The following is a 264273-nucleotide window of genomic DNA, read 5'->3' on the forward strand; positions in this document are numbered from 1 at the left end:
AAATTTGACCCCATTCCCCCCACCCCCACCCCCCACCACACTAAAAATTTTAAGATCCCCCCCCTCTTCCCCACCACTGTGGAACCTGCTTTCCCCAGACAGGAAAGTGAAGGCTCGTGACTGTCAGCCACCGCTCAGATGCTCTTGTCCCACCTGTAAGATTCCAGGTAAGTTTATTTAAATTTCTGCATTCTGGTCATTTAAATATTCAAAGCTGGGTCCCGTCACCCAGGGGGTGCAGGGGGTCCGCCATGGAGCCTTACCACCGCTGGGAAGATCGGAGCTGGCCCACCCAGCACCGGGCTCCGTGGTGGGCCACTGCTGGAACGATCTTCCGGCAGCCCCCTGCCACGGAAACCAACATCGGGAGACCTGTAAAACCCCGGCCTATGATTCTATCCATTTCACTTTTTCTATTTTTCTTACTTTGTCTTGTTCTTTTATCTCTTTTTATTCTGAAAGCCCTGGGTACTTTCCTTCCTGCCTCTCCCTTCTGGCTCCAGTTTGTTCTCTGATGCCATCTCATCACTTCCCAGTAATGTCCATGCAGTGGCAGTGTAACTCCATCTCAAGTACAGAGACTGCATGTGCATTCTATCATAGCTCCACTCCACACCGCCCCAACAATCATTTGCTGAACAGGAGTCGGAATATTCCAGGTGGATGGGAAATTCACAGCTGCACGGCTACCATTTCCTGATTGTCAGACCGTGGAGTGAGCCTGCGACATTCTGCTTGGCATGAAACTCTCACACTCACTCACAACATCTCACTCACGCACACTCACACATACACTCGGAGGTTTGTAGAGCTGGAGGAGGCTACAGAGATAGGCAGGGGCTAGGCTATGAAGGGATTTGAGAAGAAGGACGGCAAGGGTGGCACAGTGGCACAGTGGTTAGCACCGCAGCCTCACAGCTCCAGTAACCCAGGTTCAATTCTGGGTACTGCCTGTGTGGAGTTTGCAAGTTCTCCCTGTGTCGGCGTGGGTTTCCTCCAGGTGCTCCGGTTTCCTCCCACATGCCAAAGACTTGCAGGGTGATAGGTTAATTGGCCATTATAAATTGCCCCTCCCAGTCTCAGTGAAAATAATGTTAAATATCTTAAAGTATTAAACAGGAACAGAAGTGGCTCAATCATTAAAAAACACCAAACACCATGTAGAGGCAAGACTGTAATCCCATCTCGGCTGTACTCAGACACAAAACGACAAGGGGACTGATGGGGATGTGGTAGGAATATGGAATTAGGGTAGGATTAGTATAAATGGGTGGTTGATGGTCGGCACAGACTCAGTGGGCCGAAGGGCCTGTTTCAGTGCTGTATCACTAAACTAAAAAAAAAAAATTTAAATTGTAATATTCAGACTCAGAATATTGTACACTCCAAAAACACAATATACCTTAAGCAAGACTGTAAATATAATGTATAAGATGACTTCTAATAAACAAAAGTACACAAACAATATAAACGGTAAAAATAAATTAAAACGTTTTCTCGTTAACTTATATGTTCAACAAGGGCAGGTCAGAAAGTTTGATATTTCATTTCTGGTTTATTTTATCTTTCTATTCATATTTTCAGTGGTGTTAGATTAATACAGAGAGGGGTTATAGGCTGCTGCCTGGCATTAATTAATTTGGCTGTTCATTCATTCACCCTCCCTCCCAGTCTCAGTGAAAATAATGTTAAATATCTTAAAGTATTAAACAGGAACAGAAGTGGCTCAATCATTAAAAAACACCAAACACCATGTAGAGGCAAGACTGTAATCCCGTCTCGGCTGTACTCAGACACAAATCGACAAGGGGACTGATCCAGATGCTGGTCCTTTAGTTTTCAGCATTATTTAGTGAAAGCTTTTAATACCTTATGTTTTAGCACGTTGCCCTGAGTTATATTCCAATAAGGGAGCAAGTCAATCTCGGGATTCCAGAAAAAGTATCTATCAGAAAAGAAGGAGCTTTAACAAACACTTAATTACAATACAGGGATGGCCTAAAGTAATTTACAACCTGTGGACTACTTTTGAAATGTAGACAATATTGTAAATGTAGCTAAATTGTACAAGCAGAAAGTGAATGATTGACCAGATAATCTGTTTTACTGATGTTGCTTGAGGGATAAATTTTGCCCAGAACACCAGGAAAATAGTATCGTTGTGATGGGATCGTTTACATCTATCTGAGAGGGCAGAGGGGCCTTGGTTTAATGTCTCATTCGAAAGACAGCACCTCCAACAGTGTAGCAGTCCCTCAGTACTGCATTGGGAATGTCAGCTGGGATTAAGTACTCAAATCTCTGGAATACGACTTGAACCTTGGTGTCATATTTGACCCCGAGATGAGCTTTTGACGACATATTCGCACCATCACTAAAACTGCCTATTTCCACCTCCATAACATCACCCAACTTTACCCCTGCCTCAGCACATCTACTGCTGAAACACTCCTTCATTCCTTCGTTACCTCTAGACTTGACTATTCTCATGCACTCCTGGATGGTCTCCCACATTCTACCCTCCATAAACTCGGCAGTCATCCAAGACCCTGCTGCCTGTGTCTTAACTCGCACAAAGTCTTGTTCACACATCACCCCTGTTCTTGCTGATCTACATTGGCTCCTAGTCAAGCAACACCTTGATTTTAAAATTCTCATCCCTCCATGGCCTCGCTTTTTCCTTATCTCTGTAGTCTCCTCCAGCTCCACAACTTTTTAAGATACCTGTGCTCCTCTAATTCTGGCCTCCTGAGAATCCCCGATCTTAATCGCTCCACCGTTGGTGGCTGCACCTTCAGTTGCCTTGGTTCCAAGCTCTGGAATTCCCTCCCTACACCTCTCCATCTCTCCACCTCACTTTCCTCCTTCAAGACACTCCTTAAAACCGACCTCTTTGACCAAGCTTTTGGTCATCTGACCTAATATGTCCTTATGTGGCTCAGTGTCATTTTATTTTATAATGCTCCTGTGAGGCACCTTGGGACGTTTTATTATGTTAAAGGCACTATATAAATATAAGTTGTTGTTGTTGAACCCTTAACCATCTGATTCAAACATGTAAACATCTGAATATGATAGACAGGAAAATACCATTTGGCCCATCGAGTCTGTCCCCATAGAGACATGTTTATAATTAAGTTTCATGACTCCACAATTCTCCGACCATTCCACCAGCAAACTTACAATATCCTGGAATAAGCAAAAACAGATAAAGATAAACCTTGGGCCAATTCAGGGGGATAGGAATTCTGGGAAATTCCTCTTGGACCTGCAAAGGTGGTTAAAGCAAACTGCAGACCATTGGGCATGTTAGCCAGCATCGCATCCCACCTACCCTTTGTCCGCAGTGACACCAGTCTTCACCAACGACTTGCCTCACTCCCTTTCAGCAAATCCCCATTGACCGCATCAGCCAGAAATTTAATCCAAAGGTCAATGATCCTTTGGGAAGAGAGAAATCTCCCAACCAAAATTGCACACCAACTGATTAAAGAAGTTTATAGAGAGAGACAAACTCTTTCCATTTGTGGGGCCAGTCCAGAATAAGAGAGCATAATCTTAAAATTAGAGCTTGACCATTTAGAAATGAACTCAGGACACACATCTTCACACAAAGGGTAGTGAAAATCTGGAATTCTCTCCCTCATAAAGGCTGTGGATGTTCAGGGTCAGTTGGAGCTTTCAAGACTGAATTTTGTTGGATAAGGGATTCAAGTGACATGGAGCCAAGATGGGTAAATGGAGTTGAGGTACAGACTCGTCATGTTCGAATTGAATGGTGGGACAGGCTCAATGGGCTGAATGACCTCCTCCTGTTCTTTATAGGCTTCCTGGCCTTCCCTAACTGATCTAACTCAAATAAACTATTGTCCTGCAGACCCTGCCCCCACCTGCCAAGAATGAGGCATATTAATTTTGTCATATGAACATTGATTTGAAATCTGTTGCTGAAGTGAAGAAAGGATTTGTTTTAAAAAAAATCACAGGCCCTTGGCTGGAAAGACATTTGCATATTAACAGACAGTGCTTGGGGAGACAATGGGGTTCCTTCCCTTATCCAATTTAACCCACAATGGACTTTGAGCACCAGACATTGAAGGTGAGGGAGCTGAAATTTCAGAATGACTGCTGGGATGGCTGAATCCACAAACAGATGTGGCCAGACCAGCCTGCTTGGCAACATGGTTTTTCTGAATTGTACAAACAGTTTGAACTCAGAGACTGCAGTTTGCTCCAGGAGTGAGAAGACTTTTCCTGTCTGCTCCCATCTCTTTTTCACCAGCCTCTGAACCCACTGAAGAGACGTGAACCTCAAAGAGAGAAAAATCTCCTACATCAAACAAGGTTTAAGAAGAGTACTGACCCCCAACAAAAAGCAAGTCCTACCTACAATCAAGGACAGTACAGCGAGCTCGAGCAGTAACCAAAACCATCTTCAGATATTGCCTCAAACTTTTCCACTTTATTTCTTTTGCTCTTTTCTGTCTCTATCTGCATATGTGTATCGCATATGCATGCCAGCATGGGTGCGTCACGTATCCGTAGACTTTAGCCAAATTAGAGTTTAATAAAGTTCAACCTTTATTATTTAAACTTAAGAAAATCTGTTTGGCTAGTTTCTTTGTCTTATAATTGGAAGTTAGTGAACAAGGATTCACTAAGGGGGAGCTAAAAAAAACGGTGTGTTTATAAATTAAGCCCTGTTACGGTAAGACCAGGTGAAGGCTGAGAAGGAACCCTAGACCCCTTTCTCGTCTATCCACACAGACACAGAAAGGGAAGTGCAACCAACTGAGTCAAGTTGGCACCTCACAGGGTATCAGATGGACGCTATTTGAGCAATGGTTATTTTATTTACGTTGCTGATCAGAATGATCAGTCACCACGCAATACCCCCGTGCAGGTGACGACAAACAATTACAAATTACCATCATAAGTCACTGCTCGAGGCAGAGGGAGAAGGAGGAGAATGTGAGCCAGCCGTCCTGAACATTGACATTCTCAGCTGACACTGAGGGTGGTTCCCCAGTTACTGAAGGACTGAGGACAGAGTTTGACAGGGACTGGACTTCACTGTAGCTTCAACTTGGTTTGTTTGAGCAGGACCCTTACATTCAAAAACAAACAGTAACCTCAAAACAGGATGGTCTTAGCTCAGCTAAACCAGCCTTGGTCAAGATCACTGTCACCTCCTTATTCAGAACATAAGAAATAGGATAGGTCATTCAGCCCCGCAAACCTGTTCTCCCAATCAATATGATCATCGCTGATCACCTACATCAACTCCACATTCCTGTCCTGTTGCCATACTCTGATTCTCATTGTGCTCAAAAATCTATTGATTTCAGTATTGAATATACTCAATGACTGAACACCCACAGCTCTCTGGAGTAGAGAATTCCAAAGATTCACAACCCTCTGAGTGAAGAAATTTCTCCTCATCTCTGTCGTAAATGGTCAACCCCTTATCCTGAGGCTACGACTCCTAATTCTAGATTTTCCAACCAGCCTTTCAGCATCTACCCTGTCAACCCCTCTAAAAATTGTATATATTTCAATGAGATCACTTCTTATTCTTCTAAACTAGAGAGAATATAAGTCCATTCTACTCAATCTCTCCTTGTAGGATAACCCTTATTCTGCCTCATTGGCTAGCCCTACACACCCACCCATTTTATGCGCCTTCAATCTGACTAAATTCCACTGCCAGCTGTTTGATTTGAGCCCATAATCCAGGCTGACACATAATGAGTGTGACACTGAGGGGCTGCTGCCTTTCAAAGGAGACGTTAAACCAAGGTCCCCGTCTGTCCTCTCAGGTGGATGTAAAAGATCCCACGGCCACTATTTCGAAGAAAAGTTGGGGAGTTCATCAAACTTTATCCCTTAGTCAACAGATCATCTAGTCATTTGACATTCCTGCTACAAATCCCGTATCACTAACTGAAGAAGATCACGACAGTCCTTCAAATCTCCTGGATAGTACGTCTAACTCAACCAAGACCATCAACCAAGACTAATCAGTCATTTACCTCAGTTTCTGTTTGGTGGGATCTTGCTTTACATTACAGAATGAAGACATTCAGCCCATTTTGTTTCTGAAAGAGCGGGCAGGGCAGATTTTCCTCTTTTGCTTTTGGGTGCAAACAATCACCTGGAAGAGAAGAGGGAGGAGGAAGAGAGGGGAGTGAGAAGAGACGAGAGAGGAGAGGGAGATGGAGAAGGGGAGAGGGGTTGTATAATCGTTTTGAGAGTGATGTCCTTTTAAGAACTCAGTATGCTAATGAGCTAAGTACCAGGATGTAGTCATGGAGCGGGAGAGGGAGATGAGGGAAAGTGGAAGATGGAGAAGGGAGTGGGAGAGGGGTGGGAGAAATGGGGATACAAAGACAGAGGAATTATCTCAAAGGAGGAATGGCTCAGATTTTTATCTGAGTTGACAGAAAGGGAGGGAGATAGTGACAGACAGGGGAGAGATAGGGAGAGGAGAGAGGCAGGGAGTCAAGGCGGGAGGGTGAGAAAGATGAAGGCAGAGAAGGGAGGAAGGGAAGGGTAAATCTCATTTTCCTTTTGACACGCCCCAGAATTGCTGTTAGTGAGCAGGTGAACTTTGCTCCACTTCATCATTAAAAAATCGTCATTGCATCAACTGTAGATATTGTAACGAAACAAGGGACTGGGACAAGGTGTGAATAGAAATATCGCTCAGCATGAACTGAGGAATTCTGTCCAATTCTGGTATTTTAGGTGCCAAATAGTGCAAGGACAGTAAGAGTGCATTCGTGCAACTAGTGCTGGAGGCACCCAGACAGTGATATTAGCGCTATATAAATGCAAGTTTTTTAACAACTCCACCTGAAATGGCCAAGAAACAACTAGCGACTGAAGCGACCGTACAGATGTTCACTGTCAGCCCCACAAGCCATTTCCCTCACACTGTCCAAGGGAATGGTCTTAACCACAAGTAAAGGGTCTTTAATTTTGGACAACAAGCTTGTACATTTTAAGAGAAAATCGACAATTCAGTACAGTTGGCAGGAAGGCAATATGTATGTAAAACTAAAAATCTGGAGTTAAATGTCAGCTAAAAAGGATTGAAACTGTACAAAGTCAAACAGCCATTAATTTCACTTTCCTAATCATTGCTCCCGCATCTGTGCTCTATCAGAATGATTTATATTTGGGAAAAGCCTTTTCTCTGTACTGGAGCTTCAGGAGTCTAAGAGATGTAACTTTCGCTTCTCTCGCTGAACTTTTGATTGACAAATCAGCAGCAGATTGTGATGTTATTCCCGTCTTCTGTGCACTTTGTGTTGTTTGTGGGTTGCGATGTGATAGGGGACTGAGCATTCTTTCAGTCATGCGTCCAATCAATCTTGTAACTCGACTCTCACTTCACAGGCGCCGGGGGTGGGGGGTGGGGTGGGGGGGGGGGGGGGGGGAGCTTTGAAAAATCATAGGGGAGCTTTTTTTGTTGCTCACAGACTGGCTTTTCTCAGTTTCACTCGAGGATCGGCTGTAACTGTTACAGAGAGATAGATAGAGACAAACAGAGGGAGAGTGAGAGACAGACAGAGAGACAGAGACAGAGTGAGAGTGAGAGGCAGAGAAAGAGAGAGAGATAGATAGAGTGAGAGATAGTGACAGAGAGAGATAAAGAGAGTGACAGAGAGAGAGGGAGACAGAGTGAGAGAGACAGAGAGACAACAGACAGAGGGAGAGGGAGAGACAGAGAGACAGAGAGTGACAGAGAGACAGACACAGAGTGAGAATGAGAGGCAGAGAAAGAGAGAGACAGATAGAGTGAGAGATAGTGAGAGAGAGATAAAGAGAGTGACAGAGAGTGAGAGAGACAGAAAGAGAGAGAGACAACAGAGGGAGAGTGAGAGGCAGAGAAAAAGAGAGTGACAGAGAGACAGACAGAGAGAGAAGGAAGCAAAGAGGGAGTTAGAAAGATTAAATGCAAGGGATTTAAACACAAACCAGATTAAAAGGAGCTCGACAATCAGCTAGCAGGACCAGCAAAGCTGCATTCCTGGGAGAGAGTCTCAGTGTCCAGGACTGGCTCTCAGAATTCCATGTGAGGAGAGTGTGGGCGGAAGGTAGATCAGAAATAGGCACAACTTTCTAAAGGAGCTTGACCACCGTGCCCAGGACAGGCTGTGCCCAGGGCCGAGAGGACGGATGGGTGGGGCAGTGGGTGAGCGAGCTGGCAGAATGTGGGTGCCAGTTCTCGCTCTGAATTTACTGTGTGCTTCAGTCAGCCTGACGGGCTCCAGCAGCCAGCGGCGAGGAGCTGACAATGCCCGCGGGCACTACCACCGTGTCCAGCATGGGCAGTGCAGCTACACATTTGTGCTGCCAGACCCAGGCCATTGCAGAGCCAGTGTGGAACAGCGTGACACCAACGCCCTACAGCGGGATGCCCCGCCCAGAGAGCCCGACACCTCCCTCCAGAAACTCCGCCATCTGGAGACAGCCACAGAGAACAACACCCAGTGGCTACTGAAGGTAAGATTTGAATCTACCATTTCTTGTTTCATTCATTCCCAGCAAGTGGGTGTCATTGGCAAAGCCAGCATTTACCACCCATCACCAATTGCCCCAAGAAGGTGTTGAAGGTTTCCTTCTTAAACCACTATAGTTGATTAGGTGACGGTCTTGTTACTCTTTGTAGCAGTTCGATATAACCGAGTGACTTGCTGGACAGTTAAGAGTTAACCATGTTGGAGTGAGACTGGAATCATATATGGGCCCTCACCGGTTAAGGACAGTGCACCCCAGTGACAGTACTGAGAGAGTGCTGTACTGTCAGAGGTGCTGTCTTTCAGATGAGATGTCAAACTGAGACTCCATCTGCCCTCACAGGTGGATGTAAAAGATCCCACAGCCATTATTTTGAAGAACAAGGAAGTTCTCTCCCCCCCTCCTCAATGTCCTGACAATATTTATCCCTCAAGCAACATCACAGAAACAGATTATCTGGTCATTATCACATTGCTATTTGTGGGATCTTGCTGTGCACTAGTTCTTACATTACAACAGTGACTACACTTCAGAAGTACTTCATTGGCTGTAAAGCATTTTGGGATATGTGGGGGCCATGAAAGGCACGAGATAAATGCAAATCTTTCTTTCTTTAGTGACCCAGTTGTGTTTTTAATGACAATCTGGCTTCTTCACTGTCACTTTTATTGAGACTGGATTTTTTTTTTAAACTAAATTTAAATTGTCAAACTTGCTGTGCTGGGATTGAACTCATAATCTATGGATTATTAACCCAGTAACGTAACCAACTGCACCAGCACACCCAGGATCCATGAGTGTCTGAACAGGATAGTTAATGTACCTGGTACTAGACTAAATGGTCAGTGTGTAAAAGGAGAGGGTCGGAGATGGTTCAGACAGAGAGGGTGAGTTTGAGCAGAGAAATTGACACTTCACTTTGACTGGGAACGATTCGGGGTGTGGGGGAGGGGAGGTGGGGAATATATGTCACTGTGCTACCCCCAGAGATGATGGGAAGTTTAACCCACACCATGAATCGCTCCTTGAGGTAACACTGTAAATTTCCTCGCATAGATTTCCCTGACTGGCCCTTTCATAGAACTTGACAGACACAACAGTTTCAGGAGAGATCAGAGGTTCCTCATCTCTCTGAGAAGCTGTTTATATTTTTTGGTTTGATTTTTTTCACTGTGGGGAGTTAAAAGTTTTTAAACAAATCAAATCTTTGGTTGGGAAATGGCAAATTCTGTGTTCAGCATGGAATAAAAGGCTGAGTTTTTCTGAGACTGAAGCTTCAGTCTTCAACGCCACGAGGGAGTGAGACAAAAACTGGCCTCACTGCCGAGACTGCAGAGCCTCTATCTCCATATTCCTGCACTAAGGGTACAGGAGAACTGTGCTGCTCTGCAGCACAAGCCTCGTTACACAGTTCAGAGCTTTGCCCTCTATGTTGCAGGAACCCCAATAGCATCTTGCCTCTGAGTGACAGAAGTCATGGGTTCATGTTCCACTCGAGACTTTCACACAAAAATTTAAGGCTGACACTCCCAGTGCATTTCTGAGGGAGTGCCGCACTGTTAGAGCTGCTATTTTTCAGACGAGCCATTAAACTGAGGCCTCATCTGCCCTCTCAGACGGACAGAAAAGATCCCATGGCCACTATTTCGAAGAAACGCAGGGGAGTTCTCCCCAATGTCATGGCCAATACTTATCCCTTAACCAACTTCATTGAAAAGCAGGATTGTAAAATGCTTTGCGACAACCCGAGATCATGGAAGGAGTTTTCTTTCTTTCTTTTGATTTTTTTCTTTCTTCCTCCTCTAATTGAATATCCCTCTGATTAAATGTCCCTCTGGTTAAATGCCCCTCTGCTTAAATGTCCCTCTGGTTAAATGCCTCTCTGGTTAAATGCCTCTCTGGTTAAATGTCCCTCTGCTTAAATGCCCCTCTGGTTAAATGCCCCTCTGCTTAAATGTCCCTCTGGTTAAATGCCTCTCTGGTTAAATGTCCCTCTGCTTAAATGCCCCTCTGGTTAAATGCCCCTCTGCTTAAATGCCCCTCTGCTTTAATGCCCCTCTGCTTAAATGCCCCGCTGCTTAAATGCCCCTCTGCTTAAATGCCCCTCTGGTTAAATGCCCCTCTGCTTAAATGCCCCTCTGCTTAAATGTCCCTCTGGTTAAATGCCCCTCTGCTTAAATGTCCCTCTGCTTAAATGTCCCTCTGATTAAATGTCCCTCTGGTTAAATGCCCCTCTGCTTAAATGTCCCTCTGCTTAAATGTCCCTCTGGTTAAATGTCCCTCTGGTTAAATGCCCCTCTGCTTAAATGCCCCTCTGTTTAAATGTCCCTCTGGTTAAATGCCCCTCTGCTTAAAAGCCCCGCTGCTTAAATGTCCCTCTGGTTAAATGTCCCTCTGCTTAAATGCCCCTCTGCTTAAATGTCCCTCTGGTTAAATGTCCCTCTGCTTAAATGTCCCTCTGGTTAAATGCCCCTCTGCTTAAATGCCCCTCTGCTTAAATGTCCCTCTGGTTAAATGTCCCTCTGGTTAAATGCCCCATTGCTTAAATGCCCCTATGCTTAAATGTCCCTCTGCTTAAATGTCCCTCTGGTTAAATGCCCCTCTGCTTAAATGCCCCTCTGCTTAAATGTCCCTCTGGTTAAATGTCCCTCTGGTTAAATGCCCCATTGCTTAAATGCCCCTATGCTTAAATGTCCCTCTGCTTAAATGTCCCTCTGGTTAAATGCCCCTCTGCATTTGTCTGGTGGGTTAGCCTGGGCAGGTGGCTCATTTAAGAAATAATCAGGTGCTATGACAGAGAGGCAGTGGGGGCGGGATTGTGGAAGAGGAAGATCACATGGCCAGGAATGCTGTTTTCATCCAGACCAATCACGTGAGATTATTGGAGCATTTCACCAATTCACCTAAAGTTACTGTAATATGAGGGTCTGAAAGGGTTAATGTTTGAGACAGTGAGAGTAACACCTCCCACTGTGGTGATGATGACGTAAAGTCGCATGAGTAATTGGCTTGGGTGAAGCAAGAAGCATCATGAGAGGTGCCAGCTAGACATGCTGAAGGAAAGTGTAAATAGTTGTGTAAATACAATAAACAAGTTATTAGTTAGACATACAAAGACTCCAAGATCTCTGTAAGCAAAGCTCGACCTAGCATCTTAAATGTTACCAACAATATCCAAGATGGTGACAATTGTGAACACACCCAGAGAATATTAAGAAACCTAACCTGGTACAGTAGTGCCAAGAAGACTGCAGATCACGTGGGGAGACTGAGAAGAGCTCCAGAGATACTCTATAGCCGAAGGAAGACATGGGCAGTCAGTGAGTCAGCTGCACAGGCATTCAGGCTGCACCACAGAAGCGTGGTGGTTGATAAGAAGAATCCAGGTCCAGCAATTGCAGGCTGTGAGTCACAAAACAGAGTGACAGTCGGGGAATTGGGTAAGAAACCCTTCAAAAAGGATAGAAACATTGTCTAACAGCACTGAGCAGGCTAAACGGGGAGAAAAGCTGATCTCTCGCGAAAGGTGGATCTGGAGTTGGTGACCATTATTTGAGCACACTGCGAAGCTGAAGCATGGAAAACCCTGAAAAATGCAGGAACTCCTGAAAAGAGCGGAAAACCTCCAAAAAGAGTAGGAACGCCTCCATTAAAGCAATCAAAATTTCTAAAAGGAAAGGGAACAACCTGAAGAGTTTAGGAAAGGATGAATTCAAAATAGACAATGCCGGAAAGCTTTCAGAATTTGGAAGGACCCTATCAGATAGAGAATTGGTCTATGTGGAGAAAAAGATTTTGAAGATATAGAATAGCTTCTGAGCTGCACACCAAATCCTAGGCTGAACAAGTAAATACTCTGCTATACTCCAATGGGTGCGATTGCTGATGACGTGATTGTAAGGGAAGGCATCAATGAAGCTTCAGACAAGTTTGATGATGTTTTACAAGCCTTTGATAAATACTTTAATTTAAGAAGCAATAAGATCTTAGAAGGAGTAAAGTTTAATAAAAGGTTCCAGAAGCTGGGCAGATCGACGGACACTTTCATTAATGATTTGTACAGATTGGCTGAGGGATGTGATTATGGAGAACTGAAATCTGAGTTAACCAGGGACCGAACAGTCGTGGAAATAGATGACGAGTCTTTATCAGATCTCTTACAGTCAAAAGATGACCTCACCCTCGAGAAAGCGATTCAGATGGTGCGACAGGCAGAGGGGTCCGAAGACAAAACAGAGCCACCCCGCAGGCTGAAGAGAACCGTTGTGTCAGGAGAACTCAGATGACGGTACAGTTCCTGAAACCCAGGATGGAAAAGCAATCTCCAAATAAGGTTCACTCGGGTGGGAAGGTGCAAGACGCTGTGAAACCCTGCCAGTGCTGTGGCGCCAAAAAGACCTACGGACACGACCAGTGTCCTACTAATAAAGCAGAATGCTTTAATTGCTAAGACAGGCCATTTCGGGCAGATGTGCCAGAGCAAGACCTCTTCTTCCAAATATGCCAAACAAAAAGTCTTCACACAAAGAGCTGTGAATGAAGTGGAACAACCTCCGTTGGAAGATAAACCAGGAGACTTCCTAGGAGAGATTAATGACCCCAATCAGCCATTCTGGGCAGCAGACATTTATGTCAATGGACATATTACTAATTTTAAATTAGACAAAGGCGCAGTGTCACAGTTTTGTCAGACCAAACGCCATGGTTGTCAATGCAGTAGACTCAGTAGACTCAATGTGGACATTGCGGCACGTCAGGAGACATGCTTCCCTGCGAGCGGATCTCTAAGAGAGCAAGACTCACTTTCTTCTGGCAGGGTAGGGATCCTGAAGAACCAAGACAGCATGGAGTGGGCTTCGCCATCAGAAACTCTTTGCTCAGCATGATAGAGCCACCCTCAAATGGCTCGGAACGCATACTGTCCATCCGACTGCTCACTGCCTCTGGTCCAGTGCACCTACTCAGCATCTATGCTCCAACACTCTGCTCCCCACCTGAAGCTAAAGACCAGTTCTATGAGGAACTCCATAATATCATCAGTAGCATCCCCAACACCGAACACCTATTCCTGCTGGGGGATTTTAATGCCAGGGTTGGGGCCGACCATGACTCATGGCATTCCTGCCTTGGGCGCTATGGCATTGGAAGGATGAATGAGAATGGACAGAGACTGCTTGAGTTGTGTACCTATCATAACCTCTGCATCACCAACTCATTCTTTCACACTAAACCCTGTCACCAGGTTTCTTGGAGGCACCCAAGATCACGTCGTTGGCACCAGCTGGACCTCATTGTCACAAGGCGAGACTCTTTAAACAGCGTCCAAATCACACGCAGCTTCCACAGTGCGGACTGAGACACCGACCACTCCCCGGTGTGCAGCAAAGTTAGACTCAAACCAAAGAAGCTGCATCACTCCAAGCAGAAGGGCCGCCCGCGCATCAACACTAGCAGAATTTCTCATCCACAGCTGTCACGCAGGTTTCTAAATTCACTTGAAAAAGCCCTTCAAAACACTCCTACAGGGGATGCAGGGACCAAGTGGGCCCACATCAGAGACGCCATCTTTGACTCAGCAATGACCACCTATGGAAATTGTGTGAAGCGGAATGCAAACTGGTTTCAATCTCACATTGAAGAGCTGGAACCTGTCATAGCCGCTAAGCGCATTGCACTGCTGAACTACAAGAAAGCCCCCAGCGAGTTAACATCTGTAGCACTTAAAGCAGCCAGAAGCGCTGCACAAAGAACAGCCAGGCGCTGCGCAAATGACTACTGGCAACACCTATGCAGTCATATTCAGCTGGCCTCTGACACAGGAAATATCAGAGGGATGTATGATGGCATTAAGAGAGCTTTTGGGCCAACCATCAAGAAGATCGCCCCCCTCAAATCTAAATCAGGGGACACAATCACTGACCAACGCAAACAAATGGACCGCTGGGTGGAACACTATCTAGAACTGTACTCCAGGGAAAATGTCGTCACTGAGACCGCCCTCAATGCAGCCCAGTCTCTGCCAGTCATGGACGAGCTGGACGTACAGCCAACAAAATTGGAACTCAGTGATGCCAGCGGAAAAGCCCCTGGGAAGGACAGCATTACCCCTGAAATCATCATGAGTGCCAAGCCTGCTATACTCTCAGCTCTGCATGAACTGCTATGCCTGTGCTGGGATGAGGGAGCAGTACCACAGGACATGCGCGATGCCAATATCATCACCCTCGATAAGAACAAGGGTGACCGCGGTGACTGCAACAACTACCATGGAATCTCCCTGCTCAGCATAGTGGGGAAAGTCTTCGCTCGTGTCGCTTTAAACAGGCTCCAGAAGCTGGCCGAGCGCGTCTACCCTGAGGCACAGTGTGACTTTCGAGCAGAGAGATCCACCATTGACATGCTGTTCTCCCTTCGCCAGCTACAGTGAAATGCCGTGAACAACAGATGCCCCTCAATGTTGCTTTCATTGATCTCACCAAAGCCTTTGACCTCGTCAGCAGACATGGTCTCTTCAGACTACTAGAAAAGATCGGATGTCCACCAAAGCTATTAAATATCATCACCTCATTCCATGACAATATGAAAGGCACAATTCAGCATAGACCTCATCAGACCCCTTTCCAATCCTGAGCGGCGTGAAACAGGGCTGTGTTCTCGCACCTACACTGTTTGGGATTTTCTTCTCCCTGCTGCTCTCACATGCGTTCAAGTCCTCAGAAGAAGGAATTTTCCTCCACACAAGATCAGGTGGCAGGTTGTTCAACCTTGCCTGTCTAAAAGCGAAGACCAGAGTACGGAAAGTCCTCATCAGGGAACTCCTCTTTGCTGACGATGCTGCATTAACATCTCACACTGAAGAGTGTCTGCAGAGACTCATCGACAGGTTTGTGGCTGCCTGCAATGAATTTGGCCTGACCATCAGCCTTAAGAAAACGAACATCATGGGACAGGACGTCAGAAATGCCCCATCGATCAATATCGGCGACCACACTCTCGAAGTGGTTCAAGAGTTCACCTACCTAGGCTCAACTATCACCAGTAACCTGTCTCTAGATGCAGAAATCAACAAGCGCATGGGAAAGGCTTCCACTGCTATGTCCAGACTGGCCAAGAGAGTGTGGGAAAATGGCGCACTGACACAGAACACAAAAGTCCGAGTGTATCAAGCCTTTGTCCTCAGTACCTTGCTCTACGACAGCGAGGCCTGGACAACGTACGTCAGCATCCCCAGCATATACACCCTACTAAGCTAGCGGCGCCTGAGATGGTTTGGCCATGTGAGCCGCATGGAAGATGGCAGGATCCCCAAGGACACATTGTACAGCGAGCGCGTCACTGGTATCAGACCCACCGGCCGTCCATGGCTCCGCTTTAAAGACGTCTGCAAACGCAACATGAAGTCCTGTGACATTGATCACAAGTCGTGGGAGTCAGTTGCCAGCGATCGCCAGAGCTGGCGGGCAACCATAAAGGCGGGGCTAAAGTGTGGCGAGTCGAAGAGACTTAACAGTTGGCAGGAAAAAAGACAGAAGCGCAAGGAGAGAGCCAACTGTGTAACAGCCCCGACAACCAATTTTATCTGCAGCACCTGTGGAAGAGGCTGTCACTCTAGAATTGGTCTTTATAGCCACTTCAGGCGCTGCTTCACAAACCACTGACCACCTGCAGGCGCTTACCCATTGTCTCTCGAGACAAGGAGGCCAAAGAATCTCTCAATGCATTGCTTGCAACCAACAGCCACTCAGTTACATGATCCAGGAAGGATTGACCTGAAAGTCAAAGGAAAACAACAGGCAACACTAATACTGTACGTTCTGAAAAACCAAGAATTTTCTCTGTTAAGCAGAAAAGCGTGCTTAGACCTATATCTAATTAAAAAAGTGGATGAAATTGTACATCTAACAAGTTCCCCTAGATATCCTCAATCTAATGATGAAGCCGAAAGAGGAGCCAGAACTAGTAAATTGTTTTTGAAGAAGAACGAATGCAATCTTAAACTATAGATCTACTCCGTTGTCAGATGAATTAGCACCTTTCGAGCTGTTGATGGGGAGGAAACTTCCTATTCCTATTCTACCCAAAAAAACTACTTCCAGGGCTGGAAGTCCAGGATTATCAGAGAGTCCAAGTCAGAGAGAAGTCCTACAGGAAACAACAAGCTCGCAATTATAATAAGAGATTTCATACGAGAAACCTACCCAAGTTGAAGGAAGGAGGAAAGGTATGGCCTTGGAAGAGAAGGCGTAGTCATCCAGAGAGACGAAAATCATCAAAGATCTTATTTAGTACATACTTCAGAAGGTACTGTAAGACAAAATAGGATATACCTTATCTCTATTCCTCAAACAAAACGATATATATGGATGAAACAGAAGGTGATCCTGAAACCCAGAGACAACTGAATACTGCAAACCTTAGGAACCCCATCCAAGTCATCGAACAAGACTAATGATCTTCTGAGTCTGACAAGAACATGATCAAGGAGAGACATGAAACCTGCTGACAGATTGAATTTGTGATGTTAGAGACTTGGAAGGAGATGGGGTTGTATGCAAAGTCAAAAAATATGGATAACGATTTGGGGGAGATGCAGGATACGGGTCTGAAAGGGTTAATGTTTGATACAGTGAGAGTAACACCTCCCACTGTGGTGATGATGATGACATCATCACAAGGCCAATGGGCTTGGGAGAACCAAGAAGCATCATGAGAGGTGCTAGCTAGATATGTTTAAGGAGAGTGTATATAGCTGTCGAAAGACAAGAAACGAGTAAATATTTAGACATGCAAAGACTCCGTGATCTCTGTAAGCAAACCTCGATGTAGCATCTTAAATGCGAGCGACTATACACAACAGTTACTTCCCCTCTCCGCTGTGATTGGCAGGAAGAAGCTCTCCTTGCATCATAAACGCAGGCAGATGTGCAAGCCCCGGGTACAGAGAGCTGCTTTTCATACATGGACATCCCGGGTACAGAGAGCTGCTTTTCATACATGGACATCCTGGGTACAGAGAGCTGCTTTTCCCACATGGACATCCCGGGTACAGAGAGCTGCTTTTCATACATGGACATCCCGGGTACAGAGAGCTGCTTTTCATACATGGACATCCTGGGTACAGAGAGCTGCTTTTCATACATGGACATCCCGGGTACAGAGAGCTGCTTTTCATACATGGACATCCCGGGTATAGAGAGCTGCTTTTCATACATGGACATCCTGGGTACAGAGAGCTGCTTTTCATACATGGACATCCTGGGTACAGAGAGCTGCTTTTCCCACATGGACATCCCGGGTACAGAGAGCTGCTTTTCATACATGGACATCCTGGGTACAGAGAGCTGCTTTTCCCACATGGACATCCCGGGTACAGAGAGCTGCTTTTCATACATGGACATCCTGGGTACAGAGAGCTGCTTTTCATACATGGACATCCTGGGTACAGAGAGCTGCTTTTCATACATGGACATCCTGGGTACAGAGAGCTGCTTTTCCTACATGGACATCCTGGGTACAGAGAGCTGCTTTTCATACATGGACATCCTGGGTACAGAGAGCTGCTTTTCATACATGGACATCCTGGGTACAGAGAGCTGCTTTTCATACATGGACATCCTGGGTACAGAGAGCTGCTTTTCATACATGGACATCCTGGGTACAGAGAGCTGCTTTTCCCACATGGACATCCCGGGTACAGAGAGCTGCTTTTCATGCATGGACATCCCGGGTATAGAGAGCTGCTTTTCATACATGGACATCCTGGGTACAGAGAGCTGCTTTTCATGCATGGACATCCCGGGTACAGAGAGCTGCTTTTCATGCATGGACATCCCGGGTATAGAGAGCTGCTTTTCATACATGGACATCCTGGGTACAGAGAGCTGCTTTTCATACATGGACATCCTGGGTACAGAGAGCTGCTTTTCCCACATGGACATCCTGGGTACAGAGAGCTGCTTTTCCCACATGGACATCCCGGGTACAGAGAGCTGCTTTTCATACATGGACATCCTGGGTACAGAGAGCTGCTTTTCCTACATGGACATCCTGGGTACAGAGAGCTGCTTTTCCCACATGGACATCCCGGGTATAGAGAGCTGCTTTTCATGCATGGACATCCTGGGTACAGAGAGCTGCTTTTCATACATGGACATCCTGGGTACAGAGAGCTGCTTTTCATACATGTACATCCTGGGTACAGAGAGCTGCTTTTCATCCATGGACATCCTGGGTACAGAGAGCTGCTTTTCATACATGGACATCCTGGGTACAGAGAGCTGCTTTTCATACATGTACATCCTGGGTACAGAGAGCAGCTTTTCAGACATCGACATCCTTGTTACAGAGAGCTGCTTTTCATACACGGACAGGCTGGGATCAGAGAGCTGCTTTTCATACATAGACATCCCGGGAACAGAGAGTTGCTTTTCAAACACGGACATCCTGGATACAGAGAACTGCTTTTCATACATGGACATCCCGGGTACAGAGAGCTGCTTTTCATACATGAACATCCCGGGGACAGAGAGCTGCTTTTCAAACATGGACATCCCGGGTACAGAGAGCTGCTTTTCCTACATGGACATCCCGGGTACAGAGAAATGCTTTTCATACATGGACATCCTGGGTACAGAGAGCTGCTTTTCATACATGGACATCCTGGGTACAGAGAGCTGCTTTTCATAAATGCACATCCTGGGTACAGAGAGCTGCTTTTCATACATGGACATCCTGGGTACAGAGAGCTGCTTTTCATACATGGACATCCTGGGTACAGAGAGCTGCTTTTCATACATGGACATCCTGGGTACAGAGAGCTGCTTTTCATACATAGACATCCCGGGGACAGAGAGTTGCTTTTCAAACACGGACATCCTGGGTACAGAGAGCTGCTTTTCATACATAGACATCCCGGGTACAGAGAGCTGCTTTTCATCCATGGACATCCTGGGTACAGAGAGCTGCTTTTCATCCATGGACATCCTGGGTACAGAGAGCTGCTTTTCATACAGAGACATCCCGGGGATAGAGAGTTGCTTTTCAAACACGGACATCCTGGGTACAGAGAGCTGCTTTTCATACATGGACGTCCCGGGTACAGAGAGCTGCTTTTCATACATGAACATCCCGTGGACAGAGAGCTGCTTTTCAAACACGGACATCCCGGGTACAGAGAGCTGCTTTTCCTATATGGACATCCCGGGTACAGAGAAATGCTTTTCATACACGGACATCCAGGGTACAGAGAGCTGCTTTTCCTACATGGACATCCCGGGTACAGAGAGCTGCTTTTCCTATATGGACATCCCGGGTACAGAGAGCTGCTTTTCCCACCTGGACATTTTGGGGACAGAGAGCTGCTTTTCCTACATCGACATTCTGGGCAGAGAGAGCTGCTTTTCCTACATGGACATCCTGGGTACAGGGAGCTGCTTTTCCCACATGGACATCCTGGGTACAGAGAGCTACTTTTCCGACATCGACATCCTGGGTACAGAGAGCTGCTTTTCCTATATCAACATCCTGGGTACAGAGAGCTGCTTTTCCTACATGGACATCTTGGGCACAGAGAGCTGCTTTTCATACATGGACATCCTGGGTACAGAGAGCTGCGTTTCATACATGGACATCTTGGGCACAGAGAGCTGCTTTTCCTACATGGACATCCTGGGTACAGAGAGCTGCGTTTCATACATGGACATCTTGGGCACAGAGAGCTGCTTTTCCTACATCGACATCCTGGGTACAGAGCGCTGCTTTTCCTACATGGACATCTTGGGTACAGAGAGCTGCTTTTCCTACATCGACATCCTGGGTACAGAGCGCTGCTTTTCCTACATGGACATCCTGGGTAAAGAGAGCTGCTTTTCCTGCATGGACATCCTGGGTACAGAGAGCTGCTTTTCCTACGTGGACATCTTGGGTACAGAGAGCTGCTTTTCATACATGGACATCCTGGGTACAGAGAGCTGCTTTTCATACATGGACATCCTGGGTACAGAGAGCTGCTTTTCATACATGGACATCCTGGGTACAGAGAGCTGCTTTTCCTACATGGACATCCTGGGTACAGAGAGCTGCTTTTCATACATGGACATCTTGCGTACAGGGAGCTGCTTTTCCTACATCGACATCCCGGGTACAGAGAGCTGCTTTTCCCACATGGACATCCTGGGTACAGAGAGCTGCTTTTCATACCTGGACATCTTGGGTACAGAGTTCTGCTTTTCCGACATCGACATCCTGGGTACAGAGAGCTGCTTTTCATACATGGACATCCGGGGTACAGAGAGCTGCTATTCCAACATGGACATCCCGGTACAGAGAGCTGCTTTTCATACATGGACATTCCGGGTCCAGAGAGCTGCTTTTCATACATGGACATCTTGGGTACAGAGATCTGCTTTTCCAACATCGACATCCTGGGAACGGAGAGCTGCTTTTCCTACATGGACATCCCCGGGTACAGAGAGCTGCTTTTCCTACATGGACATCCTGGGTACAGAGAGCTGCTTTTCATACATGGACATCCCGGGTACAGAGAGCTGCTTTTCATACATGGACATCCTGGGTACAGAGATCTGCTTTTCCGAGATGGACATTCTGGGTTAAGAGAGCTGCTTTACATACATGGGCATCCTGGGTACCGAGAGCTGCTTTTTCTACATGGACATCCCGGTACAGAGAGCTGCTTTTCCGACATGGACATCCTGGGTACAGAGAGCTGCTTTTCCTAGATGAACATTCCGGGTTCAGAGAGCTGCTTTTCATACATGGACATCCTGGGTACAGAGAGCTGACTTTCATACATGGACATCCTGGGTACAGAGAGCTGCTTTTCATACATGGATATCACGGGCACAGAGAGTTGCTTTTCAAACATAGACATCTTGGGTACAGAGAGCTGCTTTTCATACATGGACATCCTGGGTGCAGAGAGCTGCTTTTCATACATGGACATCCTGGGTACAGAGAGTTGCTTTTCATACATGGACATCCTGGGTACAGAGAGTTGCTTTTCATACATGGACATCCTGGGTACAGAGAGCTGCTTTTTCCACATGGACATCCTGGGTTCAGAGAGCTGCTTTTCATACATGGACATCCTGGCTACAGAGAGCTGCTTTTCATACATGGACATCCTGAAGACAGAGAGCTGCTTTTTCCACATGGACATCCTGGGTTCAGAGAGCTGCTTTTCATACAGGGACATCCTGGGTACAAAGAGCTGCTTTTCATACATGGACATCCCGGGGACATAGAGCTGCGTTTCATACATGGACATCCTGGGTACTAAAAGCTGCTTTTCCTACATGGACATCCCGGGTACAGAGAGCTGCTTTTCCTACATGGACATCCTGGGTACAGAGAGCTACTTTTCCCACCTGGACATTTTGGGTACAGAGAGCTGCTTTTCCGACATCGACATCCTGGGCAGAGAGAGCTGCTTTTCCTACATGGACATCCTGGGTACAGGGAGCTGCTTTTCCCACATGGACATCCTGGGTACAGAGAGCTACTTTTCCGACATCGACATCCTGGGCAGAGAGAGCTGCTTTTCCTACATGGACATCCCGGTACAGAGAGCTGCTTTTCCGACATGGACATCGTGGGTACAGAGAGCTGCTTTTCCTAGATGAACATTCCGGCTTCAGAGAGCTGCTTTTCATACATGGACATCTTGGGTACAGAGAGCTGCTTTTCCTACATGGACATCCTGGGTACAGAGAGCTGCTTTTCCTCCATGGACATCCTGGGTACAGAGAGCTGCTTTTCGTACATGGACATCCTGGGTACAGAGAGCTACGTTTCCGACATCGACATCCTGGGTACAGAGAGCTGCTTTTCATACATGGACATCCCGGGTACAGAGAGCTGCTTTTCCTCCATGGACATCCTGGGTACAGAGAGCTGCTTTTCGTACATGGATATCCTGGGTACAGAGAGCTGCTTTTCATACATGGAAGTCATGGGTACAGAGAGCTGCTTTTACTGCATGGACATTCCGGATCCAGAGAGCTGCTTTTCATACATGGACATCCTGGGCACAGAGAGCTGCTTTTCTGAGATGGACAACACGGGTTCAGAGAGCTGCTTTTCATACATGGACATCCTGGGTACAGAGAGCTGCTTTTCCTACATGGACATCCTGGGGACAGAGAGCTGCTTTTCATACATCGACATCCCGGGTACAGAGAGCTGCTGATCCAACATGGACATCCCGGTACAGAGAGCTGCTGATCCGACATGGACATCCCGGTACAGAGAGCTGCTTTTCCTACATGGACATCCTGGGTACAGAGAGCTGCTTTTCATACATAGACATCCCGGGGACAGAGAGTGGCTTTTCATACATGTACATCTTGGGTACAGAGAGCTGCTTTTCATACATGGACATCTTGGGTACAGAGAGCTGCTTTTCTTACATCGACTTCCTGTGTAGAGCGAGCTGCTTTTCCTACATCGACATCTTGTGTACAGAGAGCTGATTTTCGTACATCGACATCCTGAGTACAGAGAGCAGCTTTTCCTCCATGGACATCCTGGGTACAGAGAGCTGCTTTAAATACATGGGCATCCCGGGTACAGAGAGCTGCTTTTCATACATGGGCATCCCGGGTACAGAGATCTGCTTTTCAAACATGGACATCCTAATTACAGAGACCTGCTTTTCCCACATGGACATCCTGGGCACAGAGAGCTGCTTTTCATACATGGACATCCTGGGTACAGAGAGCTGCTTCTCCGACATGGACATCCTGGGTACAGAGAGCTGCTTTTCCTACATGGACATCCCGGGTACAGAGAGCTGCTTCTCCGACATGGACATCCTGGGTACAGAGAGTTGCTTTTCATACATGGCTATCCTGGGTACAGAGAGCTGCTTTTCATACATGGACAACCTGGGTACAGAGAGCTGCTTTTCATACATGGACATCCTGGGTACAGAGAGTTGCTTTTAATGCAGGGACATCTTGGGTACAGGCGGCTGCTTTCCATACATGGACATCCTGGGTGCAGAGAGCTGCTTTTCATACATAGACATCATGGGTACAGAGAGCTGCTTTTCCTACATGGACTTCTTGGATGCAGAGAGCTGCTTTTCATACATCGACATCATGGGGAGAGAGAGCTGCTTTTCATACATGGACATCTTGGGTACAGAGAGCTGCTTTTCATACATCGACATCCTGGGGAGAGAGAGCTGCTTTTCATACATGGACATCTTGGGTACAGAGAGCTGCTTTTCATCCATGGACATCCCGGGTACTGAGAGCTGCTTTTCATCCATGGACATCTTGGGTACAGAGAGCTGCTTTTCATACATGGACATCCTGGGTACAGAGAGCTTCATTTCTGACATCGACATCCTGGGTAGAGAGAGCTGCTTTTCCTATAAGGACATCCCGGGTACAGAGAGCTGCCTCTCATACATGAACACCTTGGGTACTGCGAGATGCTTTTCATACATGGACATCCCGGGTACAGAGAGCTGCTTTTCATACATGTACATCTTGGGTACAGAGAGCTGCTTTTCATACATGGACATCTTGGGTACAGAGAGCTGCTTTTCTTACATCGACTTCCTGTGTAGAGCGAGCTGCTTTTCCTACATCGACATCTTGTGTACAGAGATCTGCTTTTCCTACATCGACATCCTGGGTACAGAGAGCTGCTTTCCATACATGGACATCATGGGTACAGAGAGCTGCTTTTCATACATGGACATCTTGGGTACAGAGAGCTGCTTTTCATACATGGACATCTTGTGTACAGAGAGCTGCTTTTCATCCATGGACATCCTGGGTACAGAGAGCTTCATTTCCGACATCGACATCCTGGGTAGAGAGAGCTGCTTTTCCTATAAGGACATCCCGGGTACAGGGAGCTGCCTCTCATACATGGACACCTTGGGTACTGAGAGATGCTTTTCATACATGTACATCTTGGGTACAGTGAGCTGCTTTTCATACATGGAAATCCTGGGTACAGTGAGCTGCTTTTCATACATGGAAATCACGGGTGCAGAGAGCTGCTTTTCTTACATCGACTTCCTGGGTAGAGCGAGCTGCTTTTCCTACATCGACATCTTGTGTACAGAGATCTGCTGTTCCTACATCGACATCCTGGGTACAGAGAGCTGCTTTCCATACATGGACATCCTGGGTACAGAGAGCTGCTTTTCATACATCGACATCATGGGTACAGAGAGCTGCTTTTCATACATGGACATCTTGGGTACAGAGAGCTGCTTTTCATGCATGGACATCCTGGGTACAGAGAGCTGCTTTTCATACATCGACATCCTGGGGAGAGAGAGCTGCTTTTCCTACATGGACATCTTGGGTACAGAGTGCTGCTTTTCATACATGGACCTCCTGGGAACAGAGAGCTGCTTTTCATACATGGACATCCTGGGTACAGAGAGCTGCTTTTCATACATGGACATCCCGGGTACAGAGAGCTGCTTTTCATACATGAACATCCTGGGTACAGAGAGCTGCTTTTCCCACATGCAGATCCTGGGTACAGAGAGTTGCTTTTCCTAAATGGACATCTCGGGTACAGAGAGCTGCTTTTCATACATGGACATCCCGGGTACAGAGAACTACTTTTCATACATGGACATCTTGGGTACAGAGAGCTGCTTTTCATACATGGACATCCCGGGTACAGAGACCTGCTTTTCATACATGGACATCTTGGATACAGAGAGCTGCTTTTCATACATGGACATGCTGGGTCCCGAGCGCTGCTTTTCATACATGGACATCCTGGATGCAGTGAGTTGCTTTTCATACATGGACATTCCGGGTACAGAGACCTGCTTTTCATACATGGACATCCTGGATACAGTGAGCTGCTTTTCATACATTGACATCCCGGGTACAGACACCTGCTTTTCATACATGGACATCTTGGGTAGAGAGAGCTGCTTTTCCGACATCGAAATCCTGGATAGAGAGAGCTGCTTTTCATACATCGACATCATGTCAAAGAGATCTGCTTTTCCTCAATGGACATCCCGGGCGGAGAGAGCTGCCTTTCATACATGGACATCTTGGGTGCAGAGAGTTGCTTTTCATACATGGCAATTCTGGGTACAGAGAGCTGCTTTTCATTCATGGACATCCTGGGTACAGAGAGCTGCTTCTCCGACATGGAACTCCTGGGTACAGAGAGCTGCTTTTCCTACATGGACATCCCGGGTACAGAGAGCTGCTTTACCTACATCGACATCCTGGGTAGAGAGAGCTGCCTTTCCTACATGGACATCTTGTGTACAGAGAGCTGATTTTCCTGCATCGACATCCTGGGTAGAGAGAGCTGCTTTTCAAACATGGACATCCTGGGTACAGAGAGCTGCATTTCATACATGGACATCCCGGGTGCAGAGAGTTGCTTTTCATACATGGCCATCTTGGGTACAGAGAGCTGCTTTTCCCACATGGACATCCTGCGAACAGGGAGCTGCTTTTCATACATAGACATCCTGTTGTACAGAGACCTGCTTTACCTACATGGACACCACGGGTACAGAGAGCTGCATTTCCTACATGGACATCCTGGGAACAAGGAGCTGCTTTCCATACATGGACATCCTGGGGACAGAGAGCTGCTTTTCATACATAGACATCTCGGGTACAGAGAGCTGCTTTTCCTACATCGACATCATGGGTAGAGAGAGCTGCTTTTCCTACATGGACTTCTTGGGTGCAGAGAGCTGCTTTTCATACATGGACATCCTGGGTACAGAGAGCTGCATTTCAAACATGGACATCTTGTGTAGAGAGAGCTGCTTTTCATACATGGACATCTTGTGTACAGAGAGCTGCTTTTCATTCATGGACATCCTGGGTACAGAGAGCTGCTTTTCATACATGGACATCTTGTGTACAGTGAGCTGCTTTTCCCACATGGACATCCGGGGGACAGAGAGCTGCTTTTCAAACATGGACATCTCGGGTCTAGAGAGCTGCTTTTCATACATGGACATCTTGTGTACAGAGAGCTGCTTTTCATACATGGACATCCTGGGTACAGAGAGCTGCTTTTCTAACATGGACATCCCGGGTACAGAGAGCTGCTTTTCATACATGGACATCCCGGGGACAGAGAGCTGCTTTTCCAACATGGTCATCCTGGGTACAGGGAGCTGCTTTTCATATTTGGACATCCCGGCTACAGAGAGCTGCTATTCATACATGGACATCTTGGGTAGAGAGAGCCGCTTTTCATACATGGACATCCCGGGTACAGTGAGCTGCTTTTCATACATGGACATCTTGGGTACAGAGAGCTGCTTTTCATACATGGACATCCTCGGTACAGAGAGCTGCTTTTCATACATCGACATCCTGGGGAGAGAGAGAGCTGCTTTTCATACATGGACATCTTGGGTGCAGAGAGCTGCTTTTCCTACATCGACATCCTGGGTACAGAGAGCTGCTTTTCATACTTGGACATCCCGGCTACAGAGAACTGCTTATCATACATGGACATCTTGGGTTCAGAGAGCTGCTTTTCATAAATGGACATCCTGGATACAGACAGCTGCTTTTCATACATCGACATCCTGGGTACAGAGAGCTGCTTTTCATACATGGACATCCTGGGTGCAGAGAGCTGCTTTTCCTACATCGACATCATGGGTAGAGAGAGCTGCTTTTCCCACATGGAGATCCTGCGTACAGAGAGCTGCTTTTCATACAAGGACATCCTGGGAACAGAGAGCTGCTTTACATCCATGGACATCCTGGGTACAGAGAGCTGCTTTTCCGACATGGACATCCCGGGTATAGAGAGCTGCTTTTCATATATGGACATCTTGGGTACAGAGAGCTGCTTTTCATACATGGACATTCTGGGTACAGCGAGTTGCTTTTCATACATGGACATCCTGGGTAGAGATAGCTGCTTTTCCTAAATGGACATCCTGGGTACAGAGAGCAGCTTTTCCTACATGGACATCTTGGGTACTGAGAGCTGCTTTTCATACTTGGACATCCTGGGTACAGAGAGCTGCTTTTCATACATGGACATCTTGGTACAGAGAGCTGCTTTTCGTACATGGACATCCTGGGTCCAGAGAGCTGCATTTCATACATCGACATCCTGGGTAGAGAGAGCTGCTTTTCCTACATGGGCATCCTGGGTACAGAGAGCTGCTTTTCCTACATGGACATCCTGGGTAGAGAGAGCTGCTTTTCCTACATGGACATCCTGGGTACAGAGCGCTGCTTTTCATACATGGACATCCTGGGTACAGAGAGCTGCTTTTCATACATGGACATCTTGGTACAGAGAGCTGCTTTTCGTACATGGACATCCTGGGTCCAGAGAGCTGCATTTCATACATCGACATCCTGGGTAGAGAGAGCTGCTTTTCCTACATGGGCATCCTGGGTACAGAGAGCTGCTTTTCCTACATGGACATCCTGGGTAGAGAGAGCTGCTTTTCCTACATGGACATCCTGGGTACAGAGCGCTGCTTTTCATACATGGACATCTTAGGAACAGAGAGCTGCTTTTCATTCATGGACATCCTGGGTACAGAGAGCTGCTTTTCATACATGGACATCCTGGGTGCAGAGAGCTGCTTTTCATACATGGACATCCCGGGTACAGAGAGCTGCTTTTCATACATGGACACCCTGGGTACAGAGAGCTACTTTTCATTCATGGACATCCCGGGTACAGAGAGCTGCTTTTCCCACATGGAGATCCTGGGTACAGAGATCTACTTTTCATTCATGGACATCCCGGGTACAGAGAGCTGCTTTCCATACATGGACATTCTGGGTACAGAGAGTTGCTTTTCATACATGGACATCCTGTGTAGAGATAGCTGCTTTTCCTAAATGGACATCCTGGGTACAGAGAGCTGCTTTTCCTACATGGACATCCCGGTACAGAGAGCTGCTTTTCCTAAATGGACATCCTGGGTACAGAGAGCTGCTTTTCATACATGGACATCCTGGGTCCAGAGAGCTGCTTTTCATACATGGACATCCTGGGTAGAGAGAGCTGCTTTTCATACATGGACATCCCGGGTGCAGAGCGCTGCTTTTTATACATCGACATCCTGGGTAGAGAGAGCTGCTTTTCCAACATGGACATCTTGGGTGCAGAGAGCTGCTTTTCATACATGGACATCCTGGGTAGATAGAGCTGCTTTTCATACATGGATATCCAGGGTACAGAGAGCTGTTTTTCATACATGGACATCCCGGGTACAGAGTGCTGCTTTTCATACATGGACATCTTGGGTACAGAGAGCTGCTTTCCATACATGGACATCCTGGGTACAGACAGCTGCTTTTCATACATTGACATCCTGGGTAGAGAGAGCTGCTTTTCACACATGGACATCTCAGGAACAGAGAGCTGCTTTTCATACATGGACATCCTGGGTACAGAGAGCTGCTTTTCATACATGGACATCCTGGATGCTGAGAGCTGCTTTTCATACATGGACATCCCGGGTACAGAGAGCTGCTTTTCCCACATGGAGATCCTGGGTACAGAGAGCTGCTTTTCATACATGGACATCCTGGGTACAGAGAGCTGCTTTTCATACATGGACATCTTGGGTACAGAGGGCAGCTTTTCATACATGGACATCCTGGGTCCAGAGAGCTGCTTTTCATACATGGACATCCTGGGGAGAGAGAGCTGCTTTTCATACATGGACATCCCGGGTGCGGAGAGCTGCTTTTTATACATCGACATCCTGGGTAGAGAGATAGCTGCTTTTCATACATGGACATCCTGGGTACAGACAGCTGTTTTTCATACATGGACATCTTGGGTAAAGAGAGCTGCTTTCCATACATGGACATCCTGGGTACAGACAGCTGCTTTTCATACATCGACATCCTGGGTAGAGAGAGCTGCTTTTCATACATGGACATCTTAGGAACAGAGAGCGGCTTTTCATTCATGGACATCCTGGGTACAGAGAGCTTCTTTTTCTACATCGACATCCTGGGTAGAGAGAGAGCTGGTTTTCATTCATGGACAGCTTGGGTGCAGAGAGCTGCTTTTCCTACATCGACATCCTGGGTGCAGAGTTCTGCTTTTCATACTTGGACGTCCCGGCTACAGAGAACTGCTTTTCGTACATGGACATCTTGGGTACAGAGAGCTGCTTTTCATAAATGGACATCCTGGGTACAGAGAGCTTCTTTTCCTACTTCGACATCCTGGGTAGAGAGAGCTGCTTTTCATACATGGACATCCTGGGTACAGAGAGCTGCTTTTCATACATGGACATCCTGGGTGCAGAGAGCTGCTTTTCATACATGGACATCCCGGGTACAGAGAGCTGCTTTTCATACATGGACATCCTGGGTACAGAGAGCTGCTTTTCCCACATGGAGATCCTGCGTACAGAGCTGCTTTTTTAACATGGACATCCTGGGAACAGAGAGCTGCTTTTCATCCATGGACATCCTGGGTACAGAGAGCTGCTTTCCATACATGGACATTCTGGGTACAGAGAGCAGCTTTTCATACATGGACATCCTGGGTGCAGAGAGCTGCTTTTCATACATGGACATCCCGGGTACAGAGAGCTGCTTTTCCCACATGGACATCCCGGGTACAGAGAGCTGCTTTTCATACATGGACATCCTGTGTACAGAGAGCTGCTTTCCATACATGGACATTCTGGGTACAGAGAGTTGCTTTTCATACATGGACATCCTGTGTAGAGATAGCTGCTTTTCCTAAATGGACATCTTGGGTACTGAGAGCTGCTTTTCATACATGGACATCTTGGGTACAGAGAGCTGCTTTTCCTAATTGGACATCCTGGGTCGGAGAGCTGCTTTTCATACATCGACATCCTGGGTCCAGAGAGCTGCTTTTCATACATGGACATCCTGGGTAGAGAGAGCTGCTTTTCATACATGGACATCCCGGGTGCAGAGAGCTGCTTTTTATACATCGAGATCCTGGGTAGAGAGAGCTGCTTTTCCTACATGGACATCTTGGGTGCAGAGAGCTTCTTTTCATACGTGGACATCCTGGGTAGAGAGAGCTGCTTTTCCTACATGGACATCCAGGGTACTGAGAGCTATTTTTCATACATGGACATCCCGGGTACAGAGTGCTGCTTTTCATACATGGACATCTTGGGTATAGAGAGCTGCTTTCCATACATGGACATCCGGGGTACAGACAGCTGCTTTTCATACATCGACATCCTGGGTAGAGAGAGCTGCTTTTCACACATGGACATCTTCGGAACAGAGAGCTGCTTTTCATTCATGGACATCCTGGGTACAGTGAGCTTCTTTTCCTACATCGACATCCTGGGTAGAGAGAGCTGCTTTTCATACATGGACATCCTGGGTACAGAGAGCTGCTTTTCCCACATGGACATCCCGGGTACAGAGAGCTGCTTTTCCCACATGGAGATCCTGGGTACAGAGAGCTGCTTTTCATACATGGACATCCTGGTACAGAGAGCTGCTTTTCATACATGGACATACTGGGTACAGAGAGCTGCTTTCCAAACATGGACACTCTGGGTACAGAGAGTTGCTTTTCATACATGGACATCCTGGGTAGAGATAGCTGCTTTTCCTAAATGGACATCCTGGGTACAGAGAGCTGCTTTTCCTACATGGACATCTTGGGTACTGAGAGCTGCTTTTCATGCATGGACATCCTGGGTACAGAGAGCTGCTTTTCATACATGGACATCCTGGGTAGAGAGAGCTGCTTTTCATACATGGACATCCTGGGTCCAGAGAGCTGCTTTTCATACATGGACATCCTGGGTAGAGAGAGCTGCTTTTCCTACATGGACATCCAGGGTACAGAGAGCTGTTTTTCAGACATGGACATCCCGGGTACAGAGTGCTGCTTTTCATAAATGGACATCTTGGGTACAGAGAGCTGCTTTCCATACATGGACATCCTGGGTACAGACAGCTGCTTTTCGTACATCGACATCCTGGGTAGAGAGAGCTGCTTTTCATCCATGGACATCCTGGGTACAGAGAGCTGCTTTTCATACATGGACATATTGGATGCTGAGAGCTGCTTTTCATTCATGGACATTCCGGTTTCAGAGAGCTGCTTTTCATACATGGACATCTTAGGAACAGAGAGCTGCTTTTCATTCATGGACATCCTGGGTACAGAGAGCTTCTTTTTCTACATCGACATCCTGGGTGGAGAGAGCTGCTTTTCATATATGGACATCCTGGGTATAGAGAGCTGCTTTTCATACATGCACATCTTAGGAACAGAGAGCTGCTTTTGATTCATGGACATCCTGGGTACAGAGAGCTTCTTTTTCTACATCGACATCCTGGGTGGAGAGAGCTGCTTTTCATATATGGACATCCTGGGTACAGAGAGCTTCTTTTTCTACATCGACATCCAGGGTACAGAGAGCTGCTTTTCATACATGGACATCCTGGGTACAGAGAGCTGTTTTTCAAACATGGACATCTTGGGTACAGAGAGCTGCTTGTCATACATGGACATTCTGGGTACAGAGAGTTGCTGTTCATACATGGACATCCTGGGTAGAGATAGCTGTGTTGCCTAAATGGACATCCTGGGTACAGAGAGCTGCTTTTCCTACATGGACATCTTGGGTACTGAGAGCTGCTTTTCATACATGGACATCCTGGGTACAGAGAGCTGCTTTTCATACATGGACATCTTGGGAACAGAGAGCTGCTTTTCATACATGGACATCCCGGGTACAGAGAGCTGCTTTTCATCCATGGACATCCTGGGTACAGAGAGCTGCTTTTCATACTTGGACATCCTGGGTACAGAGAGCTGCTTTTCCGACATCGACATCCTGGGTACAGAGAGCTGTTTTTCATACATGGACATCCCGGCTTTATAGAGCTGCTTTTCATACATGGACATCCTGGGTACAGAGAGCTGCTTTTCCTACATGGACATCCTGGGTACAGAGCTGTTTTTCAAACATGGACATCTTGGGTACAGAGAGCTGCTTTTCATACATGGACATCCTGGGGACAGAGAGCTGCTTTTCATACATGGACATCCCGGGTGCAGAGAGCTGCTTTTCATACATGGACATCCCGGGTACAGAGAGCTGCTTTTCATACTTGGACATCCTGGGTACAGAGAGCTGCTTTTCCGACATCGACATCCTGGGTACAGAGAGCTGTTTTTCATACATGGACATCCCGGGTAGAGAGAGCTGCTTTTCCTACATGGACATCCTGGGTACAGAGAGCTGTTTTTCATACATGGACATCCCGGGTATAGAGAGCTGCTTTTCATGCATGGACATCCTGGGTACAGAGAGCTGCTTTTCCCACATGGACATCCAGGGTACAGAGAGCTGTTTTTCATACATGGACATCCCGGGTATAGAGAGCTGCTTATCATACATGGACATCCTGGGGACAGAGAGCTGCTTTTCATACATGGACATCCCGGGTGCAGAGAGCTGCTTTTCATACATGGACATCCCGGGTACAGAGAGCTGCTTTTCATACTTGGACATCCTGGGTACAGAGAGCTGCTTTTCCGACATCGACATCCTGGGTACAGAGAGCTGTTTTTCATACATGGACATCCCGGGTAGAGAGAGCTGCTTTTCCTACATGGACATCCTGGGTACAGAGAGCTTTTTTTCATACATGGACATCCCGGGTACAGAGAGCTGCTTTTCATACTTGGACATCCTGGGTACAGAGAGCTGCTTTTCCGACATCGACATCCTGGGTACAGAGAGCTGTTTTTCATACATGGACATCCCGGGTAGAGAGAGCTGCTTTTCCTACATGGACATCCTGGGTACAGAGAGCTTTTTTTCATACATGGACATCCTGGGTACAGAGAGCTGCTTTTCCCACATGGACATCCAGGGTACAGAGAGCTGTTTTTCATACATGGACATCCCGGGTATAGAGAGCTGCTTTTCACACATGGACATCCTGGGTACAGAGATCTGTTTTTCATACATGGACATCCCGGGTATAGAGAGCTGCTTTTCCTACATGGACATCCTGGGTACAGAGAGCTGCTTTTCATACATCGACATCCTGGGTAGAGAGATAGCTGCTTTTCATACATGGACATCTTGGGTGCAGAGAGCTGCTTTTCCTACATCGACATCCTGGGTAGAGAGAGCTGCTTTTCCTACATGGACATCCAGGGTACAGAGAGCTGTTTTTCATACATGGACATCCCGGGTATAGAGAGCTGCTTTTCATACATGGACATTTTGGGTACAGAGAGCTGCTTTTCCTACATCGACATCCTGGGTAGGGAGAGCTGCTTTTCCTACATGGACATCCAGGGTACAGAGAGCTGTTTTTCATACATGGACATCCCGGGTATAGAGAGCTGCTTTTCATACATGGACATCCAGGGTACAGAGATCTGCTTTTCATACATGGAAATCCCGGGTACAGAGAGCTGCTTTTCATACATGGACATCTTGGGTACAGAGAGCTGCTTTTCATACATGGACATCCTGGGTACAGAGAGCAGCTTTTCATACATGGACATCCCGGGTACAGAGAGCTGCTTTTCATTCATAGACATCCTGGGTACAGAGAGCTGCTTTTCCTACATGGACATATTGGGTACTGAGAGCTGCTTTTCATACATGGACATCCTGGGTGCAGAGAGTTGCTTTTCATACATGGACATCCTGGGGACAGACAGCTGCTTTTCATACATGGACATCTTGGGTACAGAGAGCTGCTTTTCATACATGGACATCCTGGGTACAGAGAGTTGCTTTTCATACATGGACATCCTGTGTACAGACAGCTGCTTTTCATACATGGACATCTTGGGTACAGAGAGCTTTTTTTCATGCATGGACATCCCGGGTATAGAGAGCTGCTTTTCATGCATGGACATCCTGGGTACAGAGAGCTGCTTTTCCCACATGGACATCCAGGGTACAGAGAGCTGTTTTTCATACATGGACATCCCGGGTATAGAGAGCTGCTTTTCACACATGGACATCCTGGGTACAGAGAGCTGTTTTTCATACATGGACATCCCGGGTATAGAGAGCTGCTTTTCCTACATGGACATCCTGGGTACAGAGAGCTGCTTTTCATACATCGACATCCTGGGTAGAGAGAGCTGCTTTTCCTACATGGACATCCAGGGTACAGAGAGCTGTTTTTCATACATGGACATCCCGGGTATAGAGAGCTGCTTTTCATACATGGACATCCTGGGTACAGAGATCTGCTTTTCATACATGGACATCCCGGGTACAGAGAGCTGTTTTTCATACATGGACATCCCGGGTATAGAGAGCTGCTTTTCATACATGGACATCCTGGGTACAGAGATCTGCTTTTCATACATGGACATCCCGGGTACAGAGAGCTGCTTTTCATACATGGACATCCTGGGTAGAGAGAGCTGCTTTTCCTACATGGACATCCAGGGTACAGAGAGCTGTTTTTCATACATGGACATCCCGGGTATAGAGAGCTGCTTTTCATACATGGACATCCTGGGTACAGAGATCTGCTTTTCATACATGGACATCCCGGGTACAGAGAGCAGCTTTTCATACATGGACATCCCGGGTACAGAGAGCTGCTTTTCATTCATGGACATCCCGGGTACAGAGAGCTGCTTGCCCTACATGGATATCCCGGGTACAGAGAGCTGCTTTTCCTACATGGACATATTGGGTACTGAGAGCTGCTTTTCATACATGGACATCCTGGGTGCAGAGAGTTGCTTTTCATACATGGACATCTTGGGTACAGAGAGCTGCTTTTCATACATGGACATCCTGGGTACAGAGAGCTGCTTTTCATACATGGACATCTTGGGTACAGAGAGCTGCTTTTCATACATGGACATCCTGGGTACAGACAGCTGCTTTTCATACATGGACATCTTGGGTACAGAGAGCTGCTTTTCATACATGGACATCCTGGGTACAGAGAGTTGCTTTTCATACATGGACATCCTGTGTACAGACAGCTGCTTTTCATACATGGACATCTTGGGTACAGAGAGCTGCTTTCCATACATGGACATCCTGGGTACAGACAGCTGCTTTTCATACATCGACATCCTGGGTAGAGAGAGCTGCTTTTCATACATGGACATCTTAGGAACAGAGAGCTGCTTTTCATTCATGGACATCCTGGTTACAGAGAGCTTCTTTTTCGTACATGGACATCCTGGGTGGAGAGAGCTGCTTTTCATATATGGACATCCTGGGTATAGAGAGCTGCTTTTCATACATGGACATCTTAGGAACAGAGAGCTGCTTTTGATTCATGGACATCCTGGGTGCAGAGAGCTTCTTTTTCTACATCGACATCCTGGGTGGAGAGAGCTGCTTTTCATATATGGACATCCTGGGTACAGAGAGCTTCTTTTTCTACATCGACATCCAGGGTACAGAGAGCTGCTTTTCATACATGGACATCCTGGGTACAGAGAGCTGTTTTTCAAACATGGACATCTTGGGTACAGTGAGCTGCTTGTCATACATGGACATTCTGGGTACAGAGAGTTGCTTTTCATACATGGACATCCTGGGTAGAGATAGATGTGTTGCCTAAATGGACATCCTGGGTACAGAGAGCTGCTTTTCCTACATGGACATCTTGGGTACTGAGAGCTGCTTTTCATACATGGACATCCTGGGTACAGAGAGCTGCTTTTCATACATGGACATCTTGGGAACAGAGAGCTGCTTTTCATACATGGACATCCCGGGTACAGAGAGCTGCTTTTCATACATGGACATCCTGGGTACAGAGAGCTGCTTTTCATACTTGGACATCCTGGGTACAGAGAGCTGCTTTTCCGACATCGACATCCTGGGTACAGAGAGCTGTTTTTCATACATGGACATCCCGGGCATAGAGAGCTGCTTTTCATACATGGACATCCTGGGTACAGAGAGCTGCTTTTCCTACATGGACATCCTGGGTACAGAGAGCTGTTTTTCAAACATGGACATCTTGGGTACAGAGAGCTGCTTTTCATACATGGACATCCTGGGGACAGAGAGCTGCTTTTCATACATGGACATCCCGGGTGCAGAGAGCTGCTTTTCATACATGGACATCCCGGGTACAGAGAGCTGCTTTTCATACTTGGACATCCTGGGTACAGAGAGCTGCTTTTCCGACATCGACATCCTGGGTACAGAGAGCTGTTTTTCATACATGGACATCCCTGGTAGAGAGAGCTGCTTTTCCTACATGGACATCCTGGGTACAGAGAGCTGTTTTTCATACATGGACATCCCGGGTATAGAGAGCTGCTTTTCATGCATGGACATCCTGGGTACAGAGAGCTGCTTTTCCCACATGGACATCCAGGGGACAGAGAGCTGTTTTTCATACATGGACATCCCGGGTATAGAGAGCTGCTTTTCATACATGGACATCCAGGGTACAGAGAGCTGTTTTTCATACATGGACATCCCGGGTATAGAGAGCTGCTTTTCCTACATGGACATCCTGGGTACAGAGAGCTGTTTTTCACACATGGACATCCCGGGTATAGAGAGCTGCTTTTCATGCATGGACATCCTGGGTACAGAGAGCTGCTTTTCCCACATGGACATCCAGGGTACAGAGAGCTGTTTTTCATACATGGACATCCCGGGTATAGAGAGCTGCTTTTCATACATGGACATCCTGGGTACAGAGAGCTGCTTTTCATACATGGACATCCCGGGTATAGAGAGCTGCTTTTCATACATGGACATCCTGGGGACAGAGAGCTGCTTTTCATACATGGACATCCCGGTTACAGAGAGCTTCTTTTCCTACATGGACATCATGGTTACAGAGAGCTGCGTTTCCAACATCGAAATCCTGTGGAGAGAGAGCTGCTTTTCATACATGGACATCCTGGGTACAGAGAGCTGCTTTTCCTACATGGACATCCTGGTACAGAGAGCTGCTTTCCATACATGGACATCCTGGGTACAGAGAGCTGCCTTTCTAAATGGGCATCCTGGGTACAGAGAGCTGCTTTTCCTACATCAACATCCTGTGTAGAGAGAGCTGCTTTTCCTACATGGACGTCTTGGGTACAGGGAGATGCTTTCCATACTTGGACATCCTGGGTACAGAGAGCTGCTTTTCCGACATCGACATCCTGGGTAGAGCGAGCTGCTTTTCCTACATGGACATCTTGGGTACAGAGAGCTGCTTTTCATACATGGACATCCTGGGTACAGAGAGCTGCTTTTCCTACATGGACATCCTGGATACAGAGAGCTGCTTTTTATACATGGACATCCTGGGTACAGGGAGCTGCTTCTCATACATGGACATCCTGGCTATAGAGCGTTGGTTTTCATACATGGCCATCCTGGGTACAGAGAGCTGCTTTTCCCACATGGACATCCTGGGTACAGAGAGCTGCTTATCATACATGGACATCTTGGTTCCGGAGAGCTGCTTTTCATGCATGGACATCTTGGGTACAGAGAGCTGCTTTTCATACATGGTCATCCCGGGTACAGAGAGCTGCTTTTCATACATGGACATCTTGGGTACAGAGAGCTGCTTTTCATACATGGACATCTTGGGTGCAGAGAGCTGCTTTTCACACATGGACATCCTGGGTACAGAGAGCTGCTTTTCATACTTCGACATCCTGGGTAGAGAGAGCTGCTTTTCATACATGGACATCCTGGGTACAGAGAGCAGCTTTTCCTACATGGACATCCTGGGTACAGAGAGCTGCTTTCCACACATGGACATCCTGGGTACAGAGAGCTGCTTTTCTAAATGGGCATCCTGGGTACAGAGAGCTGCTTTTCCTACATCAACATCCTGTGTAGAGAGAGCTGCTTTTCCTACATGGACTTCTTGGGTACAGTGAGATGCTTTCCATACTTGGACATCCTGGGTACAGAGAGCTGCTTTTCCGACATCGACATCCTGGGTAGAGCGAGCTGCTTTTCCTACATGGACATCGTGGGTACGGAGAGCTGCTTTTCATACATGGACATCCTGGGTACAGAGAGCTGCTTTTCATACATGGACATCTTGGTTCCAGAGAGCTGCTTTTCATACATGGACATCCTGGGTACAGAGAGCTGCTTTTCCTACATGGACATCCTGGATACAGAGAGCTGCTTTTCATACATGGACATCCTGGGTACAGAGAGCTGCTTTTCATACATGGACATCTTGGGTACAGAGAGCTGCTTTTCATAAATGGACATCTTGGGTACAGAGAGCTTCTTTTGATACATGGACATCTTGGGTACAGAGAGCTGCTTTTCACACATGGACATCCTGGGTACAGAGAGCTGCTTTTCATACTTCGACATCCTGGGTAGGGAGAGCTACTTTTCATACATGGACATCCTGGGTACACAGAGCTGCTTTTCATACATGGACATCCCAGGTGCAGAGAGCTGCTTTTCATACATGGACATCCTGGGTACAGAGAGCTGCTTTTCATGCATGGACATCCTGGGTACAGAGAGCTGCTTTTCATACATGGACATCCTGGGGAAAGAGGGCTGCTTTTCATACATGGACATCCCGGGTGCAGACATTTGCTTTTCATACATGTACATCCTGGGTACAGAGAGCTGCTTTTCCAACATCGACATCCTGGGTACAGAGAGCTGTTATTCATACATGGACATCCCGGGTATAGAGAGCTGCTTTTCATACATGGACATCCTGGGTACAGAGAGCTGCTTTTCCGACATGGACATCCTGGGTACAGAGAGCTGTTTTTCATACATGGACATCCCGGGTATAGAAAGCTGCTTTTCATACATGGACATCCTGGGTACAGAGAGCTGCTTTCCATACATGGACATCCTGGGTACAGAGAGCTGCTTTTCCTACATGGACATCCTGTGTACATAGAGCTACTTTTCATCATGGACATCCTGGGTACAGAGAGCTGCTTTTCTAAATGGGCATCCTGGGTACAGAGAACTGCTTTTCCTACATCGACATCCTGTGTAGAGAGAGCTGCTTTTCCAACATGGACTTCTTGGGTACAGAGAGCTGCTTTTCATACATGGACATCTTGGGGACAGAGAGCTGCTTTTCATAAATGGACATCTTGGGTACAGAGAGCTTCTTTTGATACATGGACATCTTGGGTACAGAGAGCTGCTTTTCACACATGGACATCCTGGGTACAGAGAGCTGCTTTTCATACTTCGACATCCTGGGTAGGGAGAGCTACTTTTCATACATGGACATCCTGGGTACACAGTGCTGCTTTTCATACATGGACATCCCAGGTGCAGAGAGCTGCTTTTCATACATGGACATCCTGGGTACAGAGAGCTGCTTTTCATGCATGGACATCCTGGGTACAGAGAGCTGCTTTTCATACATGGACATCCTGGGGAAAGAGGGCTGCTTTTCATACATGGACATCCCGGGTGCAGACATCTGCTTTTCATACATGTACATCCTGGGTACAGAGAGCTGCTTTTCCAACATCGACATCCTGGGTACAGAGAGCTGTTATTCATACATGGACATCCCGGGTATAGAGAGCTGCTTTTCATACATGGACATCCTGGGTACAGAGAGCTGCTTTTCCGACATGGACATCCTGGGTACAGAGAGCTGTTTTTCATACATGGACATCCCGGGTATAGAAAGCTGCTTTTCATACATGGACATCCTGGGTACAGAGAGCTGCTTTCCATACATGGACATCCTGGGTACAGAGAGCTGCTTTTCCTACATGGACATCCTGGGTACATAGAGCTACTTTTCATCATGGACATCCTGGGTACAGAGAGCTGCTTTTCTAAATGGGCATCCTGGGTACAGAGAACTGCTTTTCCTACATCGACATCCTGTGTAGAGAGAGCTGCTTTTCCAACATGGACTTCTTGGGTACAGGGAGATGCTTTCCATACTTGGACATCCTGGGGACAGAGAGCTGCTTTTGCGACATCGACATCCTGGGTAGAGTGAGCTGCTTTTCCTACATGGACATCTTGGGTACAGAGAGCTGCTTTTCATACATGGACATCCTGGGTACAGAGAGCTGCATTTCAAACATGGACATCTTGGTTCCAGAGAGCTGCTTTTCATACATGGACATCCTGGGTACAGAGAGCTGCTTTTCCTACATGGACATCCTTGATACAGAGAGCTGCTTTTCATACATGGACATCCTGGGTACAGAGAGCTGCTTTTCATACATGGACATCTTGGGTACAGAGAGCTGCTTTTCAAACATTGACATCTTGGGTACAGAGAGCTGCTTTTCACACATGGACATCCTGGGTACAGAGAGCTGCTTTTCATACTTCGACATCCTGGTTAGAGAGAGCTGCTTTTCATGCATGGAAATCCTGGGTACACAGAGCTTCTTTTCATACATGGACATCCTGGGTACAGAGAGCTGCTTTTCATACATGGACATCCCGGGTGAAGAGAGCTGCTTTTCATACATGGACATCCTGGGTACAGAGAGCTGCTTTCCATGCATGCACATCCTGGGTACAGAGAGCTGCTTTTCATACATGGACATCCTGAGGACAGAGAGCTGCTTTTCATACATGGACATCCCGGGTGCAGAGAGCTGCTTTTCATACATGGACATCCCGGGTACAGAGAGCTGCTTTTCATACTTGGACATCCTGGGTAGAGAGAGCTGCTTTTCCGACATCGAAATCCTGGGTACATGGAGCTGTTTTTCATACATGGACATCCCGGGTATAGAGAGCTGCTTTTCATACATGGACATCCTGGGTACAGAGAGCTGCTTTTCCTACATGGACATCCTGGGTACAGAGAGCTGTTTTTCATACATGGACATCCCGGTTATAGAGAGCTGCTTTTCATACATGGACATCCTGGGTACAGAGAGCTGCTTTCCATACATGGACATCCTGGGTACAGAGAGCTGCTTTTCCGACATCGACATCCTGGGTACAGCGAGCTGCTTTTCCTACATGGACATCTTGGGTACAGAGAGCTGCTTTTCATACATGGACATCCTGGGTACCGAGAGCTGCTTTTCATACATGGACATCTTGGTTCCAGAGAGCTGCTTTTCATACATGGACATCCTGGGTTCAGAGAGCTGCTTTTCCTACATGGACATCCTGGATACAGAGAGCTGCTTTTCATACATGGACATCCTGGATACAGAGAGCAGCTTTGAATTCATGGACATCCTGGGTACAGAGAGCTGCTTTTCATACTTGGACATCCTCGGTACAGAGAGCTGCTTTTCCGACATCGACATCCTGGGTACAGCGAGCTGCTTTTCCTACATGGACATCTTGGGTACAGAGAGCTGCTTTTCAGACATGGACCTCCTGGGTACCGAGAGTTGCTTTTCATACATGGACATCTTGGTTCCAGAGAGCTGCTTTTGATACATGGACATCCTGGGTTCAGAGAGCTGCTTTTCCTACATGGACATCCTGGATACAGAGAGCTGCTTTTCATACATGGACATCCTGGATACAGAGAGCGGCTTTTCATACATGGACATCTTGGGTACAGAGAGCTGCTTTTCATACATGGACATCTTGGGTACAGAGAGCTGCTTTTCACACATGGACATCCTGGGTACAGAGAGCTGCTTTTCCTAAATTCACATCCTGGGTACAGAGAGCTGCTTTTCTGACATCGCCATGCTGGGTAGAGGGAGCTGCTTTTCCAACATGGACATCTTGGGTACGGAGAGCTGCTTTTCATACATGGACATCCCGGGTACAGAGAGCTGATTTTCATACATGGACATCCTGGGGACAGAGAGCTGCTTTTCATACATGGACATCCTGGGTACAGAGAGCTGCTTTTCATACATGGACATCCCGGGTGCAGAGAGCTGATTTTCGTACATGGACATCCTGGGTACAGAGAGCTGCTTTTCATACATGGACATCCTGGGTACAGAGAGCTGCTTTTCATGCATGGACATCCTGTGTACAGAGAGCTGCTTTTCATACATGGACATCCTGGGTACAGAGAGCTGCTTTTCATACACGGACCTCCTGGGTACAGAGAGCTGCTTTTCATGCATGGACATCCTGGGTACAGAGAGCTGCCTTTCCCACATGGGCATCCCGGGTAAAGAGAGCTGCTTTTCATACAAGGACATCCCGGGCACAGAGAGCTGCTTTTCATTGATGGACATCCCGGGTACAGAGAGCTGCTTTTCATAAATGGACATCCCGGGTACAGAGAGCTGCTTTTCATGCATGGACATCCTGGGTACAGAGAACTGATTTTCCCACATGGACATCCCAGGTACAGAGAGCTGCTTTTCCTGCTTGGACATCGCAGGTACAGAGAGCTGCTTTTCCTACATGGACGTCCAGGGTACAGAGAGCTGCTTTTCATGCATGGACATCCGGGGTACAGAGAGCTGCTTTTCCTGCATGGACTTCCAGGGTACAGCGAGCTGCTTTTCATGCATGGACATCCCGGGTACAGAGAGCTGCTTTTCATACATGGACATCCCGGGTACAGAGAGCTGCTTTTCATACTTGGACATCCTGGGTAGAGAGAGCTGCTTTTCCGACATCGAAATCCTGGGTACATGGAGCTGTTTTTCATACATGGACATCCCGGGTATAGAGAGCTGCTTTTCATACATGGACATCCTGGGTACAGAGAGCTGCTTTTCATACTTGGACATCCTCGGTACAGAGAGCTGCTTTTCCGACATCGACATCCTGGGTACAGCGAGCTGCTTTTCCTACATGGACATCTTGGGTACAGAGAGCTGCTTTTCAGACATGGACCTCCTGGGTACCGAGAGCTGCTTTTCATACATGGACATCTTGGTTCCAGAGAGCTGCTTTTCATACATGGACATCCTGGGTTCAGAGAGCTGCTTTTCCTACATGGACATCCTGGATACAGAGAGCTGCTTTTCATACATGGACATCCTGGATACAGAGAGCGGCTTTTCATACATGGACATCTTGGGTACAGAGAGCTGCTTTTCATACATGGACATCTTGGGTACAGAGAGCTGCTTTTCACACATGGACATCCTGGGTACAGAGAGCTGCTTTTCCTAAATTCACATCCTGGGTACAGAGAGCTGCTTTTCTGACATCGCCATGCTGGGTAGAGGGAGCTGCTTTTCCAACATGGACATCTTGGGTACGGAGAGCTGCTTTTCATACATGGACATCCCGTGTACAGAGAGCTGATTTTCATACATGGACATCCTGGGGACAGAGAGCTGCTTTTCATACATGGACATCCTGGGTACAGAGAGCTGCTTTTCATACATGGACATCCCGGGTGCAGAGAGCTGATTTTCATACATGGACATCCTGGGTACAGAGAGCTGCTTTTCATACATGGACATCCTGGGTACAGAGAGCTGCTTTTCATACATGGACATCCTGTGTACAGAGAGCTGCTTTTCATACATGGACATCCTGGGTACAGAGAGCTGCTTTTCATACACGGACCTCCTGGGTACAGAGAGCTGCTTTTCATGCATGGACATCCTGGGTACAGAGAGCTGCCTTTCCCACATGGGCATCCCGGGTAAAGAGAGCTGCTTTTCATACAAGGACATCCCGGGCACAGAGAGCTGCTTTTCATTGATGGACATCCCGGGTACAGAGAGCTGCTTTTCATAAATGGACATCCCGGGTACAGAGAGCTGCTTTTCATGCATGGACATCCTGGGTACAGAGAACTGATTTTCCCACATGGACATCCCAGGTACAGAGAGCTGCTTTTCCTGCTTGGACATCGCAGGTACAGAGAGCTGCTTTTCCTACATGGACGTCCAGGGTACAGAGAGCTGCTTTTCATGCATGGACATCCGGGGTACAGAGAGCTGCTTTTCCTGCATGGACTTCCAGGGTACAGCGAGCTGCTTTTCATGCATGGACATCCCGGGTACAGAGAGCTGCTTTTCATACATGGACATCCCGGGTACAGAGAGCTGCTTTTCATACTTGGACATCCTGGGTAGAGAGAGCTGCTTTTCCGACATCGAAATCCTGGGTACATGGAGCTGTTTTTCATACATGGACATCCCGGGTATAGAGAGCTGCTTTTCATACATCGACATCCTGGGTACAGAGAGCTGCTTTTCCTGCATGGACATCCTGGGTACAGAGAGCTGTTTTTCATACATGGACATCCCGGTTATAGAGAGCTGCTTTTCATACATGGACATCGTGGGTACAGAGAGCTGCTTTCCATACATGGACATCCTGGGTACAGAGAGCTGCTCTTCCTAAATGGACATCCTGGGTACAGAGAGCTGCTTTTCATACTTGGACATCCTCGGTACAGAGAGCTGCTTTTCCGACATCGACATCCTGGGTACAGCGAGCTGCTTTTCCTACATGGACATCTTGGGTACAGAGAGCTGCTTTTCATACATGGACATCCTGGGTACCGAGAGCTGCTTTTCATACATGGACATCTTGGTTCCAGAGAGCTGCTTTTCATACATGGACATCCTGGGTTCAGAGAGCTGCTTTTCATACATGGACATCCTGGGTTCAGAGAGCTGCTTTTCCGACATGGACATCCTGGATACAGAGAGCTGCTTTTCATACATGGACATCCTGGATACAGAGAGCGGCTTTTCATACATGGACATCCCGGGTACAGAGAGCTGCTTTTCACACATGGACATCCTGGGTACAGAGAGCTGTTTTTCCTAAATTCACATCCTGGGAACAGAGAGCTGCTTTTCTGACATCGACATCCTGGGTAGAGGGAGCTGCTTTTCCAACATGGACATCTTGGGTACGGAGAGCTGCTTTTCATACATGGACATCCCGGGTACAGAGAGCTGATTTTCATACATGGACATCCTGGGGACAGAGAGCTGCTTTTCATACATGGACATCCTGGGTACAGAGAGCTGCTTTTCATACATGGACATCCCGGGTGCAGAGAGCTGATTTTCATACATGGACATCCTGGGTACAGAGAGCTGCTTTTCATGCATGGACATCCTGGGTACAGAGAGCTGCTTTTCATACATTGACATCCTGGGTACAGAGAGCTGCTTTTCATGCATGGACATGCTGGGTACAGAGAGCTGCTTTTCATACATGGACATCCTGGGTACAGAGAGCTGCTTTTCATGCATGGACATGCTGGGTACAGAGAGCTGCTTTTCATACATGGACATCCTGTGTACAGAGAGCTGCTTTTCATATATGGACATCCTGGGTACAGAGAGCTGCTTTTCATACACGGACCTCCTGGGTACAGAGAGCTGCTTTTCATGCATGGACATCCTGGTACAGAGAGTTGCCTTTCCCACATGGGCATCCCGGGTAAAGAGAGCTGCTTTTCATACAAGGACATCCCGGGTACAGAGAGCTGCTTTTCATTGATGGACATCCCGGGTACAGAGAGCTGCTTTTCATAAATGGACATCCCGGGTACAGAGAGCTGCTTTTCATGCATGGACATCCTGGGTACAGAGAACTGATTTTCCCACATGGACATCCCAGGTACAGAGAGCTGCTTTTCCTGCTTGGACATCGCAGGTACAGAGAGCTGCTTTTCCTACATGGACGTCCAGGGTACAGAGAGCTGCTTTTCATGCATGGACATCCGGGGTACAGAGAGCTGCTTTTCCTGCATGGACTTCCAGGTTACAGCGAGCTGCTTTTCATGCATGGACATCCCGGGTACAGAGAGCTGCTTTTCATGCATTGACATCCTGGGTACAGAGAACTGATTTTCCTACATGGACTTCCAGGGTACAGAGAGCTGCTTTTCCAACATGGACCTCCTGGGTACAGAGAGCTGCTTTTCATACATGGACCTCCTGGGTACAGAGAGCTGCTATTCATACATCGACATCCTGGGTACAGAGAGCTGCTTTTCATGCATGGACATCCTGGGTACAGAGAGCTGCTTTTCATACATGGACATCCTGGGTACAGAGAGCTGCTTTTCATACATGGAAATCCCGGGTACAGAGAGCTGCTTTTCATGCATGGACACTCCGGATATAGAGAGCTGCTTTTCATACATAGACATCCTGGGTACAGAGAGTTGCTTTTCATACATGGACATCCTGGTTACAGAGAGCTGCTTTCCATACATGGACATCCTGGGTATAGAGAGCTGCTTTCCCTACATGGACATCCTAGGTATAGAGAGCTGCTTTTCATACATGGACATCCTGGGTACAGAGAGCTGCTTTCCATACATGGACATCCTGGGTACAGAGAGTTGCTTTTCCTACATGGACATCCTGGGTACAGAGAGCTACTTTTCATCATGGACATCCTGGGTACAGAGAGCTGCTTTTCTAAATGGGCATCCTGGGTACAGAGAACTGCTTTTCCTACATCGACATCCTGTGTAGAGAGAGCTGCTTTTCCTACATGGACTTCTTGGGTACAGGGAGATGCTTTCCATACTTGGACATCCTGGGGACAGAGAGCTGCTTTTGCGACATCGACATCCTGGGTAGAGCGAGCTGCTTTTCAAACATGGACATCTTGGTTCCAGAGAGCTGCTTTTCATACATGGACATCCTGGGTCCAGAGAGCTGCTTTTCCTACATGGACATCCTTGATACAGAGAGCTGCTTTTCATACATGGACATCCTGGGTACAGAGAGCTGCTTTTCATACATGGACATCTTGGGTACAGAGAGCTGCTTTTCAAACATTGACATCTTGGGTACAGAGAGCTGCTTTTCACACATGGACATCCTGGGTACAGAGAGCTGCTTTTCATACTTCGACATCCTGGTTAGAGAGAGCTGCTTTTCATGCATGGAAATCCTGGGTACACAGAGCTTCTTTTCATACATGGACATCCTGGGTACAGAGAGCTGCTTTTCATACATGGACATCCCGGGTGCAGAGAGCTGCTTTTCATACATGGACAACCTGGGTACAGAGAGCTGCTTTTCATGCATGGACATCCTGGGTACAGAGAGCTGCTTTTCATACATGGACATCCTGAGGACAGAGAGCTGCTTTTCATACATGGACATCCCGGGTGCAGAGAGCTGCTTTTCATACATGGACATCCCGGCTACAGAGAGCTGCTTTTCATACTTGGACATCCTGGGTAGAGAGAGCTGCTTTTCCGACATCGAAATCCTGGGTACATGGAGCTGTTTTTCATACATGGACATCCCGGGTATAGAGAGCTGCTTTTCATACATGGACATCCTGGGTACAGAGAGCTGCTTTTCCTACATGGACATCCTGGGTACAGAGAGCTGTTCTTCATACATGGACATCCCGGTTATAGAGAGCTGCTTTTCATACATGGACATCCTGGGTACAGAGAGCTGCTTTCCATACATGGACATCCTGGGTACAGAGAGCTGCTCTTCCTAAATGGACATCCTGGGTACAGAGAGCTGCTTTTCATACTTGGACATCCTCGGTACAGAGAGCTGCTTTTCCGACATCGACATCCTGGGTACAGCGAGCTGCTTTTCCTACATTGACATCTTGGGTACAGAGAGCTGCTTTTCATACATGGACATCTTGGGTACCGAGAGCTGCTTTTCATACATGGACATCTTGGTTCCAGAGAGCTGCTTTTCATACATGGACATCCTGGGTTCAGAGAGCTGCTTTTCCTACATGGACATCCTGGATACAGAGAGCTGCTTTTCATACATGGACATCCTGGATACAGAGAGCGGCTTTTCATACATGGACATCCCGGGTACAGAGAGCTGCTTTTCATACATGGACATCTTGGGTACAGAGAGCTGCTTTTCACACATGGACATCCTGGGTACAGAGAGCTGCTTTTCCTAAATTCACATCCAGGGTACAGAGAGCTGCTTTTCTGACATCGACTTCCTGGGTAGAGGGAGCTGCTTTTCCAACATGGACATCTTGGGCTAGGAGAGCTGCTTTTCATACATGGACATCCCGGGTACAGAGAGCTGATTTTCATACATGGACATCCTGGGGACAGTGAGCTGCTTTTCATACATGGACATCCTGGGTACAGAGAGCTGCTTTTCATACATGGACATCCCGGGTGCAGAGAGCTGATTTTCATACATGGACATCCTGGGTACAGAGAGCTGCTTTTCATACATGGACATCCTGGGTACAGAGAGCTGCTTTTCATACATTGACATCCTGGGTCCAGAGAGCTGCTTTTCATGCATGGACATGCTGGGTACAGAGAGCTGCTTTTCATACATGGACATCCTGGGTACAGAGAGCTGCTTTTCATGCATGGACATGCTGGGTACAGAGAGCTGCTTTTCATACATGGACATCCTGTGTACAGAGAGCTGCTTTTCATACATGGACATCCTGGGTACAGAGAGCTGCTTTTCATACACGGACCTCCTGGGTACAGAGAGCTGCTTTTCATGCATGGACATCCTGGGTACAGAGAGCTGCCTTTCCCACATGGGCATCCCGGGTAAAGAGAGCTGCTTTTCATACAAGGACATCCCGGGTACAGAGAGCTGCTTTTCATTGATGGACATCCCGGGTACAGAGAGCTGCTTTTCATAAATGGACATCCCGGGTACAGAGAGCTGCTTTTCATGCATGGACATCCTGGGTACAGAGAACTGATTTTCCCACATGGACATCCCAGGTACAGAGAGCTGCTTTTCCTGCTTGGACATCGCAGGTACAGAGAGCTGCTTTTCCTACATGGACGTCCAGGGTACAGAGAGCTGCTTTTCATGCATGGACATCCGGGGTACAGAGAGCTGCTTTTCCTGCATGGACATCCCGGGTACAGAGAGCTGCTTTTCATGCATGGACATCCTGGGTACAGAGAACTGATTTTCCTACATGGACTTCCAGGGTACAGAGAGCTGCTTTTCCAACATGGACCTCCTGGGTACAGAGAGCTGCTTTTCCTACATGGACCTCCTGGGTACAGAGAGCTGCTATTCATACATCGACATCCTGGGTACAGAGCTGCTTTTCATGCATGGACATCCTGGGTACAGAGAGCTGCTTTTCATACATGGACATCCTGGGTACAGAGAGCTGCTTTTCATACATGGAAATCCCGGGTACAGAGAGCTGCTTTTCATGCATGGACACCCCGGATATAGAGAGCTGCTTTTCATACATAGACATCCTGGGTACAGAGAGTTGCTTTTCATACATGGACATCCTGGGTACAGACAGCTGCTTTTCATGCATGGACACCCCGGGTATCGAGAGCTGTTTTTCATACATAGACATCCTGGGTACAGAGAGCTGCTTTTCCTTCATGGAAATCCCGGGTACAGAGAGGTGCTTTTCATACATGGACACCCCGGGTACAGAGAGCTGCTTTTCATACATGGACATCCTGGGTACAGAGAGCTGCTTTTCATACATGGACATCCTGGGTACAGAGAGCTGCTTTTCATACATGGAAATCCCGGGTACAGAGAGCTGCTTTTCATACATGGACATCCTGGGTACAGAGAGTTGCTTTTCATACATGGACATCCTGGGGACAGAGAGCTGCTTTTCATGCATGGACATGCTGGGTACAGAGAGCTGCTTTTCATACATGGACATCCTGTGTACAGAGAGCTGCTTTTCATACATGGACATCCTGGGTACAGAGAGCTGCTTTTCATACACGGACCTCCTGGGTACAGAGAGCTGCTTTTCATGCATGGACATCCTGGGTACAGAGAGCTGCCTTTCCCACATGGGCATCCCGGGTAAAGAGAGCTGCTTTTCATACAAGGACATCCCGGGTACAGAGAGCTGCTTTTCATTGATGGACATCCCGGGTACAGAGAGCTGCTTTTCATAAATGGACATCCCGGGTACAGAGAGCTGCTTTTCATGCATGGACATCCTGGGTACAGAGAACTGATTTTCCCACATGGACATCCCAGTTACAGAGAGCTGCTTTTCCTGCTTGGACATCGCAGGTACAGAGAGCTGCTTTTCCTACATGGACGTCCAGGGTACAGAGAGCTGCTTTTCATGCATGGACATCCGGGGTACAGAGAGCTGCTTTTCCTGCATGGACTTCCAGGGTACAGCGAGCTGCTTTTCATGCATGGACATCCCGGGTACAGAGAGCTGCTTTTCATGCATGGACATCCTGGGTACAGAGAACTGATTTTCCTACATGGACTTCCAGGGTACAGAGAGCTGCTTTTCCAACATGGACCTCCTGGGTACAGAGAGCTGCTTTTCCTACATGGACCTCCTGGGTACAGAGAGCTGCTATTCATACATCGACATCCTGGGTACAGAGAGCTGCTTTTCATGCATGGACATCCTGGGTACAGAGAGCTGCTTTTCATACATGGACATCCTGGGTACAGAGAGCTGCTTTTCATACATGGAAATCCCGGGTACAGAGAGCTGCTTTTCATGCATGGACACCCCGGATATAGAGAGCTGCTTTTCATACATAGACATCCTGGGTACAGAGAGTTGCTTTTCATACATGGACATCCTGGGTACAGACAGCTGCTTTTCATGCATGGACACCCCGGGTATCGAGAGCTGTTTTTCATACATAGACATCCTGGGTACAGAGAGCTGCTTTTCCTTCATGGAAATCCCGGGTACAGAGAGGTGCTTTTCATACATGGACACCCCGGGTACAGAGAGCTGCTTTTCATACATGGACATCCTGGGTACAGAGAGCTGCTTTTCATACATGGACATCCTGGGTACAGAGAGCTGCTTTTCATACATGGAAATCCCGGGTACAGAGAGCTGCTTTTCATACATGGACATCCTGGGTACAGAGAGTTGCTTTTCATACATGGCCATCTTGGGTACAGAGAGCTGCTTTCCATACATGGACATCCTGGGTACAGACAGCTGCTTTTCATACATCGACATCCTGGGTAGAGAGAGCTGTTTTTCATACATGGACATCTTAGGAACAGAGAGCTGCTTTTCATTCATGGACATCCTGGGGACAGAGAGCTTCTTTTCCTACATCAACATCCTGTGTAGAGAGAGCTGCTTTTCCGACATGGACTTCTTGGGTACAGGGAGATGCTTTCCATACTTGACATCCTGGGTACAGAGAGCTGCTTTTCATACATGGACATCTTGGGTACAGAGAGCTGCTTTTCATACATGGACATCCTGGGTACAGAGAGTTGCTTTTCATACATTGACATCCTGGGTACAGACAGCTGCTTTTCATACATGGACATCTTGGGTACAGAGAGCTGCTTTCCATACATGGACATCCTGGGTACAGACAGCTGCTTTTCATACATGGACATCTTGGGTACAGAGAGCTGCTTTTCATACATGGACATCCTGGGTACAGAGAGCTGCTTTTCATACATGGACATCCCGGGTACAGAGAGCTGCTTTTCATACATGGACATCATGGGTACAGAGAGCTGCTTTCAATACATGGACATTCTGGGTACAGAGAGTTGCTTTTCATACATGGACATCCTGGATAGAGATAGCTGTGTTTCCTCAATGGACATCTTGGGTACGGGGAGTTGCTTTTCATACATGGACATCCTGGGTAGAGGTAGCTGTGTTTCCTAAATGGACATCCTGGGTACAGAGAGCTGCTTTTCATACATGGACATCCTGGGTACAGAGAGCTGCTTTTCATACATGGACATCTTGGGTACAGAGAGCTGCTTTTCATACATGGACATCCTGGGTAGAGATAGCTGTGTTTCCTAAATGGACATCCTGGGTACGGAGAGTTGCTTTTCATACATGGACATCCTGGGTAGAGATAGCTGTGTTTCCTAAATTGACATCCTGGGTACAGTCAGCTGCTTTTCATACATGGACATCCTGGGTACAGAGAGCTGCTTTTCATACATGGACATCTTGGGTACAGAGAGCTGCTTTTCATACATGGACATCCCGGGTGCAGAGAGCTGCTTTTCATACATGGACATCCCGGGTGCAGAGAGCTGCTTTTCATACATGGACATCCCGGGTACAGAGAGCTGCTTTTCATGCATGGACATCCTGGGTACAGAGAGCTGCTTTTCCGACATCGACATCCTGGGTACAGAGAGCTGTTTGTCATACATGGACATCCCGGGTATAGAGAGCTGCTTTTCATACATGGACATCCTGGGTCCAGAGTGCTGCTTTTCCTGCATGGACATCCTGGGTACAGAGAGCTGTTTTTCAAACGTGGACATCTTGGGTACAGAGAGCTGCTTTTCATACATGGACATCCTGGGGACAGAGAGCTGCTTTTCATACATGGACATCCCGGGTGCAGAGAGCTGCTTTTCATACATGGACATCCCGGGTATAGAGAGCTGCTTTTTCTACATGGACATCCTGGGTACAGAGAGCTGCTTTTCCTACATGGACATCCTGGGTACAGAGAGCTGTTTTTCAAACATGGACATCTTGGGTACAGAGAGCTGCTTTTCATACATGGACATCCTAGGTACAGAGAGCTGTTTTTCAAACATGGAAAGCCCGGGTATAGAGAGCTGCTTTTCATACATGGACATCCTGGGTACAGAGAGCTGCTTTTCCTGCATGGACATCCTGGGTACAGAGAGCTGTTTTTCATACATGGACATCCCGGGGATAGAGAGCTGCTTTTCATGCATGGACATCCTGGGTACAGAGAGCTGCTTTTCCCACATGGACATCCAGGGTACAGAGAGCTGTTTTTCATACATGGACATCCCGGGTATAGAGAGCTGCTTTTCATACATGGACATCCTGGGTACAGAGAGCTGCTTTTCATCCATGGAGATCCCGGGTACAGAGAGCTGCTTTTCATTCATGGACATCCCGGGTACAGAGAGCTGCTTTCCCTACATGGACATCCCGGGTACAGAAAGCTTCTTTTCCTACATGGACATCCTGGGTACAGAGAGCTGCGTTTCCAACATCGAAATCCTGGGGAGAGAGAGCTGCTTTTCCTACATGGACATCCCGGGTACAGAGAGCTGCTTTTCATACATAGACATATTGTGTACAGAGAGCTGATTTTCATGCATGGACATCCTGGGTACAGAGAGCTGCTTTTTCTACATGGACATGTTGGGTGCAGAGAGCTGCTTTTCAGACATGGACATCCTGGTTACAGAGTGCTGCTTTTCATCCATGGACATCCTGGCTACAGAGCGTTGGTTTTCATACATGGCCATCCTGGGTACAGAGAGCTGCTTTTCCCACATGGACATCCTGGGTACAGAGAGCTGCTTATCATACATGGACATCTTGGGTACAGAGAGCTGCTTTTCATACGTGGACATCTTGGGTACAGAGAGCTGCTTTTCATACATGGACATCCCGGGTACAGAGAGCTGCTTTTCATACATGGACATCTTGGGTACAGAGAGCTGCTTTTCATACATGGACATCTTGGGTACAGAGAGCTGCTTTTCACTCATGGACATCCTGGGTACAGAGAGCTGCTTTTCATACTTCGACATCCTGGGTACAGAGAGCTGCTTTCCATACATGGACATCCTGCGTACAGAGAGCTGCTTTTCTAAATGGGCATCCTGGGTACAGAGAGCTGCTTTTCCTACATCAACATCCTGTGCAGAGAGAGCTGCTTTTCCCACATGGACTTCTTGGGTACAGGGAGATGCTTTCCATACTTGGACATCCTGGGTACAGAGAGCTGCTTTTCCGACATCGACATCCTGGGTAGAGCGAGCTGCTTTTCCTACATGGACATCTTGGGTACAGAGAGCTGCTTTTCATACTTGGACATCCTGGGTACAGAGAGCTGCTTTTCATACATGGACATCTTGGCTCCAGAGAGCTGCTTTTCATACATGGACATCCTGGGTACAGAGAGCTGCTTTCCCTACATGGACATCCTGGATACAGAGATCTGCTTTTCATACATGGACATCCTGGGTACAGCGAGCTGCTTTTCATACATGGACATCTTGGGTACAGAGAGCTGCTTTTTATAAATGGACATCTTGGGTACAGAGAGCTGCTTTTCATACATGGACATCTTGGGTACACAGAGCTGCTTTTCATATATGGACATCCGGGGGACAGAGAGCTGCTTTTCATACATGGACATCCCGGGTGCAGAGAGCTGCTTTTCATACATGGACATCCTGGGTACAGAGAGCTGCTTTTCATGCATGGACATCCTGGGTACAGAGAGCTGCTTTTCATGCATGGACATCCTGGGGAAAGAGAGCTGCTTTTCATACATGGACATCCCGGGTGCAGAGAGCTGCTTTTCATACATGGACATCCTGGCTACAGAGAGCTGCTTTTCATACATGGACATCCCGGGTACAGAGAGCTGCTTTTCATACATGGACATCCTGGGTACAGAGAGCTGCTTTTCCCACATGGAGATCCTGGGTACAGAGAGCTGCTTTTCATACATGGACATCCTGGGGACAGAGACCTGCTTTTCATCCATGGACATCCTGGGTACAGAGAGCTGCTTTTCATAGATGGACATCCTGGGTACAGAGAGTTGCTTTTCATACATGGACATCCTGGATAGAGATAGCTGTGTTTCCTAAATGGACATCCTGGGTACAGAGAGCTGCTTTCCATACATGGACATTCTGGGTACAGAGAGTTGCTTTTCATACATGGACATCCTGGATAGAGATAGCTGTGTTTCCTGAATGGACATCCTGGGTACAGAGAGCTGCTTTCCATACATGGATATTCTGGGTACAGAGAGCTGCTTTTCATACATGGACATCCTGGGTAGAGATAGCTGTGTTTCCTAAATGGACATCTTGGGTACTGAGAGCTGCTTTTCACTCATGGACATCCTGGGTACAGAGAGCTGCTTTTCATACTTCGACATCCTGGGTAGAGAGAGCTGCTTTTCATACATGGACATCCTGGGTACAGAGAGCAGCTTTTCCGACATGGACATCCTGGGTACAGAGAGCTGCTTTCCATACATGGACATCCTGGGTACAGAGAGCTGCTTTTCTAAATGGGCATCCTGGGTACAGAGAGCTGCTTTTCCTACATCAACATCCTGTGTAGAGAGAGCTGCTTTTCCCACATGGACTTCTTGGGTACAGGGAGATGCTTTCCATACTTGGACATCCTGGGTACAGAGAGCTGCTTTTCCGACATCGACATCCTGGGTAGAGCGAGCTGCTTTTCCTACATGGACATCTTGGGTACAGAGAGCTGCTTTTCATACATGGACATCCTGGGTACAGAGAGCTGCTTTTCATACATGGACATCTTGGTTCCAGAGAGCTGCTTTTCATACATGGACATCCTGGGTACAGAGAGCTGCTTTCCCTACATGGACATCCTGGATACAGAGATCTGCTTTTCATACATGGACATCCTGGGTACAGAGAGCTGCTTTTCATACATGGACATCTTGGGTACAGAGAGCTGCTTTTTATAAATGGACATCTTGGGTACAGAGAGCTGCTTTTCATACATGGACATCTTGGGTACACAGAGCTGCTTTTCATATATGGACATCCGGGGTACAGAGAGCTGCTTTTCATACATGGACATCCCGGGTGCAGAGAGCTGCTTTTCATACATGGACATCCTGGGTACAGAGAGCTGCTTTTCATGCATGGACATCCTGGGTACAGAGAGCTGCTTTTCATGCATGGACATCCTGGGGAAAGAGAGCTGCTTTTCATACATGGACATCCCGGGTGCAGAGAGCTGCTTTTCATACATGGACATCCTGGCTACAGAGAGCTGCTTTTCATACATGGACATCCCGGGTACAGAGAGCTGCTTTTCATACATGGACATCCTGGGTACAGAGAGCTGCTTTTCCCACATGGAGATCCTGGGTACAGAGAGCTGCTTTTCATACATGGACATCCTGGGGACAGATACCTGCTTTTCATCCATGGACATCCTGGGTACAGAGAGCTGCTTTTCATAGATGGACATCCTGGGTACAGAGAGTTGCTTTTCATACATGGACATCCTGGGTAGAGATAGCTGTGTTTCCTAAATGGACATCCTGGGTACAGAGAGCTGCTTTCCATACATGGACATTCTGGGTACAGAGAGTTGCTTTTCATACATGGACATCCTGGATAGAGATAGCTGTGTTTCCTGAATGGACATCCTGGGTACAGAGAGCTGCTTTCCATACATGGACATTCTGGGTACAGAGAGCTGCTTTTCATACATGGACATCCTGGGTAGAGATAGCTGTGTTTCCTAAATGGACATCTTGGGTACTGAGAGCTGCTTTTCATACATGGACATCCTGGGTACAGAGAGCTGCTTTTCATACATGGACATCTTGGGTACAGAGAGCTGCTTTTCATACATGGACATCCCGGGTGCAGAGAGCTGCTTTTCATACATGGACATCCCGGGTACAGAGAGCTGTTTTTCATAATTGGACATCCTGGGTACAGAGAGCTGCTTTTCCGACATCGACATCCTGGGTACAGAGACATGTTTTTCATACATGGACATCCCAGGTATAGAGAGCTGCTTTTCATACATGGACATCCTGGGTACAGAGAGCTGCTTTTCCTGCATGGACATCCTGGGTACAGAGAGCTGTTTTTCAAACATGGACATCTTGGGTACAGAGAGCTGCTTTTCATACATGGACATCCTGGGGACAGAGAGCTGCTTTTCATACATGGACATCCCGGGTGCAGAGAGCTGCTTTTCATACATGGACATCCCGGGTATAGAGAGCTGCTTTTCATACTTGGACATCCTGGGTACAGAGAGCTGCTTTTCCTACATGGACATCCTGGGTACAGAGAGCTGTTTTTCAAACATGGACATCTTGGGTACAGATAGCTGCTTTTCATACATGGACATCCTGGGTACAGAGAGCTGCTTTTCATACATGGACATCCCGGGTATAGAGAGCTGCTTTTCATACATGGACATCCTGGGTACAGAGAGCTGCTTTTCCTTCATGGACATCCTGGGTACAGAGAGCTGCTTTTCATGCATGGACATCCTGGGTACAGAGAGCTGCTTTTCCCACATGGACATCCAGGGTACAGAGAGCTGTTTTTCATACATGGACATCCCGGGTATAGAGAGCTGCTTTTCATACATGGACATCCTGGGTACAGAGAGCTGCTTTTCATACATGGAGATCCCGGGTACAGAGAGCTGCTTTTCATTCATGGACATCCCGGGTACAGAGAGCTGCTTTCCCTACATGGACATCCCGGGTACAGAGAGCTTCTTTTCCTACATGGACATCCTGGGTGCAGAGAGCTGCGTTTCCAACATCGAAATCCTGGGGAGAGAGAGCTGCTTTTCCTACATGGACATCCCGGGTACAGAGAGCTGCTTTTCATACATGGACATATTGTGTAGAGAGAGCTGATTTTCATGCATGGACATCCTGGGGACAGAGAGCTGCTTTTTCTGCATGGACATGTTGGGTGCAGAGAGCTGCTTTTCAGACATGGACATCCTGGTTACAGAGTGCTGCTTTTCAGACATGGACATCCTGGCGACAGAGCGTTGGTTTTCATACATGGCCATCCTGGGTACAGAGAGCTGCTTTTCCCACATGGACATCCTGGGTACAGAGAGCTGCTTATCATACATGGACATCTTGGTTCCAGAGAGCTGCTTTTCTTGCATGGACATCTTGGGTACAGAGAGCTGCTTTTCATACGTGGACATCTTGGGTACAGAGAGCTGCTTTTCATACATGGACATCCCGGGTACAGAGAGCTGCTTTTCATACATGGACATCTTGGGTACAGAGAGCTGCTTTTCATATATGGACATCCTGGGTACAGAGAGCTGCTTTTCATACTTCGACATCCTGGGTAGAGAGAGCTGCTTTTCATACATGGACATCCTGGGTACAGAGAGTTGCTTTTCATACATGGACATCCTGGATAGAGAAAGCTGTGTTTCCTGAATGGAAATCCTGGGTACAGAGAGCTGCTTTCCATACATGGACATTCTGGGTACAGAGAGTTGCTTTTCATACATGGACATCCTGGGTAGAGATAGCTGTGTTTCCTAAATGGACATCTTGGGTACTGAGAGCTGCTTTTCATACATGGACATCCTGGGTACAGAGATCTGCTTTTCATACATGGACATCATGTGTACAGAGAGCTGCTTTTCATACATGGACATCCCGGGTGCAGAGAGCTGCTTTTCATACATGGACATCCCGGGTACAGAGAGCTGTTTTTCATACTTGGACATCCTGGGTACAGAGAGCTGCTTTTCCGACATCGACATCCTGGGTACAGAGACATGTTTTTCATACATGGACATCCCGGGTATAGAGAGCTGCTTTTCATACATGGACATCCTGGGTACAGAGAGCTGCTTTTCCTGCATGGACATCATGGTACAGAGAGCTGTTTTTCAAACGTGGACATCTTGGGTACAGAGAGCTGCTTTTCATACATGGACATCCTGGGGACAGAGAGCTGCTTTTCATACATGGACATCCCGGGTGCAGAGAGCTGCTTTTCATACATGGACATCCCGGGTATAGAGAGCTGCTTTTCATACTTGGACATCCTGGGTACAGAGAGCTGCTTTGCCTACATGGACATCCTGGGTACAGAGAGCTGTTTTTCAAACATGGACATCTTGGGTACAGAGAGCTGCTTTTCATACATGGACATCCTGGGTACAGAGAGCTGCTTTTCATACATGGACATCCCGGGTATTGAGAGCTGCTTTTCATACATGGACATCCTGGGTACAGAGAGCTGCTTTTCCTACATGGACATCCTGGGTACAGAGAGCTGTTTTTCATACATGGACATCCCGGGTATAGAGAGCTGCTTTTAATGCATGGACATCCTGGGTACAGAGAGCTGCTTTTCCCACATGGACATCCAGGGTACAGAGAGCTGTTTTTCATACATGGACATCCCGGGTATAGAGAGCTGCTTTTCATACATGGACATCCTGGGTACAGAGAGCTGCTTTTCATACATGGAGATCCCGGGTACAGAGAGCTGCTTTTCATTCATGGACATCCCGGGTACAGAGAGCTGCTTTCCCTACATGGACATCCCGGGTACAGAGAGCTTCTTTTCCTACATGGACATCCTGGGTACAGAGAGCTGCGATTCCAACATCGAAATCCTGGGGAGAGAGAGCTGCTTTTCCTACATGGACATCCCGGGTACAGAGAGCTGCTTTTCATACATGGACATATTGTGTACAGAGAGCTGATTTTCATACATGGACATCCTGGGTACAGAGAGCTGCTTTTTCTGCATGGACATGTTGGGTGCAGAGAGCTGCTTTTCAGACATGGACATCCTGGTTACAGAGTTCTGCTTTTCATACATGGACATCCTGGCTACAGAGCGTTGGTTTTCATACATGGCCATCTTGGTTCCAGAGAGCTGCTTTTCATGCATGGACATCTTGGGTACAGACCGCTGCTTTTCATACGTGGACATCTTGGGTACAGAGAGCTGCTTTTCATACATGGACATCCCGGGTACAGAGAGCTGCTTTTCATACATGGACATCTTGGGTACAGAGAGCTGCTTTTCATACATGGACATCCTGGGTACAGAGAGCAGCTTTTCCTACGTGGACATCCTGGGTACAGAGAGCTGCTTTCCATACATGGACATCCTGGGTACAGAGAGCTGCTTTTCTAAATGGGCATCCTGGGTACAGAGAGCTGCTTTTCCTACATCAACATCCTTTGTGGAGAGAGCTGCTTTTCCTACATGGACTTCTTGGGTACAGGGAGATGCTTTCCATACTTGGACATCCTGGGTACAGAGAGCTGCTTTTCCGACATCGACATCCTGGGTAGAGCGAGCTGCTTTTCCTACATGGACATCTTGGGTACAGAGAGCTGCTTTTCTTACATGGACATCCTGGGTACAGAGAGCTGCTTTTCATACATGGACATCTTGGTTCCAGAGAGCTGCTTTTCATACATGGACATCCTGGGTACAGAGAGCTGCTTTTCCTACATGGACATCCTGGATACAGAGATCTGCTTTTCATACATGGACATCCTGGGTACAGAGAGCTGCTTTTCATACATGGACATCTTGGGTACAGAGAGCTGCTTTTCATAAATGGACATCTTGGGTACAGAGAGCTGCTTTTCATACATGGACATCTTGGGTACAAAGAGCTGCTTTTCACACATGGACATCCTGGGTACAGAGAGCTGCTTTTCATACTTCGACATCCTGGGTAGGGAGAGCTGCTTTTCATACATGGACATCCTGGGTACACAGAGCTGCTTTTCATATATGGACATCCGGGGTCCAGAGAGCTGCTTTTCATACATGGACATCCCGGGTGCAGAGAGCTGCTTTTCATACATGGACATCCTGGGTACAGAGAGCTGCTTTTCATGCATGGACATCCTGGGTACAGAGAGCTGCTTTTCATGCATGGACATCCTGGGGAAAGAGAGCTGCTTTTCATACATGGACATCCTGGCTACAGAGAGCTGCTTTTCCAACATCGACATCCTGGGTACAGAGAGCTGTTTTACATACATGGACATCCCGGGTATAGAGAGCTGTTTTTCATACATGGACATCCCGGGTATAGAGAGCTGCTTTTCATGCATGGACATCCTGGGTACAGAGAGCTGCTTTTCCTACATGGACATCCTGGGTACAGAGAGCTGTTTTTCAGACATGGACATCCTGGTTACAGAGTGCTGCTTTTCATAGATGGACATCCTGTCTACAGAGCGTTGGTTTTCATACATGGCCATCCTGGGTACAGAGAGCTGCTTTTCCCACATGGACATCCTGGGTACAGAGAGCTGCTTATCATACATGGACATCTTGGTTCCAGAGAGCTGCTTTTCATGCATGGACATCTTGGGTACAGAGAGCTGCTTTTCATACGTGGACATCTTGGGTACAGAGAGCTGCTTTTCATACATGGACATCCCGGGTACAGAGAGCTGCTTTTCATACATGGACATCCTGGGTACAGAGAGCTGCTTTTCATACTTCGACATCCTGGGTGGAGAGAGCTGCTTTTCATACATGGACATCTTGGGTACAGAGAGCAGCTTTTCCTACATGGACATCCTGGGTACAGAGAGCTGCTTTCCATACATGGACATCCTGGGTACAGAGAGCTGCTTTTCTAAATGGGCATCCTGGGTACAGAGAGCTGCTTTTCCTACATCAACATCCTTTGTAGAGAGAGCTGCTTTTCCTACATGGACTTCTTGGGTACAGGGAGATGCTTTCCATACTTGGACATCCTGGGTACAGAGAGCTGCTTTTCCGACATCGACATCCTGGGTAGAGCGAGCTGCTTTTCCGACATGGACATCTTGGGTACAGAGAGCTGCTTTTCATACATGGACATCCTGGGTACAGAGAGCTGCTTTTCATACATGGACATCTTGGTTCCAGAGAGCTGCTTTTCATACATGGACATCCTGGGTACAGAGAGCTGCTTTTCATACATGGACATCCTGGGTACATAGAGCTGCCTTTCCTACATGGACATCCTGGATACAGAGATCTGCTTTTCATACATGGACATCCTGGGTACAGAGAGCTGCTTTTCATACATGGACATCTTGGGTACAGAGAGCTGCTTTTCATAAATGGACATCTTGGGTGCAGAGAGCTGCTTTTCATACATGGACATCTTGGGTACAGAGAGCTGCTTTTCACACATGGACATCCTGGGTACAGAGAGCTGCTTTTCATACTTCGACATCCTGGGTAGGGAGAGCTGCTTTTCATACATGGACATCCTGGGTACACAGAGCTGCTTTTCATATATGGATATCCGGGGTACAGAGAGCTGCTTTTCATACATGGACATCCCGGGTGCAGAGGGCTGCTTTTCATACATGGACATCCTGGGTACAGAGAGCTGCTTTTCATGCATGGACATCCTGGGTACAGAGAGCTGCTTTTCATGCATGGACATCCTGGGGAAAGAGAGCTGCTTTTCATACATGGACATCCCGGGTGCAGAGAGCTGCTTTTCATACATGGACATCCTGGCTACAGAGAGCTGCTTTTCCAACATCGACCTCCTGGGTACAGAGAGCTGTTTTTCATACATGGACATCCCGGGTATAGAGAGCTGCTTTTCATACATGGACATCCTGGGTACAGAGAGCTGCTTTTCCTACATGGACATCCTGGGTACAGAGAGCTGTTTTTCATACATGGACATCCCGGGTATAGAGAGCTGCTTTTCATACATGGACATCCTGTGTGCAGAGAGCTGCTTTCCATACATGGACATCCTGGGTACAGAGAGCTGCTTTTCCTACATGGACATCCTGGGTACAGAGAGCTGCTTTTCCTACATCGACATCCTGTGTAGAGAGAGCTGCTTTTCCTACATGGCCTTCTTGGGTACAGGGAGATGCTTTCCATACTTGGACATCCTGGGGACAGAGAGCTTCTTTTCCGACATCGACATCCTGGGTAGAGCGAGCTGCTTTTCCTACATGGACATCTTGGGTACAGAGAGCTGCTTTTCATACATGGACATCCTGGGTACAGAGAGCTGCTTTTCATACATGGACATCTTGGTTCCAGAGAGCTGCTTTTAATACATGGACATCCTGGGTACAGAGAGCTGCTTTTCATACATTGACATCTTGGGTACAGAGAGCTGCTTTTCACACATGCACATCCTGGGTACAGAGAGCTGCTTTACATACTTCGACATCCTGGGTAGAGAGAGCTGCTTTTCATGCATGGATATCCTGGGTACACAGAGCTGCTTTTCATACATGGACATCCTGAGTACAGAGAGCTGCTTTTCATACATGGACATCCCGGGTGCAGAGAGCTGCTTTTCATACATGGACATCCTGGGTACAGAGAGCTGCTTTTCATGCATGGACATCCTGGGTACAGGGAGATGCTTTTCATACATGGACATCCTGAGGACAGAGAGCTGCTTTTCATACATGGACATCCCGGGTGCAGAGAGCTGCTTTTCATACATGGACATCCCGGGTACAGAGAGCTGCTTTTCATGCATGGACATCCTGGGTACAGAGAGCTGCTTTTCATGCATGGACATCCTGGGGAAAGAGAGCTGCTTTTCATACATGGACATCCCGGGTGCAGAGAGCTGCTTTTCATACATGGACATCCTGGCTACAGAGAGCTGCTTTTCCAACATCGACCTCCTGGGTACAGAGAGCTGTTTTTCATACATGGACATCCCGGGTATAGAGAGCTGCTTTTCATACATGGACATCCTGGGTACAGAGAGCTGCTTTTCCTACATGGACATCCTGGGTACAGAGAGCTGTTTTTCATACATGGACATCCCGGGTATAGAGAGCTGCTTTTCATACATGGACATCCTGGGTGCAGAGAGCTGCTTTCCATACATGGACATCCTGGGTACAGAGAGCTGCTTTTCCTACATGGACATCCTGGGTACAGAGAGCTGCTTTTCCTACATCGACATCCTGTGTAGAGAGAGCTGCTTTTCCTACATGGACTTCTTGGGTACAGGGAGATGCTTTCCATACTTGGACATCCTGGGGACAGAGAGCTGCTTTTCCGACATCGACATCCTGGGTAGAGCGAGCTGCTTTTCCTACATGGACATCTTGGGTACAGAGAGCTGCTTTTCATACATGGACATCCTGGGTACAGAGAGCTGCTTTTCATACATGGACATCTTGGTTCCAGAGAGCTGCTTTTAATACATGGACATCCTGGGTACAGAGAGCTGCTTTTCATACATTGACATCTTGGGTACAGAGAGCTGCTTTTCACACATGCACATCCTGGGTACAGAGAGCTGCTTTACATACTTCGACATCCTGGGTAGAGAGAGCTGCTTTTCATGCATGGATATCCTGGGTACACAGAGCTGCTTTTCATACATGGACATCCTGGGTACAGAGAGCTGCTTTTCATACATGGACATCCCGGGTGCAGAGAGCTGCTTTTCATACATGGACATCCTGGGTACAGAGAGCTGCTTTTCATGCATGGACATCCTGGGTACAGGGAGATGCTTTTCATACATGGACATCCTGAGGACAGAGAGCTGCTTTTCATACATGGACATCCCGGGTGCAGAGAGCTGCTTTTCATACATGGACATCCCGGGTACAGAGAGCTGCTTTTCATACTTGGACATCCTGGGTAGAGAGAGCTGCTTTTCCTACATGGACATCCTGGGTACAGAGAGCTGTTTTTCATACATGGACATCCCGGTTATAGAGAGCTGCTTTCCATACATGGACATCCTGGGTACAGAGAGCTGCTCTTCCTAAATGGACATCCTGGGTACAGAGAGCTGCTTTTCATACATGGACATCCTGGGTACAGGGAGCTGCTTTTCTAAATGGGCATCCTGGGTACAGAGAGCTGCTTTTCCTACATCAGCATCCTGTGTAGAGAGAGCTGCTTTTCCTACATGGACTTGTTGGGTACAGGGAGATGCTTTCCATACTTGGACATGCTGGGTACAGAGAGCTGCTTTTCAGACATCGACATCCTGGGTACAGCGAGCTGCTTTCCCTACATGGACATCTTGGGTACAGAGAGCTGCTTTTCATACATGGACATCCTGGGTACAGAGAGCTGCTTTTCATACATTGACATCTTGGTTCCAGAGAACTGCTTTTCATACATGGACATCCTGGGTACAGAGAGCTGCTTTTCATACATGGACATCCTGGGTACAGAGAGCTGCTTTTCATACATGGACATCCTGGGTACAGAGAGCTGCTTTTCCATACATGGACATCCTGGGTACAGAGAGCTGCTTTTCATACATGGACATCCTGGGTACTGAGAGCTGCTTTTCATACATGGACATCCTGGGTACAGAGAGCTGCTTTTCATACATGGACATCCCGTGTACAGAGAGCTGCTTTTCATACATGGACACCCGGGTACAGAGAGCTGCTTTTCATACATAGACATCCTGGGTACAGAGATTTGCTTTTCATACATGGACATCCCGGGTACAGAGAGCTGCTTTTCATACATGGACATCCTGGGTACAGAGATTTTCTTTTCATACATGGACATCCCGGGTACAGAGAGCTGCTTTTCATACATGGACATCCTGGGTACAGAGAGCTGCTTTTCATACATGGACATCCTGGGTACAGAGAGCTGCTTTTCCATACATGGACATCCTGGGTACAGAGAGCTGCTTTTCATACATGGACTTCCTGGGTACTGAGAGCTGCTTTTCATACATGGACATCCTGGGTACAGAGAGCTGCTTTTCATACATGGACATCCCGTGTACAGAGAGCTGCTTTTCATACATGGACACCCGGGTACAGAGAGCTGCTTTTCATACATAGACATCCTGGGTACAGAGATTTGCTTTTCTTACATGGACATCCCGGGTACAGAGAGCTGCTTTTCATACATGGACATCCTGGGTACAGAGAGCTGCTTTTCATACATGGACATCCTGGGTACAGAGAGCTGCTTTTCATACATGGACATCCTGGGTACAGAGAGCTGCTTTTCATACATGGACATCCTGGGTACAGAGAGCTGCTTTTCATACAAGGACATCCCGGGTACAGAGAGCTGCTTTTCATACATGGACATCCTGGGTACAGAGAGCTGCTTTTCATACATGGACATCCTGGGTACAGAGAGCTGCTTTTCATACATGGACATCCTGGGTACAGAGAGCTGCTTTTCATACATGGACATCCTGGGTACAGAGAGCTGCTTTTCATACATTGACATCCCGTGTACAGAGAGCTGCTTTTCATACATGGACACCCGGGTACAGAGAGCTGCTTTTCATACATAGACATCCTGGGTACAGAGAGCTGCTTTTCATACATGGACATCCTGGGTACAGAGAGCTGCTTTTCATACATGGACATCCCGGGTACAGAGATTTGCTTTTTATACATGGACATCCCGGGTACAGAGAGCTGCTTTTCATACATGGACATCCTGGGTACAGAGAGCTGCTTTTCATACATGGACATCCTGGGTACAGAGAGCTGCTTTTCATGCATGGACATCCCGGGTACAGAGAGCTGCTTTTCATACATGGACATCCTGGGGACAGAGAACTGATTTTCCCACATGGACATCCTGGGTACAGAGAGCTGCTTTTCATACATGGACATCCTGGGTACAGAGAGCTGCTTTTCATACATGGACATCCCGGGTGCAGAGAGCTGCTTTTCATACATGGACATCCTGGGTACAGAGAGCTGCTTTTCCTGCTTGGACATCGCAGGTACAGAGAGCTGCTTTTCCTACATGGACTTCCAGGGTACAGAGAGGTGCTTTTCATACATGGACACCCCGGGTACAGAGAGCTGCTTTTCATACATGGACATCCTGGGTACAGAGAGCTGCTTTTCATACATGGACATCCTGGCGACAGAGAGCTGCTTTTCATACATGGACACCCGGGGTACAGAGAGCTGCTTTTCATACATGGAAATCCCGGGTACAGAGAGCTGCTTTTCATACATGGACACCCGGGGTACAGAGAGCTGCTTTTCATACATGGAAATCCCGGGTACAGAGAGCTGCTTTTCATACATGGACACCCGGGGTACAGAGAGCTGCTTTTCATACATAGACATCCTGGGTACAGAGAGCTGCTTTTCATACATGAAAATCCCGGGTACAGAGAGCTGCTTTTCATACATAGACATCCTGGGTACAGAGAGCTGCTTTTCATACATGGAAATCCCGTGTACAGAGAGCTGCTTTTCATACATGGACACCCCGGGTACAGAGAGCTGCTTTTCATACATGGACATCCTGGGTACAGAGAGCTGCTTTTCATACATGGACACCCCGGGTACAGAGAGCTGCTTTTCATACATGGACATTCTGGGTACAGAGAGCTGCTTTTCATACATGGACATCCTGGGTACAGAGAGCTGCTTTTCATACATGGACCTCCTCGGTACAGAGAGCTGCTTTTCATACATGGACATCGTGGGTACAGAGAGCTGCTTTTCATACATGGACATCCCGGGTGCAGAGAGCTGATTTTCATACATGGACAACCTGGGTACAGAGAGCTGCTTTTCATCCATGGACATCCTGGGTACAGAGAGCTGCTTTTCATACATGGACATCCTGGGTACAGAGAGCTGCTTTTCATACATGGACATCCTGGGTACAGAGAGCTGCTTTTCATGCATGGACATCCTGGGTACAGAGAGCTGCTTTTCATACATGGACATCCCGGGTACAGAGAGCTGTTTTTCCCACATGGACATCCCGGGTACAGAGAGCTGCTTTTCATGCATGGACATCCTGTGTACAGAGAGCTGCTTTTCATACATGGACATCCTGGGTACAGAGAGCTGCTTTTCCCACATGGACATCCCGGGTACAGAGAGCTGCTTTTCATACATGGACATCCTGGGTGCCGATAGCTGCTTTTCATACATGGACATCCTGGGTGCAGAGAGCTGCTTTTCCTACATGGACATCCTGGGTACAGAGAGCTGCTTTTCATACATGGACATCCCGGGTACAGAGAGCTGCTTTTCCTACATGGACATCGCGGGTACAGAGAGCTGCTTTTCCCACATGGACATCCTGGGTACAGAGAGCTGCTTTTCATAATTGGACATCCCGGGTACAGAGAGCTGCTTTTCCTACATGGACATCCTGGGTACAGAGAGCTGCTTTTCATACATGGACATCCTGGGTACAGAGAGCTGCTTTTCATACATGGACATCCCGGGTACAGAGAGCTGCTTTTCATACATGGACATCCTGGGTACAGAGAGCTGCTTTTCATAATTGGACATCCCGGGTACAGAGAGCTGCTTTTCCTACATGGACATCCCGGGTGCAGAGAGCTGCTTTTCGTACATGGACATCCTGGGTACAGAGTGCTGCTTTTCCTACATGGACATCCCGGGTACAGAGAGCTGCTTTTCACACATGGACATCCTGGGTACTGAGAGCTGCTTTTTCTACATGGACATCCCGGGCACTGCGAGCTGCTTTTCCCACACGGACATCCTGGGTACAGAGAGCTGCTTTTCATACATGGACACCCTGGGTACAGAGAGCTGCTTTTCATACATGGACATCCTGTGTACAGATAGTTGCTTTTCATACATGGACCTCCTCGGTACAGAGAGCTGCTTTTCATACATGGACATCCTGGGTACAGAGAGCTGCTTTTCCCACATGGACATCCCGGGTACAGAGAGCTGCTTTTCATACATGGACATCCTGGGTACAGAGAGCTGCTTTTCATACATGGACACCCTGGGTACAGAGAGCTGCTTTTCATACATGGACCTCCTGGGTACAGAGAGCTGCTTTTCCCACATGGACATCCCGGGTACAGAGAGCTGCTTTTCATACATGGACATCCCGGTCCAGAGAGCTGCTTTTCCTACATGGACATCCCGGGTACAGAGAGCTGATTTTCCCACATGGTCATCCCGGGTACAGAGAGCTGCTTTTCATACATGGACATCCCGGGTACAGAGAGCTGATTTTCCCACATGGTCATCCCGGGTACAGAGAGCTGCTTTTCATACATGGACATCCTGGGTACAGAGAGCTGCTTTTCATACATGGACATCCTGGGTGCAGTGAGCTGCTTTTCATACATGGACATCGCGGGTACAGAGAGCTGATTTTCCCACATGGACATCCTGGGTACAGAGAGCTGCTTTTCCTACATGGACATCCCGGTACAGAGAGCTGCTTTTCCTACATGGACATCGCGGGTACAGAGAGCTGCTTTTCCGACATGGACATCCCGGGTGCAGAGATCTGCTTTTCCCACATGGACATCCTGGGTACAGAGAGCTGCTTTTCATACATGGACATCCTGGGTACAGAGAGCTGCTTTTCTTACTTGGACATCCCGGGTACAGAGAGCTGCTTTTCATACATGGACATCCTGGAATCTTAGCAACCCCACACAATTTAGTGATAAGGTGATAATGGCATAAATTCTCCTCAAGTGCCAGCATGTTAAACAAGACTGAAATTTTCAAGGCTGATATTGATAGACTTTTGTGGGTAAGGGAATCAAGGGATCTGGAGCAAAGGAGCGTAAATGGTTCTGAGATAAGCCGTGAATGGCAGAATAGAGTTGAGGGGCTGAATGGCCTCCTCCTGTTCTTGTGGGGAGGCCGCAGAGAGGCTGAAAAGAGATGTAGACAGATTAAGTGAGTGGACAATATGGTGGCAGATGGTGTATAATGTAGGGATGTGTGAAATTATTCACTTTGTTCGTAAGAATAGAAAAGCAGAATTTTTTTTAGAAGTGTGAAACTTTTTCAGTGTCGATGTTCAAAAGAGACTCGGGTGTGATTGTGCAACGAACGCAGAAAGTTAACATGCAGGTACAACAAGCAATTAGGAAGGCAAATATCATGTTGGTCTTTATTGCAAGGGAATCGGAGTACAGGAATGAGGATGTATTGCCACAATTGTGCAGGGTTTTGGTGAGACCACATCTGGAATACTGTGTGCAGTTTTGATCTCCACATTTAAGAAAGGATATACATGCATTAGAGGCGGTACTGCAAAGGTTCACTATATTGGTCCCTGGGTTGATGGGTTTGAGCTCTGATGAGAAGCTAAGTAAATTGGGCCTATATTCTTTGGAGTTTAGAAGAATGAGAGGCAATCTCATTGAAACATATAAGATTAAGGGCATTTAAGTGGTCATTGGATAGACATATGGATGAAAATGGAATAGTGTAGGTCAGATGGTTTCACAGGTCGGCGCAACATCGAGGGCCGAAGGGCCTGTACTGCGCTGTAATGTTCTAATTCTAATTCTAAAGGGGACGGATAGAATAGACACTAAGAGATTGTTTCTGCTGGTCGGGGAATCTAAAACATGGGAACAGAGTCTCAGGATAAGGGACCGTTCATTCAGGACTGAGTTGAGGAGAAATTACTTCACTCAAAGGGTTGTGAATCTTTGGAATTCTCTACCCCAGAGGGTTGTGGATGGTCCATCGCTGAATATATTTAAGGCTGAGATAGACAGATTTGTGGTCTCTCAGGGAATCAAGGGGTATGGCGAGTGGGCAGGAAAGTAAAGTTGAATCCTAAGATCAGCCATGATCATATTGAATGGCGGAGCAGGCTCGATGGGCCATGTGGTCTACTTCTCATATTTCTTGTGTTCATGTGTCAATATTGCCAATGGAATAAAAGCTGTTAGTGTGAAATTGAGCAATGAAGTGTTATTTTGAGCTACTTTGTGATCAAAACAGGTTCTCTCCATCAAACAGGAAAGGATGGGGAAAGGGGAGGGGTGTGTGCTTGAGAACCTAAGAACATAAAAACATGAGAAATAGGAGCAGGAGTCATCCAAATGGCGCCTCGAGCCTGCTCCGCCATTCAATAAGATCATGACCGATCTCCCACCTCCACTCCACCTTCCCACACTATCCCCATACCCCTTAATTCCCTTCACGTCCAAAAATCCATCGATCTCAGTCTTAAATATACTCAATGACTGAGCATCCACAACCTCTGGGATCAGGAATTCCAAAGATGCACAACCCTTTGGGGGAAGAAATTTCTCCTCAGCTCAGACCTAAATGGCCGACCCCTAATTCTGAGGCTGTGACCCCGTGTTTTGGAGTCATCAGCCAGGCCAGCATCTAACCTGTCAAGCCCCTTAAGTAGGTTTCGATAAGATCAGCTCTCATTCTTCTAAACTGTAGGGAATATTAGCCTAGACTGCTCAATCTCTCCTCAAAATTCTATTTGGTTGCTGAAAAATATTCACTGAAAACCTTCATGGTTAAGGGCCAATTTTCCCTCCACTGTTTTGGACAGTCTTTCCGCCCAAACCTCCCCCCCCACCATCCCCCGCAACCCACCAGGGATCTTGCACCTGGAAGCCGGGGAGGAGAGGCTGAGAGACCTGCAGCAGAAGCAGGATGATCACTGGCTGCCACCCAGAATCGCTCACCAGGTCTATGTGATCCTTTGTTCCAGGTGTAGAGAGGAGACAATCTGTCTGCTTAAGGCCTCCACAGATGATGTGGGTGAGGGACATTGGGCAATACATTATTTATGAGCAGGCACGCTGTTGAGATAAACAAATGATGGAAATATGTCATTCCACACATTCCTCATTCTTTATGCCATAGCAATGCTGATTGCCATGCATGCCAGTTTGTCCCGAATGTCCAAACTTCCTAAAAAAAAGTCTTGCATTTGTATAGCGCCTTTCATGACCTCAGGATATCCCAAAGCACTTTACAGACAATGAAGTACTTTTTGAAGTGTAGTCGCTGTTGTAATGTAGGAAATGTTGCAGCCGGTTTGCACAAAGCAAGATCCCACAAACATCAATGTGATAATGACCAGCTAATCTTTTTTTTAGTGATGTTTGTTGAGGGATAAATATTGGTCAGGACAATGGGGGGAACTCTCCTGTTTTTCTCAAAACACAGCCATGGGATCTTTTACATCCCACCTGAGATGACAGACAGGGACTTGGCTGAACACCTCATCAGAAAGATGGCACCTCTGACAGTGCAGGGCTCCCTCAGTACTCACTCGGAGTGGCAGCCTGGATTTTTGTGAACTTGAACCACAACCTTCTGACTTAAAGGTGAAAGTGCTGCCCACTGACTGACAGCTGACACCACTGCCATGGGTGGGGGGCATTTTAATATTTAAGGGGCCAAAAAGCCAGTGGAATGGGTTAGAGAGGAACCTGATTCACAGCGACCATTCTGCAAATTAAAAGCGGGTTTATTTCTTCACTCTGATGTTCTGTTGCCTCTGGTGTTACATAACTGGTTCATGTTAAGTGGGTTCTTGTTAATTACAGAGCATCACATCACAAATCCATCAGCACCTAAACCAGCTGGAGTTCCCTGACTCCTCGACAGGCTGACATGGACGTTATTTGGAGTTACCCTTCTTTCTACTGGTTGCACTCTTCCTAATGGTGTGCTCGACCCAGCATCAACTTTAAACAAGTAGCTTCCTGAACCCTCCACACCCACAGGCGACAGAGCACTCCTGCGCTGAGTGCATCAGGGCAGTGAGGGGAAAGTAGGCACTGTCCCCCAGGCACTGAGGCAGGGAATGGAGTGGGTTGCAGATGGATGGAGACAGCTTAAGCAATGGAGAGGGGGAAATTAGACACACTGAAGGATTGGCGATAGAGGAGAGACGCACTGAAGTACTGGAGATAGAGGAGAGACACACTGAACAATTGGAGATAGAGGAGAGACACACTGAACAATTGGAGATAGAGGAGAGACACACTGATGGACTGGAGATAGAGGAGAGACACTCTGAAGGACTGGAGATAGAGGAGAGACACACTGAACAATTGGAGATAGAGGAGAGACTCACTGAAGGACTGGAGATAGAGGAGAGACACACTGAAGGACTGGAGATAGAGGAGAGACACACTGAACAATTGGAGATAGAGGAGTGACGCACTGAAGGATTGGAGATAGAGGAGAGACACACTGAAGGATTGGAGATAGAGGAGAGACACACTGATGGACTGGAGATAGAGGAGAGACACACTGAACAATTGGAGATAGAGGAGAGACACACTGAAGGACTGGAGATAGAGGAGAGACACACTGAAGGACTGGAGATAGAGGAGAGACACACTGAACAATTGGAGATAGAGGAGACACACACTGAAGGACTGGAGATAGAGGAGAGACACACTGAACAATTGGAGAGAGAGGAGAGACACACTGAAGGACTGGAGATAGAGGAGAGACACACTGAACAATTGGAGATAGAGGAGAGACACACTGAAGGACTGGAGATAGAGGAGAGACACACTGAAGGACTGGAGATAGAGGAGAGACACACTGAAGGACTGGAGATAGAGGAGAGACACACTGAAGGACTGGAGATAGAGGAGAGACACACTGAAGGACTGGAGATAGAGGAGAGACACACTGAAGGACTGGAGATAGAGGAGAGACACACTGAACAATTGGAGATAGAGGAGAGACACACTGAAGGACTGGAGATAGAGGAGAGACACAACTCAGAAATTCATTGTGGGAAATGATTAAGTACTGGCCATGATTGAGACTTGAACACCAACATAACAACAACTTATGTCTATATAGCACCTTTAATATAGTAAAATGTCCCAAGGCACTTCACAGGAGCGTTATCAGACAAAATTTGACACCGAGCCATATAAGGAGACATTAGGGCAGATGGCCAAAATTCTGGTCAAAGAGATAGGTTTTAAGGAGTGTCTTAAAGGAGAATGTGGGGCGGAGTGGTGGAGAGGTTTCGGGAGGGAATTCCAGAGCTTAAGGCCCAGACATCTGAAGACATGGTCACTCAATGGTGGAGTGATTAAAATCAGGGATGTGCAAAAGGCCAGAATTGGAGGAGTGCAGAGGTCTGGGAGGGTGGTGGGGCTGGAGGAGGTTACAGAGATAGGGAGGGGTGAGGCCATGGAGGGATTTGAAAACAAGAATGAGAATTTCAAAATTTTAAAATTGCTAGACAGAAATGGTAACCAGAGGCATGTTTGTATTTATATAAATGCCCAGCATTAGATACAGGAAACCCCTGCTGTTAAACTTTGATCTGGGTTCAGGCAGGTTTTTCGGAGTTGCAGAATTCCCACAATAAGTACTTCTGGAATGTGAAAGCATATCCGACAGTATGCGCATTAACGGTACTTTCAATTGTAGTTATCCTGCCTTGTGAAACCCAATCTCCTGCCCTTGAGGAGCTCAAAGCCAGGATGGTGACTTCTCTGAGTCAGGAATTACCTTTCACATCAAAGGAGGCTGGGCGGGAGTTTCTGTTATTCTTCTTGCACCAGCTCAGGATCCCTGGGAACATCACACAGGCCTCCTCAGATCAAGCAGCACGTGATGTTTTGAGAAATTACGCTGTTCTAAATTAAAGGGGAAAGAGTTGGCCTATTGAAGGGGTTGGACGTGCTGCTTAATAGGAACCAGAGCCAGCTCCACACTGGGATTTAGAGCAGTGTCAAAACACTGAGCTGGAATGTTCATAAAATGTCTCGCCAATTTTAAATGTAAATGAAGTAGCTATTAAGAACAGCAATATCCTTCATCTGTAAGCACACACACAGAGAAAGAGAGAAAATTAGAGTAACAGGGACCAAACTGGAGATTTACAGGGATTTCTGAATACAGGAAATCTTCCAGCAAATAGTCAAGCATCTGATCCTTGGCCTCTATCCACCATTCAAGAGGTGGAGCTGAGAATGCATTGAACTGAATGATGGGTGGCAGGGATGGCAGAGTGGGGGTCTACATTGAGAAGGACAGGGTCTCGCACACACATTGATAGTAGATTTTTAAAGAAAAAACACAGAATGGAAATCAGAAACGAACCATCGGCATGTGAGGTAAGGCGGGAAATAAATACGTCAAGAAAAGACTTGCATTTCTATCGTGCCTTTCACAGCCTCCTGATGTCCCAAACCACTGAAATGTAGTCATTGTGTAATGTAGGAACTGTGGCAGCCAATTCACACACATCACAGTCCCACAAATAGCACTGAGATATATGACCAGATAATGTGTCTTAGGGGATAAATATTGGTCAGGGCACTAGGGAGAATTCCCCTGCTCTTCTACTAGTCCATCGGATCTTTTATGTCCACCTGAGAGACAGACAGAATCTGGGTTTAACATCTCATCTGAAAGATGCAGTGAGAGTGACTGCCCTTGACATCAAGGCAACATTTGACTGAGTATGGCATCAAGGAGCCCTCGCAAAACTGAAGTCAATGGGAATCGGGGGGAAACACTCCGCTGGTTGGAGTCATACCTAGCACAAAGGAAGATGGTTGTGGTTGTTGCAGGTCAATCATCTCAGCTTCAGGACATCTCTGCAGGAGTTCCTCAGGGTAGTGTCCTAGGCCCAACCATCTTCAGCTGCGTCAGCCATGACCTTCCCTCCATCATAAGGTCAGAAGTGGGGATGTTTGCTGATGATTGCACAGTGTTCAGTACCATTCACAATTCCTCAGATACTGGAGCAGCCCATTCCCATATGCAGCAAGGCCTGGACTACGTTCAGGCTTGGGCTGATAAGTGGCAAGTGACCTTTGTGCCACACAAGTGCCAGGCAATGACCATCTCCAACAAGTGAGAATCTAACCATCTCCCCATGACATTCAAAGGCATTACCATCGCTGAATCCCCCACTATCAACATCCTGGGAGTTATCATTGACCTGAAACTGAATTGAACCAACCATATAAATACTGTAGCTACAAGAGCAGGTCAGAGGCTGGGAATTCTGCAACAAGTAACCATCCTCCTGACTCCCCAAAGTCTGTCCACCATCTATAAGGCACAAGTCAGGAGTTTGATGGAATACTCTCCACTTGCCTGGATGAGTGCAGCTCCAACAACACTCAAGAAGCTCGACACCATCCAGAATAAAGCTGCCCGCTTGATCAGCACCCCACCTTAAACATTCACTCCCTCCACCATCCTCCACATCCCTCCACAGTGGCAGCAGTGTGTACCATCTACAAGATGCAAGATGTATCAACTCACCAAGCCTACTTCGACAGCACCGTCCAAACCCGTGACCTCTACCACCTAAAAAACAAGGGCAGCATGGGAACACCACCATCTGCAAGTTCTTCTCCAAGCCACACACCATCCTGACTTGGAACTATATCACCATTCCTTCACTTTCACTGGGCTAAAATCCTGAAACTCTCACCCTAACCGCACTGTGGGTGTACCTACACCAGATGGACTGCAGCGGTTCAAGAAGGCAGATCACCACCACCTTCTGAAGGGCAATTAGGGATGGGTAAAAAATGCTGGCCTTGCCAGTAATGCCCACAGCCCAAGAATGAATAAAGAAAAGACAACACCTTTGACAGTGCAGCACTCCCTCATACTGCACTGGGAGTGCCAGCCTAGATTTTTATGCTGAAGTCCAGAGTGGGACTTCAAACTGTGAACATTCTGACTCTGAGTCAAGACTGCTGCCCACTGAGCCACAGCTGAGACAAGTGCAACACAATACTTGACAAAGGGAAGCTCACAGAGGTCTTAGACTTGGCTAGGAAGCCAGTAGCAGATTAACTGACCAGTCAGAGGTGTCCTCCTGTGATCAATCACAACCAGGGGGGTAAAGGTTAAGGAGGTGTTGTTTCTCTTCCGGTTGGTTCTGCCAGTTCAGGTCCTTTCTTGGCCCAAATTGCTCTCCTTTCCTGGAGGCACTTTCTTTAATTACTGTACGTTTCCCCAATCCTCCAGAGCCTTGTTTGAGGATAGAAAGAACTTGCGTTTCTATAGCACCTTTCACATCCTCAGGGTGCTCCAAAGTGCTTCACAGCCGATGAACATTAGAATATAGGAGCAGGAGGAGGCCATTCAGCCCCTCAAGCCTGTTCTGTATCTTAGCTCAATTTACTCTCCTTGATTCTGTAACCCTTAATACCCTTATTGAATTAAAAAGTTCATTAGTTTTGAAGTGTAGTTGCCTTTTTTTGTAGGCAATCGCAATAACTAATTTGTACACAGCAAGACCCCACAAACAGCAAGTGAAGGAAAGACCAGATTTCTGATTGTAAATGGTTGACCAGGACACCAGGATTACTCCCTATTGTTTGCACAATACTGGCTGAAATCTGAAATGTAACGTCTCATCCAGAAGACAGCAAGTCCGACAGTCCGGCATTGTGAGTGTCAGCTCGGGTTATGAGTCCAAATTTGCAGTGGAGCTTGAATCCACAACTCACGGTGAAAGTGCCACCATTGAGCCAAGCTGATGCTGTCAGCTCAGAGTGAGGTGAGACAGCAAGTGGCAGGATGTTTGAGCAAGGAGGCATGTCACAAGCCAACCCGTAGTCTAACCTCACTCTAAATGCAGCTGATCACTCGCCAGCAGTGATTACAGTGCGGAGTTCTGGTCTCCGTATTGTCAAAAGCATATAGAAGCACTCAAGAATGTGGGGGAAAAATCACAAAGTTGCCACCAGAGCTGAGAGGTTATAATTATCAGAAAAGACTGAGCTGGCTGATATTTTTCTCTAGAGAAGACTAAGGGATGACCTGATAGAGGTCTTTAAAATTATCAAAAGGTTTGATCGAATGGACCCAGAGAATGGTGAGAATGTGGAACTTACTACCACAGGGAGTGGTTGAAGTGAATAGAATAGATGCATTTAAGGAGAAGCTGGATAAATGCATGAGGGAGAAAGGAATTGAACGATATTCTGATGGGGTGAGATGAAGAGGGATGGGAGGAGACACAGGAGAATAAACACCAGCATAGACCTGTTGGGCTGAATGGCCTGTTTCTGTGCTATAAATTCGATGTAATTGTAAGTAACTGGAAAGTGATGGGGGGGGGGAGAAAATTTCCTCTAAGTGCCACATGGTCGCAGGAAGTGATCCTCTCAGTGCAATTTCTGGCCAAATTACAAACTGTGCCTGTTTTTTTGGTTACTTTCTAATAAAAGGAAAATCTTTGCCCAAAAGGGGTTTTCAGCCAGGAGTAGGACAGGTTTGTGGTGAGTGGGGTACATCATATTAGAGACTGGGGAGGGCAGTTACCTGAAGAGGCTCGGACTGTGAGATGTGAAGTGAAGCGTTTAGCTATCAGACCTGTGTTGTGTCACGCTCTACGAGTTTTGCTTTGTGATACTGATTGATTCAAAACAAGCTCGACACCCAATCAGAGGGTGGCAGCTGAAAGTTTAACAGCTGTGAGAGCCTGTAGCTCCATGCTTTGTATTCTGCTCATGGTCTGTGGAACAGCTGGGCTGACTTAGGCTCAGGTTTTAAAAAGGTGTTGCAAGATGCTCTTGAAAACTTTCAACGTCGATACTGCCAGCTGGGAAGATGAAATGAACAACAGGCCATGCAAGATCAGAGAAACACAGATTGACCATCAGAACAGGATGAGGCCATTCAGCCACTCGAGTCTGTTCCACCGTTCAATGAGTTAATGGTGATCGAAATATTAACTCCATCCACCTGCCTTGTCTCCATATCCTTTCTTGCCCTTGTCGAGCAAAAATCTGTTAATCTCAGATTTAACATTATTAATTGAACCCCAGCATCTGCTAATTCTTGTGTGAAAGAGTTTCACACTTTTACTAGCCTTTGCCTGAAGAAGTTTTTCCTAACTTCTCTCCTGAATGGCCTGGCTCTGATTTTAAGGTTATGGACCATTATCCTAGATTCTGCCACCAGTGGAAAAAGTTTCTCTCTCTCTATCCTATCAATTCCTTTCAAAATCCTAAAAACCTCATTCAAATCACCACTCTATCACGATATACCAAGGAGAGAAGAGAGGAAAGAGGAGGAAAGAAAAGAGAGGAAGAGGAAAGCGAAGAGAGGAATGGGAAGAAAGGAACAAGAAAGAGGAGGAAAGAGAAGAGAGGAAGAGGAAAGAAGAGGAAAGCAAAGAGAGGAAGAGGAAAGGGAAGAAAGGAAAGAGGAAGAGGAGGAAAGAGAAGAGAGGAAGAGGAAAGAGAAGAGGAATGGGAAGAAAGGAAAGAGGAAAGAGGAGCGAGGAAGAGGAAAGAGAAGAGGAATGGGAAGAAAAGAAAGAGGAGGAGGAGGAAAGAGAAGAGAGGAAGAGGAAAGAGAAGAGGAATGGGAAGAAAGGAAAGAGGAAGAGGAGAAAAGAGAAGAGAGGAAGAGGAAAGAGAAGAGGAATGGGAAGAGGAGAGAGGAAGAGGAAAGAGAAGAGGAATGGGAAGAAAAGAAAGAGGAAGAGGAGGAAAGAGAAGAGAGGAAGAGGAAAGAGAAAAGGAATGGGAAGAAAAGAAAGAGGAAAGAGGAGGAAAGGGAAGCGAGGAAGAGGAAAGGGAAATGAGCAAAAGAGCTGAGAGCAAAAGGGAGAAGAGCAAAAGAGAGAAGAGAGAAAAGAGAGAGGCAAGTGGATTAGACCCCGAGAGTGAATAGTGCAGCACTCGGCCCTGGGATTTGCCACTGCACCATCTGTGGTAAGAGCTGTCACTGATGAATTCCCATCGATTTTGCAACAAGTTACTGACCTGCTTTGGCACTCACACCATTGTGTTTCAGTACTTACACCATGTGTAACAGCATCAACAATGTCCAGTGTAGCAAACAAACATGCATTTAGATGCATTTAATGGAAGCCAGATAAACACACGGTATTTATCAGGTCTACCTTCAATAATGTGAGACAAGGGTCAGGTTTTCCTATTGCACAGATTCAAACAATTGACGAAAACTAGAGGATATGAATATAAGATAATCACTAATAAAGCTGAGATCTCTGCGCTCTTCCAGTACTGGTCTCTTGTGCATCCCTGATTTTTATCACTGCACTATTGGCGGCCATGCCTTCAGCTTCCTGGGCCCTAAGCTCTGGAATTCCTTCCCTAAACCTCTCCGCCTCACTTTCATCCTTTTAGATGCACCTTAAAACTTAACTCTTTGCCAAGCGTTTGGTCACCTGTCCTAATATCTCCCTGTGTCGCTCGGTGTTAAATTTGTTTGATAACGTTCCTGTGAAGCTCCTCGAAATGTTTTATTACTCGGTTAGTAGCGCTTATGCTTTCAAGTCAGAAGGTTGTACACTTAATGCCACCACTGGCTTGAGATCCTAAACTGGGCTGACACTTCAGTATAGAACTGAGGGAGTGTTGCACTGTCAGAGATTTTCAGATGAGACATTGAACCTCTCAGGAGGATGTAAAAGAGATCCCACGTCACTATCTCGAAGAAGAGCAGTGGAGTTCTCCCCAGTGTCCTGACTAATATTTATCCTCAAGCAATGCTACTAAAACAGGTTATCTTATCATCTTACCATTTGTTGGAGCTTGTTGTGTGCAACTTGTCTGCCACTTTTCCCACATTACAGCAATGACTACACTTCAAAAGTATTTCATTGGCTATAAAGCACTTTGGGAACTCCTGAGGCTGTGAAAGACACTATAGAAATGCAAGGCTTTCGTTCTTTTATGAATAGTAGCACATCTTTCCCCAGGGTGGAGGAACAGAATCACATCATCGATGGGCATGACATCAGATTAGAAGCCAGAGTTCATTTAGGATTTTTTTTGCACTATTTAATTTTCCAGTCTGTTACTAGAATGGTACTAGTGCTGAAGGACTTCAGTTACATGGAGAGAGTAACATGAGAGAAACGGGTTTTTTTCTCTTTACAATAAAGAAGGTGATGGGGAGATTTGATAGAGTGTTGAAAATCTTGAAGGTTTTTGATAGAGTAAATCAGGAGAAACTGTTTTCAGTCACAAAGTGTCGGTAACTGGAGGACACAGATTGAATGTGATTGGCAAAAGAACAGCAATGACGTGAGGGAACATTTTGTTTACTCAACGAGCTGTTGTGATCTGGAATGCACTGCCTGAAATGGTGGTGAAAGCAGATTCAATAGTAATTTACAAAAGAGAATGGGATAAATACTTGAAAAAAAAACTGCATGGCTATGGGGCAAGAGCAGGAGAGTGGGGACTAATTAGATCTTTCAAAGTGTTGGCACGAGTACAGTGGGCTAGATAGTCTCCTTCTGTGTTGTATGATTCAATGATTCTATATTACAGATCGGGTGCTGTGAAGGCAGTACAGTGCTTACCCTCTGTATAGTTCCTTGACTGTTTTATATACACAAAGAAAAATAATGGAGAAGATATATATATATATTTTCATTTGTACTTCAGTCATAAGCATCGCTGTCTGCCCAAAACATAAGGAGTTTTTAAGATGCTATAACTCACATTGTTAATGCAAATGTTTAATAGTTATTGACTTTTGGCCAATTTAAGCCGCTGCCTGTTTTAAACATGGGTCTTTTAAGTCTGATGACTGTAATTTAGATTGAATCCTTGAGTTTAATGGCATCCTTGAGTTTAACAGCAGAGAAAAGGCTCTCACACAGCTATCAGTACAATGTTAATTTTCTAAGCTTTTGTTTGAAGAGCATGCTAAAGAAGACATGTTTCAGGCTCTGATTCCTGCCCTCGTTTGCTTTTAATTTTCCTCATAGTTGGCTCTGCTTCCTGCACTGTGTCAGTTCAAGCTGCTTCAGAGGTGAAACCTAGAGACTTTCTTGAAAATCAGTTTTATCAGTGGGGAGACAGGCTCCAGCCCAGGCTACTCTAATTCTGCAGACTAAATAGAAACACGGTTACTTCCTGATGAATTATTTATCAGGAATCTGCCATTACTAGTGGGTTTGCTCAATGTATGCAATAGTGCAATGTGACAAGAGATTGCCTTCATCTATCCCAGTGTTTTCAGGATAATTCATGAGAACATAAAGACATAAGAAATAGGAGCTGGAGTAGGCCATTTGGCCCTTCGAGCCTGTGCCATCATTCAACAAGATCACGGCTAATTTTCTACCTCAAATCTACCTTCCTGCACTATCCCCATAATCCCTCGATTCCCTCAGTATCCAAAAATCTATCGATCTCGGTCTTGAATATACTCAAAGACTGAGCATCCACAGCTCTCTGAGGTAGAGAATTCCAAAGATTCACAACCCTTTGAGTGAAGAAACGTCTCCCCATCTCAATCCTAAATGGCCAATCCTTTAATCTGAGACAGTGACCCCGTGTTCTAGATTCCCCAGCGGGGGAAACATTTTCTCAACATCTACCCTGCCAAGCTCCTTAAGAATGTTATATGTTTCAATTAGATCACCTCTCATTCTTCTAAACTCCAGGAAATATAGGCCTAGTCTACTCCATCTCTCCTCATAGGACAATCCCCTCATCCCAGGAACCAGCACAGTGAATCCTTGTTGCACTCCCTCTAAAGCAAGTACCTTAGATAAGGAGACCAAAACTGCACACTATACTCCAGGTTTGGTCTCACCAATGCCCTGTATAATTGTAGTAAGACTTTTTTTATTCCTATACTCCAATTCCTTTGTAACAAAAGTTAACATACCATTTGCCTTCTTAATTCAGCTCTAGATCATCAGCAATCACAGCATTGTGATAATGACTGGATAATCTGTTTTTTTTTCAGTAATGTTGGTTGAGGGATAAATATTGACCCAGAACACTGGGGAGAGATCCTCTGCTCTTCTTCAAAATATCCATGGGATCTTTACATCCACCTGAGAAGACAGACTAGGTCTTGGTTTAGCATCTCACCTGCAAGACGGACCGTCCAACAGTGCAGCACTCCCTCTGTACTGCACTGGAAGCATCAGCCTAGATTTGGTACTATACCAAACAACAGATCTGTGAGCGAGGTTATAGCTCATGGAATAAAAGGGATGGTAGCAACATGGATACGAAATTGATTGAGAGACAGGAAACAGAGAGTAGTGGTTAATGGATGTTTTTTAGGCTGGAGGAAGGTTTGTAGTGGAGTTCCCCAGGGGTCAGTGTTGGGACCCTTGCTCTTCCTGATATATATCAATGACTTAGACCTTGTTGTACAGGGCACAATTTCAAAGTTTGCGGATGATACTTGGAAGCATTGTGAATTGTGAGGAGGATAGTGTAGAACTTCAAAAGGATATGGAAAAGTTGGTGGAATGGGTGGAAAAGTGGCAGATGAAGTTCAATGAGGAGAAATGTGAAGTGATTCATTTTGGTAGGAAGAACATGGAGAGACAATAGAAAATAAAGGGTACAATTCTAAAGGGGGTGCAGGAGCAGAGAGACCTGGGTGTATATGTGCAGAAGTGATTGAAGGTGCCAGGACAGGTTGAGCGAGCAGTTAATAAAGCATACAGTATCCTGGGCTTTATTAATCGGGGCATAGAGTACTAGAGCAGGGAAGTTATGTTGAACTTGTATAAGACACTAGTTCAGCCTCAGCTGGAGTATTGCATCCAGTTCTGGGCACCGCACTTTAGGAAAGATGTGAAGGCATCGGAGAGAGTACAGAAAAGATTCACGAGAGTGGTTCCAGGGATGAGGAACTACATTTACGAAGACAAATTGGAAAGGTTGGGACTGTTTCCCTTGGAGAAGAGAAGGCTGAGAGGAAATTTGATAGAGGTATTCAAAGCATAAGGGGTTTGGACGGAGTAGATAGAGAGAAACTGTTCCCGCTCGTGAAAGGATTGAGCACGAGAGGGCACAGATTTAAGGTAATTGGCAAAAGAAGCAATGGCGACATGAAAAACTTTCACGCAGTAAGTGGTTAAGGGTTGGAATGCACTGCCTGACAGTGTGGTGGAGGTAGGTTCAATCAAGGTATTCAAAAGGGAATTAGATAGTTACCTGAAAAGGAAGAATGTACAGGGTTATGGGGAGAAGGCAGCAGTCAAGGGAATGGCACTAAGTGAATTGCTCACTCGAAGAGCTGGTGCAGACATGATGGGCTGAATGGCCTCCTTCTGTGCTATAACAATTCTGTGATTTTGTGCTCAGGGTTCTGCAGTGGGGATCAAACCCACAGCCTTCTGACTCAGAGGCAAAAGTGCAACTCACTGAGCTATAGCTGAGTGTTTTGCTTTGGGGGGGGGAATATTCTGGGGGTTTTATGGGCCATGTACTTATTTTGATGTTATACCATCAACCCCCTCCCATCCCAGCCCAACTTAACTTTACAGAGTAATTATTTGTCAGTCCAAAGAAACCGATTTCATTCCATAGTGTTACACTGACCAGTGGTTGTTTCACTCATCCAATTAGTGAAGGAGTTAAAGAGAGAGTAAGGAGTCCCCACATCCCCAACCACATGGTGACCAGGCAGAGCCTGCAGGGATCACATCTACTGCTCTGTGATAAGCTTCACCTCCATGGAGGACTGTACCTGCCTCTTTGACTAAGCTTTTGGTTACCTGTTCTAATATCTCCTTATGCAGCTCCGTGTCAAATTTGGTTTGGACCAACTTGCCAGGCAGGAAAAGATAACGCATTGATCTTGCCCCAAACAGTCAGGATGCCTTTAGCATGGTGTTTTCCCAACACCCTGGACTCTCCAATTTCCCTGTAATCTCTCTGGAGAACCGAAAAAACAGATAATTGCAGTCAATGGAAATGGAAGTTGGGCGAGGTGTAAAAGGAAGGGTTGATTCACTATTGTCCAGTTTGCGTTACTGCCCAAGATTAATTTTACCCCCATTGTGTTAGAGCAAGATCAGAGTTCCAGTTGAGTGTTGCAGCATGGAAAGAAGCAATGGACGTAGCAGATAATTGTTGTGGGGTGCAGTGATTTATTGGCCAAGGCATAGACTATAAGTGCAGAGAGGTTATGTAAAACTGTATAAAACACCAGTTAGGTCACAGCTAGAGTACTGCATACTGTTCTGGTCACTGCATTATAGGAAGGATGTGATTGCACTAGAGAGGGTATAGAAGAGATTTACAAGGATGTTGCTAGAAAGTGAGAATTTTAACTATGGGGAAAGATTGGACAGGCTGGGGTTGTTTTCTCTGGAAAAGAGGAGGCTGAGGGGAGATTTAATTGAGGTGAATCAAATTACGACGGGCCTAGATAGAGTGGATACGATTGTCCTATTTCCCCAGCAGAGAGGTCAATAACTGTGGAACATAGATTTAAAGTAATTGGTAGAAGGATTAGAGGGGCACTGAGGTGAAACCTGTTCACCCAGAGGGTAGTGGGCGTCTGGAACTTACTACCTGAAAGGGTGGTAGAAGCAGAAATCCTCATCGTATTTTTAAAACACTCGGATATGCACTGGAAGTGCTGTAAGCTACAGGGCTACGGACCAAGAGCTGGAAAGTGGAATGAGGCTGGATAACTCTTTTTGGGCCAGCACAGACACAATGGACTGAATGGCCTCCTTTTTTGCTGTAAATTATCTATGTTTTATATGCTCACTGTATAAAATGAGGTCATTTGGCCCATTGTGTCTGTGCTGGCTTTCTGCTATCCATAATTAATCCCATTGCCCGAGACAAGTAGAGATAACTGAAACTCAAAGAAACCAAATGAAAGACGCTATATGCTGGAGAAAAATGTGGGTGTCGGAAGTACACTGTAGGTAGGACAGCCTTAGCTATGAGTGAAGTTGTTTGTAGGTTCATCACATATTAAATCACCATGGAGTAGCAGTGAGGAGGGTCAATGGAATGTCAAGCCACGTTACTGGGGTCAGTGGAGACTCAGTCACAGAATTCTTTAATTCATGTAACTTTTAATAGACATCCTGCCGGTTCCTCTTTGTGTAATGGAGCTGCTGTGCGTGCTGACTCTGTCAGTTTTGGGGGCCATCAGAGCAGAATGGAAATACAATCGTGTTTATCCATTACATTGTTGGCTGTTGGATCAAGGGCCTGACTGCTCGATCTGGCACTTCTTTATGTTTGTGCAGATACTTTGGAAATAATTTGCACGTCTCACAGCTGGATGAATCAGCTCTTTCCACACTAGCGATGGTTAAGTGGCTCATTAACTACTTGGAAGGCTCATTAGTGAACTTGAGTCATCACCTCATGGTTATGGGAGCGGCCTAATAAATCTAGAGCTTCTGAGTTCCAATCCCACCGTGAAGAGATTGAAGTCAGAATAGTTAGCTAATATGTGCGGTGACCGCAGAAATTGAACATGGAAGTTACTGAAAATAATATTAGATGTTTATAATGATACCACATGTCATGGTCAGAATGAAGATGATTGACAGGGGAAATTACCCAATCATGTACTGCTGTTAGTGACTAGGATTGATTTTATGTACATAATTTGTATTATGTAACTATACTCCACTCACTGCATTTTGCTGGTAAATAATCCTGCTGTACTCAGGAGACATTGCTGTAGTTTTGGTTATGAGTTCTGTTTGCTATAGTGCGTAGAGACTCTGTTTAAGTAGACTCTGTTTTCTGTTCGCTGAGTACATAGACGCTGTTTGCTGTAAGTCCCACCCTTCTCCACCTCATTGGCTGATAATGTGGTGTCAATACTCACTCCAATAACATTTTGGGAACAGTGTATGAGTAATTTAAGACAGGACGTGTGGGGAGTGGAGCGTGCTTGGGAGGAACAGGTGGTTTTGGACCACTGGGGGGGTTTTCCTCACCTCATGTCTAGGTCTCTTGTAGACTCATTGACAGAGATTGATCACTAGAGTCAATAACTCCATTATCGTTGTATCATGTGACTACCAGGATGGTAGAAGGAGAACAAAATAAAAATCTGATTGGTCCATTTGTGTCTTCGGGGAACCTGTTACCCACACTGGTTCAGTTCCATAATCACTTACAGTGCAGTTGAGTCTGATTGCTCACAGAGCATTTAGGGAAGGGCAATAAATATTGTGTTGCCCACCATCCAAGAATAAGCAAACGAAAGAAAATTTTCTGGTGTTGCAATCACATTTTATGACACATTTCAAAACCAATGGTCCCACCATTTGCTCCTGGGTCAGAAATATCAATAAAAGGCACTTAGCCTGACCTTAGGAACATAGCAGCATTGTGGGGAAAGTCTTCACTCAAGTCGCTTTAAACAGGCTCCAGAAGCTGGCTGAGCGTGTCTACCCTGAGGCACAGTGTGGCTTTCGAGCAGAGAGATCCACCATTGCTGTCCTCCCTTCGTCAGCTACAGGAGAAATGCCGTGAACAACAGATGCCCCTCTATGTTGCTTTCATTGATCTCATCAAAGCCTTTGACCTCTTCAGCAGACGTGGTCTCTTCAGACTACTAGAAAAGATCGGATGTCCATCAAAGCCACTAAGTATCATCACCTCATTCCATGACACAATTCAGGCACAATTCAGCATAGTGGCACCTCATCAGACCCCTTTCCTATCCTGAGTGGCGTGAAACAGGGCTGTGTTCTTGAACCTACACTGTTTGGGATCTTCTTCTCCCTGCTGCTCTCACGCGCGTTCAAGTCTTCAGACGAAGGAATTTTCCTTCACACAAGATCTGGTGGCAGGTTGTTCAACCTTGCCCGTCTAAGAGCGAAGACCAAAGTACGGAAAGTCCTCATCAGGGAACTCCTCTTTGCTGATGATGCTGCATTAACATCTCACACTGAAGAGTGTCTGCAGAGACTCATTGGCAGGATTGCCTGCAACGAATTTGGCCTAACCATCAGCCTCAAGAACAAAGAACAGTACAGCACAGGAACAGGCCATTCGGCCCTCCAAGCCTGCGCCGATCTTGATGCCTGCCTAAACTAAAACCTTCTGCACTTCCGGGGACCGTATCCCTCTATTCCCATCCTATTTATGCATTTGTCAAGATGCCTCTTAAACGTTGCTATCATACCTGCTTCCACCACCTCCCCCGGCAGCAGGTTCTAGGCACTCACCACCCTCTGTGTAAAGAAAACGAACATCATGGGACAGGACGTCAGAAATGCTCCATCCATCAATATTGGCGACCACGCTCTGGAAGTGGTTCAAGAGTTCACCTACCTAGGCTCAACTATCACCAGTAACCTGTCTCTCAATGCAGAAATCAACAAGCGCATGGGAAAGGCTTCCACTGCTATGTCCAGACTGGCCAAGAGAGTGTGGGAAAATGGCGCACTGACACAGAACACAAAAGTCCAAGTGTTTCAAGCCTGTGTCCTCAGGACCTTGCTCTACGGCAGCGAGGCCTGGACAACGTATGTCAGCCAAGAGCGACGTCTCAATACATTCCATCTTTGCTGCCTCCGGAGAATCCTTGGCATCAGGTGGCAGGACCGTATCTCCAATGCAGAAGTCCTTGAGGCAGCCAATATTCCCAGCATATACACCCTACTGAGCCAGCGGCGCTTAAGATGGCTTGGCCATGTGAGCCGCATGGAAGATGGCAGGATCCCCAAGGACACATTGTACAGCGAGCTCGTCACTGGTATCAGACCCACCGGTTGTCCATGCCTCTGCTTTAAAGACATCTGCTAACGCGACATGAAGTTGCGGGAGTCAGTTGCCAGTGATCGCCAGAGCTGGCGGGCAGCCATAAAGGCGGGGCTAAAGTGTGGCGAGTCGAAGAGACTTAGCAGTTGGCAGAAAAAAGACAGAAGCGCAAGGGGAGAGCCAACTGTGTAACAGCCCCGACAACTAATTTTATCTGCAGCGTCTGTTGAAGAGTCTGTCACTCTAGAATTGGCCTTTATAGCCACTCCAGGTGCTGCTTCACAAACCACTGACCACCTCCAGGCACTTACCCATTGTCTCTCAAGACAAGGGGGCCAAAGAAGAAGAAGGAGGAACATAGGAACAGGAGGAGGTCATTCAGCCCCATGAGTCTGTTCTGCCATTCAATTAGATCACAAGTGATCTGTAGCATAACTCCATCTACCTGCCTTGGTTCTGGAATCTTTAATATCCTTATCCAACAAAAATCTATCAATCTCGCTTTTGAAATTTTCAATTAATCCCCAGCCTCAACTGCTTTTGGGGGGAAGAGTTCCAGATTTCTACCACCCTTTGTGTGAAGAAGTGCTTCCTGACATCAGCCCTGAACAGCCCAGCTCTAATTTTAAGGTTCTGCCCCCCTTGTTCTCAACTCCCCCCACCAGAGGAAATAGTTTCTCGCTATCGACCCTATCAAATCCTCTCATCATCTTAAACACCTCGATACAAACCTAATCAATACGACCTCTCTTCACGATTTAACTCTTTTTAGCCCTGCTCTCATTCTGGTGAATCTGCACTGGGCTCCCTCCAAGACGAATATATCCTTCCCAAGACCTGCCCAGAACTGAAAACAGTTACTCCAGGTTAGGTCTGGCAGGGCTTTATATAAGGAAAGAAAAATATCAGCTTCTGACAGGAACACAGTAATCATGCTTTGGCCTGGAAACATTCTGCTGGCTTTTACTTGTGTGGTAGAAAATGTGTCAGAGTGTTAACCCGCAGATCATGTCATCTGTGGTGAGCAAGTGGTCACAAGCAGCGCTACGTTTTATTTATTCTTTCACGGGATGTGAGCGTCACTGGCAAGGTCAGCATTTGTTACCCATCCTAATAGTGAGAACAGAAGGTGAATCTGTATATCTGACTTTACGGCTGGTGAGTCCAGGATAGACAATGCCTGTTGCAAAAGCAAATCTGAACTTCCTCTGCTCTGTGCCCCATGGGGAAAACACTTCATTCCTGGGTGCCAAGCAGGGGAACAAAGGGGCAAAGATGGGTTAGACTGGACATCAACAACAACAACAACTTGCATTGATATAGTGTTTATTCAGATGTAAAATTTTCCCTAGGCACTTCACAGGAGCGATTATCAAACAAAAATTCCCAGTAACATTTGTGTCACACAAATGAGGTAAGCAATGACTGTCCCCAACAAAAGAGAATCCAACCATCTCCCCTTGACGTTCAAAGGCAATGCCATCGCTGAATCCCCCACCATCAACATCCTGGGGGTCACCATTGACCAGAAACTGAACTGGACTAGCCATATAAATACTGTGGTTACAAGAGCAGGTCAGAGGTTAGGAATTCTGCAGCGAGTAACTCACCTCCTGACTCCCCAGAGCCTTTTACAGCCTTTTACAGGTACAAGTCAGGAGTGTGATGGAATACTCTCCACTTGCCTGGGTGGGTGCAGCTCCATCGACACTCAAGACGGTCGACACCATCCAGGACAAAGCAGCCCGCTTGATCAGCACCCCATCCACCACCTTAAACATTCACTCCCTCCACCATTGGTGGACAGTGGCAGCAGTGTGTACTATATACAAGATGAACTGCAGCAACTCACCAAGGTTCCTTCGACAGCACCTTCCAAACCCGCGACCTCTACCACCTAGAAGGACAAGGGCAGCAGATGCATGGGAACACCACCACCTGCAAGTTTTCCTCCAAGCCACACACCATCCTGACTTGGAAATATATCGCCGTTCCTTCATTATCGCTGGGTCAAAATCCTGGAACTCCCTTCCTAACAGCACTGTGGGTGTACCTACACCCCAAGGACTACAGCAGTTCAACAAGGCAGCTCACACCACCTTCTCACGAGCAATTAGGGATGGACAATGAATGCTGGCCTTGCCAGTGAAGCCCACATCCTATGAACGAGCAAAAGTTAAGCCCCACATTAGGACAGGTGGACCAAAAGCTTACTCAAAGAGATAAATTTTAAGGAGCGTTTTAAAGAAGGAAAGAGAGGTATAGAGACAGAGAGAGGTTTAGTTTAGTTTAGTTTAGTTTAGTTTAGTTTAGAGATACAGCACTGAAACAGGCCCTTCGGCCCACCGAGTCTGTGCTGACCATCAACCACCCATTTATACTAATCCTACACTAATCCCATATTCCTACCACATCCCCATCTGTCCCTATATTTCCCTACCAACTACCTATACTAGGGGCAATTTATAATGGCCAATTTACCTACCAACCTGCAAGTCTTTGGTTTAGTGAGGGAAGTCCATAACTTAGTTCCTAGACAGCTGAATACACAGCCACCAATGGTAGGGCAATAAACATCAGGGATGCACAAGAGGCCAGAATTGGAGGAGGGCAGAGATCTCAAAAGGTTGTAGAGTTGTAGCCCCCTTTGTATTGATCTGTTATTCTCGCGTCCCCCGGGGCCAAGTTGAGTGATTGAGACTGCATTTCACTTGCAGAGGTGACGGGAAACTGATGTTGGTGGATTAGCTGCCCATTCTGTTTGCGTTCCTATAGGACGAGGTATAATACAGGCAGCCGATTCTCTACCACCAGCACCCACTTCCCTGAGCACCCATGTCCAGGACAAACACATCTTGAAGGAGCTAAGATGGGCAGACAGCAAGGCCTAAGTAGGCACCTGTCCTTTCTGACCTACGTGTACAGATAGACGGCCTGAAATGGTGGGCACGTTTCCTCCCCTACTCCAGTGCCATGGGTGGAGCCTGTGCCAGGGGAATGTTGGGCCTAGGATGCTTAAACTGCGCTTTGGGAACACTCCATCTGACCTGTGCCCATGCAAGAGGTGGAGAGGAAAATCTGTCCAATTATCTTACAGTAGTTGTGCTGAGCAAACGGAGAGAAGACAGCTCAGTGTCATCTCATACACACACACACTCAAATGAACGCAGCCATAACCCATTCACAAACACACACACGTACACCCATACTCACATACACTGTCTCACACTCTATCTCTGACTCTCACTCTCCCTTTCTCACACTCTCAGACACTTTCACTCTTTCATATTCTCACTCTCTCTCTCACAAACACTGGGCTGGATTCTATGAGCTTGCCACCAATCTCGGCGCGAGCTCACGCCAAAGAGCCGCCGCGATCTTAAGCGCGGCAGCACATTTAAATACCAGGGTGGCACCCCCCGCCAATCACGTGGAGGGGTCGGGCTGTTCGTCCCTGGCAATGGCGTCAGCTGCCTGTGCACAGGCGCTGATACCATTTTTAAAGGGCAGTCAACCCTGCTGGGATATTTAAATTTTTTAAGATATATCCCCCCTAGAATTACACAAATAAAGTTCCAACGCCCCTTTCCCCCCCCCCCCCCACCACAATAACAATTACATGAACTATTTGTCCTTCCCCCCCCTAAAAAAAACTTCCCTTTAACATCTGACCATCCCCCCCCCCACCCCACAAACTGCACAAAGTTTAAAGTGCAACCCTTCCCACCATCCCCTACACTCATGAGGTTTATTTGACCCAGTCTCCATCCCCCCCCACCAAACTGATAAACTTACCTCCTCCCCCCATCAGTGTGACACCTCGTTTCCCCGGACAAGGATCTGAAGGCATGGGAGTGCCAGCCACTAGGCCAAAGATCGCGAAGGGCCTTCAAATTAGATGTAAATCTATTAATTTTATTAATTCTCATATGCTGATTGTGGTCCCATCGCTGAGCAGCAGGGGGGGCCACCACAATGCCTCACCACCATCGGGAGGTTCAGGCCGGGCCCTGTCGGCATCGAGGTCCATGGGGGGCCTCATCTGGGGGCATCTTCAGGCAGCACCCCCATCACGGATCCCGACATCCAGGGCTCCTTAAATTCCAGCCCACTGTCTCCCTCCCTCTCACACACACTGTCTCTCTCCCTCCCTCCCTCCCTCACACACACACACACTGTCTCCCTCCCTCTCTCACACACACACTGTCTCTCTCTCCCTCACACACACACTGCCTCTCTCTCCCTCACACACACACACTGCCTCTCTCTCCCTCACACACACACTGCCTCTCTCTCCCTCACACACACACACTGCCTCTCTCTCCCTCACACACACACTGCCTCTCTCTCCCTCACACACACACACTGCCTCTCTCTCCCTCACACACACACTGCCTCTCTCTCCCTCACACACACACACTGTCTCTCTCCCTCTTACACACACACTGTCTCTCTCTCCCTCCCTCTCACACACACACTGTCTCTCTCTCCCTCACACACACACTGTCTCTCTCTCTCCCTCACTCTCTGACACACACACTGTCTCTCTCACACACACTCTCCCTCTCTGAACTGCCTCACTGTGTGCAATTTCCTCTCATCCACTGGAACTGGTCTCACCGATAACCAATCACAGCCTAGACTCCAACAGGTTAACAAACCCCTGGCAGCAAATCATACATCTCATAAATTAAAGGCAACTTAATTCCTCATTGTTTTTGCTCCAGGCAAGTCCTATCACACTATTTTGGAGCTATTACATCAATATAATGAGCTCATGAAAGTTGATAGTGCAGTTTGATATGAATCGGCTGTGGAGGTTTGAAGACTGGAGCAGCTGGTTTGAACTGGGGGAATTAATGTTCCAATTTTAACTTCTACTGCCTTCCCGTTTCTTTTTCTCCAATTTATACACACAGGCTAAGTTTTAATGTCAGCCATCGCTAAATGTGGCCGTTACAGTTAACTCAAAAATATGATCTTTTCATCCAAAACTTCAGTTATAATATTCAAAGTAATTTCAATCATCCAGTGATAAAGAACAATATTCTGGCCATGTTTGGCTGTTTTTGGGAAACGTGGAGATGGTATTAAACAGCACCCGCCTGAAATGAGATGAGTTCAAAGCATTAAGTCAAAGCATTAGGGACCAGCCCAAAGGGAGAGACCCAGAGGGTGGGGCCTAGAGGGACAGAGTCAGAGGGACAGAGTCAGCGGGAGGAGCCCAAAGGTTTTGTTAAAATATAACATTGAACAAAATAGGAATTACCTTTGTTACGACCAGGTGAGAAAGGGGTCTAGGGGTCCCTTTCAGCCTTCACCTAGTCTTACTGTAACAGGGTTTTAATTTCAAGCACAACGTGTTTTGAGCTCCCCCTTGGTGAATCTTTGTTCACTGCCTTCCAACTATACGGCAAAGAAATGAGCACAAACAGGCCCTCCCGAGGTTTAAAGAAGAAAAGTGAAATTTTATTAAACTTAAACTCTAATTCGGTTAATGCCAACGGATACACAACCCGTCCATGCTAGCATGCATACGCAATACACACACGCAGATAGGGACAGAAAAGAGCAGAAGAAAAGATAAAGTGGAAAAGTTTGAGGCAATCTCTGCGGAGGGTTTTTTGTTACTGTGCTTCGAGCTCACTGTAGTTCTTGCTTGTAGGTAGATCTTGCTTTTCGTTGGGGCCCAGTATTCTTCTTAAACCTTGTTCACTGTAGGAGACTTTTCTCTCTTGGGGTTCATGTGTCTTCAATGGGTCTTGGAGTTCAGTGAGAAAGAGATGGGAGGAGACAGGAGAGGCTGTGGTGAGATAACCATGTGAGGTCTTTTCAGTCCAGGAGCAAACAGCTTTCACCCCATTCAAAACTCTGTGGCAAGTTCAAATTCAAAAATTCAGGTGGTCCAGCAGGTTAGTCATGTGTGACCACATCCGTTTGTGTATTCAGCCACCTTAGCAGTCAACCTGGAATGCTAGCTCCCCCACCTTCAACGTCTGGTAATCAAAAGTCCATTGTGGATTGAATGTATCAGGGAATGGTCTTTTGTCCCTTTTAAGCACTGTCTGTAAATATGCAAATATCATTCCAGTCAAGGGTCTGGTGTTTTTTTAAAGCAAGTTCTTTCTTTACTGCAGTAACAGTTTAAAATCAATGTTCATGTGGCAAAATGAATATGTCTCATTCTTGGCAGGTGGGGCCCTGCATGACACTTTATTAAATTTTAAAATATTGTCTACAGCAGCATTCAGCAGTTTAAGCCCTACTTACATATGAACATATAAATCAGGAGCCAGCGTAGTCCATTCGGCCCCTCGAACCCGCTCCACCATTTAATAAGATCAAGGCTGATCTGATTGTGGCCTCAACTCTACTTTCCTGTCTACCTGCTATAACCTTTGACTCCCTTGTCAATCAAGAATCTAACTCACCCTTAAAAATATTCAATGGCCCAGCCTCCACTGCTCTCTGGGGAAGAGAATTCCACAGACTAACAACCCTCAGAGAGAACGATATGTCTCCTCATCTCTGTCTTAAATGGGAGGCTCATTATTTTTAAACTGTGGTCCCTAGTTCTAGTCTTGCCCATAAGGGGAAACATCCTTTCAGCATCCACCCTGTCAAGTCCCCTCAGGATCTTTTATGTTTTAATAAGATCACCTCTCATACTTCTAAACTCCATTGAGTAGAGGCCCAACCTGTTCAATCTTTCCTCATAAGATAACCCCTTCATCCCAGGAATCAGTTGAGTGAACCTGCTCTGAACTGCTTCTAATGCAATTTTATCCTTTCTTAAGTAAGGAGACCAAAACTGTACACAGGATTCAAGATGTGGTCTCACCAACACCCTGTACAACAGTAGCAAAACTTCCCTACTTTTATATTCCATTCCCCTTGTAATAAACAACAGCATTCCATATGCCTCCCTAATCACTTGTTGTACCTGCATACCAACTTTTTGTGATTCATGTACCAGGACACCCAAATCCTTCTGTTCTGTCGAATTCTACAGTCTCACTCCATTTAAATAATATTCTGCTTTTCTATTCTTTCTGCCAAAGTGGACAAGTTCACATTTTCCCACATTATATTCCATCTACCAAATTTTTGCCCACTCACTTAACCAATCTATATCCCTTTGTAGACCTTATGCCCTCTTGACAACTTAACCTTCCTACCTATCTTTGTGTCATCTGCAAATTTAGCTATCGTACATTCGGTCCCTTCATCCAAATCATTGATATAAGTTGTAAATAGTTGAGGCCCCAGCATTGATCCCTGTGGCACTCTACTAGTCTCATCCTGCCAATCTGAAAATGACCCATTTATCCCTAATCCAGTGTGATTTGGACAGGTTGAGTGAGTGGGCAAATACATGGCAGATGCAGTATAATGTGGATAAATGTGAGGTTATCCATTTTGGTGGCAAAAACAGAAAGGCAGATTATTATCTGAACGGCGATAGATTGGGAAAGGGGGAGGTGCAGCAAGACCTGGGTGCCCTTGTGCACCAGTCGCTGAAAGTAAGCATGCGGGTGCAGCAGGCAGTTAAGAAGGCAAAGAGAGGATTCGAGTACAGGAGTAAGGATGTCTTGCTGCAATTATACAAGGCCTTGATGAGACCACATCTGGTTCCGAAGAAGGGTCACTGACCCGAAACGTTAACTCTGCTTCTCTTTCCACAGATGCTGCCAGATCTGCTGAGTGGTTCCAGCATTTCTTGTTTATACTTCAGATTTCCAGCATCCGCAGTATTTTGCTTTTATTCTGGAGTATTGTGTGCAGTTTTGGTCTCCTTATCTGAGGAAGGATGTTCTTGCTATGGAGGGAGTGCAGCGAAGGTTCACCAGACTGATTCCTGGGATGGCAGGACTGATGTATGAGGAGAGATTGGGTCGATTAGGCTTGTATTCACTAGAGTTTAGAAGAATGAGAAGGGATCTCATAGAAACCTATAAAATTCTAACAGGACTTGACAGACGAGATGAGGAAGGATGTTCCCGATGGCAGGGGAGTCCAGGACCAGGGGTCACAATCCAAGGATAAGGGGTAAGCCATTTAGGACTGAGATGAGGAGAGATTTCTTCACCCAGAGAGTGGTGAACCTGTGGAATTCTCTACCACAGAAAGTAGTTGAGGCCAAATCATTAAATATATTCAAGAAAGAGTTAGATAGTTTTTAGATCTAAAGGAATCAAGGTATACGGGGAGAAAGCGGAAACAGGGTACTGAGTTCGGACAATCTGCCATGATCATATTGAATGGTGGTGTAGGCTCGAAGGGACGAATGGCCTACTCCTGCTTCTATGTTCTATGTTACTATGTTTCTACTCTCTGCTTCCTGTTAGCTAACCAATCCATGTTAATATGTTACCCCCTACACCATGAACTCTTATTTTGTGTAGTAACCTTTGATGTGGCATCGTATCAAATGCCTTTTGGAAATCCAGGGACACCACATCTACAGGTTCTCCTTTATCAACATTACAAACATACGAACATACGAATTAGGAGCAGGAGTAGACCACTTGGCCCTTCAAGCCTGCTCTGCCATTCAATATGTTCATGGCTGAACTGATTACTCCACATTTCCACCTACCCCCGATAACCTTCCACCCCCTTGCTTATCAAGAATCTATCTACCTCTGCCTTAAAAATATTCAAAGATTCTGCTTCCACCACCTTTTGAGGAAGAGAATTCCAAAGACTCACGATCCTCTGAGAGAAAAACATTTCTCCTCATCTCTGTCTTAAGTGGGCGACCTCTTATTTTTAAACAGTGACCCCTAGTTCTAGATTCTCCCACAAGAGGAAACATCCTTTCCACATCCACCCTGTCAGACCCCTCAGAATCTTATATGTTTCAATTAAATTGCCTCTTACTCTTCTAAATTCCAGCAGATGCAAGCCTAGCCTGTCCAATCTTTCCTCGGAAGACAGCCCGCCCATTCCAGGTATTAGTCTAGTAAACCTTCTCTGTACTGCCTCCAACGTATTTATATCCTTCCTTAAATAAGGAGACCGATACTGTACACAATACTCCAGATGTGGTCTCACCAATGCCCTGTATAACTGAAGCATAACCTCCTTACTCCCCTCGCAATAAATGATAACATTCTATTAGCTTTCCTAATTATGTGAAGTACCTGCATTCATGCACTAGAACACCCAGATCCCTCTGCATCTCAGAGCTCTGCAATCTCTCACCATTTAAATTATATGCTTCTTTTTTATTCTTCCTGCCAAAGTGGACGATTTCCCACATTATGCTCCATTTGCCAGGTCTTTGTCCACTCACTTAACCTATCGATATCCCTTTGTAGCTCCCTTATGTCCTCTTCACAAGTTACTTTCCTACCTGTCTTTGTGTCATCAGCAAATTTAGCAACTATACCTTCGGTCCCTTCATCTAAGTCATTTATATAAATTGTAAAAAATTGAGGCCCCTGCACCAATCCCTGTGGCACACCACTCGTTATATCTTGTCAACCAAAAATAACCCATTTATGCCTACTCTCTGTTTCCTGTTAGCTAGCCAATCTTCTATCCATGCCAATATGTTACCCCCTACACCATGAGCTTTTATTTTCTGCAATAATCTTTGATGTGGCACCTTATCAAATGCCTTCTGGAAATCTAAGTACAATACATCCACCGATTCCCCTTTATCCACAGCACATGTAACTCCCTTAAAGAACTCCAATAAATTGGTTAAACATGATTTCCCTTTCACAAAACCATGTTGACTCTGCCTGATTACCTTGAATTTTTCTAAATGCCCTGCTATACCGTCTTTAATAATAGCTTCTAACATTTTCCCTAAGACAGATGTTTAGCAAACTGGCCTGTAGTTTCCTGCTTTCTGTCTTCCTCCCTTTTTGAATAAAGGAGTTACGTTCGCTATTTTACAATCTAATGGAACCTTCCCCAAATTAGGGAATTTTGAAAAATTAAAACTAACGCATCAACTATCTCATTAGCCACTTCTTTTAGCACCCTAGGATGAAGTCCATCAGGACTCGGGGACTTGTCAGCCCGCAGCTCCAACAATTTGCTCAGTACCACCTCCCTGGTGATTGTAATTTTCTTGAGTTCCTCCCTCCCTTCCATTTCCTGACTTGCAGCTAATACTGGGATGTTACTTGTATCCTCAATAATGAAAACCGATGCAAAATATCTGTTCAATTCATCTGCCATCTCCTTATTCTCTATTATTAATTCCCCAGACTCACTTTCTAAAGGCCAACGCTCACTTTGTTAACTCTTTTCTTTTTTAAATATCTATAGAAATTCTTACTATCTGTCTTTATATTTCTAGTTAGCTTTCTCTCATACTCTAATTTTACCTTCTTTATCAATCTTTTAGTCATTCTTTGCTGTTTTTTATATTCTGTCCAATCTTCTGACCTGCTTCCCATCTTTGCATAATTATAGGCTTTTTCTTTAAGTTTGATACTATCTTTAACTGTTTTAGTTAACCACGGATGGCAGGTCCCACCCTTGGAACTTTTCGTTCTCGTTGAAATGTATCTTTTCTGTGTATTCTGAAAGATCCCCTTAAATGTCTGCCACTGCATCTCTATTGACCTATCCCTTAACCTGATTTGCCAGTTCACTTTAGCTAGCTCTGTTTTCATGCCCTCATAATTGCCCTTATTTAAATTTAAAATACTAGTCTTGGACCCACTCTTCTCTCTCTCAAACTGAATGTAAAATTCACTCATATTATGATCGCTGCTACCTAGGGGCGCCTTAACTATGAGGTCATTAATAAATCCTGTCTCGTTGCACAATACCATATCTAGTATAGCCTGCTCTCTGGTTGGCTCCAGAATGTATTGTTCCAAGAAGTTATCCCGAAAACATTCTATGTATTCCTCATCTAGGCTACTTCTGCCCATCTGATTTTTCCAGTCTATACGTAGGTTAAAATCCCCCATAATTATCGCTGTACCTTTCTGACAAACTGCCATTATTTCTTCCTTTATACCCCATCCTACAGTGTGATTAATGTTAGGTGGCCTGTACACCACTCCCACAAGTGACTTCTTGCCTTTGTGATTTCTCATCTCTACCCAAACTGCTTCTACATCCTGGTCTTCTGAACTTAGGTCATCCCTCTCTATTGCTCTAATACATCATTAATTAACAGAGCTACTCCTCCACCTTTTCCTAGCTTCCTGTCCTTCCTAAATGCCATACGGCACAGTGGCGCAGTGGATAGCACCGCAGCCTCACAGCTCCAGCAACCCAGGTTCAATTCTGGGTACTGCCTGTGTGGAGTTTGCAAGTTCTCCCTGTGTCTACGTGGGTTTTCTCCGGGTTCTCCAGTTTCCTCCCACAGCCAAAAGACTTGCAGGTTGATAGGTAAATTGGCCATTATAAATGGCTCCTAGTATAGGTAGGTGGTAGGGAAATATAGGGACAGGTGAGGATGTGGTAGGAATATGGGATTAGTGTAGGATTAGTATAAATGGGTGGTTGATGGTCGGCACAGACTCGGTGGGCCGAAGGGCCTGTTTCAGTGCTGTATCTCTGAAACACAAAAACAAATTCAGGTCCCAATCTATGCCATCCTGCAGCCATGTCTCTGTAATGGCTATCAGATCATACTTATTTATTTCTATTCGCAGTCTCAGTTCATCTGTTTTGTTTTGAATGCTACGTGCATTCAGATACAGAGCCTTCAGTTTTGTCCTTTTATTATTTTTGTAACCTCTAGCCTTATCTGTGATTTACTCTTAGATTTGTATGCTCTGTCCCTTCCTGTCACAGTCTGTTTATCATTTCCCATATTAATACCTTTCTCTCTTGCCTTGTCTCTACTCCTTGATTTACTATATCTTCCCAAATTTGATCCCTTGCCCCCACAGTTTAAAACCCTCTCTACTTCCCCTGTTATGTGGCTCGCTGGAACACCAGCTCCAACACAGTTCAGGTGTAGACCGTCTGAACAGTACAGCCACCACTTTACCCAGTACTGGTGCTAGTGCACCACGAACCGGAACCCACTTCTACCACACCAATCCTTGAGCCACGCATTAATTTCTCTAATCGTATTTGCCCGATGCCAATTTGCACGTGACTCAGGTAATAATCCAGAGATTATTACCATTGAGGTTCTGCCCCTTAATTTGGTACCTAGTTCCTCATTCTGACTATGCAGAACCTCTTTCCTTGTCCTGCCCATGTTGTTGGTACCTACATGGACCACAACGACTGGATCCTCCCCCACTCACTGTAAGTTCCTCTCCAGCCCTGAGCAGATGTCCCGAACCCTGGCACCAGGCAGGCAACACAGCCTTCTGGACTCTCGATCTTTGCTGCAGAGAACAGTGTCAATCCCCTCACTATACTGTCCCCTACTACCACTACATTCCTTTTTTCTCCCTCACTTGAATGACTTCCTGTACCATGGTGCCATGGTCAGGTTGCTCATCCACCCTACAGCCCCCACTCTCATCCAAACAAACTGAAAGAACCTCAAACCTGTTGGACAATCGCAAAGACTGAGGCTCCTGCACGCCTGCCCTCTGGGTCCCCTTACCTGCCTCAGCTGCAGCCACACTCTCCTGTCCCTGACCACTGACCAAATCAGAAGACGCTATCCTAAGGGGCGTGACCGCCTCCTGGTACAAAATGTCCAGGTAACTTTCCCCCTCCCTGATGTGTCTGCAGCTCGGACTCCAGTTCAATGACTCTGAGCCGAAGCTCTTCGAGCCGCAGACACTTACTGTAGACGTGTTTGCCCTGGATCACAGTGGCATCCAGGAGCTCCCACATGCTGCAGCCGTGACACATCACCTGTCCTGCCATCCTTAATGTGTTTTAATTAACTACTTCATTATTTTATTCAATTATTTATTTTATTTTCCTTTTTTTTATACATTTTGTTAAGCTTACCACTAGTTCCTTTATTATTTTAAACGTTAGGATTAGAATGGACCTTAATCACTTACCAGACACTCACCAAACAGGTAGCTTCTTCCCAAAGCAATCACCTACCTGCTTGACTGTGATGTTTGATGCTATGTTTGATTTAAATTAAATTAAAAGTTTACCTGTATACTCACCCCGGCGGCTCTCTGTTTCCCTGCTCTCACTGTTGATTGTGACATCACTCTGATGTCACTTTTCGATTTTTCCCTGCTCCACTCGTGCTGCTTCCGCCGTGCTCCTCCCTCTCTCTCTGCTCCCGTCGTGCTCCTCCCTCTCTCTCTGCTCCCGCCATGCTCCTCCCTCTCTCTCTGCTCCCACCGTGCTCCTCCCTCTCTCTCTGCTCCCGCCATGCTCCTCCCTCTCTCTCTGCTCCCACCGTGCTCCTCCCTCTCTCTCTGCTCCCGCCGTGCTCCTCCCTCTCTCTCTGCTCCCGCCGTGCTCCTCCCTCTCTCTGCTCCTGCCGTGCTCCTCCCTCTCTCTCTGCTCCCGCCATGCTCCTCCCTCTCTCTCTGCTCCCGCCATGCTCCTCCCTCTCTCTCTGCTCCCGCCATGCTCTTCCCTCTCTCTCTGCTCCTGCCGTGCTCCTCCCTCTCTCTCCACTCCCGCCGCACTCCTCCCTCTCTCTCCACTCCTGCCGTGCTCTTCCCTCTCTCTCTGCTCCCGCCGTGCTCCTCCCTCTCTCTCTGCTCCCGCCGTGCTCCACCCTCTCTCTCCACTCCCGCCATGCTCCTCCCTCTCTCTCCGCTCCCGTCGTGCTCCTCCCTCTCTCTCCACTCCAGATGTGCTCCTCCCTCTCTCTCCACTCCCGCCGTGCTCCTCCCTCTCTCTCTGCTCCCTCCATGCTCCTCCCTCTCTCTCCGCTCCCGCCGTGCTCCTCCCTCTCTCTCCACTCCTGCCGCGCTCCTCCCTCTCCCTCCGCTCCCGCCGTGCTCCTCCCTCTCGCTCTGCTCCCTCCATGCTCCTCCCTCACTCTCCGCTCCCGCTGCGCTCCTCCCTCTCTCTCTGCTCCCGCCGTGCTCCTCCCTCTCTCTCCACTTCCACCGTGCTCCTCCCTCTCTCTCTGCTCCCTCTGTGCTCCTCCCTCTCTCTCCACTCACGCCATGCTCCTCCCTCTCTCTCCGCTCCCGTTGTGCTCCTCCCTCTCTCTCCACTCCTGCCGCGCTCCTCCCTCTCCCTCCGCTCCTGCGGTGCGCCTCCCTCTCTCTCTGCTCCCTCCGTGCTCCTCCCTCTCTCTCCACTCCCGCCATGCTCCACCCTCTCTCTCTGCTCCCTCCGTGCTCCTCCCTCTCTCTCCGCTCTCGCCGCGCTCCTCCCTCTCTCTCCACTCCCACCACGCTCCTCCCTTTCCCTCCCATCCCGCCGCGCTCCTCCCACTCTCTCCACTCCCGCCGTGCTCCTCCCTCTCTCTCCACTCCCGTCGTGCTCCTCCCTCTCCCTCCGCTCCCGCCGCGCTCCTTCCTCTCTCTCCACTCCCGCCGCGCTCCTCCCTCTCCCTCCACTCCCGCCGTGCTCCTCCCTCTCTCTCCGCTCCCGCCGTGCTCCTCCCTCTCTCTCCCCACTCCCGCCCTTCTCCTCCCTCTCTCTCCACTCCCGCCGTGCTGCTGCCTCTCTCTCTGGTCTCCGACTCTGGGCTTTTGGCGCGCTTTTTAAACCTCTGCTCCCGCTGTGCTCCTCTCTCTCACTCTGTCTACATCTCCGGTCGCCTACTCTGGGCTTGTTACTTCCTCAAAGAACTCTAATAAATTAGTCAGACACGATTTCCCTTTCACAAAACCACGTTGACTCTGCCTGATCGCATTATGATTTTCTAAATGTCCTGCTATAAGCTCCTTAATAATGGATTCTAGCACTTTCCCAAGACAAATGTTAGGCTAACTGGCCTGTAGTTTCCTGCTTTCTGTCTCCCTCCTTTCTTGAATAGAGGTGTTACATAGCTATTTTTCAATCTGTTGGGACCTTTCTAGAATCTAAGGAATTTTGGAAGATCCCTACTATCACTGCAGCCACTACTTTTAAGACCCTAGAATGCAGGCCATCTGGTCCAGGGGACTTGTCAGCCTTTAGCTCCAAAAGTTTTCCTAGTACCTTTTCCCTGGTGATTGTGATTGTTTTAAGTTCTTCCTTCCCTTTTACCTCTTGCTTTTCAAGTATCTTTGGGGTGTTTGTTGTGTCTTCTACAGTGAAGACAGACACAAAATACCTGTTCAACACTTCCACCATTTCCTTGTTACCCATTATTAATTGCCCAGACTCACTCTCTAGCAGACCAATGCTCACTTGAGTTACTCTGATTAATTCCATCTCCCAAGTCCTGGCAGGAGTACTGTGCATATACTGAGAGTTAGACTGGAGGGTTAGTGGGGAGTGATGGCACAGAAATTGGTATTGTGAAATAACTTAGACCCAGGAATTGGTGATGTTAAAACTTTCCCACCGTTTGAATGGAGCTCTCATCTAGTTTGTGTTATTGCCTTCATTAGTATTTCGGCACTGTCCTGTAAGTTTTGAGCAGGTTTTCAGTGATGTTTGGCAGTATTATTTTGGGAGGAGCAGTTGGGTTTGAGGTTTGGGTGTGGTGTTAGTGGTTAGTTCCTTAAAAGATCTATAATGTTTTTTGATGCTTCATCAGATTTCCATTTTGGTCTTGTTGTTAAGTTCCTACAGCATTTACAACTTGTTCTGTTTGTTTAATTTTAGATAAAGGTCATCGGTCATTAGTTACCAGATCTAATCCCTGGCAGATGGCAACTCTGGGGACCTATGACCTGAGGTCAGTTAACTCATTGGCCTATCAAGACCCAGAGTAACAGAAACAGGATAGAAAGGGGTCATCACTTCCAACTCAGGCATTCCTGAAATAAACAAGGATTTATCAACAACAGTGGGATCTGGGATAAAGTTGGAACGGAAACTTTAGTCAGATGTGAGGCACTAGACTCCATTCATATTCAAGCCACAATTTACAACTGATCCTGAAATACTGCAGAAATGTTGCTTTTCCATGCTCAAAAGGCACCAGAAATATTAAAACCAAGCTTTGACACATGTTTCCACTTGTGGGGGAGTCAAAAACTAGAGCTCCAGAAATTATAGACAGTCACTAATAAATCCAATCAGGAATTCAGGAGAAACTTCTTTACCCAGAGAGTGGTGAGAATGTGGAACTTGCTACCGCATGCAATGGCTGAGGTGAACAGTCTAAATGCATTTAAGGGGAAGTTAGATAAACAAGAGGGAGAAAGGAATAGAAGGTTATGTTGATATGAAGAAGGGTGAGATGAAGAAAGGTGGGAGGAATCTTACATGGATCATGAACACTGGCATAGCCCAGGTGGGCCAAATGCCTGTTTCTGTGCTGTACACTTGATGTAACTTGATATTACATTATTTCTGAAACCACGTTGAAACTGTACAGCCAGGTTTCAAGCTGTGTTTGGAGGCATACTGGGTGAAACTAAATGTCAAGAATTAAAGTTGCACAATGATGGTTAGTGGGCTAGAGACCAGGGAAACAGCAGTGGCTGTTCACTCGTAAAAATCAAATGATTCACTGATATTCTTTAGGAAGGAAAGAAAGACTTGTATTTATATAGCACCTTTCACAATGTCAGCCAATGAAGTCCTTTTGAAGTGTATACAATATTGTAATGTAGGAAATGCAGCAGCCAATTTTGTGCACAGCAAGCTCCCACAAACAGCAATGTGATAAATGATTAGATAATCTGTTTTTGTGATGTTGGCTGAGAGATGAATATTGACCAGAACACTGAGGAGAACTCCCCTGCTCTCCTTCAAAACAGTGACATGGGATCTCTTACACCCACCTGAGGGGGCAGACAGGGCCTCGGTTTAACATCTTGAATGAAAGACACCAGCAGTGCAGCCTTCCCTCAGTACTACACTGGAGTATCAGCCTAGAGTTTGTCTTACATGAATGAGTTCAACATTTGTCCAGTAATTACAGTCACTTGATAAATCCAATACTCAGAGATTAGTACAAACTGTGCTTCACCAAACTTTAACACAGTCTCTGTGGATCTGTGCTCAACTTTATATACGTCTCATCTTTCTTTCCTAATTGCTTCTCCACATTGTCTAGACATAGTGATGAGTCTATTACAACTCCCAGACCCTTTCTGAATCTCCCTGTGCTGATTCGATTCCATTCATTATTTACTTACAAGGCCTTTTTTGCCTTTGGGGTTTTGTGTTGCCACAGTAACTGAGCATTAAGAACCTGCCATGTCCCCAGCATATCTTAATAAAGCTGCCCTACTGCTGCAGTTAGGTCATTCTATGCATGGTTAATACATGTGTCTATGATACAAATGGCTTTCATCACCGTTAGTCTGATTACGGAGACCCAGCGCTAAATATCCACCTGAGACCTCTCTGCACTTTGAACTCATCCTGGGCTGATGGCCTTTGTATTAAGATAGTTTGGTGGAGTTGCAGGAGAGATAATGTTAGAGGACATTATCTCCTCAGTTACTCAGGTCTGTTAGTATCTTGTTTCCATTATTTCTTTCAAAAAAAAAGCTTTCATGCAAAAGGAGATCAGACAATAAATGTCCCACCTCTGGAGTACTGTGTACAGTTTCAGTCTCCTTACTTAAGAAAGGATATAATTACATTGGAAACAGTTCGGAGACGGTTAACTCAACTGATACAAAAGCAAAATACTGCAGAGGCTGGAAATCTGAAATAAAACCAAAAAAGTGCTGGAAATACTCAGCAGGTTTGGCAGCATCTGTGGAGAGAGAAGTAAAGTTAATGTTTCAGGTCAGTTTTGATGAAAGGTCACTGACCTGAAACATCTTTACCCTCCTAAAATGTCCCAAGTAGGGTTACCAACCCTCCAGGATTACCCTGGAGTCTCCAGGAATTAAAGATTATTCTCCAGGACACTGCTGCGAGCAAACAGGGAGAAAAATCACAGAGGCAATTAAAAAATTGTGCTTTTAAAAAAAAAAATTCTTTCAACGCTATTGTCTGCTGTAAAAAAAACCACAATATGCGAGAAAGGCTGTTTGACCGTCAAAATTCATCCAATCGGGGAATGAACAGTCGACTCGCTTTTCAATTGGTGTGGAAGGCAGGACGAGGTGAGGATGGACATGTTGGGCAATCAATGGCCAAAGGTCACATGATGAAACCTCCAGGAATACGTCCAGAGTTGGCAGCCCTGTATCCCAGCGCATCGCCACCTTCAAGAAGAGAAGGGAATAAACCAGTTCTAAGTGTATAAATGGTTCCTTGAGTTTTGTTTTATTCTGGAGTTGTGCTATCTGGGAACTTTCGTCTGCTTTTGAACAATCCTTCTCCCCTTTGGAGACTGAGCAGAACATTTGGCAGCGTAGGGCAGCATTCCACAGGGCTGTATATTAATCACAAATAGTCAGCCAGGAAGAGTGAAGCTGCAATGTCATTGATGTCACCATAATCTGTCAGAGTAAGGCTTGAGCCAAGCCATCTGGGCCCTCCCGTAGCGCCCCGACCTTTCACCCCTCCTCCCAATCCTCAGTGAGGCTGTGCATGCAAGATTGCAAAAAATGAAATCTTGGAGCCAGCTGTCTCACCAGAAGGGGTGATTGGATCAGGAACTGTCATCGAGAGAGGTGTGCCATTCATGGTGGTGACTAAATAACATACTGAGAGACAGTCAGTTATGTAGGAGTGGTAGCAGCTCTCATCCATATTAACCCAACACCTGATCAATATCATTCCCTCTACCTGAGTGCGTCACAGTCTAACAAGCTGCACAGCTCAGCATTAACTATTTGCTGACAATCCTTCAAATGACACTTAAACCAAAGCCCTGGAGTGATTCTTCCATCGGTTCATGTTTATTGAAGATCCCATGGAGTTCCAGTATTCTGGTAAACATCTCTTCCCACCCCTCCTCAACTAACAGCACTAAGAAATGGGAATGAATCTGTCATTCATCTCTGTTTGTGAGATCTTGCTGTGCACAAAATGACCCCAGTGGAAATTGTCAAGTTTGGTGAGAACAGAGGTGGCAGAAAAATGAAACTGAGTCAAAAGCTGCCTCAGTGAAATGCTGGCTGCATTTATCCGGAGGAATTCTTGTCTTTAATAAAACTTAGTCCCTGCTTATGTCATGCAGCACAATAATGATTTGAATTTAATTCCTGCTCACACTTCCCTCACTGGAACTCCAATCACAAATAAAGTTCAATTTCTCCAACAAGTTTCTTTTTTATTAAAAGTTTCAAGAATTTCCCTCCCCGCCCCCTGGGAGTTTGTTTTGAGTTTTTCTATTAATAAGGGACAGTTAATCAGATCATTACTTTCCTGTTTTGCCTTTGAGCAATGCTCAGTCCATAAGGAACTAATTTATTTATCTAAAGCCTCCACCACCATAACATGTTTCTCAAACACTCCCCACTCCTTAGAAACTCCCTCCATCTCCAACGTAACCTCACCATAAGTGCGACAATAGAGGTGACCAACACAGCACAGACGATGCAAATTGGCTACAAGCTACAAGAGCCAGGGTACTGTGCACGTGCAAATGCACGTCCAAGGATCATTTCTCCCGAGTCACCAGCAACTGTGCCTAGGAGACCAACCACCCATTCCGGGAGACTCCCATCCAAAGAGAGAGGATTGGAAACCTAATCACACTTCCTGCATGTTACCAGTTACAATGCTGTATAGATACAGTATCCAGCACTTATACTAGGCTTGTTTGTGCAAACATGAGTGGCCCATTACACATGATGCTCCATATAACGCTTATCATATTCTCTGATATCACAAGACTGTGACTTCTGTGCAGTGACCTTTTTACCCAGTTGTCTCCTGCTACACTTATAGCTGCAGCTTTATTCAAACTGCAGTCAGTGCTTGGCACAAACCATTTACTGGGAATTATAAGGGCTTAACAACACAAAGTAATTGAGAATTAACGAGGGGTGATTTACTTCTGTTTGTCCCTGTGTTCTGTGCTCCTTAACCAGGTGAGAACCAATGGGTCAGCACAGCTGTTTCTGCCCAAAATTATCAGAGCACTAAAGACAATATATCTGGCAACTTAGAAATTAGCATTAATGCAAATAGCCAATTGGAAGCCACTGGTCATTTTAAACATGGCAGTGCAAGTGGTGGGGACTGTAATAACAAATTGTGTTACTAGGTATAACGCTTATCTTTATTGCACAGGGTGTGCATTTTCTGTCCACAGACCTTAGTCTCAGTTGTTACAATTTTCAGGCACACTTTACTGTCAAAGTTTTCCTTTCACTTTTGTGATGTCAAATTTCACAATGTAGTTGCCAGCTCTGGCCACTCAGTGGTCCTGTAGAGTGAGATTCTGAAGCTGATGTCCAAGATATAAAACGTTTCTATTCATCAATTGATTATAGTCTCAGATCTAGCATGATTATGGACCAAGAAACTTCAACATAGCATGACAAAACGTTTGACATGTCTACAGAATTCAAACAGTACCAATTGTCCCAGGTCCCTCACTTATTAAATAAACTGCCAGCTATTGTCTTATTGTCTTTAGTTTCCCATCCATTGCAAAGCAGCCAATGAACATCCAGCATCCACTGCAAAACACCCAATCAAATTGCTGAAAACATTCTCACCCAACTTCTTTGAGTAGCCATCTTTGTTCTCCATCCAATTCACGATATATCCCTGTCATGCTCGGCCCCCACCTGCCAAGAATGAGACACATCACTTTTGTCATGAATATTGATTTTTAACTGTTGTTGGAACGAGGAAATGACTTGTTAAACAGATCAGCCGTGGCTGGAAAAAAACATTTACATATGAAGGTGAGGAAGCGCATTCCAGGGCCTGCTAAGGAGGATACAATCCACAAGGGCCAGGACTGGTTAGACCAGCTGGTCACATGACTGACTGGCAGTTCCAGGGTTTTCTTTTGAAATGGCCACAGAGAGTTTGAACTCAGAAAGACTGTTTGCTCCTGGACTGAGAAGATCTCTCATTTGCTCCCATCTCTTTCTCACAAGCCTCTGAATCCACTGAAGCGACATGAACCCCAAGGGAGAAAAGTCTCCTACAGCAAACAAGGTTTAAGAAGAATACTGGGCCCCAGCGAAAAGCAAGATCTACCTACAATCAAGGACTCTACAGTGAGCTCGAAGAACCGTAACAAAAACTCTTCAGATATTGCCTCAAACTTTTCCACTTTATTTTTTTTCCGCTCCTTTCTATCTCTATTTGCATGTGTGTATCGTGTATGCATGCTAGCGTGGGAACATTGTGTATCTGTAAGCGTCGACCGAATTAGAGTTTAAGTTCATGTTTAATAAATTTCAACTTTTCTTCTTTGAAACCTAAGAAAACCTGTTTGTGCTGGTTTCTTTGCCTTATTGAAAAGCGGTGAACAAGGATTCACCAAGGGGGAGCTAAAAACACAGTGTGTTTAAAAATAAAATCCTGTTACCGTAAGACCAGGTAAAGGCTGAAAGGGAACCCTGGACCCCTTTCTCACCTGTTTATAACATCTCCAAAATTCAAATTTGTAAGAGGGGAGTGAAGTTAATTTAGCAGCTCTTTCAGACAGCTGACACATGTACGATGGTTTGAATAGCCTCTTTCTGCGCTAGATCATCCAAGCCTTTGTTAGCTTTCGACTTCACTATTCCAATGTTCTCCTGGCTGGCCCCTCATCATTCACCCTCCATAAACTTGAGCTCATCCTAAACTCTACTGCCTGTATTCTAACTCACACAAAGTCCTGTTCACCCATCACCCTGTGATCTCTGACCTACATTGGCTCCCAGTCCAGCCACGCCTCAATTTTAAAATTCTCATCATTGTTCTCAAATCCCTCCAGGGCACTGCCCCTCCCTATCTCTACAACCACCTTCAGCCTTATAGCCTCTTACACATCTCCAATTTCAATCATTCCACCATCGACGGCCATGCCTTCAGTTGCCTAGGCCAAAATCTGGAATTCTCTTCCTAAATCTCTCCTCTTTTAAGACGCTCCTTAAACTTATCTTGTTGGCCAAGCTCTTGGTCACCTGTCCTAATATCTCCTTATATGGCTCAGTGTCAAATTTTGTTTCATAATTGCTCCTGTGAAGCACCTTGGGACAAGTCATTACATGAAAGGCACTATATAAATGCAAGTTGCTGTTATTGATTATTGCATACATTTTTTAAGAAGCATTAAAATAAATCTTTAAATTTTCCGACAACCTCAGCTGTGCACCACCCAATTGCTAAATTAACTTTTGTCCTCAAAGAGCCATATCAGGTCTTTAACCCTGCTTTTTAACCTTAATAGTTTGGCAGTTACGTCAAGTGTAATTTTACAAAGGAGCAATTCCCTGCGACATAAGTGAAAGGATAAGTTGTGCCGAGCTCCGCTCCACTTCGATGGATCTGGAACAACAGCAGACATAATGTTGGCAATAACTTATATTGTTTTTTTGACTCTCTGCCAATGTCAGGATTCTCATGTTAATAGGGGAGGTTTTCATGGAGCAAATGGAACTGATTAGAAAGACTAGGATTTATTCGCAATACTTTACTACAAGAGCAACAGCAATGTATATTTATATAGCACCTTTAACATAATAAAACATCCCAAGGTGCTTCACAGGAGCATTATAAAACAGAGTATGACATCGAGCTACAAAAGGAGATATTATGTCCGATGATCAAAAGCATAGTCAAAGTGGTAGGTTTTAAAGAGTGTGTTAAAGGAGGAAAGCGAGGCGGAGAGATATAGAGGGTATTCCAGAGCTTGGGGCCTAGGTAACTGAAGGCACAGCCACCAGCGGTGGAGTGATTAAAATCAGGGATGCTCAAGAGGCCAGAATTAGAGGAGTGCAGATATCTTGGAAGGATGTGGGGCTGGAGGAGATTACAGAGATGCAGAGGGGAGAGGTCATGGAGAGATTTGAAAACAGGATGAGAATTTTAAAATCAAGACTTTACTTGACCAGAGGCCAACGTAGGTCAGTGAGCACAGGGGTGATAGGAGAACAGGACTTGGTGTGAGTTAAGACACAGGAAACAGAATTTTGGATGAACTCAAATTTAATATATTCGTCAATCACTAGTGCTTAATTGAATGCCATTTTGGTGTTGATATTTTAGGATGCAGGAAAGGTACGAATGCTTTGTTAAGATCATGGCTGATCTTTTACATCAACTTCACTTCCTGCACTATCCCCATATCCGTTGATTCCCTTAATGTTCAAAAACCTATTGATCTCAGTCTTGAATATACTCAATGGTTGAGCATCTACAGCTCTCTGAGTGAAGAAATTTCTCCTCATCGCAGTCCTAAATGACTGACCCCTTATCCTGAGACTCTGGCCCTGTGTCCCGTGTTCTAGACTCTGCAGCTAGAAAATAAAACCTCTCAGTGTCCAGTCTGCCTAGCCATCAAAGTGGCAGTTCTGTTGGAGATACGGTGAGGGGGAGGGGGAGGAGTACACAGACTGCGAGCTGTCACCATTCATCTCAATTTGCATTGGACAGTCTCTGCTTAACAGGGGGAATTTGTACCACACTGACAGGCTCAATACATAAAACTGTCTATTTTAGGATACAGTTTGTTTCCAGATCTCTGCAACACTGTCCTGACTCTCCACAGTTGAAAGAACGCAGGGAAAGAGATATCGCAATGCCAGTCAGTTCCTTTTAGACCTTTTTTACTTGTTCATGAGATGTGAGTGTCACTGGCAAGGACAAAATTTGTTGCCCATCCCTAATTGCCCTTGGGAAGGTATAATTACTGCCAATTACTATACCCAAGTTGTACCCTGTCCAGGTGCACATAATCTAGTCTGACGCTCCCAGCGTACAGCAAGCAAAGTGTTCAGTGTAAACGTGTTTGTTGCATTTTTCTTCCCAGTGATTCTGTACATTGTTAACATAGACTCCCAGAGCCAGTGTTGAGAGTGCTACACTGCCAGAGGTGCCGTCTTTCAGATAAGATATTAAAGTTGTCTGCCGTCTCATGTGGACGTAAAAGAACCCATGACACTATTTCGAAGAAGAGCAAGGGAGTTCTCCGTAATGTCCTGGCCAAGATTTATCCCTTTTTCAACATCGCAAAATCAGATTATCTGGTCATTATGACATTGCTATTTGTGCAATCTTGCTGTGATTACATTCGCTGCTGCATTTCCTACATTACAACAGTGAATACATTCACTTTGCTTTGAGATGTGGAACGCAGCCCCACGAAAGCCCGATTTGCTCACGGAAAGCTGGTGCAACTGGATCTAATTTCTAGGCACATGAGTCATTAAGAAGGGAGGCAAGATTACAGAATAAAATTAGTGGATTGCGAATTAAATTGTGTTTATTCTGCTGGAGTTTGTAAGGTGAGATATTATAAAATGAGATTATGCACAGCTGAGACTATCGGAAAAGCCAGCGTACAGCAAGCAAAGTGTTCAGTGTAAACGTGTTTGTTGCATTTTTCTTCCCAGTGATTCTGTACATTGTTAACATAGACTCTTACAGCACAGAAGGAAGCCATTGGGCCCATCATGCCTGTGCTGGTCTTTGGAAGAGCTGCCAATTAGTCCCTGTCCTCTTTCCCCATAGCCCTGCAATTTTTTCCCTTTCAAGTATTTATTCAATTCCCTTACAAAGGTTACTATTGAATCTGCTTCCATCACCTTTTTTAGACAAATGTGTCCCAGATCACAATAACTCTTTGCATAAAAATGTTCTTCCTCATCTCCCACCTGGCTTATTTTGCTTGGTTTATATTGTTAGATGCATGGTACCTGCAGGCACCGAGTCCGGTCTGAACCATAGGTAGATCAGCTCTGGCCTGGTCAGGCAGAACAGGATTAGACCCTGCTTTACTGCTGAAATATCTTTCGTGGCTAACCTCAATTTACCTGCAGCTTGTACCTGAGTCTCCGCAACCTGACTAATGAACTTTACAAAGGAATATTGCCCCAGAATTTGCTGGAGTCATAGAGTCACTAATGGCACAGAAGGAGGCCATTCAGCCCATCGAGTCCATGCCAGCTCTCCACAGAGCTATCCAGTCAGTCCTACTGCCCCACTCGATCCCCATAGTGGGGCATCTTGCGGTGAGTCCTGCTGGTTAGATTTCTTTCCCCTCATCCTTCAGCTTAGGAAGAATGCTTGTGCCACACATTGCTAGAAGAATGACCAACAAGTGTAACTGCTTAATCAATGAGATTTAAGGAACAGAGGGACAGGAGGAGACCATTCAGCCCCTCAAGCCTGTTCTGCCATTCAATGAGATCCTGATTGATCTGTGACCTAACTCCTTTACCCGCCTTTGCCCCATTTCCCTTGATAACTTTGGTGAACAAAAATCTATCAATCTCATATTTCAAATTAACCATTGATCTAACATCAATTGCCATTTGTGGAAGAGAGTTTAAACACCACGCTTTGTGTGTAGAAGTGTTTCCTCATTTCACCCCTGAAAGGTCTGGCTCCAATTTTAGACTAAGTCTCCTAGCCCTCGACTCCCCCAACCACCGGAAATAGTTTCTGTCAAATCTATTGTATCTGTTCCCCTTAATATTTTGAAAACTTGGATTAGATCACTCCTTAACCTTCTAAATTTCAGGGAATACAACAATAGTTTGCGCAATCTCTCCACGTAATTTAACCCCTGTCGTCCAGGTAACATTCTGGTAAATTATGTTGCACTCCCTCCAAGGCCAATATATCCTTCCTGAAGTGGTGTCCACAACTGCTCCCAGTAGCTCCTGGTGTGGCCTGGATTTTTAAAAAAAAACAGCAGGGAAGGAAATAAGGTGAATTAAAGTCAAATTGGATACAGAAAGGAAAAGTAAAAAACAAAATTAGCCATTTTAACATTTTAAAATCTCTACAAACAATTGACTACTTGCAGGGATGAGAGACCACAGTTTCAATTCTACCCTTTCTGGGTTGAAGAGGTTGAGTGGCTCTGCAGAAGTATAAATGATCTCATTAACAGGGTCCTCAGAATTCAGTCATATAGTCACAGAGCCATTACAGCATAGAAGGAGGCCATTTGGCCCATCAAATCCATGCCAGCTCTCTGTAGAGCAATCCAATCAGACCCATTTCCCTGCTCTATCCCTGTAGCCCTGCAAGTTTATTTCCCTCAACTGCCTATCCAGTTTCCTTTTAAGATCATTCATCATCTCTGCTTCTACCACCCTCGTAGGCCTGGGTTCCAGGTCATTATCACTCGCTGTGTAAAAAAGTTCTTCCTCACATCCCCGCTGCATCTCTTGCCCAAAACCTACAATCTGTGTCCCCTATTCCTTGTACCATTAGTTCATGGGAACAGTTGCTTTTTGTCTATCTTATGTAAATCTGTTATAATCTTGTACACTTTTATTAAATCTCCCCTCAATCTCCTTTACTCCAAGAAGAACAACCCCAGCTTCTCCAACCTAACCTTGTAACTAAAATCCCTCACCCCTGGATCCATTGTGGTAAATCTCCTCTGCACCCTCTCAAGGACCCTCACATCCTTCCTGTAGTGTGGTGACCAGAACTGGGTGCAGTACTCCAGTTGGGGCCTAACCAGAATGTTAGAAATATTCAGCATAACTCCACTGCTTTTGTACTCAATACCTCTATTTATGAAGCCCAAGATCTCATATGCTTTGTTAATTACTCTCTCAATATATCCTATCACTTTCAAAGATCTATGCACATGAACCCTAGGTCCCTCTATCCCTGCACACTCTTTAGAACTGTGCCATTAAGTCTATATTGCCTCACCCTATCCCTTCTACCAAAATGCATCACCTCACACTTCTCCATATTAAATTCCATCTGCCACTTGTCTGCCCATTCTGCCAGCCTATCTATGCCCTGTTGCAGTTGATTGGTATCATCCTCACTGTCTGCCGCACCTCCAAGTTTGATATCATCGGCAAATTTTGAAATTTTACTCTGTATTCCAATATCCCAGTCAATTATCTATATCAAAAAAAGCAGTGGGACCCATGGGGAACACCACTGTCTACCATCCTCCAGTCTGAAAAACAGCCATTTACCACGATTTTCTGTTTTCTGTCTTTAAGCCAACCTTTCATCCCATTGGACACTGGCCCTCCTATTACATCAGCCTCAGTTTTGTTAACCAGCCTTTTATGTGGTGCCTTGTCAAAAGCTTTCTTAAAATCCTTGTGGACAATATTGATTGCATTCTCTTCATAATTTTCAACATGAAATACCAGCCCTAACTTTCTGTGGCGAATTTAATTCATATTTACGCAGCAATTCCACCAATTCCTTGGCACTCGCAAGGAGGTTGAGGACAAGCTGCCTTTCTTGCAAGGCAAACAGCAAAGTGAGAAAAATTCAGGAGTGGTTAGAATGTGGAACTCACTACCACAGGGCATGCTTGAAGTTAATAGCATAGATACACTTAAGGCGAAGCTACATAAATGCATAAGGGTGAAAGGAATAGAAGGATATGTTGATGGGGTGAGATGAAGAGGGGTGGGAGGAGGCTCATGTGGAGCATAAACACTGGCACAGACTAGTTGGGCTGAATGGCCTATTTTTGTGCTGTGGATTCTATGTAATTCCACAATGCGTGTTGTTTCACACGGCCTCTCACAATCTCCAAATGTTCACAAGGAATTCTGAACATTTATCAATTTGGCAACTTGCGAGCTTCCTGTCAGGTCTCTGCATTTGTTGGTTTGCTAGATTGTTCCCTGATTGCCTTTCTCTCTGTTATTACACAAATCCTGCTTTTAATGAGTCATTAGAATTAATTTAGGAGAAGCAGAGATGGTAGATTTGGTTCAAGACTTACTGCCCATCTGGTTCCAGTTAGCATAAGACGAATCTGCAAGTGTTTCTTTAAATTTCACGCTGTTTAAAAGCAAAATGCAGGGTTATCAAAACGCAAGATGGAATTGCATCCGGTTACCAGCAATAGTCTATTCTTTAACTTGGTAATGAAGATTGCAGTGTGATATCAGTGACCTGTTTAAAATGTTACAGGTGTTCAGTAGGTGGAAACTATTTCCTCTGGTGGGGGGAATTCAGAGCAAGAGAGAGGGAGTGGGAGGATAATCTTAAAATTAGATCTAGGCTGTTAAGGAGTGAAATAAGGAAGCACTTTTTCACACAAAGGGCAGTGGAAATCTGGAACACTCTCCCCCAAAAGCAATGGATTTTGGGGACAATTAAAGTTTTCAAGACTGAGATCATTAGATTTTTGTTAGGTAAGGGATTTTTTTATTCATTCATGGGATGTGGGTGTCACTGGCCAGGCCAGCATTTATTGCCTATCCCTAATTGCCCTTGAGAAGGTGGTGCTGAGCCATCTTCTTGAACCGCTGCAGTCCATGTGAGGTAGGTATACCCACAGTGCTGTTAGGAAGAGAGTTCCAGGATCTTGACCCAGTGACAGTGAAGGAACGGCGATATAGTTCCAAGTCAGGATGGTGTGTGACTTGGAGGGGAACTTGCAGGTGGTGGTGTTCCCATGCATTTGCTGCCCTTGTCCATCTAGTTGGTAGAGGTCGGGGGTTTGGAAGGTGCTGTCGAAGGAGCCTTGGTGAGTTGCTGCAGTGCATCTTGTGCATCGGTGGTGAACGAGTGAATGTTTAAGGTGTTGAAGAGGTGCCAATCAAACCACAAGGTCACAAGGGATATGGAGCAAAGGCAGGTAAATGGAGTTGAGGTACAGATCAGCCCTGATCTAATTCAATGCTGAAGGGGCTGAATGGTCTCCTCCTGTTCCTAATGCTTCTTTCTGAATGCAATGCCACAATCCAAAACCACCCTAGTGGAGAGATTAGTGTGGCAGAGGAGAACAAATACTGTCTGTAAGCAGGATTAGTCATTCCTTTGGTGCATTTTTACATTATGTACAGCAAATCAGGAGATGCATTGTCCTTTAGGGGTAAGATATCTTACCAACTCACTGGTGGCTATTCCATTGTAACCAGGAGTGGAATTTCTCTTCGCACTTTTGCCGTAGGTGGTCAAAGCTGACTCATAGATGGCGTCTCTGATGTGGGCCCACTTGGTCTCAGCATCCCCTGTGGGAGTGTGGCGCAGTGGTTAGCACCGCAGCCTCACAGCTCCAGGGACCCAGGTTCGATTCCGGGTACTGCCTGTGTGGAGTTTGCAAGTTCTCCCTGTGTCTGCGTGGGTTTTCTCCGGGTGCTCCGGTTTCCTCCCACAAGCCAAAAGACTTGCAGGTTAATAGGTAAATTGGCCATTATAAATTGTCACTAGTATAGGTAGGTGGTAGGGAAATATAGGGACAGGTGGGGATATTTGGTAGGAATATGGGATTAGTGTAGGATTAGTATAAATGGGTGTTTGATGTTCGGCACAGACTCGGTGGGCCGAAGGGCCTGTTTCAGTGCTGTATCTCTAATCTTGAGTTAAACTGGAATAACTACATTGGGAGACCAAGACACAATTCCTGACCACCTTTATCTTGATGTGACATGTCAAAGTAATTGCAGTAGCAATGCAAGGTTTTCTATGTTTTTGTCAAAAGTCTTTGTGGCACCGACCATGCGGTTACATTTGGAGTGAATCACTGCCTTGCTTTACCCCACCGCCCCCACCTACTCCAATCTGAAAATGGAGCACGAGCACCAAAATGGATATAGGATTGTTTAGCTAACAGGAAACAGAAAGTAGGGATAAATGGGTCATTTTCAGGTTGGCAAGCTGTAACTAGTGGAGTGCCACAGGAACCAGTCCTGCAGCCTCAACTATTTACAATCTATATCAATGACTTGGATGAAGGGACAGGATGTATGGTTGCGAAATTTGCTGATGACACAAAGATAGTTCAGAGAGTAAGCTGTGACGAGGACATAAGGAGCCTGCGTAGGTCTGCACTGTACAGGATACAAATAACATCCCAGAAATAATTGTGAATCCAGAGTTGAAAGGGAGGGAGGAACTTAAAACAATTACCATCACCAGGGAATGGATACTGGAAAAATTATTAGAACTAAAAACTGACAAGTCCCCAGGTCCTGATGGACTTCATCCTAGGGTCTTAAAAGAAGTGGCTGCTGAGATACTGGATGCATTGGTTTTAATTTTCCAAAATTCCCAAGATTCTGGAAAGGTCCCATCAGATTGGAAAATAGCAAAGTTAACTGCGCTATGCAAGAAAGGAAGAAAGCAGGAAACTTCAGGCCAGTTAGCTTAACATCTGTCATAGGGAAAATGCTGGAATCTATTATTAAAGAGATTATAACAGGTCATTTAGAAAATCTCCATGCAATCAGGCAGAGTCAACATGGTTTTGTGAAAGGGAAATCGTGTTTCACTAATTTATTAGAGTTCTTTGAGGAAGTAACAAGCAATGTGGATAAAGGGGAACCTGTGGATGTGGCATACTTATATTTCCAGAGGTATTTGACAAGGTTCCACATCAAAGGTTACTAAACAAAATAACAGCCCATGGTATAGGGGGTAACATATTAGCATGGATAGAGGATTGGTTAGCTAACAGAAAACAGAGAGTAGGCATAAATGGGTCATTTTCAGGTTGGCAAGCAGTAACTAATGGAGTGCTACAGGGATCAGTGCTGGGGCCTCAACTATCAATGACTTGGATGAAGGGACAGAATGTATGGTTGCTAAATTTGCTGATGCCACAAAGATAAGTAGGAGAGTAAGTTGTGAAGAGGACATAAAGAGTCTGCAAAGGGATATAGATAGATTAAGTGAGTGGGCAAAGATTTGGCAGTTGGATTATGATGTGGGAAAGTGTGAGCTTGTCCACTTTTGGCCGTAAAAATAGAAAAGCAGCATATTATTTAAATGGAGAGAGATTGCAGAACTCTGAGATGCAGAGGGATCTGGGTATCCCAGTACACAAAACACAAAAAGTTAGTATGTAGGTACAGCAAGTGATTAAGAAGGCAAATACAATGTTGTTGTTTATTGCAAGGAGAATGGAATATAAAAGTAGAGATGTTTTGCTACAGTTGTACAGGTGAGACCACATCTAGAGTATTGTGTATAGTTTTGGTCTCCTTACTTAAGAAAGGATATAATTGCCTTGGAAGCAGTTCAGAGAAGGTTCACTTGACTGATAGTTGGGATTATTTTATGAAGAAAGGTTGGACAGGTTGGGTCTGTATTCATTGGAGTTTAGAAGGATGAGAGGTGATCTTATTGAAACATATAAGATCCTGAGGGAACTTGACAGGGTGGATGTGAAAGTATGTTTCTTCTTGTGTGAGAGATTAGAACTAGGGGACACAGTTTAAAAATAAGGGATCTCCCGTTTAAGACAGAGATGAGGAGAAATGTTTTCTCTCAGAGGTTTGCGAATCTGTGGAACTCTCTTCCTCAGAGAGTAGTGGAGGCAGGGTCATTGAATATTTTTAAGGCAGAGGTAAATAGATTCTTGACAAACAAGAGAGTCAAATGGTATTGGGTGTAGGCGGGAAAGTGGAGTTGTGTCCACAAACAGATCAGCTATGATCTTATAGCATGGCAGAGTAGACTCGAGGGGTCGAATGGCCTACCCCTGCTCCTAGTTTGTATGTTTGTGTATGTTCGTATGTGCTCTTCAGGAATTTGTTGTTGTTGGAGACAATTATTGAATTTCATTGGCAATTTCTGAAGCCATTCCATTGCTATAGTTTACTCATCATAAAATCTAAATGTATGAATTATCATGAAAACTACGGAAAAATGAAGGGATTTCTGTCCTGTAACTGAAGCCAGGGTATGTTAGCCTAGTGGTTATGTTACTTCACAGCAATCCAGAGATTCCAGGTGGGGTTTTGTGTTTGGGTTGGGACCACAATGTCAGGGTCAGATGCAGCTCCCAAACCTGCACTGTGTCGGGAACAATCACCTGACAGTGATTTTGATTGGCCAGTTAGTGGTCAGAGGGCGGGCTCACCATCCAATTAAGGACAGTGGGCGGGATCTCGAAGCTGGAGGGCCAATAGGAGGCCCTCGACCATGGAAGGAGCTACGGCCTGCAGTTACAGCTAAGGTAGAGAGAGGGCGCCTCCATCTTGAGTTGCCCTCTCAGCAACTTTAACAAAATCTGAAATAAAAAATAGCCACAGCTACCAGGACACCATTGCGGAGGGAAACCCTCTACACTGGGCGGCCTGCATTCACAGCTGTGGCCAGTGGTGGGCGGCCTGGAACTGGCTCCCGGTCTGCAGCTGGGAGGCTGCCTCCTGGCAGCTGCCATGTTCCTGATACCGTAGCGGGGGCCCACGGGCTAACTGGAAATTTCCAACCGACCTTTGATCCGCCTTAATTATCGTTAAATTACCTTAAATAGCTACCCACCTCTTGCGGGCGGGTAGCCATTCTGTCCCTGATCTGGCCTCCGGGAAACTGGCTCGGAGGTGGGGTGGTGCCAGCAAACCAGCACGCTGGCTGGTAGTGTGCAATTACTCACCGATTCATCTCTGTTTCCACCCTCATATCAGGGCGAAAATCCAGCCCTCTGAGTACTCTTCCCATCAGGTACAAGTTTGGAAATTGATTTTATAAATATAGCCAGCATCAAATGAAATAGGCATGAATTGTTGTACAAAATCCAACTGGTTCATTCATGTCCTTCAGAGAAGGGACCTGCCACTTCTACCTAGTGTGGACTACATATGACTTCAGTTCCAGGCTATGTGGTTTCCTCAGGGGTAGCACGCGATGGGTTAGATTACCAGATACTGCAATGGTTACTAGATACTCCGTGCCAGAGTAACTGAAACAACTGGACTCCTTGCTTCAAAACAGTGACCCTCCTGTCGGTAGAGATCAAAGCAGGTGTTTGAAAAGGGTTATTGTGAGTGGTTTTAATGAGTTAATGAAGGGGATTCTTTCTTTCATTGTCTCTTGTACAAATGAAATTCTTCTCATAGAACAAAACTGTGCTAGTTGGAAAATATTTTCTGCTCTGAAAAAATCTTCCATTTGAAAAGCATTTTTAATGCAGATTAGTCTGTAGAATACAGCCTAGAAATGTAAGATTATGATATGTACTTAACGTGTTTGCCTGATTTTTGCTTAGTCCACTATTTTAAAAGCGATGTTAACCAATTTTCTTTGTAACAATGCAGCTGCAATTTTGCGTTGTTGATTTTAAGCAGGTCTCTTGTTAAAATAATGAATTGAAGGAAGTCATGGACCTTAATTTATCAGCATTTATTTCTAAACTCATGATTTTAATTGTGCTACAGAGCTCTTTTAATACACACACTCCATACATTTAATAGTTAAATTATTTAACTCTACATTTCCCATTCTGTGGAATGCTAGCTGCTTTCCTCTTGGGCTCTAATCTTACAACTTTCTGTCTCTGCAGTGCTCTGTGTCACTTAACACTTGGCCAATCTCACCTAACACAAACACAAGTTACCTCAAGTTCTCTTGTGAGGTATCAAACGCTTAGACTCATTACATTTTTTTATGCATCCATGGGATGTGGGCATCGCTGGCCAGGCCAGCATTTATTGCCCATCCCTTGAGAAGGTGGCAGTGGGCTGCCAACTAAGTGGCTTGCTAGGCCATTTAAAAGGGCATGTCAGAGTCAACCACATTGCTGTGGGTCTGGAGTCACATGTAGGCCAGACCAGGTAAGGAGAGCTGATCTCCTTCCCTGAAGGACATTAGTGAACCAGATGGGTTTTTACAACAATCGACAATGGTTTCATGGCCATCATTAGACTAGCTTTTAATTCCAGATTTATTGATTAAATTCAAATTCCACCTTCTGCTGTGGTGGGATTTGAACCCATGTCCCAGAGCAAAACCCTGGGTCTCTAGGTTACTAGTCCAGTGACAATATCACTACGCCACTGCCTCCCCAAGGCAATAGCACTGAGAGGCTTTAAGAGGATACCCTCAGATCTATAATATGGCCTAAAAGATTGAACTCCTGGGTACGTAGTGTCTTTTATGTGCTCGGAAGCGCTATACAGCCAATTAAATACTTTCAAAATGTAGTCACTGTTGCACTGTAGGAAGCACAGAAGCCAATTTGCACACAGCAAGATCCCACAAACAGCAATGAGATAATGACCAGATAATTTGTTTTAGTGATGCTTGTTGAAGGATAAATATTGGTCAGGACACCAGGAAAAACTCCCCTGCTTTTCTTCGGAAAGCACCATGGGATCTTTCACATCCTGGAATTCCCTCCCTAAACCTCTCCATCTCTCCACCCCTCTCTCCTTTTTTAAGGAGTAAATTGGCCATTATAAATTGTCACTAGTGTAGGTAGGTGGTAGGGAAATATAGGGACAGATGGGGATGTTTGGTAGGAATGTAGGATTAGTATAAATGGGTGGTTGATGGTCGGCACAGACTCGGTGGGCCGAAGGGCCTGTTTCAGTGCTGTATCTCTAATCTAATCAAATCTAATCTAAAACCTCTTTGACCAAGCTTTGGGTCATCTGCCCTAATATCTTCTTAGGTGGCTTGGTGTCAAATTTTTCTTTACAACATATTTGTGAAGCATCTTGGGATGTTTTATTATATTAACAGTGCTGTGTAAATACAATTTGTTCTCCATCAAAGAGGGCAGATGGAGCCTCGGTTTAACATCTCATCCAAAAGGCTGCAGCTCTGGCAGTGTAGCACCACCTCAGTCCCATGCTAAAGTGTCAGCCTAGATTATGTGCTCAAGTCTCTGGACTGGGACTTAAACCAACAACCACCTAACTGAGAGGTGAGAGGTGAGAGTGCTACCGACTGGGCTACAAGTCACATTCACTGTGCTATTTTCTGCCTGATCTAACACTAGAATGAGTTGCAAGCCCCTTAAATGATTCCTCCAATTTTCCTTTTTTATTCTGTAACAGCTTGAAAGTTACATCCAGGATAACATCAAATCTGAGATGGCTCAGATGCAGCAGAATGCCGTGCAGAATCACACAGTCACCATGTTGGAGATTGGCACCAACCTGCTGAGCCAGACAGCTGAACAGACCCGCAAGCTCACAGATGTTGAAGCACAGGTAAGGTAGCTTCTCACACTCTCCACTGTCTTTGAAAGTTCTGCTGCCCAAATCCCAACTCACGCCAAGTCCTGTCCACCTGTCAGCCTTGTGCTTGCTGACCTATGTTAGCTTCTGGTCCAGATTTACCAGTTAACCACTTTTGCTCCATATCCCTTGATGTCCTCACCCAACAAAAGACTGTCAATCTCTGTCTTGAAAATTTCAATTGGCCAGCATCCATAGCCTTTCAGGGGGAGAGTCCCGATTTCTCCTTCCCTTTGTGACCTGCATTGGCCCCTGGTCCAGCATCAGCTTGATTTTAAAATTCTTATCCTTGCTCTCAAATCCGCTCATGGCCTCATCCCTCCAGCCCCACAACCCTCCAAAAACTCTTCTCCTCAAATTCTGGACTCTTGCATATCCCATATTAACATCGCTTATCTATTGGTGACCGTCCCTTCAGCTGCATTGGCCCTAGACTCTGGAATTCCCTCCTGAAACCTCTCCACCTCTCTGTCTCTCTCTCTCCTCCTTTAAAGTGCTCCTTAAAACCTAACTCTCCCACCTATCCTAATACTACCTTATGTCACTTAGTGCCAGATTTGTCAGATTAGGTGCGATATAAATGTAAGTTGTTGTTGACACTTCCTGGATTTCTCTCCGTATTTTCCATAGCTGAACCTGGTTCAGTTCAAGAGCTGTCCAGTTAGTCACACTCCTCTGCTCTTAGGGCTTCACAGCCCTGCAAATATTTCCTTTTCAGTATTTATCCAATTCCGTTTTGAAAGTTGCTATTGAATCTGCTTCCACCATGATTCCATGAATGTTTGTAAAGCGTGGAAGAAATATGCCGACTGCTTTGCAGAGAGTGGGTGTTGACCTGTGTCCCAGGAATGATCAGCACCTTCAGGAGAGGAAGAAAATTCAGAGAAAAGAGGCAATCTTTCCATTTTAAAATAAACACAGTGTCTGATGAGGAAGATCATCTATTCCTGATGTTACAACAAAGACTGCAATTGAAAAGAACTTCATTGGTTGCAAAGTGCTTTGGGATGTCTTAAGGATGTGAAAGGGGCAATAGAAATGTAAATTCTGTCAAGTCTTTCTTTTTAGTGGAATAATTGTGATAATTCATACCCTGCCATTAAACAGAGATAAAGATGTGAGCCCAAACGTTGAAGTCAGGATCATTATATTAACTACCCCAACAAATGCCTGCCCCTCTCCCTGGCTGAAATGCACTATGAGAGAACCTCAATATAGACACAGGAACATGTCAGCAAGTGTAGAGAACAGTCAGGACTGGATTGGAATAACTGACAGCAATCTCACAGGAGAGATCTGGGATCAATTAGAATAGGTGACAAAATCCAACAGTCATAATTATTAGATGGCATCGAATATCCTAGTATTGTGTGAATATAAATTGAATCTTGAAGGTTCATCATGCAGAGGGAATTGGATATCTGGGAGCCATCTCAAGGGCCAAATCCTATCCAGACAATTCCACTTGTGGGGGAGTCCAAAACTAGGAGTCAGAAGCATAAGATAGTCCCTAATAAATCCAATAGGGAATTCGGGAGAAATGTTGTTACTCAGATTAGTTTATCAATTATCTCCCCCTTCTGTCTTAAATATCTTTATATCATTGTTGATCCCCTCTTCTAATGTGATGCCCACTAAATTAGTCTCCCTGGTAAATACCGAGGCAAAATAATTGTTTCATATTTCTGCCATTTCGCTTTCATTATCATATGTATCCCTTAGTGACCTTATCCCTATCCTGATATTTCTGTTGTCATTTATGTGCCTATAGAATACCTTATTTTTTCTTTTTATAATTTAATTTTTTCTTTGACAATTTAATTTTGTAGTTTCTCTTTGCCTTCCTAATTGTTTTCTTTTGACTGCACTGACCATTCGGTATTCCCTTTTGTCATCTGTCCTTTGTTGTCTCTGTTTTGTTTCAACTTTGTCCTTACTTCTTTCTTCATCCATGGTGTTTCATTACTGGCTAGTTTGTTCCAGTTTTTTTAGTGGGATAGATTTCTCCTGGACTCTATTCATCAGCATTTGAAATGTTTCCCACTGATGTTCTATTTCTTTGTTCGTCTGTAAGTTTTTCCAGTTTATTTCCCCTAGTTCCATTTTCACCCCCTTAAAGTCAGTCTTTTTTTCCACTTTATTACTTTGATCCTTGTCTTACTCATATCCTTCTTAATCTTAAAACATATTCTGCTGTGAGAGACAGAGCTTAAAGTGTTTTATTAAGTGTATTCTATTGCCAGAGATCAGATCACAGCCCTGACTGTACTCCAGGCTCTGCATTATTTTTTATTGACTCTATTCCAAATCCCTTTGATCTGTTTTATTCCCCTGACAATGCTCATGGTGCAGGAGCGAGGTTCATGGAGATGGAACAGCACTGGCTGAACTGCAGTAGGTGCTGTGGTAGGGGCAGTGCATGCTGGTAAGTTCCTGTGTTGGAGGATTAACAGTCACAATATAATCACCACAAACTCTATGTGATCCTGGCAGTCAGTACAGGGTACAAATAACACAGAAATCCACAGAGTAAAACCTCCCAACTCAGCAAATGTACCATACAGCTCAAAGGAAAGAGCTTGCATTTAGATAGAATGATTGGCACCAGAGACTGTGAGGCCAAGACAATCTGTCGAGATTGCTCCTCTTGCAGGATGTGGGAGGTGAGGGTCACCACTGGTGTCCCTGCTGACTTCACCTGTGAGAAGTGCACCCAACTCCAGCTCCTCACAGATCGCGTTAGGGAACTGGAGCTGGAGCTGGATGAACTTCGGATCATTCAGGATGCTGAGGGGGTGATAGCGAGCAGTTATAGGGAAGTAGTGACACCTAAGTTACAGGATAAAGGTAGCTGGGTGACCGTCAGGGGAGGGAAAGGGAATAGGCGCACAGTGCAGGGATCCCCTGTGGCCGTTCCCCTCAATAATACGTATACCGTTTTGGATACGGTTGGGTGGGGGGACCTACCAGAGGAAAGCCACAGTGGCCAGGTCTCTGGCACTGAGCCTGGCCCAGTGGCTCAGAAGGGAAGGGGGGAGAATAGGAGAGCGATAGTGATAGGAGATTCAATGGTTAGAGGAACAGACAGGAGATTCTGTGGTCGCGAACGAGACTCCCAGATGGTATGTTGCCTCCCGGGTGCCAGGGTCAGGGATGTCTCGGATCGAGTCCACAGGATTCTTAAGGGGGAGGGGGAGCAGCCAGAGGTCGTGGTACATATCGGTACCAATGGCATAGCTAGGAAAAGGGAGGAGGACCTGAAAAGCGAATATAGGGAGTTAGGTTGGAAGCTGAAAGGCAGGACGAGCAGAGTAGTAATCTCAGGATTGATACCGGTGCCACGTGCTAGTGAGGCTAGAAACAGGGAGCGAGTGCAGCTGAACACATGGCTACAGAACTGGTGTAGGAGGGAGGGATTCAGATGTGTGGATCATTGGGATACCTTCTGGGGAAGGTGGGACCTGTACAAGAAGGACGGGTTGCATCTGAACTGGAGGGGCACCAATATCCTGGGCGGGAGGTTTGCTAGAGCTCTTCGGGAGGGTTTAAACTAGTTTGGCAGGGGGATGGGAACCGGAGCCACGGACCAGTGGATGGGGTAGCTGTTGAACAGGCAGATACTGAGTGCAGAGAGTCTGTGAGGAAGGTTAGACAATTGACACGACAAAGTTGCAGCCAGTATGATGGGTTGAAGTGTGTCTATTTTAACACAAGAAGTGTCAGAAATAAGGGTGATGAACTTAGAGCATGGATCAGTACTTGGAGCTACGATGTTGTGGCCATTACGGAGACTTGGATATCACAGGGGCAGGAATGGATGTTGGATGTTCCGGGGTTTAGATGTTTCAAAAGGAATAGGGAGGGAGGTAAAAGAGGTGGGGGAGTGGCATTGTTAATCAGGGATAGTATCACAGCTGCAGAAAGGGAGGTCGTCGAGGAGGGTTTGTCTACTGAGTCATTATGGGTGGAAGTCAGATACAGGAAAGGAGCAGTCACTTTGTTGGGAGTTTTCTATAGACCCCCCAATAGCAACAGAGACACGGAGGAACAGATTGGGAGGCAGATTTTGGAAAGGTGCAGAAGTAACAGGGTTGTTGTCATGGGTGACTTCAACTTCCCTAATATTGATTGGAACCTCCTTAGTGCAAATAGTTTGGATGGAGCAGTTTTTGTCAGGTGTGTCCAGGAAGGTTTCTTGACTCAATATGTAGATAGGCCGACTAGAGGGGAGACTATGTTGGACTTGGTGCTTGGCAACGAACCAGGCCAGGTGGCAGATCTCTCGGTGGGAGAGCATTTCGGTGATAGTGATCACAACTCCCTGACCTTTACTATAGTCATGGAGAGGGACAAGAGCAGACGGGATGGGAAAATATTTAATTGGGGGATTACAATGCTATTAGGCAGGAACTGGGGAGCATAAATTGGGAACAGATGTTCTCAGGGAAATGCACGACAGAAATGTGGAGGTTGTTTAGGGAGCACTTGCTGCGACTGCTGGATAGGTTTGTCCCGATGAGGCAAGGAAGGGATGGTAGGGTGAAGCTTGGATGACAAGAGATGTGGAACAGCTAGTCAAGAGGAAGAAGGAAGCTTACTTAAGGTTGAGGAAGCAAGGATCAGACAGGGCTCTAGAGGGTTACAAGGTAGCCAGGAAGGAACTGAAGAATGGACTTAGGAGAGCTAGAAGGGGACATGAAAAAGTCTTGGCGGGTAGGATTAAGGAAAATCCCAAGGCGTTCTACACTTATGTGAGGAACAAGAGGATGGCCAGAGTGAGGGTAGGGCCGATCAGGGATAGTGGAGGGAACTTGTGCCTGGAGTCGGAGGAGGTAGGGGAGGTCCTAAATGAATACTTTGCTTCAGTATTCACTAGTGAGAGGGACCTGGTCGTTTGTGAGGACAGTGTGGAACAGGCTGATATGCTCGAACAGGTTGCGGTTAAGAGGGAGGATGTGCTGGAAATTTTGAATGATATGAGGACAGATAAGTCCCCAGGGCCAGACGCGATATACCCAAGGATATTACGGGAAGCGAGGGAAGAGATTGCTGCACCTTTGGCGATGATCTTTGCGTCCTCACTGTCCACTGGAGTAGTACCGGATGATTGGAGGGTGGCAAATGTTGTTCCCTTGTTCAAGAAAGGGAATAGGAATAACCCTGGGAATTATAGACCAGTCAGTTTTACGTCGGTAGTGGGCAAATTATTGGAGAGGACTCTGAGAGACAGGATTTATGACTATTTGGAAAAGCATGGTTTGATTAGAGACAGTCAGCATGGCTTTGTGAGGGGCAGGTCATGCCTCACAAGCCTTATTGAATTCTTTGAAGATGTGACAAAACACATTGATGAAGGAAGAGCAGTGGATGTGGTGTATATGGATTTTAGCAAGGCGTTTGATAAGGTTCCCCATGGTAGGCTCATTCAGAAAGTAAGGAGGCATGGGATTCAGGGAAAGTTGGCTGTCTGGATACAAAATTGGCTGGCCCATAGAAGTCAGAGGGTGTTAGTAGATGGAAAGTATTCAGCATGGAGCTCGGTGACCAGTGGTGTTCCACAGGGATCTGTTCTGGGACCTCTGCTCTTTGTGATTTTTATAAATGACTTGGATGAGGAAGTGGAAGGCTGGGTTAGCAAGTTTGCCGATGACACGAAGGTTGCTGGAGTTGTGGATAGTGTGGAAGGCTGTTGTAGGTTGTAACGGGACATTGACAGGATGTAGAGTTGGGCTGAGAAGTGGCAGATGGAGTTCAACCTGGAAAAGTGTGAAGTGATTCATTTTGGAAGGTCGAATTTGAATGCGCAATACAGGCTTAAAGACAGGATTCTTGGTAGTGTGGAGGAACAGAGGGATCTTGGGGTCCATGTCCATAGATCGCTCAAAGTTGCCACCCAAGTTGATAGGGTTGTTAAGAAGCCGTATGGTGTGTTGGCTTTCATTAACAGGGGGGTTGAGTTTAAGAGCCGCGAGGTTATGCTGCAGCTCTATAAGGCCCTGGTTCGACCACACTTGGAATATTGTGTTCAGTTCTGGTCGCCTCATTATAGGAAGGATGTGGAGGCTTTAGAGAGGGTGCAGAGGAGATTTACCAGGATGCTGCTTGGACTGGAGGGCATGTCCTACGAAGAAAGATTGAGGGAGCTAGGGCTTTTCTCATTGGAGCGAAGAAGGATGAGAGGTGACTTGATAGAGGGGTACAAGATGATGAGAGGCATAAATAGAGTGGATAGTCAGAGATTTTTTCCCAGGGTGGAAAGGGCCATCACCAGGGGGTATAATTTTAAGGTGATTGGAGGAAGGTTTCGGGGAGATGTCAGAGGTAGGTTCTTTACACAGAGAGTGGTGGGTGCTTGGAATGCGCTGCCAGCGGTGGTAGTAGAAGCAGATACATTAGGGTCATTTAAGCGACTCTTGGATAGGTACATGGATGATAGTAGAATGAAGGGTAGGTAGTTACTTAGATCTTAGGTTAGGTTAAAGGTTCGGCACAACATCGTGGGCCGAAGGGCCTGTACTGTGCTATGTTCTATGTTCTATGTTCTATGTTGACTTGGAACTATATCACTCTTGCTTTACTGTCGCTGGGTCCTGGAACTCCCTCCCTAACAGCACTGTGGGTGTACCTACCTCACATGGACTGCAGTGGTTCAAAAAGACAGCTCACCACCACCTTCTCAAGGGATGGGCAACAAATACTGGCCCAGCCAGCGACACTCACATTCCAAGAAAGAATAAAAACAAAGCTGGGACTGTTCTGCTTAGAGAACAGAAGGTTGAGAGGAGATTTGATAGAGCATTTCAAAATCACGAGAGGTCTAGACAGAGTGGATATAGAGAAACTGTTCCCATTGGCAGAGGGGTCAAGAGCCAGAGGGCACAGCTTTAACATGATTGGCAAAAGAGTGAAAGGCGATATGAGAAAGCTTTTTTTGATGCAGTGGTTGGTTAGGATCTGGAATGCACCGCCTGAGAGTGTGGTGGAGGCACATTCGACTGTGGCTTTCAAAAGAAAATTGGATAAACCCTCCTCCCACCACACCCCTGCTCTGCTGTATTAGCTACCATTTGATTTAAAGAAAGACTTGCATTTATAGAACACTTTTCATGACATCCCAAAGTGCTTTACAGCCAATAAAATACTTTTGAAGTGTAGTCACTGTCATAATATAGGAAAGGCAGCAGCCAATTTGCACACAGCAAGCTCCCACAAACAGCAATGAGATAACAACCTGATAATCTGCTTGTTAGTGACATTGACTGGGGGATAAATACCAGCCCAGAACACCAGGATAACTCCCCTGCTCTTCTTCCTGATATTGATGTTTATACCCACCTGAGATTCCAGATGGGGCCTCCAACAGTGCAGCACTCCCTCAGTATGAGTGGCAGCCTAGATTTTAGTGCCCAAGTCTCTGGAGAGGAACTTGAACCTCTGGCTTCAAGGTGAGAATGCTACTAACGTGTATTCCAATGCTGGGTTCCAGGGATGGTTTGTTAGAATGCATCATTTCCCCATTCAGGTAGGGGTCAGACTCAAGCCCAAGTGAGAAGATGGACCCTGTGCCAACGCTTTGCAGAGGACCCATTAAAGAAAAGGAAACTTCTATTGTTCAAAAACTTGCATTTATATAGCACCTTTAATGTAGTAAAACTTCTCCCTCCATAACATTGCTCATCTCGGCCCCTCGGCACCTGCCTCAGCCCATCTGCTGCTGAAACCCTCATCCGTGCCTCTGTTACCATTAGATTCATTATTCCGATGTTCTCCCGTTGGCTCCTACTTTGCACCTTCCGGAAAGTTGAGCTCATCCAAAACTCTGCCCAATCGTGAATCTAACTGAATCATCCTTCCAATTGGACAGGATAGGGTGAGAGGGAGAAGGTTTAAAGGGGATCAAAGGGGTAAATTTTTCACACAAAGAATAGTGGGTATCTGGAATGAGCTGCCAGAGGAGGTGGTGGAGGCAGGAACAGTAGCGACATTTAAGAGGCATCTGGACAAGTACTTGAATGAGCAAGGCATAGAGGGATATGGAATTAATTGAGGCAGGTGGGATTAGTATAGATAGGCATTATTGTCGGCATGGACGCGGTGGGCTGAAGGGCCTGTTTCTATGCTGTACGACTCTATGACTCTAAAGTGAAGATCAGCATGATTGGGGGAGGGGGAAAGGATGAACAGATTGTTAGTTGAAGCACACTGGCTGGATTTAGTGCTGACAGCAGGTGGCCCACCGCCAGGCCTGAAAGCGAGGGGGGGGGTGGCAGTCGGGGGGGGGGGGGGGGGGTGGGCGGCTGTCGGGGGGAACCCAGGGCCGCATGTCAGGCTGCTGCGTGAGTGGCCGTCCCTATTCAGAACAGCCACCCACCCCCAAGAGCCGCCGGCACCAATCAGAAGGCGGCAGCTCAGCAGCCTCAGTAGCGCCACCAGGAGCAGTGGTCACTGCTGGGGCTGCACCTGGAGGAGGAGGGCACATTGATGGACATGCACCCTCACAACCAGGTAAGTGAGGTCTGGGCGTGCCAGGGCCACTCAGGCAGGCCTGGCGACTCTGGGGGAAGTGGTGGTTGGTGAGGGTAGGTGGCACTGTTGCCGTGGGGGCAGCCATTTCCACTGGGGGGAGGGACAAAGAGTGCCCAGAAAGGAGGACACCTCCCGGACCCTGGCAGGAGGTAGCCAGGGTTTACCTGGTGGTCTCTCCAAGCAGTGAAGGGCCCCCTGCCATTGGTTAATTGCCCGCGGGGGCAGGAAGAGGCTCTTAATTGGCCACTTAAGTGGCTCAATTGAATCCTGAGCAGGAGGGCCATCCATCACCTTTCCCATCACTGGGAAGCTGGCACGACAGCAGGAGGATGATGGGGACTCCACCTGACACCTTCCTGTGCATCTTGCCAGCCTTCCCACCTCCCAGCCCGTCCCCAAGGACGGGTAAAATCCAGCCCAATGTGTTCACAGGAAGTTAACTCACAAACTGTATCATTTGTTTCACAGGTTTTAAACCAGACATCAAGAATTGAAATTCAACTGTTGGAAAATTCACTCTCCACGAACAAGCTGGAGAAACAGCTGATGCTGCAAACCAACGAGATCAGCAAAATACAGGAGAGGAATTGGTAAGGCCCCCTGCTCCCGGCTCGTGACTGTTTTTCAGCCACGCCACATGCAAGTTGAGAACCCAGTTTTTTGTTGTAATGAGAGGTCCTGTACTGATGAGGTGTGCTGGAGAATGTGAAAACCCACAGCCGGGTTAAGTCCAAAGCCTTTGCAGAAAAGGACAGAATCTCCCGCACCCTGTACATCACCAAGAAAAGATACCAGCGAGGAAGTCCATAATTCTCAAACCCAACATTCAATCTAACTGTCCCTTGAACAATTCCAGAATATTGCCTCCTCCCTCCTACCTAAAAAGAAAGAGCTTGCATTTCTATAGAGCTTTTGCAATCTCAAGATGTTCCAAAGTGCTTTACAGCCTTTATGAAGACTCTATGAAGTCAGAGTCATTACAGCACAGGAGGCCATTCAGCCCATTGTGTCCATGCCAGCTCTCTGTAGAGCAATCCAGTCAGTCCCATTCCCCCGCTGTATACACGTAGCCCTGCAAGTTTATTTCTCTCAAGTGCCCATCCAATTTCCTTTTAAAATCATTCATCATCTCTGCTTCCACCACCCACGTAGGCAGTGAGTTCCAGGTCATTACCACTCGCTGCGTAAAAATGTTCTTCCTCACATTCCCCCCGCATCTCTTACCCAAAACCTTCAATCTGTATCCCCTAGACCTTGAACCATCAGTTAATGGAAATAGCTTTTCTTTGTCAACCTTATCTAAGCCTGTCAGAATCTTGTACACCTTGATCAAATCTCCCATCAATCTCCTTTGCTCCAAGGAGAACAACCCCAGCATCTCCAACCTAACCTTGTAGCTAAAATTCCTCATCCCTGGAACTATTCTGGTAAATCTCCTCTGCACCCTCTCAAAGACCTTCACATGATTCCTAACATGTGGTGAGCAGAACTGAATGCAATACTCTAGCTGTGGCCTAAGCAGAACTTTATAAAGGTTCAGTATAACTTCTCTGCTTTTGTATTCAATACTTTATTTATGAAGCCCAATATTCCATATGCTTTGCTAACCACTCTCTCAATATGTCCTGCCACCTTCAAAGATTGATGCACATGAACTCCCAGGTCCCTCTGCTCCTGCACACTCTTTAGAACTGTGCTATTAAGTCTATATTGAATCACCCTATCCCTTCTACCAAAATGCATCACCTTCTCTGTATTAAATTCCATCTGCCACTTGTCTGCCCATTCTGCTAGTCTATCTGTGTCCTGTTGCAGCCAATTGGTATCATCCTCACTATCTACCGCACCACCAAATTTTGTATCATCAGCAAATTTTGAAATGTTATTCTGTATTCCAATATCCAAGTCATTTATAGATATCAAAAAAGCTGTGGTCCTAGCACTGACCCTTGGGGAACACCACTGTCTATCATCCTCCAGTACTTTTTTATTATTTGTTCATGGGATGTGGGCATCACTGGCTAGGCCAGCATTTAGATTAGATTAGAGAGAGATACAGCACTGAAACAGGCCCTTCGGCCCACCGAGTCTGTGCCGAACATCAACCACCCATTTATACTAATCCTACACTAATCCCATATTCCTACCAAACATCCCCACCTGTCCCTATATTTCCCTACCACCTACCTACACTAGTGACAATTTATAATGGCCAATTTACCTATCAACCTGCAAGTCTTTTGGCTTGTGGGAGGAAACCGGAGCACCCGGAGAAAACCCACGCAGACACAGGGAGAATTTGCAAACTCCACACAGGCAGTACCTGGAATCGAACCCGGGTCCCTGGAGCTGTGAGGCTGCGGTGCTAACCACTGCGCCACTGTGCCGCCCTATTTATTGCCCATCAGATTACTCTTGAGAAGGTGGTGGTGAGCTGCCTTCTTGAACCGCTGCAGTCCATGCGGGGTAGGTACACCCACAGTGCTGTTAGGAAGGGAGTTCCAGGATTTTGACCCAGCGACAGTGGAGGAACGGTGATATAGTTCCAAGTCAGGATGTTGTGTGTGGAGGGGAACTTACAGGTGATGGTGTTTCTATACATCTGTTGCCCTTGTTCTTCTAGTATAGTCAGTGTTGTAATGTAGGAAAACACAGCAGCCATGGGACTGCTCACAGCAGCATCCTGGGGAATAAGCTTCAATTCCTGGAGACTCCAGGACAATCCTGGAGGGTTGGCAACCCTGCACACACACTGTGTGTTGTTAACATTACCTGGGAAACTAGTTGGCAATAGTCCATTCACAGGCACAGGACAGCTCAAGCTCTTGTTGCTGGTGAGATATCCTGTTTCAACTGTGGTGTGCAGAGCGTCTTTCAAATATTAGCACAGCTTTAAAATTAAACTCACTCCCGCCCCCAGCTGCCAGTGACTAGGTGATAGTTCACGTCTGTATTATTTCATTCTAGCAGTCCTGTAAATCATTAGCCAGGCAGGGAGTGAAAGTATCCTTCAGGACTCACTGAGTTAAAATAACCATTAGTTAAACAAACACCAACAAATTCAAACATATAGCGCAAGGGGCCAGACCATAATACCAAGCATCAGATCAAGACTCGGATCCAGTGATTGCTTTTACTTGTTGAGGCAATAAAGACTGCAGAGTGCTAAATGATATGAAGCTGCAAAGTTGCCATACTACAGCTAAATTGAGATTATTTTGACTTGTTCTAGTTAATCTCTCTCATAAGAACTTGCCCTGAATTTCTCATTCTCCTTTACTAGATATACTGGGCTGGATTTCTAACAGTTCATTTGCACACAGCAAGCTCCCATGAATAGCAATGTGATAATGAACAAATAATCTGGTTTTTAAGTGGCTTTGGTTGAGGCATGAATATTGTAACATTCTCTTGCTCTGAAACAGTGCCATGGGATTTTTATGCCCAACTGAGAGGACAGATGGGGCCTCAGTTTAAAAACAGCACCTCCTGAATGCTGTACTGGGAGTGTCAGCCAAGATTTTGTGCATAAGTCTCTGAGTGGACTTAAACCCACAACCTTCTATCTCAGAGGCTAGAGCGCAACCCATGGAGCCACAGTGAGAGCAGTACCCTATGTAAAGACCTCAGGAATCAAGTTACAGAACCAAAGCAGTTAAATGGAGGGAAGATACTAATCAGCCATGATCTAACTGAATGGCAGAACAGGCTCAAGGGGCTGAATGGCCTCCTTCTGTTCAAATTGCAAGAGTCACCAGCATAGAATTTCACAGAACGTAAAGGTGAGGGAGTGATGGGCAGGAGGATTCCCTCATCTATGGCTGTAACCTCAGTGGAAGCTCTAAGGAATTGGCCATTTCTCCTGAGTTCCCAACAGTGGGAGATGGAAAGAACTCTCAAGAAAGATTCCCTGGTGTCCGTGTTCAGGTGGAAGAGATGGGAAGATAGGGAGGGAAAGAGTGACTGAAGTAAGAGGCTGAGAGGCAGCACTTGGGTTGAACCATGTCCTTGTTTCCGAGACTTTTGCTGCTGACACCTTCAGGCTGGCAATCCTTGACCTGAAGCCAAACCGACTCCCACAGCCAGGTAGTCTGGACTTAGCTAAGCCTCTACCTGCACACAATGAGGCCGATTTTAACTCTGTCTATTTGAATGCGTTTTGAATGAGTTAAAATCGGGTCTACCTCTATGTCTCCACATTAATCGAACACCAAGCAAGTTGCCCACTGAAAGAATGGAGTTCTCATATTCACATTAAAAGCTGCTTCACTCTTAAAAAAATCTTGTGCTTTGGTGTGATTGAGATTTTTCTGAGGTCCCTTTCATGAAGATTGTCAGATCATCTCCCCGTTTGTCGAAGGTTTTATTGGGGAGTTGTATCACTGCCATTTCTCAGCTTGACCTTTCACTGAGTTCCTTGTGTAGGGAGAGTGAAGTGTAAAATGTGTTGATGCTGTATGTGGGAGTGAATGTGAGTGTTGCTGTTTACGAGTACATGTGTGTGCCCATGTATCTGTATGTGTGTATTTGAATGGGTGTGTGTGTGTTTTTGTGAGTGTTCTTGAATGTGACTGTATTTGGGTGTGTGTGTGGGGGTGTCTTGAGGAGGGTGTCCCTCAGTTGGTCAGGGCTGTATGTGTATATTCGTTCTAATCATGTTGGCCTCGGTCTTGACCAGCTGGCTTTTCCTGATTTTGACCTGAATTCTACATCTGTAAAGCAATGTGTCCCTGCCTTGCATATTCACAGAACCTTTTGTGCCTTGTTTGATGTGAAAACTCTGAGTACAATGAGGCTTGTAACAAACAAGGGTCAAAATGATTCAATTTGTACTTCATCTGATAAGATCTTATGAAGTCAGTTGAGTTCCAGGGGGAAAGTGAAAACCTATCCATCATCTCGGCATGCATGAACCCTCTTCACATTTTAATGTTCTTAAATGGCTGCCAGAGCAGTACAGATCAATCTGAGGAGTGGAAGAGAAAGGGGTTTGATTAATGAGGTAGCTGTGGGTGCGACTGTCCTGGGGCAAGTTGTCAGACCCCATTAACCAGAATCGCAGCCAAGTTAACACAGGGAGTTGTACATTCCCAAAGATTGTGGGCTCATGATTTGAATCACTGATCTGATAGGAGGCTGAAACATTTGTGTGTAGACTCAGACCCAATGTCTGTCATAAAGTGCAGGGGAGGGTTTAGTAGGTACAATGGGACAGACACGATCAAGCTGGTCATATCGTAGAATGATCCAACACAGAAGGAGGCCATTTGGCCCATCGTGCCTGTGCTGGCTCTTTCAAAGAGCTATCAAATTAGTCCCACTGCCCCTCCTATTTCCCCATAGCCCTGTAAACTTTGCACTTCAAGTATTTATCCAATTCCTTTGGAAAATTACTATTGAATCTACTTCCACTGCCCTGTCAGGCAGTGCATTCCAGGTCACAACAACTCGCTGCATTTTAAAAAAATCCTTCATCTCCCCTCTGGTTCTTTTGCCAATTCTCTTAAATCTGTGTCTTCTGATTAGGAGCTCTTCTGCCAGTGGAAACTGCTTCTCCCTTTTTACTCCGTCTAAACCCTCATTATTTTGAACATAAGAAGTAGGAGCTGGAGTAGGCCATTCAGCCCCTCAAACCTGCACTGTCATTCAATAAGATCATGGCTGATTTTTTTTACCTCAACTGCACTTTCCTGCTCTATCCCCACATCCCTTTAATTCCCTTCATACCCAAAAAAATCCATTGATCTCAGCCTTAAATAATTCTGAATGACTGAGTATCCACAGAATTCCAAACATTCACAACCCTCTCAATCCTAAATAGCTGACCCCTTATTCTGAGACTATGTCTAATTCTAAACTGTCCAGCCCAGGAAACAGTCTCTCAGCATTTACCCTGTCAAGCCATCTAAGAATCTAATATATCAATGAACACTTCCATTAAATCTCCCCTTAACCTTCGGAGAATGCCTTAAAAAAAACATAGATTCTAATTGAAAGATCTCACTGATTGCTGCACCTATACCATTACTCTGAAACCATGGGTTTATCTTGATGTTTCACTTGTCTCCACCCCCCGGCAGGAAATCAAACAATGACGGGAAATGATGTCACATGATCTGTGCTATTTCTTGCTTTTCTATCTCACTGAGACTACTCTGCATTCCACTCAAGACTTTGTAATGGAACTGTACACTTTAACATGTAACAAATCTGCTGAGTCTTCATTATTACAAAGGAACGGTTTCAAGCTTTTCTTAATGGGCTCAATGTAGCAAGAGCCTTACTCAGTATCTAACCCGTGCTATACCTGCCCTGTGAATAGGGCCGTGTAGAGGGAGCATTACTCAGGACCTATGGTGCTGCATGTTGTGAAGAGACTCAAACAGTTTCTACATTTACTAAGAACATTTCAATTTATTCTAAAATACATATTTAATGTCAAATTTATTAGATATTTCCCTGCTTCTTCCCATCATTAAAGTTGAATGTATATTAAATATACAAATGTGGTTGAATCTCCAAAGCCTCTGGGGTTCAGTTTAAACAGGTGATTGTAACTGCTTCAGTCTTTTAGAGAGGAAGGTCTCTGACATCGAGGCCAAGCACCGGACTGAGCTGGGGTCCATCAGGAAAGAGAAAGAGTTGCTCCAGCAGCTGGTCGCCCACCAGATAAACACCATCAGGGAGTTGGAGAAACGCCTGCACACGGCCAGCAGCAACAACAGCAGCCTACAGCTCCAGCAGGTTCAGCTGGTCGAGACAGTCCGCCGACTCATCAACCTGGTCTCCCAGGGCAAAGGTAAGGGGCGGGGAGGCAGGAGTCATGTGCGAAGCATGAGGTGGCGTTATTGTCTTGCAATTTATCCTTGAGTTCTCTTGCGATCTATCAGACATTTAAAAACCTAAGAAATCGGAGCTGGAGTCGGCCGTTCCACTCTTTGAGCCTGCTCCACCATTCAATAAGATCATGGCTGATCATCCACCTCAACTCCACTTTCCCACACTATCCCCATACCCCCTAATTCCCTTAGTGTCAAAAATCTATTGATCTCTGTCTTGAATATACTCAATGACTGAGCTTCCACAGCCCTCTAGGGTAGAGAATTTCAAAGATTCACAACCTTCTGAATGAAGGAAATTTCTCCTCATCTCAGTTCCAAATAGACAGATGCTCCATAACAATAGCACTGAGAGACTTTAAGAGGACACCCTCTAGAGCTTTAAAATTGCCTTAAAGAATTAACTCCCCTATATATAGTGGCGTGTATGTCCTCAGACGTCCCAAAGTGCTTCACATCCCATTAAATACTTTCAAGATGTAGCCATTGCTGCAACATAGGAAACGTGGCAGCCTATTTGTGCACAGCAAGACCCCACTAAGGCAATGAGATAAATGTGCACATAGTGAGCAGTGCAGTGGTTAGCACTGCAGCTTCACAGCTCTAGCGACCTGGGTTCAGTTCTGGGTACTGCCTGTGTGAAGTTTGCAAGTTCTCCCTGTGACTGTGTGGTTTTCCACTGGGTGCTCTGGTTTCCTCCCACAGCCAAAGACTTGCAGGTTGATAGGTAAATTGCCCCTAGTGTAGGTAGGTGGTAGGAGTATTGTGGGGATGTGGTAGGGACTATGGGATTCATGTAGGATTAGTATAAATGGGTGGTTGATGGTCAGCACAGACTTGGTGGGCTGAAGGGCCTGTTTCAGTGCTGTATCTCTCTATGACGATTAAAAAAAGAAACTGTATTTCTATAGCACCTTTCACCCCCTCAGGACATCCCAAAGCACTTCACAGCCAATGAAGCTTAGTCACTGTTGTAATGTAGGAAATGCAGCAGCCAATTTGTGCACAGCAGGATCCCACAAACAGCAATGAGACAAGATAATTTTTTTTGTGACATTTGTTGAGGGATAAATATTGGTTAGAATGACGGGGAGAACTCCCCTGCTCTTCTTCCAAATGAGATTTTTTGTATGTCCACCTGAGAGTAGGCGGAGCCTCAGTTTAATGTTAAAGATGGAATGCAGCTTTGCTTGTTCAAAAAAAACACAACAAGGGACTCGTTGGGGTATTGTGTATAGTCAGTTGCTGTAAAAAGAGTACAATAGAGAAAGACCTGGGCAAGACTCAGGTTCAATATCCCAAAATAGACCCAATATTCAATAAAATGTTCACTCTGTGATTTCACGCACTGAAAACCTGACCTAACTGCCTGCCCGAGCTTCTTCCCCTCAGGCTGACAGTCAGTAAACAATGGAGTCCTTTGTTTCTTTTATTGAATGTTTAGAGCCAGTTTTTTGGTCTCAAATCTTTCTAACTCTTAACTCCTTCCTTTCCCACTGCTCATAGTCTCCCAATGAGAGAACAGGCGAGGGGAAATCTCTGCACAATCCTATCGCTAATACTGCTTCACAAATGGATATTGAGGATGGGCGCTTAACCGACAAGCGAAGTCAGTGACCCTTTGTCTAGTACAATGGGGTCACGGCTGTGAACTGATTTAATATATTCTACCAGTATCTCCTTCACATGGTATCCTAAACATGGCCCTTGGTTTACCCTCAGCTGCTCTCAGCCATTGGGACACTTCAATTGGCCTCAGTACCCTTGGAAAAGAGAGAAGATCCCAGCCTGAAAGTGCAGATTTCTGGGTACCTGGACAGGACAGGATCTACATACTTTAGAATCATAGGATAGAAATCAGAGAAGGTTTAAGGCACAGAAAGAGGCCACTTGGTCCATCATGTCTGTGCCGGCTGAAAAACAATCCACCCATTCTAATCCCACCTTCCAGCATTTGGTCCATAGCCCTGCAGATTACAGCACTTGAGGTGCATATCCAGACTCCTTTTGAATGAGTTGAGGGTCTCTGCCTCAACTACTCTTTCAGGCAGTGAGTTCCAGACCTCCACCACCCTGTGGGTGAAAAATATTTCCTCAAATCCCCTCTAATTTTTCCACTAATCACTTTAAACTTCTGCCTCCTAGTCACTGACCTCTCTGCTAAGGTGAATAGGCCCTTCACCTCCACTCTATCTGAGCCCCTCAAAATTTTGTACATTTCAATCAGATCTCCCCTCAGTTCCAAGGAGAACACCCCCAGCCTATCCAATCTTTCCTCATAGCTGCATTTTTCCAGTCCTGGCAACATCCCATCTGGTTCACTAGTGTCCATTAGGGAAGGAAATCTGCCGTTCTTACCTGGTCTGGCTTACATGTGACTCCAGACCCACAGCAATGTGGTTGACTCTGAAGTGCCCTCTGAAATGGTCTAGCAAGCCACTCAGTCCAAAGGCAATTAGGGATGGGCAATAAATGCTGCCTAGGCAGCGATGCCCACATCCCATGAACGAATAAAAAAAACAGCCTCATAAATCTCCTCTGTACCCTCTCTAGTGCAATTCCATCCTTTCTGTAATGAGGTGACCAGAACTGCACACAGTACTCAAGTTGTGGCCTAACCAATGATTTCTATAGTTCCAGCATAACCTCCCTGCTCTTGTATTCTATACTATACCTCGGCTAATAAAGGAAAGGATTCCAAATGTCTTCTTAACCACCTTATCGACCTGTCCTGCTACCTTCAGGGATCTGTGGACATTCACTCCAAGGTCCCTCACTTCCTCCACACTTCTCAGTATTTTCCCATTAATCATGTATTCCTTTGCCTTGATTGACCTCCCCAAATGAATCACCTCACACTTCTGCAAGTTGAATTCCATTTGCCACTTTTCTGCCCATCTGACCAGACCATCAATATCTTCCTGCAGCCTACATCTATCCTTCTCGCTATCTACTACACGGCCAATCTTTGTGTTGTCTGCAAACTTCTTGATCATGCCCTCTACATTTACATCCAAATCATTAATATATACCACAAAAAGCAGGGACCCAGTACTGAGCCCTGCGGAATGCCGCTAGAAACAGCCCTCCAGTCGCAAAAACACTCGTCAACAATTACCCTTTGTTTCCTGCCACTGAGCCAATTTTGTATCCACCTTGCTGCATTTCCCTGGAAACCATGGGATTTTATTTTTTTAATCAGTCTGCCATGTGGGACCTTGTCAAAAGTCTTGCTAAAATCCATGTAGACCACATCAACTGCATTACCCTCATCTATCTTCCTTGTTACTTCTTCAAAAAATTCGATCAAGTTGGTCAAATAAGATCTTTCCTTAACAAATCCATGCTGACTATCCTTGATTAACCTGTCTCTCAGAATAGATTCCAATAATTTGCACATTACTGAGCTTAGATTGACTTGGCTTGTGATTATTCGGTCAATCCTTCGCTCCCCTTTTAAACTGAGGTACAATGTTAGCAATTCTCCCATCTTCCGACACCACACCTGTATCCAGTGAGGACTGGAAAATGACACTCCACATAGAAAAATCAATCAGCGTTTCTGCTTTTGGTCATCATCCAGCAACCTCTACTAGAAAGTGGCCTTATGTGAAAACAGAATAGAATCATAGAATGATATAGAACAGAAGGAGGCCATTCGATCCATCCTGCCTGTACCAGCTCTTTGAAAGAGCTATCCAATTAGTCTCACTCCCCCTGCTCTTTCCCCATAACCCTGCAAAATTTCCATTTTAAGTACTTAACCAATTCTTTTTTGAAAGTCACTATTAAATTTTCTTCCACCACCTTTTCAGGCAGCACATTCCAGATCATAACAACTCACTGTAAAAAATTGTCATGTCAGTTCTGATTCTTTTATCTATCACAATAAATCTGTATCCTCTGGTTCCCGCCACTGGAAGCAGTTTCTCCATATCTGCTCTATCAGAATGCTTCATCATTTTGGACACCTCTATTCAATTTCCCCTTAATCATCTCTGCTCTGAGAACAATCCCAGCTTCTCCAGCCTCCTACGTAACTGAAGTCCCACATCTCTGGTACCATTCTAGTAAATCTCCTCTATACACTCTCTAAGACTCTGATACCCTTCCTGTATAGTAGTGGTGTTACTGGACCAGTAATCCAGGGATCATGGGTTCAAATCCCGTCATGATGGTTTAAGAATTTGAATTCAATTTCGAAAAGTCTGGAATTAAAAAGCTGTCTCAGTAAAAGCTGGACTATAAAGCTGTTGGATTGTCATGTAAACCCAACTGGTTCACTAATGTCCATTACCTAGTCTGGGCCTACCAGACTATATGACTCCAGACCCACACCAACATGGTTGACTCTCAGTGCTTTCTGAAGTGACCTAGCAAGCCCCTCGATTGTCTCCTTCTTAGGCAGTTCCTCAGGACTGAGGCTGACTTGCTTCCACTCCTGTCCAGTGCATTCTAACATGGCTAATGAATCCAATGTGTGAGCTACAGACTCTAGCATCTGTGGGGAAGGTGGTGTTTGAAGAGTTGGATAGGTGAGTTACTTGGCGGGTTGTGCGCTCCTTCCACTGCCTGGACTTGGCTTCCACATGCTCCCATCGAAATCTCATGAGGTGCTTGGTACCTTCCCGAATACACCTTCTCCACTTTGAGCGGTTGAGGGGCAGGGACTCCCCTGAGTCGGTGGGTATGTTGGATTTCTCCTGGGATGCTTTGAGAATCTCCCTAAAGCATTTCCTCTGTCCTCCTGGGAGTTTTTTGCTGTGGTGAAGCTCAGAGTAGAGCAGTTGCTTCAGGAACCTGGTGTCAGGCATGTGGGTGACGTGGCCGCCCAGTGAAGCTGGTTTCAGGTAATTAGCACTTGATGCTGGGAATGTTGGCTTGGGGGAGGACGCTGACATTAGACTGCCTATCCTGCCAACGAAGAGACAGTGTTGGTGGTATTTCTCCAGTGCCTTGAGGTGCCTGCTGTAGTTTGTCCAAGTCTCCAAAGCATATCGGAGCACAGGGATCACTGCTGCCCAGTACACCATGACCTTAGTCCCAGGTTTGAGCTCCTGGTCCTTGAATACTCTCTTCATCAGTCAACCAAAGATTGGGCTGGCACATTGAAGCCAGTGGTGGATTTTGTCATCTATGTCTGCTTTGTTGGTCCCCATTTCCCAGGGTCTCACCATGGATTCTGATCGACGGAGGATGATGTTGTGCTGTGGGAGTGGGTTGGAAAAGGACTTTCGTTTTCCAGAAGTTTAAAATAAGGCTCATCCTCTCATAGGCTTCAGTGAAGGAGACAACGATGACTTGGAGCTCAGTCTCTGAGTGTATCAAACAGAAGGCCCACCACCAACGTCTCAGGGCAACTAGGGATGGGCAAAGAATACTGGCTTTACCAATGACACCCACAATTTGAATTAATTAAAGAGTGAGGATGAGGACAGGAGCTAACTCCAGGATAATGGCTTCTCTGATCAAACAACCAACAGCTGTTTAAGCTGATGAATGAAAAATGGCCAGTTGAAGATGAGATACTGAAGAGTATCCGGACTCTACAGAGCTGACTCAGCTTCAGCAGAGAAGAGAAATTTGGAATTTCAATATAGATCAATGTGCCATGTTAAAGTTTTGTAGGATGAATAAGGAGGCCACATATTGTTTGGATAATAAGAGCCAAAAAGAGGTTGCGGGGGCAAAGGGGCCTAGGGGTACAGATTCACAAGTCACTAAAATTGGCGATGCAGGTTAATAAGACCATTAAGAAAGGGAACCTTTCACTGGGGTTCATTTCTAAAGGATAGAATTGAAAAGCAGAGGCATTACGTTAAAGTTGTATTGAGCATTGGTTTGACCACACCTGAGGGACTGTGAACAGTTCGGGTCTCCGTATTACAAAAAGGATACAGAGACAGTGGAGAAGGTGGGGAAAGGTTTCACAAAGATGAAGATACACTTATCAGGAAAGGCTGGGATTCTTTAATCCAGACAAGAGACGGCTGAGGGATTTTTAAGATTATGAAGGGTTTTGAGAGGGTAGACATAGAGAAAATGTTTCCACTAAGAGGGAAGACCAAATCAAGAGACCATAATATAAGATAATTACTAATAAATCCAATGGGGAATTCAGGAGAAATGTCTTTATCCAGAGAGTGGTGAGAATGTGGAACTCGCTACCACAGGGAGTGGTTGAGGTGAATAACATACATGCATTTAATGGGAAGCTAGATAAACACATGAGGGAGAAAGGAAAAGAAAGATATGTTGATGGGCTGAGATGAAGAGGGGTGGGGGGAGGCTGATGTGGAGCATAAACACCAGCATCGACCAGTTGGGCCGAATGGTGTAGTCTCGATGTAGCTCTATGTAAATTTCTTCCTAGCTGCTCATTACAGCCTATAATCCTGTACACTCTACCTCCTTCACAGATCAATACACTGGTGTGCCACAGGATACTGCAAACATTCCAGGCTGGCATCACATCCCACCTTCTGTCAGGAGAGCATAGAGTGTAAATGTGTTGTATAAAACGCTGTAAGACTGTGTTCTACCAAAAATGGAGCTGAAACTCTTGCTATTTATTTCTGAGCAAGAATGTTTAATCTAGTCAGGGGTCAAGTCCCAAGATGCACTCAGTGTGTATCTTAGGGTTTGGCTCAAGAAAGAAATTTCATTAGAAATAATTCCTAAGCAACAATTGCAAGATAAATAGCAATGGGCCAGAGTATATAAACTTCAACAGCTTGTATTTATTACCAAGACGCTCAGCCCTAGATTCCTGACATGATGCATTATCTTATCTAAGTCATCGTTATAAACCAACCTTGACTTTCAGCAGCTGCGGTGCAGGCTCCTCATGCAAGTTGGCTCTGGGAGCCTGTCTGTTAGGCTGGCATGATAGGTGGCAGGAAGTATTTAGTCCTGTGGGCCAGGCTTGATGGACCAGCTATTTTTTTCCTGTGCATCTTTTTTGTATGATCATATAAAGGCTCAACATAGAAATGAGAAAATTGTCTGTTGTGTTTCCTAGTGTACAGAGCTTTGGGACATGCTGAGGCTATACAAAAGCAAGTTCTCCCTTTTCTTTACCCGGTCTGGCCTACACTTGACTTCAATCCCACCCTAGATGCTTGACTCTCGATATTCTCCATCAAAGGGGGCCATTCAGTTGTAGCAACAATAGGCCCACAACTGCCTTCCCAGGCCAAAAAATGCAGCCTGTCAGTGTTGTTCACATCTCAAGAATAAATGAAAAAGAAGATCCCATGTAACAAATCAAAATTTGCGGTTGACAAAAAACATGGAATTATTGTGAACTGCGAGGAGGATAGCGCTAAACTTCAAGAGGACATAGACAGGTTGCTGGAATGGGCGGACAAGTGGCAAATGAAATTTAATGCCGAAAAGTGTGAAGTGATTCATTTGGATAGAAAGAACAAGGAGAGACAATATAAAATAAAGGATACAATTCTAAAGGGGGTGAAGGAGTCGAGGCACCTGGAGGTATATGTGCACAAATCATTGAAGGTTGCAAGGCAGATTGAGAAAGTGATTAATAAAGCATATGGGATCCTGGGCTTTATAAAGAGGGGCATAGAGTACGAAACAAGGAAATTATGATAAACCTGTACAAAACACTGGTTTGTCCTCAACTGGAGTATTGTGTTCAGTTCTGGGCACCACACATTCAGAAGCATGTTAAGGCATTAGAGAGGGTGCAGAAAAGATTCCCGAGAATGGTTCCAGGGATGAGGAACTTCAGTTACGTGGATAGGTTGGAGAAATTGGGATTGTTCTCCTTGGAGAAGAAAAGATTAAGAGGAGATTTGATAGAGGTGTTCAAAATCATGAGGGGTCCGGACAGAGTAGATAGAGAGAAACTGTTCCCATTGGCCAAAGGATCAAGAACCAGAGGACATCGATTTAAGGTGACTGGCGAAAGAAGCAACAGCGACATGAGGAAAATCTTTTTCACGTAGCGAGTGTTTAGGATCTGGAATGCACTACCTGAGAGTGTGGTGGAGGCAAGTTCAGTGAGTGTTTAGGATCTGGAATGCACTGCCTGAGAGTGTGGTGGAGGCAAGTTCAGTGAGTGTTTAGGATCTGGAATGCACTGTCTGAGAGTGTGGTGGAAGCAGGTTCAGTGAGTGTTTAGGATCTGGAATGCACTGTCTGAGAGTGTGGTGGAGGCAAGTTCAGTGAGTGTTTAGGATCTGGAATGCACTGTCTGAGAGTGTGGTGGAAGCAGGTTCAGTGAGTGTTTAGGATCTGGAATGCACTGCCTGAGAGTGTGGTGGAGGCAAGTTCAGTGAGTGTTTAGGATCTGGAATGCACTGTCTGAGAGTGTGGTGGAAGCAGGTTCAGTGAGTGTTTAGGATCTGGAATGCACTGCCTGAGAGTGTGGTGGAGGCAAGTTCAGTGAGTGTTTAGGATCTGGAATGCACTGTCTGAGAGTGTGGTGGAGGCAGGTTCAGTGAGTGTTTAGGATCTGGAATGCACTGCCTGAGAGTGTGGTGGAGGCAGGTTCAGTGAGTGTTTAGGATCTGGAATGCACAGTCTGAGAGTGTGGTGGAGGCAGGTTCAGTGAGTGTTTAGGATCTGGAATGCACTGTCTGAGAGTGTGGTGGAGGCAGGTTCAATCGAGGCTTTCAAAAGAGAATTGGATAATTATCTGAAAATAAAGATTTTGCAGGGCTACAGAGAAAAGGCGGTGGGAGTGGGACTAGGTGAGTTGCCCTTGCAGAGAGCTGACACGAGAACGATGGGCTGAATGGCCTCCTTCTGTGCTGTAACCATTCTATGATCTACTGTACCTTGTAACATGTTGGCCAAAGGGAGCTAAAGGAAATTGAGAACACTGCTAATTCAAATGCTGCAGCTATTCCCAAGTACATAAATTAGAAAGTGCATGTTCCTGTTTCTAGTTATGTGAAGTTATTGGCCCAACGGCTGTCAGCACTGGTTAAATAATTCACTTGGAGGAAACTGTTTTGACAAATTACACTTATCAATATGCTCTTCTCCTCTAATGATGCATTGATCAATGAAGCTTTCACCCCAAGCATTTTATTAGATGATTCATGTGATTAGCATCCCAGGAAATATGAAACTATTTGCTCTTTACCAACTGCATCATCCAAAAGGTGCAAAACATTCAAGGTGCCAGTAACATGGGTGCCAACTGCAGTGAAAAATTTCTATAGCGCCTTCCACCACTTCAGGATGTCGCAAAGTGCTTTACAACCAATGAAGTACTTGTGAAGTGTAGTCACTGTTGTAATGTAGGAAACACAGCAGCCAATTTGCACACAGCAAGATCCCACAAACAGCAATGAGATTACTGACCCGATCATCTGTTTTAGTGATGTTGATTGAGAGATAGATACTGAATAAATACTAGCCTGGACACCGGGGAGAATTCCCCTGCTCTTCTTTGAAATAGTGCCAGGGATGTGGGAGTCAAAATCAGACAGGACACCGTAAGCTTTCCCCAGACTCCAATTATCTCTTAAGCTACTATTGGTGGCTCCAAATTTGGAAATGGACGAGTCACGATACCATTTCCGTCTCACCTTCATGTAACACTCCCTGCTGTCTCCAAGTGCTGTCTCAGAGCTATGTGAGTGATGGGTCTGTCAGTTGTTTGTCCGCAGCCAGCTGCTAGAAAGCTTTAGGGAATTTCAGTGCCGTGTATATCTGATAACTCTGACTCACTAAGGGTGCTGCTTGTTACGATCATTGACCTCTAACTAGTAGACTTTGCGTATAGACTGTTAGCGCGTGCGAATGAGTCAGGGATGGGGGAGGAGAAATGGCTCTTGCTCCAGAAACCAGTTGAAATACCTCAAACGCTTATTGAATACATAGGGGTAGAAATTAGTCAGGGGGGGTAACAATGACCAACTGGCGATGATGGCCTGTTCCCCAAGTAAGCCTTAAAAACATAGGAACTCGAGGAGGCCATTTAGCCCCAGCCTGTTCCGCCATTCAATGTGACCTAACTCCATATACCTGCCTTTGCCCCATGTCCCTTAATACCTTTGGATAACAAAAATTTATCAATCTCAGATTTTAAATTAACAATCGATCTAACATCAACTACAGATTGAAGAGTTCCAAAACTCTACCATCCTTTTTGTGTGGAAATATTTCCTAATTTCACTCCTGAAAGGACTAGCTCTAATTTGTAAACTCTACCCCCTAGTCCTAGACTCCCCAGCCAGGAGAAATAGTTTTTCCCAATCTACCCTACCGTTCCCATTAAAATCTTGAACACTTCATACTGGCCTCAGACAATTTTCAAGTATGTAAGTCAGCTGACTAAAGTAGGTGTTAGGCACCTTTTATATGCTAATGAGGGATCTAACTCCTGTTTTAGGGCCTGTCTGAAAAATTGGGATACCCTGAGTGGAGCAGGCAGTTCCGAAGAAGGGTCACTGACCCGAAACATTAACTCTGCTTCTCTCTCCACAGATGCTGCCAGACCTGCTGAGTATTTCCAGCATTTCTTGTTTTTATTTCAGATTTCCAGCATCCGCAGTATTTTGCTTTTATCTTCATTACCTGACTGGACAACACCTGTCAGTTAAGTTGCCTTCTTCCCCTGTTATGATTATAAATAATAAATGAGGGTTAAAAGAACATGAAAAATAAAACACAATTTTTTTAATGTTCCTGAAATATTTAAACGTTGCCTAGATCTAAACCTAATTTCAGGCCCTCTTGCTTGGGTCATGGGCTGTCATCCCCAGGTGAATTTCCTCACCAGCAGAGTTGGTTCTCTGGTGACAAGATCTCTGAGAAATCCATTATCGATACAATAAGAAGTGTTTTCTACTTCAGTCTGGATTGAATCTGGATTGAATTGATTTGAGGAAAGATTTGTTAGGCTGGGGTTGTTTTCTTTGGAACAGAGAAGGCTGAAGGGAGACTTAATTGAGGTGTATAAAATTATGAGTGGATGGGAAGGACCTATTTCCCTTAGCAGAGAGGTCAATAACCAGGGGGCATAGAATTAAAGTAATTGGTGGAAGGATTAGAGGGGGGTTTGAGGAGTAATTTTTTCACCAGACGGTGGTGGGGATCTGGAACTCACTGCCTGAAAGGGTGATAGAGGCAGAAACACTCGCTGCATTGAAAAAACACTTGGATATGAACTTGAAGTGCTGTAACTTACAGGGCCGTGGACCCAGAGATGGAAGGTGGAATTAGGTTGGATAACTCTTTCGTGGTCAGCACAGACACAATGTGCATAAATTTTCTATCTTTCTGTGAATCACTGGCTAGACAGTTTAGAATTATGTGTCATCATTATTATCTGTTGTTTGCTACTTCATCTAAACATAGAATTCCTTGATAAATTACTTCAGCATTTCAACTACTCAAATTGAACACCACAAAATGTTCTTAAGGTTTATCACTTGGCCTTCAAAGCATTGGGGGAACTCATTCTTGTCAGACAAGAGGTTGAGACAACAGAAGAGAAAAGAAAGAATCAAATGTAAAATGTGACCAAATGTTTGGCATTGTCACAGGGTGAATGGTAATGAAATTGGATTCACAGCTTAGGTTCACTATAAAAATACCTCCAATTTGAGCTCTCCCACAGGTCAACTTGGCATGTGTTACCCTGGGAAATTGGTTTAATGCATTTGTTAAGTAGAGGGTAGGAGATTGACGGACTCTTGGAGTTCTCTCTGTTTCCAGCCGCTTGTTTAGAGATTTTTGATACACGCTCAGGGATTTATTAACATCTCAAATTTCCAGGGCTGGCTGAAAAGTCCACACCATTTCCCTCTGCTCCAAATCTGTGCTTTGGAGAGATGGAAATCTGAAAGGACAAACCAGCAAAAAACAGAACCGTTTCTTGAGTGAACCGACCAGGACATGGTGGGTGCATGGTTTCTGTGTTCCCCTTCATTAATCCAGAATAAAATCTCTTTACACAATTAGAGTACCTATAATTATGGACACAGAGGATTATTTGAAGCATATTAGCACATCCATTGCTAAAGCTCACTACAGTTAAATGCAACTGCGTTTTTGCCTTCAGCTTCGAACGGAGTAGCATTAGTAGCTGGCAGAGGGCATTCACCCTGTGACTCAGAAAGTAGCACTCTCACTTGTGAGTTACAAGGTTCCTGGTTCAAGTCCCACTCTAGGGCTAGTGCATAAAAATCAAGGCTGACTCTCCAGTGCAGTACTGAGGGGATGCTGCACTGTTGGAGGTGCTGCTTTTCAGGTTATCATCTGCTTACTCAGCTGACTGTAAAAGATCCCATGGTGCCATTTTGAAGAAAGTAGTGGAGTTCTCCACAGGGTGCTGGGCAATATCTATTCCTTAATTAGCATCACAAAGAAAAAGATCATCTGGTCCTTATCACATTGCTACTTGTGGGATCTTGCTGTGTGCATACTGGCTGCCCTGTTTCCTACATTACAATAGTGACTGCACTTCCAAAAGTACTACATTGGCTGTAAAATGCTTTGAAACATCCAGTGATTGTGAAAGACACTATATAAATGCAAGTTTTTCTTTCTTTAAACCATTCAATCAGATCATAGCAGTTCTGAACTCCATGTGATATCAGGAAAGGGCTGAAGGAACTGGATACTGTGAAGGCTATGGGTCCTGACAACAACCTGGCAATAGTACTGAAGACTAGTGCTCCAGAACTAGCCACACCCCTAGCCAAACTGTTCCAGTACAACTACAACAGTAGCATCTACCAGCAATGTGGAAAATTGCCAAGGTATCTCCTGTACACAAAAAGCAGGATAAATCCAATCCAGCCAATTACAGCCCCATCATTCTACTCTCGATCATCAGCAAAGTGATGGAAGATGTCATAGACAGTGCTATCAATCAGCACTTGCTTAGCAATAACCTGCTCAGTTTGGGTTCCGTCAGGGTCACTCAGCACCTGACCTCATTATAGCCTTGGTCCAAACATGGACAAAACAGTGGAACTCAAGAGGTGAGGTGAGAGTGACTGCCCTTGACATCAAGGCAGCATTTGACTGAGTATGGCATCAAGGAGCCCTAGCAACACTGGAGTCAATGGGAATCAGGGGGGAAATGCTTCGCTGGTTGGAGTCATACCTAGCGCAAAGGAAGATGGTCGTGGTTGTTGGAGGTCAATCATCTGAGCACCAGGACATCACTGCAGAGTTCCTCAGGGTAGTGTCCTAGGCCCAACTATTTTCAGCTGCTTCATCAATGACCTTCCTTCAATCATAAGGTCAGAAGTGGGGATGTTCGCTGATGATTGTATGATGTTCAGCACCATTCACAAATCCTCAGATACTGAGGCAGTCTGTGTCCATATGCAGCAAGACCTAGACAACACTCAGGCTTGGGCTGATAATTGGCAAGTAACATTTACCCCACACAAGTGCCAGGCAATGACCATCTTCAATTAGAGAGAATCTAACCATCTCCCCTTGACATTCAATGGCATTACCATCGCTGAATCCCCCACTATCAACATCCCAGGGGTTACCATTGGCCAGAAACTGAATTGGAGCAGCCATATAAATACCGTGGCAACAAGAGGAGATCAGAGGCTAGGAATTCTGCAGTGAGTAACTCACCTCCTCTCTCTCCAATGCCTGTCCACCATCTACAAGGCACAAGTCAGGAGTGTGATGGAATACTCTCCACTTGCCTGAATGAGTGTGGCTCCAACAACACTCAGGAAAATCGACACCATCCAGGACAAAGCAGCCCACTTGATTGGCACCCCATCTACCACCTTCAACGCATAGTGGCAGCAGTGTGTACCATCTACAAGATGCACTGCAGCAACTCACCAAGACTCCTTCGACAGCACCTTCCAAACCTGCGACCTCTACCACCTAGAAGGTTAAGGGAAGTAGACGCATGGGAACACCACCACCTGCAAGTTCCCCTCCAAGTCACACACCATCCAGACTTGGAACTATATCGCCGTTCCTTCACTGTCACTGGATGAAAATCCTGGAACTCCCTTCCTAACAGCACTGTGGATGTACCCGCACCAGATGGACTGCAGCAGTTCTAGAAGGCAGCTCACCACTTCTAAGAGCAATTAGAGATGGGCAACAAATGCTGGTCTAGCCAGTGACGCCACAACCCTTGGAAGAATAAAAAAAATCTGCACCTCAGTTCTGTTTACTCAGTTTTACTGCATGTGCCTCAATACCCTTACCCAACAAAATTCTATCTCTCAGTATTGAAAGCTTCAATTGCCCTCCAGCATCCACAGCCATTTGTGGCCGAGAGGTCCAGATTTCCACTACCCTCTGTGTGAAAAAGTGCTTCCAGATTTTATTCCTGCACACCCTAGCTCTAAATTCCCCCACCAGAGGAAATATTGTCTCTGTACTTACCCTATCAAATATGTTTTATCATTTTAAAGTCAACGGACTACAAGCCAAATTTATGCAATTAACCTGTCCTCATAATTTTACCCTTTCAATCCCAATATCATGCTAGTGAATCTGCATTGCATCCCCTCCAGGGCCAATATATCCTGCCTGATGTTCTGGTGCCTACAATTGAACTCAATACTCTAGGGCCTTCCCCAAGAATTCTTAATCCAGTTCAGCACTTCTAAAGAGAAAAGCAATATTATAACACCCAGGAGTTTCCTAAGAGCTGGTCCCACTCTGCTGCCATCGCTTTGCCAGAATTATGGTGGAAATAGTACTGGAGCAGGAGCAGCTCGGAAGAAATTCCCAATTAATGTTCGGGGGTGTATCCGCTCATTGGAGTTAATCTGATAAGGGGGTCTGGTTGTACATCAGGAAAAATAGCCTGCCTTCCTTTTACTGACCTTCCGCATTTGCCTATATTCCCTGGAGTTGATAAGAATGAGAGCTGATTTATTTGAAACATATAATTCTTAAGGGGATTGCCAGGGTAGATACTGCGAAAATGTTTTCCCTGACTGGGGAATCTAGAACATGGGGTCACAGTATCAGAATAAGGGGTCGGCCATTTAGGACTGAGCTGAGGAGAAATTTCTTCACTCAAAGGGTTGAGAGACTTTGGAATTCTCTACCCCAGAGAGCAGTGGATGCTGTATTGTTGACTATATTCAAGACTGATATCAATAGATTTTTGAGGAATTTACTAAGGAAATTCAGGGATATGGGGACAGGTTACAATGGTCAGTCTGGATTACTGTGATCAAACTGGAATACTATGGTCAGTCTGGATTATTCTGGTCAATCTGGATTATTCTGGTCAGTCTGGATTACTGTGGTCAAACTGGAATACTGTGGTCAGTCTGGATTATTCTGGTCAGTCTGGATTATTCTGGTCAGTCTGGATTACTGTGGTCAAACTGGAATACTGTGGTCAGTCTGGATTATTCTGGTCAGTCTGGATTACTGTGGTCAAACTGGAATACTGTGGTCAGTCTGGATTATTCTGGTCAGTCTGGATTACTGTGGTCAAACTGGAATACTGTGGTCAGTCTGGATTATTCTGGTCAATCTGGATTATTCTGGTCAGTCTGGATTACTGTGGTCAAACTGGAATACTGTGGTCAGTCTGGATTATTCTGGTCAGTCTGGATTATTCTGGTCAGTCTGGATTACTGTGGTCAAACTGGAATACTGTGGTCAGTCTGGATTATTCTGGTCAGTCTGGATTACTGTGGTCAAACTGGAATACTGTGGTCAGTCTGGATTATTCTGGTCAGTCTGGATTACTGTGGTCAAACTGGAATACTGTGGTCAGTCTGGATTATTCTGGTCAGTCTGGATTACTGTGGTCAAACTGGAATACTGTGGTCAGTCTGGATTATTCTGGTCAGTCTGGATTACTGTGGTCAAACTGGAATACTGTGGTCAGTCTGGATTATTCTGGTCAGTCTGGATTACTGTGGTCAAACTGGAATACTGTGGTCAGTCTGGATTATTCTGGTCAGTCTGTATTATTCTGGTCAGTCTGGATTATTCTGGTCAGTCTGGATTATTCTGGTCAGTCTGGATTACTGTGATCAAACTGGAATACTGTGGTCAGTCTGGATTATTCTGGTCAGTCTGGATTATTCTGGTCAGTCTGGATTACTGTGGTCAGTCTGGATTATTCTGGTCAGTCTGGATTATTCTGGTCAGTCTGGATTACTGTGATCAAACTGGAATACTGTGGTCAGTCTGGATTATTCTGGTCAGTCTGGATTATTCTGGTCAGTCTGGATTACTGTGATCAAACTGGAATACTGTGGTCAGTCTGGATTATTCTGGTCAGTCTGGATTATTCTGGTCAGTCTGGATTACTGTGATCAAACTGGAATACTGTGGTCAATCTGGATTATTCTGGTCAGTCTGGATTATTCTGGTCAGTCTGGATTACTGTGATCAAACCGGAATACTGTGGTCAGTCTGGATTATTCTGGTCAGTCTGGATTACTGTGGTCAAACTGGAATACTGTGGTCAGTCTGGATTATTCTGGTCAGTCTGGATTACTGTGATCAAACTGGAATACTGTGGTCAGTCTGGATTAGAATTAGAATTAGAATTAGAATATTACAGCGCAGTACAGGCCCTTCGGCCCTCGATGTTGCGCCGATCATCTGACCGACACTATTCCATTTACATCCATATGTCTATCCAATGACCACTTAAATGCCCTTAAATTTGGCGAGTCTACTACTGTTGCAGGCAGGGCGTTCCACGCCCCTACTACTCTCTGCGTAAAGAAACTACCTCTGACATCTGTCCTATATCTTTCACCCCTCAACTTAAAGCTATGTCCCCTCGTGTTTGCCATCCTCATCCAAGGAAAAAGACTCTCACTATCCAACCTATCTAACCCTCTGATTATCTTGTATGTCTCTATTAAGTCACCTCTCCTCCTCCTTCTCTCTAACGAAAACAACCCCAAGTCCCTCAGCTTTTCCTCGTAAGACCTTCCTTCCATACCAGGCAACATCCTAGTAAATCTCCTCTGCACCCTTTCCAAAGCTTCCACATCCTTCCTATAATGCGGTGACCAGAACTGCACGCAATACTCAAGGTGCGGCCTCACCAGAGTTTTGGACAGCTGCATCATGACCTCGTGGCTCCGAAACTCGATCCCCCTACTAATAAAAGCTAACACACCATATGCCTTCTTAACAGCCCTATTAACCTGGGTAGCAACTTTCAGGGATTTATGTACCTGGATACCAAGATCTCTCTGCTCATCTACACTACCAAGAATCTTCCCATTAGCCCAGTACTCTGCATTGCTGTTACTCCTTCCAAAGTGAATCACCTCACACTTCTCCGCATTAAACTCCATTTGCCATCTCTCAGCCCAGCTCTGCAGCCTATCTATGTCCCTCTGTACCCTACAACACCCTTCGACACTATCCACAACTCCACCGACCTTCGTGTCATCCGCAAATTTACTAACCCACCCTTCTACACCCTCTTCCAGGTCATTTATAAAAATGACAAACAGCAGTGGCCCCAAAACAGAACCTTGCGGTACACCACTAGTAACTAAACTCCAGGATGAACATTTGCCATCAACCACCACCCTCTGTCTTCTTTCAGCTAGCCAATTTCTGATCCAAAGCTCTAAATCACCTTCAACCCCATACTTCCGTATTTTCTGCAATAGCCTACCGTGGGGAACCTTATCAAACGCCTTACTGAAATCCATATACACCACATCCATGGCTTTACCCTCATCCACCTGTTTGGTCACCTTCTCGAAAAACTCAATAAGGTTTGTGAGGCACGACCTACCTTTCACAAAACCGTGCTGACTATCGCAAATGAACTTATTCTTTTCAAGATGATTATAAATCCTGTCTCTTATAACCTTTTCCAACATTTTACCCACAACCGAAGTAAGGCTCACAGGTCTATAATTACCAGGGCTGTCTCTACTCCCCTTCTTGAACAAGGGGACAACATTTGCTATCCTCCAGTCCTCCGGCACTACTCCTGTCGACAATGACGACATAAAGATCAACAACAACGGCTCTGCAATCTCCTCCCTGGCTTCCCAGAGAATCCTAGGATAAATCCCATCTGGCCCAGGGGACTTATCTATTTTCACTCTTTCCAAAATTGCTAACACCTCCTCCTTGTGAATCTCAATCCCATCTAGCCTAGTAGGCTGTATCTCAGTAATCTCCTCGGCAACATTTTCTTTTTCTACTGTAAATACTGACGAAAAATATTCATTTAACGCTTCCCCTATCTCCTCTGATTCCGCACACAACTTCCCACTACTATCCTTGATTGGCCCTGTTTTTCTTTGATCCTATCCGCCAATGACTTCTCGTGTCCTCTCCTTGCTCTTCTTAGCCCTCCCTTTAGATCCTTCCTGGCTAGCTTGTAACTCTCAAGCGCCCTAACTGAGCCTTCACGTCTCATCCTAACATAAGCCGCCCTCTTCCTCTTGACAAGCGCTTCAACTTCTTGAGTAAACCACGGCTCCCTCGCTCGACAACTTCCTCCCTGCCTGACAGGTACATACTTATCAAGGACACGCATTAGCTGCTCCTTGAATAAGCTCCACATTTCGTTTGTGCCCATCCCCTGCAGTTTCCTTCCCCATCCTACACATCCTAAATCTTGCCTAATCGCGTCATAATTTCCTTTCCCCCAGCTATAATTCTTGCCCTGCGGTATATACCTGTCCCTGCCCATCGCTAAGGTAAACCTAACCGAATAGTGATCACTATCGCCAAAGTGCTCACCTACATCTAAATCGAACACCTGGCCGGGTTCATTACCCAGTACCAAATCCAATATGGCATCGCCCCTGGTTGGCCTGTCCACATACTGTGTCAGAAAACCCTCCTGCACACACTGGACAAAAACAGACCCATCTAAAGTACTCGAACTATAGTATTTCCAGTCAATATTTGGAAAGTTAAAGTCCCCCGTAACCACTACCCTGTTACTCTCGCTCCTGTCGAGAATCATCTTCGCTATCCTTTCCTCTACATCTCTGGAACTATTCGGAGGTCTATAGAAAACTCCCAACAGGGTGACCTCTCCTCTCCTGTTTCTAACCTCGGCCCATACTACCTCAGTAGACGAGTCCTCAAACGTCCTTTCTGCCGCTGTAATACTTTCCTTGATTAACAATGCCACACCCCCCCCTCTTTTACCCTCTTCTCTGTTCTTACTGAAACATCTAAATCCCGGAACCTGCAACATCCATTCCTGCCCCTGCTCTACCCATGTCTCTGAAATGGCCACCACATCAGGATCCCAGGTACCAACCCATGCTTCAAGCTCACCCACCTTATTCCGGATGCTCCTGGCGTTGAAGTAGACACACTTTAAACCAAGTTCTTGCTTGCCAGTGCCCTCTTGCGTCCCTGTAACCTTATCCCCTACCTCACTACTCTCAACAGCCTGTACACTGGAACTACAATTTAGGTTCCCATTCCCCTGCTGATTTAGTTTAAACCCCCCCGAAGAGCACTAACAAATCTCCCCCCCAGGATATTGGTACCCCTCTGGTTCAGGTGAAGACCATCCTGTTTGTAGAGGTCCCACCTACCCCAGAAAGAGCCCCAATTATCCAGGAAACCAAAACCCTCCCTCCTACACCATCCCTGCAGCCACATGTTCAACTCCTCTCTCTCCCTATTCCTCTCTTCACTAGCACGTGGCACAGGCAACAACCCAGAGATAACAACTCTGGTTGTTCTCGCTCTAAGCTTCCACCCTAGCTCCCTGAATTTCTGCCTTAAATCCCCATCTCTCTTCCTACCTATGTCGTTGGTGCCTATGTGGACCACGACTTGGGGGTGCTCCCCCTTAAGGATCCCAAAAACACGATCGGAGACATCACGTACCCTGGCACCTGGGAGGCAACACACCAACCGTGAGTCTCTCTCGTTCCCACAGAACCTCCTATCTGTTCCCCTAACTATGGAGTCCCCAATGACTAATGCTCTGCTCCTCTTCCCCTTTCCCTTCTGAGCAGCAGGGACAGACTCTGTGCCAGAGACCTGTACCCCATTGCTTACCCCTGGTAAGTCGTCCCCCCCAACAGTATCCAAAACGGTATACCTGTTGTTGAGGGAAACGGCCACAGGGGATCCATGCACTGCCTGCTGGTTCCCTTTCCTTCCCCTGACAGTAACCCTTCTACCTACTTCTTTTACCTGAGGTGTGACTGCCTCCCTATAACTCCTGTCAATAATCCCCTCCGCCTCCCGAATGATCCGAAGTTCATCCAGCTCCAGCTCCAGTTCCCTAACGCGGTCTGCGAGGAGCTGGAGTTGGGTGCACTTCCCGCAGATGCAGTCAGCAGGGACACTCTTGGCGACCCCTACCTCCCACATTCTGCAGGAGGAACATACAACTGCCTTTACCTCCATTCCCACTATTCTAGATTCCCAATAAATCTACTGAAAAACCAAACGAAAAAAAAAGTCAAAACTTGTTCGCTTAGCAATCCGACGGACTGAACTTTTTAAATAAAAAGCTTACCTTATCAACACACCAGAGTCCTTTTTTTTTGGTTAGAGGAGGAGGGTGGGTGGGAGACACCACACGTGTAGTGTCTCGGGTACTGCCACTGCCCAAATAAATAGTTTTCCCTTACCCAGCAGTCCCCTGGTCCTCCGAAACAAAAGGGGGTTAACTTGTAACTTACTGAAATTGACCGCTCAGCTGAAAGTCCGCTCCGCACCTCGTTCTGTCAAAGCTGCTCCTGATCAAACTGGAATACTGTGGTCAGTCTGGATTATTCTGGTCAGTCTGGATTATTCTGGTCAGTCTGGATTACTGTGATCAAACTGGAATATTGTGGTCAGTCTGGATTATTCTGGTCAGTCTGGATTATTCTGGTCAGTCTGGATTACTGTGATCAAACTGGAATACTGTGGTCAGTCTGGATTATTCTGGTCAGTCTGGATTATTCTGGTCAGTCTGGATTACTGTGATCAAACTGGAATACTGTGGTCAGTCTGGATTATTCTGGTCAGTCTGGATTATTCTGGTCAGTCTGGATTACTGTGATCAAACTGGAATACTGTGGTCAGTCTGGATTATTCTGGTCAGTCTGGATTACTGTGATCAAACTGGAATACTGTGGTCAGTCTGGATTATTCTGGTCAGTCTGGATTACTGTGATCAAACTGGAATACTGTGGTCAGTCTGGATTATTCTGGTCAGTCTGGATTACTGTGATCAAACTGGAATACTGTGGTCAGTCTGGATTATTCTGGTCAGTCTGGATTATTCTGGTCAGTCTGGATTATTCTGGTCAATCTGGATTATTCTGGTCAGTCTGGATTATTCTGGTCAGTCTGGATTATTCTGGTCAGTCTGGATTACTGTGATCAAACTGGAATACTGTGGTCAGTCTGGATTATTCTGGTCAGTCTGGATTACTGTGATCAAACTGGAATACTGTGGTCAGTCTGGATTATTCTGGTCAGTCTGGATTATTCTGGTCAGTCTGGATTATTCTGGTCAGTCTGGATTACTGTGGTCAGTCTGGATTATTCTGGTCAGTCTGTATTATTCTGGTCATTCTGGATTATTCTGGTCATTCTGGATTATTCTGGTCAGTCTGGATTACTGTGATCAAACTGGAATACTGTGGTCAGTCTGGATTATTCTGGTCAGTCTGGATTATTCTGGTCAGTCTGGATTATTCTGGTCAGTCTGGATTACTGTGGTCAGTCTGGATTATTCTGGTCAGTCTGGATTATTCTGGTCAGTCTGGATTACTGTGATCAAACTGGAATACTGTGGTCAGTCTGGATTATTCTGGTCAGTCTGGATTATTCTGGTCAGTCTGGATTACTGTGATCAAACTGGAATACTGTGGTCAGTCTGGATTATTCTGGTCAGTCTGGATTATTCTGGTCAGTCTGGATTACTGTGATCAAACTGGAATACTGTGGTCAATCTGGATTATTCTGGTCAGTCTGGATTATTCTGGTCAGTCTGGATTATTCTGGTCAGTCTGGATTACTGTGATCAAACCGGAATACTGTGGTCAGTCTGGATTATTCTGGTCAGTCTGGATTACTGTGATCAAACTGGAATACTGTGGTCAGTCTGGATTATTCTGGTCAGTCTGGATTATTCTGGTCAGTCTGGATTACTATGGTCGATCTGGATTATTCTGGTCAGTCTGGATTATTCTGGTCAGTCTGGATTATCCTGGTCAATCCAGATTATTCTGGTCAATCTGGATTATTCTGGTCAGTCTGGATTATTCTGGTCAGTCTGGATTACTATGGTCGATCTGGATTATTCTGGTCATTCTGGATTATTCTGGTCAGTCTGGATTACTATGGTCGATCTGGATTATTCTGGTCAGTCTGGATTATTCTGGTCAGTCTGGATTATCCTGGTCAATCCGGATTATTCTGGTCAATCTGGATTATTCTGGTCAGTCTGGATTATTCTGGTCAGTCTGGATTACTATGGTCAGTCTGGATTATCCTGGTCAATCCGGATTATTCTGGTCAATCTGGATTATTCTGGTCAGTCTGGATTATCCTGGTCAGTCCGGATTATTCTGGTCAATCTGGATTACTATGGTCAGTCTGGATTATCCTGGTCAATCCGGATTATTCTGGTCAATCTGGATTATTCTGGTCAGTCTGGATTATTCTGGTCAGTCTGGATTATTCTGGTCAATCTGGATTACTATGGTCAGTCTGGATTATCCTGGTCAATCTGGATTATTCTGGTCAATCTGGATTATTCTGGTCAGTCTGGATTATTCTGGTCAGTCTGGATTACTGTGATCAAACTGGAATACTGTGGTCAATCTGGATTATTCTGGTCAATCTGGATTATTCTGGTCAGTCTGGATTATCCTGGTCAATCCGGATTATTCTGGTCAATCTGGATTATTCTGGTCAGTCTGGATTATTCTGGTCAATCTGGATTACTGTGATCAAACTGGAATACTGTGGTCAATCTGGATTATTCTGGTCAGTCTGGATTATTCTGGTCTGTCTGGATTACTGTGGTCAATCTGGATTATTCTGGTCAGTCTGGATTATTCTGGTCAGTCTGGATTATTCTGGTCAATCTGGATTACTATGGTCAGTCTGGATTATCCTGGTCAATCCGGATTATTCTGGTCAATCTGGATTATTCTGGTCAGTCTGGATTATTCTGGTCAGTCTGGATTACTGTGATCAAACTGGAATACTGTGGTCAGTCTGGATTATTCTGGTCAGTCTGGATTATTCTGGTCAATCTGGATTATTCTGGTCAGTCTGGATTACTGTGGTCAGTCTGGATTATCCTGGTCAGTCTGGTTATTCTGGTCAGTCTGGATAATTCTGGTCAATCTGGATTATTCTGGTCAGTCTGGATTACTCTGGTCAGTCTGGATTATCCTGGTCAGTCTGGTTATTCTGGTCAGTCTGGATAATTCTGGTCAATCTGGATTACTATGGTCAGTCTGTATTATTCTGGTCAGTCTGGATTATTCTGGTCAGTCTGGATTACTGTGATCAAACTGGAATACTGTGGTCAATCTGGATTATTCTGGTCAGTCTGGATTATTCTGGTCAGTCTGGATTACTGTGATCAAACTGGAATACTGTGGTCAATCTGGATTATTCTGGTCAGTCTGGATTATTCTGGTCAGTCTGGATTACTATGGTCAGTCTGGATTACTGTGATCAAACTGGAATACTGTGGTCAGTCTGGATTATTCTGGTCAGTCTGGATTACTGTGATCAAACTGGAATACTGTGGTCAGTCTGGATTATTCTGGTCAGTCTGGATTATTCTGGTCAATCTGGATTATTCTGGTCAGTCTGGATTACTGTGATCAAACTGGAATACTGTGGTCAATCTGGATTATTCTGGTCAGTCTGGATTATTCTGGTCAATCTGGATTACTGTGATCAAACTGGATTACTGTGGTCAATCTGGATTATTCTGGTCAATCTGGATTATTCTGGTCAGTCTGGATTACTGTGATCAAACTGGAATACTGTGGTCAATCTGGATTATTCTGGTCAGTCTGGATTACTGTGATCAAACTAGAATACTGTGGTCAATCTGGATTATTCTGGTCAGTCTGGATTATTCTGGTCAGTCTGGATTACTGTGATCAAACTGGAATACTGTGGTCAGTCTGGATTATTCTGGTCAGTCTGGATTATTCTGGTCAATCTGGATTATTCTGGTCAGTCTGGATTATTCTGGTCAATCTGGATTATTCTGGTCAGTCTGGATTACTATGGTCAGTCTGGATTATTCTGGTCAATCTGGATTATTCTGGTCAGTCTGGATTACTGTGGTCAGTCTGGATTACTCTGGTCAGTCTGGATTATCCTGGTCAGTCTGGTTATTCTGGTCAGTCTGGATAATTCTGGTCAATCTGGATTACTATGGTCAGTCTGGATTATTCTGGATAATCTGGATTATTCTGGTCAGTCTGGATTACTATGGTCAGTCTGGATTATTCTGGTCAGTCTGGATTATTCTGGTCAGTCTGGATTATTCTGGTCAATCTGGATTATTCTGGTCAGTCTGGATTACTGTGATCAAACTGGAATACTGTGGTCAGTCTGGATTATTCTGGTCAGTCTGGATTATTCTGGTCAATCTGGATTATTCTGGTCAGTCTGGATTACTGTGATCAAACTGGAATACTGTGGTCAGTCTGGATTATTCTGGTCAGTCTGGATTATTCTGGTCAATCTGGATTACTATGGTCAGTCTGGATTATTCTGGTCAGTCTGGATTATCCTGGTCAATCCGGATTATTCTGGTCAATCTGGATTATTCTGGTCAGTCTGGATTACTGTGGTCAGTCTGGTTTATTCTGGTCAGTCTGGATTATTCTGGTCAGTCTGTATTACTGTGGTCAGTCTGGATTATTCTGGTCAGTCTGGATTATTCTGGTCAGTCTGGATTACTGTGGTCAATCTGAATAGTGCTGGAAGGTGAAGTTGATGTAGATGATCAGCCATGATCTTGCTGAATGGTGGAGTAAGCTCGAAGGGCCAAATGGCCTACTCCAGCTCCTATTTCTTCTGTTCTTATTTCCAGCTGTTTTCTGATCTTAAATCCGGATTTCTCACACTTGTAATTTTCCTTGTTGTTTTGTTCTGCCTGTTCATTGACCTGTTCCTTTCTCTGTCAAACAGCGGTGGTTAAGAAGGAAGATAAGATCTTCAGAGATTGTGCGGATGCCTTGGAGTCTGGAGCCAACGTAAGTGGGATCTACACGATCCATGTTGAGAACATGACAGACCCTCGCAAGGTAAACAAGCAGTTCTGTAATCCTTAAACATTCCCAGCTTTCACTCCTATATAAATCTTACCCCTACATTGTTTTAATGGTCATAAATGCATGGGCCACAGGGTTGCCAACTCTCCAGGATTGCCCAGAAATCTCCAGAAATTAAAGACACTTCTCTAGGACACAGTTGTGAGTAAATCAGGGGAAACATCATCGGAGCAATAAAATAATTGTATTTTTTCAAACTTTCATTTAGCACTTCTGTCTATTCGTTATAAAAATATCAGATAGGGGAAAAAAATGGCTGTTTGATCGTCAACAATCATTCAATGGATATTGAAGAGACTGTTTGCTTTCCAATTGGGCACAAGATGGCAGGGCATCACCAGGATGGACATCTCAGGCGACCAATAGCCAGAGTGCAGGGGAGGGGCAGTTGGAGGCAGGAGGTCATGTGATGACACCTCTAGGATTACATCCAACCAGAGCTGGCAACCCTAGTGGGCCAGTGTAGAGACTGAAACCTGGAAGTGGGGGTGGGTTGGAATAGGCGAGGGATCCATTCCCACCGGATTACCTCCCAGCTAATGAAGATGGAGTTTGCCCCCTGACACTTGCAGAAGGAAGGAAAGGTCCCATAACCTGCCCTTGGCCTTCGAGCTCTGGCTTACTGGCTGGGCCTCTCCACTAGTCTGTTTTTCAGTTCTGGTTTTCCTTGTTTTTGTTGAAGAACTCGGTTACTGGAACACTCAACATTTGGTCAGATGTTGCAACAACTCCTGATAATATTACAATGATATGGGTCAGCCTCTCCTCACTGTGCCTGGTGGATTTGCTGAGCTCCACATTGACTCTGTGTATTTGAAATGTGACCATTTTGGGGTCAAACGCAGGATACTCATTCATTTTTTTCAGAGACTTGACCGTGTTCCCTAGAATTGCAAAATGTTTGCAGCTATTCTTCTTTTCAAATCTAAAGGGACTGTAAATCCATATGTTAATAAAAACACAATACAGGACTAACATCAGGGTGCAGTAGCATTGTGGTTATGTTACTCAATCAGTAACCAAGCGGCCTGGACCAATGATCTCAGCGATGAATTCAAATCTCACCACAGCAGCTGGGGAGCTTATTTTCAATTAATTAAATAACTAGAGTAGTTTGGTTATGTACAGAATGAATAAATCTGGAATAAAATAAATCTGCCCTTCTGGGTGACCATAAAATTACCAGGTTGTCATAAAAACCCATCTGATTCCCTTCAGAGAAGGAAATCTGCCCTCCTTACCCAGTCTGGCCCACATGTGACTCCAGACCAACGTCCATGTTGTTGACTCTTAACTGCGCTCTGAAATGGCCCAGCAAACCACGGAATTACATTCAAGAAGGCGGTTTACCACCACTATCTCAAGGGTAATAAATGCTGGCCTTGCCACAGACGCCCACATCTTGTGAATGAATTTTTAAAAAAGGTTGATCGGAAATGGCTTTTTAAGTTTTGGCTCATGGACAAAATAGAGGAGAGAAATTGAACTTTCTGTGTTTCCTTCGAACAAGAGTAAAGCACACTGTTACTCTGTAAGATTGACAGTAAAACATTCTACCAATACTACTTCCTGTACTAATTATTTTACTTTATGTCTGCCTGGAAGGAGAGAACATTGGCAACAATAAATGCAAGAAGCTGATGTGTTTGCGATTTGCTCATTGTTAATTGAACACCAGACAGTCCCCTGATGGGAGCAAGCACCTTGCAGCAAAGTCCCAGACACTCCCATCACCATCCCCGGGTATGTCTTGTCCCATTGGCAGGACAGACCCACCAGAGGTGGTGGCACAGTGGTATACAGTAGGGAGGGAGTTGCCCTGGGAGTCCTCAACATCGACTCCGGACCCCATGAAGTCTCATGGCATCAGGTCAAACATGGGCAAGGTAACCTCCGACTGATTACCACCTACCGCCCTCCCTTAGATGATGACTCAGTACTCCTCCATGTTGAACACCACTTGGAGGAAGCACTGAGGGTGGCAAGGGCACAAAATGTACTCTGGGTGGCGGTCTTCAATATCCATCACCAAGAGTGGCTCGGTAGCACCACTACTGACCGAGCTGGCCGAGTCCTAAAGGACATAGCTGCTAGACTGGGTCTGCGGCAGGTGGTGGGGGAACCAACAAGAGGGAAAAACATACTTGACCTCGTCCTCACCAATCTGCCTGCCGCAGATGCTTCTGTCCATGACTGTATTGGAAGGAGTGACCACCGCACAGTCCTTGTGGCGACGAAGTCCCGCCTTCACATTGAGGATACCGTCCATTGTGTTGTGTGGCACTATCACCGTGCTAAATGGGGTAGATTTGGAACAGATCTAGCAAGGCAAAACTGGGCATCCATGAGGCGCTGTGGGCCATCAGCAGCAGCAGAGTTGTACTCAACCACAACCTGTAACCTCATGGCCCGGCATATCTCCCACTCTACCATTACCATCAAGCCAGGAGACCAACCCTGGTTCAATGAAGAGTGCAGGAGGGCAAGCCAGGAGCAGCACCAGGCATACCTCAAAATGAGGTGTCAACCTGGTGAAGCGACAACCCAGGACTATCTGCATGCCAAACTGCGTAAACAGCATGCGATAGACAGAGCTAAGCGATCCCATAACCAACGGATCAGATCTAAGCTCTACAGTCCTCCCACATCCAGCCGTGAATGGTGGTGGACAATTAAACAACTAACTGGAGGAGGTGGCTCCACAAATATCCCCATCCTCAATGATGGGGGAGCCCAGCACATCAGTGCGAAAGATAAGGCTGAAGCATTTGCAACAATCTTCAGCCAGAAGTGCCGAGTGGATGATCCATCTCGGCCTCCTCCTGAAGTCCCCAGCATCACAGATGCCAGACTTCAGCCAATTCGATTCACGCCGTGTGATATCAAGGAACGACTGAAGGCACTGGATACTGCAAAAGCTATGGGTCTGACAATATTCCGGCAATAGTACTGAAGACCTGTGCTCCAGAACTTGCTGCGCCCCTGCCAAGCTGTTCCAGTACAGCTACAACACTGGCATCTACCCGGCAATGTGGAAAATTGCCCAGGTATGTCCTGTACACAAAATTCAGGACAAGTCCAACCCAGCCAATTACCGCCCCATCAGCCTACTCTGAATCATCAGTAAGGTGATGGAAGGTGTCATCAACAGAAGAGCTGAACTCAAGAGGTGAGGTGAGAGTGACTGCCCTTGACATCAAGGCTGCATTTGACCGAGTATGGCATCAAGGAGCCCTAGCAAAACGGAGGTCAATGGGAATCAGGGGGAAAACTCTCCACTGGTTGGAGTCATACCTAGCGCAAAGGAAGATGGTTGTGGTTGTTGGAGGTCAATCATCTGAGCTCCAGGACATCACTGCAGGAGTTCCTCAGGGTAGTGTCCTAGGCACAACCATCTTCAGCTGCTTCATCAATGACCTTCCTTCAATCATAAGGTCAGAAGTGGGATGTTCGCTGATGATTGCACAATGTTCAGCACCATTCGTGACTCCTCAGATACTGAAGCAGTCCATGTAGAAATGCAGCAAGACCTGGACAATATCCAGGCTTGGGCTGATAAGTGGCAAGTAACATTCGCGCCACACAAGTGCCAGGCAATGACCATCTCCAACAAGAGAGAATCTAACCATCTCCCCTTGACATTCAACGGCATTACCATCGCTGAATCCCCCACTATCAACATCCTAGGGGCTACCATTGACCAGAAACTGAACTGGAGTAGCCATATAAATACTGTGGCTACAAGAGCAGGTCAGAGGCTGGGAATCCTGCGGCGAGTAACTCACCTCCTGACTCCCCAAAGCCTGTCCACCATCTACAAGGCACAAGTCAGGAGTGTGATGGAATACTCTCCACTTGCAACTCCAACAACACTCAAGAAGCTCAACACCATCCAGGACAAAGCAGCCCGCTTGATTGGCACACCATCTACAAACATTCACTCCCTCCACCACCGACGCACAGTGGTAGCAGTTTGTACCATTTACAAGATGCACTGCAGCAACGCACCAAGGCTCCTTAGAGAGCACCTTCCAAACCCGCGACCTCTACCAACGAGAAGGACAAGGGCAGCAGATGCATGGGAACATCACCACCTGCAAGTTCCCATCCAAGTCACACACCATCCTGACTTGGAACTATATCACCGTTCCTTCACTGTCGCTGGGTCAAAATCCTGGAACTCCCTTCCTAACAGCACTGTGGGTGTACCTACCCCACATGGATTGCAGCGGTTCAAGAAGGCAGCTCACCATCACCTTCTCAAGGGCAATTAGGGATGGGCAATAAATGCTGGCATAGCCAGTGACACCCACATCCCATGAATGAATAAAAGCAAATTACTCAATGAGGTCCCCTCTTACATTGTTTAGTTATATCATAATGGAGGAATGTGCCAGAATGTCTGTAATAAAAGCAGCCATTGTGTTGCCACACCAAGTTGAGTGTTTATTGGTCATAACAGTAGACAGCTTTACAAGACCTCCATTTTGATAGCAGGTATTCCAATCCCATTGTGCTTGGTGTCATCGTGACTCCAGTCAGTAATTGTGTTGCCTCCTTTCCTCTGCAGGTTTACTGTGACATGGAGACCAGTGGCGGGGGCTGGACTGTGATACAGAGGAGAGTTAACGGCAGCACTGACTTCCAGAGAAATTGGAGGGAATATAAAATGGTGAGTAAAAGGAAAAAAAGAAAGAACTTGCATTTCTATAGTGCCTGTCACAACCTCAGGGAGTCCCAAAGCCCTTTACAGCAATGAAATATTTTTGTGAAGTGCCGTTACCCCTGTGATGTTGGGAACACAACAGCTAATTCCCACACAGTAAAATCCCAATCAGATGAATTTAAAGATAACTTTTTTTTGATGTTGATGGAGGTATAAATATTGGCCCAGGATACAGAGGTGATCTTCCCTTGCTCTTCTTCAAAATAGTGCCATAGATCTTTTGAATCCACCTAGGAGAGCAGGCCTTAGTTTCAAGATGGTATCTCCAACAGTGCAGCACTTCCTCAGTGCCATGTAGCAACCACTCTCCCCCGAGCCCTGAATCAGAGCAACCAGTCTATTGCTATTCACTCTGTCAGAACCTTTCAACTTCAGTACCTTTGAATCTCTATTAAATCTCCTTTAGCAATCCCAGCAGGAGAGGGGAAGAGGGAAATTCCACCTGGGGGTGAGGGGGCAGTGAGCCACCCAATTTTTCCCCTTTTCCACTATCATCCCACCTGATCTCATACAATTTACAGCACAGAATCAGGCTATGCAGCCCAACTGCTCCATGCTCCCTACGCGCCTCCTCCCACCCTACTTCATATCATCCTATCAGAATATCCCTCCATTCCTGCCTCCCTCATGTGTTTATCCAGCTTCCCCTTAAATGTATCTATACTATTCACCTCAACCACTCCTTGCGGTAGTGAGTTCCACATTCTCACCACTCTCTGGGTAAAGAAGTTTCTTCTGAATTCCCTATTGGATTTATTAATGACTATCTTATATTTATGGCCCTTAGTCTCCAAAAAATCCAATAGGGAACTGCTGAGAGGAGATAAAGGAACTGATTTTGCCCCTTTTCTGCTGCCATCCCACCCAATATCTCAGGAAGAAAGTCCAGCCTTTACAGTCCAGGCCTATTGATGAGCTAGGCCGAGATACTGAAGAGTGATTGGTTCCCATTGCACTGTGCTCCTGTACAAGTTGATCCCGTCAGGAAAGGAGCAGAGAAGGTTGGGAGGCAAACTTCAAGGATCCTCAGTTGTAAAACAAGACAAGCTTTGCTTTTGCATTTCCCAGAGTTTGAAGCCTGCCACTGCTTTGGCCTTGCGCCACTCAACAGCTTGAGTTTAGTGCTAGACAACTAGCTCAGCACGATGCGGAGACTTCATTCAACGTGTCTTTAAATTGCAGCTTTCCATTCCTAGACTCGGAGCCCTCTATACTGCTGGCCTCGAGTGACCAGCCTGGTATTAAAAATGCTGATTGTGTGGGAAAGATTTCCAATTATACAGAAACTACAAGCCCACAGGAATCAGACTGAGTTTAAAAATAGCAATGAACTCAAGAGTTTTATTGAATGCAGTGAGCACTGTCTGTATGTAACCCTTTAGGAATTACTGTCTTGGTCAGTGAGTTAAGGGATTAGAGCAACTAAACATACAGAGAAGGGATGTCCCAGGATTAAAGTCTGGACTGAGCTGAGAGGGAATGGGTGGTTGGTTTTGGGTGGGGGGAGGGGCACTGCAAATAGCTTCTGTCTACTGGGTAGGGAGGTGAGAATTTGGCCAGGGTTCCACTGGTTTAATGGGTGTACACTGTGTACGCATGTTTACAGCAGTGATAGTATATACACAGTAGCGTATTCCTGTAAACAAAGAAAGAGCTTGCATTTATATAGCAACTTTTACAACCTCAGGACATCCCAAAGCTATTCCTCCCCCCCTTCACCCCCACCACCACCACTTTGGAAGGAACAATTAAAATGAACAATTTTCATATGTTAAGGGGCTGATGCAGTGACAATAGTTGCATTTAAAGGGCTGCAGCCATTTCAGTGCAAGTGGCTGCACATGGGGGCAGATTTGTTTCACAAAACCTCCTTACAAAAGCTACTGATACTGTAATTTTTATATTTCTGTATTTGCAAAGCTTGTTCGGTTAACTTGATATTTTTTTTAAATGGCTGGCGAATCACAGTGCCTGGGAACAGTGGATGTGGAGATGGGAGAACACTCCTGGCTAAAGATTGGACCAGCACAACACTTCAACTCTTGCAGCCCTACAACCCTTCGAGATCTCTGAGCTTATCTAATTCTGGCCTCTTTTACATCCTTGATTTTCATTGGTCCACCATTGGCAGCCATGCCTTCAGCTGCCTGGGTCCTAAGCTCTGGAATTCCCTCCCAAAACCTCTTTGTCTCTCTACCTCTCTCTCCTTTTAAGTCGCTCTTTAAAACAACCTCTGACCAAGCGTTGGTTGCCTGTCCTAATATCTCTTTATGTGGTTTGGTGCCAAGATTTATTGGGTAATGTTCTTGTGAAGCAACTTGGGACTTATTACTACATTAAAGGCACTATATAAATGCAAGGTGTTGTTGTTTTAATGGCTGCAGGTGTTGCTGAATGAACTGATTGCTATGAGGGTGGCTTGTTTGCCACTCCAGGGAACCCTCTGTCTAGCATAGCATCACTAAACTGCAAGATGGAAGTGTTGGCATAATATAGCTGGGTATTGATGCCATTGTCAGATATTAGCAGCTGTTCTCCATGCACCAGGAGGCACCATCTCTATTGCTATCTCCTTCTGTCAGCAGGGCTCCTTCTGGCCTTTGCCTTATCTACATGGGGATGAAGGCGTCAGATTTTGGTTCAGGTGACTAGTTTGCTATTGATTGATCTACTGCTTTTCATCTTGTACAAAATTTACAGCACAGAAACAGGCCACTCGGCCCAACAGGTCCATGCTGGTGTTTATGCACCACATGAGCTTCCTGCAATTACTCTTCTCACCCTATCAGCATATCCTTCTCTTCCCTTTTCCCTCATGTCTTTATCCAGCTTCCCCTTAAATGCATCAATACTATTCACCTCAATCACTCCCTGTGGTAGTGAGTTCCACATACTAACCACTCTTTAGATTATGAAGTTTCTCTTGAAATCCCTATTGGATTTATTAGTGACTATCTTATATTTATGGCCCATAGTTCTGGGCTCTCTTGCAAGTGGAAATACTTTCTCTTGATGTCTATCATATTGAACACATTCATAATTTAAAAAAATCTTTATTCGATCACCTTCTTCTCTGGAGAAAAGTACCCCAGCCTTTTCAGTCATTCCTGATCACTGTAACGCCTCAGAACTGGTTTCATCCCTCTAACTAACTTTTTTTGCAACTTCTCCCAGTGTCTTAATATCCTAGCTGTAATATGGAGGACCAAACTGAGCACAGTGCTCTAATCCGCTTCCTTTAAAAAATGGCAGGGGATTTCCCATGGGGCAGCCCAATGGGCTAATATTGTTAACATTCCAAGACAAAAAATGCATTTGGCACAAAGCCTTGTGAATGGAGAACAAAAACAGCTTACAAGCTGGGAAAACTGCCTCTAAACACAGCAAGAAGTCTTCTTACAGGAGTCTGTAAATCCACTTCAGAAGTGCTCCAAACTTAACCTAATCTGCATCAACCTGGATCACAGTCACCCTCCTGTGTCATTGCCTGAAGAGCAAATAAATCTGTCCGTCTGCCTGTAGCTGTCCCTCTCTATGTCACCCATTCTCAAATTCTTTCTCATTCTCTCTTTATCCCTCTATTTATGTTCCTCACTGTCATCCTCCTTCTCCCCCTCTCTCCTACAACCATATATACAGTCTTGTGTTTGTTTATTATTTAATCATTTTGTGTTGTCAACTATCAAATCCTCAGATGCTGGGGCCTCACGCCTGGCAGGGGAGAGAATGTTGCAATTATAGGAAATGCCACAGCCAAGTTGCACACAGCAAGCTCCCACAAACAGCAATGTGATAATGACCAAATAACCTGTATTAATAATGTTGGTTGAGGGATAAATATTGGCCCAGACACTGGGGAGAACTCCTTTGCTCTTCTTCTTACTAGTGCAGTGAGATCTTTTATGCCCACCTGAGAGGGGCAGACCAATTCTCAATTTAACGTCTCACCCAAAAGATGGTACCTCTGACAGTGCAACTCTCCCTCTGCACTGCGCGGGGAATATCAGCCTGACACTGGTTAGTGCTGAGCTGGAGTCTTGTGTTCAGTTCTGGGTACGACACTTTAGGAAGGATGAAAAGGCCTTGGAGAGGGTGCAGAGGAGTTTACTAGAATGGTGACAGGGTTGAGGGACTTCAATTATTTGGAGAGACGAGAGAAACTGGGATTGTTCTTCTTGGAACCGAAAAGGTTAAGGGGTGATTTAACCGAGGTGTTTACAACCCTGAATAGGTTTGATAGGGTAAATAAGGAGAAACTTCTTCCAGTAGCAGAGGGTTTGTAACCAGAGGACACGATTTGAAGTGAATGACAAAAGAACCAGAAGCGACCTGCAGTTGTTGTGATCTGAAAAGCTCGGGTGGGGGTGGTGGGGGGGGGGGGGGGTAGAAGCAGATTCAATAGTAACTTTCAGAAGGGAATTGGATAAATATTTGAAGAGAAAACAATTTTCAGGGCAATGGGGAAAGAGCAGGGGAGTGGGACGAATTGGATAGCTTTATTAAAGCGCCAGTACAGACATGATGGGCCGAATGGCCTCCTTCTGTACTGTATCATTCTATGAATCTAAACCCGAACTCACAAACTGCTGACTCCAACTAAACCATGGCTAATGCTATAAATTAAGGAATGAAGTGATCAGCCTAAAGGTACAGAAGAAAGCAATTCTAGTGTTGTTTAACAAGAAGGGTGAAAAAGTTATTGCAGGGTTACCACAGCAACAAGTAGAGGAAGAATTAGGAGATACCTACATAACATACCAAAAGACTTGAATCTAGCATACACTTCTTGTTTGTCACTCTTGCTGTTTCATGAATTAGTCATGCTTGGTGTCACACATGGTATCCTAGGTGTTGCTTTTACTTGTAAGGTGTGTATGATCCCATTACACTGGTCATTCAGACCTCCCAACACTAGCTGGTGCTGCTGCTCCAAGCTCCGTCTCCCAGTACTCCAAGTGACAGTGCAGGTAAGTTGGCCATGGGTTTTTTTTTGTTTGCGTCATTAAGACACAGAAGAAGGCCACTTGGCCCATCGAGTCCATGCTGACATTTTGTGAAATTGTTATTTTTGCCACCACCTGCAAGTTTTATTGAAGTGTTATTCAATCTAATTTGCAAATCTATCACCTGATGCTGCGTCTTTGCCTCCCTTCCCACCTGTCCACCATCTCTTTGAATTGAAGGGCAGAACTGTAGTTGATTTTTGCTTCTTCCTCGATCAGTCCTTGAACCTTGGGAAGATTATCTAACAATTTCTTTCAAAGCTAATGGTGCTGCAGAGTGCCCTGCCAGCAGGTGACAGAGTGAGCTCAAATTAAATTTGAAAGTTTGATTTTTAAGTTGTATTAATTTCTCGTTTATGTAAGTGAATATCATCGAAACGTGAAGTAATGTGATCATTGCTGAAACAAAAAATTAGCAATAAATACCACACGCATGACACAGGCAAAACTTGGATTCACTTGCAAGTCCTACAGTTTTTTTAAAATAAAATGCTTGCAAGTCACAGGAAATTTAAATGTGACTTTCTGCTATTTTCCTGCATCAATTACTTCATTGACTGTGAAGCATTTTGGGATGTCCTGAAGTGGTTTGAAAGACACTAGAGAAATGCAAGTTTGCCCTTTCTTTCCTGCTCTGGTTTCCAGTGAAATGTTGCTCTGGGGCAGCCATTCTCACACTGGTACGTTTCTCCCACAGGGTTTTGGAGATGGGTCGGGCGAGTACTGGCTGGGGAACGAGGCCATTTACCTGCTGACTAGTCAACGGGCCTACTCATTACGAATTGATCTAAGGGACTGGGACGGCAACCAGGTCTATTCCTTGTATGAGAAGTTCCATTTGAGCAGTGAGAAGCAGAATTACAGGTACTGTGTTTGTTTTTGGTTGAAAACAGTCACCCGCAGCTGAATGAATGATTTCCAGGCCAAAATATCACACTCCAAACTTTCCTCTTGGTCATGAAGTCATCGAACTTGGCATGCCACATTTTACTACTCTGCAAGTGTGTCCAGTATAAAACAGGATCACACCGATGAATTTATTGTTTTAATAATAGTTAATTTTAAAAACCCTATGAATTTGGATAGGTAGTGAATGATCAGAACTTCCTTCCACTGATTTACTGTCAAATAACCTCCTGGAATGGTACACGGAGAAACTGGGAGATAAATCCCACCAGTGACATTCCAGACCACACAGTGGGGGGAATTTTATGCTCTTCCCTCTGGTGGGTTTGGAGGCAGGGACAGTGTATAATCAGATGGGACAATGGCAGGTTCCCCCCTGTCCCCTGCCACCTTCCTGTCTCCGCCATAATTAAGTCCGGGGTGGAAAGCCCTGTGAACGGCCTTCCTGCCCTGCTGCCCATTGAGGCCCTTAACTGAGCAATTAATGCCCAATTAAGGGCCTCATCCTGCTGCCACCGCAATTAGCCAAGCGGCGGGCGGGCCTGTCGCCGCACAGGAAGCACGGCAGGAAAAACCATGTGAGTGTTTGCCGGTTCCGGGGGGGGGTTTCTGGGTCTGAGTGTGGTTTGGGGGGATCCCTCATCAAAAGGCAAAGTGCCTGAACAAGGGACCAGGCATTAGGAATGGGGGGGGGGGGGGGGGGCCTGCTGAGAGCCACCCCCCTGCCCTTGCTGCTGACCCCCCTACACCCCCCCTCCCCCACGACCCCCACACTGCGAGCCCTGAGCTACCTGTGGCCTAGGTTCTGCACCGCTCCTCTAGGCCTTGGGTGGATACGCCACCCGCAGCAGCCTCCGCGGTGACGCTGTTCAGTTAAAGAGATTGGCTGGCAGCTCTCAGAGGGCGGAACTTCCATTGACGGGGTCCTTGATCTGTGGAAGGCCCTCCGCTGTCCAGTTAAGTGTCTAATCCACAGAAGGGGCGACGCGCGGTTCTCAGTGTGATTTTTGCTGGAGGTCAAGACCCTGTAACCCGAATAAAATCCCAATCAGTGATAGCACACAAAGCTTGTCAGCTTGTTGGTATTTCATATCTGCCCCTTTCTTACCATTTAATGGGTTTTGAATCATTTAAGAACATAAGAAATCAGACCAGGTGCAGGCAACATGGCCCTTCAGCCTACTTCACCATGAAATAAGCTCAAGGCTGATCTTCATCAACTCCACCTTCCAACCCTATCCCCATATCCCTCGATTCCCTTAGTGTCCAAAAATCTATCAATCTCTGTCCTGAATATACTCGACGACCAGGCATCCACTACCCTCTGGGGTGGAGAATTTCAAAGATTCACAACCCTCTGAGTAAAGAAATTTCTCCTCATCTCAGTCCTAAATGGCCGACCCCTTCTCCTGAGACTGTGACCCCAGTTTCAAACTCTCCAGCCAGGGGGAAACAGCTTCTCAGCATCTACCCTATCAAACCCTCTAAGAATTTTATATGTTTCAATGAGATCACCTGCTTGTTCTCAGTCTCAGATCTGTCCCTGTTTCTGCTCTCAATTCTTTAATTCCACCCTCATTCCTTCCTGCTGAGTCTCTTCTCTGATGAACAGCTACTGTTGTAATTTAGAAAACACTGCGGCTAGTTTTCACACTGCAAGATCCCACAAACAGCAATGATATAAATGGCCAGAAAATCTGTATCCTGGTGACTGATCTGTTCACCTGGCCAGTTGAGATGAGCTAGAGACAAGGCCGGAGATACCAGTGTTCTTAGCGGTGAGAGAAGAAACCATTAAATTCCTTCCAGATTGTTCCATCTCCCAAATTTCTCACTTATAGGGCTGGTTTTCCTGTTTAGTCACCTGGATGCAACTAATTGACCCTGGAGAATGACCTTTTCTTAATGGAACCCACCTCCAATTTTCCATCTAATTAAAGTTAAGGAGAGTAAATTCAATGCGCTCTGTCCTGGCCCGTGTCATGTATCTTTGACACATGTCCTGGTGAACAGCTGAAAATGACAGAAGGTGAGCTTCTAATTCCCGGGTGGGTAGGTGACCCAGGCACGTGGCCCAGGTGAGTTTAACTGCCCATTCACCCAGTGTCTGCCAAGATGGGAAGAGTTATAATTCTGACCTCCACTCTCAGTGTTTAAAAATGCTTCTTTTCTTGTGTGAAAATGAAGCCTTAAATCAGGGGAAGGGAAGCTGGATAAATACATGAGGGAGAAAGGAATAGAAGGTTATACTGATGGGTGAGATGGGCTGAGAGAAGGCTTGTGTGGATCATAAACACTGACATAAACCAGTTGTAAAATGAACTTTGAGGTTATTTGTCTCCAGGAGCATGAGGCTTGTTCTAACAATGATCATGGGACAGAATGACCTTCCTATCATATACAGGAGTCCCGAACTTAAACTGCCCCGTGATAGAACTGCAGGAAGGAAACTTGCAGCAAATGGGTCACCCATGTTATCCCATTGTAGAAGGTCGGAGAGGAGAATGTGGCAGGCACAGGAACAAAGATAGATTCAGGGACAGAATGGGTACACACAGGTCATAACAGAGTGAGACTGAGAGAGAAATACAGTCAGACAGAGAGAGAGAGACAGTGAGCAAGAGGGACACACAAGTGAAACATGAGGGAGAGAGAGAGACAGAGAGGAACACACGGAGTGAGACAGAGCGAGAGATGGTGAGAGAGGACACACAGTGAGACAGAGGGACGTGCAGAGTGAGAGACAGACAGTGAGAGAGAAGGACACACAGAGTGTGATGGAGAGAGGGACGATGAGAGAGGGACGATGAGAGAGGGACAGTGAGAGAGATGGACACACACAGACTGAGAGACAGAGAGAGAGAGTTACAGTGAGAAAAAGACACACAGAGGCTGAAAGACACTGAGAGAGAAAGAGTGGAACACAGAGCAAAAAAGGCTGAGAGAGAGAGATTCCAACTTGGGGGGAGAGGAGGAGAGAGAGAGAGAGAGTGAAAGGGAGAATGATACAGGGAAAAGAGAAACAGAAAGAGACCCACACAGAAGCACAAAGACTGTCTGAAATATAACAAGATCAGGGATTGAATTTTCTCAAATGAGATGGAATAAATCTTACATCCTGCAGCCAAAACAAACAGTGATGTGTTTTTCTAAGATGGTTCCTAATGGCATGGACTGTTTGCTCACAGTTCTGTGCTTCAGCAAGTGTGGTAACCTCAAAGAATGTAACTAGATCGCTCTCTTGTCAAACTGACTGTTTATCCAACAGAATCAAAACTCTTCAGATAAAAGTCTTTACACTAGTTTACCCTCAGTCATGTCACTCTCTCCGTCACATCATGATTCATCCCAACAAGCTTTTTTTGTAGATAGTTTTGGCAAAGTCTCAAAGTGCAGAGCATTCTTTTTCGTTCTCTCTCTCTAGGTTCACTGCTTCCCTCAAACACCACACAGGGTACAGTGATCTCACAAACAGTATCAAGTGCTGCAAATACTCCTGGGATGAGGGGATTGTCCGATGAGGGGAGATTGAGTTAACTAGGTCTATATTCCCTGAAGTTCAGAAAAATGAGAGGTGATCTAATTAAAACTTATAAAATTCTTAAGGGGCTTGAAAGGGTAGATGCTGAGAAAATGTTTCCCCTGACTGGGGAGTCTAGAACATGGGGTCACTGCCTTAGAATAAGGGGTTGGCCATTTAGTGTCACGAAGGTGCTTCCATTATTAATATTTTTTGAGGATTCGTGTTTATAACATTGTGGAAGTTGGTTTATTTGAAAGACTGATGAGATTCCATGGATGTGGTCATTTTTTAAACGGGTCACTGGAAGGACACTTTGGATTTATTTAAAAAACACTTACTGGAAGAGACAATGAAGTAAAATAAACCTGAGGAGCTTTGTTGGATATTGGAGTTGATTATAGAGAAGTTACATGCCTAGGTTTATGGTGGTCAGGAGTTTTGGTTTTCCAATTGGGGGCATGGACTGTTTGAATGGCAGTTGGTGTGTAAGCCTGCGAAGATATGTCACCCAACTCGTCCTTTACCACCTGTTTTGAAAATTTTTCTGAGAATCCAGTGTGATAGCTGAAACCACTGATTCCCCAGCAGTAATTCTCCAGAAAAGCCTGCCAGACTAACCCTCAATGTCGTCTGAACAGAACTGCTCCAGAAAGATCCCAGTGACAGCCGTCTACGTGTACCCGCACACCAGACCAAAGGGCCATCTGGAACATTCCAAATCTTATAATTTTTCTTCAAGAATTGTCAATAACCTGGCTAAAGTATTTTTCTTAAAGTTGATCTCTGCAGAGCCAGTTTGTTCATTTTTCTTTTTTTTCCCCTCTTTAACCGGTGTGTGTGTATATGTGAATGTGTGTTGGGTTATTTTAGAAGGGTATATATTTATACTTTCATATTTCAAACTGTGTGTTAAAGCTTTGCATCTTTATTAAATAAGTCTTGTTTTATAATAAACCAATAATTTTGTTGTTTACTAAAGAAACCTGGTTGGCGGATTTTTATTCTGAAACTAACATAAAGTATATAATTGCCTGCATCGGTAACCAAATAAAACATTTAAAAATATGTTGTGACGGGTGGAGAAGTGGAACTAGAGAAAGACAGTGCACTCCTCCCACCTCAGTCATAACATTAGGACTAAAATGAAGAGAAATTTGTTCACTCAGAGAGTTGTGAATGTTTGGAATTCTCTACCCCAGAGAGATAGGTTTTTGGACACTAAGGGAATTAAGAGATATGGGAATAGTGCAGGAAGGTGGAGTTGAGGTAGAAGATCTGCCATGATCATATTGAATGGTGGAGGAAACTCGAGGGGCTGAATGGCCTACTCCAGCTCCTATTTCTTATGTCCTTGTGTTCTAGGAGACTGTGGAAGCTGCTGGAGCAGTATCAGCACCTCACCTCACCCAGCCCCTTCCAAACCACTTTCCAAAGTCCCACCCTCTCTCCCATACCTATCCAATAAATCGAACAATTTGCTAACTTCAATTGGATGTAATCCTAGCGGCTTCATCACGTGACCTCCTGCCACCTAATACTCCCCTCCCCCCACGCCCCCGCCCATTGGTTGCCAAAAAACTTGTGCTTTAAAATCCTCCCGCAGCAATTAAAAGGCAAACAGACTCCTCACAACCTGATTGGATGATCCTTGACTGTGTCAAACTGATTTATTTCTGGATCAGAACAACATGGATACAAACCCAGGGACTGGGAATGGGGGAAAGGGATCAGCTTTGTTCATTGGAAAAGTTGGTGCCAGTTTTTAAAGATTATGTTTGTAAAGTTTTTTGTTATCTTGATGAATGAAACCTCCTACAGAATTACAACTTGACTCTTTCTTTAATTGTGCTTTACGCCTGCCCTTCTGTCGGGATGTGGACAGCTGGATTAACATCTTTGTCGGATGAGGATGGATGCGGGTTTAGCAGTGATGCTCCCCATGCCTGAATAGCTTGCCAGCACAAAACTGCCTGGCCTCACATGCAAAGAATGCCCACTTCAACCGAGGTGCCAGGGAGCAGCCAGCACCAGGGAATTGTACCTTGGAAAGAAATTTCCTCGGAGCTGCTCCCACTACCATGGGTGTAGAAACCGGATTCGTTCCTGCTACACATCTGGTGAGGTTACATCAGCTTTGGGAGCGTCTCTGAGGGGAATTCCTGGCCCTAGAATCCACTAACGGAGCTTTGCTCCTTGACTGTGTTCCTCCTTTACTGTGTCCCCACCACCCCCCACCCCCTCTCCTTCCCCAATCCAGTCCACAGGAGTTTATGAATCTCCCTTCTCTCCTGCAGGCTTTTCCTGAAGGGATACAGCGGAACAGCGGGACGCCAAAGCAGCCTGGCTGTTCATGGAACAAGTTTCAGCACGAGAGATGCAGACAACGACAACTGTCACTGCAAGTGTGCACTGATGTTAACCGGAGGTATGAGGAGGGGGGCCTGTATCACACTCGCTGCTTGCCCATGACAATGCTCCTGGTTTACAGTTAACGTTTAACATCAGAGTTGAGAGTTCTCAGGAAGTTTTTCTATCTTACTTGTCGACCAGGAATGTCCTTGTGGGAGGAAGGTGACATGCTTTCCCAACTCTCCAGCATCACTACACAGAAACCAACCCCTGACCCAACCCTGGATAAACCACAGAAACAGGGTTTCCCGCCAAAGTGTCGGCACTCAGTCCTTCCCAAGAAATTCCAGGCCACAACGAATCAAAGGGGTGAAACTCCTGGATTAACCCTTTCTTTAGAAGTTCTTGGCCCTGAATTGAAGGGATCCAGAGCAAAGGCGGATAAAGGCGGGGTTGAGTACAGGTTGGTCATGATCTGATTGAGTGGCGGAACAGACTCGAAGGGCTGAATGGCCTCCTCCTTTTCCTGTCAATATCCTCGGATGTTCTGCCATCAGATTGCCACACTCCCGGTGAAGTTCCAAGGACACAAGGACATTCAGGGTCTTTATTTCTTCCACATCCTGAGTTGGACCCTTTCTATGTCCATCCTGCACCCCCCCCCCCTCCCCCGTGTGCTCCTTTATCCTCCCTTTTCCCCTGCCCCTAATCCCCAGGAAATTCCAATCTACTGACAAGGGGAATGTGGCCATTCTATTTGGCGTCATTAATATTTATTCATAGCTAAATAAAATGGGCAGATTGAACAGTGCACAGCAACTGGGGAATGTTCAGACCGAGAGGCTGCAAATAAATCTATACAATGATTCATGTTGAAAATCTCCCAATTCACCCGCAGTGACCCTGAACAATGTTGCGTGTTATTCTGTGTTTTTGTTGCATAGAGATCATGTGACTATCGGGATACTGTTTCATTCTTTTAAAAATTCCGTTCCTGTAATAATCGTTCTCTGAGATTTACGAGGTGTTTCTACCCTGATCTGTCCTATTTATATGTTTAATTATTGTCGGGAAATTCCTTTGGGAGGAGTTGGGGGGTGGTTCTCTGCTGTAACTTGGGAGCAGAATCATGTCTCTGTGAGTGAACAGACGTTCCGCCAAACTTACATCAAAGTTACATCAGACAATCCGGTGACTCCTGCAGGAAATTCCTGGGCGATAGTGTCACAATCTTGAGGCGTGAGTTTCTGCTCTTTAGTGACTGATATTCCAAGTAGTGCCATGTTATATAAACATTGTCTCACATCCTAAAATCACTACAAGCTCCTAGTGACTCCCTCATTTCCTCACATCCTCTGATTCCTACCATTTGTCACATACCCAGATCCCAACTGATTTCAAATATCCAGTCATCCTTAACAGCCATATAATAAAAGCAAAATACTGCAGATGCTGGAAATCTGAAATAAAAGCACAAAATGCTGGAAATACTCAGCAGGTCTGGCAGCATCTGTGGAGAGAGAAGCAGAGTTAACGTTTCAGGTCTGTGACCTTTCATCAGAATGTAATAGCTATCTCCTATCTCCAGTGGACCATATACACCAGTGTAGACTGTTTGGGTCATTTGTGTGCTGTAGATTCCGTGTAATCCTTTGGACCCTTAAGATTCCCCACACCTCGAGGTTCCACCTTCCTTATATCCTGACCTCCTTGCCACCATGTTAACACACTTTCCTCCATCGAAAAGGTCAAGCCCCACACCATAGACTTAAGTACTTTTCTAGGCTGACACTGCAGTGTAGTACTGAAGGAGTGCTGCATTGTTAGAGCTGCCGTCTTATGGATGAGACGTTAAACTGATGCCCCTTCTGCCGTCTCAGGTGGATGTAGAAGATCCCACGCCGTTATTTAGAAGAAGAGCTTGGGAGTTTTCCCCAATGTCCTGAGCAATATTCATCCCTCAACCAAAATCAATAAAACAGATTAGCTGCTCATTATCAGATTGCTGTTTGTGGGAGCTTGCTGTGCACAAATTAGATGTGTTTCCTAAATCACAACAGTGACTACACTTCAAAAATAATTTATTGACTATAAAGTACTTTTGGATGCCCTGAGATTGTAAAAGGTGCTATATAAATGCAAGTCTAGCATGGACCTGTTGGGCCTGTTTCTATGTTGTAAATACAATGTAAGTTCTTTTCTTATTGTCTATTCCTACACGTTATGCTCTGAATCTTTGCTGCTCCCTCACAACCTGAGGTCCATCAGCTCCTCACACACAGTAAATTGAGTGCAGGGGTTGTTGTGGGAGGTTGCAAACATCACAGGGAAGCTAGGGAATGTTGTTTGAAATGTGGGAACGATTTCGTGCAAAATAGATGAACGGGGAGCAAAGGTCATGAGTAAAGGGAATAAAGCGACAAATCACACCACAGGAGAGCTAATATTTCATTATGTTTGCAGCAGTGCAGACAGCAGAGTTAGTCAGTTTGACAGCTTTCACCAGCCAGACTAACAGGCTAAACATTTGGAACGCTCGAACCAAGTAAAGTATTTATTGCAGCTGTGTCTAAATCTTCATCACTTAGAATCTGTTATGTTGCTTCAAATCTTCCGCTTCGTTGTGCGGAGGGTGCGTTGGCCTTTGTGTCTTGCGTTGGAGTCCTACTCCAAGCTGCTTATTACTTTAATCATTCTCAGGATGTGGGCGTCGTTGGCAAGGCCAATATTTATTGCCCATCCCTGGTTGCCCATGAGAAGGAAGGAAGGCCTTGCATTTATATAACGCCATTCACAACCTCCCAAAGTGCTTTGCAACTAATGAAGTAATTTTTGAAGTCTAGTCACCTGTTTCAATGTAGGAAATACGGCATTCAATTAGCGCACAGCAAGAGCCCACGGCAATGAGATAAATGACCAGATAATCTGTTATGGTGATTGTTCGTTGAGGGATAATTATTGGCCAGGACACTGGGAAGAACTGCCCTGCTCTTCATTGAAATAGTGGCCAATGGACACGAGGGGCCTCATAGTGTCTCATCAGGAAAACAGCAGTTCTGATAGTCCAGCGATCAGCCTAGATTCTGTGTTCAAATAAGCTGCCTTCTTGAACCGCAGCAGTTCGTGTGGTGAAAGTGCTCCCACAGTCTCCGTTAGGTAGGGAGTTCCAGGATTACAACCCAACACCGAAGTAGAAACAGCGATTATATGTCCAAGTCAGGATAGTGTATTGGAGGAGAACTCAGAGGTGGTGGTGTTCCCATGTACCTGCTGCCTTTGTCCTTCTGGGTTTTGGAAGTTGCGGGTTTGGGCTTGCTGTGTTGTGCCTGATGATTTACAGGCATTCAGAGGTAGCACTGAGGAGTTTCTCACTCTGCTTACAGGGTGTAGGCAATGTTGGTAAGTTTGACACAGAACTACCCACGAAGGGTTGAGGTGGGTCTTTTTCTTGAACTGCTGCAAACCTGGTGGTAATGCTACTGCTGTGGCGTTTATCAATGGGAGTGCACTTGGGAGGCAAATGGAAGTCCACGATCAACATCCCGTGGGTTACCAATGATCAAAAACTGAACTGGAATAGCCATATAAATACTATGGCTACAGGACCAGGTTGGAGGCTAGGAATCCTGAGGCAACTCACCTCCTGACTCCCCAAAGCCTGTCCACTATCTACAAGGGCGGCGCAGTGGTTAGCACCGCAGCCTCACAGCTCCAGCGACCCGGGTTCAATTCTGGGTACTGCCTGTGTGGAGTTTGCAAGTTCTCCCTGTGTCTGCGTGGGTTTTCTCCGGGTGCTCCGGTTTCCTCCCACAAGCCAAAAGACTTGCAGGCTGGTAGGTAAATTGGCCATTATAAATTGTCCCTAGTATAGGTAGATGGTAGGGAAATATAGGGACAGGTGGGGATGTGGTAGGAATATGGGATTAGTGTAGGATTAGTATATATGGGTGGTTGATGGTCGGCACAGACTCGGTGGGCCGAAGGGCCTGTTTCAGTGCTGTATCTCTAAACTAAAAAAACTAAACTAAAGGCACAAGTCAGGAGTGTGATGGAATACTCTCCACTTTCCTGGATGGGTGCAGCTCCAATAATAAGCAAGAAGCTCGACACCATCCAGGACAAAGCAGCCCGCTTGATTGGCACCCCATCCACAAACATTCACTCCCTCCACCACCAACGCACAGTGGCAGCAGTGTGTACCATCTACAAGATGCACTGCAGCAACACACCAAGGTTCCTTAGACAGCACCGTCCAAACCTGCAACCTCTATCACCTAGAAGGACAAGGGCAGCAGAAGCATAGGAACACCACCCCCTGCAAGTTCCCCTCCAAGTCCTGACTTGGAACTATATATAGCCGTTCCTTCATTGTCACTGGGTCAGAATCCTGGAACTCCCTTCCTAACAGCACTGTGGGTGTACCTACCTCACATGGACTACAGCAGTTCAAGAAGACAGCTCACCACCTTCTCAAGGGCAATTAGGGATGGGCAAAAAATTCTGGCCTTGCCAGTGATGCCTACATCCCATGAGCGAATTAAAAAAATACTATGTAGGTTGGGATTGCAGCTATATATAGGCCAGACTGAATAGGGGCAATAAGTTCCCATCCTTAAAGGACATTAGTGAACCAGTTGGTTTTGACAACAATTTCAGGAAGCGTTCATGGTTATTTTTCTGGGGCCAGGTGACAAGTTACCCTATGTGTTCATTGACCCACATTGGCTCCTGTGTTCAAATCCTGCCATGGCCTTGCTCCTCCCTATCTCTGTAATCTCCTCCAGCCCCACAACCCTCTGAAATCTCTGCACACCTCCAATTCTGACCTCTTACACAACCTCGATTTTCATCACTCCATCTTGGTGGTCTGAGTCCTCAGCTCTGGAATTTCCTAAAGCTTTCCATCGCTCTCTTTTTTTTTCAAGACGCTCCTTAAACTGACCTCTTTGACCAAGCTTTTGGTCACCTGTCCCAGTATCTCCTTATGTGTCTCAATGTCAATTTTTTTTCTGATAACGCTCCTGTGAAGTACCTTGGGCCGTTTAAATATGTTAAAGGAGCTACATAAATGCAAATTGTTCCTAAAATGTACAGAAATTGACTTATAAAATGTTTGACTCTTGTTGTCTTTATTCAGTGTGGAAATCCTCCAGTAGCCACTGATCCTTTCCCTCTCCCTCCTTGCAGGGTGGTGGTTTGATGCTTGTGGACTGTCCAATTTGAATGGCATGTACTACACCGCTGGCAACAACATACGAAAACTCAATGGCATCAAGTGGCATTACTTCAGGGGCCCCAGTTATTCGCTACAGGCAACCAGCATGATGATCAGGCCCTTGGACTTCTGACAACAGCCAGTGGCAGTGGATGTTGCTCATTGGGAAGCTTGGATAAGCAGCATCGCGAGCCTTTTCTTCCGGGGAGAAACTGGCACTAACGAGGGCCAAAGCCAAGTGAATGAAGAGCTTGGCATTGTTGCATTGCAGAGGAGGATGAGAGGGGAATCTTTGCTGTAAGGAATCTACATGGGTTGGCCAAAATTTTGAGTGTCAAAAGATTTTGAAAATTAACTCCAGAGAATCCCCTGCTGTGAAGTAATTCAATTCAGAAGCTTCAGAACTACTTCTGCAACGGTTGTTAGTGACTAGTTCTGAATACTAATGAGCATGTTTCTTTTTAAATATAATTAAGCAGTGCAAATGTGTATGAGATATTAGGAACAGACGCATCTCTTTTCAATTTAAAATATCAACTATCATTTGGATCAGCTAGTGGAAACGTTGGAAGTAATAGCAAGCTCCTATTGGCTCAGATTCCCAGCCCAGTTATCTACACAAAGAAGTTTTGAGATGGTTGCGATGAATAAATCTACCCCTTTCTTGCAAGCTCAATTCCAATCACCCGTTTCTCATCATCTCCCACAGCTCCTTCTCTCTCCAGAAACACAACTGTTTAAATGCAGAGATCTCACAGGAGCCAGCAGGAATGTTGTGCTTTAAGGGATTGTGGGTTACAACACAATAGTAATGATTCTAGGAAGAGGGGGAAACTATTCAGCCCTTCGAGCCTGTTTCATCACCAGTTAGATCATGGCTAATCTGTACATTAACTTCATCAATCCACCTTGGTTCCAAACCCTTTCTACCCTCACCTAACAAAAATCTTATCAATTACGGTTTTGAAATTTCCAATCGACCCTCAGCCTCAACAGTTTTTTAGAGAGAGAGTTCCAGATTTCCATTCCTCTTTGTGTGAAGAAGTGCTTCCTGGCATCACCCCTGAATGGCCTGGCACGAATTCTGAGTTATGTCCCCTTGTTCTGGCCTCTCACACCAGTAGAAATAATTTCACTCTAATCTAACCAATGAAATACTTTGATAATCTTAAACATCTGAATTCGATCACCCCTTAATCTATACTTGAGGGAATACAAGCCTACCAACACTCCTCACAAGTGCAAACTCTGCACTCGGAGAACTGGACTCATTCTCTCTCGTCAAGCATCACCTCCCAGGGTTATTCACAAACCGATAACCAACAGTTACTGTTTTGTGAACTGTTGTAATCCCTCATTTTGATTCTCTTTCCACCCCCCCCCCCCACCCCCTCACCAATCCAGTTGTGATCCTTTGCTTCTCTCTGCCAAAGGTTTGTGTGAAAAATTGTGCAAATTCCCTACTATTTATATGTCTGTGTCTGCGAGTGTGTGTGTGTAAAAAGTATATGTTGAGTGTTAACACGTTTCTCACTACACACCCCCATATTGTGCACTGGTGACCGTTCTAACAGGCACTGATGATCCTGAACTGAATCTCAATTCTAATTGTATTTCCTGTTTAATTTAGATTGAACAGTTGGATGAACGGATGTGGAATCAGGTGGGGTAAATTCGATTAGGACTATTTCCTCAGGTGAAGGGTAAATGCCTACAGGAACTGGTGGGCTGAATGGCCTGTTTTCAGTGCAGTTACCTCCATGTACAACGTCCTGCTCTGTTGCCAGTGAGCTGTGTTTTTGCAGATGCATTAAAAAAATTAGTTGAAAGAAATAAGAAGGGCTTGAAAATCCGTGAGCATGGATTCTGCTAGAGGTCATGGGGTCAGTGGGAGGTCCCTTAAATAGGATGACGGGGCCCATCTCCATTGCCCCAAGCTGCCAGTGAATGCTTTATTAGTCCATACCCCACCCCCAGAGAACCTACCGCATTAACCACTCAACCACCCCCCCACCCCAAAGTGTAAAGGTGCCAATCCAGGATTTAATAAAATATATTTTCTTATGTTCAGAGGTCAAGTCCTCTCACCTAATCTTGGGGCAGACCCACGTGTCAGCCCTTGTTCACTGCAGTAGCAATTCTGCCTCTCAGTTCAAAGCTTATGAGTTCAAATTTCAGGTTTCAGTGACTTGAGCATAAAACCCAGGCCAACATTCCCAGTGCAGTACTGAGGGAGTGCTGCACCACTGGAGGTGCCATCTTTCAGATGAGCTGTTAAACCGAGGGCCCCCACTGCCCTCTTTGTGCGTGGGGGTGGGAGGGGGAAATTCCATGTCACTATTTCACAAAGGAGCAGGGGAGTTCTCCCCAGTGTCCTGGTCAATATTCATTTCTTAACCAAAGACATTGCTGTTTGTGGGATCTTGCTGTGTGACAATTGGCTGCTGTATTTCCTACATTACAACAGTGATTACACTTCAAAAGTATTTCATTGGCTGTAATGCGCTTTGGAACATCTTGAGGTTGTGAAAGGCACTATAAAAATGCAAATTTTTCTTTCAATTCTTTGTACCTGTCTGTAGGCTTTTAACAGCTCATCTCTCTCCATGTTCCGGCCTCGTCTAGTGCCAGCTCCCCTCTGTGCCATTTTCCCTCTAGTTCTTTTACCAATTACCTTAAACCTGTCTCCTCTAGTTACTGATCCTCTGTCACTGGAAACAGTTTCTCCTTATTTACTCTAGCAAAACCTCTCAGAATTTTGAACACCTCTAACAGATCTTCCCTTAACCTTCTCTGCTGTAAGAAGGACAATCCCAGCCTCTCTAGTCGCTCCACATAACTGAAGCCCTTCATCCCTTAGGAGGAGAGACTAGAGAAATTGAGGATCTTGTCATTAGATGAAAGCTCAAGTGGAAATCTGATAGAGGAATTCAAAATTATGAGAACTTTTGATAATGTTAATTGGGACAAACTATTTCTTCTGATCAGTAAGTAAGTAACTGGCGCGTATAAATTTAGAATCAAAATCTAAAACCAAAGGGACAGGTTACACGGAGTATTTTTATGGATAGGACATTATGGATAGGCGTTGGGCCAAAGGGCCTGTTTCTATGCTGTACGACTCTATGACTCTATGACATGACATATGGTGAGTGTTGCATGCTCTCCATCACTGGGAGCTTCCCTCAATTTATGTCTGGCTCTGTCGTAGACTCATTGATAGAGATTGATCGCTGTGATTATCAATAACTCCATTATCATTGGATCAAGTGACTACCAAGATGGTAGAAGGAGAACGAGATGAAACTTGATCTTTTAATATGTAGCAATTCCAATGTTTCTCAAGGTTTTTTAGGGCATGGATTGTCCGACCTGAATCAATGCTGGAAGATGAACCAATAATAGATTTTTGAAGGGAAGTGGTTAAATGTTTAGGGCTGAATACTCATTGATGTTCTCCTAATCGTCCATCGTAACTTGGATCTGTGGAAATCCTGAGAAATGGTTTAAGTGGCGCCTACGTTGTTTATTCCAAGGTTTCTGTGGCTCTTTTGCCAAAGTTGTAGTGAGCAAGTTATTATTAGAATATTATTAGAATATTACAGCGCAGTACAGGCCCTTCGGCCCTCGATGTTGCGCCGATCATCTGACCTACACTATTCCATTTACATCCATATGTCTATCCAATGACCACTTAAATGCCCTTAAAGTTGGCGAGTCTACTACTGTTGCAGGCAGGTCGTTCCACGCCCCTACTACTCTCTGCGTAAAGAAACTACCTCTGACATCTGTCCTATATCTTTCACCCCTCAACTTAAAGCTATGTCCCCTCGTGTTTGCCATCCTCATCCGAGGAAAAAGACTCTCACTATCCACCCTATCTAACCCTCTGATTATCTTGTATGTCTCTATTAAGTCACCTCTCCTCCTCCTTCTGTGAGAATCACTTTGGAAATTAACTACCTTGTGAAACAAAAGGTATAAAAGGATTATGGGGAAATGGAACTAAGTTGATAGCTCTTTCAGAGAGCCAACAGGGAGGGGAAGGGCAGAGTGATCTCCAATTGGAACTGAAAAAAGCTATGTTGCAATGAATGTCCTAATTTATTGAGCTGCTAAAGCAGTCTTTACTGCTGTAACACTGAGTAAAGGGGATGACTCACAAGGGAATCTTGTTACCAGCATTCAGCTGTGTGTTATCAGAATGTGTAGCGGCATGGATAGGATGTTGGCTGTTGGACAGGAAACATGGGATTGCTCAGATTGGAGAAGCCGTTGGCCATGATGTGGCCCTGCACCCACTGCTGGGTCCATTTTTGTTCTCAATATATCCAGGTCATTTGGACTTTGGTGTGAATTGCAAGATGTTGAAATTTACTGATCATGTGAAAGGACGGAGTTTGACCAATAGAGAGCACCATGAAAGACCTCAGGAAGACATAGGCAGGGTAGCAGAATGAGTACTCGGGTTTGAGATGGAATTTAATGAGCAGAGATACAAGGTAACACATTGGGAATGGAAAACAAGGAATAAGAGTATAAAATTAATAGAAAGACAATGAAAGATGTGAGAGACCTAGGAGTTCAGATACACCATTCGCTGAAAGTCTGAGTGTAGGTAAACAAAACCATTAAAATTCCAATTCCAAAAGGTCAAAAACATTTTAGGGTTTGTAAGTAGGAGCATAGAGTACAGATAATGGTAAATTCGTACAGACAATGGTTAGGCCACAGTTAGAAGACTGTGTGCAGTTTTGAATATCTCAATATAGAAGGACATTAAGGTACAGCATAGATTCACCAGAATGATACCAGGAATGGGAGACTATTGCTCAGAGGTGAGACTTGAGATTCTGGATGTGTTTCCACTGGAGCAGAGAACGCTAAGAGGCAGCTGAATCGAGATTCTTTTAAACGTCAAAGGTCGAATAGGAAAAGATTATTTAACTCTGGTTGGAGAGTCAGTGATAAGGGGTCATCAATTTCAACTTATCACTGAGTGATTCGGAGAAATTTCTTTACACAGAGGAATGTTGGAATGGAATGGTTTTTCACAGGGAGTGGTTGAGGCAGGATCCCTTATGTCTTTTAAGGAAAAGATGGATAAATATTTAAAAGAGAAGAAATGATTGGTCCAGTGCTACAGGGAGAGATTGGGGCAGTAGGGTAAATTTTGGATTGATCTGGCAAACAGCCAGCATTGAATTGATGGGCTGAATGACCAGTGTTGTAAGATTCTAAAGTTTTAATGACTTGTACGTTTATAGAGCCTTTAATGTAAAAAAAAACCACATACCAATGGACTTCAAAATGGAAATAAATGGGAAATGAACATCGAACCACAAAAAGAAAGATTAGCAGAGTTGAGCAAAAAACTGACTGAGTAGGCAGCTGTAGAGAAGGTCTTTAAAAGGAGGAGAAGGGGAGAGGGAGTGGGTCTAAGTGGGTGGGGATACTGAAGAGAGCGGCAAGGTGGCTGTCAATAGTAATTGGGGTGAAGAGAAGGATGAACACAACAAGGGCTGGCATCAAAGAGCTGAAGAGTACAGAGGGGGATAGGATTTAAGGCTGGAAAAGGTGGCAGAGAAAATCACGGGGAAAGACCATAGAGATTTGAAGACGAGGACAAGAAGTTAATTTGTTGGGGGACAAAGAGCGATCAGAGGTTAGAGGGTTAGGGTGACAGATGAGCGAGATTTAGTGCAGTTGCATTTGACATAATTATTTCTCCATTTATCTTTCCTTCTCTCTGATTTCTTTTGCACTGTGTGTGCTGACACTGGAAAGGGCTCAGGGCATCTATAGAAAAGGCAGTTTAAGTCCGGTGTTAGGTGTGGCTCAGTGGGTAGCGCTCTGTACCTCTAAGTTAGAAGGTTGTGTGTTGCAGTCTTAGCTGAAGCTTGAGCACAAAATCTAGGCTGACATTCCCAGTGCAGTACTGAGAGAATGCTGCACTGTCAGTAGTTCCATCTTTCAGCTGAAGTATTCAATCAAGGTTCTGTCTGCCCTTTCAGGTGTGTGTAAACAATCCCATAACACTATTTTGAAGAAGAGCTGGGGAGTTCTTCCTAGTATATCCAATATTTACCCTCAGTCAACATCACTAAAACAGATTATCTAATCATGTTTCTTGTTGCTGTTTATGGGAGCTTGCTGTGTGCAAATTGGCTTCAAGCATTTTTGACAACCTGAGGTTGTGAAAAGTGTGATAGAAATGTGAGTCTTTCTTTTCATTATTCTGAGACTCCATTTCCCTAATCATATTCTGTTAAGATTGTTGTGCAATCCTGTGTCAGTCCTGTTTCCTGCACTGCACCCCTACTGAGTCTGAACACCATTGCTAAAGTCTAGGGCATGTTGCTACTTTGACCCTGTGGGCTGAATTTAGTGGAGCCAGCAGGGGTCCAGACGCTGGGCCGAAAAAGCGAGGGGAAACCTGCCTCAGCCCTTTTGGAGCCCCTCCCCGCCCCCCCCCCCCCCCCCCCCCCGGCTCGATTTAATGGCGCTCAGGCAATTAATTGCCCAATTGGAGGGCTGGCAGCTCAGGGGTATTGGCAGTGCCACGGGGAGTGGTGGCCACTGCAGGTACTACAAGTGGCCCAAGACCAGGCCTACTGCAGGAGCCCCAGACCCCAGTTATGTTTGGCGGGGTTGCCGGGGCCAGTCTGGCAGACCCCAGTGAGGGGGGGTAGGGGAAGGTGGTCATTGAGGGCGGTGGGGGTGTTTGCGGAGGGGTGGCCTCTGCTGCTGGGGGCCCTCCATGAGCCACTGATTGCCCACGGAGGAGACACCCCCTGCACCTAGCCCACAGGGAGGCTGCCTTGTTTTACTGGGTGACCTACCCACATGGCGGAGGCCCCGCCCCTCCTCCCCCCCCCTCCCCCCCCCCACTGCTGCTGGTGTAATACCAGTGGTGGCACAATGAGGGGGCCCATAAAATCCAGCCCTTTGTTTGCAGGTAGATTTCCTAAGGTAACCTGATAGCCCCAGGCTGGTCCAGCCAGTATCTCAACCTAGAGAATCAACAGAATCCAACAACTCCAGCACAGCCCTGAATCTAACTGTGTCACAACAGGCTTTGTAAATCAAACTGTAGGTGCTGCCATTTGCGTCAGAGAAAATAAAATCATAAATTGAAAAGCTGCGAGAGGAATGGCAAATATTGAAGGCAGAAGAATTGTGGGCTGGGGGGGGGGGGAGGCGAATTACAACTTTCTCGTTATTTTTGAAGCAATTTTCTTCATGGTCGATTTTTAATCTTAAAAGAGAGTCAAAGCAGGACTTGGATTTTCGTTTTATCAAAACTTGCCTCGACAGTCACCTTCCCCACCAGCACTCAACATGAAAGCACAGCTTTCCATGGAGATACTGGAAATGAGATTTGAGAACTCTCCCCCCAAAAAAACCTGTTGAAACTGGGGTTCAGATGAAGATCTCAAAATGAGATTGATAAGATTTTTTTTAGACAAGGCTATTAAGGGTTATGGAACCAAGACAATGGTAGATGAGTTGAGGTGCAGGTCAGCCATGATCTAATTCTATGGTGGAACAGGCTCAAGGGGCTGAATGAACTCCTGCTGTTCCTAAGTTCTAATGACACTGGGGTAGTCTTCAGGGCTTGGCTGCTAATCTGGTGCAATGGTTCACTTGCCCTTTACATAAACCACCTGATGTTCAGTGGTCTCACACACCGAGAGGGATATGGTGGCATAGTGGTAATGTCACTGAACTAGCAATCAAGAGATCCAGCCTAATGCCCTGGGGTCACGGGTTCAAATCCCACCTCGGCAGCTGAAAGTTAGTCTCAGTAATGGTGCCATGAAACTATCATCGATTGTTGTAAAAACCCATCTTGTTCACTGATGTCCTTTAGGGAAGGAAATCTGCTGTCCTTACCTGGTCTGGCCTACATGTGACTCCAGACCCACAGCAATGTGGTTGACTCTTAACTGCCCTTTGAAATTTACTAGCAAGTCACTCAGTTGTCAAGGACAATTAAGGATGGGCAACAAATGCTGGCCTTGCCAGCGATGCCCACATCCCATGAAAGAATTTTTAAAAACACAATATTGGCGTTGAATTGGCAATAATGCCCAGAGAGACAGCAGGATGAATGAATCAAGTTGCTCTGGTTCAGAAGGATGAGGCTAATTGACTGAGGTAGTGTGGAGGGAGCTACACTTTGCAGCAGCTCCATGAGAGTAGGGTTACCAACCCTCCAGGATTGCCCTGGAGTCTCCTGGAATTAAAGACTAACCTCCTGACCATCGCTGTGAGCAATCCCGGGATAAAAGGTCATAGGCATTAAAAAAATTGTGTATTATTTTTCTTTGAACACTTTTGTGTACTGGTCATAAAAATAATGGACATGGTGAAAACATGACTCTTGGAATCATCCAATTGGGGAATGAAGGGCTGGATTTTCCCATGGGATTCGGGACTCCGACGTTGGGCCCAAACGGGGGTCTCAAGCTCATATCTACTGGCAGCATGTTCGACAGTGCTCTGTAGCCTCGCCGGCCCCACCAGGAAAGGTGGGCACTGCTGAGGCAGTTCGGGGATGGCAAGGATGCTGTCGGAGGCATGGATTGAAAGTTCAAATTATTAGGGGCGAAACTGTTAGGCCCCTCGAAGTGGAGGGGAAACTCCTTCAAGTGCACTGTTTGGGCTGCAATTATGGCCTATCCTGCAAGCGGCCCTGTCATTAAGGGATGGAACTTCTGGCTCTGATGGTCCCCGCAATTCACCTCATTGAGCTGGCAGCCTCCATACGGGCTGCTCTGCCAGTGGCAAAATGCTGGTGCGTCCACAAAATCAGACCTCGTTGGGTCCGTCATCGTCTTAATTAGCTGCCTTCCTCTGTGGAGTGAGCAGCCAATCCGGGTCCCTGCCCACCTACTGGAAGCTTTCCCGGTGGAGGGAATGCGTCAGGGAGCCATCCCAACATGGCTCCCCCCAATTTTCCTGGCCCACCTGCCTCCAGGTCCATCATCACTGGTCCAGGAAAATTTAGCCCAAAGAGTTTGTGCAACTTCCAATTGGTCATGGGAAGACGGGGCACTGTATGGATGGAGAGGTTGAATGGCCAATGGTGGGAGAATCGGGGGTGGGGCAATTGGTAGGACGAGGTCTTGTGATGACACCTGCAGGAATACGTCCAACCTAGAGTTGGCAACCCTCCTGAAAGTGCTTGTTTTGGAGACCAGCAGATTATAATGTAGGTGCAGTGCAACAGGCCCAAGACGGCAGTGAATTATCCACTGACCTGGGCTGAGCCCAACTAAGACCATCTTGCCCAACACAGTCAGATCAGCTCATTCAAATATTCTTGTATTGCTTCTGGTGCCTATGCATTGCATGTTAGGTGCCCGGAGGCCAAGTGGATGCAGTCGATGAAGGGCTGATAGATGCTAGTTAAGTGTTGTCATTATATTTTTTCCAATACCATGTACACAAAAGCCTCTTTGAAGAATTATCCATTGAAAATAGAGGAGCGAAGGATGACCCAATACTAGGAGAGGCCTTCCAGGAATAAAATATATCTTTTTTGAAGTGGGCCTATCCTGAAAAGACCATTGGAAATGGGTGCTCAACATCTGGAGCATTGCTTAGATACTCCACCCCCTTCTGGATGCCCCACCCTAATGTGAGTAAAATGTGGGGCTGATCCTGCAAGGCCCCTCCCACCAGCTTTGCCGAGTTGCCATGATACAGCATGTGCAAGTTTATTTGTTCTTTCATTGAATTGAGGCTCTGGTGGAAAATAGAATGATCATTGGAATTATTTCTAAAGGTGTTTATAATTAATTGTCAAAAATAAACAATATTTGCTCTCACTTACAATGGCCATGCTCCTTGATACAATTTGAGAGGTTATTTTATTTAGAGATACAGCACTGAAACAGGCCCTTCGGCCCACCGAGTCTGTGCCGACCATCAACCACCCATTTATACTAATCCTACATTAATCCCATATTCCCTACCACATCCCCACCTTCCCTCAATTCCCCTACCACCTACCTACACTAGGGGCAATTTACAATGGCCAATTTACCTATCAACCTGCAAGTCTTTGGCTGTGGGAGGAAACCGGAGCACCCGGCGAAAACCCACGCGGTCACAGGGAGAACTTGCAAACTCCGCACAGGCAGGACCCAGAACCGAACCCTTCTGCACAAATTTGCTGTTCACTGACGCCAGATATGAGCCGATGTAGCCAGAGCCTGATTAAGAATTCTCAGGTCCCTGGGGATCAAGAACATTCAGGGTTCCTGGGTAGCCCCTGCACAAAACACCACCCACTCCCGTAAAATTTGCACTGCCGGAGGTCCATCTGTGCTGGGGTGCCCATATTCGGCGGGGCCCTTGGGCATGGACCCCACAGACTTGTGCTTTAATCCACTCCTGGGTGTTGCTTTGTAACTTCAGAACAGCACAGATCTTCGGAGACATCCCTACCATCTGCAATTGGCATGGGCAGTCACTATTCTTGGGGTCGTATCATTGTGCCCACATTCTTCAACACAGACCAGGATCCCTCCTCCACACAAAATGTCCGAACTCTGACCTTCTGCCATTAACAGCCTGGCACATAGTGGGTGAGAAATCTTGTGAGATTCCACTGCAGAGACCTGAGCACAGAACCTAGGCTGACACTCCAGTGCAATACCGAGAGAGTGCATTACTGCCCGAGGTGCCGTTGCTCTTTCAAATGTGACATTAACCCATGGACCTGTCTGCACTGTGGACATAAAAGGTCCCATGACACTATTGGTTATGAAGTGCTTTGAGACAGTCTGAGGATATGAAAGGAAATGTTATAGAATCATAAAATGGATACAGCACAGAAGGTCATTCAACCTGTCGCGCTTGTGCCGGTTCTCTGAAAGAACGATTTAGCTAGTCTCACTCCCCAGCCTTTTCCCCGAGCGAGCCCTGAAAATTTTTCCCTTCAGTATTTCCAGGCATACGTTCCACTTTAATTTACTTTTAATTTATGCTTAAAGGCAAGTTCTTTTGTTTCCAGCTTGTCACGTATGGATGCTGAGTTAATAGCCAGGCAGATATATTGAATGGAATGGAAAAATACACAGAATTAGAAACAAGACAAATGTTTGGATACTGGTTAAGTATAGTTGCCACTATGAGTTGTAGTCTCTAGTCCATCAGAATCTACATACAGTGCTGGTTAGAGCCATTTTAGATGAATAACTGGGCTGGATTTTATGCTCATCCTGACAGCAGGTTTCGTGGTGGGAGGGCCAGAGAATCGGGGCAGAATTGCCTGCCAAAGAACCCGACGCCGGGAATCCCGGTTCCAATTCTCCAGGGGGCAGGATAGGCCGACGATGGCCTTCCCGTCCAGAGGCCAAATAAGGGCCTCGTCCTGCCGCCACTGGGGCCTCCCACTGCGCGGGGAGGACGCCTTGGAAACCGAAACGCCCTCCCTCCGGGCTTGGGAGGGGCTTCCCTCCTTCGTGGGCAATTTGTAGCCCACGGAGGACCCCCACCTGGAACAAATGTTCCCGCTGGGACCCCCTCTCTCTGGAACGAACACCCAGCCCCCACCCTCACCTCGCCGGGGCCTTCTGGACTGGCCCCAGTGACCCCGCCTCACCTACCTCTTCTCCGGGTTTCCACCACTGGGCCTGGGTTCCAGGCCTCTATGGTACCAACAGTGGTCACCGCTCAGGGTGGCACTGCCGATACTGCTGAGTTGCCGGCCCTATGATTGGCCAGCAGCTCTTGGGGGTGGGATCCCCATCCCTATTAATTGTTTAAAGGGACAGGGATCCCACCTCCTTAAACATTGACCCCAAAAGACCAGCGGATCATTTTGGGGGTCTGAAAAAATGCAGAGACGGGGTTCCCCCTGACTTTTCAGCCTGGTGCTGAGAGCCCCGCCTCTGAGTGGGACAGAACTGTATAATAATGCAATCAAATTCTTGTTACTACAGTTAAAAAAAGAGCTACATTAAAAGTTATAAGAATCCGTGGTGTTGAGCATGTAAGGGTGTTCAGGACACTTCCCAATGGCACAATTACTTCCATGTCCAGGATTCACAGTCAGTTCAGGACTTTCTTTTTGAGTGATGTCCAACATCAAAATCTGATCTATGGGTTTACAGGAAACAAGTTACTGACAGCCCATCTGTTTAAAAATGCTATTGGATGTGAATGTTGGATTGTGACCACAGAAAGAGCGGTGCTCACAGATACCCCTCCCTCACCCATTACCCCTGTTCTTGCTGATCACAGATACCCCTCCCTCACCCATTACCCCTGTTCTTGCTGATCACAGATACCCCTCCCTCACCCATTACCCCTGTTCTTCCTGATCACAGATACCCCTCGCCCATTACCCCTGTTCTTGCTGATCACAGATACCCCTCGCCCATTACCCCTGTTCTTGCTGATCACAGATACCCCTCACCCATTACCCCTGTTCTTCCTGATCACAGATACCCCTCACCCATTACCCCTGTTCTTGCTGATCACAGATACCCCTCACCCATTACCCCTGTTCTTGCTGATCACAGATACCCCTCACCCATTACCCCTGTTCTTGCTGATCACAGATACCCCTCACCCATTACCCCTGTTCTTGCTGATCACAGATACCCCTCACCCATTACCCCTGTTCTTGCTGATCACAGATACCCGTCACCCATTACCCCTGTTCTTGCTGATCACAGATACCCCTCACCCATTACCCCTGTTCTTCCTGATCACAGATACCCCTCACCCATTACCCCTGTTCTTGCTGATCACAGATACCCCTCCCTCACCCATTGCCCCTGTTCTTGCTGATCACAGATACCCCTCACCCATTACCCCTGTTCTTGCTGATCTGCATCAGCTCCCAGTCTGGCAACACCTCGATTTTAAAATTCTCATCCTTGTGTTCAAATCCCTCCATGCCCTCGTCCCCTCCCTATCTCTGTAACCTGCTGCAGCCCTACAACCTTCTGAGATATCGGCAGTCCTCCAATTCTGGCACCTAGTGCATCCCTGATTTTAATTGCTCCACCACTGGCAGCTGTGCCTTCAGCTGCCTAAGCCCTAAGCTTTGGCATTCCCTCCCTTAAATGACCTTACCTCTCTCTCCTCCTTTAAGTCACATATTAACATATACCTCTTTGGACAACCTTTTGTTCATCTGCTCTAATATCTCCTTATGTGGCTCTGTGTTAAATTCTGACTGAAAATACTGCTGTGAAGTGCCTTAGGGCTTTTTACAACATTAAAGGCATTATATAAACAACAACAATAACTTGAATTTATATAGCACCTTTGATATAATAAAACATCCCAAGGTTCTTCACAGGAGCTTTATAAAGCAAAAATTGACACTGAGCCACATAAAGAGATATCAGGGCAGATGACCAAAACCTTGAAAGGTCGGTTTTAAAAGAAGAGAGCGAGGTAGTGAGTCGCAGAGGTTTAGGGAGGGAATTGTGCTTAGGGCCCAGGCAGCTGAAGACATGCTGGAGTGATGATAATCTGGAATATAAATGCAAGCTGTTGTTTAAACCTTGCTCCGTTGAACTTCCATTGAGTCTGGAGTTGAGTGGAGGTCAGAAACTTCTCCCCATAGAGAGAGAAAAATCCAGAGGGAAATTGACTACTGGACACTGTCTGGATGATTGGATCAAGAGGAGCATTGGTCAAGAGCTGGGAGCAGAGCATTCACTCACTCAGGGCTACAGGCAAGACCAGCAAGAGAGAAACAGCAAGGGAAAATAACAATGAAATAAACACAGTGTTACGACCAGGTGAGAAAGGTGTCTAGGGGTCTTTTACTGTCTTCACCTGGTCTTATTGTAACAGGGTTCAATTTTTAAACACACAGTGTTTTGAGCTTCCCCTTTGGTGAATTCTTGTTCACCACTTTCCAATTATAAGGCAAAGAAATGAGCACAAACAGGCTTTCTTAGGTTTAAAGAAGAAAAGTGAAATTTATTAAACCTTAAACTTAAACTCTAATTCGGTTAACGCCTACGGATACACACCGCGCCCCACGCTCGCATGCATACATGATACGCATATGCAAATAGAGACAGAAAAGAGAAGAAAAATAAAATGGAGAGGTTTGAGGCAATCTCTGAAGAGGGTTTTTTTTTACTGTGCTTTCAGCCCGCTTTAGGGTCCTTGATTACAGGTAGTCTTGCTTTTCGTTGGGGCCCAGTATTCTTCTTAAGCCTTGTTCACTGTAGGAGACTTTTCTCTCTTGGGGTTCATGTGTCTTCAATGGTTTCCAAAGCTGGTGAGAGCGAGATGAGAGCAGACATGAGAGAGATCTTTTCCAGTCCAGGATTAAACAGCTTTCTGAGTTCAAATTCTTTGTTGGAAGTTTAAATTTAAAAAAAACTCCAACAGTCAGTTTGACATGTGACCAAACCGGTCCAACCACATTTGTTTGTGTATTCGGCCATCTTAGCAGTTAACCTGGAATGCTAGCCTTTCCAGCTTCAACATCTGGTAACCAAAAGTCCATTGTGGATTAAATTGAAGCAGGGAATAGCCCCTTTGTCCTTTGAAGCACTGTCTGTTGATATGTTAATGTCTCTCTCCAGCCAAAGTCTCTAACTGTTTTGTAAAGCAAGTTCTTTCTTCACCAACAACAGTCCAAAATCAATGTTCATGTGGCGAAATTAATTTTCCTCATTTTTGATAGGTGGGGGGCTTGCCTGACAACTGTAAGGGAGAGAATGTGGAGCACAAAGAAAATGGAACCAGCTGAAGGACAAATGCCTTGCAAGATAGTTTCACATTTATGTTTATTTTTGCTTTTCTTTTAATTTAGCAAGAAAACTGGTTGTAAACTATTTGTTGCTTCCAATCAGCAGCAGGTAAAGCTTAACATCCACTATGATATTCTTTTTGGAAAAGTCATTAAAATAAACTTTCATTAAATATAAATCTTTCAGTCCTTGTGAATAAGCATTGCAAACATTCACAGAATAAAATCTACAGAAGACAGGAGTTTAATAAATAACAAAGGTGTCCCATAGAGACAGTAACAATCGACATGCATTAAAAACCGCAAATACTTCACACAAAGGCCTAACTCTCACTCTGCTCCATTCAATTTACACTGTTTTTGTGCGCTGAATTGAAGCATTTAGATTTATGGGGTAAATTTTGTCTTCTGTACCCAGCAGTAAACTGGGATAACCTAGTGATAATCTGGAATTAATATGGTGATAACCTGGCAGTAATCTAACAGTAACCTGAAACAACAGAAAACCAAAACCAAGAAATGCTGGAATCACTCAGCAGGTCTGGCAGCACCTGTGGAAAGAGAAGCAGAGTTAACGTTTCGGGTCAGTGACCCTTCTTCGGAACAGAAAACCAATCCTTCCTAGAGCCAGCCTGATTTCTATATCATTGACCTCAATGGGGTGGGTTGCATGACGTGTGGGAGCTCCACTCTGTGAGATTATTGCTCACACAGTGAAGCCAAAAAAATTCAATCCAATTCAATTTGCTTTTGGTTTTCCCACAGAAATGTGTGTGGAACAAAATGATTACATTTACCTCAATCGAAGATTAGATATGCTTTATATTTGGCTTACTCGTTAGACAATAATCCTTCCAGTGTCCAATTAACCCAACCCTGCTGTACTTCCATCCTTCCTTCTCTGAACGACAGGAACTATAAAAAGCAACAAAGGGATACAAAGAAAGTAAGTTGTGCAAGAAGGGTGCATGAGCAAAAAACTTGGAAAGGATGTCAAAGTGAAAAGGAAAAGTTTTAACAAATATATGGAGAGCGTGTGGTAAGGGGGAATGTGAAACCGAAGCAAGTGATAATATAATCATAGAATCGGAGTATTGCTGAAAATAGAGACATGTTGTTGAAGCTTTTCATTTTGCTCTCATCAGGACAGTCCACAAGAATGCCAATGTAAGGGAAAACAACAACTTTATACTGTATGAGAAGGGAGCGCTGATTGGTTGGCAAGTGAACTCTGATTGGTAGAGGCATTGCCATGGAGAATGCACCCAGTCTACGACAGCATATCTCTATTCTCAGCAATACTCAAGTTCTGTACCACCAAATGACTAATCATAGAATCATTGAATCTTACAGCACAGGAGGTGATGTGACCCATCTTCCCTATTCTGGCTCTTTGAAGGAGCTATCCAATTAGTCTCACTCCCCCACCCTTACCCCATAGAACTGCAAATTATTTCCATTCGAGTATTTATCGAATTCCCTTTCAAAAGTTCCCTTTCAGGCAGCGCATTCCAGATCACAACAACTTGTTGTGTAAAAATGTTTCTTCACATTGCCTCTGCTTCTTTTACCGATCACCTTAAATCTGTGTCCTCTGATACCGACCCTTCTGCCTTGGATAATAAAGAATTACCTGACTTGTTGAATGAATATTTTGCGTCTGTTTTCACAGTGGAGGAAGAGGATAAAATACCTGAGGTACAAGGGAGCCTAAAAATAAGTCAAGGGAAGGAACTAATTCCATTCGATATAAGAAAGGAAATGGTAATGGGGAACAATAATAGGACTTCAGACTAACAAATCCCCAGGACCAGATGGTCTGCACCCCAGGATATTAAAAGGAAATTGTGGGGAGATTGCAGATGCAGCAGCCAAAACTCTCCCGATTTGGAAATTGTGTCTTTAGATCAGAAAATTGCAAACACCACTCCATTATTTAAGAAAGGAGGGAGAATGAACCAGGAAACAAAAGACCTGTCAGTTTAACATCAGTTGTCTATCATCAGGGACAGTGTTACTGAGCACTTGGACAAATATGAAGTGATCGGAGAGGGTCAGCATGGATTTTGTGAAAGGTAAGTTATTTCTGACTAATTTAGGGGATTTTTGAGCAAGTCACTAACAGCGTGGATAAGAGACTCTCTATAAATGTTGTCTCTATGGAGCTCCGGAAGGTATTTAATAAGGGTCCGCACAAGAGGTTACTAAAAAAAAGAAAGCTCACAGAATTTTAGATAACCTTGCAACCTGGGCCTGTAATTGGTTGCAAAGTAGGAGACAGAGTAAGTGTAAAAGGAATGTACTCTGTAATGGGGCTTCAGCTTTTCACCATATTCATTGAAGACTTAGATGAAGGAATAACATGTCGTATGTCCAAGTTTGCAGATGACATTAAGTTGTGTTGATGGGAGCAAGGAGTTACAAAGCCAGATTAAATGAATGGGACAAACTGTGACAAATAGGGTTTAAAGTGGAAAGGTCATCCACCTTTGGATCCAAGAAAGACAAATTGGAATATTAATAGAATACAAAGAGGAACTGTGGAGGAACAAAGGGATTTGGGGTGTCTTTGCGTACAAATCAACAAAATCGAGTGCCCTGGTACAGAAAGTAAGCAAAAAAGCTCAGGGAATGTTGGTCTTTGTCTCGAGGGTTCTGGAATACAAAGGGAAGGAAGTCATGCTTCAGCAGTACAGATCCCTGGTCAGACCCTAACTGCAGTATTGCATCCAGTTTTGGACACTGCAACTCATTTATGTGAAGCAGTCTCCATTGAGTCAGTCTGAGTGAGGTTCACAGTCGGAGTAATGATTTCCTTTGGCTCACTTCATATGTGTTTGACACTGGAAATAATGATCTCCATTGTGTCACTCTGAGGGAGGTTCACACTGGGAACAGTGATTACCATGCATAATCCTACCCAATGGGATTGGTTTTAATTTCAATAGAAATATAAAGATGTAAAATGGGCTGTTGATTTGCTATGACTGTTTTACACGATCCACAAAGTCAAACTCTAACCCAATGCCATTATATCAAATCGGTGCAAGAATGGCTGCTTACTCCCACCCAGTCTTTTTGAAGCATAAATTATTGTAACAAGAGGCAACTAAGAGACACCAGAGCTCCTAGCTCTTTCCCATTGTACCATTCGAGGTGACTAAATGAGATTTTCTAGCCTTCACTGACTGTGCCTAGATTTGGGAACGATGTTGTTCCTAAGCACTCTCACTCGACAAAGCAAGTTCCTTTTGAAAACATGGAAAGAATTTCATAGCTCATCAGCAAACACAGAAGTATTAAAAATAGTCACGCAATAAACCGTGCTGCACTCTCAACTCATGCAACAGATCCCAAGAGATTCGGATGAGCTGAAGTTCTGACCCAGGACCAAAAGCTCTGAGTCAAGCTGAATAACAAAACAGAACAAGTCAAACTCACCATCAGGTTTAAACATTGCTGTGCACTGTTCATTTTGGAAAAGAATTATAATATATCGACTTGTACGAGTCAATGCAACACATGTTTGGATAAATATTTGAAGGGGAAGAATTTGAAGTGCTTTGTGGAAGGAAAAAGGGAGCGGACTAATTAGATAGTTCTTTCAAAGAGCTAGCACAAGCATGATGGGCTGAATGACCTCCTTTTGTCCTGTTAGATTCTATGATTTTGAAGCCTGTAGGAGTCTTAGCTTAATTTTATTTCTATTGTTGAAAGGGCACCGCTGGGTGACAAATGAAAGGTGTTTGTATTCCTCTCATTACTTCTCCGAGATATTCATTTCCCAATCTCATTAAAATTGTTAAAAATTAAACCTGACTTCTTATATTTCGAATATTAGGAAGTGAAGCCAGAATTGTTTCTGAAACTACCTCCATGACCAGATGGAAACTTCATGGATACTAAACTTCAGGAAAAATAAAGCAAAATAAAACAAAACCTCTGGATCAATTTACTGCAGCCTGACAGGCATGCCCACATCTGGCTTTACAAAGTAAAACACAAATAAAGGTTGATCCTTGTGCAGAGATTTCTTGGCCAGGCTGACAGTGTTCTGTCTCCTTTCACTGTTGATTAATAGTATTCTTTGGTCAAGAATGAGGAAACAACGTAATATAAGCCATTCAGCAATAAAACCATCACACATGTATAGGGTTACCAACGCTCCAGAAATGGCCTGGAGTCTCTGAGGATTAAAGATTAATCTTTTGGACACTGTTGGGGTAAAACCCAGGAGCAAAATCACACGGGCATGAAAAGAAAATTGTGCTTTTCATTTTCTTTGAACACTTTCACTTACTGGTCCTAAAAACAATGGAAGTGTTGGGAAAAGGGTATTTGCCAAAGAGTGAAGAATCATCCAATTGGGTGCTGAAGAGTCTGTCCATATCTCAATTGGCTGTGGGAAGGCGGGGCACCATGCTGATGGACATGTCGTGCGACCAATGGCAAGAGGGGGCAGCGGGGTGACTGACAGCTAGAGGCCATGTGATGGAACCTCCAGGAATGCTTTCAACCAGAGATGGCAACCCGACAGCATGCTCACTGAAATAAATACTGAATAACTGGCAGCCAAGTCTGACTGGTGGATGTCCGGAATTGAGGAAGGCAACTCATTGAATCACCCCAGTCCCAGCCCTTAAACACCTGCCTTTTACCTCTGGGATCTGGCTCCAGGAACAACCCAACTCTGATAAGATGCAATTTTTCCCCATCTGCTGACAAAGGAGGTGAAATTAAAAGACCAAAAAAGAAAGACTTGCATTTATATAGCGCATTTCACGACTACCGGACATCCCAAAGCATTTTACAGCCTATGAAGTACTTTTTGAAGTGTGGTCACTGTTGTAATGTAGGAAATGCAACAGCTAATTTGCACACAGCAAGCCCCCACAAACAGCAATGTGATATTGACTAGATAATCTGATTTTTGTGATATTATAAAAACCTACAAACATATGAATTAGGAGCAGGAGTAGGTCACTCGGCCCTTCGAGCCTGCTCCACAATTCAATAAGTTCATAGCTGAACTGATTACTCCACATTTCCACCTACCTCCGATAACCTTTCACCCCCTTGCTTATCAAGAATCTATCTACCTCTGCCTTAAAAATATTCAAAGACTCTGCTTCCACCGCCTTTTGAGGAAGAGAATTCCAAAGACTCACGACCCTCTGAGAGAAAACATTTCTCCTCATCTCTGTCTTAAATGGGGGACCCCTTATTTTTCAACAGTGACCCCTAGTTCTAGATTCTCCCACAAGGGGAAACATCCCTTTCCACATTCACCCTGTCAAGACCCCTCAGGATCTTATATGTTTCAATCAAGTCACCTCTTACTCTTCTAATCTCCAGCAGATACAAGCCTAGTCTGTCCAATCTTTCCTTATAAGACAGCCGGCCCATTCCAGTTATTAGTCTAGTAAACCTTCTCTGTACTGCCTCCAACACATTTACATCCTTCCTTAAATAAGGATACCAGTACTGTACACAGTACTCCAGATGTGATCTCACCAATGCCCTGTATAGCTGAAGCATAACCTCCCTACTTTTGTATTCAATTCCCCTCGCGGTAACCGATAACATTCTATTAGCTTTCCTAATTACGTGCTGTACCTGCATACTAACCTTTTGTGAGTCATGCACTAGGACACCCAGATCCCTCTGCATCTCAGAGCTCTGCAATCTCTCACCATTTAGATAATATGCTTCCTTTTTATTCTTCCTGACAAAGTGAACACTTTCACACTTTCCCACATTATACTCCATTTGCCAGGTCTTTGCCCACTCACTTAACCTATCCATATCTCTTTGTAGCTTCCTTATGTCCTCTTCACAAGTTACTTTCCTACCTATCTTTGTGTCGTCAGCAAATTTAGCAACCGTATGTTTAGCAACCAGTGTTGATTGAGGGATAAATATTGGCCAGGATACTGGGGAGAACTCCCCTGCTCTTCTTTGAAATAGTCCCATGGGATCTTTTATATCCACCTGAGCAGGCAGATGGCGCCTCGATTTAACATTTCATCTAAAATACAGCACCTCTGACAGTGCAGCCCTCCCTCAGTACTGACACTGGATGCCAACCTAGATTATTGCGCTCAGGTCCTGGAACGGAACTTGAACCCAAACCTTCTGACTCAGAGACGAGAGGGCACCAATTGAGACACAGCTGGCAGATTAACTTGGGCAGTTTCCGGCTAGTTCTCGGTTATTGGCCGACAAGATCAAGCTGCCCAGAAACAGCAATATCACTTTGGCAGCTGGGAAATAGAACAAAATGTTAGCACTGGTGGGTAGATGTTACCTTTCCAAAGCAGAGGGTGAGGCACAAACCTAATTGTGATGTAGAGGGAGCTATAATCTGCGCCTATTTGTGCTGTACTGAACCACTAAAGGTGTGATCTAATGAATGACTAAATAACAACATCAAGTTTCATTTATGTAGCATATTTAATGGAGTAGAACATCTCAAAATGCTTCACAGGAGAGTAAACATCATCAAGCTACATACAGAGATATAAGGACAGCTAACCAAAAATCTGGTGAAAGAAGTAGACCTTTAAGGAGTGTCTTAAAGGGGGAGAGAGACAGAGAGGTTTCGGGAGGAAATTCTAGAGCTTAGGGCCTAGGCAGCTGAATTGACAGTCAGCAATGGAAATCAGGGATCCGCAAGAAGCTGGAATTGGAGGAGCGCAGAGTTGATGGATGAACGGGACTTGGTGTGGGTTCGAGCGGCAGAGTTTTGGATGAACTTAAGTTTACTGAGGGTGGAAGATTGGAAATCAGCCATTTGGAATAGTCAAGTCAATAAGGAGACATCTACTGACCTATAAGATGTTTCTGTTGAGTGAGTGGGCAAATATCTGGCAGATGGAGTATAATGTGGGAAAATGTGAAGTTGTTCACTTGGGCAGGAAGAATAGAAAAACAGAGTATTACGTAAACGGAGAATGACTGCAGAATTCCAGGGTGCAGAGGGATCTACGTGTTCTAGTGCAGGAGTCACAAAAAGTTAGTATGCAGGTACAGTGGGTAATAAAGAAGGCTAATGGAATGCTATCTTATATTACGAGAGGAACTGAAGATAAAAGTAAGGGCGGCACAGTGACGCAGTGGTTAGCACCGCAGCCTCACAGCTCCAGCGATCCGGATTCAATTCTGGGTACTGCCTGTTTGCAAGTTTGCAAGTTCTCCCTGTGACTGTGTGGGCTTTCACTGGGTGCTCCAGTTTCCTCCCACAGCCAAAAACTTGCAGGTTGATAGGTAAATTGGCCATTATAAATTGCCCCTAGTATAGGTAGGTTATAAGGGATGTGGTAGGAGTGTAGGATTAGTATAAATGGGTGGGTTGATGGTCGGCACAGACTCGGTAGGCCGTAGGGCCTGTTTCAGTGCTGTATCTCTAAATAAAATAAGTGTTATGCTTCAGTTATACAGGGCATTGGTGAGATGACATCTCGAATACTGTGTGCAGTTTTGGTCTCCTTATTTAAGGAAGGATGTAAATGTATTGGAGGTGGTTCAGAGGAGGTTTACTAGATTGATACCTGGAATGAACGGGTTGTCTTATGAGGAAAGGTTGAGCAGACTGGGCTTGTTTTCACTGGAGTTTAGAAGAGTGAGGGGAGATTTAATTGAAGTATATAAGATCCTGAACTGTCTTGACAAGGTGGATGTGGAAAGGATGTTTCCTCTTGTGGGTGAGTCCAGAACTAGAGGGGACTGTTTTAAAATTAGGCGTCGCCTTTTTAGGATAGAGACGAGGAGAAATTTTTTCTCTCAGAGGGTTGTGCGACTTTGGAACTCTCTGCCTCAGAAGGTGGTGGTGGTGGGGTCATTGAATATTTTTAAGGCGGGAGTAGATAGATTCTTGTTAGGCAAGGGAATCAAAGGTTATCGGGGGTAGATGGGAGTGTGGAATTCAAGACACAAACTGATCAGCCATGATCTTATTGAATGCTGGAGCAGACTCGAGGGGCCGAATGGCCTACTTCTGCTCCTAATTTGTATGTTCATATGTTCATCAGTAATGAACAACTGAAACCACAAAATAAGATGATTGACCAACCCCTGAGAAATATGACCTACTAGCTTGTGACAGTAAAGATCCACTAGACCTGTGTACAGCTCTATCACTGTGTGTATCAGACCTGTGTACAGCTTTCACTGAGTGTGTCAGGTCTGTGTACAACTCTATCAGTGTGTCAGCCTGTGTACAGCTCGATCACTGAGTGTGTCAAGTCTGTGTACAGCTCTAACACAGTGTGTCAGCCTGTGTACAGCTCTCACTAAGTGTGTCAAGCCCATGTCCAGCTCTATCACAGTGTGTCAGCTTGTGTACAGCTCTATCACAGTGTGTCAGCCTGTGTACAGCTCTATCACTGAGTGTGTCAAGCCCGTGTACAGCTCTATCACAGTGTGTCAGCCTGTGTACAGCTCTATCACAGTGTGTCAGCCTGTGTACAGCTCTATCACTGAGTGTGTCAAGCCCGTGTACAGCTCTAACACAGTGTGTCAGCCTGTGTACAGCTCTATCACAGTGTGTCAGCCTGTGTACAGCTCTATCACTGAGTGTGTCAAGCCCGTGTACAGCTCTATCACAGTGTGTCAGCCTGTGTACAGCTCTATCACAGTGTGTCAAGCCTGTGTACAGCTCTATCACAGTGTGTCAAGCCTGTGTACAGCTCTATCACTGAGTGTGTCAGGCCTGTGTACAGCTCTATCACTGAGTGTGTCAAGCCTGTGTACAGCTCTAACACAGTGTGTCAGCCTGTGTACAGCTCTAACACAGTGTGTCAAGCCTGTGTACAGCTCTATCACTGAGTGTGTCAAGCCTGTGTACAGCTCTATCACTGAGTGTGTCAAGCCTGTGTACAGTCTAACACAGTGTGTCAGCCTGTGTACAGCTCTACCACAGTGTGTCAAGCCTGTGTACAGCTCTATCACAGTGTGTCAGGCCTGTGTACAGCTCTACCACAGTGTCAGGCCTGTGTACAGCTCTATCACAGTGTGTCAGGCCTGTGTACAGCTCTCCCACAGTGTGTCAGCCTGTGTACAGCTCCATCATAGTGTGTCAGGCCTGTGTACAGCTCTATCACAGTGTGTCAGGCCTGTGTGCAGCTCTACCACAGTGTGTCAGGCCTGTGTACAGCTCTACCACAGTGTGTCAGCCTGTGTACAGCTCTATCACAGTGTGTCAGCCTGTGTACAGCTCTACCACAGTGTGTCAGCCTGTATACAGCTCTACCACAGTGTGTCAGCCTGTGTACAGCTCTATCACTGAGTGTGTCAGGCCTGTGTACAGCTCTATCACTGAGTGTGTCAAGCCTGTGTACAGCTCTATCACTGAGTGTGTCAAGCCTGTGTACAGTCTAACACAGTGTGTCAGCCTGTGTACAACTCTACCACAGCGTGTCAGCCTGTGTACAGCTCTATCACAGTGTGTCAGGCCTGTGTACAGCTCTACCACAGTGTGTCAGCCTGTGTACAGCTCTATCACAGTGTGTCAGGCCTGTGTACAGCTCTATCACTGAGTGTGTCAAGCCTGTGTACAGTCGAACACAGTGTGTCAGCCTGTGTACAGCTCTACCACAGTGGGTCAAGCCTGTGTACAGCTCTACCACAGTGTGTCAGGCCTGTGTACAGTCTAACACAGTGTGTCAGCCTGTGTACAGCTCTACCACAGTGTGTCAAGCCTGTGTACAGTTCTATCACAGTGTGTCAGGCCTGTGTACAGCTCTACCACAGTGTGTCAGGCCTGTGTACAGCTCTATCACAGTGTGTCAGGCCTGTGTACAGCTCTACCACAGTGTGTCAGCCTGTGTACAGCTCTATCATAGTGTGTCAGGCCTGTGTACAGTCTAACACAGTGTGTCAGCCTGTGTACAGCTCTACCACAGTGGGTCAAGCCTGTGTACAGTTCTACCACAGTGTGTCAGCCTGTGTACAGCTCTATCATAGTGTGTCAGGCCTGTGTACAGCTCTATCACAGTGTGTCAGGCCTGTGTGCAGCTCTACCACAGTGTGTCAGGCCTGTGTACAGCTCTACCACAGTGTGTCAGCCTGTGTCCAGCTCTATCACAGTGTGTCAGCCTGTGTACAGCTCTATCACAGTGTGTCAGTCCTGTGTACATCTCTACCACAGTGTGTCAGCCTGTGTACAGCTCTACCACAGTGTGACAGCCTGTGTACAGCTCTACCACAGTGTGTCAGCCTGTGTACAGCTCTACCACAGTGTGTCAGCCTGTGTACAGCTCTACCACAGTGTGTCAGCCCTGTGTACAGCTCTACCACAGTGTGACAGCCTGTGTACAGCTCTACCACAGTGTGTCAGCCTGTGTACAGCTCTACCACAGTGTGTCAGCCTGTGTACAGCTCTACCACAGTGTGTCAGCCCTGTGTACAGCTCTATCACAGTGTGTCAGCCTGTGTACAGCTCTATCACAGTGTGTCAGCCTGTGTACAGCTCTATCACAGTGTGTCAGCCCTGTGTACAGCTCTACCACAGTGTGTCAGCCTGTGTCCAGCTCTATCACAGTGTGTCAGCCTGTGTACAGCTCTATCACAGTGTGTCAGCCTGTGTACAGCTCTATCACAGTGTGTCAGGCCTGTGTACAGCTCTACCACAGTGTGTCAGGCCTGTGTGCAGCTCTATCACAGTGTGTCAGCCCTGTGTACAGCTCTATCACAGTGTGTCAGCCTGTGTACAGCTCTATCACAGTGTGTCAGGCCTGTGTACAGCTCTACCACAGTGTGTCAGCCTGTGTACAGCTCTACCACAGTGTGTCAGCCTGTGTACAACTCCACCACAGTGTGTCAGGCCTGTGTACAGCTCCCTTTTAAATAGGACAGCCTGATTTAACACCAGGCAGAGCCGAAGCAATGTATTAACAGGGGTCTATCTGCAGTGACCAGACTCAGGCTGATCACAGATGGGCACCTTGAATGCCCTGTCCCATTGTATGGGCTGAGTTTTTAATTCCTAATTGCACTGACTCGCTTGGAGAGGCCCAGTGAGTAGATTCTACTCCTTGTACTTAATTTATGGCTCCATTTTACCAGCAGAGCAGAGAAAAATGATTCATTCATCTGAAAACACATTCCTTTAATGATTTGAAATAATGTTGTTTCTCAAGTCTGGGGACCTCTCTGCCTCCTATGGTTGGGACTTCTATCCCTCTCTCTCTCTGGCTGTTTTGGGGAAGGATCTGCGCTGTGTATCACAAACATTCTCTCCACTAGTCCTTTGGGAGAAATACTCGAGAATCTGACCAGCGCACCTACAGACCAAGAGGATGATTCAGTCAGTGATACTGCTCTGACATAACTAACACTCTGGCTGGCATTCTGCGAACATATAAACCAGATGTAAGTCAATAAGGACTTTCAAATTTAGAAAATAAACATTCTTCCACTATAACCATGTTCCAGCCGGACCCCAGCGGTTTGCAAAGAGGGGATTTAACAATATGAAGAGTTCATGTTATTAACATTCTTCAGGCAATCTACAATCCAATCTTTCAAGCACAAGAATTAAATTGAATTGTATTGAACATTAGGGCTTTGAGGCAGCACATGCCTTTCATTTTAACTCCCTCTTCCCCGTGTGCAAATTGTACGTCAATGTGTCTGTCGTTCAATGTGACCAGATGGTAAGTCCACAATTGCCTGTTCTACACCGCAAAGATCCAAATGGCTAATTTCAGTAGAAACTGATACAACTTTGAGGATAGTGTGCAATCAGTCTTGGGATGAGGAGGAACTTTAGCCACTCTCCACTGCAACCTACCAAGTATAATATACCACGCACTATACCATGCACGCAGAAGACCACACCATGCACCAGATACCTGCTTATAATGAACAATCAGGCCATGAGGGTAATGAAGCTTTGGGGTTTTCAGTCCTCCAGCTAGCACACTGGTTAATGTGCTCATTCCTTTGTGTGCTATTTTAACAGTGGTCAACCCGTGCGTCTTAAACCGGGTAATGACTGAGTTAAGGCTACTCACAATAAAGCCTGGTTCAGGTATAAAATTAAAACCCAACCCGGGCCCAACCCGACCACAGCCAACCCAAACCCGACCCGAGCCCGTCCTTTAATTTTTTTCGCGCCCAACCCGACCAGACACGAAAATCCTTCATCCATTCCGGCCGCAAGGCTATTTCCTGAAGCTGGAGTTGTGGGGAACCATGGGTAAGCCTGATCCCATGACTTCCCAGAAGCAGCGTCCAGCCCAACCCAACCCAAGCCCGACTGCTGGACTCGGAATTTCGACCTGACCCAAACCCGACACACGTAGTCGGGTTTAGTCGGGTTCGGGTCGGGTAGCCAAGCTTTAACTCACAAATGAATTTTGCAGAAGCACTTTGATCAGGGTGCAACCAAAAGGAATCAAGCAGACAAGAAACTGGTTTCATTTCCATCAACATTGCGAATCTGACGTTATACCAGACACAGAGGCCTGCTCTTCTCACTACCCCTCGATTTTTGGACTTTGGGCAAACAGGAACTGGAATTTGTTACGTCAAATTCCCACTTTCTTTACCATTCGCTTAATTTTCCCCCATCATTTTCCATGGTTGGCTGGAACACCAATCCCAGAAGAGGCCCTAAAATAGATCCATGTTGTGGTGAAGTCATCATCCCTTCCCTACTCTTGCCATCTCAGATATGCTAGGATACAACAGGCCATTGACGGCTGCTAGGCACCAGCAGAGAAGCAGCAACACTCACCACCTTCCTATCTTTCACTATGGAAGTGCCTCCTCCACTAACCCCCCCCGCACCACCCCCCCCCCCCCCCCCCCTCCCCATCTCCCAACCCCGTTCTCCCAACTATCTTTCACTTAGGACACATTGAAACACATTGACAGAGAAGCAAAACTGAGACAGGCCAGGACTGGGAGGCTGCAATGAAGATGCAATGCCCCTGAGGCAACACCAGTCTTTTTTTAATTCATTCATGGGATGTGGGTGTCACTGACCAGGCCAGCATTTTTTGCTCATCCATAATTTCCCTTGAGAAGGTGCTGGTGAGCTGCCTTCTTGAACCACTGCAGTCCTTGTGAGGTAGGTACACCCACAGTGCTGTTAGGGAGGGAGTTCCAGGATTTTGACCCAGCGACAGTGAAGGAACGGCGATATAGTTCCAAGTCAGGATGGTGTGTCGCATGCAGGGGAACTTGCAGCTGGTGGTGTTCCCATGCATCTCCTCCCATGTCCTTCTAGTTGATAGAGATCACGGGTTTGGAAAGTGCTGTCGAAGGAGCTTTGGGGCGTTGCTGCAGTGCATGCACAACACTTAGAATCATGGAATCATAGAAAGGTTACAGCACAGAAGGAGGCCATTCAGCCCGTCATGTCTGTGTCAGCTCTCTACCTGAGCAACTCAGCTAGTCCCACTCCCCTGGCCTTACCCCACAGCCCTGCAATATTTTTGCTCTTCAGGTGCTTATTCAATTCTCTTTTGAAAGCCCTGATTGAATCTGCCTCCACCACACTCTCAGGTAATGCATTCCAGATCCTAACCACTTGCTGTGTAAAATGTTTTTCCTCATGTTGCCGTTGCTTCTTTTGTCATTCATCTCAACTCGGTGTCCTCTGATTCCCGACCCTTCTGCCAATGGGAACAGTTTCTCTCTATCTATTCTGTCCAGACCCCTCATGATTTTGAACACCTTTATCATATCTCCTCTCAACCTTCCATTGTCTAAGGAGAACAACCCCAGCTTCTCCAATCTGTCCTCATAACTGAAGTTCCTCATCCCTGGAACCATTCTTGTAAATCTTATCTGCACCCTCTCTAATACCTTCACATGCTTCCTAAAGTGTGGTGCCCAGAATCGGACACAATACTCCAGCTGAGACTGAACCAGTGCTTTGTAGAGGTTCATCATAACTTCTTTGCTTTTGTAATCACTTTCTCAACTTGCCCTGTCACCTTCGACAATTTGTGCACATATACGCTCAGGTCCCTCTGCTCCTGCAGCCCCTTTAGAATTGTACCCTTCATTTTTTATTGCCTCTTCTCATTCTTCCTACAAAAATGTATCACCTCACACTTCTCTGCATTAAATCTCATCAGCGACATGTCCACCCATTCCACCAGCCTGTCTATGTCAACTGAAGTCCATCATTATCCTCCTCACAGTCGGCAAAACTACCAAGTTTTTCTTATTCATGGGATGTGAGTGTCGCTGGCAAGGCCAACATTTATTGCCCATCGGTAATTGCCCTTGAGAAGGTGGTGGTGAGCTACCTTCTTTAAGCCATTGCAGTCCATGTCATGTAGGTACACGCACAGAGCTGTTCAGGAAGGAGTTCCAGGATTTTGACCCAGTGACTGTGAAGGAATGGCGATATATTTCCAAGTCAGGATGGTGTGTGTGACTTGGAGGAGAACTTGCAGGTGATGGTTTAGATTTAGATTTAGAGATACAGCACTGAAACAGGCCCTTCGGCCCACCGAATCTGTGCCGACCATTAACCACCCATTTATACTAATCCTGCACTAATCCCATATTCCTACCACATCCTCACCTGTCCCTATATTCCCCTACCACCTACCTATACTAGTGACAATGTATAATGGCCAATTCACCTATCAACCTGCAAGTCTTTTGGCTGTGGGACGAAACCGGAGCACCCGGAGGAAACCCACGCAGACACAGGGAGAACTTGCAAACTCCACACAGGCAGTACCCAGAATTGAACCCGGGTCGCTGGAGCTGTGAGGCTGCGGTGCTAACCACTGCGCCACTATGGTGTTCCCATGCATCTGTTGCCCTTGTCCTTCTTGGTGGTAGAGGTCACGGGTTTGGAAGGTGCAGTCGAAGGAGCCTTGACGAGTTGCTGCAATGCATCTTGTAGATGGTACACACTACCGCCACTTTGCGTCGGTGATGGAGCGAGTGAATATTGAAGGTGGTGGATGGGGTGCGAATCAAGTGGTCTGCTTTGTCCTGGATGGTGTTCAGTTTCTTGAGTGTTGTTGGAGCTGCACTCATCCAGGCAAGTGAACTTGTATCTTGTAGTTGGTGGACCTATAGGGAACCAGGAGGTGAGTTACCCGCCACAGAATTCCCAACCTCTGATCTGCTCTTGTAGCCACAGTATTTACGTGCTGGTCCAGTTAAGTTTCTGATCAAGGGTGACCACCAGGATCTTGGTGGGGATTCAGCAATGGTAATGCCATGGAACATCAAGAGGAGATGGTTAGATTCTCTCTTGTTGGAGATGGTTTTTGCCTGGCACTTGTATGGCGCAAATGTTACTTGCCACATATCAGCCCAAGGTGTGTTATCTGCAAATTTTGAAATTGTGCCCTGCATACTCAATTCTAAGTCATTAATATAAATCAAGAAAAACAATATTTCTAATATCGACCTGTGGAGAACCCAACTGTATACGAATATACGAATTAGGAGCAGGAGTAGGCCACTCGGCCCCTCGAGCCTGCTCCACCATTCAATAAGTTCATGGCTGAACTGATTACTCCACATTTCCACCTACCTCCGATAACCTTTCACCCCCTTGCATATCAAGAATCTATCTACCTCTGCCTTAAAAATATTCAAAGACTCTGTTTCCACCACCTTTTGAAGAAGAGAGTTCCAAAGACTCACAACCTCCGAGAGAAAATATTTCTCCTCATCTCTGTCTTAAATGGGCGACCCCTTATTTTTAAACAGTTACCCTTAGTTCTAGATTCTCCCACAAGGGGAAACATCCTTTCCACATCCACCCTGTTAAGACCTCTCAGGATCTTATATGTTTCAATTAAGTCGCCTCTTACTCTTCTAAATTCCAGCGGATACAAGCCTAGTCTGTCCAATCTTTCTTCGTAAGACAGCCCGCCCATTCCAGGTATTAGTCTAGTAAATCTTCTCTGTACTGCCTCCAACATATACTTCCTCCTGTCCAAAAATCAACTTTTCAGCACTACTCTCTGTTTCCTGTCACTCAGCCAAATTTGTATCCATACTGCCATAACCTTTTTATTCCATGGGCTTCAAATTTGCTGGCAAGTCTATTATGTGGCACTTTATCAAACACCTTTTGGAAGTCCATATTTACCACAACAACCGCATTACCCTCATCAACTCCCTATGTTACCTCATCGAAAAACTCACTCAAGTTAGTTAAACACGATTTGCCTTTAACAAATGCCTGCTGGCTTTCCCTGATGCTGCACCAGGCTGAGACACTTGTAACTGTAACTGCTGAAGGAGTTGCATCATGAAGTGGGTGTGCAAATGGAAGAGAGGAGACTGAGTCTACACTGTGCAAGAACCAATGAGGACAATGTAGTTAGTGTGCAGCACAGACAAGACAAAGTCAGGCTATTCAGAGTGTAGTTCTGAGACTGGAGTATCAAATGGAATCTGGGTCAAAAGGCTTTAAGGAACATTGATGTCAGTTCCTCCATTTGTTTCTATTCTACGCACTCCAAAAACTCAGTGCACCAGAAGGCTACTATTACATTCTTCTTTATTTTCTCCTGCAGCAATATGAACAAGCTGGACAAACTCTGCGAGCAGGCAAAAGGAAGTATTAGCACTTACATAGCACCTTACTATGTCTTTGGTACATCTCGAATATTAAAGGGCCACCACTTTGTGCAAAGTTAATTAACAGACAAATGAGCATCATCACATCGCAGCTGTTTAACATCACTGCGCCACAAGGTATGTGAAATCTGCAGGCTCTCTTCCTTCTCAAAACATGGAAGATTTGCCTATCACTTATTCAAGACAACAAGGTCTCTTTTAGAATTCAGCCTACTCCCAATACTCTTTATTTGTGCTCTTTACAAAAATCAAGTTCCATTCGCAAGCTCATAGGAAGCTATGGCGTACTTCCCAAAGCTCTCCACCATTGGTCCAAAGTCACCTGTTCTTCCCAAGCACAAGCTGCACTCGCCTCACATCCTGTCTAAAATTACTCATAGACTGTTTCCCAAAATATTATGAGCTGAAATGTGATCAAATGTTTAAAATATTGAGGGTCGAAAGGGACTCAAGCTGAGCTGTGAACTTTTACATTGTTGGGTTTGCACAGAAAATAATTCAGAAAGCCACCATGTACTCCTGCACTCTCAAAGGAAGAAATATAATGTCTATAGCACCTTTCACAACTTCAAGATATCCCATGTGCTTCAAGCCAATGAAGTACATTTGAAGTGTAGTTACTGTTGTAATGTAGGAAACACAGCAGCTGATTAGCACACAGCAAGCTCCCATAAAGAGCAATGTGATATTGACAAGATCATCTGTTTTTTAGCAATGTCGGTTGAGAGATAAATATAGGCCAGGAATCCAAGGACAATTCTCCTGATCTTCGTGGAATAGTGTGAAGGGATCTTTTACTTCCCCCTGAGAGGGCAGTTGGGGCCACGGTGTAACAAGTATGATAAACACCATGTTGACAGACCATGTAGTTCAGCCTAAAATACTAATTGGAATTTATTGTAATAGGTAAAAATTATAAAGAAGCAAAAAAAGCTGTGAATAACAAGTACAGCATTGCATTTTCATCAGTAAACATGCTTTTTGAGATTAATCTATCAGATAATTTTAAGATTCTGAATTTATTTTTGATGTGCTTTAAACAAAGCCATGAAGTCCTTGCTCATTGCAGTAATTCAGAGATGCAATTCCCAAATAAATTGAAGACATGGCCTGAGCAGTTAGACAGTATGTGAGTCTCTTCCTCATTAAAGACATTTTTGAAGTACAAGTCCCAGATCTTCAATAAAAGTGCAATAAGATTTTTATGAATTGTACTAGATCCAACACAAACATGCAAGCCATTGACACCTGGTTGGATGTTGGGTCCTCCAATACTCAATAGGCATTGCAGGATAACACGTACATTCCTTGTCAAAGTGCTAATAGTTGGATTAGCTCCGAGGGCCACTTGGGTTTCAAGCCAATGATCTGGCCTGGCTTTCCAAGCCATGGAAACAATAGCTCCCCCTTTGGGACTTGATGGTTGAATTTCATCTCAAAAGCTTCAGTGCACTACTCGACTAAACGTTTATTTTAAAAGTACACTTTAATTCAAGGGCAATGCAACAGGATTGCCAAATCTATGAAGTTGACTTTGATTGAATTCCTTAATCAGAATATTTCTCTTTTCAAAATGACAGCCAGGCACATTCTGGCCCCACCTAACTTGGGGTCACTTTTCCAGTAAGCTAACATGGTTTGTTTTGGGCATTCAGACTAACGACGTGTCCCAGACTCTAGACTATATAATAAAGCTGAACCTTCAGGAGTAAATATAGCACTGGGAGCAACGGGTGTTCACAACAGCTGAACTGTCAGCTCTGGTTAGGAATCTCAGGACCTGGGTACACTACAGCAAGACCTGATGCCAAAGTCCTTCCACCCAATCGATACAAACCCTCAGCAATGCCAGGCAATCCTGCGCAGCACAGATACACAGCACCAAGTGCACTCTCATTTGGAGCTTTTAACTGCATGAGCCCAGAGTAAAGCGAGAAGGAATGAGTAAATTCCCACTCTAACATGAGCTTCCTTACATCACACTGACTGAATTTTTTTATTAAAAAAGCTAAAGATCCTTCAAGTTTTTGTCAGGGATAATGCTTCAAGTCGGATACTATTACCAGGGTGTCTACCACATGGTGAAACATCAAGTTTCAATTGTTCCTTCAATTGCTGGGCTGGAGCCCAATTTGATGACTCTTGAACAAAAAATGTTGTGAGTTACAAAGTAAAAGCGATTGCAGAATTGTTGAATTCTACAGAAGAGGAGGCCATTCAGCCCTTTGTTCCTGTGCCAACTCTTGCTATCCAATTAGAGTCATAGAGTTGACAGTGATTGTCAAGTGATTGTCTCCTTTTTGTTTTTAAGTTCTACCCATATGGCCTCATTTGAGGAACCTTGTGAGATATCATCCCTCCTTACTGCAGTAATTGACTCCTTGATCAACAGTGCAATACCACCCTCTCTTTTATCCCCTCCCCTGTCACACCTGAAGACTCTATACCCTGGAATATTGAGCTGCCAGTCCTGCCCCTCCCTCAACCATGTCTCTGTGATAGCAATAATATCATAATGCCATGTGCTAATCAATGCCGTCAATTCATCTGCCTTACTAGTAAGACTCCTTGCATTGAAATAGATGCAATCCAGCCTTACATTTTTCACTTGTGCCTTAACAAGTCTATATTTGCTCTGCCTTCCAGACTGACTCAGTTTCTCTTCTATATTTGACTGTGCATCACCCCCTACTGTAACTCCACTCTGAATCCCATCCCCCTGCCAAATTTGTTTAAACCCCCCCAATAGTACTAGCAAACCTCCCAGCAAGGATGTTGGTCCCGTTCCGGTTCAGGTGCAACCCGTCCAACTTGTACAGGTCCCACCTTTGCCAGAAACAGACCCAGTGATCCAGGAAACTAAAGCCCTCCCTCCTGCACCACCTCCTCAGCCATGCATTCATCTGCTCTATCCTCCTATTCCTATTCACTAGCGCGTGGCACCGGGAGTAATCCAGAGATTACAACCTTTGAGGTCCTGCTTTTTAATCTGCTACCTAGCTCCCTAAATTCTTGTTGCAGGACCTCATCCCTTTTTCTACCCATGTCATTGGTAGCAATGTGTACCACGACCTCTGACTGTTCACCCTCTCCCTTCAGAATGTCCTGCAGCCGCTCTGAGATATCCTTGACCCTAGCACCAGGGAGGCAACAGACCATCCTGGAGTCTCGTTTGCGGCCACAGAAATGCCTGTCTGTTCCCCTTACAATTGAATCCCCTATCAGTATGGCTCTCCCACTCTTTTTCATCCCCTCCTGTGCAGAACAGCCATCCGTGGTGCCACGAACTTGGCTGTTGCTGCTTTCCCCTGGGAGGCCATCCCTCCCCAACAGTATCCAAAGTGATATATCTGTTTGAGAGAGGGATGGCCATAGGGGACCCCTGCACTACCTGCCTGCACCTACTACCCCTCCTGGTGGTCACCCATCCCTTTGCTAAACGTGCTGTCCATGACGTCCTCAGCATCACGGATGCTCCACAGTGAGACCATCCGCAGATCCAGCTGTGCAATGCGGTCAGCTAGTAGCTGCAGCTGGACACACTTCCTGCACACATGGTCGCCAGGGACACTGGAAGTGTCCCTGATTTCCCACATAGCACAGGAGCAGCAGAGCTGAGCTGTCCTGCCATGCATTAGCCTTAGATTAAGCTCCTTAGTTACTCCCTTTAATTTCACAGAATCACAGAATCACAGAATAATACAGTGCAGAAGAGGCCCTTCAGCCCATCGAGTCTGCACCGATGCATTAAAACACCTGACCTGTCTACCTAAACCCATTTGCCAGCACTTGGCCCATAGCCTTGAATGTTATGATGTGCCAAGTGCTCATCCAGGTACTTTTTAAAGGATATGAGGCAACCTGCCTCTATCACCCTCCCAGGCAGGGCATTCCAGACCATCACCACCCTCTGGGTAAAACATTTCTTCCTCAAGTCCCCCTTAAACCTCCCGCCCCTCACCTTAAACTTGTGAACCCTCGTAACTGACCCTTTAACTAAGGGGAACAGCTGCTCCCTATCCACCCTGTCCATGCCCCTCATAATCTTGTACACCTCGATCAGGTCACCCCTCAGTCTTCTCCACTCCAGCGAAAACAACCCAAGCCCATCCAACCTCTCTTCATAGCTTAAATGTTCCATCCCAGGCAACATCCTGGTGAATCGCCTCTGCACCCCCTCCAGTGCAATCACATCCTTCCTATAATGTGGCGACCAGAATTGCACACAGTACTTACCAAAGTTCTGCAACATGACCTCCCTGCTTTTGTAATCTCTGCCTCGATTGATAAAGGCAAGTGTCCCATATGCCTTTTTCACCACCCTATTAACCTGCCCTTCTGCCTTCAGCGATCTATGGACAAACACGCTTTGTTCCTCGGAACTTCCCAGTGCCATTCATTGAATACTTCCATGTCACATTACTCCTTCCAAGTGTATCACCTCACACTTTTCAGCGTTAAATTCCATCTGCCACTTTTCTGCCCATTTGACCATTCTATCTATATCTTCCTGTAACCTGAGACACTCCACCTCACTGTTAACCACTTGGCCAATCTTTATGTCATCCGCGAACTTACTGATCCTAACCCCCACATAGTCATCTATGTCGCTTATATAAATGGCAAACAATAGGGGACCCAGCACAGATCCCTGTGCTACGCCACTGGACACTGGCTTCCAGTCACTAAAACAGCCGTCTGTCATCACTCTCTGTCTCCTACAGCTAAGCCAATTTTGAATCCACCTTATCAAGTTACCTTGTATCCCATGTGCATTTTCTTTCTTGATAAGTCTCCCATGTGGGACCTTGTCAATGGCTTTGCTGAAATCCATGTAAACTACATCAACTGCACTACCCTCATCTACACACCTGGCCACATGCTCAAAAAATTCAATCAAATTTGTTAGGCATAACCTTCCTCTGACAAAGCCATGCTGACTATTCCTAATCAAATTTTGCCTCTCCAAGTGGAGATAGATTCTCTCCTTCAGAATTTTCTCCAATAGTTTCCCTACCACTGACATGAGACTCACTGGTCTGTAGTTCCCTGGCTTATCTCTACAACCTTTCTTAAATAGTGGGACCACATTAGCTATTCTCCAGTCCTCTGGCACCTCCCCCGTGGCCAGAGAGGAATTAAAAATTAGGGTCAGAGCCCCTGCAATCTCCACCCTCGCCTCCCACAGCATCCTGGGACACAAATCGTCCGGACGTGAAGATTTGTCCACTTTTAAGCCTGCCAAAACCTCCAATACTTTGTCACTCCCTATGACAATTTGCTCAAGAACCTCACAGTCTCTCTCTCTGAGTTCCATATCTACATCCTCATTCTCTTGGGTGAAGACAGATGTGAAGTATTCATTCAACACCTTACCAATGTCCTCTGGCTCCACCCACAAATTTCCCTCTTGGTTCCCAATTGGTCCTACTCTTTCCCTGGTTATCCTCTTCCCATTGATATGCCTATAGAAAATCTTGGGATTTTCCCTACTTTTACCAGCCAGAGCTTTCTCATATCCCCTCTTTGCTCTCCTAATTGCTTTCTTAAGCTCCATCCTACACTTTCTGTATTCCACTAATGCTTCTGTTGATTTGCTCTCCTTGTATTTGCTAAAAGCCTCTCTTTTCCTTATCGTACCCTGAATGTTTCTGGTCATCCATGGTTCTCTGGGCTTGTTGCTCCTACCTATTACCCTACAGGAAACATGTTGGGCCTGTACCCTCCCCATTTCCTTTTTGAATGCCCCCCACTGCTCTTCTGTAGATTTCCCGACAAGTAACTGTTAACAGTCCACCTTGGCCAGATCCTGCCTTATTTTACTAAAATTCGCTCTCCCCCAATCCAAAACCTTCTTTTGCAACTTGTCTATTTCTTTCTCCATAACAAGCTTAAATTGTACCATGTTATGGTCACTATCACCAAAATGCTCCCCCACCAACACATCAACCACCTGTCCGGCTTCATTCCCCAGAATTAGGTCCAGCACTGCACCCTCCCTTGTTGGATCCTCTACATATTGGGCTAAAAAGGTCTCCTGTATACATTTTAAGAACTCCACTCCATCTGAGCCCTTAACACGATGACTATCCCAATTAATGTTGGGAAAGTTGAAATCACCTCATATAATTACCCTATTATTTTTACACACCTCTGTGAGTTGCGCACATATTTGCTCCTCAATTTCCCGCTGACTATCTGGGGGTCTATAATAAACACCGAGCAATGTGGCTGTCCCTTTTTTATTCCTAAACTCTACCCATAAAGCTTCATTTGATGCCCCCTCCAAGATATAATCTCTCCTTACTGCAGTAACTGACTCCTTAACTAATATTGCAATGCCCCCTCCTCTGTCTCGCCTGAAGATTCTATATCCCGGGATATTGAGCTGACAATCTGCCCCTCCCTCAACCATGTCTCCGTGATAACTACTATATCACAATTCCACGGGTCAATCCTTGCCCTTAACTCATCCGTTTTACCTGCAATATTCCTGGCATTAAAGTAGAGGCCATCCATCCTGGTCTTACTCCCTTGAAACTTACTTCCGCTGTATTCCCTCTGACTTGTTTGCTTTCCTGTGTTTAGCTGTGTCCTTATTCTGCTAGGAGTCTGCGTCCCCTCCCCCTGCCAAATTAGTTTAAACTCCTCCCAACAGCACTTGCAAACCCGTCAGCAAGGATGTTATTCCCCCTCTGGTTTAGATGTAGACCGTCCCGCTTGTTCAGGTCCCACCTTCCCCAGAAACGGTCCCAGTGGTCCAGGAATCTAAAACCCTCCCTCCTGCACCAACTCTTAAGCCACGCATTCATCTGTGCTATTCTCCTATTTCTATACTCGCTAGCACATGGCACTGGGAGTAATCCAGAGATTACAACCCGAGAGGTCCTGCTTTTTCGTCTACTGCCTAACTCCCTGAATTCTTGATGCAAGACCTCATCCCTCTTTCTACCTATGTCATTGGTACCAACATGTACCATGACCTCTGCCTTAGCACCCTCCCCCTTCAGGATGCCATGCAGCCGTTCAGTGACATCCCGGGCCCTGGCACCAGGGAGGCAACACACCATCCTGGAGTCACGTTGATGGCCACAGTAGCGCCTATCTGTTCCCCTGACTATAGAATCCCCTATTACTATTGCTCTTCCTCTCTTTCCCCCTTCCTGTACAGACAGACAGCTTGCGGTGCCAGAAGCTTGGCTCTGTACGCACTCCCTGGAGGAACCAACCTCATCAGCCTCCAAAATGGAATACCGATTTGCAAGCGGGACCCCAGGGGACTCCTGAACTACCTTCCTGTTTCTCTTGGACTGCCTGGTGGTCACCCATTCCCTTCCTTCCTCAATTCCCTTCAGCTGCAGTGTGACCACCTCTCTATACGTGCTATCCACAATGCTCTCAGACTCGCAGATGCTCCACAGTGTTTCCAGCTGCCGTTCCAGCTCTGAAATCCGAGCTTCCAGGAGCTGCAGCTGGTCACACTTCCTGCACACATGCTGGTCCCGGGGACTGGAAATGTTCCCGGATTCCCACAAGCAGCAAGAAGGCTCTCCTGCCATGACTAAACCCTTTAAATTTAAAACTATAGAAGATTATAATTTAAAAAAACAATTAAGTCTTGCTAAAACAATGACTTACAATTCAATCCACTTTGAAAAATACCCACCAGGACTTACTCACCAGTCAGCTGTGCTCTTTGGAAGCTCTCAGCTCCTCTCACTCTGAGGACAGGTAGGAAATGAAAGGAGCTCCTCGCTCCCTCCTCACCGAACTTCCTCAGTTACCAAACTTCCACTATAGCACTCTAATGTAACCCAAGTCAGCACTCCAGTGCAAACAAAGTCAGCACTGTAAGATGGCCCACTTTTATACTGACTGACTCTAGCTTAGAGTACTAATTTAGAGTACTAATTACGATCGGGACCATATTTTACTCCAAACACTACCTACTACAATCTAAATTCCCTACCTTTACTTTTACTTCAGCTATTAAAAGTAGTAAAAAAGGGTAGAAATACCCATCTGTTCATACTTACCAATCAGCTGCCTCCCCTTGCAACGCATCACTTTCTGAACTGTGACGTCAGTCGTGGAACTCTTTCGCTGCCCCTTTGAGAGTGTGTGAGAGTATGCCTCGCTGGAACTCCCGTTCGCCGGTGCCTGTCTCCTTGCAGGTCCACCTTGGTCTCGCTCGTTCCCTGGCCTCTCACAGCCTCTTTTAAGCTGCTGGAACTCCCACTCCCCCTGTTCTTACCCCATAGCCCTGCAAATTTTTACCCTTCAAGTATTTATCCAATTCCCTTTTGAAAGTTACTATTGAATCTGCTTCCACATTCCAAATCATAACCCTTCGGTTCTTTTTTCAACTATTTTAAATCTAGGTCCTTTGGTTATTGACCCTCCTATAACTGAGGGATGGAATGTTTTAACATTCAGCATCTGCACTCTCCAAGGTTGGATGTTTCGTGAAGCGACATTCTACCCAGTCCCAGCCTAGGCCAAGATCTCAGCTCCCTGTTGTGCCAGTCTGACAATCCTGTTGATCACAACTTGCCAGAGTGAGATTTCAAGTTATTGCCGACTTGGGCTAAATTTTGGGTACTTTTACACTGCAAACTCACAGGCACTAGACCCTGGATTGAGACTTGAGACAGCTCCTTTCACACAGAATCCCTGTATCCTCCCATCAGTGCAAGCAGGACTAGAGTGTGCATCCCAGGCTAAAGGAATCATGCTCTAACCTACCCTGCCACACAGTCCCTCCACTTATTCACATTAATTAAGAGCATACTGTGCATAAAATATTTCATTGCCCCTGAAGCATTCGTGATTTTTTTTCAATCACTGCGTCAGCTATGGCTCACTGGGTAGCACTGTTGCCTCTGAGTCCCACTCCAGCTTCTTGAAGACAAAAACCCAGGTTGACACTCCAATGCGGTACTGAAGGAGTGCTGCACTGTCAGAGATGCCAAATTTCAGATGAGACGTTAAATTAGGCCCCATCTGCCCTCTAAGGTGGACATAAAGCACTATTTCAAAGAAGAGCAGGGGAGTTTTCCCTGGTGGCCAGGTCAGTATTTATCCCTCAATCAGCACCACTAAATCAGCACACATTGCGATTTATGGGAGCTTGCTGTGCACAAATTGGCTGCTGTGTTTCCTACTTTACAACAGTGACTACACTTCAAAAGTATTTCATTGGCTGCAAAGCGCTTTGGGACTTTGAGTTTATGAAAGGTACTTTATAAATGAAAGTTTGTTCTTCTTTTCTGACTGGTTTTGAGGAGTTCCGTCCAGGCTCAATGACCTCGGAAATGGTGTAACTACGAGACAAGAATGAGTGCTTATTTCAAAAACAATTCATTATCTGTGGAGCATGGTTGTCAAAGGGGCAGCTTCTTTCCTATCATTTCTGACAGATATTAGACATGCAGGAAGTAGGGAGTCCCAGCACATAGGAATGCAGGGTCGTGCAGAGGGCTCTGGGATTTGTTAACACAACACCAATGATTGGGAAATTCATCTTTCACAAGTGTTATCTTCAAACAGGAGCTAACTTACATGTACCAACAACGGAAGGTGCTGAAAGATTTGGTGGCTGTGGGATGCAAATGTTGCTGAAAGATTTAGTCAAGTGCTACAATTTAGTTAAGTAAATTGTTCCCACTCCCTGTCTCTCTCTCTCTGTTTCCACTCCCAGTCTCCCTCTCATGTAGAATAAAATCATCTCAACACCTCATCACAGTTGCAACAGAACCAGGACCCTCTTAGTTCAATCACCAACGGCCTCATCATAGCAAGTGAGCTAGAACCATTGTCCTAAACCTTTAGCAGTGAGAAATTATCCCTGTGGGAGATGAACAAATCTCATCTGCTTCAACAATTACCTGACTACCTCACTCCGCTGCAGTCGTTTCATGGGCTCATGTTGTTGAAATCTCCTTGTGCCCCATCAGTGGAGATTTGTGAGACTGCTCTCTGCTGAGAATATCTGATCTATCCATGACTGATTTACAGTGTCTACTCTGTGTTCAAACAGGACTGAGCTGCAGTGATCTATCAGCACTTAAAAAATTAGTCCAATTTGTTCGGCAATTGTTTGTTTTGAAGTACTGTGCGGTTCCAAGTCTTCAGTAAATGCAGAACAAGGGCAGGAAAACATTTGGAATTAGTCGCAAGACAAACACAAGGAGATGTGGCATGGCAAGAGAGGTGCAGAGGTGGAGAGGTTTCGGAAGGGAATTCCTTAGGATCCAGGCGGCTGAAGGCACGGCCGCCAATTGTGGAGTAATGAAAATCAGGGATGCGTAAGAGGCCAGAATTGGGGGAACATGGAGATCTTGCAGCAAGATGCACAGACCAGGAAATGAACAGTCTGCTCCTGATTGATCCTTAGTCTGATCTGATCTGATTGGGCCATTGGTTGACCACTACATTTGGTCTCATTGCCCCTGGAGACATCCAGTGCTCCTTAAAACTTACCTTTTTGATCAAGCATTTGGTCACCTGTCCTGTGAAGCGCCTTAGGATGTTTTACTATGTTAAAGGCACTACATAAATACAAGTTGTTGTTTAGGTTCTTGTTTTGGTTTGCCAACTTTAGTTGGACGTGTTCCTGGAAGTTATGTCGCATGACCTCTTGCCCCTTACCTTTTTGTTCCACCTTCAATATTTTTCAAACTAATGAACTTAAGTATTCAAAAAGAAACTGATGAAAATAGCTTTTTTTTTAAATGCCCCTTTTGTATTTTCTCCCAGGGGTTTGCTGCAGAAATGCCCAGGAGATTAATCTTCAATTCCTGGAGACTCCAGGCCAGTCCTGGAGGGTTGGCAACCCTAGGATCACTGTTAGACCTGCAACTCACACATGCACATTATCAGTGTAATGAAAGAAAGAACTTACATTTATATAGCACCTAATCACATTCCGAACATTCCAAAGCACTTCACAACCAGTAACTTACTTTACATGAAGTGTAAACACAGTTTTTGTTACCAAATTATGCACAGAAAGAGGCAAAAACTAATAAATAAAAAGAATGACCAGTTACAAAACATTAAAAAGTATTTACAGCACCGAAACAGGCCATTCGGCCCAATAGGTCTGTGTCATTGTTTATGCTTCACCTGAGCCTCCCTCTTCATCCAACCCCATCAACGTAACCTTCTATTCCTTTCGCCATCATGTGCTTATCCAGCTTCCCCTTAAATGCATCCATGCTATTTACTTCAACCATTCACTGTGGTAGTGCGTTCCACATTCTCACCACTCTCTGAGTAAAGACGTTTCTCCTGAATTCCTTATTGGAGTTAAACTGGGATGTTTTTCTGAGTGGTAGGAGGTCCTGATTGAGGAAGGGATGTTAGTCAGGATACCAGGCCAACTCTGCTTTTCCTCAACACCGAAAAAGATCTCTTCCAAAATAACACATCAGATATGCATCAACAAACCACAGTGAAATAAATGAACTGCCATCAGATTGGATTCTGAAGTGAGCAGAACTTACAGCTAAAATAACAGACTCCTTGTACCCCAGTGTAATGACTTATTTCCTTTCAGGTGTCTGACTTGGTAATATACGGGAACTGCACTGAATGCAAAATAATCCATGAGGTTTATTCTCTTAACTCCCTAATATTCAGAGATGCACATCAAGAGAAACAGCAATAATTACTTGCATTTATATAGAATCATAGAAATTTTACGACACAGACAGAGGCCACTCGACCCATCGTGTCTGCGACAGCTGAGAAACAATCCATCCAGTCTAAAATAAAAGCAAAATACTGCGGATGCTGCAAATCTGAAATAAAAACAAGAAATGCTGGAAATACTCAGCAGGTCTGGCAGCATCTGTGGAGAGAGAAACAGAGTTAACGTTTCAGGTCAGTGAAGAAGGGTCACTGACCTGAAACGTTAACTCTGCTTCTCTCTCCACAGATGCTGCCAGACCTGCTGAGTATTTCCAGCATTTCTTGTTTTTATTCCATCCAGTCTAATCCCACCTTCCAGAATTTGGTCCGTAGCCCTGAGGATTATGGCACCTGAGGTACATATCCAGACTCCTTTTGAATGAGTTGAGGATTTCTGCCTCAACTACCCTTTCAGGCAGTGAGTTGCAGACCTCTAGACATTCTGGGTGAAAAGGTTTTTCCTCATCTCTCCTCTAATTTTTCTGCCAATCACTTTAAATCTATGTCCCCTCATCACTGACCTCTCTACTAAGGTAAACAGGCCCTTCACCTTCATTCTATCCAGGCCCCTCAAAATTTTGTATATTTCAATCAGATCTCCCATCAGCCTTCTCTGTTCCAAGGAGAACAACCCCAGCCTATCCAATCTTTCCTCTTAGCTGCATTTTTCCAGTCCCGGCAACATCCTTGTAAATCTCCTCTGTCCCCTCTCTAGTGCAATTATATCCTTTCTGTAATGAGGTGACCAGAACGACACACAGTATTCAAATTGTGGCCTAACTAATGAGTTATACAGTTCCAGCATAACCTCTTTGCTTTTATACTCCTGGGGGGAGATGGTGGTGTAGCAGTAATGTCACTGGACTAGTAGGCCCAGGATAGTTCTCTGGGGAGATGGGTTTGAATCCCATTATGGTAGATGGTGAAATTTGAATTCAATTAATAAATCTGGAATTAAAAAGCTGGTCTAATGGTGACCATGAAACCATTGTCAATTGTTGTAAAAACCCATCTGGTTCACTAATGTCCTTTAGGGAAGGAAATCTGCTGTCCTTACCTGGTCTGGCCTACATGTGACTTCAGATCCACAGCAATATGGTTAACTCTTACATGCCCTCTGAAATGGCTAAGCAAGCCACTCAGTTCAAGGGCAATCAGGGATGGGCAATAAATGCTGGCCTAGCCAGCGAAGCCCACATCCCAAGAACGAATTTTTAAAAACCTCGGCTAATAAAGGAAAGGATTCCATATGCCTTATTGACCTGTCCTGCTACCTTCAGGAATCTGTGGACATTCACTCCAGGTTCCTCACCTCCTCTACACTTCTCGGTATTTTCCCATTAATCTTGTATTAATCTTTGCCTTGTTTAACCTCCCCAAATGCAGCACCTCACACTTCTCCGGGTTGAATACCATTTGCCACCTTTCTGCCTATCTGACCACATCATCAATATCTTCCTGTAGCCTACAGCTATCCTCCTTGCTATTTACTACATGGCCAATCTTTGTGTCATCTGCAAACTTTTTGATCATCCAAATTGCTAATATATACCGCAAAAAGGGGACCCAGTACTGAGCCCTGTGGAACGCTGCTGGAAACAGCCCTCCAGTCGCTGAAACAGCCGACAAAAATTTCCCTTTGTTTCCTGCCACAACCAATTTTGTATCCATCTTGTTGCATTTCCCTGGATCCCATGGGATTTTTATTTTTTTAACCAGTCTTCCATCTGGGCCTTGTTAAAATCCACATAGACCACATCAACTGCACTACCCTCATCTATCTTCCTTGCTATTTCATCAAAAAATTTGATCAAGTTGGTCAAGATCTTCCCTTAAACAATCTATGCTGACTATACTTGATTAATCCATGCCTTTCTAAGTGACAGTTTATCCTGTCTCTCAGAATTGATTCCAATAATTTGCACACTACTGAGGTTAGACTGACTGGCCTGTAATTATTCGGTCTATCCTTCGCTCCCTTTTTAAACAGAGGTACAATTTAGCAGTTCTCCAATCCTCCAGCACCACACCTGTATCCAGTGAGGACTGGAAAATGATGGTCAGACCTTCCGCTATTTCCTCTCCTGCTTCTTTTAACAGCCTGGGGTACATTTCATCTGGCCCTGGTGATTTATCAACTTTCAAGGATGCTAATCCCATTAATACTTCCTATCTCCCTATGATTATCACATCCAATACTTCACACCCCTCTTCCTTAACTATAATATCTGCATCGTCCCCCTCTGTTGTGAAGACAGACGCAAAGTATTCATTAAGAACAATTCCAACATCGTCCGCGCTTCCACATAGGTTACCTTTTTGGTCTTTTATGGGCCCTAGGCTCTCCCTAGTTGTCCTCTTACTCTTAATGTATTGATAAAACATCTTTGGGTTCACCTTGATTTTGCTTGCCAATATTCTTTCATGCTCTCTCTTAGCTTTCCTGATTTCCTTTTTGATTTCACCCCTCCACTTTCCAAACTACTTTCGGCTTTCTGTAGTATTGAGTTCTCGGTGTCGGATATAAGCTTTCCTTTTCTGCCTTATCTTACCCTGTAAGCTCCTTGATGTCTATGGGGCTCTAGACTTGACTGTCTCACCCTTTTTCTTTGTGGGAACATGTTTACTCTGAACCCCTTAAATCTCCCCTTTGAATGCCTCCCACTGCTCTGACACTGATTTACCTTCAAGTAGCTGTTTCCAGTCCACTTTTGCTAAATCACTCTTAAGTTTAATAAAATTGGCATCTTTAACATAGTAAAAAGTCGCAAGTTGCTTCACTGGAGTGTTATCAAACACAATTTGACACTGAGCCACATAATGAGATATTAGGACAGAAGCTTGGTCTATTGATGGTGGTTGCAAGGACTGTCTTTAAAGGAGGAGAGAGAGGTAGAGAGAGGTTTACGGAGGAAATCCCAGAGTTTAGGACCCCGACATCTTGAAGGCAGGGCCGCCAATGGTGGAGCGATTAAAATCAGGGATGCGCAAGGGGCTGGAATTGGAGGAGCGCAGAGATCTCGGAAGGTTGTGGGGCTGGAGGAGGTTACAGAGATAGGAAGAGGTGAAGCCATGAGGGATTTGAAAACAAGGATAAGAAATTTTATAAAAGCAAAATACTGCAGATGCTGGAAATCTGAAATAAAAACAAGAAATGCTGGAAATACTCAGCAGGTCTGGCAGCATCTGTGGAGAGAGAAACAGATTTAACGTTTCAGGTCAGTGACCCTTCTTCAGAACTGGCAAATATTAGAAATGTAAAAGGTTATAAGCAAGTAAAGCAGGGGTGGGGCAAGAGATAACAAAGGAGAAGGTGTAGATAGGACAAGGTCACAGAATAGCTGACCAGAAGGTCGTGGAGCAAAGGCAAACAATATGTTAATGGTGTGTTGAAAGACAAAGCATTAGTACAGATAGGGTGTAAACGGACTGAGAATTGTACAAACATGAAAAAAAGTGGGTAAGCAAACTGAACAAACTAAGATGAAATGAAATAAAATAAACACAAAAAAAAGGAAAAAGAAAAAAATAACTAAAAATGAAAGTAAAATGGGAGGCCCGTCAAGAAATTTTATAATTCAACTTCTCGAGTCTGTTCCATCATTCAATTAGATTGTGACTGATCTGAGTCAAAACCTTCCAGGGAGGAGGGCAATTTTTGTAACAGCTGCCTCATTTTTATAGTATTTCCCCCTCCCTCCCAAAGAAATCCTCATAATGTAGAAGCAGCATGGTGCTTGTGGCTGAGACTCTGTCACCATCTGCTGGTCATTGTGCAATATGTACTCCGAATCCACGACTAACTGTGGTACTGGTGTCCAGCTCCTGACACTGTTTTGCTGTTTGCCGATACCGAGGGATTTGACAGGATGCAATGCTACACTCAGTGCTACAGCTGTATTTTGGATTGGTATTAGTTTCCCTCATGGTCCTAATCTGAGACCCTTCCTGCAGCTCATGTGTCAGTCCCAGTTCTCCCATGCCATGATGGGGGACGTTGGCGGGGGGTGGGGGGGGGTGGTGTGATGGGGGGAGGTTGTTCTTCTATTAAAGGACATGACCGTGTGTTTCCATGTGCAAGCAGCTGCCTTTGAAAAGATGGTAGTGGTTCTTCTTCTTCAATCACTTCATTTGTCTTTCTCACAGCTTATGGAGTGCAGTTTAGAGTTGAGCATGTTGATGTGGGACTGGAGTCACATACAGGCCCAGACTAGGTAAGGACGGCATGTTTCCTTCCCTAAAGGAGATTAACGAACCAGTTGGGTTTTTAAGGACAATCTGACAGCTTCATGGTCACTTTAACTGAGACCAAATATTTTATTTCCAGATTTTTTTTAACTGATGTCACATTTACCGAACTGACCAAACTGATCTGAACTCACACTCCCAGGATTACTAGCCTAGTCGCATCATTGGATCACCAATTGACAAATTTTACTCTTAAGTCACGAAAGAAAGAAGTATAATGTCATTCACCACCTCAGGATATCCCATAGCACTTTACAGCCAATGAAGTACTTTTGAAGTGTGGTCACTGTTGTAATGGAGGAAACGCGCAGCCAATTTGTGCACAGCAAGCTCCCACAAACAGCAATGTGACAATGACCAGATAATCTGTTTTTAGTGATGTTGGTTAAGGGATAAATATTGGTCAGGACATCAGGGAGAACTCTCTTGCTCTATTTCGAAATAGTGCCCCCAGATCTTTCACATTCACCTGAGAGGGCAGACGGACTCTCAGGTTAACATTTCATCCGAAAGACGGCACTTCCGACGGTGCAGCACTCCCTCAGTACTGCACTGGGGGTTCCTAGATTGGGGCTTGTACAAATGTAGTGTATGGACCACTCAGGTTAACACAACGATACAACGGATTGGGGACTTCTACTCACCACATTGGACTCCTCAGCACCCCATCCCAAATCACGGATATGGGCTCATTAGGATAATCAGAGCAGGTAACCCATGATGCACTGACACCACAATGGCCTTGAGGAGCCATCAGAAACTTGGACCATTTAACTGCAGGTTTTAAAGCTTCTCCAACTTTAAGAATGCTCTGTGGTATCGCTTACAATGGCTATGGAACCTTCTTGGGCTGAATATCATGTGCTGTCAGCAGGTGCAGGTTCTGCTCGACCATTCTGAGGTTCTGAGTTGATTTTCCCAGGTAGCTCTGGTTTGCTGCCAAAATGCTGCCAGGGAGAAGCTTGGGGGTTAGATAGAAGTTTCATTGACCTGCACCCTGCTCCTTCCTCCCAGACTAAACTTAAATGGGGCAGAAACAAACCCAATTTGGAATCTGCAACAAATACAACCCAAGGGCCAGAATGTCTGTTTATAATGTCTAAAGAAACTCAGTGGTACCAAGAAAGAGACCCAATTTAATGTCTCTTGTCTTCTAGTCATGGTCTTCTGCTACCCAGTTACGCAATCTCCTGGGACAGACAAAAAAAAAAATCAAAGATAAAACCTGTGGCCAATTCTGGAAAAAGCAGGAAATTCCTCCCATCCGAATCAAGCAAGGCTCCTGGACACCACAGTAACCAGTGAGTTCAATTCATTGGGCCAATTTCAACCAAACCCACCCATTGGAAAATTGATGGGATGGGGTAGAGAACTGTACTCATCCCCCACAACCCCCTCACCGCCCAAATTTACTCTTTGTTAAAGAGTAATATGGGGAGGGGTGTAAAACTGGCATCCCACTCTATCCCATGGGTTTCCTGCCCACCAAGTTAGGTTAAAATTAGTCACATAGAATCATACAGCACAAGAGGAGGCCATTCAGCCCATCGTGTCTGTTGTTCTTTGGCTTTCTCAGCATGTGCCTGGCTCCGCCTCTCACCTTAGCCGGACAGACCGAGCCCTGAGCTTGAGTGATATTGTGAGAAGATAGGTAGGTGTGGTTCAGGTCGATCAAAAAGGGATGGGTTGTTGGCTCCAATGGCCTCTTCCTATTCCAAAAAAATCCTTTTGTATTGATGTGTTCACCATTTTGCATCACATTACAGTCGACTAAATGGGAATATTCAACAAACATTCTCATTTAGCTGAGTGACTTTCAGTTATAAACAAATGGTCCACTCAACGCTGTGCTTTGAGTGTTAAACGAGCTTTGAATCTCCCTGGACAGAATTCCAACCTGGCACTCCCAATTTTAGCCTAAAGCTCCGAGCAGGAGTGCACTGACTTTGAGTTGGACATCCCATTTAATTTTACCTCTTACAGAGAGTTCATAGAGTCATAAAGTTATACAAAACAGAAACATTAATAATCTCATCGACTGTCGAGTACCTAATGGGAAAGTTAAAGCTGAGGCTGTAACATATGAACAGGAGGAGGCCATTCAGCCCCTTGAGCATCTTCTGTCATTCAATAAAACCATGGCTGATCAATTAGATCACAGGACGCCACCAAGGAGAGAAATTGGTGTAAATCACAAAATAGCAATTCAGAAACATCACACTTGTACAACATAAGAGGAAGGGAAACCAGAGAGAAGGAAAGATCCACAGTTGTCACTCATTCTCAGTCTTACTTCTACATTTGCCTTTCAGTCCACTGATTCTTGGATTGTTTCCAATTGAATATTTCCATCTTCAAGAAATAGAAACCACCCAATGTACCTGGTGTGAAGTGATCCAGCACTCTGCGGACAAAAGTCCAAAACCCAGGCACCAGATCAACTGACAGATTTTATTGGAAAGCAGAATTGAGTAATACAACATTCTCAACATCTATATACTCAACCAAAGGAGACTCACTGGACCTCAGAGCAGCACCCATCCAAGACTGTTCCTAAAACTGAATTCACTTGGCAGCGAATTTCATTACATATTTATACCTTCCTGAAAACACACTTGTGCTGTTCCTTTGTCTGTAACTGTAACTCGCACTGAGGCAGCATATATTACATGTCTGGTTTCATGAAATAACAAAGTCTACAGCACAAAAACAGGCCATTCAGTCCAACTAGCTCATGGCGGTGTTTATGCTCCATACAAGCCTCCTCCCACCCTTCTTTATTACACCTTATCAATGTAGCCTTCTATTCCTGTTCCCTCATCTGTTTATCTAGATTTCCTTTAAATGTATCTATAATATTCACCTCAACTACTCCAAATGGTCGTGAGTTCCAAATTCTCACTACTCTCTGGGTAAAGTGGTTTCTCTTGAATTCCCTGTTGGATTCGTTAGTGACAATCATATATTAACGACCCCTAGTTCTGGTCTCCCTCACAAGTGGAAACATCTTCTCCATCAGGTTAGCCCTCACAGCCTTGTCTTTTCTAAGGAAAAGAGCCACAGCCTGTTCAGTCTTTCCTGATGGTCCTAATTTCCAAGTTCTGGTATCACCCTTGTAAATCTTTTCCACACCTTCACCAGTGTCTCTATCCTTTTAGTAATATGGAGACCATAACTGTGCACAGTACTCCTAGTGTGATCTAACTAAGATTCTAGACACTGGTCTTCCGAGGAATATATGGCCTCCTCGTTCCTCTTACCAAAAAACATCATCTCACACTTAACTGTATTGAAATTTTTTCTGCAGGATTATTAATGTCCTCTCATGTTTTGCCTTCCTCAGTATGAACTGGATCCCCAAAACCTGTATGGATTAAGAGACCCCTATTTTATTAATTCCAAAGGTTACTGAATCCTGCATTCCTTATATTGTTGTACTGATTTTGCCTCTCAGTATTTTTCTATACAATGTTGTATTTACTTAACTAACTCTGACAGCAAATACTTGCAATGTTCACCTTATGATTTTCTAAACCGAACTCTATGCTTGTCTGACATTCATTCTAGCCCTATCTTGCCTTAGAGGGGGTGAAATGAAGGTTCACTAGATTGATTCTTGGGATGAGAGGATTGTACTATGAGGCGAGATTAAGAAGAATGGGCCTATATTCTCTGGAGTTCAGAAGAATGAGAGGTGATCTCCATCCCAGAGAGCTGTGGATGTCAGTCAATGAGTACATTCTAGACTGAGATTGATGGATTTTTGGACATTAAGGGAATTTAGAGATATGGGGATAGGGCGAGAAAGTGGAGTTGAGGTAGAAGATCAGCCATGATCGTGTTGATTGGTGGAGCAGGCTTGATAGGCCATATGGCCTACTCCTGCTTCTATTTATTATGTCCTTTGTTCTTATCTAACATCTATTCAATTTAATTATACCAAAGATTTAGCTACCCTTAACACAGGCTACCCTTGATCTGTTGTACCTCAGTCACTATCAGCAGGGTTCAGCTAATCCTCTGTATTCCATTGATCCTTCACATTATGTGCTAACTACCCCATTATTCTTTATGCGTTAGACCTTAAGAAGCATGCAGAGATTTACCAGAATTGTACCAGGTAGGTGGGACTTCAGTTACATGGACAGACAAGCAAAGCTGGGCTTGTTCTCCTTAGAGCAGAGAAGATTAAGGAGAGATTTAACAGAGGTGTTCAAAATCTTGAAGGGTTCTATAGACTAAGTAATGAGTAACTACATCCATTTGCACAAGGATCGATGACCAGAGGGTACACAGATGTAAGATAATCAGCAAAAGAAGCAGAAGCGAGATAAGGAGAAAAGAATTTTACACAGCGAGTTGTTGTGATCTGGAATGCACTGCCTGAAAGGGCGGTGGAAGCAGATTCAATAGTAATTTTGAAAAGTGAATTGGATAAATACTGGAAGGAGAAAGAATTACTGGGCTATGGGGTGTTACAGACAGTTGGTAAGTGGTGTGGCTGGCTTTCACGTTTCACCTCCCAACTGACCACAATCATTTTTTTTGTTAAAACTGGTGCGTTAGTCCCTGAGTGTTTTTAGGGTTAAATAAACAGACAAATGACAGGTTTTCTCATAGGTTAAAAAAAGGAAGATAACTATTTACTTATAAATAATTGCTGAAATGGTCGCAACATTCACCCACTCATGCATTCACACGAAGAGATAGATAGAGATAAAAGGGTAGGATGCAATTAAAGTCCAAGGTGATATAAGAGTTCATGGTTTACAGAATATTGTTGAGTCTTCTTGGGAGGAAAGTCTTTTTTAAAAGCTCAGGCCTGGTTGTTTGCAGTCTTGAACTTGCTGAGACATATAGAGTTCTAGTGATTAAACTCAGCCCAAAGTTGGTGGTGTGAATTTGGTTTACCTTCACAGCTGGAGACACTCAAAGTCACTATGTAGCTTCTCTGCTGTAGTGGTTGTTCAGTACTTGTTCAGCAGGGTTCTTCTGTTTAGTTGGATCTCTCTCACAGCCTCTGGCTGGAAACTGGTTTTCTGTGGTCTTGGCTTGATCTCCCTCTCTCTCTCCAGAGGGTTACCTTTTAAGGTCAAAATCCATCACATTTGAGTTTCTGTTAGGTGACACATGGCCCTCTCCCCTGGTGTGACCACATATTGGACCACAATATGGAAACCATGGCTATCTATTGATGTCTGAATGGGCACCATTCTATTAAAATGGTGCTACTTCACTCTTATTTATTTTGGTTTGGGCTGTGAGTTAGTCTGTCTCGAGAACCTTTTGTTAATTCATTCATGTAGATAGGAGTCATCAATATGTAATGGTGCTCCTTTCAATTATAGACAAGGTTAACAAGTTTCATCCTCAACAGATGTAAGTGTGTATTTCCAGTACAGGAGGGGTCACGTGACCACTACTGCATTTTGTCTATGGTACAAGTGTCCATGTCCTTGTGGTTCAGTTTAACAGTTGACTTTTTATTTTCATAATTCTTCCAATTCATTGTTTATTTCATCACGGCTCCTTCCGAGCATGACAAGAGAAAGAGCAGGAGGGAGTGGGACTAATATGGAAAGCACTGAATGGCCTCTTTCTGTGCTGTATCATTTTATGATTGCTTGATGCTTATGCCAAGCCACTTTCCCTATCCTCAACCGAGGATTCCCCCCCCTACTGTGGTTGACAGGGCCCTCCACCGTGTCCGGCCCATGTCCCGCACCTCTACCCTCACCCCTTCCTCCCAGTACCGCGACAGGCTTCCCCTTGTCCTCACTTTCCACCCCAACAGCCTCCAGATCCAAAGGATCATCCTCTGCCATTTCCGCCACCTCCAGCGTGATGCCACTACCAAACGCATCTTCCCCTCCCTTCCCGTCAACATTCCAAGGGGATCGTTCCCTCCGCGACACCCTGGTCCACTCCTCTATTACCCCCACCACCTTGTCCCCTTCCCACAGCACCTTCCCCTGCAATCGCAGGAGGTGTAATACCTGCCCATTTACCTCCTCTCTCCTCACTATCCCAGGCCCCAAACACTCCTTTCAGGTGAAGCAGTGATTTACTTGTACTTCTTTCAATGTAGTATACTCTATTCGCTGCTCACAATGTGGTCTCCTCTACACTGGGGAGACCAAACGCAGACTGGGTGACCACTTTGCGGAACACCTCTGCTCAATCCGAAAGCATGACCCCGTGCTTCCGGTTGCTTGCCATTTCAACACTCCCCCCTGCTCTCATGCTCACATCTCTGTCCTGGGATTGCTGCAATATTCCAGTGAACATCAACGCAAGTTTGAGGAACAGCATCTCATTTACCGATTAGGGACACTACAGTCTGCCGGACTGAACATTGAGTTCAATAATTTCAGAGCATGACGGGCCCCCCATTTCACTTTGATTTTTAGTTATTTTTTCTCCTTTTTTTTGTGTTTATTTTATTTTATCTTAGTTTGTTCAGTTTGCCTATCCAATGTTTTTTCATCTTAGTGCTTGTGGCTGTTCAGTTTTCAGTCCATTAACACCCTATCTGTACTAATGCTTTGTCTTTCAACACACCATTAACATATTGTTTGCCTTTGCTCCATGACCTACTGGTCGGTTATTCTTTGTGACCTTGTCCTATCTACACCTTCTCCTTTGTTATCTCTTGCCCCATCCCCGCTTTACTTGCTTAAAATCTTTTACATTTCTAATATTTGCCAGTTCTGAAGAAGGGTCACTGACCTGAAACATTAACTCTGCTTCTCTCTCCACAGATGCTGCCAGACCTGCTGAGTATTTCCAGCATTTCTTGTTTTTATTTCAGATTTCCAGCATCTGCAATATTTTGCTTTTATTTCCCTATCAGATTACACAATTCACAACACCAGTGGAGTATTGTTAAATAGCAGGCAACAATGTTTTCTTTCTGTCAATTTTATTGCAGGTGAGCAGTTTAACAGTATTTACGCGAGGCCTACCTAACACAAAACTGGTTTGGAATAGCATATCCTTTTTATTTGACCTGCTAAACGCCTGTCAAATTGCACAGGCGTCCTGTGCAAATAACTTTCCACATCTCAGCAGTGGGTTATAAATAAACTCCTTTTAACTCAAAGCCTTACTGGTCTCGCAGTGGAGAAAACTTGACGGGGGGAGTGCAGAGGGAGAAATCATTGTGCAGCCACTGACTCTGAAGGCAGAGTAGCCGACAAGTTCTGATTACACTGCAAACATATGCTTGTAGAAATATTCACAAGCAGTTGTCATTTTAGCATCTGTTGGTACGGCATAATCAGCAGTTTTGTCGCCATGTATTTGCTTGTACTATGGTACAGGGTGCCCCTCCTTATATAATATGCAATGTGTGCAGCAGGCAGACAGAGGAAGCCCTTGCCACATCAGGCTGAGTTCAGATCACACACAGGTCCTGGAGAGGAAAGGACAGCAGTAGATATTTTCCACAGCAGTGGTGCTACTGCAAATGGAGAGTGTTGCGGAGGGGTTGGGCCTACGAACACTGTAGCTAGAGCTTCCAGCCTGTGCTGGGCCCAGAGCCTCACAGAATTACACTCAATGTCTAACTAACTGCACTGGCTGATCCCATGATCTTTAACTGCAGTAGTAAACTCTAACACCTGTCTTTGTAACGAACTTACCCTGATGCCTATGTCCATCGGTGTCCAAATTTAGTTTTTTTATTTAGAGAGCACGAATCTTTGGCAGTAAGGGTGCCTTATAAGTAAACAACACACATGGCCCATAACCCCAGGAACAGGTTGCCAGGGATAGCGCCTCTGTGACATAAACTCAAATACTTCGAACTGTGTCCTCACAATATAAATCACCCACCTGTTCTGAAGAGTCAGTCACCCCTCCACCACCCTCACCTTGTTTAGTTCTGATTTTAGATACATTTGCCTTATTTGAAAAAACTCTTGTGGCACAGAGCAAGTGTATGTAGAGTGTGTGCCAGCTGTACTTAAATATTTAGGTCATGAAATTTTGGCTCCGTAGCACCTATGGTTTTGGTGCTACGTGTGACATTTTGGAACCATGTGTTCTCATGGAGCTGGCCACCACTACTCCATGCTCCTTCACAGTGACAGCAGGCTTTCTGGCAGGCCTGCCAAGGTGCTAAGCATTTCTTTATATATGCCCATTAGTGTTCTCCTGTACATCACTCCACCAAAGTCCTCATCTGTGCCCTCTCCAGCAGAACATGTGTGTGACCTCACCCTCTGGGGAACTGGCACCCACGCTATCCTTTCCCCCTGGCCTGGCTGCAGGCCATTTATGCCCAATGACTCACCATGTGCAGATCCCGCCTTTATGCTTCCATCTAGAGTATACACAGTGCCAGTATCTGAGTTGCTGGCTGCGAGTGTGAGATTGAGTCATGGTGTTTCCTCATCATCAGTTTCTTGCTCCTCTTGCACTTCAGTCTCCAGCACCAGTTGTTGACCAGGTGGCAGCTCTTGAGTATCTGAAAGGATAACGGCACAAGGGTTGGGGTGAGGGGAGTTGGGGGGAAAGCAAGAGGTGCATGCTTACACCATCTGCAGCTTGGAAATCAGAAGAGCTTGTGGGATAAGGGAGAAGTGGGATGTGAGGAGGATAATTAGTTAGGAACGTACTCTCATTTTCTAGGGTTTCAGCCCCGCTGCTGGCCACAGCCTCAGACTTGGCTGCACCAATGTTTGCCAGCACCATCTCCTCAATGGAGGTGAGGGCATGTAACCATCTGTCCCTCACTAGTTAGATGCTGCTGTCTCCAATTATGGACCACTTTGTCCTTCAAGAGAGAGTGAACTGTGTCAGTGAATGTGATGCAGTGTGTTTGGGTGATGTGCCTGCCACAGCTGAACAGCTGACAGTGTGTGCAAATTGTGCGTTGAGGGTGTGAGGCTTGCAGCAGTGTCAAGTATGTGAGAGTGAGGTGAGGTAATGAATGTTGGAGTTTGAGTCGTGCTTGATGTTGCTTGACAGTTGGTCGGTGAGTGAAGGGGGTGTGATGAATGGAGGAATGTGTGAGGCTAGTGGTTCATTTATAAGAATATGGCATGTGAACATGCATTTATTCACCTTGATCGAGACTGTTGGGAGGTGAGTGAATGGGAGTTCAGCTTTCACAGGTAGTTTTATAGTACCAACAACTTGTATCTATATAGCACTTGTGCTGCACTAGCCCTCAACCAACGTCACTAAAAAATAGATTATCTGGTCATTTATCTTATTGCTGTTTGTGGGTTCTTGTTATGGATAAATTGGCTGCTCCCATTTCCCTCCATCAGTGATTACACTTCCAAAAGCACTTCACTGGCTTTATTGAGGGGAGGCAGTGGGGGAAGGGGGTGGTGTTGGGATGAGGAAGCAGGGACTCCCAGGCCAGGAGTTTCCTAAGTCCCGGCCTGTCAGACGTGTTCAAGGGACAGCCAGTGTGCACCCGTTACCCGGGCTGCTTGGGACCTACTGGGAAGTCTTCTGTTGGAGGATCTGGACACCTGCTTGGCCTGAACAGCCTGCTGCCAGATTTCCCAGCAGGGTTTAGAGTAGAAGAAAAACATGCAAAAAACAGAGAAGCCGAACTCTGATGAAAGGTCACTAACCTGAAACGTTGGCTCTGCTTCTCTCTCCACAGATGCTGCTGGACCTGCTGAGGATTTCCAGCATTTCTTGTTTTTGTTCCAGATTTCCAGCATCTGCAGTATTTCGCTTTTATTTTAGGGTTTAGAGTAGGCTGGATTCTGACATCCATCCGCAGTGCCTGGAATACACTTCCTCTTTCACAGTGTGCTGCCATGGAGCCCGGGGACGGGACGGGTTCTTAAAAAATTCACACCTTGATGTCAGTTTGTCAAGATTGATGGCTTCAGTCCTTGGATGAGAAGCTTTGATTTGCAGCATATTGCTTATAATGTTCAAAAGATTTCTCCTAATGCTATCTAATCTGACCTGGGCCAGCAGTGGAAATACCCTGAGGGTGTGTTCCTCGTGTTAGGGGCAGGATCTCAGTCCCTGGAATATCAGGTCCAATGCAGGGGTCAGGGGGCATTTTAACTCTTTCCCCTGCCCCTGACTGAAGAGGTAACTATACAACGTTCCTCTGTGGAGCCAAGAGGAGCCGGAGTGATCTTCCAGACTTCACAAGGAAAATCACGGCTACTGCTGCTCCTTGCAACCCCTCTGCCCTCCCTTTCTCCCCACCCCTCCCCAGCCACGTCCCAACCCAGTAGACTCCACTGAAACCCCCTGTCCCATCACATACCTTCCAGTTTCTGGGCAACACTATTTCAACAAGCTGCCTCTTTCTACCATGGCTAGCCAAGCAGCAGTCAGATGAGATGTAAATGAGCCCCAGGAGTGGAAATACCTCTGTCCTGAATTTGTGGACTTTGAGGGTGAAGGAAAGGTCTGACACTCTGATGGGATGGATTGACTAATTGGGTAGATTGCTTTTTTTTTATTCGTTCATGGGAATGTGGCCATCGCTGGCAAGGCCAACATTTATTGCCCATCCCTAATTGCCCTTGAGAAGGTGGTGGTCAGCTGCCTTCTTGAACTGCTAGCAGTCCATGTTGTGCAGGGAGTTCCAGGTTTTTGACACAGTGACAGTGAAGGAACGGCGATATAGTTCCAAATCCGGATGGTGTGTGGCTTGGAGGGGAACTTGCAGATGATGGTGTTCCCACACGTCTGCTGCCCTTGTCCTTCTAGGTGGTAGAGGTCGCGGGTTTAGAAGGTGCTGTTGAAGGAGAGTTGACAAGTTGCTGCAGTGCATCTTGTAGATGGTACACACTGCTGCCACTGTGCGTCAGTGGTGGAAGGAGTCAATGTTTAAAGAAGTGGATGGGGTGCCAATCAAGCAGGCTGCTTTGTCCTGGATGGTGTCGAGCTTCTTAAGTGTTGTTGGAGCTGCACTCATCAGGTAAGTGGGGAGTATTCCGTTACATTCCTGATTTGTGCCTTGTAGATGGTGCACAGGCTTTGCGGAGTCAGGAGGTGAGTTACCCATCGCAGAATCTCCAGCCTCTGACCTGGTCTTGTAGCCACAGTATTTATATGACTGGTACAGTTCAGTTCTGGTCAATGGTAACCCTAGGATGTTGATAGTGGGGGATTCAGCGATGGTAATGCCATTGAATGTCAAGGGGAGATGGTTAGATTCTCTCTTTCTGGAGATGGCCATTGCCTGGCACTTGTGTGGCGCGAATGTTACTTGCCACTTATCAGCCCAAGCCTGGATATTGTCCAAGTCTTGCTGCATTTCTACACGGACTGCTTCAGTATCTGAGGGGTTGCAAATGGTATTGAACACTGTGCAGCCATCAGCGAACATCCCCTCTTCTGACCTTATGATGAAGGGAAGGTCATTGATGAAGCAGCTGAAGATGGTTGGGCCTAAGACATTACCCTCAGGAACCCCTGCAGTGATGGCCCGGGGCTGAGCCGATTGACTTCTAACAACCACAACCATCTTCCTTTGTGCTAGGTATGACTCCAACCAGTGGAGAGTTTTCCCCCTGATTCCCATTGGCTTCAATTTTGCTAGGGCTCCTTGATGCCATACCCGGTCAAATGCTGCCTTGATGTCAAAGGCAGTCACTCTCACCTCATCTCTTGAATGCAGCTTTTTTCCATGTTTGGACCAAGGCTGTAATGAGGTCAGGAGCCGAGTGGCCCCGGTGGAACCCAAACTGAGCATCAGTGAGCAGGTTATTGCTGAGTAAGTGCCGCTTGATAGCACTGTTGATGACCCCTTCCATCACTTAACTGATAGTTGAGAGTAGACTGATGGGGCGATAATTTGCCGGATAGGATTTGTCCTGCTCTTTGTGGACAGGACATACCTGGGCAATTTTCCACATTGTTGGATAGATACCAATATTGTAGCTGTACTGGAACAGGTTGGCTCAGGGTGCAGCTAGTTCTGGAACACAAGTCTTTAGTACTACAGCTGGACTGTTGTCAGGGCCCATAGCCTTTGCTGTGGCCTGACCAGATTGATTATCTGGGCAGATTGATTACCTGACGTCATGCAGGAGTGGGAATCTAGCGGTTAGAGGCTGCAGTCAGGGACCTCTGGGGGGGTGGGGGTGGGAGTGAGAGGACATGCAATCTCCTGCTGTCTGTGCAATGGGGAAGTCCTTTGGCAGAATAAGGGTGTGGAGGAAAGAGAACCTGTAAAGATTGGGAGGGCAGGAGGGAGTGTAACCCAGTGTAAGGGAGGCCGAAGTCTTTCTTGTGAGGTCCGAGGGAGCACTCCTGCCTCCTTGGCACACAAGGAAACCTAAAACAAAACTTTTAAACTTGACTTCTGGCCCAGGATCAGGCTCTGGGCAGGTCTGGCCTGAACGGGAAACAGTCACTGCCCCTCCCACTCAGGACTCCAACTAAAATTCCAATCAGGCCCTGATCTGCATAATTAAAGGGAAACCTGCTGTCTTCTCGTTCACCAGCCACTGTGAATATCAGGAGATGGTGGGAAAGCAGTGAGGGTTTTGCACTTTCAGTGGCAGCCCTGACTAGACAGTCTAGAACGAAGGGGCATAGTCTCAGGAGAAGGGATTTAGATGAAGAGAAACTTCTTCAGTCAGAGGGTTGTGAAGGTGCACTCTCGAGGTTGAAGCAGCCCTGCCATTCATTTATTTATTAGTTGACCCTTTGCTACTGCGAAAAAAACCTTACCAATGCCACAGTATCTTAGATTTATTAATAAAACCTTACTTGTACTGATAAATCCTACTAAAAAAAACAGCTCACTAGTTAAAATAAACCTTACTCAAAAAAATACTCACCAGCTACTCACTTGTTCCTTAAGTATTATTAATACTTAATTTTTACTTTTTTTTTAGTCTGCCAGTTGTTGAGACGCTATAACCCAGCTATTTACACACGCACCCTAACACTAATGTACTAACCCAGCTATTTACTGATACTTCCTAACAGCAGTTACGCACCACCTCACACCTTACCCTTACACCTTTCCTATCATGTCACTGCTCACTTTGTTTTCAAACTCCAGCGTGCCTGGACTCCTCTCCGCTGTTCGCCCGGAAGGTAAGTGCTCTAGGCCGCGATCCTCAGGCTGTATTTATCAGCTCCCTGCTCCGTGTTCCTCCCGCAGATCCGCTCCTCTCCCGGAAGGTAAGTGTTGTAGGCCGCGATCCTCAGACTGTATTTATCGACACCCCGCTCCGTTTTCTTCCCGCAGGTCCACTCCTGTCTGCTGTTCTCCCGGAAGGTAAGTGTTCTTGCTCAAGGCTGAGATCGATAGATTTTTGGAATCAAGGGATATGAGGATAGGGTGGGAAAGCGGAACTGAGGTCGAGGACCGACCACGAATATATAAAGTGGCGCAGCAAACTCTAGGGGCTGAATGTTACGCCACCCCAGTGGGTCGGATGGTGGTGTGGGGGCAGCGTAAAATTGAGCAGGAGGCTCTGGGAGGACTTCCCACCCTGCTCCCGCCTTCGGCAAACTTTATGGCGGTCGGCGGGGGAACGACCGCCCACCCGACCCAGGTCAATCGAAGCCCTTAAATGGCCACTTAATGGCCACTTAACGGCATTCCTCTGCCTTCACGGGTGTTTTCCCTGTGGCAAGCGGGCATGCTGGGGATGTGAAAGGCTGCCCAGTGATAGCTGCTGGCCTATCCACATGCACCAGGGGATGCCATGGCAGTCGGGCACAGGGTGCCTGATTGAGGGCTGCCCCCACCTCCCAACCCACCCCTGGGACCCAAAACAACACCCCCCCCCCCACCTCCCCCAAACGACTACCTTTGCCTCACTGCCATGACCAACCAACCCCCGGCGAGGCAAGCCCAACTTACCTGAGGTCCTGGCTCCGTGGTGTTGGCTGGGCTGCAGTCCCAGCAGTGTCCACCGCTCCTGGTGGCACTGCTGGGACTACGAACTGCCGGCCCACTGATTGGCTGGCAGCTCACTGAGGCGGGACCTCCTCCCTCAAGTGGGTGGAAGTCCCACCTTGGGACAATTAAAGCCCGGGGACCCATAAAATGTGGGTCGGAACCCTGGGCTAGGTGGAAGCAGATTCGCCACCAACTTTTACGTCAGTAGTGAAGTCCCGTCTGCTTATGGTAAAATCCAGCCCAAGAAGCCATATGGCCTACTCCAGCTCCTATTTCTTACCTTGTTATGTCTCTCTGATGAGCTGTTATACTGAGACCCTGTCTGCCCTCCCAAGTGGATGGGGAAGATCCCATGGCACTATTTCAAATAGATCAGGGAAATTCTCCCCGGCATCCTGGCCAATATTTATCCCTCAAACAGCATCGCTAAAAAACTGATTATCTGGTCGTTATGCGGGAGCTTGCTTAAGCAAATTGGCTGCTGCATTTCCTTAATCACAAAAGTAACTACACTTCAAAGGTACTTCATTAGGTCTCAAACACATTGGTAGGTTCCAAGGTCATGAAAGGCACGATAGTATTACAAGTCTTTCTTCCTTTAATTGCGACCCCCCCCCACCCCATCCAGTGTTCACCGGGTGGGGGCAGTTAAAATCAGTACTGCAGTGTTCATCACAGCTCTCAACACTCAACTGCCATCAAATGGAAATAACTTATTATTCCCAAACGATGCTGCTTACAAATTGCTGGCGACAGATTGACAAGGAGAATTAACTCCATTGGTTCCCTCAACGCCGTTACATCTGTACAGTTTTAAAGAAAAGGCAATCTATATTTACAGCAAAATCACGCAGCTTGTGAAATATAAGCTTCCAGATAACGTCACAAGTCATGCTGTCTGTACTTTCTGCATCCAAATTTATTAAGATAATTTACAACCTTCTATTTATAGATAAATGCTGTGAGGAGCTTGTACCGATATCGAGATGTTGGCTGAGAATTACTTTAGCTTTTCAATCCTGATTGGAAATATATCACCATCTGTCCATCATCGCTGGGTCAAAATCCTGGAACTCCCTCCCTAACAGCCCTGCGGGAGCACCTTCACCACGTGGAGGTTCACCACCTTCTCAAAGGGTAACTCAGGATGAGCAATAAATGGTGGCCTTGCCAGCAGCGCCTGCATCCTGAGAATATTATTTTCTAAAACAGTGAAAGCAGCTTAACCATGGTTTTCCTGTTTTCAGTACAGGGATTGATGAAGTGGATCCTAACTGCAACACACTCAAATCGGCCACCAACCACAATTTGGTACCGTTTGAACAACATGGGGCTAATATTAGCTCTTGCAGAGAGCCAGCATGAACACGACAGGCCGAATGGCCTCCTTCTGTGCTGTAACCATTCTGTGATTTGCTGATTGTGGGAAATGGGAAATATCATGCTGCCCATGGAAGTCAATGGATAAGTAAATCAGGAGGATGTATAATGGGTACTGATTCAATATCACCTGTTTATATTATCATTAGTCCCACTTCTCACACTCTTTCCCCATAGACCTGCGACAATTTCCTTTTCAATCATTTATCCAATTCCCTTTTGAAAGTTACTATTGAATCTGCTTCCACCGCCCTTTCAGGCAGCGGGTTCCAGATCACAACAACTCGCTGTGTAGAAACATTTCTCCTTATCCGCCCTCTGGTTCTTTTTCCAATCATCTTAAATCTGTGTCCTTTGGTTACAGACCCTCCTGCCACAGGAAACATTTTCTCCCTATCTACTCTAAGAAAACCCTTCATAATTCTGAACTCCTTTATTAAACATCCCATTTACCTTCTTTACTCTAAGATGAACATCCCCAGCTTCTCCAGTTTCTCCACCGAATTGAAGTCCCTCGTCCCTGGTTGCATTCTGCCCAAACTCCTCTGTTCTTTCTCAAGGCCTGACAGACCTTAATCCTGGGTCCTGCTTACCTGTAACAGAGGTTTAGGTTGGTGTTAAAGATCCCAATCTGCTGTTTGAAAATAACAAATAATATATTCAGCCAGACAGTGACCGTCACTCAAAGTGTTTCTGATTGGATTCTGATTGCAATTTGTATAAGTTACATATGAAATTGCTGCAGTAATAGGCCATTCAATATGATCATGACTGATCTTCTACCTCAACTCCATCTTCCCGCACTATCCCCATAGCCCTTAATTCCCTTAGTGTCCAAAAATTATCGACCTGTCTTGAATATACTCAATGACTGTGCATTTAGGGACTCTATGAACATATAAATAGGAGCAGGAGTAGACCATACAGTCCGTTGAGGCTGCTCCACCATTCAATACACTATTCTTCTGCCTCAACTCCATTTCCCACCCACTCCCTATATCCCTTGATTCCCTGAGAGATCAAAAATCTGTCTACCTCAGCCTTAAATATATTTAATGATGGAGCATCCACAACCCTCTGGGGTAGAGAATTCCAGAGATTCACAACCCTACGTGAAGAAATTTCTCATCGCATTCCTAAATGATGAGCCCTTATACTGAGACTGTGTTTTAGAGTCCACAGCCAGGGGAAACAACCTCTCAGTGTCGACCCTATTGTTTGGGATAGAAATGCAATACTGTACCAATGTGCCTCCTGGCTTGCTGTAGTCATGTGACTCTACCATGAGGCACTCTGACTGGAGGCAGCCATTATAGTCAGTTTCTTTAAAGACAGAGTACACACCAGACTGGTGTCCTGTGAGCTCGTAAAGGGTGTCAGAGTAGAGCTGAGGTTGAATGAAGAAGCACAGCTACGGAACAAAGGCCACAGGAATGGTCACAACTGCTAAAAGCTGCTAAAAGCCACAGGAAGCCACAGAAAAGGAATAAAGAAACAGCTGAAGGCGCAGGGTAAGACAATGCAAATTTTCCTCTGCCTGCGCCGGTGGAAAGGTGATTTTTTTTGGGGTAATTAAAGGGAGTAAAAACAGAGTGAAAAAAAACAGAGTGACATCACAGGAAAACCGTAAGTTCATTGGTCGGTAAGTAACTGCTAATTTGAATTAACTATTCTAAGTTGATTTCAGATTAAAGGTGAATCGGAGAAATATTTTACAGATTAAAAACTAAAGGCCAGTCGGAAATTTAAAAAACAAATTAAAATCTAATTAAATAAAATAGAGATGCAGGGCCAGGCGATGTGTTGTACCTGCATGATGTGGGAGCTGGTGGACCCCATTGTGGTTCCTAGTGACCACATCCGTAGCAAGTGTTGGCTGCTCGAGGAACTCTGGCTCAGAGTTGATGAGCTGGAGTCCGAGCTTTGGACACTGTGATACATCAGGGAGGAGGAGAGTTACCTGGATGCTGTGTTTCAGGAGGCAGTCACACCCCTCAGATTAACTACCGTGAATTCGGCCAGTAGTCAGGGTCATGAAGGTGTGTCTATGAGTGAGGCAGGTGGAGGGATCCAGCAGGTAATGCTGCAGGAGATTCAGCCATTGTCCTTGTCCAGCAGGTTCAAGATTCTTGCTCCCTGTGTGGATGAGAGCAGGGACTGTAGGGAGGATGAGCAAACTGACCACAGCACCGTGGTACAGGGAGCCATTCAAGTGGGGGGAGAAAAGAGAAATGTAGTAGTAATCGGGGATAGTATAGTTAGGGGCATAGACACTATTCTCTGTGGCTAGGATCGAGAGTCCCGAAGGCTCTGTTGCCTACCTGGTGCCAGGGTTCGGGATATCTCATCTGGCTGCAGAGGAACTTGGAGTGGGAAGGGAAAGATCCACCTTCCGGGAGCGGAGAAGAGCGGAGCGGACCTGTGGGGAGAACGCCAGGAGCGGAGCCTATGAATCGACCCCAAGGATCGAGGCCCAGCCTCTTATCTCCGGGAGCGGAGCGGAGAGGAGCTCTTCCAGCGCGCCGGAGTTTTGAAAAAAAAAGCCAACAGTGACGTCAGAGGGGAGCTTCAAGGTGATTGGTTGGGAGAAGACTCTGAGGGTGGAGTTCCGGAGCGATAAGTATACAGAGTAACTTACCGCGGGTGGAAAAAAAAACTGAAAAGATGACGCCACAGGAACGCTGTGACCCGATTGGCTGGTAGGGAATCTGCACTGAATTTGAAATAAAACATTGAGAAACTAACCCTAATTAACTAATTAATTAGTAAGTAGAGGAGTAACTAAACCGGAGGGAGGATTTAATATTTATAGCAGAAATCTAGTGCTAGGGACCATATAATTAATTGTAACTTAATTTAGTAAGGATTTAATAAGTATTTATTTTAAATTAATTTATTAATTAGTGCTAGAAATGTCAGTTAGAGGGGTAAAGTGCTTCACCTGTGAGATGTGGGAGATCCGTGACGCTTACCAGCATTCCGGACAACTACATCTGCAGGAAGTGTACCCAATTCAGCTCCTCACAGACCGCATGGATCAGTTGGAGCAGCAACTGGATGCTCTTAGGAGCATGCAGGTGGCAGACAGCATCATAGACAGGAGTTTAAGAGAAGTGGTTACACCCAAGGTGCAGGCAGATAGATGGGTGACCGCCAGAAGGGGCAGGCAGTCAGTGCAGGAATCCCCTCTGGCTATCCCCCTCTCTAACAAGTATACCGTTTTGGATACTGTTGGGGGGGGATGGCCTATCAGGGGAAAACAGCAGCAGCCAGAGCAGTGGCACCACGGCTGGCACTGTTGTTCAGCAGGGAGGGACAAAGCGCAGAAGAGCAATAGTTATAGGGGAATCTATAGTCAGGGGCACAGAGAATGCTCTTCTGTGGACGTGAAAGAGACTCCGGGATGGTATGTTGCCTCCCTGGTGCCAGGGTCAGGGTTTGTCTCTGAATGGGCAGGGGGCATTCTGAAGGGGGAGGGTGAACAGCCAGAGGTTGTGGTACACATTGGTACTAACGACATAGGCAGGAAGAGTGATGAGGTCCTGCAGGGGGAGTTCAGGGAGTTAGGTAGTAAGTTAAAAAACAGGACCTCTAGGGTTGTAATCTCTGGATTACTCCCTGTGCCACGTGCCAGTGAGGCTAGAACTAGGAAGATAGTGCAGCTAAATACGTGGCTGAGCAGCTGGTGTAGAAGGGAGGGTTTCAGATATCTGGACCATTGGGCTCTCTTCAGGGACAGATGGGACCTGTACAAGAAGGACAGGTTGCATCTAAACTGGAAGGGCACTAATAACTTCCCCTATATTGACTGGGACTCAATTAGTGTCCATCCGACTGCTCACCACCTCTGGTCCAGTACACCTACTCAGCATCTATGCTCCAACACTCTGTTCCGCACCTGAAGCTAAAGACCAGTTCTATGAACAACTCCATAACATCATTAGCAGCATCCCCAACACCGAACACCTATTCCTGCTGGGGGACTTTAATGCCAGGGTTGGGGCCGACCATGACTCATGGCCCTCCTGCCTTGGGCGCTATGGCGTTGGAAGGATGAATGAGAACGGGCAGAGACTGCTTGAGTTGTGTACCTATCATAACCTCTGCATCACCAACTCGTTCTTTCACACTAAACCCTGTCACCAGGTTTCATGGAGGCACCCAAGATCACGTCGTTGGCACCAGCTAGACCTCATTGTCACAAGGCGAGCCGCCTTAAACAGTGTTCAAATCACACGCAGCTTCCACAGTGCGGACTGCGACACCGACCACTCCCTGGTGTGCAGCAAGGTTAGACTCAGACCAAAGAAGTTGCATCATTCCAAGCAGAAGGGCCACCCGCGCATCAACACGAGCAGAATTTCTCACCCACAGCTGTTACAAAAATTTCTAAATTCACTTGTAACAGCCCTTCAAAACACTCCCACAGGGGATGCTGAGACCAAGTGGGCCCACATCAGAGACGCCATCTATGAGTCAGCTTTGACCACCTACGGCAAAAGTGCGAAGAGAAATGCAGACTGGTTTCAATCTCATAATGAAGAGCTGGAACCTGTCATAGCCGCTAAGCGCATTGCACTTTTGAACTACAAGAAAGCCCCCAGCGATTTAACATCCGCAGCACTTAAAGCAGCCAGAAGTACTGCACAAAGAACAGCTAGGCGTTGCGCAAATGACTACTGGCAACACCTATGCAGTCATATTCAGCTGGCCTCAGACACCGGAAACATCAGAGGAATGTATGATGGCATGAAGAGAGCTCTTGGGCCAACCATCAAGAAGATCACCCCCCTCAAATCTAAATCGGGGGACATAATCACTGACCAACGCAAACAGATGGACCGCTGGGTTGAGCACTACCTAGAACTGTACTCCAGGGAGAATGCTGTCACTGAGACTGCCCTCAATGCAGCCCAGCCTCTACCAGTCATGGATGAGCTGGACATACAGCCAACCAAATCGGAACTCAGTGATGCCATTGATTCCCTAGCCAGCGGAAAAGCCCCTGGGAAGGACAGCATTACCCCTGAAATAATCAAGAGTGCCAAGCCTGCTATACTCTCAGCACTACATGAACTGCTATGCCTGTGCTGGGACGAGGGAGCAGTACCCCAGGACATGCGCGATGCCAACATCATCACCCTCTATAAAAACAAAGGTGACCGCGGTGACTGCAACAACTACCGTGGAATCTCCCTGCTCAGCATAGTGGGGAAAGTCTTTGCTCGAGTCGCTCTGAACAGGCTTCAGAAGCTGGCCGAGCGCGTCTACCCTGAGGCACAGTGTGGCTTTCGTGCAGAGAGATCGACTATTGACATGCTGTTCTCCCTTCGTCAGATACAGGAGAAATGCCGTGAACAACAGATGCCCCTCTACATTGCTTTCATTGATCTCACCAAAGCCTTTGACCTCGTCAGCAGACGTGGTCTCTTCAGACTACTAGAAAAGATCGGATGTCCACCAAAGCTACTAAGTATCATCACCTCATTCCATGACAATATGAAAGGCACAATTCAACATGGTGGCTCCTCATCAGAGCCCTTTCCTATCCTGAGTGGTGTGAAACAGGGCTGTGTTCTCGCACCCACACTTTTTGGGATTTTCTTCTCCCTGCTGCTCTCACATGCGTTCAAATCCTCTGAAGAAGGAATTTTCCTCCACACAAGATCAGGGGGCAGGTTGTTCAACCTTGCCCGTCTAAGAGCGAAGTCCAAAGTACGGAAAGTCCTCATCAGAGAACTCCTCTTTGCTGACGATGCTGCTTTAACATCTCACACTGAAGAATGCCTGCAGAGTCTCATCGACAGGTTTGCGTCTGCCTGCAATGAATTTGGCCTAACCATCAGCCTCAAGAAAACGAACATCATGGGGCAGGATGTCAGAAATGCTCCATCCATCAATATTGGCGACCACGCTCTGGAAGTGGTTCAAGAGTTCACCTACCTAGGCTCAACTATCACCAGTAACCTGTCTCTAGATGCAGAAATCAACAAGCGCATGGGTAAGGCTTCCACTGCTATGTTCAGACTGGCCAAGAGAGTGTGGGAAAATGGCGCACTGACACGGAACACAAAAGTCCGAGTGTATCAGGCCTGTGTCCTCAGTACCTTGCTCTACGGCAGCGAGGCCTGGACAACGTATGCCAGCCAAGAGCGACGTCTCAATTCATTCCATCTTCGCTGCCTTCGGAGAATACTTGGCATCAGGTGGCAGGACTATATCTCCAACACAGAAGTCCTTGAAGCGGCCAACATCCCCAGCTTATACACACTACTGAGTCAGCGGCGCTTGAGATGGCTTGGCCATGTGAGCCGCATGGAAGATGGCAGGATCCCCAAAGACACATTGTACAGCGAGCTCGCCACTGGTATCAGACCCACCGGCCGTCCATGTCTCCGTTATAAAGACGTCTGCAAACGCGACATGAAATCGTGTGACATTGATCACAAGTCGTGGGAGTCAGTTGCCAGCATTCGCCAGAGCTGGCGGGCAGTCATAAAGACAGGGCTAAATTGTGGCGAGTCGAAGAGACTTAGTAGTTGGCAGGAAAAAAGACAGAGGCGCAAGGGGAGAGCCAACTGTGCAACAGCCCCAACAAACAAATTTCTCTGCAGCACCTGTGGAAGAGCCTGTCACTCCAGAATTGGCCTTTATAGCCACTCCAGGCGCTGCTTCACAAACCACTGACCACCTCCAGGCGCGTATCCATTGTCTCTCGAGATAAGGAGGCCCAAAAGAAGGGGCTTGGATAGGGCAGAATTTGTGAGGAGCCTCCAGGAGGGCTTCTTGAAACAGTATGTAGATTGTCCAACTAGGGATGGGGCCATTCTGGACCTGGTATTGGGGAATAAGCCCGGCCAGGTGGTCGAAGTTTCAGTGGGGGAGCATTTCGGGAGCAGTGACCATAATTCCATAAGTTTTAAGGTACTTGTGGATAAGGATAAGAGTAGTCCTCGGGTGAAGGTGCTAAATTGGGGGAAGGCTAATTATAACATTAGGCAGGAACTGAAGAATTTAGATTGGGGGCGGCTGTTTGAGGGTAAATCAACATCTGACATGTGGGAGTCTTTCAATAGTCAGCTGATTAGAATCCAGGACCAGCATGTTCCTGTGCGGAAGAAAGACACGTTTGGCAAGTTTCGGGAAGCTTGGATAACACGGGATATTGTGAGCCTGGTCAAAAAGAAAAAGGAAGCATTTGGAAGGGCTGGAAGGCTAGGAACAGATGAAGCACTTGAATAATATAAAGTCAGTAGGAAGGAACTTAAGCAAGGAGTTAGGAGGGCTAAAAGGGGTCATGAAAAGTCATTGGCAAACAGGATTAAGGAAAATCCCAAGGCTTTTTATACATATATAAAGAGCAAGAGGGTAACCAGGGAAAGGGTTGGCCCACTCAAGGACAGAGATGGGAATCTATGCGTGGAGCCAGAGGAAATGGGTGAGGTGCTAAATGAGTACTTTGCATCAGTATTCACCAAGAAGAAGGACTTGGTGGATGATGAGCCAAGGGAAGAGAGTGCAGATAGTCTCAGTCATCTCATTATCAAAAAGGAGGAGGTGTTGGGTGTCTTGCAAAGCATTAAGGTAGATAGGTCCCCAGGGCCTGATGGGATCTCCCCTAGAGTACTGAGGGAGGCAAGGGAAGGAATTGCTGGGGCCTTGACAGAAATCTTTGCATCCTCATTGGCTACAGGTGAGGTCCCAGAGGACTGGAGAATAGCCAATGTTGTTCCTTTGTTTAAGAAGGGTAGCAAGGATAATCCAGGAAATTATAGGCCGGTGAGCCTTACGTCAGTGGGAGGGAAACTATTAGAGAGGATTCTTCGGGACAGGATTTACTCCCATTTGGAAACAAACGAACTTATTAGCGAGAGACAGCATGGTTTTGTGAAGGGGAGGTCGTGTCTTACTAATTTGATTGAGTTTTTTGAGGAAGTGACGAAGATGATTGATGAGGGAAGGGCGGTGGATGTTGTCTATATGGACTTTAGTAAAGCCTTTGACAAGGTCCCGCATGGCAGACTGGTGCAAAAGGTGAAGTCACATGGGATCAGAGGTGAGCTGGCAAGATGGATACAGAACTGGCTCAGTCACAGAAGACAGAGGGTAACAGTGGATGGGTGTTTTTCTGAATGGAGGGATGTGACTAGTGGTGTTCCGCAGGGATCAGTGCTGGGACCTTTGCTGTTTGTAGTATATATAAATGATTTGGAGGAAAATGTAGCTGGTCTGATTAGTGAGTTTGCGGACGACACAAAGGTTGGTGGAGTTGCGGATAATGATGAGGATTGTCAGAGGATACAGCGGGATATAGATCGGTTGGAGACTTGGGTGGAGAAATGGCAGATGGAGTTTAATCCGGACAAATGTGAGGTAATGCATTTTGGAAGGTCTAATGCAGGTGGGAGGTATACAGTAAATGGCAGAACCCTTAGGAGTATTGACAGGCAGAGAGATCTGGGTGTACTGGTCCACAGGTCACTGAAAGTGGCAACGCAGGTGGATAAGGTAGTCAAGAAGGCATACGGCATGCTTGCCTTCATCGGTCGGGCCATAGAGTATAAAAATTGGCAAGTCATGTTGCAGCTGTACAGAACTTTAGTTCGGCCACACTTAGAATATTGCGTGCAATTCTGGTCGTCACACTACCAGAAGGACGTGGAGGCTTTGGAGAGGGTACAGAAGAGGTTTACCAGGATGTTGCCTGGTCTGGAGGGCATTAGCTATGAGGAGAGGTTTGAAAAACTCGGATTGTTTTCACTGGAACGACGGAGGTGGAGGGGCAACATGATAGAGGCTTACAAAGTTATGAGCGGCATGGACAGAGTGGATAGTCAGAAGCTTTTTCCCATGGTGGAAGAGTCAGTTACCAGGGGACATAGGTTTAAGGTGCGAGGGGCAAAGTTTAGAGGGGATGTGCGAGGCAAGTTTTTTACACAGAGGGTGGTGAGTGCCTGGAACTCGCTGCCGGGGGAGGTGGTGGAAGTAGGTACCATAGAGACGTCTAAGAGACATCTTGACAAATACATGAATAGGAAGGGAATAGAGGGATATGGGCCCCGGAAGTGCAGAAGGTGTTAGTTTAGGCAGGCATCAAGATCGGCGCAGGCATGGAGGGCCGAATGACCTGTTCCTGTGCTGTACTGTTCTTTGTTCTTTGTTCTAGACCCCACTTGGAGTACTGTGAGCAGTTCTGGGCACCACACCTTAGGATGGATATATTGGCCTTGGAGGGAGTGCAACGTAGGTTTACAAGAATGATATCTGGACTACAGGGGCTAGGTTACGAGGAGAGATTACACAATTTAGGCCTGTTTTCGCTAGAATTTGAAGGTTAAGGGGTGATCTGATTGAAGTCTTCAAGCTATTAATAGGAAAAGACAGGCTCGATAAAGATAAACTATTTCCACTGGTTGGAGATTCTAAAATTAGGGGGCATAGTCTAAAGATTAGGACCAGACCGTTCAGAAGAGATGTTAGGAAGCACTTCTTCACGCAAAGGGTGCTGGAGGTTTGGAACTCTCTCCCACAAACAGCAGTTGAGGCTAGAACAGTTGTTAATTTTAAATCTGAGATAGATTTTTGTTAAACAGATATTAAGCGATATGGGCCAAAGGCAGGTATATGGAGTTAGACCGCGGATCAGCCATGATCTCATTGAATGGTGGGACAGGCTCAAGGGGCCGAATGGCCTACTCCTGTTCCTATCTTCCTACGCTCCTATGATATGAAACAGAACTGGCAGTTTTTCCACTCGCAATGGAGAAATTATGAAATTGTTACAGATTTAATTAACAAACCAGAGCAGCTGCGAGTAGATACACTTTTATCACTGTTGGGGGGAGACTGTTACAAAGTGTATTCCACCCTAAATCTCTCTGAAGAACAAAAGAAATGGACAGCAGAAATTTTGAAAGCCTTGAAGGCATGCTTTGAACCCTAAGTGAATGTAACCTATGAACGGTTTGTGTTCAATATTGGGGCCCAAGGTGAAAAAGAGTCCATTGATCAAATATGTAACTGCATTAACACAGCTTGCAGAATCCTGTGAATTTGCGCTACTACAAGATGATCCAATTAAAGACAGGATTGTATTAGGCATAAGAGATCCCGCAGTGAGAGCACATCTACTGAAGGAGGAGTAACTGACTCTCAGGAAAGCGATCGACTTGTGCAGAAGCGCTGAGGTTCTAAATCAGCAGCTAGAGCATATTCACGGCAGAACAGACCAGGCCTTGCATTATGCTGATAGACATTCCAGGCCAAGTGGGGAAAACAGTATTCTCACTGCAAGAAGCTGAATCATTCTGCACACAAGTGCTTGGCTAGAAGGAAGCACAACAAGCAGGTACAGATGGCCACTGGAAAGACATCAGCTGAAGATTCTGACGAATCACTGTACATCATACAACGGGTTGGTTCAGACAGGTTGATTGGTGATAATTGGTTGGTGACTGTTGGAATGATGACTGCAGAAGGAGAATATCAAGTCAACATAAAGTGTCAGATAGACCCCGGTGCGTCATGCAACATCATGACCTTCACAGACCTTGGCGAAGTGGCTCAACATGGCGATCCAAAAATGAAGCCCTCAAAAGTAAGGTTGAGGCTATGTGATGGCACCATACAAGTGCGGCACAGTGGCGCAGTGGTTAGCACCGCAGCCTCACAGCTCCAGCGACCCGGGTTCAATTCCGGGTACTGCCTGTGTGGAGTTTGCAAGCTCTCCCTGTGTCTGCGTGGGTTTCCTCCGGGTGCTCCGGTTTCCTCCCACATGCCAAAAGACTTGCAGGTTGATAGGTAAATTGGCCATTAGAAATTGCCCCTAGTATAGGTAGGTGGTAGAGAAATATAGGGACAGGTGGGGATGTGGTAGGAATATGGGATTAGTGTAGGATTAGTATAAATGGGTGGTTGATGGTCGGCACAGACTCGGTGGGCCGAAGGGCCTGTTTCAGTGCTGTATCTCTAAACTAAACTAAACTAAACAGAACAAGTTACTCTGAGAGCCCATCGCAATGACAAGAACGAAGATCTGGAGTTCCAAATCATAGATGGCTAGCAAAAGCCACTCATCTCAGCTGAAGCAAGTCTAAAGCTTGGAATGGTGACCCTCAAGGTGCAAAAAGAGAAAACCAGGAGATGGACTAGATGAGCGGGCACTGCGCTGAAATGAGAACACCTTTTCCAGTCGCAAGGTGATGCGCGTCATACAGGCGACGAGGAAGAGGAGTATCTGGCAGTCATCTGCTCAGGAGTCAGGGAAGATCTGGTAGACGTCTCCTCAGGCACCTGAGGTGGAGGCTGTGGGGAAGGGGCGCTCGGATTCCACAGAGCGGGCAGAGAAGATCAAAGTGAAATGGCAGAAAGCCAAATTTCATTTTGACAAAACTGCCGAACCATTGCCAGAATTGAGCATTGGAGAGCCAGTCAAGATACAAACTTTCAATGCACTCAACAAGAGTCAGCCCAAGAGGCAGCTTGGGACCTGCACAGAGCAGTTGTCACCTCGGTCGTATACGGTGGCAGTGAAGGACCAGAGATACTGTCACAACCGCAGGCACACACGCACAACTGAAGAAGCTGTTCCTTCACGGCAGGCGGCCAATCAGGAAGATAAGAACTCACCAACTACACAGAAGACAGAACAACCATCAGTGCCAGAGGTCCACAGCACCCCAACAACGGAAATGGAGCAACAACAATTACCACGGCAACAAGTGACGAGGGAACGACACTCACCAGAGAAGGAAAATCAACCAGATGAGCAACCAACAACAACGCGCACGTGCACCATTAAGGGACTGGCACAATTTAATGACTATGTGTGCAATGCATGTGCAGAGACTGACAAGAATGACGAACTATTAATGCATGAAAACAGTTGTGCACATTGTGGGTAACTTGGGCAACTCACATTGTCAATGATAATGCTTGCAAATTTTTTTGTGTCTTTTTGTATGAAAAGGGGGCTGTTTGGGATAGAAATGCAACACTCTTTTAAACAGAAGAGACAAAAAAGTTCCATGACATTATCAAAAATTTATCTACCTCTGCCTTAAAAATATTCAAAGACTCTGCTTCCACCACCTTTTGAGGAAGAGAATTCCAAACACTCACGACCTCCGAGAGAAAGCATTTCTCCTCATCTCTGTCTTAAATGGGCCACCTCTTATTTTTAAACAGTGAGCCCTGGTTCTAGATTCTCCCACAAGGGAAAACATCCTTTCCACATTCACCCTGTCAAAACCCCTTAGGATCTTATGTTTCAATTAAATCACCTTCTCTTCTAAACTCCAGCAGATACAAGCCTAGCCTGTCCAATCTTTACTCATAAGACAACCTGCCCATTCCAGGTATTAGTCTAGTAAACCTTCTCTAAACTGCTTCCAACACATTTACATCCTTCCTTAAATAAGGAGACCAGTACTGTACACAGTAATCCAGATGGGGGTCTCACCAATGCCCTGTATAACTGAAGCATAACCTCCCTACTTCTGTAAGTTATTCCCCTCGCAATGAACGATAACATTCTATTAGCTTTCCCAGTTACTTGCTGTACCTGTATACTAACCTTTTGCGATTCAGGCACTAGAACACCCAGATCCCTCTGCATCTCAGAGCTCTGCAATCTCTCACCATTTTTAGATAATATGCTTATTTTTTATTCTCCCTGCCAAAATAGACATTTTTACATTTTCCCACATTATACTCCATTTTCCAGATCTTTTCCCACTCACTTATCCTACCTATATCCCTTTGTAGCCTCCTTCTGTCCTCTTCACAACTTATTTTCCTATCTATCTTTGTGTCATCAGCAAATTTAGCAACTTTACATTTGGTCCCTTCATCCAAGTCATTTATATAAATTGCAAAAAGTTGAGGCCCCAGCACAGATCCCTGTGGCACACCGCTCGTTACATCTTGCCAAACAGAAAATGACCCATTTATGCCTACTCTCTGTTTCCTGTTGGCTAGGCAATCTTCTATCCATGCCAATATGTTACCCCCTACACCATGGGCTTTTATTTTCCGCAATTACTTTCGATGTGGCATCTTATCAAATGCCTTCTGGAAATCTAAATACAGTACATCCACCTTTATCCACAGCACATGTTACTTCTTCAAAGAACTCTAATAAATTGGTTAAACATGATTTCCCTTTCACAAAACCATGTTGGTTCTGCCTGATTACCTTGAATTTTTCTAAGTGCTCTGCTATAACATCTTTAATAATAGCTTCTAACATTTTCCCTAGGACAGATGTTAAGCTAACTGGTCTATAGTTTCCTGCTTTCTGTCTCCCTCCCTTTTTGAATAAAGGAGTTACATTCGCTATTTCCCAACCAAATGGAACACTCCCCGAATCTAGAAATTTTGGAAAATTTAAACCAACGCATCAACTAGCTCACTAGCCACTTCTTTTAAGGCCCTAGGATGAAGTCCATCAGGACCCGGGGACTTGTCAGCCTGCAGCTCCAACAATTTGCTCATTACCACTCCCTGATGATTGTAATTTTCTTGAGTTCCTCCCTCCCTTCCATTTCCTGATTTACAGCTATTTCTGGGATGTTACTTGTATCCTCTGTGGTGAAGACCGATGCAAAATATCTGTTCAATTCATCTGCCATCTCCTTATTTTCCCTTATTAATTCCCCAGACACACTTTCCATAGGACCAACGCTCACTTTGTTAACTTTTCTTTTTAAAATATCTATAGAAACTCTTCCTATATGTTTTTATATTTCTAGCAGCTTTCTCTCATACTCTAATTTTTCCCTCCTTATTAATTTTTTAGTCATTCTTTGCTGTTTTTTTTATTCTATCCTATCTTCTGACCTGCCTCCCATCTTTGCGCAATTATATGCTTTTTATTTTTATTTCTTTTAATTTTTTTAATTTTGATGATATCTTTAACTTTTTTAGTTAACCACAGATAGTGGGACCTCCCCTTGGAATTTTTCTTTCTCGTTGAAATGTATCTATTCTGTGTATTCTGAAATAGTTTAAAGGTAAGATGTCACTCGTGGGAGTGGTGTACAGGCCCCCTAACAGTACCCACATGGTAGGATGGGGTAGAAAGGAAGAAATAATGGGAGCATGTCAGAAAGAACTACCACTAATTTCCTTTTTGCTCCCCCCACTTGTACGGCTTCCTGTAGCATGGTGCCATGGCCAGTCTGCTCATCCACCTTGCAGACCTCGCTCTCATCCACACAGGTTGCATGCACTTCAAACCTATTTGACAATTGCAATGTCTGAGGCTCCTCCACTACTGTCTTCTTGGTTCCTTTACTTGTCTCACTCAGAGTCACACCCTCCTGTCCCCCACCGCTGACCAAAACAGACGACCTATTCTAAGGGGTGTGACTGTCTTCCAGTACAAAGTATCCAGATATCTCTCCCCATTCCCTATGTTGCGCAATGTCTGCAGTTTGGCTTCCAGATCAATAATCCTGATCCAGAATTCCTCTAGTTGCTTACACTTTCTACAGACATGTTTGTCCTGGATTGCGTTGGTGTCCAGCAGATCCCACATTCACAGAATCACAGAATAATACAGTGCAGAAGAGGCCCTTCGGCCCATCGAGTCTGCACCGATGCATTAAAGATACCTGACCTGTCTACCTAATCCCATTCTCAAGGGCAATTAGGGACGGGCAATAAATGCTGGCCTTATCAGCAGCATCCATATCCTGTGAATGAAATAAAGTCATAAATAAAATGTAAGAAAGGATAGATTGCACATCATACATTTTTAATCTTCCTTCCTGAAAACTGTGACTCTTCTTGGAATAAAGATATAGCCTCTGCTATCTCACTCAAGAAGATAGTTTTTGTGTGTCACCTTTGACCATGAGTGCCAGCTGACTAATCAACTGCAGGGGCATCACAGTCCTGCCCTCACCTGATTCCCACACACCTATACGTTGTAGTAGGAGTCACCTGATAGTGATCAGGAGCAAGAGCTCTGGCTGATTTATTTTGTTTTCCTCTGTAAGCTTCTGGAGTCTAACTTTCATGATAAAACAGAGGATTTTTGCTTGTTTTTTGGGGGGTGCTGCAAAATTTGGTGTCAGGTATGGCTACAAAGCGGCTGGTGTGTGTCGGTGTGAGTCCCTTTACAATGAACCGATGTACTTTCCAGCCACAAGCTACCGATAACATTTTCTACCAGAGGGCTCCAGATGACTTATTTATTTTGCTATTTTTAAACAAACAAGGCATGCAGCCAAATGAATGTGTGAAGAAAAGGTGAAATAATATTTTCAGTGAAATTAATAGCTGCACTTTTCACCTGGCTCTATAACTAATAAAATGATCACTTACATCGTGTGAAACACTTGTAGATTTTTATTCCATTAGCTTCTTTGTATTCAAAATCCCTCCATGGCCTCAATCTTCGCTATCTCTGTAACCTCCTCCAGCTCCACAACCCTCCGAGATCTCTGTGCTCCTCCAATTCTGGCCTCCTGCGCATCCATGATTTCCATCGCTCTATGATTGGTGGCCATGCCTTCAACTGCCTGGGCCCCATGCTCTGGAATTCCCTCACTAAACTGTCCCTCTCTCCTGCTTTAAAACGCCTACTTCTTTGGGCAAGTTTTTGATTTCCTGTCCTAATATCTCCTTAAGTGTCTCAGTCGGAAATTTTATTTGATAATTGCTTTGTGAAGCACCTTGGGACATTTTACTCTGTTAGAGGTGCTATATAAATGCAAGGTGCTGCTGTTGTTGTTGGTGATTATCACTGACAGTGGCGAGATTGCTAGGTTTGTGAAATGTGAAGGAGATACTTCCACTTGCACGCACTATAGGCAATATTCAACTTACCCTGTTTGTAAAACTATGGTTGCTGTTCAGACAACATGATAAAAACTACTCGTTTCTCCTTTCTACCCTCCTCGCTATTTCCTGCAACGTTTTTTGCCACATAATGGCCCAGATTTTGCTGGAGAGGGGCACCTCACAGTGTGCTCCGTTAGTTATAATTTTTCTCTCACCCTTCAGCTCAAAAATTATTTGCGCCAGTAATTACTGGAAGGGTGAGGTGAGACCATGACATCTGGGACCTCAGTGGACGATAGGACCAACGGTCTTAACCCAGTGAGAAAGAAACGGAGGAATGATGGAGAAGGAAATCATGTGAATTAGAGTTAAATCAGGTACAGAAAGAGAAACAAATGGAGGAAAAGAAAAATTGGATTAAGCAGGTAAGAATTACATAGAATATACGAAACAGAAACAAACCATTCGGCCCATCTAATCTGTGCTGGTTGTGAAAGAGACAGAAAGCAGAGGTTAGAAAAAAAATTAAAACATTTAAAATTAAAAATTTTAAAGCCTTTAGGAACAATATACTACTTGTAGGAATGAGAGTTCACAGTTTCAATTGTTCAATTTCTGGGCCAGAGAGGCTGAGTTGTATTGCAGGAGTGTAAATCTGCTCATTAAAAAGGTCCTTACAATGTTAAGTGCCAGCCATAACTTTCTGTGGTGAGTTTAATGGGTAATTAATTAGCAAATGTAG

At 45.7% G+C, this 264273-nt stretch overlaps 1 protein-coding gene across 1 annotated transcript; it reads left to right on the forward strand.

Moving 5' to 3' along the window:
• Positions 1-7509: 7509 nt before the first annotated feature.
• Positions 7510-190656, forward strand: angpt4 (angiopoietin 4). Its single transcript, XM_068048649.1, has 9 exons — positions 7510-8511; positions 122749-122904; positions 131926-132047; positions 138024-138256; positions 163380-163495; positions 168093-168194; positions 173949-174115; positions 179975-180105; positions 185217-190656. The coding sequence occupies exons 1-9, from the start codon at positions 8185-8187 to the stop codon at positions 185375-185377; spliced, it is 1515 nt and encodes a 504-aa protein (XP_067904750.1). The 5' UTR covers positions 7510-8184; the 3' UTR covers positions 185378-190656.
• Positions 190657-264273: the final 73617 nt, after the last annotated feature.

This window comes from Heterodontus francisci, chromosome 16, assembly GCF_036365525.1.
Source record: "Heterodontus francisci isolate sHetFra1 chromosome 16, sHetFra1.hap1, whole genome shotgun sequence".
NCBI lineage: Eukaryota > Metazoa > Chordata > Chondrichthyes > Heterodontiformes > Heterodontidae > Heterodontus > Heterodontus francisci.

Bases quoted from the DNA above. Each gene is read 5' to 3' on its own strand.
- angpt4 (XM_068048649.1), top strand. From the start codon at position 8,185: ATGGGTGGGGCAGTGGGTGAGCGAGCTGGCAGAATGTGGGTGCCAGTT. The intron at 8,512-122,748 runs GTAAGATTTGAA...ATTCTGTAACAG, and splicing joins ACACCCAGTGGCTACTGAAG to CTTGAAAGTTACATCCAGGA. The intron at 174,116-179,974 runs GTACTGTGTTTG...TCTCTCCTGCAG, and splicing joins AGTGAGAAGCAGAATTACAG to GCTTTTCCTGAAGGGATACA.